Source organism: Parambassis ranga, chromosome 14, assembly GCF_900634625.1.
Source record: "Parambassis ranga chromosome 14, fParRan2.1, whole genome shotgun sequence".
Taxonomy (NCBI): Eukaryota; Metazoa; Chordata; class Actinopteri; family Ambassidae; genus Parambassis; species Parambassis ranga.
In genome coordinates, this window is record NC_041034.1 from 21230019 (window position 1) to 21499802 (window position 269784).

The window sequence follows — 269784 nt, forward strand, 5'->3', positions numbered from 1 at the left end:
AGGACTTTGCCTGAGAAATCATGGTGTACTATTTATTTTCTTAACTGCTTATCATGTAGTCAGGTATTCTGTTTTGCATACAACTGTAAAAATACAGTAAAATTCAACAATCACGTTGCATTTTTTCCTTTTTAGTCATTTACTTAAAAAAAGCTTAATGGTATTGTACAGATATTGAACAGGATGTGACACAATAATAATAATAATAATAATAATCTGAATGTACACTTCAATATTGGGCAATAAACAGTCAACTATCAACAGTTACATGATTTTTTTTTTCTTTTTCCCATTTCACATACAAAAAAAGATTTGGGGAGACACAAACTCAGTACTTCTACCATCATCAAATTAGTGCATGATTCAAATTTTTCTTCCTCAGGATTATCGCCTCTTACTCTTGTAAGCCAACAGAGAACAGACTCCAATGCAAAGCCAACAAAAGACAAAGAAAACTAAGGGGCAAACCCCTGGCAAACTTGGATTCCCATTCTTCTTATAGGACTAAAAGTCTGTTCTTTCTGTTCAATGCTGAGAGAAGTTATAGGAGGAGGTCACGTTTCGCATCAGAACTTGAGCAGGTGGAGTAAGGTTACAGTCAGCAGCAGCAAGCATACAGAGCAGCTCGGCAATACAGCAGCTCCGTTCACATCGTGTATCGCACCAGGACCTGCAGAGGGATACCGTAGGGTTAACATGTCTTCCAGTTAAGAGCAGTGCAGGAGCTAAAGCTTTGCCTCAGTATTAAGTATGATTAGCTGCAATTCAAATGTTCTTCTGGCTGATTTAGTTAGCTAAATCAGAGCTTGACATTGATTTAGCCGCCGCCATGGAAGAGAGTGGCAGATAGATGGGGATGGGTACTGTTTACATGTGAAATAAAAGTTGGAATTTATACCAACCAGATTCTTGTACATTTTTATACATGATATTGTATGACCTTTTATCATCCTTTCACCTGGCTGCAGGCAACAGCTTATCACATTACTTGCCTTTACTCTGCTTTACTCTGCCTATACACTCGTTTTGCTGCACACATACATTATTTACTATCTACATTTTGTGTGAGTTAATGCAACTCTTCGCAGAACTCAACTGGTAAAGTTTATCAAGAAATAAAAGGCTAGGTAAGAAGCAGTAGCAGTGACCCTGTGTCTCTTTCTCTCCAACAAACACTCTCACATCACATCTCTCATATAGCATAATTTTGAATATAATGTAATCACTACTAGGTAATGAGTACCAAAGTAAATTTGGTTGGCACCAATTAAGGTACTGTTAACCTAATCTAGCCGTGAAAATGCGAGGGGAGGCTTCTGTAGACCATTTCCTCTCACCTGTCCTGCCCAAAGTTTTAGTTTTGGACATTATTCAAATGACAGACAAGACAGCTTTTGTCAATTAGGCCAGTAAAGATTCTCAGTCATCCAGGTCATTTATCAGTGTTTTGCTTATTTTGCAGAAAAAACCCACTGAAACCATTCCATATGAAAACAAACTTTAAACAAATAAAACAGTTTACATAATCTTACCATACAGGATTATACTGGCATTAGTGATGCCCATGGTGTTCATGGCAACACAAGTGTAGTTCCCATAGTCTTCTTCTGAGACGTTGAAGAAGATGAGCATTGACTGTTTGCCTTGACTCTCTATCTTCACACCATTTAGTCCATTGAAGAGCCTGTAAGAGAGAGAAAGGCAGCTTTCAGAGCTCCTGTTAATGAGCATAAAAAGAGCTGTACCTGTTTCTCCTAATGTGTATAACGGCACATGAATGACAGTAATAAAAACATAAAACAGTTCACAACTATGGGACAACAACAGTTAAACTGTTAAAATAATAATTGATGAGTTTTGAAAATGATATGACTGAAGAATTAACTTTAATCCCTCTAATAATGTGTTTGAATTGCCCATAGAAAGTGGAAAAAATGCAGAACATGACCAGTTATCTCATTATGTCAAACTTTTATCACATATGAACAAAGACAGTGCGGTCCAAACCATCTTCAGCCTGCAGCAGGATTTTTTTGAGTCTGTGACACTAACTTCAAACACCTCACAGCAAAATCCACACAACTCAGAGAAGATACTTGCCTGCGGTCTTCCTTGTACCATTCAAAATCTGCCCTCGGGACAGCAGAGGCTTCGCATTGCAGGACCCCTTTTTGTCCAATCGGAGTACCCGTACTTCTCGCTTTGGAAATGTAGGGAGGATCTGTAAAGCAAAAGGAAAGAAATATAGCAAATCAAATTTTACCTCCTTTCTGTGTGTTTAGTCACCTTGAAATAGAGAATGAAAGAAGTCTGATACATTATTTGGTGCAGCCTTTTTCACTCTAATCAATATACCTATATAATCGGCGTATGACAAACAATCTACAGGGATGTGCCACTACATAGTTCAGCTTTAGCTCCATTGTTTACAATACTCAACACTGTCTGCAGCACATGTAGCAGAGTTAGCGTCGCAGTAAGTCAAATGATGTCTTAGTGGTAAACGGTGGTAGGAAAGTGAACAAGTGTATTTAGGTACATTTTTAAGTATTTATTTATTTACTTAAGTTAAAATAATAATACTTTATCCTCCATTACATTTCTACAATGTTTGTTCTTACTCGTCACATTTACATTATGAATACAGTTGTATGAATATGGGTTTTTATCAATCATGATGCTGGTGCGCTGGCTTAGTTAGCTAACTAGTTAGCTGCTGTCTGCTAACACAAGTCTTTTCATTAATGTCTGATTAACATTAATTAAAGCATTAATCTAAAGCAGGGATACTTATTATCCTTATACTTACTACATATTATCAGTTTAAATTTTAAGATTTTTCTTTGAATATTTTAACCTATTCGTGTATCCTTTGCAAGATACTGAGAGACATTCATTGCATGAGTACTTTTACTTTTATACTTTAAGTTAATTTAAAAGTAAATACTTGAGACTTTTACTTAAGTAGGATTGTTAATGTAGCACTTCTTTTACTTAAGAGTATATATTTTGCTACCAAGCTTCAGCACTTCCTCCACCACTGGTGGTAATCTTGGAGTAGACAATGGAAGTTATCTAGCAAGGTAGCCAGCTAAACTTTGTCAGTGTACTGTACATACATTAGGTGTTTCAGTTATATTGATGACTTGATGAGTAGGCTATAAGTAGTGGTTCCAAATTTCAAATATCAGTAGGGATTTAGTTTCTTTATATCATAAGGGCTGTGATTAAAATGAAACCAAACCCATTGCCCCTTATGTGCTGTGCCCAGAAGGCACAGTGGGTGCCTTCTGGGAATGTGTTTAAACTCTAACACCTGCCCTGCTCACTTGGTATGGCCCCTTTAAACTACTATCCAAAACATCCAAAATGCCATTTTGACACTGACAAGGACATAATCTCTGTGTGAATCACTTCCTGGTGATACAAGATTCTGACCTGTACTAGGATCTGTATGCTCCACAACCGTTGGACTTATCAATCACCTCTTGCAGTCTGACTGTGAGTTGGATAGTTTGGCACTTACAGTTGACAGTGACTTGCACTGTCCTGACATCAGGGCTTGAGATGTCATTCGAAGCAATGCATTCGTATGATCCTGACTGCTCTTTGGTGATGGCTGTCAGCTCCAGGTGCTCGCCCTCCATCACAAATCTGTGGGTTCCTGTGGAGGAGGAAAGACATGTGCATGCATTAATATACTGATATGGGGAATAAGTAACTTGTGACTGACAGAATTTTGACTTCCTAAAACAATATATTATTGACATAGTTGTTTTTTATTAAATTACAGTGTAAAGGAAGCTACATTGCTATAAGAAGAATATTGACAGTGTGTACCCAGTGTGCAGGAGTTTACTGTGAACCATAGGGTCTAATGATCCTAATTTTAGGTTGATAAATCAGTCCCTCACTTTTCTTTATTGCTATTGGCCGTATTGGCTGTTTAGACTACTCCATAGGGCCAGATGTTTAATCTGCTGCACCAGGGGTGCAGTCAATCTTGTAGAGGAGACAGAACAGCAGAGAAAGCAGACAACCTTTGGAGCACCAAGGGTGATCGTCTAGGTCATTAATACGTCTTTAGCACCTCCTTGAGGCAAATACATGACATATTGTACATTTATATACTACACACACACACAAACACACACATCTGGTGATTTAGTCATAGCATAATCCTAATCTCCACCCTAATCAGTTACCACTCACAGCTGTAGGGCCTAATTTTGTAAGTTTATGAGAACTTCACATGGTTTAAAATTGTGTTTTTTGCTATCATAAGAGGCAACACAGTAAAATTATACATTAAAAAAAAAGAATATTATGATCACTCCGGTACAGCAAAGTCATATTGTTGCACAACTACAGTTGTATTATATGTGATAAATCCGTTTTGGCATGCAACAGCCTTGCTTATTTAAATAATATACAACAAGTAAAGGTAAAAGACTGACTCTTCCTGTTTAACACTTGTATATAAAATAAAATGTGTTTTGATAACATTAGAAGTAATGACATCTCTGCTCTTTATGATATGATAATGTGTAAACTGAACAGATGGGACAAAAGTCTGATTATTGCTGTTAAAAAAAAAAAGACCAGCAGCAGACTGTCCCTGAATTTTAAGCTCTTGATTCCAGATGTCTCTAGAAGGCAGATAGCTTAGGGCATGCACTCATTACACAAAGAAAATAAACTAATTGCAGTGAAACAAGCCCACTTGAGTAACACTACAAATTAACCCTGACACCAGCAATGTTAAAAGCATGTTCTCGTGACAGAGAGACCTTAAGCTATTGCTGCGTGGGTGGGGAAAATGGATAGGAGTACTAATCCCAATCATTGGAAATGTCAATCCAGCAATATCTCCACATTAGCATAACATCATTATGTTTTCCAAATCCTCAGCTGCAGACAGTACTGCAGCTGGCTGAGGATTCGCTGAAAAGGTTGCGGGCTAGGGATAATCAGCTTGTTGCATATAACCAAGGGAACTGCTAGCACAGGTAATTGAACATTTTCATCATGGATAACTATATTAGGGAGACTGGTGACAAAATGCTGCTGAGTTACTAGCATGTGCCTTAATGATGGCCAAGGGTGAAGTAAAGTTTCCTGTCAATGTATAATATAATTATCCCACTGGCTTTGTAGTACACTTGAATATTGCTTTCTAGACTCCACATATGGTTAATTGCATTACCGTTTCTTGTAGTACATTATGAAGTTAATCAGATGCTGCAAACTAATATTCTTTGGGATTTAAAAAGTAATACTAAACTTATTATAATGTTCAGAAAGTTCCAGATTGTGCAAACAAAACACATTGAAAATAAAATAGTTCATCTTTGTTTTCTGATCTAAATGCCTGTTTTTATTTTGAAGCAATTATCTATTCTTTCCAATTCAAGACTTCCCTTTGCACTGACAGGCCGAAACTGCAAAGCTTTTGTCACAATAGACACACTTGTGTGTGTATGTTTGCTGCTTCTCAACCCACTGCTGAGATTGTACATACGTGTGCTCATTACAGCATCATTAGCAGTCATGTGTCAGCACTTAATCAACTAGAAAGCAGAGCAGATGTAAATACAACACAATCAATACAGTAGTTTCCTGTAAAGTTGATCATTACACAGCTTGAATACTGAGATAACTGCACCTAAAAGAGATAAATCTAAATTAATACAATAAATAATCATCACATATTTATCTAAGAAAACCATTCCCTATATTACTGGTCTGTGGCAGTGACCACAACTCCAGTACAACTTCAGCATGGCATGACTGAATGACTAATAAGAGAGCCATTAAAGTACCGAGTGGCAGCTGGCACAAATAAGCATCTGAAAGCACTCATCGGAGCACCTCAGCTGTATTAGCCATTAGCTTAAGGAGCTCTGCTGCCCAGACACTGCTCTGTGCCGCTGCTTTTGTAGAAAAAATGACCGTAGGCCAATTATAGTACAAATGTTACAACAGAGTGGGCAGATACTGCATGGAATTGTGTGCCAGACAGAAAACAGCCTCTGTAGAACAGGCTGTAAAAATCAGTTTAAAACAAGAAAAGGGCAGTTTGTGAACGAGGACGGTCTAATGCTGACAGAGGCTCAAAAATCTTTACCACACGTGTGTAATGAGAACTGTACAACTCCTACCGTAGGCCTCCAACCCATCATACTTTTTTCATTTACAGCAGTCAGGACGTTGCACTTGATATAACCTGTCACCGGTGATGGACCAATTGTGCAGTTCTATCTGTTGAGTAATTAATAGATGGATTTTGAATTCTGAGGACCATGTGTCCTAAGGAAATGGCACAATGTAAGATCCTTAAGCTTAGCCCCAGAAGTCAAACAAACTTCATGGGACTGATGTTTCTGAGAGTGCAGTAGGTCAGCTTAGAGCAGGTGCTGATACAGTTACTAAATAAATTCACACATAGAAGGACAACAGAAATGAAGAGTGATTTCACAATTCATCATCCGCAAGGTAAAATGTGTTTCTAATAAAGACAGCACAAAACAACCTGTTTTTGTTAGCTGCTTATTTTAAGCAATAATATAACTTTATATAACTATTTATAACTATGACACTACAGTAAGGGTGCTTTTTTCACTACACAGTTAACATATTCAGGAGAAAATCTGGTGGTGTATTATTTTCCTTTATATGTCTCTACTGTGTATCTGAACTACCTAGAGGGCAAACTCTACCCAACTGTTGTTTGGTATCATTTTACCTTGGCCATGTCTTCCTCCTATGATTTAACACTTGCAAATCTGACATGACTATCCACTAGGTCCTGGCTGGTTGGTTATTTTGGGGGCATTTTTTTAGTTGTACTTCTTACTTTTAATTTTTGCTAGAATATGTTACATAAAACAGCATAGCTGAATAATGACAATAAGCTGATTTCACTGTCTGATTGATTGGTGTTGAAAAGCATTGTCTATTCATAAACCAATAACTTGCATAACTATACTAAAACCCTCAGTGTTTTTGTCAGAATCCAGAATAATGTGGCCTTGTGCAGTGTGCATACAGCAGTGCATTTGTAAAGTAGGACTTTTAGACACAAAGCAGGAAAAAACAATAGATTTTGGCACAGAGACCATGGCTGTGATCAGGTTATCCATCTGTATGCTAACCAGTAGACCTGTCGGTCAGAAGACGAGAGACTAGCAACCTGTAATTACAATTAACATGCGTTTGATATTGTACGTGCCTCTATTTCATGCTTGTTCGTGAGTATTTTTATTGCAGTGCACACAAGGGTGTGAGTGCAATTGCCTTTTTCATACAGAGGTTGATTCCCTGGCCTTAAATCAACAATGAAAAATAACACACAGCTTTAAAACCTTTAAAAAAAAAGAACCAAATTACGGTAAGTACTTCACAATAAAAGCATTAGTGAGAGATGGCCCACAGTTTTCAGTCAGAAATGTATAGTAACATGTGGTGTCTTTTTTGTTTAGAATGAGCTAGCCTTTTTTATATGTAAAACTGTGAATATGTCACTATAAATTCTTTGTCATCACTGCTAAAGCTTTCATCCAGTGTTATGTTCTTCATGGGCAAATGGCGTTAAAGCTTTGAAATGGCATTGCTAGTAAAGTGAAGTACATTCATCACACTGTGTAATTGTCAGAATCAATATGGATCAGCAGCCTCGTTGGACACTGACTGATAAATCAAAAGTCTTATTTCTGCATATGTAATTGTAGTGTGTGTGTGTGTCTGTGTCTGTGTGTGGTGGAGTGGGCACAACCCCTTTCTTTGGAGTATAAGGATGTGGAACAGGAAGTCACTTCCTCTAAAAACACACTTGAGAACACTTGATGTGAAGCAGTGTGTCTGCCCTGACAGCAGCCAGCAGGTAATTCAGGGCTTCATGGTTTCTAACCATTGCACAGCCCCGTAGTCATTTTCTAAGCTGAATTCTATACTCAGCAGACGGTACTTGAAACGGTCTATGGTCCATTTGATGGCTAGACACTCCAGCTGCCCCATGGAGCATGGTGTCTCCCTCGGGACTGGTTTCCTGCTGACACCAGCCACCGGCCTTTTCTTTGCTCTGTCAAAATTTCACCAATACCACCGCCTGAGGCATTAGTCTGCATGTTGAAGGGCACACTAAGTGTAGTTGCATCTGCCATCATCTTGATCTTTTTTTGATGACCTTCTTGGACCACCCTCACTGCTGCTTCTTCTGGGAATAAAACCTTGCTACCATATAGATACCACTGCGGCCATATCCTCTGGCACATGTTGGTCTCAAAAAGGAGGTTGGATACAGGCAGCTCTCTTAACTGCAACTGCACTATAAACACTTTCTCATGATTGTACACTAGTTATGTAATTTTCTATTTCTTTGCCACAATGGCAGCAGTTGGGCCTCTTTTTTTTTTTATACCTGAAATGTAGAGATAAAGTGCGAGAAAAGTAATTACAGTTGCATATGTGACAGTGTCAGGAGAAAAGACTTCTCGTTTCCATTGTGCTTTCAAATAAAGATGTTTCAGGAACTGAGGACCTTTGGCCAGCAACAAAAACTGTTCAAAAATAGTCTTTAAAAACAACTTAAAAATAACTTAAATGAAAACTTTACTTCCTAGGAGATAAACACTGCTTTTCTTGTGCACTGACAGAGTAATTTAATTGGCAGTCTTGCTGTCGAACAGGAGCTTATGCTGAGACATGGACATTCTCTTGTAGCTTGGTGGTCTCTCTTCTCCATATAATATGTGCTCTGCACTGCAATGTGACTAATGTAGGGCACATTGTACAGGGCTGGGCACGACGTCCTCGCCCATGTCCCAGGGGACTCTAACAATTACCACAGTGTTGCTGCACTGTGATGGCACTACTCTCGTGGGGCGAAGTGCATTACTGCTGTGGCCACAGTTCCACTGTTTAATTGTTTTATGCAGTTGTTGCAGGTGGATTTTTCTGCAAGCCTGCAACTCACACATTCTTCTTATTGGCCATCTGGCTCTCTTGGTTACCTTGCGATCACAGTCACTACCATGTCATCAAGGCATTCATTTAAAAACAGTACTAATTTTTTTGTTACGTACAACGTTGTAATTGTAGTTTGCTGTGGCTCAGGTGAGTGGGTCAGTTATTCACTAACTGGTCCTGCCTACATGCTGGTGTATCCTTGAGCAAGACATTTTACCTGGAGAAGCTCGTAGTGGGGCATCTGTGTCTCTCTTTCTGAAACAGTGCCTCTGAGTAGGACTATAAAATTGGAGACTTTAAAGCATAAATATGTGATTTAGCCACTGCTCAGGCCCTATTTACACAAAGGTTCAATCCCTGTACTGTTATTAGAAAAGTATCTTTTTTTGTACCAAGCTCTAAACATTTTTTGCTATTAGGCTGGGCTTTATAACATGGAGGTCTGTGGGGTTTGACTAATTTGTGCACACTCAAGTGGTCATTAATGGAACTGGAGCTTTTGGCAAAGCCCACTGAACCCAAAACAGTCATGGCTGATGTGTCTCACCAGCAGCCTAAGGTACATCTACACCTACAAAGCTGTCATGTAAATAAAATGGCCACTTTCAGTGGTCAGGCTCTGCATTTTATATATATATATATATATATATATATATATATATATATATATATATATATATATATATATATATATCTTCTTTAAGCCCTTGGTATTTCTCCAGTTTCTCATGTTCCTTCTTCTGTATGTTGCCATCACTTGGGTTTGCTACATCTACCACTACGGGTTTCCTCTGCTCTGCTGTCCACTACTACTATGTCCGGTTGGTTAGCCATCACCATTTTGTCGGTCTGTATCTGGAAGTCCCACATGACCTTAGCTTGGCCATTCTCAGTCACCTTTGGAGGTGTGTCCCATCTTGACCTTGGGACCTCCAGGCCATACTATATATATATAATTACATCTGTTACCAGAGTGCCCAAATGATATGTTGGATCATGTTAGTAAGTCATCTAAGGGTTAACTCTATACAATAGTAACTTGTTTTTACAGATGAGTGTTCCCTCTGTGACAAAGGGACTGTGAGCTGTTGATACACATAGATCCACAATACTCATTTGCATAAGCCATTAAAAGGGGCATTGACCACCAAAAACGAGAAATTGACCTGATGCTATCAGGAAATCAATTCACCCATGAGGCTGTATCAGTGCTGCTTCCACAACCGAATGAGAGCTACACACAAATACTAGGACAGATTTGTTTGACACCAGGCTAAACTCTATACGACAAAAGAATCAACACACAATTCTTCGGTTTAAGATGCGTTATATTTAAACATATATATTTACTTGTGCACATAACATTACAGTGTAGCTCTTTGTCTGTTCAATGACAATATAACCTATATGTGCCCCTAATAATTGTCTTTGTTTCAGGCTACTTACTAAAGTCACCACAATACAGCAAAGGGTAAAACCTATATGGCCTCAATGACTTAAAATGGACTTTAGGACTGAACAACGTTGCCAATTAAATGATCTTCAATTCCAAGCCTCCTGCAGTATAAACAGTGAGTGTGTGCAGGAGGTCTGTTCTAACTCAAGGTCTTTGTTGTTTGACTTTAAAGAGAGCAGAATCCTGTCTTATTGCACAAAGCAGCAATGAGTTCAACAAAACTAGGTCACTGTGTAAAGTAGAGCAGATCTTTTTGATAGCAAACAGAAGTAGTAGAACTGTTGTCTAATTCACATATGAGGAGCAACTTTCTAAAAGCTAATGTTCTACTGATGGAATGACAAATATGAATAAATGTGCTAAGACCAATCCTACAGTTACAACCTGAAAATTCCAGGTAGGATAAATATAAATTGCAGTCCTAATGCAGTATTTGTGATTTTAGCTTTAGACACTCTTTGCTTCAGTCCCCATTGCGTTTGTCTGGTTGTGCCGTTTTCTGCTCCCTGAAGGCGCCTGAATGTAGCTGTAAACCAGGATTTGTTGTTGCTGGTTGTGTAGAAAGTTGTAGTGGACATACACAAAAGCAGATGTCACAGTGTTACTGAGTTCATTCAGGCTTGTAGCTCCCTCTTAGCATTGCTGGTTCTTCTCTGTGCAGTCTTAAGCCATTTTTAGTTCATGCCAAGTCGGAGGAAGATAAACCTCACTGACAGTCCTAAAGCTGCAAGAGGGACACAACTATGGCCAGATTACATTTTCCCCCAACCAAAAGCTATGAGACATTCAGTTTCCCAAGTACTCATTTACTAGTCCTAGAGAGCATTGCATGCCAGTGTATTGTGGTTTGAATTTCCACATCCGGGACAAAGCTCTGTGGAGATTACGCAAATGAATCTGCTGACATTTCAAAAGTTGAATGGTCAAAAAAAAATGTCTGAAAAACATTCTTGGATTAAAAATAGGGCTCTGTGGGGATGAAAAGATGAAGTCAGACCAAGACTTGGTCCTGCATAGAAAGTGACTGCCACAGATCTTGGCAAATATCTTGTTGCTATATTGAATCCCAATTTCTAAGACCGTATGTTTTACCAAGACTAGTTTTTCTTGAAACTTTGAAAAGGCAAATATTAATATTAAACATGCTCTCAGACTTATTTACTGCTATGGTTTCTTACATCTTAAAGGTAGGGCAGGAGATTTCATTCTGATGCACTTTTTGTTAAATAAGTGTAACTTCTCTTTACAATCCGATTGCAACTGATTAGTTCGGCAGTTTCGCTTTAAAACAAAGAATAATTATCATCTGTGGAAGCTATAAAATGCTAAAAACATCAGCCAATCCTGTGAGGCGCCCCTGCACGTATAGTTGGCTGGCACTCTCTTCCTGCTCTGCGCACACCAGAGAGGTACGTGCATGATGGAAGAAGTCACAGACTGGTTGGGAGGCGTGGCTTCAGGGTGAGCTCCAAGAGAAAGGGGCGTGTGTTTACTTTCAAAATCTCTGATTAATAGCAATCCCTTAATTTACAAGTAATAGGCTAACAGGCTAATCTTAACCAGCATCACTGTGCAACCAAATGAGATTTGAGATTATTGTCTACAATAAATGTTGACAGATATGAACTTAGATTATCTTGTGTATTATATTTATATAGACTGGTAAGGTAAAGTTAGTCATTGGATATATTTGTCTTACTGTGGAGCTGAGACATTGTTTTTCTGAAGGTGCTGATTGAGTTAGCTGAGAAGCAAACCACTACCGTATTTTCCAGTCTATAGGTCGCACTGGAGTACAGGGCCAGCCCGTGGCATAGGCAGTATAGGCAAATGCTAAGGGTGCAGTACATCCAGGGGGCGCCAGAAATGGAGAAAGAAAAAGAGTCCAACTTCCACTATTCTTAAAACTAGTTGGTATAATGTCTTCAGAAAAAAACATCCTCACATTAATTTAACTGCATAGCAAAGCCTACTAATTAGTAATAGTAATAACAACAATAATAATAATATAGCCTACTTTCTGAAGACGCCCCCCCTCCTCTGAATAATGGACTTTACCTGCTACATGGTGTTTTGATTGGTCAACAAGCCACAACATGTCAAAACTGTCTGATGCCCAGGGGAGGAAAAAGGCAGAGAAGAGGAGGAAAACCGCCACAAAGACAGAGGTAATGTTGCAGTAAAGATTATGTCAATTATATTATTTTGCTGTTGCAGAACGGTGATTAATAACATTATTAACAATTAGCATAACATGGTTTGCTAATCAATAAATAGCCAGCTCTATCTGTTATTTTTAACGCCAGCTCATGTTATGGACGAGCCTAGATGTAATGGAAATAGTCATGTAACTCCCCATCGTTCCTTCCTCAGGCAAACGTGTCAATATGAGTTCTATTCAGCAGGTCTTATTGCATTGACATGGTTATCTGACGTTTTTCCAGCTTGTAATAGTCAATCAAAATACATAGTTATCTACATAGTTATGAGTCTAGGTGTTTGTTGTGTTACAGTTCATATAGTCTAAGTGCGTTTATCATGTTAAATTACACATCAGTGTTAAAGTGCACATTAATGTTAGAGCATAACTTAGCATTCCCACATGCTGTATTATACAGCAGGTTACTGATTCTTTGGATTCTGCTAATTAGCATTTCACTGTTAAAATTGACATTGTTACTAATTTGTATTGTATTGTATATATGTAATCAGATAAAGTACACTGTATATTATACAGTATAGTCTGCAGCATGCCTGTATCTAGGTTTTTCATTGATATTATTTCATGTTATTTTATTCTTGAAATCATGTGTTTATTATTAGACTGCTGTCACATACTCCTCTTCTGTCTTCAGAGGCGCTGTTGAGGTTCCTTCTCCTGTCACCTCCACCTCAGCAGCACCACCCAGCACTGATGCAGCAGCATTAAGTGCTCCTCCTGTCACCTCCACCTCAGCAGCACCACCCAGCACTGATACAGCAGCACCAAGCGGACCTTCTGTTGCTCCAGTAGTGGAAAGTAAAGCTGGCAGCCATGTACATTATCTTAGCAAAACAATCCTAAATGAACTGATTCCATCAGTTATAAAATAATAAAACACATTGTGACAAAGATCAAAATATCCAAATATTTCTCCTTCATTTTAGACTGCACCTCTGATCGGAGTCATAAGGAGCAGCTCTCTGTCATAGTCACGATAGTGTCACAAGAAGACATTCCTCAGGTAAAAGAGCATTTAGCTACATGAATCATAAAAACAATCAATCGGTGTCCTTTATGTAACATATTAAGTTATTCAGATAACTATATCATAAAGAACATAACAAAACAAGTTTTTCAAACTTATTCCAAATCACTAAATCCATTGAATTTTTCATCCTGTAAAACATGTGACATTATATATTTTTTCATAATAAGTCGCACCTGAGTATAAGTCGCATACCCAGCCAAAGGATGAAAACAAGTGTGACTTATAGTCCGGAAAATGGTAAACGGTATGTTGTGCATGTATAACAGCAACCACGAAATAATGACAGAGATTTTCAAAATTAAAAAAGGGCAAAACAAATCATCTGATTCATCCAAGGTCTGAGGCAACTGGAAGAAAGGCAAATCTTGCTTGGCATGGATGTGCATCTGTTATGCATCAAGAAGAAGCATGTTGGACTAATGAAAGTATGACGATGCAGAGTCAGACTGGCCTTGTATATCTTTTATATACGGTCAAATATAAAAAAAAATAGTTAGCTTGTTATGTACACTGGTTCTTGAAAGGTTATGAACGCTTTAGAATTTTCTATATTATAGTAGACAAAAACAAGCCTATCAAAGAAATGGATTGAAATGTACTTTGTCATTTATTTTTCTGTCCTATCAGAGGAGCCTCTGCAGTGAGGATATCTCCTCTCAAAGGACAGCATGCCTGTTACATCCCCAAGCGGTTCTAGGGGAAAGGGGAGGTAACACTGCACCAGGTGGAAGAGAATTGCAGGAGCCCAATTGCTAGTTAACAAGTTTTAATTCAGCCAGAGTTAAATGAGCAAGGCAACCAAAACTTCAGTGGGTACCAAAAGCCAAAATAACAAACACATCTCTATTCTACTAAAACTAAGAAACACACTGGCCTGCTGCTGAGTCACCAAAAGAAAAGTATACAAACCTACACGTACCTCCCTAGCCAGCAAAAGTAAAAACAGGAGAAACCAGAAACAGCAGCCCTCCCCTACAGGCTCCACTGCTTCTCCCAGGTTACTCAATAAATGTACACAAGAAGAAACAAATATACAGCAGGCACCCAGGGTCTAAGTGGCCAAATGGCCATGATCGCTGATGATTTCTTTACATTTCTTTTTTATATCACCACTTTGCCTGTCATTTATTTTAATTGGACAAAACCTTGGTTTTTACAAGGAATTGAAGTTAGTTTAATAACTTCTATATTTTTTATTTTCGTATTTATTGTCTTTATTTTCATTGTATTGACATGCCTAATTTAAGTAAATTCTAATATTAAAAGCTGCAGTACACAAACAATAAATAAATTACTAATTAATTATTCACATTTGAATAAAAAAAGAATGGCCCTAGCAGAACAGTGTAGGCACCGCTGATGAAAGACCAGTTTTTTGTTTGTTTGTTTTTTTCTTTTTTGAGTAAATGAAGAGGTGTTTTTGTTTTATTGACAATATAGCCATCCCTGGAAAAACTGAGCTTGGAGTATAAATATTAAGAGTCTATTAACATAGTATGCTAAAGTACTTTTTCATATGTATTTTAAACTGTAATCCAATTGAATAATTCCACATATGTACTTTGCACATTGATCCTGGCCACTTTATTATGCAGGTTTTTCAAAAGCAGCCCCAGCAAGCTCTCCAGAAGCACATAAATTTAAACCTGTTCTGAAAACTTTAATGATGGACGCTTGCTTTTAAGCAAGTGTTTAAACATGATTGACACAATTTGATGTCACATTAAGACTTTGTGTGCAAAAGCCTTTATAACTAGTAAAGTGCTATCTTTGCGACTTGGGTCATTGTGGGTGTGGTTGGAGTAAGATTGCCATGTTGGGATCATTGTGAATGTGTGACTATACTTGAGAAAATAGATAAAACTATCCTTAAAACAAAGTGAAACGAAATAAGTAAATTTATTCCTGTTCCAGGAAAATATATTAATTTTAATTACATGTAAATCTATTATTTATAGGGATGTTTGGAACCCAGTCACCCATTTTTAATATGTATTATTTCCGATTAATATTAAGATGAAAAAAAAGAGCTGAACAAGACAGTAGTGAGGATGGACAGCATTAGGAGCAAGCACACCCGAGGGACAGCTCAGGTTGGTTGTTTTGGGGACAAGATTAAGAGGATGTGCTAAACGAGGATATGAGGTTAGTTGGTGTGAGAGAAGAGAAAGCCGCTTCACTGTGGTAACCTCTGATGGGAACAGCTTTCATTAAGATGAAAAAAAATAAATAAATAAATTGAAAAAAAAACATAAAGCAATGGTTCTGCAAGGTTAATGAATTTAATGTTTAATTAATTTAATGTACAATTTTATTTTTTGTATTGCCATGACATGACAAACCAAGGAGGTCCTTGGTTAAAGTTGCACTTAAAGGATATCAGTATTATTTTATCAGTATCAGCTTTGTCGTTCTGCTTCTGCGATCTGATCTACAGAATAAATATACCTTGCCCTTTAAGCTTTTGCTTTACCATATTCAGACCTCCTTACATTATTATATTACAAGTGTATTTTAACCCTGAACAGCAGCTTGCATCAAAGTTTTTCCATCAGTGTGTATGTGACATTTTGTACATATGAGCATGTTATTATATAAGGATGTTATCCCCTTTGAGAGCAGCCATTAACCACACTTTGTATCAGCTTAAAAAGCTACCGGTGGGCAAACTAATAGTCAGCAAAGTTGTCACCTCCTCACCAGAGCAATGTGCATTGTAATATATTATGCAAAGGCTGTTTTGTCAGCTTAAAAGGTGAAGAATATATTGGCCTTCTGTTCCCTCCAGCCATTTAATTCCTGTATGACTTGTGCCATATGCCCTTTAAAGCTCGAGTGATCGTTTAGCATGCACCCTAAATATTAACCACAATGGCTTCACTCAGGTGCCATCTGTCTGTGAGAAAAGGGACCGGCTCAACTTCACCTGACTTTGGAAACTAAAAGTTATTTGGTAGATAGTTGAGGCTGTTATACACAAACACCTTACAATGTTTTCAAAGACATTTATGAATGCAAACGACATGTAATATGTGCATTTGTTTGCTAAGAGGCTAACGCATATGCACAAAGATGCAAATGAATGTGGAATATGTAGTCTGTTCAAAATGGAACTGGTCTTTAACTTCCACTTTAATGTCTGACCAGAAGTTAACGTGTTATTACGTTAAGTTCCTAGTATCCAGAACAATGAGTTATGGTTGGTTGGTTCCCTGCTTGGGGAAAGGAGGCAGAAATGGAGGATATACATACAACTACCATGGCAGATCTATGGTCCAATTTCACACTGAAGATAAGTTACGGCAATACCTTGCTATTTTTACACTTAAACACTGAAATGAGTTCAGCTAGATTGAAAATAAGTGATATTCAGAATTCTCAATTGTCAATCTAAAAGCTAGCAAACAGTGTAGATTAGACAAAAATACTATATTAATATATAACTAAAGATACTCTGTACATTGCAATTTCCCCCTGATTCTGATTTGATTCTGATATAACACACTACAATAGTACATATTTCCTTTCTCCTATGTGGGTGGGTCCAAACATTGCAATAGCTTGAAAAGTCTGTGTTAACCTACCTTTACCTTTACCCTACTATAATTACAATTTTATACTCAATACTCAATATTAAGATAACACTTGGCTTGTGAGTATTAAAAACTAGGAAGAAGGGCAGTGAAAAAGACTGCTCTGTCCTGTTTCTAAACCCTTCATATAACGTGAGTCATGCGTGTTCAACTGCATACTGCATACACTTTAACTGAGGCAATGTGCAATTAGTATTGATTTCTTATTAATTTTTTCTTATTATTTATGATAAAATAATTTAAAAAGAATTTATAGCATTGCCAACACTCATTAACATCAGCTGGGTAGAAAATGTATCTAAATGCCAAAATAAAAAAAAAATCACTTTGTAAAAAAAAAAAAAAACATATAAATACTGTTGACGCTCCTGGTTTAAAACACCACAAATAAAGCTATATGTGTTTGTGTGGGAGAGTTACTTCAACCTCACCTGACTCCTGTCCCAATGTTTAGGTGGGTTTTTTTCTACTGCTGACCTCAAACTGGTGTTTTGTTTTAGTCTCAGAAGGTGCTGTTGTGGCCTCTTCTGGCCCCCTCAAAGCTCTTAGCAAATAAACTGGTGGCTGAATGTGGCTGCAAATCCATGGCACTTGACCACAGGGTGCACTCCCTTTCTAAGCACCTCTCCCCTGCTGTGCTCACCGTGTCCACTGACTGCATTGTAAACCAGGTAAACAGGCGGCTGTGTTTGCCGCTGAATGAATTTTCACATTTTCTTTGAGTTTTTTCCAATCTGGCTTTAATGTACTATATATATAGTACAATAACTTTACTGACTGCCTGCTTGTCATCAGCGAAGCCCTTCATGTGGACAATGTGCTAGATTTGAGGTCTGTATGTGTGTTGCAATTTAAACTATAATTTGTACAGTTATCACTAACAGGGGAAATACTAACCCCCTTTTTAATTTCATGCTGTAAATATATGCTTATAGGCTATTAAATTTTACATTTTAACATAGAGCTTTACAGAGCCAAAGTTGATGTTTGAGGAACTGCTTTCAGAACACCCTTTCTTAACCTATTCCAACCAGAATCCCAAATAAATGTCAGAGGCCACTATTTCTATTTAGCACAACATTTTAGTCATTTCACTAAAGGACATGTCCACACACCATTAAGAGGTCTTCAGAGAGTAGAATGTGCCATGCTTCAACACATTCTAAACATAGCACCATTGAGTCACAGAGATTTGGACTTATACTGTAAGAATTAAATTATTATATTGTACAGTGTTTAATCCTTGTGTTGCACAGGAGTGGGGCCATTTATTTAGCACAGTAGAAAAAAAACCTTTATTGTCAGACTCATATAAACGTTTTTCTATGTGATTTTCTTTGGTCATCTTCAGTAAGGAGGCTCTGCTTCCTAATGTTTTCCTTCAGTTTGTGGTGAATTCAAGCTAAAGTCTTCCTCTTTATTGACCTTTTGTCTCATTATGGTTAGTGTAGAGTTTCAACAGTTGAAGTAATTGGTGGATGCAAGCAGTTTTTCTCTCAGAGCACCATAAGAGTGTTCTATTTCTTCTCAGTCCTTTACTCTTGTTGCTAGAGTTGTTAGAGCTGACCATTATACTGGTTTGTTTTTGAAAAGATCCCCTGTTGGTTTCTGTCAGCTTCCTTTTTGTTGCATTGTTTACAAACCAATGCATGTTGGATTAGTAACAGTATAAAGCATACATGTAATTTGTTATGCAGTTTCAGTCCATAGCTGTCAGGACCTAGATACATATTAATGTTCCATGTTTTTACTATGGAGCAAAGGCTGTGTTAATCATATGCTCTTTCGACACTGGAAACCTAAGCAACTATGTTGATCTTTAGTTTGAAATCTATAAAGCTGGACTAATGAGGAAAGCAATGCAGTTTCTATGGGATTGCAAACATATAACTCATGCCAACAAAGCAAAGATTTTCAGAACTGATCTGTTAGCTTCAGGAGAATGATGTGTGTATTCTTTGTCTCATGCGGCCATACAGTTTATTGTTAATTAATGCTGACATACTACAGGGTAATATTCAAGCAATTATTACATTCCCTGGTGCAAATGATTTCAACTACTGACCATCATTGTTGGTAACACCTCTAATTATCATCTGAAATCACTCTTGGATGAGATCCCAGAATAGGCTTTCTTAAAACAATCTCTGGAAGCAGTCTAATTAAGAGACTGCTGACATTTGATAAGAAGCTAGCTATAGTAAAAACAATAGGAGAGCATGAGGGATGGTTATTGGCTCTGCACGGTGCAGAGGAAGTAAACAGCCGTATCATCCAGTGTGCAAACACAAGAGTATAATACATGTACTTGTACATGTATTATACTCTTGTGTATAATACATGTACAAGTATACAGTATTGTATATACAGAGTATATACAGTATATATACTCTGTATATATACTGTATTATATACTGTAATGAACTGGGATAGCATTGGCAGTATTCGACCAGATTGAGGACATCTGTTTCGACAACATACAGGCAGGACAATGTGATTAAGGAAAATTTCAAGTTTGTGGAGTCAGAGGAGGTTTCTGTTGGCTATACCGCCTGCTTGCAGAAAAAAGGGACAAAAACTGTTCTTGCCACAATTCCTAAATGTTTCCTTAAAGTTTTAGAAATTATAGATCAGTTCTTTCAGTTCTTCTTTCTATGTATCAAAATAACGGTAACAAGAATCTAAAACAGCTGATCAACAATCAGCAGTCAAATGCTGATACTGCAGTATACTGAATAAGCATGTTCTTTGCTACATTGTGATGCAGTTGAATCAAGGATCATTTCATTTTTTTGCCATTTTGGGTCATTTAGTTTTATTTGTGGACAATTCAGATTCCGTCCAGCAGAAAATTGTATTATTCGTATGTTGTATAGACCAGTCTGCTGTCATCTTAATATGCTGGATGTGAACCAGCAGGTTCTGTCAGGTACAGATGGCCTGCAATGAAATAATAATAATAATAAAAAGTGCTTTAATTGTTCTTCATTCATGTTTCTTATATTGAGAAGTTGTGTGAATGGTCATACTTTTATAATAAGTCAAATAATCCTGTTGCTCCATTGAGATTTTATGTAAAACATTTTTATAGTCTGTTTCTGGTTTGTTTTACAAAATTTGCTGGAATAACTTCATCATTTCATCAAGAAAATGCTAGCCATACTTTCTTAAAATTAGATAATATTTCTAATCCAAAACATGATTGACGAGATTAATATTTTTTCTGGACAAAAAGTGAGACTTATTTCCTTGGTACAAGGCTTTTTTTACTTTCTTAAAATTCCTTTTTTGCAGTGTAGAGGTGTGACTTTTTATATAATTTGTAACTTGTTCGGTGCTTAGCTGTATGCGGTGAATACCACTGTATTCTGTGTATTTGTATTTGTATTTGTGTATTTGGGCTGGGAGACAAGATTCATCATTCAGCAATTTCAATGTGGTTGTAAACACAACACGTTCTATACAGTTTAGTGACTCCAGATTAGATAATTACAAATCATTCCAGAAAAACACTTTTTACCAGTGGTTATGAAATGCACTTTTATTTTCTTACAGAAGAAGACTAATAAAAAAGCAGCTTGAATCAAAAGCTGATCATAGCCTCCTAGGTTAACAGCTAGGTTAACCAATCTCAAAACTTTTTCAAATGTGGTACCCTTGATAGTAAGAATTCTTGAAACTAGAAAATGAAAAACCAAAAGGAATTCGAAGGATCTCAGACAAGCTATAGAGCTGCTTTTTTCACATTTTCAAATGAAACATTTGTGTGTTGGGTCCTTTGTGCCTGGAACAGAGTCTATTACTCCAACAAAAGACAAATCAAATACATAAATGAAAAGCTAATTGATTATACATTTATGACATTTATCACACCGACAAAGTCATGAAATTATAATCACTGCTGCTAACATTTGCAACTCTGGCCACTGATATAAAATAAGTAGAGTTTGAGTTTCCAATTGTTCATACAGTGTACCAATGGTGTCTCCCATTTTAGCTATTAAAGCTTATGACAATGTTCTCAGGTACAAAAACGTTCTAAAACTACATTTACCCTTAACAGTCAACATCCATTTAACAGACCAAAAAGAGTAACCTATTTCACCAGATGGTTTGTTACACAGACACACATCTGCTAAGTTGCCCTAGGAAACAGTTGGTTAAAGACACTGGATGAACAATCTGTCATTCTTTGTCAAAGATGAAAAGTAGCTGTTAGCATGTCAGTAGAGAATTTATGTAATTATTTAAGTAAAGTAGCTAACAGTTGCTTCCCCTCTTCATCATTGGACATTAGTGGGTCTGAAACATGCTGCAAGCACATAACTTGGCAAGATGAACTTTTTTAAAACCAAAAAATCCAAATCGTAAAGCATTTTTGTTTGTATTTCTGTACTGCATTTAGGAAAATTGCATTATTAGATGCTTCAGTCATTTTGGATGCAGTAATTTATCCAAACTGTTAGAAACCTGTGCTAAAATCTATAGAAATTGTGTGACAATGGAGGGTGAAATTCCCAAGCCTGTCTTGTATCAGCTTGATAATTTTACCTGATGATAATTAATAATGATCCACCAGTGAGGCATTCATGCACACCATCTCAGCTGCACCCCTGTGGCATTTGACAAAGCCAGTGTGGAGACTGTAGTTACACATGTGAGATGAAAGGAAACATGGTGCGAACTGGGAATATGCCTTGCATTCAAGCTTCATCAGGTGTGTGACTGGCTTTATAATATGACATTAAAATAATAATAATAATAATGAAAAAAAAGACAGAGTGCACAGAATGCAGCAGAGGATGGGCCCTGCAGTGATCTGATATAGGAGCTTTTAGAAGGTTTTAGGCAGCTCTCCGGAGAGATCACAAACCATTAGCTGTTTCTTTAGGGACCCAAGTGCCGGAGTCTATTGAACAGTTCATTAATGTTTTCACTCCTTTGAAACCCGAAGGAAGAGTAGCGGAAACATGCCCAGGGGCATTTCTGTGCAGGTGGGTTGGATGAGAACAAAGGACATGTAGGCAAACATTGAGCAAGTCTAGTGAGAAAGCTGGCATGCTGGAAAGATAGAAAGCAAGCATCCATTACCTCAGATATATCTACCAATCTATGTAAGCTGGACCTGATTGGGCGATAAACAGCATTATGTTCACCCTGAACTAAAGATTAACCTGTTTGTCACATCATTAATGCCACACATCTTTTCTGTTGATAGGCAGCTCTTGGCTTCACTTGCCACAATTTTGGTTATATTTCCCCGGCCATAGTATATTTGCTCTATGATAGCCATTATGGTTTAATTCAACATAGCTTAATTAAACAAAAATCATCAAGTCCTCCTGATGCCAGGAAGCAGCAAGACCCCATTCCAAAGGCACACAGCGGAACAATAATCACAAGTTAGCCTCAGAGCCGAGCTTCTGACAGCCATGTCCACCACTGTGGATAAGTCATCTGTGTCTCTTGCAACCCAATGTGTGACAGCCACTTAGCATGTAGCATTTCTCACTTCTCTGCAGATGCCCTGTCATCCCTGTACGGTTAGAACAGCAATACCTGTCAGAGGCTTTGTCATTGAACCGTCAGCTCACTCTGACAGGAATCCTGTATTAAAACACAAAATTAGGCACCTTTTCAAAGAATGGGGACCCCATTGACACAATGCTGACACACAGCTGAGCTTAAAAAAGAAATGGCTCTGTGTGGAAAAATTACAAATGGGTCATGAGGCACAAACAACAGAAAAGCATACTGTCCGATGCATAAAAATAGGTCATATTCACTTACAGCTGATGAGTATCTTGGGTAATGTCACTGAGTATCTTACTAGGTGAGATTTTAGGGTTTTTTCTGATTTAGAATGTGCGCTGATCCCACAAATGTCCTTTGCCAAATACAATTAGAGGGAATATTAACTCTGTATTCCGGTGTATTGGTTTTCCATCATTTAAAAAAAATATATGAAAGAAATGCTACATCAGCCTCATGCACACATAAATGCATACTATCCCACCTACAGTAAATATATATATGAATATGAATATATGAATACATTGATATGTCATGTAGCTTTGCTCACTATATGGGGCCGGCAAGTTGAACTGGATGTAAAATAGTGGTTTTGTTATACATGCAATACATATTTTCTGTTTTGTCTGTTAGCACATATGCCCCAGTTTGTTATCCGACGCAGTTAATCACTCACTGTAAAGTCTCTAAACATCTGTTTTTACAGCCCAGTGCATTCTTGGTGTTTAAGACTATACTATTGTTGCACCATGTAGCTCTTTTTCTTTGTTTTCTCTGGACTGGCAGTACATTTTCTTTTCACTATATTTGCATTCTATCAAGGTAAAATATTATTTTAATTAAACATCAGGGGGACACTTCACCCTAGCCTTGCTAGTCATTGTATGACACTGCAGCTATAAAGAATTACCCTCTGGGTATCTAAAATACAGTAAAATACAGTAAAAAAAAAAAGAATTAGAAGAGCTGCATGTCTAATACGAATACTACAAATGCAAAATTCAAAGGCTCTCATTAGCTTGCCATATTGTCTCTCCAGTCATACTGGACAAATATACAGTAACACTGAAACTGTGTGAAATGTGCAGCAGTCAAAAATAAAATATGTGAACTCAAATACATTAGTTTTATTTGTAGTCCAGCAAAAACGATGAATAGTTGGTATTTTTTTCAACAGGATTTATCCTTAGTCTCATACACCTTCTGTGAACACAAGTGTAGCATAAATATTCATCTTGCTTTGAGTGGACATATAAAGAGCATATTTGCTATTGCAAATTTGAAACACCTAACTGTATTTAAGCTGCTGCAAAATAATACAGTAGTCTTATTTCAGCTTTGTTTTAATACCATTGCAGATAATATCAGCATTAGTGGGGATTAACACTTGTGTGTCTCTAATACTTTTATTCATTTAATGAGGTAGAATTCAGATAAAATTGATATCCTTTTAATCCAAGTGGAGGAGAAAGAAAACATTCATTCAAAACAGTCATTTATGTACAGACAAGTTATAATTAATTTAATTTGTCCAGATGTGTAATCAAAGCAACAGCTTTAAAAATAGACATTGTGAAATTCCTAACATCAATAGATCTGCTAGCACAAAACAAAAGACACTTCTTTCACTGTTTCTCCTAGTTTTCATCACGTTAGAGCAGATTGATTGTTGCCATCACAGTGACAGCGTAGCATTGATCTCTATCACTCTACCAGGTCTCTATCACCTTTAGATCAACATGCATGGATTTACTTGACAATAGATGAGCTAGACAGTGTACTTATTACAACTCACATATGTGTCATCGTGTGTTTTCACCAGATGACCAAAATAGCTCTTGGTGATTATTCATAAGCATGCATTCATTGACCACCTATTTAACTGCTTGTTAATGCTCATTTCATCAGTCAATCACATGGCAGCAAGTCAATGTATTTAGGCATGTAAACTGGTTCAAATTGAGGTCTGCAGAAGAGCAGCTCTGAATCAAGAGTCACTTCTGTCAGCTATGAAAAGCAAACTGAGGCTACAATTCACACAGACTCACCAACACTGGACCATAGAAGATTCTATAAACTGGACTGATGAGTCTCCGGTTCTGCTGCCACATTCAGATGGTCAGCTCAGACTTTGATGTAAACAACATGAAAGCATGGATCCATCCTGCCTTGTGTCAGCGGTTCAGGCTGCTGTTGCTGTAATGGTGTAAGGTGACTTTCTTGGCCTGGTTTAAAGACCACCTGAGTATTGCTGCTGACCATGTGTATTCCTTTATGTAAACTGTGATGCCATCATGTCAATATGGAGCAAAATCTGAGGTATCCTTTTGGGCAGCTTCACTCCAAGCCTATCACATACGGACGCATAGTCAGTGTCTCAAATTCACACTGTGAAGTTTAAAGCTGCACTTAACTGCTCTGTTCCCAGTGTTAATGTCAGCCTAGTAGGTTACATGTAGTAAAAGCAGTGAATCACATCAACAGGTCCAGTTTGTAGAAATACATGTACTACCATAATGCTTTCCTGAACCTAACTTTGCATTTAAGTTATAATGGAAGGTGATAAAAAACAACAGAGTGAAGCCAATTTAATCAGCTACTGGAAATATGTTCAACACAAGTGTCAACAAATGAGGTACGTTACTTAATAAGAACTGTGGAAGGCATGGATCTAGTGCTAGTCTCTCCACTGCGTCCTGGGTCTTCCCTGGGGTCTCCTCCCAGTGGGACATGCCCGGAACACCTCCCCAGGGAGGCGTCAAGGAGGCATCCGAAACAGATGGGCGAGCCACCTCAGCTGACTCCTCTCTATGTGGAGGAGCTGCGGCTCTACTCCAAGCTCCTCTCGGGTGACCGAGCTTCTCACCCTATCTCTAAGGGAGCGCCCAGCCACCCTTCGAAGGAAACTCATTTCGGCCGCTTGTATTTGCGATCTCATTCTTTCGGTCACTACCCAGAACTCATGACCATAGGTGAGGGTAAGAATGTAGATTGACCGGTAAATCAAGAGCTTCGGCTCAGCTCCTTCTTCACCACGGCAATCCGGTACAGCGACCGCATTACTGCGGAGGCCGCACCGATCCGCCTGTCAATCTCCCGCTCCATTTTTCCCTCACTCGTGAACGAGACCCTGAGATACACAAACTCCTCCACTTGGGGCAGGAGCTCTCCTCCCACCCAGAGAGGACAAGCCACCTTTTTCCGGTCAAGAACCATGGCTTCAGACTTGGAGGTGCTGATTCGCATCCCAGCCGCTTTACACTCGGCTGCAACCCGTCCCACAGGCCCGGTTCAAGGCATAAGCGAACTATGCGCGCGGCTTAGGACCCCCGCTCGCTTATAGGGCCCCAAAGAGCACCTGTAACCTGGGTAAAAAAATCAGTAATCTCTCTCCTCTGCTTTATTTCTCATGCAAAATCGCTCTTGCGATATTAAGTACTATCGTGAGTATAGTATTGTATGTCATGTGGCTGCACTGGTCCAATTACAACATAGTCACGTGACCGCGTCGAGCGAATTGACAAGCAAACCTCAAACCACCACCGGTAGGTGCAGAGTATGGAAAATTTTGCTGCAGGTATGGTTTAAAGTTTTCGGTTTGCTTAATATTGGCTGACAGCGCTTTTTATTAAATATACTGAATGTTGACTTGTAGGAGCCTCCACCGCAATCGTACTATTGAGAGAAAGGAGCTTTGTGTTCAGCTATGGAGCAGAATCGGTGAGTGTTTGTTTGTTCAAAGCTAATGTTAGCATTAGCTGGTTCACTTGTTTTGCATTGACTTGTTAGCCGCGAGCTATTGTAATGCCACCGCTAGCCTAGCCGGATTAGGCCGGTTAGCATGGGCTTTTAAGCTTTGTTTCTCAAATAATGCAAACTTAAATGAAGTGTCCATAACTCTAATAATGTCCTGTTACTCTTTGAATGTTTACATACAACTTGACCAAAACTTTATCTGTTTGGACCTCTTCCCTCTGGACAGAGGTACAAGAGCATCAGAACTCACACCAACAGACACAGCTTCTTCCCCAGAGCTGTGAAATCCATCAGCCCACTTTCCCATACACATCCCACCCACCCATAGACTGAGCAATAAGTCTGTACACAGACAGACTGTACTTTTGAACATATATGCTGCAATAAGGCATAATCACATCGATGTAATGTTGAAATTGATAACTACTTCAAATGGCCATTCGGATTGTTTGTTTCATGTCTATGTTGTTTGTCTGCAAAGTCTATAATATAAGGTACCATCAAAACACAAACCTTCTGTCTCTGTTTTTCCCTCCAGTAGACAGTTTCCTAACTTCTGATACCACCCTGGGCTATCAATAATAACTAGCATTTGCTACACACCAAAAGTCCATGATAAAATATATTTTTCTATTTTAAAAAAATAACAGTGATTAATACAAACAAGATGATATTACACATTTAGTAGAGTGTATTACACATAGTGCAGCCTATAGGATGATGAAGCATCTGATGCTGACGTGACATTTTGCTTAGGGCCCCATAAAGGCTTGGGCTGGCCCTGCCGTCCCAGTGCACACTGGAGGTCCTGGCTCCATGAAGCCAACAGGACTTCAGTGTGCATTGATTGAAGCAAACAGTGCAAAATAGTTAGCAGGTGGATCATGACAGGAGAATGCTACAGTGACTATACTGTAATCCCTGTATATACAGTACCTACTTAGATTGCAGCACCGCTTATCTGGCTTCAGTTGAAATTTATCTAAAAAAAAAAATGTAACTAGATGAGAGATTGATGGTATCAATTTATTCCAAAGCCTGTAATTTAAAGTCATGCGAATAGGCTCTGGTCTGCTTGTGACCCACATTCTCTCCAAGCAAAAGAAAGAGAAAAAAAAAGATTCCATTCAGAGCCAAGGAAGTTACGTCTACTTTCATAGCTCTGTTTCTTACATGCTGACAGAATGGGGACACTCTAATTTGATATATGGTGATAAAAAAATTTGCTTTCTCAGCAGAGCATAGCAAATTAGGTATTGAAAAATGGTTACACTTAATTTTACAATGCCCTAATTATGGCAAGATAACAGATAAATTAAAGAAAAAAATAGCTTCACTTTGCAAGTATGTAGGTTGTGTAAACGTTTCACAAATAATGAAGCAACAAAAGTCGCAGGAAAGGCAAGACGTCTGGAGTTCTCCATAAACATAGGTAGATTTTATTATCATCTACAGAAGCAGTGCCTACATGCTACCACATTATTGAATATATGGGCAAATGTATTGCCTATGACTCAACAATGTAGCAATGAAAATGAGATTCCCTCTTATGAGGGGCCGTCAGGGACATTATTCAGAATTACCTCTCACACACACTACTGAAACGCTCTCACACACACTACTGAAACACTCTCACACACACTACTGAAACGCTCTCACACACACTACTGAAATGTTATCCTCTCATACACACTACTGAAACGCTCTCACACACACTACTGAAACGCTCTCACACACACTACTGAAACGCTCTCACACACACTACTGAAATGTTATCCTCTCACACACACTACTGAAACGCTCTCACACACACTACTGAAACGCTCTTACACACACTACTGAAACGCTCTCACACACACTACTGAAACGCTCTCACACACACTACTGAAATGTTATCCTCTCACACACACTGCTGAAACGCTCTCACACACACTACTGAAACGCTCTCACACACACTACTGAAATGTTATCCTCTCACATACACTACTGAAATGCTCTCACACACACTACTGAGATTTCAGTGTAACCGGAAGGCATTTCAGTGAAACCGGAAGGCATTTCAGTGTAACCGGAAGGTGGAAGTGGAGTGTCTTTGGAGCACACATGTCGTCTCAGGAGCTAACAGAAGCTGCCACGTTACTAAATAACATTTTGGCATCGGCGGAGACAATTCAAACATTGTCTAACGCAACAGCAACCGGGCAACAGTCACATGATGCCTCAGGTTCCGACACGGTGGACAGTCGACTTACAACGCTATTCCCATCTCGCGGCCGCAGTGGCTTGCCACAGCCATCTGCTGGCCCGGTCCGGACCTCCATGCCGCGTTATCAAGCTCAGCAGAGCTTCGGCACATGGACATCGGGCAAAAGGAGAAGAAGGTGAGATAGATATTTACTCTGTGTATTTTTATTCTAACCATGGTTACATGTTCTGATGCTATCAGCAACTGAGAAGACATAGACGTTTAGTTTTTTTGTTGTTTTTCTTGCCGTTGTTAAAACACATGCAAGTTGCAGCCATGCAGCGCCACATCCACTGTGCTAAACTTTTTATAGATACTTAAGCAAAACACAGGCTAAAGAGAGGAACAACCGAGCGCTCCTCTGACAGCCGATCTTTAGAGCTGCAGGTGAGCCGGAGGAGAGCGCTGTCATTTTTGTTTCCGTTGGTGCCATCGTTACAGGTGAAGCACACATAAATGTCAGTGTAGGATACATTTGTCTGACATTCTGTCATGTCTGCGTGACTTGTGTTTCTACTAATGTCTCAGAGCAAGGAAATTTCGGTTTTGTGGGACTCTATCACCAGAAGAAATCTATAACTTCGGCATTCCAGCCAAGGGAATGCCTCTGAATTGTATAAGCTGTGACAGCTTGACTTGCACTGACTGTTTACGAGCAGTTTGATGTTCTTATTTCAGAGCCTGTGCACAGCATCATGACCATTTCAACAAAGATGTGATACTACTTCCCAACCCATCATGGGGAATTGTCTGCAGACAAGGCACAAAAGTATGGTTACACAAATGTGGACACATCCTCAGTGCCTTTGAATTCCAGAAGGTCTGGGACCACGAGACTGTAATACAACGCATCAGGGATGGATTTGGTGAACGTATTCCGGAAGATGTCAGGTAAAGGCTTTTCTCTCTTTCTTATCTATTTTTTTTTAAATAATCACACTTCCAGAACAGTACAATGGTCACTCTATCCATTTAATAGCATACTATCAGTGTCAGTGAATTGGTCACATGTCTATTAGAAGCAATAAGTCAAGGCATACATGATGCATATGTGTGTCATACTGACACAGACACTCACATTCTATCTCTAAGATGATTGTAAAACATGTTATTTAGCTGGATTAAAAACCTTTTCTTTGTTCCCTCTCCCATCTTTCTGTAGCCTCCAGTTCCTAATGGCTTGTGGCAATAAGCTGGTGTGCCCTAAACTCCAAAAGGGTCAGGAGCTGAATGGAATTCTGATCCATAAGGTTTATAAAACTAAAGCTCTTTATGTAAAACCATCAAGGATGCTTTTGGTAAGTGTGCCTCTTTATTTGTTATTACATATATATATATATATATATATATATATATATATATATATATATATATATATATATATATATATATATATATATATATATGGCCTTCGTTTTCCGTTTCAGGATGACAGTGAAGACGATAACCAACTATTCAACATCAAAAATTAATACAAGGGCTAGTATTTGCATCAACAGTGATGATGGAGAGAGCCCTGGCACCAGCTCTAACAATGATGAAAGAGGCAACTGGAATCCTGGCACAAGTCTTCCTGATGGAGGGGCCCTTGCAGGAAGTGATGGTATTCCTGGCACCAGTGGTCCTGGCACAAGCAGTACAAAAGGCACAAGTGGTCCAGATGAAGTCTGCCTTGCGAGACATAATGGAACACACAGTGTTGATGAGGATAGCTACTCTTCTTATTTAACACTCGTTGCTACCATTTCTGAAGATAGTTCTGAGGATGAAGGATTACAGCAGGCAATAGTTGCCCGTATGGAGAGTCACAAGTGAGTAGGTGTACATAGATTATGCATTTGAGAAATAAGAATGATCTGATTATTAATATAGACTGTCATGTCCTTACATGATGTTATGATATGGGTAATTGAACAGTTAAAGGCTTAAACATGTCTAGTTTTATTACTTTACTATAGGACAAATGTGTTTTAAATTAATTGCTTGATTATAAGCAGCAATTTCACAAAATACAGGTTGTTAAAAATAATGTCACATCACTGCATTTCTGATCATTATTTATTATATATATATATATTTATTTTAATGTTTTTCATAGTGTGGAAAATGTTCCAGTTAAGAAGATACTGCTGGAACTGGCCAGCAAAATTAATGTAAATCAGCGGTGCAGATTTAACATAAATAGATCTGCTGTCTGGGAGGGAGCCATTCGTGGATTCAAGAGGTTGTCCTATGAGCCCAACCTGATGATGTCTATAAAATTCTCAGATGACGGGAAAAAATGAGGAAGGGGTTGATTTAGGAGGTCCAAGGAGGGAATTCTTAAGGCTCCTAATGGAGAGCATTGCAACATCCCCCATGTTTTAGGGAAAAGAAAACGGCAAAAACTTTGCTCTCGATAGTACTGGTACTGATCTGCATTTTTTTCTATTGTGAACTTTACATTTTCGTTTTCATTTTTGAGTTATAATTTAAATTGGTACATTAACTGTGATTTCATTACTAGGTTTGAATGATTTTTTTTTAGAATTATTGCACTTCCTCTTATTCTGTTTTTTTTTTTGCAGCTCTAAGAGAGGACTGGTACTACATAGCAAGCAGAGCCATGGCGATAAGTTTAGTTCATGGTGGTCCCCCACCAAATTTCCTCTCACCAGTAGTATTTTCTTTACTGGTTGATGTTTCAGCAAACCCAGTCCTAGAAGACATAGCTTCTAATGCTGTTTATGACACCTGAATGCCACCTGAATGCCACCTGAATGCCACAACTGAAGAGGTGACTGCCCCCCTTGTGTGGAGAGGCCATGGTTGTTCCATTGGTTAATAAATTCCATCACTGCCTGCTGAATTCTTGGCAAATAAACATAATGCAGACAAAAAAGATGTAGTTCATTCAATGAGTCCAGAATACCTTGTTCTTCCATGAAGTTAAATATGTTTATGAAGTGTCTACAAACTACTCTATTGAGTTCTGCCCATAGTCTTTCAATTCTCTGGTTATGGACTGAAACACCTGTAATAACACTGTCTAATCCCCTTCTTTCCAACATGAAACGTGCAACAAGTACATTTTCCATGCCATGATCACATCTGACCCTTGCAGGCAAACCAAAGTTCTCAACGCCTTCCAAAAATAATGACAGAACACTTGATGCTCTGTTATTGGATAAACACTGCAGGTATATAATGGTCCGGCTGAAGCCATCAACACAGCCATGCATGACAAGACGCCACCTGACCAGCTTGTGGTTTCCATCGAAATGCATGTTGGGAGACCAGAATCAGTATTGTTACTCTTTTGCACGAAGACTTAACAGGTTTGGGAAAAAAATAATCTTAATATCTACAGTAGAATATAACAGGATAATGAAACAAAACTACAACAAAAACAATATTAAAACACTGACATGGTGTGTTTTCAAGCACAGTGAGTACTTTAACCTTTGGTTATGCTGGACATTATTTTAATATTGTGGCATGGTACCTTTACTAATAATCTTGGCAAGGCTTTCACCGTGAGCTTACCATAATTGGTTGGGGGACTGAACACTGTAGGCCCTCCGCCTTATAGCATGACGGCGTCTAAATGATTGGCCAATGGGATCCACTCGATACAAGCGCCATGACTTAAGGATCCAGCCAGCGCTGGATCCTTAAGTCATGTGATCTCAGGCTTCCAAGGACATAGGTTTCCCCTGCATTTGGAGTATTCTGTAGTATTACAGTCACAAGGCTATCCAGTTCTTGATTAGACATGACTGCATATCTTAGCGGTTCAATTCCCAGTAAAAGTCTGTGTCTGTGCAGAGTTCTTCTACTTATCCCAAAGCAAGATGCAATTCTCTGCCATGTCATGCCAATGGACACGCAGTGAGAAATCTGTTCACTGGTTATGGTGTATCTGGGACGGCCAGGGTGACCAGTGAAGGTTGTTGGGGGTAACAATATATCTGCATTGGCAGGCCTCTGTCTGGCCTTGTGTTCATGAAGCAAATTGCAAAAACACCTGTGCAGTGATCCCAGTAGGTGACTGACATCCCTATTCCAAGGATCATATCTGGACACAGCCGCATGAAGAGCAGATATAGTTCTTGTATGGTCATCAAGCACTCTATAAAGCCTTTCCTGGTCAAAATTATTGTGCTCATTTCTCCGAAGCGATTCAACACACTGCAAGGCACTTGTAAAAATACTTATTATATCCTCTTCATTACCTTTCACATCATAAAATAAAGTTGGCACTAATAAACAAAAAACAAAGAGGAACAGATGAAGATTCATTTTAAGCACAGTCACTTTACCCTTTCAGTTTTCATGACATTCCCCCTGGCTATTATCCACCATGACAGCATGTGCCTCCAGAGAATGCTCCAGAGCACTTCCTGTTTTGAGCCACCTTCCTGTTACACTGAAAAGCCTTCCTGTTACACTGAAATCTCAGTAGTGTGTGTGAGAGGATAACATTTCAGTAGTGTGTGTGAGAGCGTTTCAGTAGTGTGTGTGAGAGCGTTTCAGTAGTGTGTGTGAGAGCGTTTCAGCAGTGTGTGTGAGAGGATAACATTTCAGTAGTGTGTGTGAGAGCGTTTCAGTAGTGTGTGTGAGAGCGTTTCAGTAGTGTGTGTGAGAGGATAACATTTCAGTAGTGTGTGTAAGAGCGTTTCAGTAGTGTGTGTGAGAGCGTTTCAGTAGTGTGTGTGAGAGGATAACATTTCAGTAGTGTGTGTGAGAGCGTTTCAGTAGTGTGTGTGAGAGCGTTTCAGTAGTGTGTGTGAGAGGATAACATTTCAGTAGTGTGTGTGAGAGCGTTTCAGTAGTGTGTGTGAGAGGATAACATTTCAGTAGTGTGTGTGAGAGCGTTTCAGTAGTGTGTGTGAGAGGTAATTCTGAATAATGTCCCTGACGGCCCCTCATACCCTCTGTTGGTCTCAAAGCATGCAATAAACTGTGGAGGATATGTGGACATATTAAAAAAGCAGGTTGGATTTACTCTCTATGTGGCTTATATTGTCAGAATCATATTCCTGTAAATTAATTTCTGACTAACATGAGACAGACTAGTGGGTGCTATCATTACCATATTTATGAGTGACCTCAGCATGTCTTCATCATATAATAAAGAATGACATATTTCAAAAAAGCAACCTTGCAATATTATTTCAAGCCCCCACTGTTTCTGATTTGTTTCAGACTGCTGGTCTGCAGATTCAAAATATCATTTCATTGCTGTCTGCTCTTCCCATCTTTGACTTCTCTGAAACATTCCATAAGTTACCTGAAAAATTTGAAATCTTCCTTACACTCTGCTCAAATTGTGCAATATTTTATCCTCACAGCTTCCTGTTGTGTACCTTTGTGTACTGGCGTGTGTTTATTCTGTTTATGTGTGTGTTTTCTCTATCTGCTGAGGTACAACAGCCGCTGCAGCAGTCATGTTCCCATTCCTTCCTCCACACCTCCACCAGCAGTAGAATCATTTTTGCTTTAATTCCACACACGTTTGATGCTGTGATGGGTAAACCCACACACATACACCTCACCCCCCTGAATATGCTGTTTACTCCTCTTTAATCCTCCCCACACCCTTTGCATCATAATTTAATCCCCCCCCACCACACACACACACACACACCTTGTTTGCCTCATTCATTTCAGATGCATGACCTTTCCTGAGAACAATGATCAATCAATAGGTGTTTTCCCTCATCAGGCCCTTTCAAATTAAAACCGCTGAGTGAATTAAAAGCCTTCCTGCGCTGAAGTTATGGAGTCCAAGGGCTGTAACTCATGCTGGGAAATCGGCCAATCATCAGAGCAAGGAAAAAAATTCAACAACCTAACAATAATTGTTAGCAGTGATGGCACATGCAGTGAGAGCTACCGTATGCACAGAAAACTAAGACTAGAGGAATGTTGAATGATAGAAATGTAACTGTTCTTGATGTCTTCAGATGTGTTTTTCAGTTTGGAGATTTTAAAAGAACATTGACAAAAACTAAATCCATAACTTCATTTCTTTGCCCATTACTGTTTTTCCCACGTTTTTTTCTGTATAAAAACCTGTGAAAGCTAAATGCACAGCAACTAAACTCCAAACCTAACTGCAAAAAATCACTTCCTGCTACCTGATCCTGGTTGATACATGGGTTATTAAATAATCTGAAATTGCATTCTTTTTTTTTAACACACAATTAATGCATGCACGTATTGCAGTTATGTTCCTCAGACCTGCCCAGAACTCACATAGTGATGCAGTACTGATGTTATGGATGGCAAGCAGACAGGAACCTCCTCTTTAGCGTTTTTTATTGACCAGCACATTTAAAATTTATTCTTGACAGTATTTGAGATTGGTTATGGAATGCTCCCACCATAACACTAATAATTAATTGTATTTAACAAGCATATTTGTCCACTTTCATGTTGATAAAATAAAAATAATGAGATAAGCAGATGTCTGCCAATGTAACTGGTGACTGTACAGAATGGTGGTGGATTTCAAAGTCATGCAACACTATGGGTTAGTCAGTCTCAAACATAACATTTACTAGAAAACACAGACATCTTCCAGCTAGGCTAGGAAACCCTCCTCTCAGGAGCTGCTGCATTATTGATTAGATCTGTTAAAAACACCTGCCTCAGCATCTGGGACTTGTTAAAGTTCCTACAAGGTGTGGTTCTGCAACCAGGTAGGCAATCTGTTGACTGTTAACACAGCAATATGTGCAAACATGTCCTGCCAAAAATAACTTTTTAAACTCCGCTTTTTAATTGTAAGTCATTCCTGCATATCCCAAACAGCCTGGCAACTGAAGACTGTTGCATTCCAACATCTTTCATTGTCTATCACAATAAAAGACCATTAAAGCCAAAAGGCAACAATTATCTTTTCTAATTCTACATTTTAACTACACTGCAGATTGTTTTTTCAAGGGGAATTGTCTTTCAGCTATAGCTTTATGCTAGCCGGCCTTTAAAGTTGCCAGATACTTTTTGATTTTTAATCTGTCAGATACTTATGCTCCATATGACTGACTACCATGTGGAGCATACACAAATCAGGTACTAGCCCCTGCCTTAGTGTTGTGGGATGATGATTCATTCAGACTCACATTTACCCTGTAGAATACTAGTATACAGAGGAGTTCATGGTCCACTCAATGACGACAAGTTGTCCAGGTCCTGTGTCTGCAAAACAAGTCCAAATCATCACCCTCCACTGCTGTGCTTAACAGTTAGTAAGGGCCCAAGCGCGCAAGGGGTTATTATTATATTTGACAATTGTTCCGGCCATGGTATTGTGAAATTGACCCCCTGAACATGCTCAAAAACTCACCAAATTTGGCACGAAATTGTCGCCCGATGCAAATCGCGACTTGACACTGTCGCCATTGGCAGGCGTGGCCGCATGGCTTTGCAGTGCCCCCTAAAGTGTGAAAATATTCACCGCAACTGCTACAGACTTGAAACTCAGTACACAGATGTAATGCCTCGCAACGAGAAATAAAGCATACAGACATACAGAAAGTCCACCATTTTGAAAAAACGGCCCCATCTTCCAAATTGCACTCCCCGCACTTTTGCGAACTCCTATCAATTACTTGATAGGGCTGAAAATTGGTGCACTTGCCCTTAAGGGGTCAGGGACCAAAAGTTATAAAAAACGCAGCACTTCGTCATACGGTCTGGCTGTGGTGCCGCCATGAAGTTGACCCTTCGCCAACACACAGGAAATGAATGTTTTTGTGGCTGTATCTCCCACATACGTCATCCTATGTGGATGAAAAAAAATCAGGCTGTAATTCTGAACAGATTTATATGCTAATGAGCTGATACTCTCACAGCGCCACCTACTGGCAGTATGAATTTTGTTCAGGCTGATTTTCCATGTTCCACATGTTCTATGTTTCGTATTTGAACAAACTCCTCCTGAAAATACTCTGATAGACTTGAGATTTTGTCACATGGTTCTGAAGACATGGCTGAGCAAAAGTTATCAAAAACGCAGATCGATGTTACACCGCCACAAAGGTGACCCTTGGCCACCATAGAGAAAGCTGCTGTGTTTCTTGATTTCTTAATTCTACGTGCCTCTTACTCTGTCATGACATCAGCCCCTGTGCACCTTTTCATATCCCCTTATCGTCATATGCGGGCGTGGCCACATGGCTCAGCAGCGCCCCCTAGAATGAGATTCATGACCTACAGACATGAAAATTGGTATACATATGTATCACCTCTAGACGGGAAAAAAAGTATCTTGAATTACTCCAGATGGCTCCAGACCATCAAGGTCCACAACTTGTGCTTTTATGTTTGAGTGTTGACACTTGCTGATGAACAAAGAATCCAAGGGCTTGTGATGATCAGCATGCGTGTGCTATTTTAAAATATTCTGTCAGACCCAGTAAGGGTATACAAACTACAGTTGCTATAAACCATTGTTTCTTATGTCCTTACCTAAAAAAACTGAAAAAAAATGTAATTATTTTACTGTGAACGTATTACTTTGACTTCAAATCTGCATTGTAAAGATTTCTATACTTTATCCTCTACACCCTATTTTACAGAAGTGGAGAGGACACTGAAAAGACAGTTGCAGCAATGATTTCCTACAGAAAGTCAGACGTGACCCCATTGTTGTTAGGTGATGAAGAAATAATCATTCCTCACGAAATAAGCTTCTGTTCTCTTACTGGTAGGTGTGCATGTTTCACCTGAAACATGGCCAACACATGAAAAAGGCAGCATGAGGAGCAGATTTCAATGGGCAGAAGACACTGAGATGGAACGCATTGAGTAACAGAATCTTTGATACATGTTGTGGAGATATCCACTTTAATTCATGCATGGCTAGCCAGAGAAAGACAAAGTATCAGTGAAGAGAAACAAGCCGTCGAGGAGGGGAGAACAGCGCACACAAGGTGCAGCCTTTGAATACTAAAGCAGCGGAAAATCCAAAGATTATGCAGAGCAACAATGGCCAATTGAAAGCGCACCTTGGGCACACCAATAAGTTAAAAAAAAAAAAAAAAATCTTATGTCCTTTGTGCATAAATCACTTACTACCTTCATGGTTTACAAATGCCTCAGTTTAATGAGCAGGAAGAAGAAAACTAGAAGGTGGGAAGTCCCCCATTGGAGGATTACGATATTGACAGGTCACTGAAGGAATGAATCACATCCAGGGCAACTTTTTGGTGCAATATGATAGCCTTTACTTTAAAAATATATAAGTTTATATATATATATATAAAATATATAGTTTATATATATGTTTAACAGATTTGTAATACAGAAAATGAATAAGTAGTTATGACCAATCTTTTAATTGAAAAACTCTTCAAACAATCAAGTGTCTCATTCTAATGAATTAATCCAGATTACCCTCCTCCCTCCAGATAAAAGTCCTCCTTGACACAGGCATTTCAACAACTCATTATGTTGATATATAGCAATTAATTAAGAAACATTATTCCTCCTAACCCTCTGTCACAAGATAAGAGGATGCAGACCAACCCCTCCCCTCTTACACTCTTGAAAAGGGAAACAGGTGTGTGTGCAAACATCCTCCTTCTTTGTATTATTAATGATTTAGTTTCGAGGGAGGATAGTGCACATTGCTTTGGTGATTGATGACAGAGGACACAGGAGGCAGAAGCCATTCGCTGGGAACAGTCAGCACCTGTCTGGAGCTTCCTGATGGTTTCTATGTGCAAAATGCTCTGGATAAGACACAGCTGAGAGCAAGTTCAGAGCTCCTTAGTGAACAGATCTTTGCTTTAGCCCCTCTGCGCCTCCTCAATCGCTTCTCTGGGATTTTTGTTTTATTTTTTTTCATTCTTCGTTCTCTCCATCTCAGTCTCACACATGGACTCACTGCAGACATGTTCCCTTTTTTTACTAACCCTTTACCCACACTTCTTTACTGGATGCTTTGTACTTGTCTCTCACAGCCTTTTACGCCTTGTGTGGGTGGTTGGGTGAAACAGAAAGTTTGAGTGAGTCCTGCAGGTCCCCTGCAAAGCACACACCAACATTAGCACGCTGCACTAACACAGCTACATACTACTTTTGCCACCTCTAACAGGCCAAACAACACCTCACACTCCCACGCTGTGATTTTTAGAAGTGCATTTGGCCAATAAATTTGAAAAGAAAGCTTTCTCGGAGACTTCCCAGAAGCACACAGGCCATAGAACAGGTTATTGGAAAATGCGTTGTTAATGTTATATTCTATCACAATAGCCAGTGCTAGGTTTTTACCCGGCTGGCAGCACCAGATATAATCCCAAAGCTAGAACCTGTCTGATTTATAGTAATTGGCTTATAGCACCAGTGATCCTTATACAGATGTCATATCTGTAGACACTAAAGCAATATTTTTATCTTAGTGCCAATTGTTCTAAAATATTCTCTTTTTTTGATAGTCGCTTTTAGTTGGTGTACAGTGCTATAGGTTTGGGCATTCAAAATACATGCTTAGGTTTAAGAAAAGTGTGGTTTCGCTTATTCCCCTTTCCCCTGTCTCCTCTCTCTGTCTCGCTGTCCCCAATGCTTCCTGTCTCTCTCTATGATCACTATCAATAGAGTTCAGCTGAGATAGAATATATTTTTCAATAGCATCTCATGGGTTCCCTCAACTGATCGACCATTGCCCACATTGCTCACAGTGCCAGGGAAGATATATATATATATATATATATATATATATATATATATATATATATGTGTGTGTGATACTTACATTTTTTTCAGTAGGATTATCCTTACATTTGAAAAACCCCTGGAGCCAAGTATGATAACCAAAAATAAGAACTTAATGTTACATTTATAATTAGCAGAGCAGAGCAGGGTTGCACTACACACTTGCCTTATCAACAGTGCAAACAACTTAATGACATTTGTAGTCCCATTTAGCTGCTTGTTAGCAACACCCACTTAGTGAGTGAGAAAAATCAGCAGTGACGTACTTTTTTTGACGTACTTATTTATTTTCCTGGGAAATAAAGTTTCACGCAAAGATGTGTAAGATGTGCCCATACATTTGTCTGTTGATGAGTCCCCATGGCTGTGTAGCCTACTTGGTCTGTATACTTGGACACTGCATTATTTGTTGCAGAAAATAAGTAGATTGACATTGAATACCCATAATATTTATGAGGTTCTTCCATCAGCAGCAGCCATTATTTATTGACTGGCTTTTGTAGGACATAGTTTTTTTGATTTTTTAATTAATTGTTTGGTCGATAGAAGACATATTGGTGTCAGAAAAAAATCAAATGAATGATTGCTGCATTCCATTTTGCTGCATAACTTTCAGGGTCCTACTGTTATAAAGGTTCTCTCACTGACACTGTATATAGATTAGAGGCCTGGTTAATGATATGTTTACCTGACCTTTTTCCACAATGGCTGCTTCTGACCCCATTATACAAGTTTTATTGTGTCCTGAACACCTGAAAAGGTTTAATAGTGGTCTTAGTCATTTAATGTGAGTTATGAAACAATAGTTATGTCCTTTTTGCTTGTGCTGACACAACACTAAATACTCTACTATTTTAGGTTGGACGGGGGGAGAAAAAATGTTGAGAACACATCTAAAAATGTTTAGAAATGAGTACCTTAAACATTTTCATTGTTTTGTGTCCTATAAACTGTGGCCTTACAATTGTAATGCAACAAAATAACATACACTACATTTAATATATGTTTCTATGTAAACAAATCACAGTACATTGTAGTTGATTTTTCTGTGTCTCCAGATGTGTTTACCAATTGACACTTACCTTGCACTTTCTGTTAAAATGCCCTTTTCACATTTCTCCTCTGTTGCAGACAGCATCAGCAGCAGCAGGGGAAATGTAGTCAGTGAGATTTTATCATAGGAGCAAGGGAATTACATCACAATAGTGCAATAGGATCTGGTAATACTGCCCAATGCTGGCAAAGACTCAGAAAATTACACACACACACACACATATATATATATATATATATATATATATATATATATATATATATATATATATATATATATATATATATATATATATATACACACGGCTGAATAGCTCAGTGGGTAAGGCCACTGACTACGGTGCAGGAATAGGGCATTACCAGTGTGGGCCCTTAGGCAAGGTCCTTAACTACTAGTACTACTGCCTACCTCATTACAAAATAATGCTGGAGTCATACCGGCTCAGACGTCGCCCGGGTCAACAAGGTCCGCGTCAGGTGTTAGGGGACCAGGTATCATAGCGGCTAAGATGAGTAAGCACATGGCTCAATAGGACCGTAAGGGCCTTCATAAGGAACTCAATCGGGCTGTGGAAAACAACCCTTGTGGCCAACCTCAAGCCAATTGCACAAGTCTTCATCAAGTGTGGCATCTACCAAGGAGATGCTCTGTCCCCGCTGCTGTTCTGCATAGGCCTGAACCCCCTCAGCCAGATCATCACCAAGACTGGCCTCGGTTACCGACTACGAAATGGAGCAACCATCAGCCACCTCCTGTACATGGATGACATCAAGCTGTATGCCAAGAGTGAGTGAGACATCGACTCACTGATCCATACCACCAGGATATACAGCAACGACATTGGAATGTCATTCAGACTGGACAAGTGTGGTCGAATTATAACAGAGGGAAGGTTGTCAAGACTCAGGGAATTGAACTCCCAGAAGGCAGCATTAGCAGATGTTGAGGGAAGCTACAAGTACCTTGGAATCCTACAGGCAGAAGGGAACCACGAAGAAGCCGCAAGGAAAGCAGCCACAACCAAGTACCTACGCAAGGTAAGGTAAGGTAAATCCTAAGGAGTCAGCTAAATGGGAAGAACAAGGTCCAGGCCATCAACACCTACACCCTGCGGGTTATCAGATACCCCGCTGGCCTAATAAACTGGCCAAAGGAGGCCATAGAAGCCACTGATGTGAAGACAAAGAAGCTCTTCACAATGCATGGAGGACTTCACCCCAAGTCCAGCATCCTGAGCCTGAGGCCGTACACTAAGAGGAAGGAAGGAGGCCGGGGACTAGCATCAGAGCCACCATCCAAACTGAAACAGCAAAAATCCACGAGTACATCAGGAAGATGGCCCCAAGCATCAAAAACAATACAGAAATTATATAAATATAGCACAGAGAACAGATGTGAGCAAACTTAAAATGCCAAATGATCAGGTGAAGCAGAACTTAATGTTTCAATTCCTTGTCAATTAAAATATTTTTTAAAGAATCTACGACACATTTTGCAAAAGATTCCAAGCAGAGGGGGCTGCAAATTGAAAAGCCTTCTTTCCCAACTCAGACCGAACCTTTGGAACAGACAATAAGAACAATTCATTGGAATGAAGTCTATAGGATGATAAGCTACGCTGGGAAATAAGCGACTGTAGATAGATAGAAAGCTGATCCACAATGCACTTAAAAATTAGTAGGTGCCAATGTTTTAATCTAGAACTGACAAGGAAGTCCAGCCAACACAAGCATAAAGGACACAATGATGGGTCAGAGCTCTGAGACCTGTGATTGAATCTCAGGGCTCCATGGAAGGCTGTATCAAGAGCTCGTAGACTCAGAAGCATGCATATATATTACAACACCATAATCCAGCACTGACATGAAGGTGGCAGCAACAAGTTTTTTTTTCTGGCCTCAAAGGAAAGACAGGACCTGATTCTAAAATAAAATCCCAGTTTTAAGCTTTTTTACTAATTACTACTACTAAATATAAACACTAGTTCTTATGATAGACCACAAATATGTTAAAAATTATGGTAAAACGCACAATGTTGTTGTTGTATGAGTATGTTGCGCTAATAGCACATTTTGTACATTCATACATAACAAATTGCTGCTGGTTACTGTCAGCAGGAGTATTAAAATCACAAATAACAGAAGCTAATGTGTTAGCATCCGTAAAATTAGCTGCCAAAAAATGTAATAGTTAATTATTAGTAGGTTACATCGTTGTGGACTTTTTATCACCCTGTAAACCTAAAGTTATTGATGATGATCTGATTAGCTAATGAGTGTACCATCTCCAATACTTTCTTAGGCAAGTTATGCATGTGTAACTGTTAAGACAAAACCTTTTAAAACAGTGGCATTGAAGGACAATCAGGGTGAAAAAATTATCATCTAACGAGCATTTAACTGTGACAAAGTAATGAATACTGACTTGGTATGGAAGCACATCTGTTATGCTTGGACTAATGGAAGGCTAGAAATAAGAGTCAGGCTTATAGTGAGCTTGTTTTCCAGTTAAACGGCTATTCTGCAAATATCCACCCCACCAGAGCAGCCTCTGCAGTGGGACTAAGAGGACAGCAAACCTGACTGTCATGTTTGAATAAACTGTGAGTGGTATGAAGCTTGATATGTAGTTACAAATATATTCTGCAGAAAACAGAACTTTTCTTCTTAATAGAGCAAATGCTGTGTTTATTGGCACTACTTGTCCTTGAATACTTCATTTTTTATTTTAAATGTTGTGTCAGCACTTTTCCTGTTCTTTGCTGTAATGGTCAAAACAGTTTTTTTTTCTATTAAATAAAACGGTTGTATAAATAATCAGCAGCGAAGTTAGTTGAATAAATGACATCAATTCATTGTGTGATTTATGATTAAAATACCGGTAGTTGAATAATAGTTTCAATAATGAATACATATGCAGCCCTACACTTTATTGTTTTCAACATGTGTGTTTCAATTATTCTAAACAGTCATGCTGTTTTGAAACTGTTACAACACAAACTTTGCAATAACTCCAAGTCAGCTCAGATGTGACAAAGTGTAATTATAAAGAGCCTCTTTAATTAGTGTGGCCCTCAAAGCACAGTAGAAGACATTAACGCGTGTGTTCTATTTGGCATTTCTTATTATCCTTAGATATCTTCTTAGCAGTGATCTGTACCACTACTTAAGGGGAGGTATATTAGTATATAACAATGAGAGCTAACAACAACAGAGAACTGTTTTTTAGACATTAAATAAATAAATAATATTCTGTCTTATGGCCTTTCTACACTGTGCAATTTTTAGGGATCTTATAAGACCATTGCATGACACACTATGCGACGTGAATCTAATAACTTTTGGTATGAACGGCAAGCTTGATGCATGCAGATTGTACGATGAACATTTACTGTTTGTTTATTGCTTAAAACTAGATCTCCATCTATAAACAAAAATAAATAAATAAAAAAATCGCAAACTCAAAAGACAGAACTACATTAGATACTGTACAGCCTAGGGCTATCTTACATTAGAGGAACACATTTTGAGGCCATCAGTGCAATAGCTGTTGAAGAACTCTGCAAGGTCAAATTGTTTGTGAAAAACATCTGACTGTCATTGTCGGCCTAAAAACTTCAGCAAACTGCAAACCAGATGAGAGCACAAATGACTCCTAAAATATCCAATGTCTACTGGCTGCTCTAATTAGTTTAAAAGCCAGTGTTCTGAGACCATCCATATGTTTATACATTTCACAAAAAAAGACAAAATACACAACCCTATAATGCCTGTGTGTTACAGGCTCACAATGACTTAAGACTACTAAGAAGACTAGTTTGTGTAAAACATGACGAGGTGTTTCCATAATATATCTCTCCTGCTACATTTTAAGAATGAACAAGGATATAAGCATGTCAAAAACAGGAGAGATTCACATTTGTATACACCATATAAGCTCAATTACCTTTCCTTCAGAAATATACTTTTAAATTCCAATTCATAAAAGAAACTTTTAAGTAGTAACCCTTTAAGTATATATACTCCTGTGTTAGGTTGTTTAAACTTTTGAGATATAAATTTAAGATAAAATGAGGAAATTTTAAATACACGTCACGAATGTTAAAAATGAGGGCTTTTAAAAATGTATGTGTTATGTGTAAATGTGATCACATGAAAACCACAGTAATTGTCTCAGAAGTTGTCTCAAAATGACTTTAGTCCAGAAAGTAAAGAATTCTACATGGAAATGTAGAATTCCATTGGTCATGTTAAGTGGATGATAAATGTGTGGCTTGTTTTGGAGCTGTCCATACAGATTGTATTAAGCAATTTCCCCCAGGGATTAATAAAGTATTTCTGATTCTGATTCTGATTACTGCAATACAGTTTATTTGCATTTGCATTTGCATTTGCAGTGATGAGGTAAGGGTATTTTTTTTACTTTAGCAATTTTTTAGCATCCTTTTCTTTCTCCTTTGCCTAAATGAACTTGCCGTATGGTCTTTCAGGTAATGCATCTGAAAATGCTTGATTGAAATCAGCCCCTTTTTGCTTCTGCACACACTAGTTGGCTCTTCCAGTGCAAAGTATAGCCAACATAGCTTCAGTATTACATCGGTAATAAGCGGCAGTGTGCTGTGCTGTCACTGGAAACACATGGTGTCATAGTAACTGCTAAGAGTATCTGCATTTCCTTTGTTGGTAGTGTAAACCAAACACTAAAGTAAAGACCAAACCAAGACCTCAAAAAAAAAAAAAACTGGGCAGGGGCCCTCAATCCAATCTGGCAAACTCTGATCCACCTCCTTGTGAGAAAGCTCTCTGAACCAAAAGCTGTGATTTAGCTGACTGCCCATGTCACATTTCAGTAGGAATTTATGCACACCACCTACTGCATTGTCTTGATATGCACCTCCAGTGCATTAACATTTACTCTAGCTAAGTGGGAAGCACTACAAACCTATAAAAATTATCAAGTGATGTGGACCAGAGCAAACGAACTGAGGTGTGAAAGTACCGAAAGGCACTAGTGTTTGTACAGCTTTAGTTAAAGGCACCAGGAAGTCAGTCGAGTTTTATTCCAGAAATTCAAAAACAATCCCCTAGGACTGCAATGAGCATTGTACAAAAGTAATTCAGACCCCCGAACTTCATGTTGCGTATTACTAACAAGGCATACATTTCTAACACCTTCAACTTTTGTACATGTACATGCAGATCATATTGCATCCATCAATGAAAAGTATAATAAGAATAATTTAGTGTTTTCCAAAATTACCTTGTTATAAGCATTAAAACTTTTAAAATTCTACAGAGGTCTCCTCAGGTCCTCCCTTTTTAAGTTAGAAAAAAGTCATGAATATGCATGAGGCAGACATTTTTTAATCATTACAAGATTGATATAGCTCTGTTGTGAGGAGCACAGAGAGGCTCTGTGAATTCTTTATTGGGTGGCAATCAGGCACCAATTAGCTTGACCCAGTTTTATATGAGAGCAGCAGAAGTAGCTGCATTTTTTACTGTTATTTCACCAACTAAAGCAGTACACTGTGGTGCACACATTCAGAATTCAGAAAAACACCAGATACTTGAAGGTGGTCCCAACTAACATTATCTATGGCCAGTCCAGAACTACTGTAAAGGCCATACTTTTAAGACAGTATGGCGTATTTGTGCTGTACTAGCTTTTGTACCATTTTCTTCCTCACCTTGTCTCATTTTTGTTTAAGTGCATATCCATCTTTTTATCTTCTCTCTACTTGCATCTTTCCAAACTCAGGAACCAATAAAAACAAGCAGTAGACTTTCTGAACAACTCCACAGAGGCTTTTGCTATGAATTGCCTCTTTGGCAAATGCAGCCATCATGAGATTTTAAAGTGTTTGCACCACAGGGAACACATAAGATTTTTTCCTCCAGCACTCTTACTTGCCTTGCCTTTATTTTTGCCTTTCATCTTTTTTCCCCCTTATTTTATGATTGTCCTTAAAGAGGATGTGAAGCTTCCCCAGCCTCTCGTGTATAATAGTTGGCAACTCAGACCCTGTTGATCCATGGACTACTACAAGAGCCCAGAAACTGAGAGTCCTGGGTTTGTCCTTGGTGACATTTCATACAATAGCTGGTATTGGATCCCAGTAGCTGCTTCACAGCAAAATACTTGGCTTTGTTTTGTGTGTGAAATTACAGATATGTTGGTGAAATTAAACAATTAAATGGTTTTCAGATGAAAGTTGAGGTGGTGTGTGCAAGACTTGCAATGATTGATCATTTAGCTATCAAAATGATAAAGTGAAAATGAAACAAGCTATTAAAAAATAAGGAGTTGGGTGGGTGGTTGGAATGTCAAAATTTTCCTGCCAGCTACCATTGCTCCATCAACCAGGAATATTGCACATCACCAACTACTAATAGTATTAAATAATATACTTCCATTATTATCACTTCTATTTTTATACTCTTGTTTACCTATTGTTACTGTTACTGTTTACGATTGTTACAGTTGCAGTGTATTTTAGCCAGCTAAGGCTGAATCTACATTATTATTATTTTAAAAGCATGATTTAAAATGTTTACGTAAAATGGAAAGCCTAATTTTAACATTATAATTCTCTGAATAGAGACTAGACACTTCGGCCAGAATGCTAGACCACACTATTACAGTAAAGATTTCACAGTGGTGATTCCACAGACTTAAGATCTGACAGAGATTTACCTGAACAAATCTGACTTAGAGAGAAAAACTACAGTTAACATTGTCTGCTGGCTGTCCTGTCCTGTTTTGTCCCTATGAGACATTGAAAAAGGTAACTGTGGTGTTTCCATAAGTCTACAAAAAGTCTACAAATACAAGCTGCTCTTTTTTGTCTTAGCTGCAAGCATTTTTTAGTTAATGCAAAACACCCTGAAATATTCATTCATTGCATGCAAGTACTTAATGTCCACAGTGTCCAAAAAGATCCAAAATATATGACAGTGTTTAATAGATATATAAGCTACATTATACTGTGCAGTTTTTCAGCATGTTAGCATGCATAGGTTAATTTAATACTGTATGTGGTTGTGTAGAATAAATTGCTTATACATGTCTATAGTTACCACGTTTTTGTTCTGTTTCTTACCGATTTTAGGAACTCACTGTCATTTGTATGCACATGCTAAACCAATAACGTAGGTGAGACTGCTCCATTCCAGGGCCGTACAGAGACCTTTGAAAGGGCAGGTGCTCAAAGTGAAGGGCACATGGAGCATGAATTTGAAACACCATACATATCAGTAATGTAAGCTGTACATTAATTTAGGATGTATGAAGATAATGTGTTAAGTTGATTGTAGAAGCTGTAAAAATATTGGGGGGGCACCTAGCTATTAGCAGTTGTACAAGTTAGCTCGTTGTGACACGTTAGCATCACTCGGGTAATCAGTACAGGTAACAAGCTAATGTTACCCAACTGGCACCAATTAAGCTCGCCTTGACGTGTTAGCTTCAGCTACACAGAATAAGCTAGTACAACCTAGTAATTACACTTGTTAACCGCGAGAACAGCTCACCCTGACACGGACACTGTTCTAAACTGTGCAGCTAATATGTATACTTCTCACGAAGTACTTACTCAACACAGTCCGGACTACTGCGTTCGGCAACGTACTCCTTGACAGGACACCTTTGAACTGTTAAGCAGCTAGCCAATAGCCTGGAACGCTGAGGGAGCATGTAGTTTCTCACGTGGAAGAAAGCGAGAATGAGTAGGAGGGGTTGGTTGACGGTGTTAATAGAGGGGGCGGGGCCCCGGGCACGGCTCGACCGGTCTGTCACAGACAGGCGTGATGTCATTGGAGCTTCCGTAGTTAGTCACGCCCAAGGCGATTTCCCATAGTGAATCACCGAGCGAAGTTAGAAAAAGAACCACATTTCTGTTTCACTGTATTCCCAATGAGACCATAAGCTGGACTGATTTTAGAGACAATACTTCACAGAACAGATTAAGTAATTAATACTCCAAAAAAGCTGCAAAAAGAGCTGCACAACAGGTAACTTAGTTCACCACGAATCTGTGCTGATTTGTCTGGTTGTCTTGATCAGCAATTGGCCACAAGCAGTTTAAATGAAGTGACTGAAAAACAAAGGCAAGGCTCAATATAGAAGAAAAGCCGCTCCCTATCTGTCACTTCTGATTTACCGTAGCTATATGCCATAACGTCTGCTGCGCGTTCTTGGAACGCATGCTTTCAGCTGAATCTCAGGCCTCACCTGGCAACAAGAAATTCTATTTTCTGATTGGCTGATAGGTCGCTAATTGCAGACAGCTGTGAGTGCGCAGTGCACTGTTGGGTTGTCCGGTTAACTAGTGGCTATAATATATAATGATTAATAATTGATTTGCATGGTGTTGGAGTTATGTTTGATGTGTGTAAATATGACTTATATGTGGTTGTAGTGGAGCTTCTCCTGTTTAATTTGATATGATGGTTTGATGATTGTTTGCTGAATAAAAGAGGACCAAAAAGATGTTGCAGATTTGACAGAAAAGAAAAAAAACATCAAAGTCCTATGGTATTTGGGGTTTGGATTTAAGACCAAAATCTGGCAAACAATGCTCATTTTTTTCAGAGAAAGACAAGTAGAACAGGAGAGAGACTAAAAGCTAGAGAAACATCAAAATAAGAGCCAAAATTTGCTTTTATTGTGTCCATGTTTTACCTGATACCACATTAGGTCCTCTCATTTTTAAACAAAAATCTGTTGCTGAGGATATAGACCATTATAAAACCACTGCAGCAAGTTAAGCTAATGTCCTCAGGTGGGAATTACTATAACCCCACAGGCTAACAAGAACTGTGTTAAACCTCTGAGTGTTATTCTTCTGGGAAAGTTCAAGGTCATGTCATGTATACATGTTTGGAGCATTAAATGTAGTACTGACTAGCCTACGGCAAGCCAAGAGGGAAAAAAACATGTAACAGTCTATCACCACCTGCAGTGCTTATGTGTTGTCAGTGCAGATCACATGTGTAGGTTATCAATCCTACTAAAGACCTGCATAGTTATTTTTGTACAGCCCCACACACACACTTTCTCTGAGTGGCCTTGTTATGAGTCTTTCTGTAGGTAAACCAAGCTTGAGAGGATAAAAACAGCTTTCTGCAAACTTGCAAGAGGGGATTTTGCCTTTTGAAGCTCTTTGGAACAGATTAGAAACCTTTGCTTATCAAATTTTGATGATATTGGAACTTACAATCAAACAGACTTGTGTCTTCTATCCTCATCTAAAAAAAAAAAAAGACAGAATACACATGAGGCTTTCTTTCTGGTGTAGGAGGCACTTTGTAAAATGTCACACTATGTACATTTTTGAAGGATTTCTTTTCTCTCTTTTTTTTTAGAGTCTGCACACATGCTTTTTCTTCTCCCGGTGATAACTGCGTCAGCACTTGTGTTGTTCTCATTGGAGGGCAACATGGCTGCAAATAGCATGTCATTCATTTCTGCTGTGTAACAGTGAATGGCACTCATCAGGAGACTAATCACAAGTTGACAAAATCTGTCTGCGCTGCTGTGCTTCTGTCAAAAACGCTCGGCACTGCCTGTTTTTAAATGACTGTCCCTCAGATGTCATGTAAGCTTTTTGCCTCACAATCTACTTGTCAGGTCTCAAAACCTGAAACTCTGGTGTAAAAAAAATATATAAATGCTGCAAAAAAGCTGCTGTAATCATGACAAAATTAATACATTTATGGTGTGAAAAGACACCCTGCTGTTTGTGGATATCACTGCCTGTAAGATGCTGCAGTTTTCATTTTTCAGCATTTTTTTTACTGTATAAATGGAGTTTTTGGGGGGGATATTAGCAACAGCCACATTTATTGGAAATATAATGCATATTTTGCGTATTTCTTAAGACAGCCGACACTGTCATATTTTCTCCATATTTACACTGCTAGTACTAGGTGCACCTTCTATGCCATTATTCAGGACAATAAGTGTAACTACTGCAGGTTGGGTATTTTTGAGAGGGTGTAGGGTGACGTGATTGGCTTATTAGTCTGCCAATCGAGTAGATAGATGTGATTAATTGATTTATTGCACTGAGTCACGATGCTTTGGGCATCCTTTACCACAACAGAAACATGTAGAAATGCTGAGCAGGCTGATGAGGGGGGCTTGCTAGTGGACAGTCATGTTTCACTAATATATGACCTGTTATCACATTGCAAACAGCTGTCTATATCATTTCTACCATTGATTTGTATTGTAAAAAAGTATTACAAATCTAAATACATGAATACCCATGTTATGTGAAAAAAAAACACACACACCTATTTCTTTTAACACTGTTGAAAACACATTTGCACAGTCCATCTGTGTGCCTTTGGTGTTCCACTCCTCCTCTCAGTTCCTCAGCATTTGGTCATCAGTGAAGCTATAGCAATCCCCAATCCTGTCTTGGCACAGAGATGGTTAACATCAACCTGTGGTCGAGGTTGATGTTAAGTGTCTATGTGGTTGACTAGTAGCCTACTCAATAAAGCTCAGTCTTAGTAAACTTGGAGGTTCCCGTCCTATTTTCTTTAGTGTTTTGGCTAGTTGGTTAGCTTAGCATTGTGATTTTTCTTGGTCTTGAAGATTAACTGCAACCCTTTTTCTTTATCTTAAGGGTTTATTTTTGTCTTTTCCTTGGGCATCCTACCATGTTGTTGTTGTTTGTAAACCCAGTTTATCTTGACATTGCTCGTTTCCCTGTAGACATTTATAACACTACTGATTAGTTTATTTTCATTTGTTTTAAATAATTTTTTTTTTCTATGACTGATAGGCATCTCTGATTTTTATACTTGTGCCATGTTTGCGTTGTTTCCGAACCTGCTTGGGGTTCTGAGGTGTAAAGAACACATACACAACATTTTTTCTAGAAGAGAAGTGTGAAGACCATATCTGGGAACTGTAATCAATCCCCAGATGGTGTAAATTTGCAAAATAATTTACAAATATTCTCAACACTAAAAGTACAGTCATGTTGTGTTGCATAACCATGAAATACAGAAGCCAGTTAAAACACCACAAACATCTCTCAGTGTGAAGTGATCGCAAAGGGAAAGGCACAAAGTGACATCTGAGTGAGTACACATTTACAACCTATCCACTTTAGTGAGTCTTAATGGGCTGGTGGGAACCATATTGCATTGTAGCCTGAATAAACTGTTTCCCCCACGACCATATATCTCTTAATCCTTTTAGTGGCCAGCAGCCAGAGACTCACACTGGACACTGTGTGAATAATTTATGTAGTCCCCCTCAGCTGAAATGGGGACTGAGGCTTGCAGTGCACAAAATAAAGGTGAGACTTAAATTGACAGGGTATATATATTAAGTAAAGGACCGTATAGGCAACACATTTATGGGCTGCTACTTCATACAACTTTTATGGCACCATCTCTATTTAAGGATTTATAGGGACACACTGACTTCATTCAGCAATGCAAAGAGAGTCTGAGTTCACATTATATTAACTGTCATGAGCCAGGGTCTTGGCTCATTGTCTTTTATTATATTGTTTATTTTGTTATTTAGTTTTCAGTGTTTGTCCTCTTTCTCTGCTCCTCCTCAGTCCTTCCCTCTCTCCTTCTCTTCCTCCCTCCTCTTTCTCTGCTCCTCCTCAGTCCTTCCCTCTCTCCTTCTGTTCCTCCTCCCTCCTGTTCTCTGCTCCTCAGTCCTTCCCTCTCTCCTCCTCTAGCCTCCTCCCTGATTATCAGCTCCTCCCTAATTGTGTTCCCCTGTGTCGTCTCTCCTCTTTTTAAGCCCTGTGCCTTCCCTTGGTCTTTGTCAGTTCTTCCCTTGTGATTCCTCGTGTGCACCCCCGTGTGTACTCCCTCGTGATTCACCTCTTCGTCCTTCTTCTTCCTCCGTGTTTCCTCATGTTTCCCCGATCATCCTCAGGTTTGGTTTGGTTTATTCTTTTGTGTTTATTTTGTACTTTTTACCTTTTGTTTGGCACTGTTTCCAGTAGCCCTCCTTTCGTTTACCTGCTCCTCTGGACTGCTTTTGTTATTTAGCTTTGAATAAAGCTCCTTTTGTTGAACATTATTTTTGTCTGCGCCTGGGTCCTATTAAAACCCCACACGTCACATAACAGAAGAACTGACCAAAATGGACCCAGCAGACATTTTATTTGATTTCATTGCTGCCCTGAAGGGGGCAGAGGAGCGTAGACAGTTTTTTCTGGATTATTGGGAGTTTATATGGGACTATGCCCTTCTATCTAAAATCGAGCCATTGTTCGAAGGGACTCGGCTGGCCTTCAAGTTTCCTTCCGAAGGTGGGGTTCAGTTGATGTCATCACCTCAGGTTCCGCCCGGAGGCGGGCTCCCGACGACGTCACCACTACCGGTTCCGCCCGGAGGCGGGCTCCTGACGACGTCACCACTTCCGGTTCCGCCCGGAGACGGGCTCCCGACGACGCCACCACTTCCGGTTCCGCCCGGAGGTGGGCTTCTGAGGACGTCGCTCCTCCCCGCTCCGTCAGAGGGCGGACTCCAGACGTCGTCGCTCCTTCCCGCTCCGTCAGAGGGCGGACTCCAGACGTCGACGCTCCTCCCGTCTCGGCCAGAGGGCGGACTCCAGACGACGTCGCTCCTCCCCGCTCCGTCAGAGGGCGGACTCCAGACGTCGTCGCTTCCCCCGTCTCGGCCAGATGGCGGGCTCCAGGCGGCGTCGCTTCCCCCGTCTCGGCCAGAGGGCGGGCTCCAGGCGGCGTCGCTTCCCCCGTCTCGGCCAGAGGGCGGGCTCCAGGCGGTGTCGCTTCCCCCATCTCGGCCAGAGGGCGGGCTCCAGACGACGCCACCTGCCACAGAGACCTCCAGTGCCCCCCGCAGAGGACTTCCTGCCAAGACAGGGGTGGCAGAGACACTGGAGGTCACCTGTCAGGATGCTGGGGATGCATCCAGCCTTGACCCTGGAGGGTCATCAGATCTGGATCCACGCCCTGACCCAGAAAGACTCTCAGCCCCAGCGACTGGTCCAGTCACTGGGGAACCCCCAACTCTGGCTTCCAGCCCTGACCCGGGAGGGTCCCCTGCTCTGGTTTCCTGTCGGGACCCTGGAGGGTCCCCTGCCTTGGCTTCCTGTCCGGACCCCGGAGGGTCCTCTGCCTCGGCTTCCTGTCCGGACCCCGGAGGGTCCTCTGCCTCGGCTTCCTGTCCGGACCCCGGAGGGTCCTCTGCCTCGGCTTCCTGTCCGGACCCCGGAGGGTCCTCTGCCTCGGCTTCCTGTCCGGACCCCGGAGGGTCCGCAGCCTCGGCTTCGTCTCTGGCTTCCTGTCCGGACCCCGGAGGGTCCGCAGCCTCGGCTTCGTCTCTGGCTTCCTGTCCGGACCCCGGAGGGTCCGCAGCCTCGTCTTCGTCTCTGGCTTCCTGTCGGGACCCCGGAGGGTCCCCTGCCTCGTCTTCGGCTCTGGTCTCCTGTCTGGACCCCGGAGGGTCTTCTGCCTCGTCTTCGTCTCTGGCTTCCTGTCTGGACCCTGGAGGGTCTTCTGCTTCGCCTTCGGCTCTGGCTTCCTGTCTGGATCCTGGAGGGTCTTCTGCTTCGTCTTCGGCTCTGGCTTCCTGTCTGGACCCTGGAGGGTCCGCAGCCTCGTCTCCGCCGACCTTCTGCCCTGACCCTTGTGGGTCAGCCGCCTCGTCTCCGCCGACCTTCTGCCCTGACCCTGGTGGGTCAGCCGCCTCGTCTCCGCCGACCTTCTGCCCTGACCCTGGTGGGTCAGCCGCCTCGTCTCCGCCGACCTTCTGCCCTGACCCTGGTGGGTCAGCCTCATCGTCTCCGCCGACCTTCTGCCCGGACCCAGGAGGGTCCGTCTCACCTTCCTCGCCGGTCTTCTGCCCGTCTCCGCCGACCTTCTGCCCGGACCCAGGAGGGTCCGTCTCACCTTCCTCGCCGGTCTTCTGCCCGGACCCAGGAGGGTCCGTCTCACCTTCCTCGCCGGTCTTCAGCCCGGACCCAGGAGGGTCCGTCATCTCGTCCTCGCTGGTCTTCAGCCCGGACCCAGGAGGGTCCGTCTCGCCTTCCTCGCTGGTCTTCAGCCCGGACCCAGGAGGGTTTGTCGTCTCGTCCTCGCTGGTCTTCAGCCTGGACCCAGGTGGGTCCGTCTCGCCTCCACCGCTGGTGGTCTTCCGCCCGGACCCTGGAGGGTCCGCGTCTCCATCGCTGGTGGTCTTCCGCCCGGACCCCGGAGAGCCCTCAGCCATGTCCCTGCTGTGCTGCCACCCGGACCCCGGAGGGTCCTCACCCCTGTCCATGCTGGGCTTCCGACCGGACCCTGGAGGGCCCGCGACTCTGCCCCCACTGGCCCTTTTGCCCTTTTCCTTGCCTCTGTTGGGCAGCTGCCAGGACCCAGAAGGTCCCAAACCCTGTTTTGGCCCCCTGGCCATTTTTGACTCTGTTTTTGCCCCCTGGCCATTTTTGACTCTGTTTGGGCCCTCTGGCCAGTTTGACTCTGTTTGGGCCCCCTGGCCATTTATGAACTTTGTCTTCTTCCCGAACTTTTGCCCATTGGGTCACCTTGTGTTGAACTCTGGCCTTGTAATTTTGTTTTGGTCCCTCCTCCGGACCTCCCCCCACCCTCCCAGCTCAGTTTTGGACTCTTGTTGTATTTTTCCTTCAGGGACGTCTGGGAGCCGTCCCTTGAGGGGGGGGTACTGTCATGAGCCAGGGTCTTGGCTCATTGTCTTTTATTATATTGTTTATTTTGTTATTTAGTTTTCAGTGTTTGTCCTCTTTCTCTGCTCCTCCTCAGTCCTTCCCTCTCTCCTTCTCTTCCTCCCTCCTCTTTCTCTGCTCCTCCTCAGTCCTTCCCTCTCTCCTTCTGTTCCTCCTCCCTCCTGTTCTCTGCTCCTCAGTCCTTCCCTCTCTCCTCCTCTAGCCTCCTCCCTGATTATCAGCTCCTCCCTAATTGTGTTCACCTGTGTCGTCTCTCCTCTTTTTAAGCCCTGTGCCTTCCCTTGGTCTTTGTCAGTTCTTCCCTTGTGATTCCTCGTGTGCACCCCCGTGTGTACTCCCTCGTGATTCACCTCTTCGTCCTTCTTCTTCCTCCGTGTTTCCTCATGTTTCCCCGATCATCCTCAGGTTTGGTTTGGTTTATTCTTTTGTGTTTATCTTGTACTTTTTACCTTTTGTTTGGCACTGTTTCCAGTAGCCCTCCTTTCGTTTACCTGCTCCTCTGGACTGCTTTTGTTATTTAGCTTTGAATAAAGCTCCTTTTGTTGAACATTATTTTTGTCTGCGCCTGGGTCCTATTAAAACCCCACACGTCACATAACATTAACAAACTTATGGCTCAAATTACTATATTTTTGCCCCATATTTGCCAGATTTTCTTGTGTTTCTTGCAAGGTGAGATGTCTCTACAGGAGAATTGCTCATGTTTCTGTCAACATGTCAGTGTAAAAATTCAAACTGGTATGCTGAGGAAAAAGGAAACAACTATCAAATAGCAACCCGGCTAGATTGCAGATTTGAGACATTCAAGAAATGCGGAGAAGGCTGCTTATTTCCGCCTCAACCTAACAGAAGCAACAGCCTCTCCTCTGAGGGAACAGTCCATTATCGCTGGTGACAAACATGAAAAGCAAACGGTGAGGAGCTAGTTGGGGAAATGCCACTCTGCAGGAAAAAACATTTAAGAGTCTGACTGCCACTGAGAATTTCTTTGGCTGCCCAAACATCTCTCCACATAGTCTGTCTTTTCATTAGTGCAGCTCAGAGAAATGTCAAGTCAGATAACCCATTATCTTCCCTGTTGACTATAACACATACACATTTATATAAAGGCAGAATACCAGGTTCCTGGCTATGGATACCAGTATATTGCTACTCTATTGCCAATACTCTGCTGCAGCAGTGCATCAGCTCAGGTTGGAAGTGAAAAGACTATCTTCCTTTCTGCTAAATAAGTTGCTGTCTGAAACCGCTAGTGTACAGACAAAATTCCCAGTTTAGATGCACTGAAGCATCCCCACAGCATTATACTGCCACCACTGTGTTTGACTGTGGAAACCATGTTCTTTTGGGTATACACCTCTCCTTTCTAACTCCCAAAAATACCTTTATTTGGAATTCAAGTTTTGTTTTATGTGACCAAAGGACACACTTCCAGTATTTAGAATCTTTCTCCAGGTTGTCCCTAGCATACATCAGTCTAATGTGGCAGAAGTGGAGTTTTACAGTTTTCAGTCAATATCTGTGCAGGACTCTGAGAGTCTTCTCTGACACTTCAGACTAGTGTCTTCTCAGCTCTTTAGACACATCTCTCACTAGTTTTCTTTCCAGAACATTCCAAATGTTTCTCTTCTGGTGCCAGTCTTGTTCAGTTTGATTCTCTTTGAACTTCTTGATAAAACCTCTTACACCAGATCTTGAACCCTGGAAGCACTTTGATAAACGTTTATGTTCTTCTTCTTGGTAGACATGAACAATCCTTATTATCAAGGATAAACTTAAATGAGTTAAACTTAAATGTTGTGAATATAGTCATCTGTATGTAATCACCAAGTGGCCCTTTTATGTGATGACAATACCAGCAGACCGCCTAGCCTGAGTGAAAAAAAAAAGTGAGCTGATGTTTACAGCGGTATAACGAAGGTATAATGCATGCAAAGTCAGTCCCACGGAGAAATGTTTTTGGAAAGGAAATAGTCACATAAAGCAGCAGTGACTCAGTGGTAGAGCAGGGTTGTCCACTAATAGGAAGGTTGGCGGTTCGATCCCAGCTCGCCCTAGTCATTGTTGTGTGTCCTTAGGCAAGGCTACCCACATTGCCTCCAGTGCTCACTCGCTGGTGTATGAATGTGTATGAATGTATCAGCAGTAGGCGCACCTTGGCAGCCACGTCTCTGTCAGTCTCCCCCTGGGGAGCTGTGGCTACATCTGTAGTTTACCACTGCCACTGTGTGAATGTGGTGTGAATGAATAATGCATCTGTAAAGCATCTTTGAGTGTCCTAGAAAAGCACTATATAAGTTTGATGTATTATTATTATAAAAGTTTCCTTCTTGCTGTTGTCCCCATAGGCTGCTGTCTTAGCTAAAACACGCCCATAACTGCCAGTATTTCCTCACAGGACACTGATCAGTCACATAGCTTTAAGCCTGGCAATATGGATATGTGCGAATTGTGATCTCCCAATTCTCACTGCTGTGCAAGGTAAATGTTGCCCCCCCCCTTGCTAATAATATGCTTCTTTGAAGTGTTAATCAAGGTGTTTTGTGTTTATGAAAATAGATGAAGTATAGTGTAAATGAGACCATATGGCCTGCGGTTGTTAAAGTTGTCCTTTGAATGTGCCTTCAGTGTGCACTGTTAAAACGGATGGTTTATGAGGCTGGGAGTAAATATTGGGAGCCAGTAAATAGAGAGATGGTAAAGGGGCCCACCAGGCTGTTAAAACCAGATTCTGCTGGCTCTGGATAATGGGGAGGGAGCGAGAGAGAGAAACAGCTGGGCTATAAGGATTCATGTCATGTTGGAGGCTGAACATCTGATCCTATAGAGAAGCAGTGCATGACTCACACTGCTGAATGCTCAGTGGGAAGCTCCAAGCCGACACAATTAGAACACAGAACACACACGCAGGCTTCTTGGCTGTTCCTCAGGCTCGGAGGTGCCAACACAACACAAGCAACCAAACCAGTTGTGGCCTCCAGCCAAATCCTGCTTTGATTGGAGTCGGTTCCTGTCAGGCCACAGGTTGTGCAGCCTCCACCCATCAAATCCAGCAGGTTGAAAAGAAAGCAGGGCTTTGGTCAAAAAATTAAATCCTGCCATTATTCATCATAAATCCTCTTGTGGGCACTGTATGTTAAGATAAAAGCTACAAATTCATACCCTGCTGGAGGTATATGGCTGCACGTAGGTGAATATTCATGTAAAACGATCTGCTTGTTTGTGTGTGGTGATGTTGTGGGTGTCAGTTCAGCCACCTTTACACCGTAAAACTGCACAAATTTCCTCTGACAGTGGGAAAATTGATTTTAGGTGACATAATAATAATGGATAGAATTCTGAACCTGAATGCTCTATAGTTTTTGCACACCCACATTTACAGACAGGACACTGTATGCCAGTATATACACAGCATTAAAATGATAAAATAAACTCACCCCTCGGTAAATGATGCTTCCATATGATGTTTGCCTCAGGTCGACCGACCGCCAGGCACATAAGATTGACGTTGCTGCCCTCATTCACTGTGACATCCTTCGATATGTTGGTGATCCTGGCGGGTACTGAGGGGAGAAAGAGAAATCATGATTGATGTTTTCTAGTCTAATTAATGGCACACGAGCAAAGAGGCTGCTATATTCCATGTGATCAGAGCCGTGATGAGGTTAAAAATAACCCCGGGGTTGGGGACTCAATTAGCATGAAATTAGCTGACAAATCTGACAATTCTCTGGCTTGCCGCAGTGTTATATACATGATTGATTTTCTTCATCATGTGTCTTTGCCACACTGCTCATTAGACAAGCATCAGGGCTGATTTGGAGTAGAAGAGTATTTCATCTCTCTGACCAAGATGTGTGTGCCAAAAAGTGTTTGTGTGTATGAGTAGCTTTCTGAAGTCAGGGTAATAGTTATTAATCTTCACTGTCATTCAACTCACTTACACTCACTCAAACTTTAAGTTTATTAGTTCAAGATGGGAGAGTCACATCTGGGTTAATTGCATATTTTATTCTATTTCAAAAAATGTTTGTAGAATTGATGCTTGTCAGGCATCTTTAGTTTTTTTGTATACATTCATCTTTTGTTATGTGCCACTTGCGACTAGTCAACCAGCTGAAATGTGCAGTTCTCTATCTCCCCCATATACCTTACACTATGTCCCCTGGGTTTTCGGTTTAAGAACCCAAGGGTGTAGATTTGCTTTTGACATTGGTGGGGACCTAAGATTTCAACTGAATTTAACCCTTCCTGCACCCAATGAGTCAAATTTATTTTTTTTTTTCTTGGAGGGGATCAAATTATTGGTGGGGACGTGTCACCTCCATCCATGCTAAAACTACGCCCTTGTAAGAACCTAATTCAAGCATTTTATAGTTTTTGGCTTTGTATCCATTGTCATGTTTAATTGATATGATTTTTCATTTGTAGCTTCAACTCTTCCATATAGTTGCCAAGACCATATAGTTGCTGACATGTTGATTATCAACATATTATCAATTGAATGAATTGTCAACCAATAGAAAATCCTTTTTTTAATAGATAAGTAATGAATAATATGGTCATGGTGTGTGCTCTGTGCCAGGGGATCAGCGCAGGAAAGATCCAACTGACCTTTGAATTTTACCAGTTAAATTAGCATGCTCATTTGCTTCATTCAGGACACTCTGTGAGGCCTGGTCCTCTAAATGCCACCCAAAAACGTGCTGTTGGCTCCACAGCACCTAATTTAAACACATCAATAACCAAGGAAATCCATGGAGCTCTAATCAGAAATTGCATACATGTAATTGGTAATAAATTCAATAAATAAATCCATATTTCCATTAACATAGCAGTTAATTCACAACAATCCACTCTACCCTTCCACCTCAGTGCCTTTCACAAAGCACAGTAAGCAGTGGCGGTTCTACATTGAATTACTCCCCGGGCAAGACCTCCTGTGAGAAGAAAAGGGAGACAGGACAGAGAGGATGAAGGAGAGCGAGGAGAAGAGGGAGACAGGACAGAGAGGATGAAGGAGAGCGAGGAGAAGAGGGAGACAGGACAGAGAGGATGAAGGAGAGAGAGGAGAAGGGGGAGACAGGACAGAGAGGATGAAGGAGAGAGAGGAGAAGAAGAGGGAGACAGGACAGAGAGGATGAAGGAGAGAGAGAGAAGAGGGAGACAGGACAGAGAGGATGAAGGAGAGAGAGAGAGGAGAAGAAGAGGGAGACAGGACAGAGAGGATGAAGGAGAGAGTAGGCTTGTGCAAAATCGTAACGTGTGTGTGTGTCATCGATTAATATTTGCCACTTATCGATTACGGCGATTAGTGCCTCGTCATGATGACGCATTTTTGTGTGCGACGTACTCTCACCATCACCCGCGCACATGTTATCCAACAATAACAATAATGGCAGAAGTGGTGTTCAGTTAAATGATGCGGAGCAGCACGTTCCTAACAGAAGTTCAACATCTGTCACCATAAGCCGGAGCACGAAGAAAGCCGAAGAAAGTGCAGCGAGCCCACGCCAGCTACAGCTGTATATAGTGCCGTGACATGCATTAGGTGAAGCGTGGAGTGTTGGTTGTTGCCATAGTAACTGGATTTTTACTTGTATCAAAAGAATGAACTCCAACTAGAGAAGCAAGATAGGAAACATTACAACAGCAGATTCTCCTCCAGCAGATATTGGAAAGAATTCCACTCTATCCACTATACATTCCGTATAGTGTACATTCCGTATAGTGGATAGTGGATACGTTTAGTCATTGTGCTCCTTACGACCAAACTAAGTGCTGGAAGGACAGGTTGATTTGCACAGACATAATTTTAAATATGAAATTGTTCGGTTTGTTTATTTGTTTGTTCTTTCTGCTGGTGGACATTTTGTTAACTTTAATAATCACTGATATGACTTTTCTGAACTTATTTGTCCTGTTTTATTTTAATGTTGACATGCACTGCTCTGTGACCTTAAGATGAGAACATTTGAAGGACAAAGTTACTTTAAATGTTTGTTTCATTATTACTTTGAAACAGTTTGTGCATCTGTTATCAATACATATATTGATAACAACAACATGGTTGGTGCCTAATCACTACTCACCAGCTTAACCTTTTAGAATGAAGGAGTTAACTTGACTGATGATTTGTCAGTATCAATTCAGAACAATGTGCCGATTTAGAGTCAAAAACATGTAAGTGCAATTGTCATTAATTAATCGTCAAACTAATCGTTATCGGCTAAATGCCACAATTAATCGTGATTATTTTTCTTGCCAATATCGCCCAACCCTAGGATAGAGAGGAGAAGAAGAGGGAGACAGGACAGAGAGGATGAAGGAGAGAGAGGAGAAGAAGAGGGAGACAGGACAGAGAGGATGAAGGAGAGAGAGGAGAAGAAGAGGGAGACAGGACAGAGAGGATGAAGGAGAGAGAGAGAGAGAGAGGAGAAGAGGGAGACAGGACAGAGAGGATGAAGGAGAGAGAGAGGAGGAGAAGAAGAGGGAGACAGGACAGAGAGGATGAAGGAGAGAGAGAGGAGAAGAAGAGGGAGACAGGACAGAGAGGATGAAGGAGAGAGAGAGAGAGGAGAAGAGGGAGACAGGACAGAGAGGATGAAAGAGAGAGAGAGAGGAGAAGAAGAGGGAGACAGGACAGAGAGGATGAAGGAGAGAGAGAGGAGAAGAAGAGGGAGACAGGACAGAGAGGATGAAGGAGAGAGAGAGAGGAACAAACATGCACAAACATTACAGAAAACAAACATGACAGGTTTAATAAACAAAAATATTTCACTGTACTACAATAGGACTGTATTTTATACATAACGGTAAATATAATTCTTTGTTAGCAATGATAGTGCGTTCAGATTTTAATAAGCAGCATAAAAGGTTGTAATGTGTAACACTTTGGGCAACTAGTGATTTTGATACCTGTGTGATGGTGCAGACTGTGGGCCAGTGAAGAGAGGCTGAATGTATGAAAAATATGGATGAAAAATAATCATTCCCACTTTTTACCCTGTATTTAACTCATAAACCAGCTGACAGTGAGCAGTATTCTTACTTTAGTTTACTGTTAATCAGCCTGTCATTGATGGACGGACTTATGTTAGCAGACAGTAGCTAACTTGTTAGCTAACCGACGAGCCAGAGCACCGCATCATGGATGGACGTTATAAAAAAACAGAGTGCAGCATCAAACTCTCAGTCCAGCATCAACTACAGTCCTCTGTCTCTCTGCCTGCAGCCGTGCTGTCTGTACGGTTTGTTGTCATGGCCCCAAAACTTACGGTAAGACCTCTCACTCCTTCGATCATTCACACTATTCACACTACACAGAGTGAGACCTCTCTCCTTCACTCCCTGTCTGTTCCGTTTGGAGACCCCTCCCCTCCTCTCACAGCTTCTGTACGGCAGCTTCTCAGCAAGCAGGGGCACCTGCAGCTGCAGGGGGCGCTAATTTGCAAATTCTCCACACAGTGATCGATAATATACATAGAAAACTGCTTAGCGGATGATTTTTTTTCCAACTGCTCGTGCCGCCCCCTGTGTGGCGACTGCCCAGTTTGCCCTGGCCCAAAACCGCCACGGACAGTGAGGTACATTACAGGCCCAGCAGCACAAGGCTTCATGATCTCTGCTTCTATCAAACTGTACAACTCTTCCCTCTGAGATCAGACAATCTGATCTTACACGCTGTCTTTTGTTGTTACTGTTAATTATAATATCAATATTGGATTTATTGTAGCACTGTCGGATTTTACTGCACACAGTATTCAGGTTGTATTATGACTATAGTTTTGACTTGTAGTGGATTTAACTAGAATGTTTATTATTGTTTAGAAATGTATATTTTATTTTACTACTTGCTATTTTACCACTTGCTTCCTATTTTATATTTCTAACCTGTTTCTGAGCATGCATGGAGCACCTGGAATGTGAGCAATTTCCCCCTGGGATTAATAAAGCATTTCTGATTCTGATTTTGTGGAGGGTAGATATCTATTCCTCTAAGGTGCCTGATGTTTGCAGGCCAGGGGAGCAGTGAACAACAAAGTCCAGTAAGAAACTGGGGTGCTTATGCTCAGCTGAAAATTTAAACCAAACTCTTGGCCAGTTCATCCTGTGTGTGTTTCCTCAAAAGAATAAATTGGACCATACTCCAGCAGACTGCGCAGTGGGAGTTATAAGACTCAGACAGTTCTGGATACCATTCAGCTGCAACTTGCCTCGTTTAGTGTTGACAGAAATGAAACTCCATGGGCTATCAGTGTCTTACTTTGTTCCTACTCTGTTTTAATGACCACAAATATGTGTAATTATTGCATAGCACATCGTGCCAGATGTAGAGTCAGTATCTCAGAGTTATTTAACAGAAACAATGGCAGCCCTGTTTTGGAAAAAAGGTTTTTACAGTTTGACTACACCTTTAAATTGATTGATGTTACAAAAAAGCAAGAGACAAGCTTTCACAAAGCCTGTTCTGATGTTAAAGGTTAGCATTGTTGTTTTCCTTTTTGCAAGCTCTCAGCATGTTTCTCCAGTGACAAAGTCAATAGGAAGTTTTCAGACGGTGTTCACTTTGGAAATGCTGCCCCTTTTTCAGGCAAAGTAGTAATGTTGACAAAATTTCTACAATTTGGCAAATAGCACTCGATGTGGCACAGTTTTTGTTAGCTTCCCACAAAGAGAAATTGATTTTACGTAACCAGCCTGCCACCTCTGAGCCCATCACTCTCTCTGTGTTTTTTTTCTGTATAGAAAAGTCGCAGAGGGTCAGTAGTGCGTCTTGTGTTGCAGGTAATCTGTTTTGCATTTTCTTGTATCGACAACTAAGTCTGAACTAGTCATAACGTCTGTTATTTTGCTCAGTTATAGTTTCCCTTCTCCCTGCCACCTGACCCTAGCGTATTTTAGACTGCAGGCAGACATTTGTTAGGTGTCAATGGTTCTGTAGCTTTAGCTTTAAATTGTCTTCCTGTTGTAGGATCCCATTTTTGCGTCTACAACCTATCCTCAAAGTGCCTCTGTGGCAGACAATTTCAGCATCTGTCCAATGTCCACTAAAAAAGAATCCAAACAGAATCCTATTTCAAAGCACCTCCAAATGTTAAAGGAATCCAATCTGGGTACGGCAACAAAACAGATGTGATCTGGTGTGTGTGTGTTTGAGAGTGACCTTACATTCATTTACCCACTTTTTTGCCTGCCTCATTCCATTAGAATAGCAGAAAGATGAGCTCTTTTAATAATTAAAACAACAAAAAGATGAGCTAATCCAAGACTACAAATAAATATGTGCTTACAGAAATCTAATATGGCCAAGTCTATTTTAGGAGGACTGTTTATTCTGTATTGCTTGAATCTCATGTGTTAATAAAATTCTGTAAAGAATAAAATAGAAAAAAATTTAGAATTCTGCAGAGCAAGTACGCCAAGTGATACACATGTGGCCAGCAGTCACATGTTAAAATTCAGTGAGTTTTTGGATAATTCAGTCAATTCTGCAGGCTTTGGCAGTGATGTGCAGAGTAACCTCTAGAAAACAGGTTGACAATTTCTCATTGTGCTGCACAAATTAGACCAGTGATAATGACACAGGAGTAAAGAACAGCTTTCTTAACAGGCAAGGCTACTGAAAGGTGTAATGCTAATTTTAAATACTGTAACATGAGTAATGCTGTGTATTAGAAGCAAAGTAGAGCCAACTTTTTCCTGCTGCACACATGTTCCCTGAAGCAGGTCCCTTAGGGTAGTTGTAAAGCAATCCATTAGATTTCTTGCCAAACCTGAATGGTGGCAAAATGCTCCGAATCGGCTTCCCTGCAACCGTCTCCTGTTCACAGCAATTAGACTAACGCCATGGAACTAATGTGGTAATGATTCATTGAGGGGAAAATGCAACATGTGGTACCTTTAAGAGGCTCTAACTAGAGAGGGGTGATGCGCTGTAGTTTGAGGCTCACGCTTTACTCAGCAACATTGACCCTCTGGCAGAGATGAATGCACGAGCATCTGTGTACAGAGCAGGTGACGACTGTTCCAGCTTGACTATGCCAGTGGCCAGGTGATTAAAACACAGCTCCCCTGCCGGGGGGGTAATTAATTACAAAATGGAATTTTGAAAGGAGGAAAAAGGACACTGTTTATTTAACATCTGGGTTCAGCTGATGTGGCTGTATTTCTCTTCTCTGCAGTATTTTCTTTTTCCTTACCATCATTCTGCCAGTAAATGTGCTTCATTCACAGAGCAGAAGTGCAACAATATGTTGTTATCTGCAGGGCACAGGAACAAGAACATGATGATATAGCAAGCAAGCCATACAGTTGTATGTGCATACAAATATAAATCTTACATTTATGGCAATTCCCCACTCAGACAATAGTGATAGGGAAATTTGTGTGGGGATATTTTAGTTCTATCTTTTCCTCAAGAGAAAATATTTCAAGAAACTGTGTTTGAAAGGTCAGGACAATTCAAAACAAAAAGTTCTCAAAGTAGGCTGAGCAACAGCATCCTCATTCTCTCCTGGGATCATCCCTCTTTACCCACTGCCAAGGAAAAGAAGGATTTAGAGCGTTCAAAGGCAGCAGTAACACAATGTAAACTACCTCCTTACAGGTCTTTGATTTAAAGAAAAAACACATGCGTCACCCACAAAACATGAGCACGTAAAGTAGCCCTTTCACATGATGATATATAATCATATTATAACACCATTAGAACTGGCATTGTAATGTAGGGAGTTGGTACATGTGGAGCTACTTCTAACTGCCAATTTCTGTTGGGGAGTATAAAATATAATGTTGTACTGGTTTAATTATAAGCTGAGATACAGTACAGTATGTGAAACTGGTAAAGAGTCAGTATATGTCAAATGAATGCAATGACCGGAGCAAAGGACACTGTAAATCCACTAAATGAAGAAGTGCAACTGGAGTGGTTTGGTTCTTTTACTGATGGACTTTTACTGTGGATTAACACTTTCACTACAATAATTTTAACAGTTCGCCTTCTTTTTTAAATGATTCTTTGTAATAATTATTTTACCTGTTTTTGTTTACAAATCAAATATAACTTTCAAAAGCTTGCACATATTCACTATTATGTTATAAATGCTCAGAACAGTGTGTAATATCAAAGAAAAAAAATGAATTTGAATTTTTATCAAATGTCTCTTTATAAACAACTATAAATGTACAGCAACAAGACTAGAGAAGACAACAAGAGAATACAAAAATTAAAACTGAAACTATTTTACATCAACTCTCCTACCTATAGGAGTTGTAACTAACTATATAACTATCACTGTGTCATATTGTTAGAGCTGTCCAAATGTGTTGTGAAACTCTTTATATATCCCACAATGCATCACAAAAGTAAGATGGACAAGATGAGCATAAAAGTTGTGTACACCGGGGTTGTAAACAATCCAGAATTCCAATTTAATTCTTGAATTGAATTACATATGATTACAACATGAATTTCATACAGATATTATTGTATGGACTTTTACACAGTACTTTATTATAGTAAATAGGCCTATTATTTTAAACACAAATTAACATTAAAAACATACATTTTAAACAGGTCATTGAACTTTCAAATTGTGTAAAATGATAGGACAGCACTTCATTTACTACCTTGCTGTATTCAAGTCTTCAAAATGGTTGTCCAAACATTTTGGGCCATTTTGTTTAGAGTACACTCTAGTGAACTAAGTGTTGTATTTACAGTAATATGCAAAATGGTGAAACATGTCAGATTTGTAGTGTGTCTTTTATTTTTATGACCATGGCATGTATTTGCATTGGGAACTGTGACTCAATCAGTAATACATCACACTTTACTGCCCACTTGGTGGTTGGAAGTCATCTTTCCTTGTTTTCCTGTCCATGTGTTTCCTTTCCTCTGATTAGCTGTCCCACCCTTATTGTTTCCATCTGTGTTTCGTTTCCTTTACCTGTGTCATTGGGTTAATATAAGAAGACATGGTCTGGATAAGAATTAGAAAGAACTCAACAGGCCAATTTGTAAAGTAATTTAACTTGTTGGAGGATGCGTATGCATCCTCTTTTCTTATAATTGTTTTTAGTTTTAACTTATGGTTTTTACAGTAAATTCAAGCATACAGAATGTACTGATAAAACATTAAAATTGATAATGACTTTTAAGAAATATATTGCTTAAGAGTTAACAAGAAGAAGCGGTTTGTGTCAGATAGAAATGGAGAGGTTGTGAAAGAATAAAGGAAGCTCTGCTTAGGATTGTTTTAGGCTGAGTCTGAACCTTTGACATCTCTCAACATCAAAAGCTCAGCTTCTGTGCCAGCATTCACCAAATCTATAATAGATGCTAACTTTTCTGTCATAGTAAATTATTATGCAGCTGAAACATCAAAGGAATCACTGTCAGTACGTTTTCCAATCTGCCATCTCATCTTGGAACAATAGACATCCGTGACAGATATCTTGGTTACATTCAGTGTTCTTGTCAGTGGTTATTGTTAATTCAGAGGCACAACCATCTCTTCAAGAGAAGGAAGAAGAAGGAGGTCTAACCCGTCCAGTCTGAGAACTGTGATAAAACAGTTAAAAACACGTGGAAGGGGAGGGGGGGATAAACTAGGTTAGTTTTCCCACTGGCTGGTAGAAGGCTCACTCAGCGACACCTGCTTTCAAACTGCCAGGCTTTCTTAGTTCAAAGGCAGCTTTTCATATGGGAACCACTGCCTCTTATGTTCCAGGATCCAGTCCAAAGTAATGACGGTGTCACTGCAGTGAAACCAGAAGGCAGAGTATGATGCATAGCGTGAATGTATTAACTTTTGATTAGCTTGAGAAAAGCACCAGTCTTTAGTTCTTTTGTATTCAGTCCAGGCTTTAATATTACTGATGAGCTGAGGGGGAATTAACGGCACTGCCGGCCTCTTGCATGCTTATTATTTATTTATTTATCTATTTATTTATAGCTAATGTATTTTCTTAATGCTGGCACAGTTTAGCCAGTCATTTTTATTTATTTATTTATTTATTTATTGTTACTTTTGGTCTTGTTAATTGTCAGTCCTTCACACTTAGCCCAAATAGAAACGCGTTCAGAATTAGTGTGACCACAAGCTCAATGCAAACACAGGAATTAGCCATAAATTTTCTGTGGATTTTGTCCCACACGTACAGCGCAGATTTCACTGTACTTTCCGTGGCAACAGTTTTTTGTAGATTAAGCAATGGCACTATTTCCATGGGACCAATGTTTGCACAAGTGTGCTGTTATTCTTCACTGACGAGCTACAGCTAATAATTTCCCATAAAGCTAGTCCCAGAAAAGGAAAAGGCTATGACAGTGGCTGCCTTGTGGCCCTTGAATAGCATGGAATTTGATGGGATCACAACACAGCCCCCTACTGCTGATCAGTAAGGTTTAAAACAAAGAGTAACCATTGAGAAGAAGGATCATCTAATGCAGCAAAGCCACAAAACATACTTGCTGTATGCAAGTTACTATCAAAATGTTACTGTTACTGTCTTTCTAGTTACTGTCATTGTAAGTAATAGAGTATAGTATATAAATATTACAGACTGTAATATTGTAACATATACATTTATATATTACAATGCCTTACACTACTGTTGCATTACTTTGTAGTTACTTTCATCAAAATAACCATAGAAATATAACAGTCACTACAGAATCACAAAAAGCAGACAGTCTGGTGAATTATGTTAGACTACCTTAAATATATGTTTGTGTATGCCTAAACCCACTAATATTAAACTCATTTACTAGACCTCATTATAAGGCAACCTATAGCCTAAAGACATAGCAGGATGCACAGTTTTTTTTCTTTTCCTTTCTATTCTTCTATTTCAGATTCACAACACAAACTTGGCTACACAGAGTGGACACAGCTAACACTTCATTATTAATTATTCTTTCTCTTCCCAACCCTTCCCGGCCGCTCTTTCTCATTGTAGAGTTCCTTCAGTGCCACACATAGATGCACTTCACTATTATGTTGTTGCTTTTTTCTCCAACAAACTGAATATATTCATGTCACAACTAGCACAGCAGATGTCACAGCGATTGCGGCCAAATTAGATTTGATGATTGCACAATTCGTGGCACTATGGCGGACAAGCACCTCAATGATTTTTCATGTCTAGAAAGCCACTACCTCAGTTCAAGTGAGAAATTCTCCCAACACCAAATTGCGAACAGTTCTATAGGCCAGGTGCTGGACTAATTGGGTTAAGCACAGAATGCAACATTCCGAGCTGGGGGCAATTGCTACTGGGGAATCCACGATGGCTCAAGTGGCTGTGTGATCTGGTCCAAGATCAAGGGGTTACTTTTTTTTTACCCAACATCATTAACAATTGCTATTGCTAACTATTGCATGCTTCATATCTCATAGTAGATGGTGCACCAGTCTCATCCGACAGATGTAAAAAATGCTCGTTCACTACAACAACAATCTCACTGGTGGTGTGTTTGTATCATCAAAAGCTACACTGCAGTGCAATTGCACCTTATGGCAGCACCTCTCAGAAGACATAGCCTGTACTAAACTAAACTAAACTAAACTACTACAGACATAACTGGTTCCATCTGTGTCAGATTATTAAAAGCGGAACTCATGCAAATCATGAAATAATCATATATTGCAGATGTGGACTGAACTGTTACATAGAGGCGGGGTACAGGCTGTGAAACTGTGCACATGCAATGGGTTATTCCCAATATCAGCAGCTGCTAAAGGGCTATGCCTATAATGATACAATCTAAGGTTACAGCACAGAATCAGTGTTATCAGTAATCAGCCAATATTGTGGCTCCTGCAGAGGCGGGTCAGGAACTTATTCTATTGCTCACATTAAACAAAAATATGATCTCATTGATTGTGACTGTAATGTGTTTGCAGTTAGCTGTTGTGTATTGTGTATTGCAGCACCATTGTGCTGGTTGTATATCAAAGCAATTTCTGAAGATAAAAAACACAAAATTTGGTGTCAGCTCTAGCTTGTCTCAACAACTCATGCTGCTGGTAATGTATCTATGTAAAGAATGGAACACTTTAGACCCCTTGATACCACTTAATCATGGTTTAAGGCCTGTCTAAGTCTTGTTGTGTTACTCATCGTGGTCACAGTTTACCATAGTTCTAATGGCTGGTTCCAGTAGGATAATAAGCTATCCTACAAACCTAAAATTATCCTCAGTAGACTTTGAATTCAAGTGTGGTGGCTGCGGAGGCTGCCGAACACCCTGAAGGTGTTGTGATGTAAAATGGCACATTTGCAGCATTATTGTACAGCTATAAAATCTGAAAAAAAATGATGTAATCATGCCAACAATGACGTCTCAGAGGATTGGTTTCCACATGTTGTAGAATCCATGATACAAAGACTCAAGGGTGTTTGGTATTTTGTTCCTATCACTGGGTGAACAGATATGTATTCACACTTGTCTGTTTAGAATAATGTCCACAAAAGCATTGCAGTTAATTATGATCATAAATTGAACATGTGCAGTAGACTATTAAACAGTGTAACCACATAAGTTGTTTGTGTAACTGAGATACATTTTTTAATAACAAGATTATCCATGGAGACAAGCATTTTTAGTTACTATTTGTTGTTGCTATAATGACAATAATAAGGCTATTGTGTTACACGAAAAAAATGCCTTCATGTAAAATTTTGCACTAAAAATAATTGCACTAATGTAAAAAAAAAAGGAAAGCAACCACTTCTCTGTTTTTCTCCCCTCTACATCCTTCTCTGCTGTCTTTTTTTTTTTTGATGTGTAGGTTTGCGCCGAATTAAATAATAATGCACCCTGCAGTGCAGAATCTCTTCCAGATCATGTTTATATGCTGCCTGTGTGTTCTTCTCTTCCTTCTATTTCATTCTCTACTGTCCTACCTATCTCCTCTTCTCCTTCTTTACCTAGCCAACCATCAGCAGGATGGTCCCCCCGATATGAGCCTGATTCTGCTCACCATTCCTTCCTGTTAAAGGAGGTTGTTTCTTGGCACAGTTGCTTGCTCTGTGGGGGATCGGGGTCTGGGTTTCTGTAAAGCACCTTGAAACTATTTTATTTGCAAAACTAATTTTCCATTGCTATTCTGTTTCTTAATTAGACATTTACATTCATAGACTGCATAGTCAAAATCTCAGATGCTCACTATTTCTTAGTTGTAGTTACATACTTTTGAGAGAAATTAGAAATTTTAGACAATATTTATTCTAGATCTGACCTTGTTTGTAGCTTGTGTGCATAGTGTCTACTGCCAAAACAGTGCTGTATCTGTAATGACTTCTTGGAAGTCAGAACACATGCCTGATATTGTGTATATCCACCTTTCTGATAAAACAACCCTGAATCATTTATCTTATCTTATCTTATCTTATCTTATCTTATCTTATCTTATCTTATCTTATCTTATCTTATCTTATCTTATCATACAACCAACACAAGCAGACATTAAAAGAACATCATGATGTTATAAAGTATCACATTTAATCTCAGAGATGAGTTTGGATTCACTGATGACTTGTTTGCTCGTGTTACGTCTCATAAAGGTCATGCAAATGATCCGTCATGTAATTCTAACCTCCAATATTAATTTTTTTTTTAAGACTGTAATAGAAGCTTTACTCTTGGCACGCTAAGTAAAAGTGAGGGCCTGAAAGGGGGATAAATCAATGGGATGGGAAAAGGATATGTCACATGGTGTTACATTCTGAGCTTTTATCGGGAGAGGATTACAGTACCAGAGCAACATTCTAAGTAGCCAAAAATAAGAATTGCAAATGCCTGGGCCCTAATGTTAAGCCCTGGACAGATAGAACAAGTCAGATTCTGGCTTCAAGAAACATTCTTTTTAATGGCTGCAGACAAATTTGAAGCATTACATTAAGTAATGTGTCAACACAGGCCAATGTGGCACCCAGCTTCAGCTCACAGCTCTCTTTGTTTTAAAGTGCACACCAAAGTGCGGATTAAAAAGAAGGTTATCAGAGGGCAGTTTTTACCAGGCTTCCTGTAGTGGTCCTCGTGTATATGTATGCAACTGTGACACTTCTTCAATTTTTAAACATACCCGGTCAATACATCGTATATTGATGCACGATTTGTATGTGGTGCTGAAGACAAGACTTAATTCAGCACTGGGAGCATCTGTTTCCCCAGCAAGCTGCCACCAAGTGGCACACATAGGTTCATATTTAGGGCCCAAGCACGATACGTGATGGTTATTATTAGGGCCCGAGCACCGAATGGTGCAAGAGCCCTATTGAAATGCAAGCGTTTATTATTATTATTATACTTGATTATTCTTCCGGCTCCGGTATCGCGATTTTGACCCCCTGAACGTGCTCAAAAACTCACCAAACTTGGCACAAAATTGTCCCCCGACGAAAATCGCAACTTGCCACTGTCACCATTGGCGGGCGTGTCCACCTGACTCTGCAGCGCCCCCTAAAGTGTGAAAATATTCACCGCAAGTGCTGCAGACTTCAGACTCGGTACACTGATGTATTGCCTTGTGACAAGAAAAAAAGCCTCTTGGACGAAAATTCCAGGACGTACAGGAAGTCCGCCATTTTGAAAAAAACACGCCTTGTTCCAATTTGCACACCCCCCACTTTCGCAAACTCCTCCTAGGGGAATTGCTTGATATAGCTGAAAATTGGTGCACTCGCCCTTAAGGGGTCAGCGACCAAAAGTTATCACCTTAAAGAAAGCTGCTATGTTCCTTGATTTGTTCATCCTACCTGCCTCTTACTCTATCATGACATCTGCCCCTGTGCACCTTTTCATATCCCCTCATCATCATATGTGTGCGTGGCCACATGGCTCAGCAGCGCCCCCTGGAAATGAGATCTGCTTTCCCGTTTGACCTACAGACAGGAAAATTGGTATGCATATGTATCGCCTCTAAACAAGAAAAACAGTCTCTTGGAGGTATTCTCTAAAATGCACAGGAAGTCCGCCATTTTGAAAAAACTGCGGCATTTTGCATTTTTCACTCCCCACACTTTTACGAACTCCTCCTAGTTGATTTGTCCAATCCATCTGAAACTTGGTCTGGTTACTCTTAAGGCATTAGGGAGCAAACGTTATCAAAAACGCAGCACTTCGTCACACAGTCAAGTTGACCCTTCACCAACACACAGGAAATAGATGTATTTTTGGCTGTATCTCCCACATACTTCATCCAATGTGGATGAAACTTTACAGTCATGCTGAACATTGGACACTGCACAGACTGATATGCTGATATGCTACAGTCACTGCGCCACCTGCTGGCCGGAGGACCTGTCATTTGTATATGTGTGTTTTGCTACACTCTTCTGCCCTGCAGACCACCACAGAATCGCGAAAAATGGCGATCCGACACTGTCGCCGTGACAGTGACTTGCAGAATGGCATGTGAAAATATTCTTTGTAACAGCTACGACCATGAAAATTGGTACACAGATGTATCACCTCACTCCAGGAAACATGCCTTTGGAAAAAAAATTCCACCTCCTACAGGGCGTCGGCCATCTTGGAAAAACCACTCCATGTTCATTTGCACTCCCCGCACTTTTGCGAACTCCCGCTAGGGGAATTACTTGATAGGGCTGAAAATTGGTGCGCTTGCCCTTAAGGGGTTAGGAACCAAAGGTTATCAAAAATGCAGCACTTCGTCATACCGTCTGTTACGGTCTTGTTAACAGGGTTTAGGGGATCATTGCTCCAGTGTTTCTAGTAATCAATATTTGAATATTTACATAGAACATATGTCTTGTGTATTAATAGCATCCATATATTGATAATGATAGACAGCATTTAAGGTTTTATCTAAAAACAAAATGATGTAGATTGTCTTTGTGTAACCAAAAGACTCTCTCTACATAGTTGCCTACAAAAAATGAAACATGAAATGTGCTACTTAATAATAGACGAGTCATCAGTACAGCATTTAACCAAAGTGGTGTGAGGTGTGTCAGACTGATGTTTCAGCTGCTGGATTCTTGTTGTTTCTGTGAATTGCATCAACCCATTTGCTTCTTTTTGTACAGTCACACAACAGCTCTTTAAGATGTATTTTTAATTTGTCAATCTCAAGCTTTTTGCAACTCGGTGGGTGTAACTGCAGTGACTTTGGTGCAGAAATGTCTTATGCATACCCTCTGGTAGGTTTAATTTTAAAAAATAAAATTAATTAATTGATCAAAATCCTTTTTGATGGCCTGCCCCACCATTCTTGTTTGCACCTGTGTCTTGTTAAACATTCCTTGTGTATTTAAACCTTGCGCCTCTTTTTATGGTTCCTTCTGGACCTTGCCTGTGATTTGTTCACATTCATTGTTTATTCCTCTGCCCTGCGCCCACAATCATCTCTAATGTTTGAATTTGTTTTCTCTTGTTAGCACTTTCTCCATTTGTCCTCCAATCCTTGTTGCTAGATAGTTTTATGGACCATGGTTTTAGTTGTCCCATGTAAAAGGTAGGGTAGGAGATTTCATTCTGATGCACTTTTTGTTAATTAGTGTAACTTCTCTTTACAATCCGATAGCAACCAATTAGTTCGGCAGTTTCGCTTTACATGAAGAATATGAATCATCTGTGGAAGCTATAAAATGCTAAAAACATCAGCCAATACGAGGCGCACCTGCATGTAGAGTTGGCTGGTTGTCACTCTCTTCCTTCTCTGCGCGCATCAGAGAGGTACGTGCATGATGGCCGAAGTCACAGACTGGTTGGGAGGCGTGGCTTCGGGGTGAGCTCCGAAAGAAAGGGGCGTGTGTTTACTTTCAAAATCTCCTACCCTACCTTTAAGGTTTTAAGCTAGTGTGTTTCCCTCTTCTCTGATTATGTACTGTACAGTACTTAAATGTGGACCACACCGTCTTGCAGTAAACTCATGTACTGATTGATGCACTTGACCCAGATGTTTGATGTGGCACTGCCTTCACTCTGAACCCACAGTACTTGGCATTTAGGATTTTCATTTAGAGAAGTTTGTGTCTGATGTAGAATCTTGATATTAAATTGAGGAGACAGTTTGATGCTTAGATGGTTGGCAGTACATAGTAGAAATGTTAATGCTAATGAGGCAGTACATCCTGAAAACTCTTTTGGCAATATGAAAACATGATATATATTTATTTAAAAACATTGTGACCTACAAAAAGAGAGTTGTGATGTATTTAAAGTTCTGTTCGACAGTAGGACAGGTCCTTGTTACATACAGTAAAACTTCAAATAATAGCCCGGGCCCTTATTTGTCCCTGCTTATATTTGGGACAGGCGGCTATTTGGGGCAGGCCTTTAATTATTCTGGTGAAAAAGCCATCCAGAACTAGCTGAAAAGTTGTCCACATCCCTTCCATCATTAATGTCATCGTACATTTCTTTAGTCTCAATCCTTATCATCTTCCGAGTGACTCGAAGATGTTTCGCCTGCATGCCGTTCCATTCGCTCATTTTCACCTCCCGGTCTTCTGTTTTCTCACTCCACCACGCAGTCTGGCCCTCTTACTGTCTTCATCAGACAGACGTGAAGTTCAGCCTAAATTTTTCTCCATTCTCTCACCCTCTTTGGATCAATCAAAAAAACATCTTGCCGCTGCTTCTCCTGAATTTTCTTAAGCATATTTGAGAAGTGAGAGTTTAAATTTAATATCATACTTCTTTCTCTTTGTCGCCATGATGGCCCTTGCCATCTGAGAGAACACGTGAAGAGTACCAGTAAACAAAGGCAGGAGTGTGTGTTTATGTGTCTCCATGAAAACGTCACACGTTGGCATAAGTTGTTGTTGTTTTATATGTTATATTTATAGTTATATATTTGCTCCTCACCTTATGAGAAAATCAGACCCGCCTTATAATTGAGGCCGGTTTATATATGTCCAAATCCATAATCAAACTGGACCTGTAAACGGGACCGGCGTCAGTTCGGGACTCGGCTGTTATTTGAAGTTTTACAGAAGACAAGCAGAGCAGTGGTTTTGGATAGCAGAAATTTGTTTTCTTTGAGCATTAGTGCCGGGCAATTGCAAAATTGTGATTCTGATAATTAATGCTTTGTTCACTTTTGTTCCCTCCCTTCATTCCTTCACTGGGAAGGAGAGGCCATGTTTAAATGTACCTTGAAGGAGTATCTGAGAAGAGCACACATCTAAGAGAGCTTGTTCCACCTAAATGACTCTGTACATATATTATTTTTGTGATATTGTCTTCATCTGGTTCAGGCACAGCATTCAGTAGATCAAACAGTGTTTTTTTGTTTTTTGTTTTTTTCAGTGTGATCTGAACAGAAGCTAAAAGGCATCAGAGTTAATGTATTTTTTGAAGTATAAATAGGCCCAACTTATTTTCACATTAAGCATGTGATGAATATTGAAACACCTAGCAGATGAGGTTAAATAAACATGCTACAGCATAGTGTTGTTTCTTATATGGAAACAAGTAAAAGCCCAAATCACAAAATGTCACACTAGCTGCGACAGTAGCTCCAGGCGGGACACACAGCCTCAAGTCTCTTCTTTGATCTGCATTGGCACAGACATGACAACAGGCTGGCTGTGCCAACTTCAAATTAATCATTACTGGATATCCCAGTTTTAACTCAACAATCTGCGACTCTGCTAAAACTTCTGCACTGGAACCTCGTCTGCATTCAGTTAATTCAAATGAATGTAATCATTTCTCTATATACACAACCTTTAATCAATAAACATTCTCCAAATCTGACCTTGTACTGCATCGGTGCATAAGCTTGCAAAGTGTATCCATCTGTTGATTGCCTGTATATTGCTGCTGCAAGAGCAGCTTGGGATGTATAAAGTATTTCTATTCTATTCTATTCTATTTATATATAGCTCAGATTTACTGACAGGTATGGGCAGGCTTTGACAAAGTTTGCAGCTTCTACTTTAAAGGCAAGCTGTCTCTGAGCTCTCAGTTTCCTTGTTCAATTTCCGTTGTACAAGTTGGATAATGGAACAAGGTGACACTTTGTTGCCCTCATTGCATTGCATGCCTTCATTCAATGTCACAACAACAGGCAAACTGTTAGAGGCGATTAGGCTGTTGAAGAACGAGCACACATGCATCAGCTTACATTTGCATTGACACAAGTAGGACAGTGAAATTAGGCAAAACAGCCTAAATGGGCATTTGTCATTCTACAAGGTGAGCAACTGTGGATGAATGATACACACACATACACACACACACTGCTTTAATTTCCATCAAGGCAATGCTTACACTGAAGTTCAGGAAAACCTTTCCTACTTCTACTAATTACCAGATGTAAATGTCAGTGCACCAAACACACACACACTCCCTTCAAACGTTTTGGGGAAATCAGAACCATTTAAAAGAACAGTAGGTGTGTTTCCACTGCAGGAACTAATTGGACACTTTAGGGCACATGAGTGCTATTTTCCTTAGGGCCTCTTTCGGGGTAGAAAATAGAGGTGCTCAGGGTTTTGGAGACGATAACCGATCAGTAGAAACAAACATGCGATTACCGATCAGCGATCCGCGATTGCAGGTCCAATGGAAGCCAGAATACACTCTTTGAAGGAAAGCTGCAGCAGTCAGTAAAATATTTATACCATGCCAGAGAGTAGGAAGTCAGCCATTAATAGTCGTTTCATGTCTGCATGTGATGCAAACCCGATTACAGGATGCCTTAATCTAAGCTGTGACTATTTCTAATTCTGCAAGTGATTTTTTCTTAATCCAGTTATCTTTCTTCTCTGTCTCACACAGACTTTTTTTTTAAAAATAATATATCTTGCTATTTACAATATAGCACTGAATGTTAAAGCAGCACAGACCTGAATGTTGTTAGTCTATCTTTTGATTAATATGTCAATGTTATAGCATCTTTACAGTGTGCACATGGCTATTTTTTAGCATTTTTATTTTTATATTTGAAACTCCAAACTGCTATAATTTCTTAGGCTGATATATATATATTGTTTGGCATATCAATAAAGCATCTAATGTTGCCAAATTATCTATAAAATAAAAAAGGGGAATAAAGCAGTATGGTTTTACTGCTGCAGTTACTTCTTCTTCTTACTTGTCACAGTGAAAGCGCACATGCTTTGTTAACGCTAAAGTGCAATGGGGGGGTTCGCTGCACACAGTAACAACAAATAAAACTCACCAACAATGGCTAGGGCATAGAGCAACTTCCTTGATCTTTGCTTGTATTTTTGCAGCACAAAATACATTATTTATATTAGTAGAACTGTGGTTTTATTCAGTGGAATATTGTGGGTAGTTTAAATTTATATAGAAGATTGTTAAAGAAGAGTGATGTGAAGTAGTGAATTTTTTTCACCCTGCGGGGTGTTTTCAGTATAACAAGGAGTGAACTATATCACATGTAGTAAACAGTTCAAACTGCTTGGTTGATCATTCTAAGCAGCTCTGAAAACTGCATAGAGGGCTTTGGTGTTGATTGCTACTTTTCGGTTAGACCCAGAGGAAAACAAAAGACCATAGGCAGCATTAAAAAATTAAAGAAAAATACAATAAAATAGCAAAAATAAAATAAAATAAAAAACAGATACCCAGGACTGACAACACAACAGAACAAAGGAGGAAGTGGTGCACTTGAAGAAGTAGACACAGTGCTGAACTGACTGGTGTGTGACAGGGCAAGCTGGTACAGTGGACTTGATTATGCAGCACTGACATGTTCTTTGAAAGCATGCAAAGCACATTGTGGGGTCGTCAGCCCCACTTTATAGCACAGTCTTAATGTAAAGGGCCTAAATGTGTCTAGAGCCCTGAGTTTTAAAAAATGTACACTTGTTACACTTGATAGTTGTGAATTAGCCTGTATGGTTATTTTTACCTTAAAGTTTGACATTTTAACATACATAGATGTCTATGGGGATTGAGTCACTTTTGGAGCCACCCTTTGGAGGCCATAGGGGAAACTCTCTTAACTTTCTCTTGCCTTCAGCAACAAAGTTTTTTTGTTACTTAAACTATGTATGCCAGTCAGTTCTGAAGGTTGAATTTTGCCCTCCATATACTTCTGAGTACCTCCTGCTGACTACAAAGCAGTTCAAAAATGTTGCACTTCATCAATTTAAAATAAATAAATAAATAAAAACCTCAGGCAACAGTGTTTTCTATTGAAGAAATAGACAGTGACAGGAGTGTCAATCAAGTAAGTCATGCATACAGTATCACAGTTTCAAACAAACAAGGCAAAGATTTGCCACATGGCTTTGTGTACCAAAGAGATCATTTTCTTAGAAGGAAGTCAACACCAAAAGCTGATCAATGCTAGGATTCTTTTAATCATACTGAAGAAATTATTACAACCTAGAACCAGTGCTTCTCTTTTTTTGTACTTTCTGCTTAAAGGACAAATGTGGGTTGAGCCCCTGCAATGGACTAGCTTCCTGTCCAGAGGGTGTGTGTGTGTGTGTGTATAAGCCGCTTCACGCCTCAAAAACAGGAGATAATCTCCTTAGCAATGGGACCCATCAGCTCAAACAACGCTTATTTTTTAAAGACTAAACAGACTGACTGGCCCTCAGCGAATCATTGTTTGGTTTTTGAGGATCTTTCACCTAATGAAAACATCTCAGTTGAAGTCAGGTGGAGTAATTAGGATACTTACAAATTGCAAAATTTAGGCCTCTGGGCAGCACAATATGCAGCATATGATGAAAAAAAAAGAGTCCCAGAGCAAATAATTAATAGCACACCGTGTTGTTGAATATAAAACATCAAAGAATTGATTTGAATGAAAGCAAGGGAGGCTGCTTTAATATCTCTGCGTGTGTTCATCATATGAACACAGCCATTGTACAAAACAGGAAAATGAAGCCTGCAGCTCAGGCCAAATAGCCATCCAGCTCAGTAGGTGAGAAATTGAAATCCCCCACCAGCCTCAGGAAAGAAGGAGCACTTTTAAACGTGTTACACAAGCAAAGCTTATAGGGCTTACTTTCCAATTTCAGTTATCCTAATGTTGTGGAATATTTCAAATGCCTCATTACTTGCATTTTGTGAGAAAGCCTGAGAAGCCTCTCTCTACTCCATAATGAGCCCTGAAGCTTATTAGAACAGTGTGCATTGAACTGAAGGGACAAATGCTCCCTCCACCCCTGCGCACCCCGCTCTTTTGTTTTTATAGCTAGAGAAAAAGGTTTGAGCCCCAATCAGGAAACAATAACACAGCGCCACATAATTTTTTTGACAAAACTAAAGAGGTTAATAATCCTGTATGTCCATTTAGAGGGTTTATTTCTCTTCATTTTACTGGCACTCAGAAAGTGTAGGATAGGACTGTGTTTCTCTTAGGCAGTCATATGGAAGAAGACAAAAAGTTAGCTCTCTAGCAAATAGATGATTTTACACTTTACATTTAATAAAATCCTGCATGGGACACTGGACCACATCTTTACCTTGAGTGGGTGTCAAGCCCAGTCCACATGTGCTTTATGGATTTGGAGATGGGGTATCCTGTTGGAGGTGCTGTATGGGACAGAGTTCTTTGTTATAGCCATTTATTGTTTAGGTGGAGTTTTTAATAAATGGGGATACAAAGAAGTAGGAGAGAAGAAATGATAGCTAAAACAAGCTCAATGAGGTACAATGGACAGATATAGCACCTATAGCACCTGGGGGTCCAGGGTGTACCCCCATTTCCTGGTTTAGGCCTTTCTCTCTGCAGCTTAAATTGGGTTGACATGGGTCATGTTGGGGCTAGCATGTCATTGTTTTCACTGCAACAGCAGCAACAGCATTAGACAACAAATAGTAATAATCAATTGGCACAAACCCTTTCTCATTCAACCTCATATGTTGGATGTTGGATTTAGTCAAGTGACTGTGGATGCCAGGTCATCTAATATAGCACTTTCCTTGTCAGAGGTAACCGTTGGTTCTCTTTCCCTGAGGTGGTGCTTGTGAGAGCATGTTTCATCGCAGCATTTGATAGACTTTAAAGTTGTTAAAATCCTCAGCTTACATTAGTGACTAGCAGAATACTGTACATACCACTCCAGTATGCTAATGCCCCTTAAATGTGGTTTTCTCTGTAATACAGGGCACACAATGAGGTCCATTGTGTTTTAATAGAGTATTTAATTTATTTGTGTTGTTGGTGACAGGTGACACTGCCTGGAGTTGGTCCATTAACAATTAAGTAATGACTATGTGGGTTTCAATTGCTTTTACCTGGGGTGTCCATTCATATTCATTTTATTTGAATGTAGTCCTTCCCAACTGTGAATCTGAATATTTCCCAATATAAAATCACTGTGGGCCTTGTCACTTTTTTTTCTTTTTATTAGAAAGTTACAAAAGAGCAGCACTAGAATGTATTATATTGAGCATGGTTCATACCAAAACAAATCAAAACAAATCTCTTCATTATAAGTTTTTGAATAAGACAACTTTTTTTTATTTTGCCATCATCTTTTCATTTGGACCTTTTCCTTTTTTTCAACTGTGAAAAGGTTTTGGCAAGGAAAAGCAGCTAAGGGCCTTATCTATTGTTTTTTTTTGTGTGTGTGTGTTTTTTTTTTTTTTCTTTCCACATTATTTGACCAAATGACTCCAGACCTTCAAATACTGAAAACTGAAATTTCATATAGGTTTTCTATCCGTTTACTGTCTTTTCCTGAACAAAACATGATACACTGATCTTCTCATGGCATTCTCACTGTTGGTTTCCTTAAACCTGTTTTACATTGCTACTGTTCCTACAATACATTTTAGAAAGCCAAGCTCTTTTACACTTCAAAAAATACAAAGACTAACTAGCATCTGGTTATCATCATTGCACAACACAGTCATATGACCTGGGAGGAACATAGTTCTTCAGTAACCATAGCTGTTTATTGGCTCCAGTGAGAGCTACAAAAAAAAAATCTTGTCACAATAATGTTTTCACATTAGTCCATATCAATATAAATATGCATTATATTAGCCTAAATCCTACCACATGGGTTTGACATTTTGGTTTGTTCATTGTTTACACAGTTATTTGCTGTCATTCACTGTATCTTCTTTGTCCTTCCCTTGGACAGAGGACAGTGAGCTGTACTGGAGTGAAATTGGAGCAGGACACAAGGTGATGAAACTTCTGTGCTCTGTCCAAAATCTGCCTGCTCTGCTCAGTTATTGAATTTCTTGGAACCCTGTTTTTCCTCATCTGTATGTCTCTATATGTGTCCATTGGGATAAAGATGGAGGACATGACAGCTCCCCATTCTGATTTCCCCTAGTGGCAGGCTGCAGGTTAGGCCTAACAGTACTCCTCAGAGCAATCGAACTGAACTTTTAGCTAGTTCTTATTACATTGATTTGCCTTCAAATGGTCACTTCTCTAATACTTTCATATTTAATAACTGTTTGCTTAAAAAGGAGGAAATGACATTGCAGTCAGCAACCAAGCTATGCAAAAAGTTAAAGGGAGGGGTGGGGTCAATACAGAAGTGTGCAACTGTGTGGAACAGCGATCATGTGGCTTCACCTCTTGACTTTTACTGTTCAGACTGGTTCAAAGAGGGCATTTTTTTCCAACATGGTACACTGTAAAAAGCCCTTCAATGGTGTTTATTTTATAAAGTATATTTATTCCAGTAAATTAATTCCCTTTTCTTTCTGAATTTATTTAAGTTGCACACAAGTAAAAAGTGTGAATATTTAACTATTATGTAACTTAATATTATCTATCATAAAATTGCTTCTACAGAACTCAATTTAATTGTTTATATCCAAAGTAAAAGGTCACAACCTGCCCACACGCAGCAGCAGAACAACTACACCATTCCTCACTGTCACCTACTCCGGAGCAGCGTCATCTGTTCGGGTTTGTGTGGAGTCTCTGAGGGCTACATACAGCACGCAACACATGTAAGTAACTATTTACCTGGCTTAAAGTTAGGATTCATCCAGTAACGTTAAGGTCTAAAAACAACAACAACAGACGCTGTCGTCTTGTTTGTCTGAAGAGTCCCACGTTAATTAATCAGCTGTTGTTGCTGTGTTGGTAATAGCTGGAATTTGAAGGCAGAGTAATATCAAAGTAGAGCCTACAGAACATTTACACTGACAGTGGAAGCAGAGATGTTCAGGCTGCTGGAAGTTGACTCTAAGGTAATGTTAGCCTCAGTCAGTGTTCTGTCTCAAGTCACTCATTTGAAATGTTAGCCTCTGTCTGGCTAGCAAACGCTAGTAGCACGGCCTCTCGTCCTGGTTAACATGTCAGTTAAAAGTGATGCTAACTGCTATGCTTGTAGTCACTGTCGTCCCTGGATGATCACAAAAAATGAGAACATCATATATTCAAGCGTGTCTCTCGCTGTGCAGTGTGGTATCATAAAAATGCATAAATATGTATAGGCTACGTTTGTGTGTGTGTTGGAAGACTGAACATTGTTCTGTTGATAATTATTTATCTGTTTATGTCACACAGGGAGAAATAGAGACCAGTGTCTAGGACGTCTTGAAAATGCAGATCTGTCTGTGGTGAGCATCGTCACTGAAGGAACTCCTGTGCTTACTGATCATGGCTGTTGTATGTATATGGAAACTATTATACAGTAATAAACTTTGGAAACTATTACATGTCTTTCCTCATTTGTTAAAGTTATAGCAATGCTAACTAATGTTTTGAAGTGGATTGCAGAAATAATTTGTCTAAATGAATGGGAGTACATGAATTAGCCTAATTCAATTTCAATTCAAATTTAAATGTTATCTATTTTAAAGAATTATGATGTGGCCAAAATCCTGCTTTCAGTTTGGTTAAACTCAAAAACTAAACTTTTCTTGTAGACTCTACCTAATTTTTTAGCATACACTAAAATATATAATACTGATTTTTACCAACTTAAAATTTTAAGAAGTTCACTAAACTGACAAAAGGTAAGTGGAAAATGTTGTGTTAATTTTTTTGGGTTGAAAATGAGTAAAAATTTTTTACGGTGTAGCCCCCATTAGTGAGACATTTTGGCCTAATTTGAGTACAATGGGCAGAAGCAGAATCACAACATCTATCTTTATATACAGGTGGGTATCTTCTACCTTAACACTGTTGTACAAGTTAACATAAACATATTATGTTCTCAATTTCTCTTATTTCTTACTCACATGTGTAACATGATTACGTAGTGAAACCTCTGGTTCAGTGATTACTTATTTAGGTTTACTGATAGCATGTACTGACATTGGACAGGAATACTTCCTTTTAAAAACCTGCATAATATTGGTTTGAAAAGAGAAATGAATTCCTTTCTAGACATGAGAATGTGAACAACAGCTGTCAGTTGATGTACTTAAACAGACCTCTGCTGTCATCTGAAGTGTCCTTAGGAGGCTGCTTTAGGATACCAACATGGTCAATGCCACTAATCTGCATCATTTGACACAGAAACAGTGCAGAATCTAATATTTCTTCTTTTCACTATACAACTTTCTGATGACAGGGTTTGACAGAATCGAAGTGTGGTCTCGGGCCTAAAGACAAATAACCAAAATGGTATGAAGTGAGTTTTACAAGGTGTTACGTTCCTTTCATTAAAATGTGCAGTATAAATGTTCCTATTCACAAGGGGTTTCTAAAGCAATAACTAAATAGAGAGATTTTCTACATATCCCCTGTGGAACCTTTAGCAGAGCTCACAAGGCAGCCCACTGGTAAATATTTCAAACTTTTCAGAGATGGACACAAAGGAAGCCTCCCTGGTGTGCCTCAGTGTGGTGCATAAAAAGCTGTCTTTGCTCTTGCGCACAGCTACCACATCTTAGTGGTACACAGTGTAATGGCATTTCACATAAAAAAGTAGCAGTTGACTCTGCTAAGCCTGATGACACACGTTTCTCTACAACTAAAGCACCAAGCGATTCTTTCACCAAAGGGGATTCATCCCCTGACAGCTTCCCGACAAAGACTCACACACCTATGTCACTCTTTTTGTCATCAGCCTTTACTTCTTTCATGGAGCTACCATTTATTAAACATGAGGCCTTTTATTTGCAACACCACAAGAGTGATGTGGATCATACCTTTTACCCATGCAATTTTTAAAACACTTTTTGTTTGTCCTCATTCTTGCAATGTTCTTTTTACTTTTTCTGTCATGGACCCCCCAGTGGTGTCGGTACAATGGACTTCTGGGAAGCCATAAAAACCTGTCTGTTTCTTTCCCTCAATGATCAAATGAATGCCTGTGAAATTCCATAGAAACCAAGAGCATATGTACTGTACCTCACACAGTGAATTCTCAGAACAACACTGTGCTTTTATTGTGCAGGATATGCAAAGAGGTACAGAAATGATTGCACAAATGCAACTTTTTTTCTCGACAAAGCCTGACTGTGATAAGGAGTGAGTCAGATCACATTATTGGAATTCAAGGACATTTTGTGCTGTACATACATACATACATGAACATAGAACACATATGTCAAGTGGGCTTAATTTAATCTTTCTGTATGTTATGAGGATACTGTAACTATCAGCAAGATAGTATGAGGCACAAGATAAGACATTTGTATTTTTATTCATGCTCACTTGGTGCTTCTGTCATGTATTATATAGCCAAGAAATGAATTAACAGACAGGGCTATAGATAAAGCACATATTAATTTTTATCAGCCAGTGAAAGTGGAGGGTGCAAACTACCAGTGATGTGCATGTACACAGTGAATGAATCCTCAGCTGACATTAGTGGTGATGGTGCAAACTCCATATTGCAGGTTATAGATGTATATGTGACTGTGAGTATAATAGCTTGAATCAAGTCGCTGGGGTCAAAATGGGGTGTCGAAGATGTTTTCTGCAGCTTGGCCCTGATGGTCTCAATATAAACCTTATTTATAGAGCACATTTACACCGCAGCTGACAATATGCTGTACACTAAAGATGTATAATAATAAAAAAAACTGTCTTGATATCTAAAATCATCTTGATGGTATCTCCTTATTTTTTTTATTTCACCAAACAGCTGTGGCTATGCCAGACTGCTTGGGATTTTTAATATTTCCTTTATTAATAGGTTTGTGGTCTAAAGAATGAAAGTTGACAACAAGATTATTACTATTTGATGTAGCTGATCAGTAATTAGCAACTATTTTATCAGAGCAGGTCAAAAAAATACAGTAATCATAATTTGCAAAATTCTATAAAATAAAATAATATGTTCAAGCAGCTGCAACTGTAAATCACACACTGATGCTCAAGAAACAGTCATATATATATATATATATATATATATATATATATATATATATATATATATAGTCATATATAGTCATTTTCAAGGTATTTTTGAATTTTGATACTTGCATACAGTCAAGCAGTGAGTTATTTACATACATCAAGGGGAAGCTGGATATACAGTACATACAGTTCAAATCTTTTTAAGTATTGCTGAGCTCAGCTCCTTTCTGGCAGCGGTACAGCATCTCACCTCCCACAATACTGTAGTTATGCTCTGTATGTTTAACCCTGAAACTTCCATTAATCATGAATGGATGTAGTGATGAATATATAAATGGTTACTACATTACATATTTCAGCAACCATTTGCGTCATTATTATTGTTTGATTGCTCATATGGAGGAAACACCTGTACAGGTTTAATGAAGTCTAAAACAAGCTGCTTCAACAACACTTGACCCACATGGACCTCTTTAAAGTGTTCAGATTAACCCTTGATGCTGCTGTGACGAATTACCATACTTCTAGAGCTACAAAGGGAATTACTAAAGGAGTCCATCTAGTGTTACAGTAAGGCCTAAAAGTGCAGAGCTGACTGTAGCACCCCTGAAGCAATGCTGCTTAGCAGTTGTCTCAGAGCTGCATTTTTCACATTACTGCAAACGGCTGCCAGATTGAAATGAGAACAGTTAGCAGCCTGAAAATGAAAATGAGAATTAGCGGCTTCATTTATGAGCAACCTGGTCAGACAGTGACCTTTATCAACACCACTTAGCTTAACTGCCACTTATGTTTCACATTGCAACAGACTGAAAATATCAGAAGCCAAAGCCTACACAGCACACTGCAGTGTACAAACTGTGCACATTAAAGCTTGCGTAAACTGCATGAGTCACGACAAGCTCTTTCCTCAGAGATTATTGAATCTGCAATGCACCTAACATCAGCCTGCACTGAATAAATACTCAGGGATCTAAATTTGCATCTTCTGCATTCATCAGCACAACCTACAAAAAAAAAAAACAATTTAACCGAATCAAACCTTTAGATGAATAGATTTTTTGGATCTTTTTCCCCCTTTTCTCCCCTTCACACCCACTCATACAGTTAATCTTTAGCTGGTACAGAAATGGGTAAAGGAACGCCGACGTTCTGTCTCTATGTGGGTAACTTGATGCCTTGCTCTTGAGTCATAAGTCTAAAAATGGGGATTGACGCAAGTGAAGGATGTGCAGATGTTTACAACGCATCTACCAGACATTTTATTGATTCTAATAGTTAGACGTGAACAACCAAACCACAGGGATCCTTTGTACTCAATGAGCAAATCAAAAATATGACTATATGGTTTGGGAGCCAAGCTAGATCTTCCAAAATTAAACCTATACTTGATGGATTGCTCATGTATAATGTGTGTAAACTTGGCATTAAATATATGAGTCTCTAGTTTAATTACCAAAAAACTATATTAATATAATCTCTAAACATATACCTGAAAATCTTAAACTGATTTCCTTTAAATTTAATTGTTTTATGCTAAATTAAAGGACCTATGTGGCATTTGATAGAAAATCAATGTGTGTCACACTGATTCAATGAAGTGCATTTTCCCACTCTGGTAAGCAACATTCCATGTAACAATGGAGAAATATACAGGTCGTGCACATACAGTGTATTTGCCCACTAATATAATTATAATAAAATATTAATGGATGGAATTTATGCCTTGAGGAAAACTCAGCTCTAAAGAACTCCATGCAAGGTATTTGTGACGAGAGACTGGATGTAATGCCAGTGTGCTGATATTTGTTGGAATTAATTCATAGGAGGAAACATGTTGAGCGACTTTACTTTATTGATTCTTATATTCCTATGATTCCTGTAGTACTGCTTCTGATGAGTATCAGGTTATCATTCAAGACACTCCAGTGACATGTTATTTTTAGGAACAGTATTTTTTAGTTATTAAGATCTCACTAATTCCTTGGATTTTTCACTCCTTTATCCACTCCATCTTTGTAGTCACTGTAGGATTGTTGTTCATGCACCCTTATTGAAACAACTTGACTACAATCACAATTTTTACTTAGATTTCGTTACATTTTACAGTAGAACCATATGTTACACGATGCATCCAAGGACCATTCCAAAGTCTGTAAAATACTCCCATGTTTTGGCTATTTAGTTAAAGAATGCGTTTGAAATATGGTGTTACACCCCAGGCCTTTTTAGTTATTTCGGGGTTTTGTGTGTATGTTTTCACCCCTCTGTTTTGTGTGGACCTTTCTGAGGCCGGTTCTAGGCAGGGGCAAGAGGGGGCAGTGCCCCCTCAAATAAATGTCTTGCCCCCTCAACTCAAATCTTTAAAAGTTGAGAAAGCACATGTTAATATACTCACAAAATAAATATATTATGCGTTGACAAAATTATCATCGGTAGCGGAAAAATCCGACAAGAAGGGGCACTTTTTAATTAGCATCTGTCCGTCCACTGTGTGTATTCACAAGCTGCAGCGCACACACACACACACACCCTGAGTAAACATCCAATCAGCGTCCGTATGCAAATGAGTCAACACGTAGTCTAACGGTGTAGTGACAGGTTTCAGTGGTTACGGAGAGGAAAGACATTGAAGAAGCTGCACACACGCATCTCGGGGAGTGTGAATACTCCGCGCCGAAATGAACTTTGTTCTTGTTCTTGCCACCTCGGGAGCGAGGAGAAAGTTCTTTGTTCTTGGGAGCATGCTCCCAGCTCTACAACAAGCACAGAGACGTGTCCATGTCCGCTGAATGTGACAGACTGAAGACAAATGACCGCTGTCTGACAGAGCCCTACTAAAGCCCCGCCTCAGACTGTAGTTCTGTTCTGTTTCAGATCACCACTGCAGTTTCTACAAAGCCAGCTGACTTAATTTCCACTCCAGCTCCAGCAGGACACAGACACTGCAATGCATCCATTTTATGTGAAAGTTTTTGCAAAGGGAAATAGGAGACTGTGGTTGTAAAGTGGACAGGAGTAGAGTGCTTTAAAAAATACACATAAAACAAACAAATAATAAAAAAGAGAAAACATTACATGATCTATAGCCTGATCTATCTGCTGTGCTTTATATATTTTAATGTTACTTTTATTCATAAGACTACTTTTTAGTTTTGTAAACTTAAACTTACCTTAGATTACATGTTTTTGAAAATGAGACCATCCAGATAAATGTTATGTTGTTGATTAATAAAATCTGGATTAAGGATATTTTGTTTATTCAATGTTTATGTTTCAGTTTCCCCCTGAGGGATCCACCTTATAGTGGTCAGGGGGATTGCGTGCCTCAGTGTTATACCAGCAGAAGCTTAGTCTTCAGGTGGGACTCACAAGTTGGACAGGTCTAAAGATAAAGGCCTGACAAAGTGCAATCCACTTCTCCAGGCTGGCTTTGGACACAGCTAACAACCCAATTCAGCAAGGAACGTATTGTCACTATAAGACCAGAGGAAAAAAGTGCTTTAACATGAAGTGTACACATGATGCCCCCTTCACATTTCTGACTGCTCCCTCATACATGCCTGTCTAGAACCGGCCCTGGACCTTTCCCCCTTACGCCGGAGCTTAAGAAGACAACGCTGGCGTTCTGCTGCATTGCTGTATGCAGTCTGCCTGTGTGCCTCTTGTGTTACATACTAACCGTGTTACTTTGTGGACTGTTGTAACCAGTAGTATTTGTTGTTAGCTAGCATTAGGCTGAGGCATTTGTTTTGTTTTGTGTTCTGGCCTCTCGTTTCTGCAAGGGCTGCTGTATTTGGTCTGTGAAAAGCCATGCTTGTTTTGTTAGCACAATGCTAGCTGAGGCACATGTTTTGTTAGTTTAAGTTTATCCCATGCACCCTGTTGTTTTTCTTGCTTGCTTCTGTTTCTGGGTTATTGATTGTTTTATTAAACACCTTGCTTAACCAACTCCACCTGGTTCTATGCTCACGTCTTCTTCCCCCTAGACGAGCTAGGGGACGTAACAATTGGTTTAGAGCAGGGGTCTCAAAGTCAACTTCCCCGGGGGGCCGCTGGGGATAGAGTCTGGGCCGCATTAAGGCCGCATTAAAAAAAAGGGTTTCAAATATTCCAAAAAAGTACAACTGGTCCAGTCGTCTCAATCTTTATTAATAACAGGTCAGAATAGGGATGCAAATTATTGATTAAATCAATAATCGTTAGTTGAATGACCTTATCGATCGATTAACGATTAATTGATAAGCGGCGATTTTCCTGGGCCTGAATTTCCCTCAGTTTCACTAAGACTAAAATCTAAACATTGTTTACTAAATAAACTGCATGTCATATTCCTTAATGAGTGATTTGCTGTACCATTGGAGATACAGTACAGACAATGACATTTATGTAGGCTAGTATAACAAAATCTATTGTGAATAGAAATTAAATAAAATATGTCCAGCTGCTTTAACATGAAGATAAGTTGTTCACTGGCTCCTCACACAGACACATGTCCAGGAGTCAGGCGTGTGCGCAGCTTGTTTACAGTGAGGGCAGCTACTGAGAACACTGGGTTCTATTCAACTAGCATCCTGATTAAAAAGAAAGAAAGAAACTCCAAGTACTTCATGTGACCTGCGTATTCACAGCGAGCACAAATGGAAATGCTGATTATTCTGGGACTATATTCTGACGGAGCACTGCTACATGCACACAGAGATCACGCCGCACCTGAAAACAAACACCGTCAACATACCAGCATGGATAGGCTGCTGAGAACTGTCCAACAGACAGCGGGTCGCTTGACACAGTTTTCAGCATACCGCTGTTGCAGTGCACTCACATGTGTGTGCGCGCACGCCTGTGTGTGTGTGTGTCAGGGGGGCGGAACTCCTCTGCAGCGGAGAAATGCGCGAGCATGCAGAGACAGAAACTTTGCAGCTACTTTGAGACCCCTGGTTTAGAGGTTCTGAAGATTAAAGAAAATCACCTTTAATTATAATATATGTCCATACATAAATGGAAAATATAAATTATGTTTAGTTAGAATTAGTTGGCCAGCTCACAAATAGAAAACTGGGACCAGTTACTATAAACACCACTGTTCCTTTGATGTAAAGAGATCCCAATGTGAAGTACACAAAGGACAGCCAGGTAATAACCCAGTCTGTGTGCAGGATCTAATTTTACCTGTCCATGCTGATTGATATTGGCTGAAAGAGCAAGATCAAGATTGGCATCAGAGACACTGTATTCACAGCTAATCTTTAAAAGGGAGTCTTCCTTTGCACGTACACCGTTAAATCATGCTGCTAAAAATACAGATTTCCACCCCAATACATCTTTTTACAATAGCTTCAGTATTGTCTCTCATTTTTTTAACCATTAATTTTATAAATTAGTAATAAATTAGTCAGTCCCTCTGTTTGTCATTATCGTTCAGAAAAATCCCATCAGCACCTTCAAGTTACCATAAAGGTGCAGGTTTCTTTTTCATGGCAGCTCAGCTAAATAAACAAAGGATTTTTTGATATTCTGTTATATTACCAGATAAAATTAGCAGTAATTATATCCTTTTCTTAGCAAATCCTTTTTTGTGTGTGTCAATAGAGTTATGATTCGGCTTCCAACAGCTCAGTGTGCAGACTAATGTACAAGTTAAGCTAAAAAAGCAGCAAATCATTGGCAACAATATGAGACATGGATTTAATACTAGCCAGGGCTAGTATTACTGTAGTAGACAATGCTTCTTACCAGACACAAGGTCACCGTGTATCCAACTGCTGTTTTTGTTCATATACATTCAGCATGATATATGAGCAAAAGGGTTGAATGAAGTGAAATTCTGATCAGTGGAGTGAGGTCTGTTCATCCCAGCAACCTGCATCGATATGTATCTTCCATTTCTAAATAAACAATGTCAAGCTATGTATGATATAAAGTGGACAGCAGAGACTAGTCTCTAAGAACAGAAATAATGTTGTTTTCCATTGTGTACAACAATCAGCCATAACATTGTGTAACATAACATAACATGTAAAAAATGCTGACTATCTGGTTACCATGGCATCTCATTTCTGGGATTTATTATCAATGTCATCAATACATCAAGTATCAATGAGCAGTGTTTTCTTTTAGCAGGGTAATGCTCCTTGCCACAAGCAACAATGGTTCCAGATCTCAATCTAATAGAGCATTTGTGGGAAGTAGCAAGGACCCACCTTGCAACTTTCAGGACTGCTAACATATTGGTGCCGAAGGACACCTTGAGAGGTTTAGGTCAGTCCAAGCCTCAGCAGGCCTAGGATGTTTGTTTTTCCAGTAAAAACAGGAGCTAATATCATATCATAATGTGGGCAGCAGTGGCTCAGTGGTATCCAGTAACTGGAAGGTTGGTGGTTCAATCCCAACTCCTCCCTAGTCACTGTTGTGTGGCAAGACACTTTACCTGCATAGCCTCCAGTGTACTCACTGGTGTATGGTGCTCTTTGCTGGGCTGCCTTAAGCAATTTCCCCATTGTGGGACTAATAAAGGTTTAATTTTTTTTTTTTAATGTTTTAATGTTATGTTTGATAACATCTAAAAGTTCAAAGTCAGATCCTGAGTGTTGAACAGTGTAATGTTTGGGGATTTTTTTAACCTTTGAAAATCATTTTAGGTAAACCATTTAAGAAGAAAGTATTACAGTTTTTTCTGATTGCTTAAGCACATTTCTGTAACTATTGGCTATTTGTGCAAAACTCTACACACAAATAAAAAAACCTTACACCAAATCAGCAAAACATTGTAGATCTCTTGCAAAAGCTAATACATCTTGCTTAACTCTTCAAACCTTTGTAAAAATTGTATTTTTGTACCAAACAGTTAACACAAACCATCATATTACTAAGCACACAATGTGCCAACTACACACTGATGGTATTAACTGAAAACACATCTGGCTTTTGCTTTCTCTGTGCACAAGGTATGTCCATGCGAGGTCAAACTTTTGGATGCAGCATGTTTTTTTTGTTTTTTGTTGTTTTGGTACTGTAACTGTACACAGTAAATTCTTCTGTTGTTTTGTGTGTAGTGTATGTGCAACTTTGTGTTGGTTGGGGATGGGTATGGGGGTACACTTTGTAAACAGTTTTTGCGGGAAAAATAAAATAAAATTTCACCGAGTATTTGTGAGTTCTGAGTATAAAAACAATATTCTCAAATATTTTACAACACACTTATGTATGTAGAGATAACATTGTTTAGAATGTAATTGTTAGGATTCTGTGTCTCCTGAATTGTTTTCTGTTTATTTTTCAATTCTGCCCTGAGTCTGTGATCTGTGTGTTTCCTGTTTTATTTTGAAAGTCCATGTTTCCCCTTGTGTTCCTGTGTGTTTTACTTCCTTGTGTTTCCCGCCTTTAGGATTGCTTGCCCGGCCCTGATGTGTCTCACCTGTGTCTTGTTACCCTTCTGTATTTAAGTCCTGTGCTCCCCTTTGTTCTTGTTAGTCCGTCCGTTTATCTATGGCGTGTCGTGTGTGTGTTCCCATCATCCCTTTTGGCTCTCTGTTAGGTTAGGTTTGTTTTTTACTTGTTTCTTCTTGTTGGTTTAGTTAGTTGCTTTTTACACCTTTTGATTTGTACTTTGTACTGCATTCTAGAATTTTATGTTGTTTGCCATTTCGGCTTTATTAAAAGCTCACTTTTAGTTCACCTCAGTCTTCGTGTCTGCATTTGGGTCCAAACTCCCCCATAACATAACAGAACGGACTAACCATAAAATGGACCCAGCAGACTGTGTTTCAGCCTGGAAGGCAATTAAGAGACAATGGAGATTCCTCCAAGCTGAGGTGGACGAGGTGGACTCCTTGATCCCTCCCCCTCAAGACAATCAGGAGATCCGGCAGTGGGTCTCCTACCGGATTTCTGTTTTACAGTTGCTGGGGGACCTATGCAGTGAAAAGGAGAGACTGTCTACCAAGATAGTGGACACTTTGGAGGCTCAGCCTTGGCTAATCGACCTGCTCCTACCTGTGTATGAGGAGATGGAGAGGTTCCCCACGCCAGTGGCCCCAATGCTTCCCCCCTGGCTCACCCAGCCTGTTCTCAAACCAGCTGGCCCATCCCTGCCTGCTCCTGCTCCAGCTGCAGTCTCCGTCTCCTCATCCCCTGACCCTGTCGAGGTTTACCCCTCGTCCTCAACGGAGGCAGTTGGATTACCGTCCTCATGGGTTTCTGCAGCAGCTGGTGGTCTGACATCTTCATGTCCGCCAGTTCACTCCTCCCTGTCTGTTCCTGCTCCAGCTGAATTCTCCGCCACCTCTTCCCCTGACCCTGTTGAGGCTCCCTCCTCGTCTTCAGTGGAGCCAGCTGGACTCCCTTCCCCGCCTGTCCCAGTGTCAGCTGGTGGGCTGACGTCTACCCCATTGCCAGCTGAACTCCTCCCGTTAGTTCCTGTGCCAGCCGGTGATCCTGAGCCTTCTATGGAGCCGGTTGGGTCTACACTGTGTGTTCCTGTGTCAACTGGTGATCCGACATCCTCGCCATTACCAACATCTCCTGCATCTCCAGCCTTGGTCTCCATCTCCTCATCCCCTGATCCCACGGGGGCTCGCCCCCCAATCTCTATGGAGCCAACTGGACTTCCTCCTTCGTGGGTTTCTGCAGAGGTTGGTAGCCTCACATCTTCACCCGCGCCAGCTGTTCCAGTTCCTGCTCCAGCTGCTGTCTCTGCCTCCTTATCCCCTTGCCCTGCCGAGGCACACACCACTCGTCTTCAGCGGAGCCAGCTGGACTCCCCTCATGTATTCCTGTGCCAGCTGATGGTCTGATGCCTGCTCGTCCCTCCCTGTCTGTTCCAGTTCCTGCTATGGCCCCCGCCTCCTCTTTCCCTGAGCCTGCTAAGGCTCTCCCCTCATCGTCTGCGGAGCCAGCTAAACCCCCTTTCTCATATGTTCCTGCTCCTGAGCTAGCTGGTGGACCAGAGGCTAACCTGATGCTGCTTGGGCTCCACGTGTCACCACCTGTTTCAGAGGCTACCAGTGCTGCCTTGAGTGGAGTTCCTGCTGAGGTACTGGAGTTTTTATATCTTGGGACAGTGGTGGCTCTTACTGTAACTCTGGGGGTTGCCAGTTTGGATTATGGGGGGGCTCCATCACAGCCACTATGGGCTGCCTGCTCAGACTCTGGGGAACCTTCGTCCCAGCCTCTGGGGCAGTCTCACTTCAATCCTGATGGACCCTCTGTTCTGGTGACCTGCCCTGACCCTGGTGGTCCACCGCTCCCGAGTTCCAGTCCCGATGCCGGTGGTCCTTCGCCTCTGGCCTCCAGTGCCGTTGCCGGTGGTCCTCCCTCTGCGCTGGTTCCCTGTCCGGACCCCGGAGGGTCCTCGGCTCTGGTCTTCTGTCCGGACCCCGGGGGGTCCTCGGCTCTGGTTTCCTGTCCGGGGGGTCCTCGGCTCTGGTTTCCTGTCCGGACCCCGGGGGGTCCTCGGCTCTGGTTTCCTGTCCGGACCCCGGGGGGTCCTCGGCTCTGGTTTCCTGCCCGGACCCCGGAGGGTCCTCGGCTCTGGACTCCAGCCCGAACCCCGGTGGGTCTTCAGCCTCATCCCTGCCGACCTTCCGTCCTGACCCTGGTGGACCACCGCTCCCGAGCTTCCGTCCCGACCCCGGTGGGTCCGCCGACTCATCCTCGCTGGTCTTCTACCCGGACCCCGGGGGGTCCGCTGCCTCGTCCTCGCTGGACTTCCGCCCGGACGCCGGAGGGTCCGCGTCTCTATCTCTGGTGGCCTTCTGCCCGGACCCAGGAGGGTCCACGCCCCAGTCTCTGCTGGTCTTCCGACCGGACCCTGGAATGTCCATAACTCTGCCACCAATGGCCCTTTTGCCCTTCTCCCTGCCTCTGTTGGGCTTCTGCCAGGACCCAGAGAGTCCCAGGCCCCTGACTGTTTTGGCCCCTGGCCGTTTTTGACTCTGTGGTCTCACAGTGGCCACTTTGAACTTTGTTTCCCTCCTCCTGAACTTCTGCCTGTTGGGTCCCCTTTTGTTTGAACTCTGGTCTTTGTAGTTTTGTTTTGATCCCTCCTCCGGACCTCCCCCCTCTCTCCCGGCTCAGCTGTGACTTTCGTTTTTTCTTTTCCCCTGGGACGTCTGGGATCCGTCCCTTGAAGGGGGGGTACTGTTAGGATTCTGTGTCTCCTGAATTGTTTTCTGTTTAGTTTTCATTTCTGCCCTGAGTCTGTGATCTGTGTGTTTGCAGTTGTGTCTTGTGTTTCCTGTTTTATTTTGAAAGTCCATGTTTCCCCTTGTGTTCCTGTGTGTTTTACTTCCTTGTGTTTCCCGCCTTTAGGATTGCTTGCCCCGCCCTGATGTGTCTCACCTGTGTCTTGTTACCCTTCTGTATTTAAGTCCTGTGCCCCCCTTTGTTCTTGTTAGTCCGTCCGTTTATCCATGGCGTGTCGTGTGTGTGTTCCCATCATCCCTTTTGGCTCTCTGTTAGGTTTGGTTTGTTTTTTACTTGTTTCTTCTTGTTGGTTTAGTTAGTTGCTTTTTACACCTTTTGATTTGTACTTTGTACTGCATTCTAGAATTTTATGTTTGCCATTTCGGCTTTATTAAAAGCTCACTTTTAGTTCACCTCAGTCTTCGTGTCTGCATTTGGGTCCAAACTCCCCCCATAACATAACAGTAATGTTTCATTTTGCAGGAGAATTGAGGGGTTTTGCCTATTGTGTGTGTTATTTTGGATTTGTGTGTAGAGTTCTGAGAATATGAGGCATGCTTTCCGAAAATGTGTGTAAACAATTGAGAAAAACTGTAAGCATTATAAAAAGGCAACAGGCAAGTTCAATGCCAATAATGCAACTAGACTTCAAGAAATTCAATTCGAGAAATTCAAGCCCATATTGTCAATGATCACCAAATTTTCAATGTCCAACAGGTCTCTGTCAACAACAGGCCATATCCTTAAAAACATCAAGTTGTGATGAAACAACTGTATAAAGTGCCATTTGAAAGACATTCAGACAAGGTTAAAGTCCTGCAGCGTGAATATGTGGTGGTATGTTTTGTTCACTGACTGTAGCATTGTGTACTGCACACATAACCTTTTTACAGTACATGTCATTTTACTGTATAGCAGACCTACAGTGTCATGATTACGCAATGTGATATTTTGCTGTATTTCAGAGAGTTTTGCAAATGGATGCGGTACGGGTTTATATACATTGATGAGGCTGGATTCAACCTGACAACAGTGAGAAAAAGGGGAAGAAACATCATTGGCCACAGGGCTATTGTCAATGTTCCAGGGCAACATGAGGGTAACATTACCCTTTGTGCTGCAATTACACAGAATGGGGTCCTCCACCACCATGCCAACTTGGGTCCTTACAACACTGACCTCATTCTTACATTTTTAGACAGATTACAAAAATATTATCACAGCAGCAAACCAAAGAGACCAGATGCAATACATGGGACAATGTAGCTTTCCATCGTTCCGCTCCGGTCCAAAACTGGTTGCTTCAACACTCACAATTTACAGTTCAAAAGAGATGTATAGGTTTTTTTTACTTTTATTTTGATTCTGTACTGAACTGGATATGTAATTTGGTACAGTATTATTGTAAGCTTACAGTACAATGGTATGTTCAGGAAACTGGAAAAATGTTTTGTTGGGCATGTTTCGTTCAAATGTTCAGTATTGACTGAGTAAATGACAAAAAATACATATTTTCATCACGGTGCAGTTGTTGTCTTGTGTGTTGTATTTGGTCAATATATTCATGTTCTTTAACAATATCTCAAAAAAGAGAAAAAAATACCAAACCTAGACTGTATCATTAGAAAGGTAGAAATGTTACAAGTGTTTACAGTTTTTTCTGAATGCTTAAACACTATCAATGATTCTAAAACTTCTAAAACTATTAATAGTTATAGCAAAATCACTCTCTGAGTTTGCAAAACTAAAAGCAGAAACACTGCTTTACACTCAGTTTGCACTTTTGTAACACACAATTTCCAGTTGTATAAATATAATCTACTTCACAGCACTCTTTTTGCTGAACTGTAAACACAACTCACTTTACACACAACTTTTCTAAATGATCAACACACTCCTAGTAAAACTACACACATTTATGGCTAGTATTTACACTATTTTGCCATCTGACTGTCTGGCTACACTGTCACATGTGAGAACTGTTTTACATCATTAGTTCACTTTGCAATCAGCATGAGCTCTGTAAATAAGCCACAGGTAAGCTTCAGTGTGGAGAACAATGGAGGGAGAAGAGTGAGAATTAGAGGAGGATGAGGACATGAGGAAGCAGGAGGAGGAGGAGGACGAAGAGGAGGTGAATTAAGAGGAAGAGGAAGGAGGAGGTGAAGAAGAAGGAGGAAGGGTAAGAAATACAATTACTGATGTCATCAGAGCTACAATAGTGGATCATGTGATCAACCATGGAATGACCCTGAGGGAAGCTGGACAACAGGTTCAACCTGAGCCGCTACACTGTAGCAAGCATCATAAGGACATATTGATGAGAATCGGTTAGTACAGTTCCCTCACACTAAGTTTTGTAGGTGTACCATACTCTAATGAGAAAAACAACAATACTGTACATGTAAATCTGAAACTGTTACTCCACAGAATTACTTGACATCCAGCATCTGGAAGGAGGCATGCGAGGATATGGACCAGGCATCATGTCAGGCCTGGATACGGCACTCCAGGAGACATGTTCCCCGGTGCCTTGGACTAGAAGACATTGCATGCGATGTTGATGAAATTCTGTGGCCGGACCCAGAGAGACAACAAGACTGATTTTCTCTCTCTCTCTCTTTCAGTGAAATTGTATGTTTTCTTGTGTTTGTTTTGATGTGTGTGAATAAACATTCATACTTGAAATTTGAATCCCTGTGTGTTTATAGACCTATTTATGACAAAAGTTTGACCTCAAATGGACAGACCTTGTGCACAGAGAAAGCAAAAGCCAGATGTGTTTTGAGTTAATACCATCAGTGTGTAGTTGGCACATTGTGTGCTTATGATGGTTTGTGTTAACTGTTTGGTACAAAAATACCATTTTTACAAAGGTTTGAAGAGTTAAGCAAGATGTATTAGCTTTTGCAAGAGGCCTACAATGTTTTGCTGATTTGGTGTAAGGTTTTTTTATTTGTGTGTAGAGTTTTGCACAAATAGCTAATAGTTACAGAAATGTGCTTAAGCAATCAGAAAAAACTGTAAGAATGGTGACTGATACCACAAAACTGTGGCCATCAATCATCATTTCTCTGAGAAATGTTATGGGCATGAAGAATAAACAATGAAACAACACTCTCCCCGAACCGAAACACGTGTACCGAACCCACCCCTAGTATTTAGTGCTGTCCAGTTTGCTTATATCCTAGTTTTATATTCAAAACAGGTTAACAAAAGTATGAATGGGTCACATTGAATGCAAATGTTTCAGATTCTGTTTAGTAGTTGTAATTGTTTAGATAAGTCTGGTGGTCTTCTGTAAAAGCTTCTTCTTTTTTTTATTTTAACCCAGATCTTCTCATCTTCAAGTGTGTATTCTATACAAAACATTTCCTTCCCAAGATAGATTATATTGAACAGCCTCAGTGGAGTTTTGAATTATCTTTCTCAGTCTTTCTGTCAGGGTTTCAGGTTTGAGCCAGGGCTTTTTGTTTTGAAATTGGTTTGTGTTTATTTGTGCTGTTTATCTGTTTTATTTAGGTATTTCCTGTTAAGTTCTGTATCGTTTCAGGTGTCTTGACGTCCCCCTCCTTGTGTTCTCCCTCCTCCTCCCGGTGATTACCTGATCCTCCCTCATGTGTCACACCTGTGTCTAGTTGTCTACCCTGCTCCCTTTGTATTTAGTCTGCGTCCTCCCTGCACTCGGTGCCAGTTTGTCTCGTCTCCTTGGGGAATGTGTGTGCACATTACCAGCCTTGACCTCACGATCCTCTGGTAACCTTGCCTTGCCTTGATTTGCTCTTTGAACTCTCGTTTTTAGATCTTGTTTTGCTTTTTGCATTTTTCCACTTAGAGTGTGATTTTGAGTTTAGACTTTGGACTTTTCGCCCTCCTGGCTTTTTAATAAAGACTCTGCTCAGAGTACTGCACTGCATCCTGCGCCTGTGTCCTCTTTTACGCTGAGCCCTGACACTTTCATTTTCTTCTGTTTTATATGAGTGGTGGGATTTTTCAGCTATTGGGTTGGCCATAGTATTAGCCACTGTGCATTATTTATCTTTATCTTTTTGGTTTGATAGGGAAGTCAGCTAATGTTTGGGTAGAACAGCAGAAATGTAGGTTCCCCTCTAAACCTCTGCTTGAGATGACTGTGGTTCCAAGATAGTGTCTTTTCCAACATTCAAGAGTAAGATATCCTGTTCATTGTATGTCTTGTAAATTCACATGTCAATTTATAGCCTTATTTGGCTTAGATTACATTTGTGTTACTTTATTTTATCTTATTTTACCCCAATGCATGCTTCTTATTGTTACTTGTTTTATGTTTTATGTATGCACTAAATCCCTAAGGCATATTCCAAAGCTTTTCACCTACGTGTCAATAAACACAATTCTGATTCTTATTCGGAAATGGGTGGAGGCAGAACTGCATTGTCTATCACTTACAGTGGGGAAAAAAAGTATTTAGTCAGCCACCAATTGTGCAAGTTCTCCCACTTAAAAAGATGAGAGAGGCCTGTAATTTTCATCATATGTATACCTGAACTATGAGAGACAAAATAAGAAAAGAAAATGTAGAAAATCACATTGTAGGATTTTTAATGAATTAATTGGTAAATTCCTCAGCAAAAGAAGTATTTGGTCACCTACAAACAAGCAAGATTTCTGGCTCTCACAGACCTGTAACCTTTTCTTTAAGAGGCTCCTCTGTCCTCCACTCGTTACCTGTATTAATGGCATCTGTTTGGAGTCGTTATCAGTATAAAAGACACCTGTCCACAACCTCAAACAGTCACACTCCAAACTCCACTATGGCCAAGACCAAAGAGCTGTCAAAGGACACCAGAAACAAAATTGTAGACCTGCACCAGGCTGGGAAGACTGAATCTGCAATAGGTAAGCAGCTTGGTGTGAAGAAATCAACTGTGGGAGCAATTATTAGAAAATGGAAGACATACAAGACCACTGATAATCTCCCTCGATCTGGGGCTCCACGCAAGATCTCACCCTGTGGGGTCAAAATGATCACCAGAACTGTGAGCAAAAATCCCAGAACCACACGGGGGGACCTAGTGAATGACCTCCAGAGAGCTGGGACCAAAGTAACAAAAGCTACCATCAGTAACACACTGCGCCGCCAGGGACTCAAATCCTGCAGTGCCAGACGTGTCCCCCTGCTTAAACCAGTACATATCCAGGCCCGTTTGAAGTTTGCTAGAGAGCATTTGGATGATCCAGAAGAGGATTGGGAGAATGTCATATGGTCAGATGAAACCAAAATAGAACTTTTTGGTAAAAACTCAACTTGTCGTGTTTGGAGGAGAAAGAATGCTGAGTTGCATCCGAAGAACACCATACCTACTGTGAAGCATGGGGGTGGAAACATCATGCTTTGGGGCTGTTTTTCTGCAAAGGGACCTGGACGACTGATCCGTGTAAATGAAAGAATGAATGGGGCCATGTATCGTGAGATTTTGAGTGAAAACCTCCTTCCATCAGCAAGGGCATTGAAGATGAAACGTGGCTGGGTCTTTCAACATGACAATGATCCCAAACACACCGCCCGGGCAACAAAGGAGTGGCTTCGTAAGAAGCATTTCAAGGTCCTGGAGTGGCCTAGCCAGTCTCCAGATCTCAACCCCATAGAAAATCTTTGGAGGGAGTTGAAAGTCCGTGTTACCCAGCGTCAGCCCCAAAACATTACTGCTCTAGAGGAGATCTGCATGGAGGAATGGGCCAAAATACCAGCAAAAGTGTGTGAAAACCTTGTGAAGACTTACAGAAAACGTTTGACCTCTGTCATTGCCAACAAAGGGTATATAACAAAGTATTGAGATGACATTTTGTTATTGACCAAATACTTATTTTCCACCATAATTTGCAAATAAATTCTTTAAAAATCCTACAATGTGATTTTCTGGATTTTTGTTTCTCATTTTGTCTCTCATAGTTGAGGTATACCTGTGATGAAAATTACAGGGCTCTCTCATCTTTTTAAATAGGAGAACTTGCACAATTGGTGGCTGACTAAATACTTTTTTTCCCCACTGTATGTGTTGTGGACTTATACTTACATTTATGATGCATGAGTTTCAATATGGCAGTAGTGTAACTGCTCATCTGCTAAGCTAATGCTAGCTGTAAAGTGCTGTTGATGCTATTTTGACCTCATTGTTGGCTACATGTATATTTTGTAATCTGGCTATTTTGTTTATACATCACTAGCATTCTGGTAATGGATGCTGATTGGTTAATTCAGATTACAACTGACTGTGACAGGAGATTCTCCCTCGATGGTAGATATTGTTAGATGTGTTAAATCAATATGGCAGATGCCATACCTTGTGGTGTGTGTTGTCACTAATAGTTTAGAACGGTATCTTTCTAGATTTTAACTGGAACTATCAGCAACCAGCAGCTACATCCAAAATGGTATTATTGCCTCATGGTAGAATCTGTAGAAGAGGATGCACTCTGATGTGACAGCATAATTATGAATACTCAACCTTCTAAATCCAGTTTGTGTGAAGCTACAGCTGTACTACAGGCCGCATTATGTCAGGAAAAAAAATAAATTAGCGCAGCTCTTTGCCGATCATACAAGCAAAAGTGGAGTCCTCAAAGTGCATCACAGTGTAACTACCACTTGATGTTGATTCAGGGTCTATGGGTGCTTCTCTGCCACTAGTCTATTGAGTGCATACACTATGCATTACAAAACACTCCAAGACACTCTTTTCTTGTAGTGTAACTTAACTGCAGTCAGTCTACTCCCGGTGTGCAGTCACCATGGAAGCAGATGCCCTATATTCCTGAGGGTATTGGTTGACAAGGTCACTGGACTGATTGATGTTAGCCACCAGAGTCCTTCTCTGTGTACAGGTTCAACACCAATCTCCATTTCTGAGGTGCTGGAGAGGAGAGCGCCCGTAGGGACGAAAGGCTCGACTAACATCCCCTGTGGATTTCCTGATCTGTCTTTGCCATGAAGGTGGCAGTGTGTGCTATTTTTTTCATTTCTAACTCCAGGGTGTGACACAAATCTGTGCCCTCTTCCTAAGAAACTCTCACAAAGTTTAGCAGCAATTGTATATTAACACTGTATTTCATCATATTTTAGCGGCGTGTGAGCAGGACCTAAATATTGTGACAGCATCATTGTCCCTACTTCATCAATATCACAGACATGGCAGTTAGAATAGCTTGCCCCCTTTTATTATATACACTCAACAAAAATATAAACGCAACACTTTTGTTTTTGCTCCCATGTTTCATGAGATGGACTTGAAGATCTAAACTTCATTCCAGATACACAATATTACCATTCCTCTCAAACATTGTTCACAAATCTGTCTAAATGTGTGATAGTGAGCACTTCTGCTTTGCTGAGATAATCCATCCCACCTCACAGGTGTGCCACATCAAGATGCTGATCTGACATCATGATTAGTGCACAGGTGTACCTTAAACTGCCCACAATAAAAGGCCACCCTGAAATGTGCATTTTGTTTCTGCTTTATTGGCGGTCTGGGGACTCAGAACCAGTCAGTATCTGGTGTGACCACCATTTGCCTCATGCAGTGCAACACATCTTCTTTAGTTTATCAGATTGTCTATTGTGGCCTGTGGAATGTTGGTCCACTCCTCTTCAATGGCTGTGCGAAGTTGCTGGATATTAGTGGGAACTGGTGCACGCTGTCGTATACGCCGGTCAAGCACATCCCAAACATGTTCAATGGGTGACATGTCCGGTGAGTATGCTGGCCATGCAAGAACTGGGACATTTTCAGCTTCCAAGAATTGTGTACAGATCCTTGCAACATGGGGCCGTGCATTATCTTGCTGAAACATGAGGTGATGTTCATGGATGTATGGCACAACAATGGGCCTCAGGATCTCATCACGGTATCTCTGTGCATTCAAAATGCCATCAATAAAATGCACCTGTGTTCTTCGTCCATAACAGATGCCTGCCCATACCATGACCCCACCACCACCATGGGCCACTCGATCCACAACATTGACATCAGCAAAGCGCTCACCCACACGACGCCACACACGCTGTCTGCCATCTGCCCTGAACAATGTAAACCGAGATTCATCCGTGAAGAGAACACCTCTCCAACGTGCTAGACGCCATCGAATGTGAGCATTTGCCCACTCAAGTCTGTTACGGCGACGATCTGGAGTCAGGTTAAGACCCCGATGAGGACGACGAGCATGCAGTTGAGCTTCCCTGAGACGGTTTCTGACAGTTTGTGCAGAAATTGTTTGGTTATGCAAACCAATTGTTTCAGCAGCTGTCTGAGTGGCTGGTCTCAGACGATCTCGGAGGTGAACCTGCTGGATGTGGAGGTCCTGGGCTGGTGTGGTTACTCGTGGTCTGCGGTTGTGAGGCCGGTTGGATGTACTGCCATATTCTCTGAAACGCCTTTGGAGACGGCTTATGGTGGAGAAATGAACATTCAATGCACGAGCAACAGATCTGGTTGACATTCCTGCTGTCAGCATGCCAATTGCACGCTCCCTCAATGCTTGTGGCATCTGTGGCATTTTGCTGTGAGACAAAACTGCACATTTCAGGGTGGCCTTTTATTGTGGGCAGTTTGAGGTACACCTGTGCACTAATCATGATGTCAGATCAGCATCTTGATGTGCCACACCTGTGAGGTGGGATGGATTATCTCAGCAAAGCAGAAGTGCTCACTATCACACATTTAGACAGATTTGTGAACAATGTTTGAGAGGAATGGTAATATTGTGTATCTGGAATGAAGTTTAGATCTTCAAGTCCATCTCATGAAACATGGGAGCAAAAACAAAAGTGTTGCGTTTATATTTTTGTTGAGTGTATTATACATATATGCAGAAAGTCCTACAAAAACACAGCACAAAAGCCAATAATTTTTAGGTCCCTCTGCCTTCATCCTCCTCTCTTAAAGCACGTAATGTCAGATAAAAAAAAAAACTACAGGGATTCGTGGTAAGATCAGTGGCACCGTCTCCTTTTGCATTGTGAAAAAAAAGACACTCAAATAGAAGCATTGATGTCTTGTCCAGGGACACTCAATCTCACTCCACATCTGAAGCAGATTTTAATCCAAAACACCAGAGAGACAACAAATAGATTTTACAGCTTGCTTTCACATTCAACATGCATTCTCTCTCGTTTCATTTTTTTTAATTTAGTTTTGCTTCAACCAAGCATAAACACTGTAATGGTAATTATGGATGCCAATGATTCATCAATCATAATTTAATAGCCGTCATGGACTTTTTAAGTCAGTCGAACTGTGTTGACTAACAATTGCTTTCAGAGGTGATTTCCTCTACAGCAGGGGTCTCAAAGTCAACTTCCCTGGGGGGCCGCTGGGGGTGGAGTCTGGGTGAGGCTGGGCCGCATTAAGGCCGTATTAAAAAAAAGGGTTTCAAATATTCCAAAAAAGTACAACTGGTCCAATCGTCTCAGTCTTTATTAATAACAGGTCAGAATAGGGATGCAAATTATTGATTAATTCAATAATCGTCAGTTGAATGACCTTATCGATCGAATTGATAAGAGGTGATTTTCCTGGGCCTGAATTTCCCTCAGTTTCACTAAGACTAAAATCTAAACATTGTTTTCTAAATAAACTGCATGTCATATTCCTTAATGAGTGATTTGCTGTACCATTGGAGATACAGTACAGACAATGACATTTATGTAGGCTAGTATAACAAAATCTATTGTGAATAGAAATTAAATAAAATATGTCAAGCTGCTTTAACATGAAAATAAGTTGTTCACTGGCTCCTCACACAGACACATGTCCAGGAGTCAGGCGTGTGCGCAGCTTGTTTACAGTGAGGGCAGCTACTGAGAACACAGGTTCTATTCAACTAGCATCCTGATTAAAAATAGAATAGAATATACTTTATTAATCCCTTTGGGAAGGTCCCTCGGGGAAATTTGGGTAAAGAAAGAAAGAAACTCCAAGTACTTCATGTGACCTGAGTATTCACAGCGAGCACAAATGGAAATGTTGATTAACACGCGGCAGTCTCCTAGTTTGATCCATTCTGGGACTATATTCTGACGGAGCACTGCTACATGCGCACAGAGATCACGCAGCACCTGAAAACACACACCGTCAACATACCAGCATGGCTAGGCTGCTGAGAACTGTCCAACAGACAGCGCGTCGCTTGACAGTTTTCAATGCGTGCTCTCATTCTGCTGGTGCAGTACGCTCACATGTGTGTGTGCACGCCTGTGTGTGTGTGTCGGGGGGGGGCGGAACTCCTCTGCAGCGGAGAAATGTGCGAGCATGCAGAGACAGAAACGACACGCCGAGCAGAACGGAGGCTGCCACTCCTAAAAAAAAAATTCAAACTAAATATCAGAGAAATACTGACGGGGCAATTAATAATAAAAATAAAATGCACAGGACAAGCCTCAGTAAATAAGTGCGTGTGAGAAAAATGTGCGGGCCGCACTAACACTAAACTTTGATGTCAAGTAGGGGGCTACAAAATATCTTTGAGACTCCTGCTCTACAGAATCATAGAATCATGTCTGTGTGTTTTTTTTTTAAATGCAGTACAGGGCCTGAAAACCACTACCATTCAATACAGAAATGTCCCTGGTGTGCAGATATGTCTTTGATTTTCTAATGATACAATGCACTGTGGATGATTAAATTCCTTTTGTTGAGATTTTATTAAAAAAAAAAAAAAACAGTCTTTCTGGTCGGTTTACTGCCCATCTTTACTTCTAAAAGATGTATCAACTGCGAGGGCTGGACAGACTGTGTCTTCTATGCTGCTGCCCTCTGCGGAGCGTTGATAGTAAGGCTTTAAGAGGTTGACGTGACAGAGTTGTGTTCTCTTTCTACGACCAGGAGTAGCTATTAGATAATTTAAATCTGTCACTTTCTCCTTCACAGTGAAAGGACCTGAATATTTTGCCTGAAAGGTTGAACAAACCAGAGGAGTGAGCGCAAGGATCTGGTCCCCAGGACTAAATTCTTGACACTTTGCATGGCGATCATATTGCACTTTCATCTTCCCCTGGGCTAGCTGCAGTTTCTCTTTAGCCAGACACCCTGCTGTATACAAGCAGTGACGAAAACCATTTACAAAGTCAATCAAATTCTTGGGCGCTTCAGTAGAAACTAAATTATCTTTCAAAGTCGCCAAAGGGCCACGCACTGTGTGTCCAAAAACAAGCTCGTTCGGGCTGAAGCCCATACTATCCTGCACAGCCTCACGAGCCGCCAACATCAACCATGGAATACCCTCTTCCCAGTCTCTATCCAGCTCAGTACAATACGCGCGTAAAAGCGATTTCAAAGTCTATTGATTTGAATGGGCTGGTTAGCATGGGCTTTTAAGCTTTGTTTCTCAAAAAATGCAAACCTAAATGAAGTGTCCATAACTCTATTAATGTCCTGTTACTCTTTAAATGTTTACATACAACTTGACCAAAACTTTATCAATGCAAATTGATTGAATTTGTTGTTGTTGTTGTTGTCCTATATTAGCACTGTGCATTAGAGTATTGTTTTAATGCCTAAAATAATATAGTTCAATATTACAGAATGTACATATTATATCAATATACACTGATGCACACTAACAGTTTTGTTAATTTATATTGATTAATATTGTATGTGATTTATTTTGACATCATATTTATTGATGTACATTGATGGACGTTATATTGATATTGAATTGGAAAATGTATTTAATACAGCTAGTAATAATTACTGTTATTTGTGTGCACACTAGCTGAAACCCTGGCCCTGTGTCTCATCCAGGCCAGGTTTTGATGGTGAGCTACTGATAAGGCCTAGAGCCTGAACTCAATTAATTCATCTCAACTCCACCTCAAGCCTGAGGAGTCCCCTTTCCAAGCTAGACTGTTGGAAGCTCCTGTAGCCTACACAAACTTTTGCCCCCCTGCATTACTTCTGCAAAGTCCATAATATAAGGTAACATCAAAACACAAATCTTCTCTCTCTGTCTCTGTTTCCTAACTTCTTGTACTATCCTGGGCTATCAATAATAACTAGCATACTTGCTACACACCAAAAGTCCATGATAAAATATATAATTATTTTCTATTTTTAAAAAATAACATTGATCAATACAAAAGAGACCTGCAGCGTTGCTGTCAGTCCATTGGCATCGGCTGAAACCGCAAGGAACAGGACATGTTAGGCGAGACCGCATATAGATGGCGGGCTGCACGCCGGTTTACGGATACCACGAGGCTGCTAAGAGAGGGCAGCCCTCATAGGTGGCACTCTGTATGGCACTCGCCATTGCGACTGGGGGGCCCAGCTTCTTCTTTGCTAGCAGCCCAGTGCTAGCAGCCCCTCCCTTTCAGGGGCCACAGATGGACAGGAAGTCACAGATGTAAACCAGCTGGGGGGTTGAGATTTGCTAGGAGCCAACCACGTAAAGCACAGCGCATTAGCTGCACACCACAGCATTGAGGACCTAGTTACTGCAAGATAGCCGGGAGTAGCAATGCATAGGCAGGCTACTGCTGCTCCCCCTCCTGTGTGTGTGTTCTCGAAGAAGGAAACCGCATCCAGTGCGTCAGCTTGCAGCCCCGCAAGTGGTACACCAGGCGGGCCAGCGTCCGCCACCGAGCCGCGTGGGGGCTTTCGAACAGTCCCTATCGTTCTGCTGCATAGGCCCAGTATGACAATCCCTGCTGTCGCAGACGGCTGTGCCGAGAGCAAAGCTCTTTGGTCAGGCAGGAACCACCGGGGTCAAGAGGGCCACAGGCCACCTGCTCCTGTCAGCCATAGCTGAAAGCGCCGACCCGAGCCCGAAGGTCTACGTACCGTGTGTGGCTCAGAAACCATCCCACTGCCTTCTGAGAGGATTTTTTCCACATCAACATTGTCTCCCCCCTCATAATCATCCTCCACCTCTACCCCATCTCCAACCCAGAGGGGGAGGGGGTACGGAGCTGAGAAGGGAGCCCAATGATGCGGGGACCCTAGGGACAGACTGCACCACCAGAAAATTCTTCCCTGGGTGAAGGGAAGAATTTAGAGAGCCTGAGCTGGGAGCATCTCAAAGCAAAGGAGCGACAGCGAGCCTCTCTAGTGTGTTGCTGGGAGTTTCTTGTAATATAACAATCCATGCAGGACTGGGGCGCTCACGGGACAGTAGGGCATGCTGACAGCCCACACACAAAACACACCTCTTGTGTCCTTCGTCTAGGGGCATAGAAACCCTACACAATTGTGTCCCTGCTGGCTTGCCATACTCGTGTTTGCAGGGGACTTCTGCGCGTGCATGACGAGCGCTTTGGCTAGCTAAACACGGTAGCAACACAGCCCTGTCTCTCATAGTACTCCTAGCTCTTTTATACAGACTCCGTCACCCAGGCAGGCACCCAGCAAAATGCTCAGAGGCCCCCGCCACGTGCAGTAGTGTCCGGTGCGTTAGCTCACAGCACCACAAGCGATACACCGGACGGCAGCACACAACCGGGCAGCGCCCCGACAATACGCCAGGGAAGCCACCGCGGCTATCCGATTAAAGTAGCTGTGTCTGGTGCATTAGCTCACAGCACCACAAGTGATACACCAGACAACAGCAGGAGAGAAAGGAAAGAGCAACAGCAATCGGAGGACCAGAGCACATGCGCCTTATCTGACACAGGTCAGCAGATATATGCTATTTACTCTATTATTTGTTCTCAATGCCAAGTGTCACACTGCACCTACTATGGTGGAGATCAAACAATCACTGATTCCACGCCTGCGGCAAGCCGGTGTGTTTTAAAGAAATATCCACATACCTCAACGGAAAGGGGGTTATTCCCCGTACATATGGAATATATAAGTGGAGAGATAGTCTCGAGATGATAGAGAACAGCTCTGGTTCAAACTGTCCTATAGTTTTGAAACCATTATCTTCTTTTTGTGTGATTTGTTTTTTTTAGACAACAGAGCTGTACATAGTTTACTTGCACACAGATAAAGACAGACGGTAAAATTAGACGCTAATGACAGATTGACGTAGGACACACTCATCTAAAAAATAACTATCAATCAATCAAATTAGGCCCTGGGCCTCTTTTTAAAATGTTCTTTTTTCTCTGAGCAACAAAATCAAAGGTCTGAAAAACAAATAATTTGTTCTTTGTATCACATCAATAAATAAATAAAAACAAGTCATACTTTTATGTGATTTTGTATTCTTAGTTGAATATTGCATTGTTAAATAATACCTGGGACTAATTTTGTATAGCTTTTGTAATTTTTGATGTGGTATCATGGAATCTGATAAAAAAAAAAATCTAAAAAATCAGAATTAAACAATATGGATTGCTATGTGACCATAGTCTGTTGATGAAGCTAAATATAAGTGTTTACTCCTGCTTCAACCAAACATTCTGCCAATGGACGCTGATGGATTCTCTAATTCTTCTTCTAATTACATTAGAAGATGCTGTAGAATCTCTTGAAAAGGTGTTGAAAATGAACTAAATCTATATTAAAAGCATGAAAAACAACCAGACTTATTGTTTGAACCCTATGAGCTTTCCTCCACTGTTTCCTGCCCCACCCTTATAAGTTCAATCAGTGCCTTTCTATTCCTTTCCTGTGCTTGTGAACACTAAGAAAACTCCTGGCTATTGTGGACGATGCCAGTCATCCTCTGCACACTGTCATCAGCGCTCAGAGGAGCCTGAACAGTCACAGGCTGCTCCTCCCCAAGAGCAGGACCAACAGACTCAGAGACTCCTTTGTCCCCCGATCCATCAAACTTTACAACTCTGCTTTTGGCAGGAGGGGGAGAAGGAGGGAGTATATGTGCAATAATCCATCTGTACCATTTATGCTGCTGTGCAATGTTTGTTTACATGTACTGTGCTACATCACATGACCATCTATGCTGGTGTGCAATGTTTGTAAATAATTCCTCTTATCTTTTATTTTTTACTGCACTATATTCTATTTTATTCAATTTTATTCTATTTAACTCTTGCTCTGACTGTTGGTGTTGTAGTGCTGCTGGTACCCAAATTAATAAAGTATATTCTATTCTATTCTATTCTATCTGCCATCCTCTCTGTGGCGGTCCTGTGTGTGCTTCTTGTGTAATCCGACTTTTCCTTTTGTATTTGGTGCATATTGTCAAAGTCCAGATAAGCATAAAAGTTTAAAATTTGATTTAAAGGTAGGGTAGGAGATTTCATTCTGATGCACTTTTTATTAAATTAGTGTAGTAGTAAGTCACAGACCGCAGCTCGTCTTTAGGTAATGCACGTCTATGTGATTGGGGGACTCTCACTCAGTTTTCAAAATCTCCTACCCTACCTTTAACATTTGATAAGTTGTCTCTTACAACTTTGGATTTGTCATTTTAGCTTTCTAGATACTGGTGCTAATTTAAACCATCAGCTAAGCAGTGAGTTTCACAGAAGTTACAGAATGCCTCTAATATTGTAGACAAACAGATGTTTCCAAGAAAAAAAAAAGAAAAAAAAAACATTTTCAACTTTCCGAGCAACATTCTCAGACCAAAAAGGTAGTTAACTTCCAGAAGTGAAATTGTGACATTTCTCCTGGACTAGTAAAGTTTTAGTACAACATTATGTGCACATCTGTTCCATTTAACCACATGGACTAGAAACAGGGAACAAACAGCACTGAAGTCATGTTGATCAAGTTGCTAAACTATGATAAAAAACAACAAGGGAATACAAATCTGTTGGGAAGACTGGGGTGTAATATATATTATTTTGTAGCAGCTAGTTAATGTGGCCAACAAGCCTAGTTTCTGTTTCACAGTAAGGATGGGCCTTCTATCCAATGAGCAGCTTCGGAGACAGAGACAGAGACAAACACACTAATTTGTTCTGATATAGTGTAACAAATGAGTAGCTATTTACTGCATCAGTTACGATTCAATGATCATTGCCAGGTGACATTTATGGCCAGAAAGTATTGTAAAAAAAACTTCATGTCTCTATAGAAAGCTTTCAGTTTTGTTGGGTCTGAAATCTGAAAATCACAGCTATGATGTATACTGTATGTCTCGTCTTGTGGCAAAATATGTACTTCAGAAGAACCACAAATCTCATCTAACATCAAAAATAATATAGCCTAGTTGTTTTTGTATGTGTATTTGTATGTGTATTTTTTTCATATAAAAAGTGGGATGTAACCTGCACTCTGTATTGGAGACAATGGAGAAACTTGCAGTAACTTTAAAAACCAATTATGTCTCAATACTTCACCACAAACACACAGCTTAAAAAGTAATGTGTGTGGAGAACACACAGTGGTATGCTGATTGTTAACAAAACATCTGTCCAGTACCAGGGTCTAAATCTAGACAATGAAAATTGGGGAAAAAAATCAGCATAGATGTTGTTATCTAGTGTGACAAGGTTGAATTATCATACTTAATTAGCCTATTTAACTGATTCTGATTTTGTAGCAGTAATCTGTTATTTGAATTGGAGGACTGGCAAAGGCTGGTTTGTGCTTGCCTCCCTCGAACTGCTGTATGAGACATTGTTACTCTCATACACTGATTGTTAGAGCAGGTGCATAATTTCCTTTGGTGTGAGAACTACAGATTTACCACCAGTGGGAGGGTGGCCGGGTGGGGCGGTATAAAAGCCCAGATTTGAGTGTTCTGCAAATCTCACACTTACTTGTTGGAGTGCAAGCCTGAGACACCACAGATGGTCAGGTTATTCAAGGTTAGGAAAAAGGACAGATAGCATCCATGGGAAAGTACAACCAGCGACGTGCTTGCTTGTCTCAGAGAGCTTGAGAGAAGCTTGTCTATTGTTTGATTAAAACCAGGGCCTGATGCTTCTCACCATCAATTTAGAGTTAATGAGATATCATCACGAATTATACAGAGGGAAAAATACTGTGGTAATTATGATCACATGAAAGTGAAATTCATCAAGTTGAACCAGCTTTCCAAAAAGAAATCGACATTTGTTCTCATAAAACAATTCTATTTTTTCACACAGTCAGTGAACTCTTTTCTATGTGGTGTCTCCTCTTTGTTACTCTACATGAAATATCTGATACAGCTACTAATTTTAATTACATATCTATTGATTGTAGCTACAGAATGTAATGTAAAGTGCAGTGGTGCTAATTGTCTATGGAAACTAACTGTGAAGTGAATTGGTTTGATTATATAAGATAATGTCTCAGCTCTGACAGTTGATTTAGTACAATGAAAAAGAGGCCAGACATTTCTTTCATTGTATTGCACCTTAAATCAATATCTATCTAGCAATCTGAAATTAAATCAAGATTAAAACCTGGGTCACTTGCAGAATTCCATCTGATCATCACCATCCGAAGACAGAAGAGGGGAGATTTCGTCTTTGATTTTTACACAGGAAAACAAGCACTGAAATGCGTTCTTACCTTGAACAATGAGATGCACTTTCGTGGATTTTGGTTTCTTGTTGGTGAGGATGGAGCAGACGTACGGCCCCTCGTCATGGATGTCCACATTTTGGATCTTGATGCTGTACTCTGTGACTGCCGTGTTTTCCATCAGGATGACACGAGGATCCAGGGACCACTTCTCACTCCCTGCAAACAGAATGGTGGTGCGGTTGAGCCACGCCACTCGTGAGACTTTGCTGTCCACGTTGCATCTGGGTGGAAGGAAAAAGAGCGAAAGAGCAGAAAATATTAGACATTGAGTGAGTCATCCATCCATCCATGTATTTATTCTCCAAACAGCTTCATCCATTAGAGTCATGATAGCAACGGCAACTTCCTTGAGCTCTACCTGGGGGATCCCTAGCCTAGCCACCCCTGTGCCAGCTGGTAGATGTAATCCCTCCAGAGGGCTCTGGGTCGGCCTAAAGATCTCTGCCAGATGGATATGACTAGCAAACCTTGCAAGGTTCCCAGGTGCATCCTGACCAGGTGTGTAAGTTACCTCTCAATGTGGACGGTTCAAAAACTTTACTATGAGGCCCTCCTGGATTTTCAAGCTCCATACCTGATCTCATTTTCTCACAATTTATCATAAATTTGTGATATTGATTAAGTAAATCAAGTGTAATCTTAACTACAATAAGGCTATGTATTGACATTATTTCACAAGGTATACAAATGAACAGGAAAAATAGTGTAAGTAAGATTTAAACAATGCAAATAATCAGCAGGTGGATTATGACAGAAGCATGGTACAGTGACTAACGTGACAACGTAAAGTGACAGTGCAGAGCAATATGATTAACTAAAGTTCAACAGTCCAACAGCAGAGGGGAAGAATCTATTCTTGTGGAGTGTGTGAGGTTCTGGTCCGAATGGACTGTAACCTCCAGCCTGAATGGAGTGGCTCAAAGAGTCCATGTCCAGGGTAAGAAGGGTCAGTTATCCGACCTCAGAGTCCTGAGATGTACAGGTCTTGAAGAGATGGGAGGCTGCAGCCGATCACCTTCTCAGCAGAGAGTGCTCAACATGCTGCAATCTGTGCTTGTCCCTGGCAGTGGCCCTAGCATTTCACACAGAGATGGAGGAGGTGAGGATGCTCTCAGTGATGGCTGTGTAGAACTGAACCATCATCCTGGCTGGCACCTTGAGTTTTTAAGAGCTGATGGTGAGCTCCCACTTGAGGTCCTGGGTGATGGTGGTACCCAGGAAGCAGAAGGAGTCCACTGTGGAGATGAGAGTGTCTGTCAGGGTGAGGGGGTGCAATGGAGGTGGCACTTTCCTAAAGTCTACAATAATCTCCACTGTTCTCTGGGTGTTCAGCTCCAGGTTGCTGCCGGCACACCAGGACACCTGGCGGTCCACCTTACTCCTGTAGGCAGACTCATCCCAGTATGAGTCCAATGAGGGTGGTGTCGTTAGCAACCTTAATCAGCTTGACAGACTGATGACCGCATGTGCCGCATTTGGTGTAGAGGGAGAAGAGCAGAGGGGAAAGTACACAGCCTTGGGGAGTATCGGTGTTGATGGTTCAAGACATTCTTCCCCAGCATCACATGCTGTCTCCTGTGGTACATGCCTGTACCACAACAAGGCTGGCTGCACAGGTGGAAGAACAGTTGTCCACAAACTTTGTTGGTTCGATCACTGCTGCATGCTGATTTGTCCTTTAGCACTAAACCCAAAGTTACTACCAGTGAGACAGCGTTAATTTTGGCAGCTATTTCTGATTTAGTTTTTATTTTAGTCTTCAACATTGTTTAACTTTTAGTCTAGTTTTAGTCGACTAAAATTCTAAGATATATATTTTTCTTCATGAAATAATTAAGGTTTGAAGTGCAATAATAACAGGCACAGCTTTAACTTGTATTTGAAACAAACACCTTTTTATTTAATTGCTATGGGAGCTGCTCTCCCTAAATACACTGTTCAGTCATGACCTTCTTCATGAATACTCTATAAGTACAGCAAAATACTTCAGTGACAACTTAGAAACAGTGCGCATGCTGTAAAACATCAGCAGCAGTGTTACCATGCATGAGTACACCTTCTTCCAGCATCGCGGGGTAACGTCCTTACGCAGAGAGATCACTTCTGATTGGCTCTCTGCCGCCGTCTCCTGATTCGTCCCTCCCTTCCACAAACAAAATTTGCTCTGATTGGATCTCGTCTCCATCAATATTTTTGTCTCGTTTTTATTTGTCGACGAAAGTGTCAGTACATTTCGTCTTCATTTTTGGCACTAGTTTTTATTTAGTTATCATCTCATTTTTATCAGCAAAAAAAGGTTGCTAACGAAAACTATGACGAAAATGGTTCGTTAGCAAAATTAACACTGCAGTGAGAATGTTTGCACTTTTGTGCAATATAAAGCAGTGTGACTAAGTTTGTCTCTATATAAAAGTTTACTAGGCACAGTAAGGCCGCAAGTCCACCCCAGGAAGGTTCATAGCTCCCAGCTGCTCATGAAGCAGCTTTTGATTTACCAGGAACAGCTGGATGAGGTTGTTGGAGATAGGGAAGCTATGTTCTACATATTGCTAACTCCAACCTAATGGTAGGAGAATGGATAGACTTTGTGCATACATTTATAACTCAAAACAGGTTCAGTGATATTTATAGTTTACAAAACCAAGAGTTGGCAGAAAATTGACTGAGAGCATCAGTGATAATGAGATGGAATAAGATGCCAGGTTAGCACTGTAAAAAAATTAAATCTCTTTAAATCCTCATAGATGTGGGGAGATGAATTCAGTCCATAAAGCATCAGCGCCTGGCTGATTAGTCTGTAGGGTCTTAGCACAAGTTATCACACACAGTCCATACACCCAAGTCAGCCAGGGAGCTTCACACACACATTCAGCAGTGCTTGGTAACCCCGGAGTCGCAGCATTCACAGAAAATGGAGCCTCACCTAATGTCTGTGTGCTGCTGAATGCAGAGGGAGATGATGGTTGCTGATAGCAAGCCTTCTCCCATTGGAGGAGGCTTGCTATCAGCAACCTAAATGAAAACTAAAGCAGGGGTGTGGATCACACACACAAGACAGTAAGAGAGATAGTCTGGTTCTTGGTTTTGTTAATCAAAATTGCCACATTCACCTATTACAGGATTTAAAAACTTAGGTTTGAAACACAACCATGTAATTTAAAATAATCACTATTATTTTGTTATTATTATATTGTCATTATTTTGTGCTCTGTACTAAATTGAGCTGCTATGTAATGTAACCTAAGAAACACATCGTGAGGTTTCCATGTCAACAGAAGCAACAAAATACATTGTTAAACATATTAACCCCTGCTACTCAAAACAATTTTGTTCTTTGACCTAAACACAACAAGAAGTTTGATTTATGACATTTCCTTTATACAAGGGAGTTCCATACGGTTCCATGCTTTGTCCAATTTTGTTCAATAAATAGTTGCTTTCTATGTGAAAAATAACTCAGTAGCACATCATACATTTCCACTGCTATGCTATTTATTGATGTAGCTTATGGGCTGTCTTAAAGACATAATGTCCTGGATGATTCATCATTCCTTAAAAACAGGCTTGCTGACCAGTTATTTTTGACCAGGTTGTATCCTTTTACCTTTCTCCTAACACATGGTTCTGGGTTTCTGTAAAGCATATTGTGAAGTTTGGGAGGTAATAAAACATATATTATGAGAGTGCACAAACATATCTTGAGTGGCTGAAATAGCGTTAAAAGAGGTGTTAGGAATAAATAGTGGCTTATTTAGAAAACCCCTGGGGCTAATCAGAGGCTGGTGCAAGTACTCAGTTTTGTGCTCTACTTTATCTTTTATTCATAAAGCTACTTTACACTTAAAGCCAACTGTTTTACTTAATTCATACTAATGTAGAGTGTAATGTACAGTAGCAAGATTTTTTTTATACACAGTAATTCATTTCACACAATTGGTGCTTATTTATTCAAAGTAATAGAAAGAATAAACATTATAACATAATAGAACTTATTTGCCTCTTGTATGTCAATATTTGAGATTATTTTACAAATAGGAGGGAACAAAATTAAGACTTTTGAGCAAGTTATGTGCAAAATGTGTGGACAAAATATCATCTTGTGTGTTTATATGGCAGGACATGACAAGGAGGAGGCAAAACTCTGACTACCAATAATAAATACAAAATCTACTCTATGGTATAACCTCCTACTACAATAATACTTGTTATCATAGAAAAGTCTTAAAGAAATTAAATAGTAAGGTGCAACAAGATTAAGTTTTAGCATTGGATTTTATTAGTCTTAAAGATTAATTTGAGATTCCTGGTTCAGCCTTGTCCTTCATTTTCATAATGTTGCACATGTTCACGCTTGGGACTCATCAGTTCAGTCCTTTATCTTCTGTTTTTTGAGTCACTCCTGTGGAGCTTGCAGAGGTGTGATTAAGGGCACCTTGACAGGAGTGACCCCTTTTTTAATGGAAAAAGTATTTTGTTAGCAGGTAAATGTTTAAACCACTAACCTTCCCCTGTGTGACTTTGACCTTTGAAGGTTGCCCATATACCTGGAGAATATCACTTTCACAAGATAGTTTCATGCACTTTGGAAAAAAGTGTAGTGATAGATTCAGATAAGCAGAAGAAGAGCTCCTAAAGCTAACAAAAATGCATATATAACCTTAATATTAATAGTGATATGGGGGCATATATAGACATGCACACCTTAGGTGAGAAAAATATAGCCAAAAAGAATAAATACTCCCCGTAAGTTTGGTAGATTGGTCACTAACCATGTGAAGAGTTCTTCAAACTAAAACTGACATCCTTAGTATTCAGGCGACAGCAAATATTTTCATATTTACTCTGGCAGACATATCTGGACCTTTAGTATATCACAAGATGCTTGAATGGATATTGTTTATGTTCTTTTGGGAAAATGTCCTTTATAAAGAAAAGCCCTTTTCACACCCTTGGGTATGTTTATGTTTGTTCAGTTGCATTTTTCTGATTTGTGTGGATGAAATGAGTGCAGACATCCAGATATTTTCTCTGCAGTGACCATAACATTGAGTTCAACAGGGATATGGGGAGAAATCAATCATAAGAAAAGGAAGAGATACCAATTTCTGCACTGACAGAAGACTCAATAGAGCAGAATGTATGGCAGACACAATACCTGACTGGAAACCCGGTGCTTTCTGCTACTAATGCTGTCACTATGGTTTATGCTCCATCTTTCTATATACAAATAACATGATGTAATTACTGTGTTCTATAAGAAAATGAAGAGTGAACTCTGGGAAATGAGGTAAAAAATAAGGAACCAAATTAAACTAAGCAAAATAAGTCTAAAATGCACTGATAGTTAATTACACTACAAAGCACCTACATTGGGGTAGTTTTCGGAGTTGATTTGACAGGTTTTTCCCCAAATAAGACACCTTGCTGACAAGATGGCACATTAGCTCTCATACCTTAACAGCAGACAGCTTTCAAATTGGCTGCACTTGTGAGATCCAGTACTTGGAGAGAGGCCAACAATGATGGTACTGTCAAAACCCAGCCTGTCATAACACTCAGATGATAGTCAGTATACTTTTCTCAACGCACTCTATGCCAAACTGCTTTGTACTTGCTGTGTTGATACTTGTCGTTGTGTTGTCCTCACAGCCTCACTCTGTCAAGATGAAAGGATACATTTGTTGCAGTTTAAAAGATTATTCTGTGGATCTATATGGTAGCAGGTCAGCACACCACTGTGGTTCTGACTAAAATAACTAATCCATTTATGGATGGGTTTTTATGGTATTAGAATTCTTGCTAATCAGAATCAGAATCGTGTTTATTGCCATGTAAGTGAAGGGGGTTCACATTACTAGGAATTTGCCTTAGGGGTTGGTGCATAGAAAGAACATATAATAATTAACATGTAATAAGATAAAAACTAAGATAAAATTAAGTAAATAAACTAAAGTAAGGCTAAATGCAAAATGCAAAACATTGTCAAAAGTGAGTCAATTCCCATAGAACTCATGTTTTTTTTAGTACCATGTTACATGTTTAATTAATATTAGAACTTACAAGTTTGTGTAATTAAAGGTGGGGGTACTTTAAGTGAGAGATGGCTTCAAATCAGGAGCTGCTCCCTTTACCCTACAACTCCTTACCTGTTTTCAGAGTCCACATGGATGCAGAAATTGCCAACGTGGTGGAAATCTTTGCTTCCCACACAAGCTGTGTCTCATTTGAGCAACATCTGAAAACTTTTTTAAAACACACTCCTAGAAATGAACTCTAATGCCTATGGAGTAAGTACAGAGCATCACAATAAACATAAGCCCTTCCACAGACTAGACTAGACTATCCCATTTAACAAATGTTAATTTTAATTTAATTCAATCATACAATTTTACAATTGTCTCAATGCCATTCACAGAACCCCAGAGCCTGAACCCCCTTAAGTATCATGTGATGGTAATGTTTAAGTAAATAGTTAAATAGAGGGCAGAGACAAGACACAGGTGAGGACAATCAGGGAGGAGCAGGTAATCACAGAGGTGGGAAAAACAAGGAAGTAAAACTAACAGGAAGACACACGGAGGACAGGACTACAAAGTAAAAAAGGAAGCACGAAACAGCCATACAATACATGAGGGAGAACAGGAGAAAACACAACGAGAGGTCAGCACAGGAAGGGTACTAATAACAATGAAACAATCAAGGAAGGTCGAGGCAGGGAAAAACAACAAAAACAAAAGACCAACGGAACACAAAGGATCAATCCACTGTATCTGAGAATTTACGAGGTGCTCACACAGTCACACACACACATTCACACCAGAATGTTGCACAGCTGCCATCAGGATTGAAAGGGGATCGAACCAGCAACCTAGCAATGAGCTATAATAAATGATCTCACTGTGGTGATGAATATTTGTTCAATGCAGCAAACGTATTTTTGTTCTGACCTCAAATGACTTTATCAGTGCAGGAAAAAAACATGTTTTCACTCTTTCCTAAAAGTGTACCTTCACAGGAACACTAGTTTGGCATTTCTGTTTCACAATAGCAAAACACACTGCTTCCCTCAGCAACATTTCCCCATTGTGGGACTAATAAAGGTTTCTTAATTATTTTTAGCTCAACAGCTGATGTTCTCCGCTCATACTTTGCATTCTAATAATACACTGTGTAGGGTATTTCATTCTAACTGTGCCACTAACTGTGGCTGAGTTTAAAAATGCCTTCTTAATCAGATATATAGAGTAAAGCTTCACTAGCAGCAGCAGCTAAAACAATCAGTCAGTGAATAATGTAAACAGACACTCTGCACAGCCAAATGTCCATTAATTTACTAACAGTGAATTACTCTGCATTACTATGTATTCAGCATGATGCATTTTTATTGCATGGATAAATCTAATATAGTCAGTCCCTCTGGGTACACTCATGTCCTCTTCTGTTTGCCTCTTTAATCCTAAAAAACCTGATTTGCTGCTTATATTTTATCTTATTCTACTGCGCATTGACACTGCTTGAAACCTCTCAAGGAGTCCAAACATATTTACTCAAATAGTGTTTGCACTCTGCTGAGTACAAATGGCAGCATTTGCAGCTTGGTTTTTACAGTCTTGCAGTGAAAAATCCTTGGTGTCAGGTTAAAAGTAGCAGCGACTGGAGGAGTCAAATGGTGGTTTATAGTCTCTTCACCGGTCTGTCAACAGCAGCATGGACCCCAGTGCATGCTGGGAATAGGAAATTAATACTGGAAACTAGGGCAAAGATGACAAAACATGATAGTGAGTCTTGTGGAAATGCTCTGATATTCTAAGCCAGTGTGGAAAAAAATGTTCTCTGCTTGAATTAGCTATCAACTGTGAGCTCTTCATACACAACAAAATCCCAAGAATGACAATCGCATGAACACTGTCAACATTCTGCTCACCCGACAAGCACTGTGCTTTCCATTGTTTTCCAAGCCTCCAATCTTTCTTCCTTCTTTTGAAATGCAACACACTGCTGTCGCATTAATATTTCATGGCCCAGACACGAAAATGTTAACTAGAAGTGTACCCAAGAAGCAGCTGCTTTCTCAGCAGCATTCCATAAAATAATAATCTGCTATGTGGACGGTGTACTAGACACTGAAAACAAATACATCTGTGAGTCAGCCGTCCCCTACAGGTCCCACAAGTAGAGAAAATTTATCATATTTTATCCATTTACTGCAATGCTATGTGGCATTTGGGACTCATCATCAATGAGGAACACTAAAATACAAATATACTAGGGATGGGACGCTTCAGGAAAAAAATCCGAAACGTTTCAGTACACGTCTCGGTTTGGGGCATGTGTGTTTTGTTTGGTTCAGGACATGAGCATCAAATAAAGTAGGGAGGCATTGTTTTCCCACTGGCACAGCCACAAGTGTTGCCAACTTGGCGACTCTCTTGTTAAATCTAAAACAACACAAGCGCTCTATCTGCTTGCTGGGAGTGTGCGCACCTATACGTGTAAATCCGCAACCATGCAGAGACAGAAATGACATGCTGCCATGCAAATAAGATTAATAACATAAGGGTATGTAGTTTTTTTAATAAAAGAACAAAGTATAGAACTGTTCTATAGGAAAGGTTTCCTTAAATGACTTCTGTTATGATGATTCCAATAAGTTGAGAGATATATGCATCCATCAATATTAAAATATGCCAGAATGCATTCAACCATATCAAAAATCATGCATCCCATTTATTTACCTGCAGGGTGTCACCATAAGGGGCACTTCCGTTGCAACTGGTTAGTCCTTAGCAGCACTCAATGTTATTCAGGGAGGAGGATCTCATTCCAGCCAAGGACCCAGCAGGGGGCTGCTACAGCCTGTACAAGACCTTTCACTGACCAGCTGGCCAGTCTAGGTGACTGTATCCGTATCTCCCAATACAGGATTTCATTCTTTCCTCCCTGCTGGTTCTCTTTATAAGCACAATATAAGATAAGTATGTAAGTCTATTATGTATATTTGTAGCACAGAAGTCCTGGTCGTAATCATATACTGATACAATATTGTGTAGATTAGGGATTAGGGACAGGGTTCGTCGGGAGGAGGACACAAATGCAGAGGCACAGGGCGGTTTAAGAGTTCAACCAAAAGGTCTTTATTCAAAGACAGGAGAGCAAAAAGCAAAAACACAAAACTAAAAATCACACTTCACGTGGCAAAACTCCCAAGTCAAAAAGCAAAGTCTCATAACAAAGAATCACGGGCGGCAGGTTAAAAAATCATGGCATGACAAAATTACCTAGGCTTGATGACGACACAAACTGGCAGGCAGTGCAGGGAAGTAAATACACAAGGGCCAGGGAAGACAACGAGACACAGGTGACACACAATGAGGGCAGGGCAGGCAATCAAACAAGGAGGGAAACCACAGGAAGGAAAAACTCAAGACAATGCACAGGGGGGACAGGACTACCAAAGTAAAACAGGAAGCACAAGACAAGACAAACAAGACAAGAACTAAACAAAAGGCCTAACAACTACCTGGACTATCACAATAACTAAACACAGATTAAACTAACAACCCAAAACAAGGAAAACAAAACCAGGAATAAACACCAGGTCGTGACAGTAGATATGAGTGGATGTTTTATCTTGGATTGCTCAGGGCATCTAGACATATGAATTTTTCCAAAACAAGTTCAGTAAAGCTGACCAATAGGATCCCAGAGTTTGTTTGTCCCTGGCACCTCCTTCTTAGTGATGACATTATGAATATGAAACCGATGTCCTTAGGAGCAATCACATCTGCACACAGAGCAGAACGATGCCATTACAATATCAGTTGTAAATCTTGCATCATCAAAATAGTGTAATCAGGCATAATTCTTCTAAATTCACATTTGCATTCTGACCCCTGCATTATAATATGTGTGCATGCAATCAATGCTGAGCAGCACAGGCGTATCTGCCATTATATCAGAGGGGGACGTGCCCCCCCCCACATTTTAAAATGGCCCGTTTGGACCCCCCACATTTACTGAGTAGGAAACTCCACCTAACGCTGTTTCGATTACTCCATTCCACTTGGTTCATAAGAGAATAACCTCACAGCTGAAATCCAAATGTTTTCCTGGTTACCACAGCGCTGCAATACCAGTACTATAGTAAGCTAACAAAGCCAGTCGCTTTCTTCGGGCGAGCGTAAAACACCGCAAAGAGAACTGTCAGTGCTGCTTGAAGCTGGAGGAGGTAACGTCAGTGTCATCCCACAAAGTCCGACTCATGCTAAAGCCTTACTGTTTGGTGACATGGACCCAGGTGACATTAGGTTGATGTTAAATCAACTTAGAAAAGTTGGGAGGAAGCTACTGTTTACTTCAGTTACAGTAGACAGTTTTATTTGTCTGACGACAATTTGTCTGCCTTCTCTGCTCCCTTCCCACACACAATCGACATGAGGAGATTCCCAACAAAGACATGCAAAGTTAGAGTTGTTTTCAGCATTAACCCATATTGTAATGAGGCCAGGTTAGCTCCTGTTAGCCTGCTAGCTTCAGCCTTGCCTAGCCAGTGCACAGCCACCTGCTCCTATTCTTTTCAGCAAGAATAAAATAAATGTGATGGACCGTCCGGACACAGTGGTGCATTATATGAACAGGGAAACACTCATGTAGCAGATAAGGCAGTGCATCATTATAAACACATCCACAAGGTTTGTTGTCAATTGAGCAGCTTTATAATTTTTTTGTAAGTTAGTATTTTTAGTGCTTCAGTATTATCTGCATTAAGCAGAGTTTGGTTCATGGTCCAACAACTTTTTGAAACTCAGATGATGAGAAGACCACTGTTAAATCAACATGCTGATGTTATTTCATTGATGATATATATATTTAAAGCTCACTCATATTGGTTGTTAATTGAAAAGTAAAGCACAATCTACCTCCATCTCTCTACTCCATATTTGGGGTTTGGTACTGAGAGTGAGCCAGAGGCAGGGCCATCATGTAGGGCCAGTGGAGGAAGTTCTATTGATGATTTTCCATTTACTATGAATCTAAATCCCAAACTGCTGATTTGCATATCTTAAAAATTCTGTGGAAGGAAGTCGGGAGAATGTGAAAAATGAGGGTTACGACAAGGCAAGGCCTCTCCCCGCAGAGTCCCTGGGACAGAGTGGCTGACAAAGGATTCATATTAAAGACAAATTATTGTTTTCTCACCACACACTGCCTAGCCTTCAATTCAATGGACCACACTGGATGAATAGCATTACTCATACTGTCATATTCTACTGCCACTGCAGGGTCAGAGGAAACAGCTGTATGGGGAATCCACTTCTATCACAGTGCTCCATCAAAGTCCAGACGTGAATCAGAAGTAGTGGAGAAATACTCCCCACAGGACAAGTGTGACATTTTAAGTGCACACTATGCTACTCACTGCCAGGGCACTGTTGACCTGCTGCCTTTACCCGCAGCTAATTAGATTTTTGAAAAATAAGCTTCGACAGCTAAACGTTAAAGTTTAAAAAACTTATTTCTAAAGCAGTAGATGCTTCATTTGCATGTAAATTAGTTGGGTGTGAATGTTGGACTTAAAGCAGGGTGTTAGAAGTTAGAAAATAATTTTATTTACATTAAAGCCACAAAAAGAGTCACATGGATACTGTAGATAAATCCAAGCAAGCCTATTGCAGTTCAGCATGTTCATTGTTAAGGATCTTTCTGGGGTGAAAGTACAGTGATCACCAAGGAACATGACAACTATACCAGTGGTCTGACAGGTCCTAGGAAATGTTTTATAAACTGTCTATCCATCCTACTATTGGAGTCACCGGCTGTCATGGTATGTTATATATGTTATTTACTTTATCAATCCCCGAAGGAAATTATGTTACATACACACACCTAGCAGCAGAGAAATAAAGTCCTTTGCTTTAATGCCTGCTCCCCAGCACACCACAGCAAAGAAGTTCTCACCATGCTCACCATGACAGACTGGTAAAACATGTGGAGCATCCTGCTGCAAACATTGAAGGACCTGAGTCTCCTCAGAAAGTACAGTCTACTCATGCCCTTCTTGTAGGCAGCCTCAGTGTTTGTGGTCCGGGATGTCAGTGCTATTGGCCTGTCATCACTCGGGGCCACAGGATGGTTCTTCTTTGGCACTGGGCCCAGGCAGGATGTCTTCCATAGCACTGGAATCCTCTCAAGATGAAGGCCCTGGTTGTACTCCACACAGTTGGAAAAGTTCTTTAGCACCTGTGGACTGATGCTGTTAGGGCCAGGTTGAGCCTCCCTAGCTCTCTCCTCACCTGGCTGGATGTAATAGATAGTCCAGTCTGGAGGGTGGGGGACAGGGTGAAATCTGTGGCCCCGTCCACACAAAGACAAAAATTGCCATATCCGCTAAAGTTTTGTATCGTTTAGGCATTTTGTCCGCACAGAGCCGGCATATTTGAACTTTTGAAAACACCTACCCCTTTCCTCGCATGCGCTCACTCTGACAACAACAAACTACTGAACTTGTTTTTGCTGTTACAGCAAAATGTCCTGCTCCTCTAGCAAGAAGCAAGTGGACAATAACTACGAAGGTTTTAGATCCATGTGATTCTGTTTACATCGCACACGTTTTGCCCTGTGTCTTCTTTTCTGTTTTTGGAGTGCTTCTGTTGCAGCATTACAGCGCCACTCACAGGCCTGGCATATGTACTACACGACTTTCAGCGGTTTGTGCGGATTCATGTGGATGCAGGCATTGCTCTCCTCCACACATCCCCGATCTGGTTCCTCTCCAGTCTCTCCTCCGGCTTCCTCCTGTAGGTCCTTCTGTTTGTACTCCATGTGATACCTGCATCTTTCTTGGCCAGAGTTCCTCAACTAATAGTAAGTTAGTTTTATTGCACTTTTTTATCCTGCAGTTTCATTTAGTTTAACTTACCTAGGTCTAGTATTGTTTTCAGTCATCATATTTTTAATTTCTTGTTGAGGTTTAAATGTTATCTTTAGCTGTTGTCCTTTACTGTTGTCCTCCACCATTGCTCTAGCTGCTATTTCTTAGAAGCAGAGTGACTATAATGAGCAGCCAGTACTGCCTGTAGCTAAATCATGCATAGACTCATTCCTCATGCACTCTATAACTGTCTACAAGTAGCCTTTGCTTCCTGGATTTTCTAAAATAGCATTCCATTTTTACATGTTTCTGTACATATACATATATTTTTTCCTATGCACAGTTAAAGTAGACATTTTTATTCATAAGTTGCCAAAAACTCATATTTAAAAAAAAATGATATCATTATAATAACATTTCCCTCCCTTGTGATTGGCTATACCAATCCACAGCTTCACACTGTTCTGTAATTCAAGGCTTGTCATTAGTAAAACAGCCTACTGTCTTGCTTGGAATGATGGTGTCCTCACAGAAGCTAATGTACTCTCCAAATGTGATCTGCAGAGCACACACTTGTTTCAAAGAGGTCCTGCAGGGTCTTACTGGCCTCCTGACTCCACCTCCTCACATTCCTTGTGGAAACAGGCTGCCATTGAGGTGTTAACAGTACCAGATTGTGGTCTTATCTACTTAGTGGGGCAGGACAGTGACTGTTTATGCATGCACAACATTTGAATACAATAGATCCGGTTGTTTTGTTGTTCCGTGTAATGCAGTCTATAAACTGATATAAAGTTGGAAGAGTTGTGTCCAGTCTAATGTGATCACCAATAAATATTATTTTCAGAAAATATCATACTGGAAGAACTACATTCCTGCAAGTAATTCTTACTTTTTTCTTTGCTCATCCTTAGGGTTAGTATGACCCATCTGTTGGGTAAAACGAGTACAGCAGGGATGATGCATTTTTCTAGTCCAAACTGGAAGTTAGCATCTCATGGAGTGCCTACACAACAAGTCATGGGTTTTAGTTAAGCAAAAATAAAACATCGTGACATTGTCACATGGCCCAAAAACATTAGCTTTGATCAAAGATTTTGTATTGACGGTGAGAGCTCTAACTCCAATGACTATTCACTTCATGCACATGTACATAACCACAGAATGAGACAAGTGATCAGGAGAAAGTCATACCATCTCTTTAGACTGTAACTGTGTACTCAAATTTTAATTGTAATTATTTAAAGTCGGTACATGTAATCCGTTACTCCACAACACTGTGTATCAGACAGCATTTATATAAATGGATTGGTTAATGGATAAATGTCTGAACACCAGATACAGAAACAATTGCTGCCAATCACAAGCTGTCTGAGATCCACACCACTGCATGGCCAGGTCCGGAAACTGTATGTATATATATATATATATACACACAGACACATAAGGTACACCGTATTATAAGGTGCATTCTATGCTAAAACAAAAAAGGTAACAGGAGCAAAACAGCGATTTAACTTTATTACAACAATGTACAATAAACAGTAAACAACTGTGCGAGTTCAAACATGCCAGCATCCCTCTCATCACTGTCGGGGTCATTGTCACTGTCGTTGCCGACTGGCTGCTCTTGTTACGGCCATAGGCCTTCAGTTGTTTTGAGGGTTTAGTTTAGTTAGCACCCCTCATCCCGTTTTGTGTGGACCCTTCCCCTTACGTCGGCGTGATGGCGATGGCCGCCCCAGTGCCCACTGACTAGCTGGATCACTTGCATCGTCAAGACCCATTTGACCAATCAGCTATGTATGCTGTCCGCCTGAGTGCCTCTCGTCTGTGTGTGCCGACTGGTTACGTTGTGTGAGTGCCTGCGAGGCTATTGTTTTTAACCAAACGGACTCACCATGCACCCTGTTGTTTTTTGTTACTGGTAATCATCTGTGTTTTGTTGATTGCTTTGTTTTATTTTGACATTAAACACCTTGCTTAACCGATACCATCTGGTTCTTGTTTGCGTCCCCCTCCACTAGCAGAGCTGGGACATAACACTCTAAATTCATCTGCTTCACCTGGTTTTTTACACCAACAGTGAGACGGACAGGTGCGCGTGGAGTCGCAGATCAACAGAGATGGTGATGCGTGAAAAAAACATTCGGTCTCTTTACATAAACCTCCCTAAGCCACTCTCTCATTTTCGCCTCATCGTGACTCCTGCTGAAATCTTTTCTTTTGGCAGCGTCTTCCTCTTAAAAATGACCATAGGCGGAAGTTACCGTGGCAACCGAGAACAACAGTGAAAGCCGACGCTGCCAGCATATGGCAATGGCCGATTTTTGAGAAGATTTTAAGCTTTTAGGTGCGCATTATAGTCGTGAGTATACAGTATATATATATACATATATATATATATATATATATATATATATATATATATATATATATATATATATATATAAAACATAACATTTTGGAGGCCGGGACCATAAGGTTCTTTTGTACACCATGCAACTTTATCTTTCAACCTAACAAAAAGGTGCAATGCCAGATCATAATCATAAGAGATCTAAAACTGTAAAACAAGGATGACACTATATCACTTGCTGTAAGAGGTTTCCCTACCTGTCATCTGTGCTTTAGCACTTCCAAAATAAACCTCACCTCATCGATTGTGGAAATTTTATCTAAGACATAGCAGTTATTGTCAACACAGAAATGTGATGTACAGGCTGAGGTCTGCATGTGGTCTGTTATTTTCTGAAAAATTTACAGTCGATCTTTGGTTTGACTTCCTGCCTGCTTCATCTGCCTATCCAGCCAAGGCTGGTCGCCAAATTAGACTTGGCGTGTGTTGTTAGCAGAGCAGAGAGTAGAGGGTTGCTTCTGGGATGCTTTTGAAGCACTTGTGAGACCACAGACTAAGTAGAGTGGCCACAATTAACTATGGGAGCCAGCAAAAACATGCCCTGTGGGACTGAGGGGTAACGACTGAGGTGACAGCTGTCAATAGGATTAAATTGTTCTTACTTTGTTATTACTAAAACATCGATCACAGGCTATTAAAATGAACTAGCATTAACACATTTTATTACCTGTGTGCTATTAGCCTATTTGCTGCTAACAAAGCTGACCACAATGTTCACACTGTAAGGAAAGTTACACATTAGAGTTGTCATGTCATTTGTGACCTTACAAATCTTCCTTCCTCTTCTTGTAAAACTTTACTTCATGCACTAGCCAGGAACACAACAAATTATTCCCAGAAATTATTCATAATTATTCACCCACTTAGCTATTCAAGGTCATAGACTCTGGCTGCTATATGCACCAAGTAGATGCTTCTGCCCTGTCACAATCTTAAGATACACATATGTGATGGAAAGCCTCCAAGCTGATGTCAAGGATTCTTTATTGTTACAATGGTGGGTGTATGCCAGACACTGGCAGTTTGATAATGGCCAGCACATGCAATCACCATTAGTGTTTCTGAAAAGCAGCTTCAGGCGAGAGCAAAAGTTTTTTTTTGTAAATGTGATGTCAAAATAAACACATGCTGAAAGAAGAAAAATAGACAGATGCTCAAGGTCTTTGTGTATCATTGTGTCTCCAGCTTCAAATATAATTGAAAACTGAGAATGAGGAATGTGGTCCAGTAAAGTGGGAGTAAACGGCTGATTTGTTAGCTTGTTGTACGTACAGCTCATGCAGAACAGCTGTTTCTTCAGTCAGAACGAGGAAAAAAAAAACCTGAACAATAGATCATTAGCAGGATTTTCACACATTCATAAATTCATAAAAACATTTGACTCAGATGTTTAATATTAAAGGCAGTTTGACAGATCACTGCAGCACTGGTGGCTAAATCATCCCCCTGGGTGCCATTGATCAAATATGCAACAAAGCAGGATTCATATGCCATTAGGTGGACTGAATAAAAGCACGTTTATGTATTTTATCTGGTGCAGTTTTATATGAATACAATAGAGACAAACAGCTCTGAGATCAGTGTCATATATTTTAAGGTTCTATTTTAAAATTCATTAAATTTCAGGTTTGGTTCATGTCACAGTTTTGGGGTTTTAATTTTTGTCAAATAAATGACACCCATCCCATCGATTTACACATTTTCTCTCACATCTAGTTGAGAAGCTGTTCATAGCCATGGATAAAAGCAGCAAAAAGTCTGCACTACACTGATGAGTCATTACATCCTGAGCACTGACTGGTGAACTGAATATCTGGTTAACATTTGGAGGAATGTATTAGACAGCAAGTGAAAATTTTGTCCTCACAGTTGATGTTTAAAGCACAAAAATGAGCAGCAGGAAGATCTGAGTGACTTTGACAATGACCAAAAGTTTGATGGCTAGATAACTAATAAAAAAATAATGCATTGGTCGTATGCAGGACTATTTTGCTGGACACTAAAAGCGCTTTATATTGAAATGCATTATTCATTCACACCACATTCACACAGTGGTGGTGGTAAACTACACATGTAGACACGGCTCCCCAGGAGGAGACATGGCTGCCAATGTGCGCCTACAGCCTCCCCAACTATTCATTCATCCGATATCCATTTTTCCGGTCTGCAGTGATCAGAAGTGATGTCTATCTAGCAGAGTCATGGCCAGCCAAGGCTTATTGATGTGTTTGGGGAGTCAATGCTGGCACATGTGGTCTGATCCTACAGAAGACCTACTAGAGTTTAAACTGTTGAAAAGTTCCTGCTGGTTCCTACACAGTGCATGCTACTACTAACACAGATCATAACAATAGCCATTTAGTATAACCTTTCCTATAGAACGGGTCTATACCTTGTTGTTTTATTTAACAAACTAAACAGCTCATGTTATTTATCTTATTGGCATGGCAGCATGACATTTTTGTCTCTGCATGGTTGTGCGTTTACAATTCACCGCTGCTGTCTGCGCACAGAGGCACGATGCATGTACACACACAGAGACACAGACAAACACACACAGAGACACATGCACAGACAAAACACAAACACAGACACATGTGCGTACATACTCACACCGTCAGACAGAGACCAGCCTGACTAGCCTGAACGCTATGACTACGCTAGGCTAAGCTAACTGTACTAATGTCTGTCTTTTTATTTTTGCCATTGAAATATGCTATTTACATCCCGCTCTGTAAGCATTGACGGGACCTGCGGCAGCTTTGCGCATGATTGGACGAGTGGTGTGGGTCTCCTCTCTGCTCTGCCTGATACCAAACAGTGACACTGTAATTGTTTTTTTCTGTTACATCATGTAGAAATGTTTAGTATAAGAATAATTCAGTATTTTTTTTTTATTTAAAAACCCGTATTCATTTATGTTTGTCACTTGGTAAAATTTCCTTTCATTTTTGTCATTTTTGTAAGCAGACAATGGGAAAGGTTTGTCAGATGACTCCATGACTGTATTTTTGAGTTTAGAACCCTTCTGTGCTCTAAATTCATGTAATAATTCTTTTTTCAGAATAACAGACTAATAGCAACAACAACAAAAATGCCAGATCATTATTATATATATACTATATATAATATCCAGTCACTTAGTTGTGAATAACAGATCGTTGGATGAAGTGTAATTTAGTAGCTGGGATAATGTATACTATAGACCTGTCAGTAAACTTGCAGCACATTAACAGGCATATTTTAGTATCATTATATGTTCTATGTATGTATGTATGTATCTGCATGTTCTATGTTCTATGCAATAGCATACAGAGAATAAGTTATTAAAGATTAATATATATTGTACTTTCCCTAAGCTGTTTTGTATTTTTTTTTTGTATTTAAGATGCTAACTTTAATAAAGCTGACTAAAAATCTTGTCTTTATTTTTAATATAGTTTATCAACCAAGCTAAATAAAGTAATTGCAATATAGCTCTGTTAAGAAGGGCCGTCAGGGGACTTCCGGTGGCGCCATGTGGTAGGAGGCAGCAGAAAAATGAGCTTGTGTAAAGACCAATTAAAAATAGCTCTTTAAGACTACTTTTGGAGCAGAAATCCAACTAAACTTACTGACATTTGATAAATAAAAAACATAATTAGGGAGAGATGCACAGAAAAGCGAGGCTTAACAAAAAAGAACAAACAAACTAGGTACCGTCAACACAAAATACACAGGGCAACATGCAGGCTGCAGGTGAACAGGACTCTGTTGCAGGCTGAGGCAAGAGCACGCAGAAGCGGCTAATGACAACAAAAATGCCTTGGCTAGGCTAGAGACTAACATGAAGGAACTTATGGAAAGAACGGCCTCGAGCAACAGGTGAGTCATGCGGCAGAGAGGCTGGGAGACATGGAGGACAAGACGGCTCGCCTAGAAAGAATAGCTGCTTTCCTCCTTCATCAAGAGGCAAAGATGGCCGCAAAATGTGAGGACTTGGAATCGAGATCACGACGCAATAACATACGGATACATGGCATCCCGGAGGGCTCAGAGAAAAACAACATGATAAGGTTCATAACGAACTTTATTCATACACTTAACACTTTATTTCTTGGACGCACAGATGAAACAGCAGGTAATGCAGCAAGCATGGAAACAAAAGACCACATATGAGAGACGAAACATCTACTTCAACCAAGACTACGTGACCGAGATACAAAGGAAGAGGAAGAACGTGAAGGCACAATCTCCATATCCTGCACAATTAAAGGTGTTTTTGGACTCTGGGATTAAGACGTTTGCTACACTCCGGGAGGCCGAGAGGGACAGGTTGCAGAGGATAATTATGAAAGACAGCTGGACACAGCGACAGGACAGAGGAGCAAGACACTGTAAAATGTAATTGCTATTATAACTTAAAATATGAAGTGATCTTTACTGATCTGTGCTTACTTTGCTGACTCTGCTATGTTACACTTAGGTAATATAACTTTTTGGTGGAGAACTAAATTAAACTTATCCACTCTAAGTAACCTTAACTGAAAAAGTATGAGTAAAAGTAATAAAGACCCATACTCAAAAATGACAGAAATCTGACACCTATGTCCGACACTAGGTGGCAGCACTTGGTTCTGACATGCGCATTTCTCTCATACTGGTTCAAATGCAATAGCGGAAATAAGTCATCTGGCTCTGTCATGTTGAGATAAGTTGCTTCAAAATTGAACATTTTTATGGTTTTATTTGATATACTGGCCTTATGCCATATTCTTCATCAGCTGGTGAGAGGTTTTAGGTCTACGTCATGCCTTCATACTGCCAGTTTGAACATTCCTAAGCAAGCTGAACTTACACTGCGTTTTTTTAGTTATTTCTTTTTGATGGGAATCGGTCCTAACAGCAACGACAGAGATAAAAAGTAGCACAAAACAAAGGTGCACCGTTTATGAGGCGAGGTGATATAAAGAATAGCTGCTAAGCTAGCGCTAGCGACGTTAGCGTTAGCGACGTTAGCTAGCTTACACCCTTGATGCAAAGATGAGCATGTTTAAGCTAGTGCTAGCAACATTACCTCTTCACATAGGTCTTGTAAAACTCCATATTCATTAGAATTTTAAGGATAGAATTTAGGCAAACATAGTGTGTACATTAATACGGTGCTGCTACACCCATTGATAGTGCAGGATATTGTATGTTAAGTAGGATATTTAGAGAAAGGTGTAGCTAAAGTTTAAAACAAAAACTTTGTAAATTGTAAGTTGTAAGTAACTGTTACAGTATGAATCAAATTACACCTGACGTTACAGTTAATGTATTATGTTTGCAGTAATACAAATATTGTGCAGAGTAACTGAAAATATCCATAAATTCTTCCTAGGACATTACTCTATAATTTTGGCTGGTATATGAGTTTTATATTATTTATTTTATTGTGATAAATGTCTATTAACTAATGTGTAAAAATGAGCTAAATGTTTTGTTCTTGAACCACCTCTAGGTACTAAGTAAAAAAATTAACTCTACATTTCAAGTTAATTGATTGCTGTTTTTTTTTCTTTTTTAGGTTTTAATCATTGGCAGAAAGCTGGTAATGCATTGGAAGTGTAAGTACTGCTTGTTTTCTTCTGAAAAGAGGGCACTACCGCTTAAAACACATACTGAGATGAAGAAATGCCACCCAAATGCTGTTTTCAACTCCCAGGAGATGGCCTCCACGTATGCCTTGAGAAGACACGAGTTGGTGAACCCTGGAGCCTCCAGTGAAAGCCACAATAGAAAGTTGGAAAGCACTCTTTACAGAGTCAGGTAATCTAAAACCCTTTACATCTTTTATGTACCAAGTGTGTTCCTTTAATGCAGAATGTACTTTCATTAGTTGTAATATACTGAATATTGATTGCTGCATCTGTTAGAAATATACTCTGTTAGAAATAATATGCCAGCCAGACACTACAGGAGTATCTGCAACAAGTTGCACCAAGGTTAGTTTTCAGACATAAAGTAAAAACTGTTTTTATTATTTGGAACTGCATTATGTCTAGGCTTTTTGGAGTGATTTTTATTATACATTTTTCCCAGAGTACAGATGTTACTGTGAAGCTAGAAGTTATCCTTGGAGAGGATGAGAATGCAGACTTTTTCAAGACATGCCCTGTAAGTTGCCCGTAGTCCTGTTATTATTTAAGTCCACACCACAGTATTATGTTATCTTCCACTGAGTCATTGCTGCGTTATTTACATGTGATCACACTGATCATCTAAGATTAAGATTTACTTCATTAATCCCTGTGTGGAAATTAAGTTGTAGTAGCAGCATATCATAGAACAATAAATACAATATACACAAGCAACTCTTATATACACATACACGCACATTGCAGCAACAAAAATATGTACATACACACACATAGAAGCAGATCTATTCCTTATTGTGAGAATTGTGGTTGTAATGCTGCTGTTGTTGTTAGGACTGTGATGACCCATGTGACGTGTCCCACACTTCAATCTGGATCCTGACAGTGATTCCTGAAGACGTTCTACACTCTCCCGACTCGCTCCACCTGCAGGCTTCAGGTACTGCAATAATTTTGGAGGGAACAATGATGGATGACCTTAAAGACATTCTTATACTCTCTATAGAGTATAGGCTATAGACTCTATATATCCAGCTGCCTGTACATTTAGTATTGTTTGTTGTCAGTCTCCAGTAGAGTTCTAAACTATTCTTTTAGGAATGAAATCATAAATTTCTGAGCAGGTTTTAGCTGTTGCTGTCACAAATGTCTGCATTACATTTGCACTTGAACAGATTGAATCTGCTGTTCATGCTAATGAATTTTGCCATCTATGATGGATGCAGGGTATAATAGATGGGCACAGCAGGGGTTAAAATATATCGTACAAGTGTTCAAGGGACAAACCCTGAAGTCATTTCAACAGTTAGCAAAATATTTTAATTTACCAGCTCATTATTTTTACAGGTTCCTACAGTTGAGACATTATCTTCAAAGACATGAAGAATGGTAGAACATTTGTAAAACCACATCACAACTAGAAGAATTACTAATGACATATACAGAGGGAGGGACTAAGAAAAGGGTTATATCAGAATCAGAATCAGAAATACTTTATTGATCCCAGGGGGAAATTGCTTGCATTCCAGGTGCTCCATATATTTAAAAAACAGGTTAGAAATATAAAATAAGGTAAAATAGTAAGAGTAGAATAAAAATAAAACCTAATAAAATTCTAAACATTTATAAACATTCAAGTTAAATGATTTTGATTCTGATTCTAATGGAGGGAGTTTTGATTGGAAGATCAAACTGAGACATTTTATCACTCAATCTATCACCTAAGTACAGTAATATTGGAGGGGTTGTGGGTTGGTGGGGGACTTTACTCATATATTATGCATTATATCTGCAGGATCTGATCCAAGACTACCAAGACTAGACATAAAACTTTTTCTGTTTAGTAAGGCGTATAGTTAGCCTATTTGTTTTGATTACTTTCAAATTACTATTACTACTTATGGACTGACGATATATATAGATATCCATTATAATATAATCACTGTTTCATCTTGCTCTTGTTTGCTGCATGTTTGCTCCTCTCTCTCTCTCTCTCTCTCTCCCTCTTCTTCTCCTCCTCTACCCGGCCGACTAGCAGCAGGAAGGTTCCTCCTTAAGTAGAGGGGTCCTGCTCAAGGTTTCTTCCTCTTAAAGGGAGTGTTTCCTTGCCACAGTGCTCTTAGGGGGGTTCAGGCTCTGAGTTTCTGTGAAGCGCTTTGAGACAATTTCTGATTGTAAAATGCACTATATAAATAAAACTGAATTGAATTGAATTGTACCTGTGTTGTTGATAGACAGTATAAAACACAAATGTAATAAAGGTGAGAAGACTTTATATTAAGTTTAAAATTAAAATTATCCTGCACCTGTCCTTGCACTGCGTGTCCCCAATGCTACACAAACCCACATACTCACAAATAGATCGATTTTAGTTTCACGTCTCAGAGATCGCCACATTTTACTTGCTAATACACTCGTATGTTGAAAAATAAAAGATCCTAAAACCCAGTAGCTTTCCCATTCCACCATCATTATTCCCTCTGTGTTAAAATGCTAAGCAGGAGTGACAGAGGCATCAATTTGTGTTCATTCCAATCATCGCAGTCACTAGAAACTCATTTTAAACTGATTTGGCCATCTTTAAAATGATTACCTCATGCCAATTTTAGACATGTTCTCTGAGCCATGTGCCACTGCAACCTTTAAAAATGTTGTAGTGTTTACAGCAGCAGCTGATTACTCTGCTGGGAAAAAATAAAATGATACAGATGGGGATAAAATAAGCAGTACAGTCAGGACAGTAATTTGTTTTTTATCAATTTACGATAAATTAAATAAGAGCAGACAAACACAGCGGCAATGCCTATTAAAGGTAAATATGATGTCAGTATTATTTAAGCTCAAACTGACATAAAATAACAAGCCATAATATAAGAAAATAATGTTATGGTTCTTTCCTATTTCAGGTTTTAATAGCTAATTTCCTACAAGTTTTGCTCGCAGTATTTATCAAAGTATAAAAATAGGTTTCATTTTCCAACTTCCCTATGGTACTTGTAATGTACAGGTGCTGTATAAAATCCAACTTTTCTCAATCCAAAGTTTACCAAAATAAACAAATAAAAAAATAAAAAAAATTCTGCACCCACCTATGTAACTAACAAGCCATTTAGAATACATTTTTATATTCCAAATATTTTTCCAAGCACTTGGAAACATGTCTATCATACTGATTTATGTAAAATCAATTATCAAAAAATAGATACTTACTATATATTATGGCTCTATAACTGTGTTAAACTGCACAAACATATGTCCTCTCTGCTTGTAGCCACCATTGGCAGTTCCCATAGATGTGCAGGACTCCATGTTGCAATGACACAAAATGCCAAAAGATGGTTTGAGGTTCTGAAGGTTAAACATCGTAAAATGGGTGTCTGATTTGGCCCTGCACACCTTGGAGGTGAACCCAAACACACCCACTGTGGCACACTAATTAAATACTGCACACTGTCAATAACATTGTACTTTTTCAGTTTGATATGACCCCAACTCACTGCCCACGGGTTCCTACTGCCACGTTTGGACCTCAAAATACCCAACTCCCAGCAGCACTGATGCTAAAATACTCATTCAAAACAGGATAAATAAATAAAGTGTTTTCTGCTTTGGCAGAAGGGCATCAAAGACAACAGCAGCAGCGAGCAGCTCACCCCGGCTTGCCTTTTCTTTTTTTGCTGACAGTGCTCAGAAGCAGAGTCACATTCCTGCAACTAGCATTGAAGTGCAGATAGAGAGGCAACTGACAAAGGTCACCTCATCACCGCAAGCACAAGCCTGACCCAAAACCTATTCTAAAGGGAATACGCACAAATATTTCACAGAGCTTGTGGAAAGACAACCAGCAGGGTTGGTTAAAGGAGATACCAAGCAGGAGTATGGTACACAATCATTGCCAACAAGCAGCCCCGCTATTGGAGGTGTAAGATATGTTGGAGACAGTGTGTGAGGGTGCAGCAATATGTGATGAAACAAACACACCAAGAGCGGATAAATTATAGAACAGTATGCAAATGATGTCACAGAGCATTTGGAACAGCAGGAGGAAATGCTTCACACTGAAACAGCCAAAAGACAAACATGGATTTATTCACAGAAACAGAACAACAGATAGTTTATCGCTAGTAGTTCATAACTTTAGCATAGGTCATAACCTATTGCAAATGTCTCAAGATTTCCATGTTTTTCTCTCTTTATCACTGTGTCCCTTCTGGTACTTTTTCATCTAGGTTCATTAGCTTGAACAATCATCGCCACTTAACTGATGCTTACAACTTCTACCTGCTAACTTAAGAGCCACAGGAGAAGCCTACAAATCAACACAAAAATGACTGCTGATGTTAGCATAGCCATGGTACAGCGACAATGCTCCTATATATTCACTTTATGAAATCAATTTTCTCCTCAGAATGTTCAATACTGAAAAACAGCTGATCGGTGCATCACAACACAGTGCATCCAAATCAAAGGCTTTGTTTTCTATTATCGGCCGGCCCAGCAACATAAAACAAAACTGCCCTGCTGCAATATTAAGCATCCACTTTCCTTTAAGTGTGCTCCAGTCACGCGTTGCAGAACAGCAGGCCTGTCAAGGTGAGGGTACGAAACTTGTTGGAACACACGCTCTTTGGGTTCTTCTATACTATGCTGCTGCACAGCATGCTCCCATATTATTATACTGTTTATTTTGCATGTTTTAAAACACCCAAATGGCTCCTTCCACTAGAAGGCAGTACATTGTGCTTCCATTTATTAGCATGTGTAGATGCAGTTTCAGAGTATAATGTTATTAAATCCTTCCATGCCTCAGTCGCACTATCAAATATTATCTATTGGGAAGGAAAATGTTTATTTTGGAGGAAATGTCTGTGTTTAACATTAACACACACACAGCAACAATATTATTTTTGAATACTTCCTAGCAAGTCTGAGGATTCAAATGACAATTAAAGCAATTACGGCAAATAAATCCTTATTAAAATGATAGAACATCTTGCTCTGTTTTCTGAATATCCATTTAATTTAAAGTATTGTAACTGTTTTGTGTTTGAATGAAGCACCATTTCTCAAAAGCGTTCAGTCTTTTTAAAGACAGAGACAGTCACTCATACACTGTACATTCATACTGGTACATTCATGTCATGCTCTTTACTATGTAAAGGTTTTTATACAATAATAAATATGTTCTCTAACTTATTTTTCTCTATCTAGATACAACTCAGGGATTTAAATGCTATCTAGGTATTTAGATATTTATTATATGTTTCATTACATATTTTCATCTTTGATTTCTATTTGTAACAAAAAAAAATTCCCTTCAGGGATAAATAAAGAAATTTTAATTCTGATTCTGAACAGTAGGCTGTTATAATTTATGTTCTTTTCCCTGTGTGACATATGTTTTGGCAGTATGCACTGATTTAGACAAACAATATATTATAATAATACTCAGCCCTTGATGTGTTTTTGTCATGTTTAGTAACAAAATAATTTGTTAATATCTGTGGCCCCTTGTTTTACTTGTTTTGTATTTACTAAATGGTTTAAACTGTGGCTAAACACTGCTACTTGTTTTTTAAATTATACAGTCTACCCCTTCTGCTGTACCCCTTCTGCTGTATTTGTACATATATTTATCTAGTATACAAAGAAATAACGGTCATGTGACGTTTCTTCTGTGCAGCGGATTATGTGATAGAAAAATCCCTTTTGTCATACTGCTTCTGACACATGCGTTATGACACACGTCTTCTTCTGGCATAATAAAATGTGTAGAAATAAGGACAGTGGAATGCTTTGTGAGTACCTTCTCCACCAATATCGTCTCCACTTATTATCTTGGGTTGCAATGGCAGCCCAACTTTTTTCCAAATGATTAGACAGGGTGGTGCTTAGCATATTAACAAGGTGTGTTAAGAGTTAACAGGATCATAAAGGTGGCTCTTTTTAATCTAGCTACATCACCATGGTAAGATATGCTGCAAGTTTAACCCGGTGATAAAATGATCCACAGTAGTCACACTAGAGTTGCTTGCAAACATGCATGTAACACTTGCATCACTAAGAGTGTGACAACTCATCATTTACAGGTAGCTGGTTTCCCAGAATATCTGCCTCCACAATATCCTTGTGCAGTAATCCCTAACTATATTAGCATAAAAAAATACAACTGAATGTCATGTAGTGATTCGGTTGCTGGAATGGATTCAATCTGTCAAGCTATGTCTCAAATATGGCATTCAATAGAGTAACATATCGTACTGTACACCATATTTTTTATTGGTATCTTGGCACCAATAGCGTTGTATAAAATAAACATGTGTCAAACAGCTTTAATGTCAAATAGCACATCAAAGGGATTCATAAACAAACAACAAAACTCACAACAATGCTTGGAGCATTTTATACAAAAATCAAAACAAAGATCAAATGATAGGTCCCACTGAATGAATTTCCTCATGAGTTATTTTTTCTGAAATAGGCCTACAGTTTGTCTCAAGACTAGAAAGTGTCTGATGTGTTCTGAATGATTGTTTCATGTGATCTGTTACAAAAAACGATTTAAGCCCTAAGCGCCTCTGAAGCATCAGTCACTTTGTCACACAACTCAGTGTGATGTTGTTTTTGTGTTACATGGGCTGAAAATTCACCAAAATGTGAATTTGGTGGTGTGTTCAGGAATATACCATTAAACGGCTTTCGCTTGTCAGCGGGAAAATTTAAAACCCGAGTTATGATCATTTTGTGTTCAACTGTGTTGCACAACGGAACATGAAGCTCAAATCCTTCAGTAAAAAAAATAAATACATTTTAAAAAATGATGCAGTTGAAGCTAAGTGGACCACAAACAAGGTGACAAAAAACTCGCTGACAACAGACAAAATAAAATCATTCATCACAGCCAGGGACAGCGATAACAGGCAGAATTGTCCCACGCTGAATTTCCTAATGGTTCTTCAATGCATCATGTGCAAAAATATAACCAAATCTAAGAGGCATTCACTTGTTAATTTCAATCTGACTTAAACAAAAAGAAAATGCTGTGTTTCCTGGGCACTATATAAGCCTTTGAGGGGGTATACTGCACAGTGAGATTTTCAGATTTTAATATCTGTTTTCATTTTAAGGTTTAATCAGCATCATAAAAGGATCCATCTGCATCCTCTCTCTTTATAAATATAGTAGTAAACACAGATGCTGCAGCCAATATTCTTAATATCGTTAATCAGCTCAAGACCAGAGCTACAATTACATCTAATGTCGGATAAACACTTCCTTCTCCAGTAGCCCATGAGAATATTTGATTATACATGTCTATTTACAAATATGATACCTGTAGGTGAGAGTTATTGCTTGTGCACAGAGCTTGGCACGAGTAGGAAGCGTGTTTTATTTATGCTACAGGACAAATTAGCTGTGGATCACACAGATACCAGAAAACAAAATCCCAGGATGCACATGATGTGTTATGTGATCAAAATCACAAGTTCATTTTAGCAGCAGATTATTTTAAAAAGAAAACTAGATAAATAAAAAATTCTCACCTGGTTCCACTGCAATATTCTGTTGTTACTCCTGCCAGCAATCATAGCCAAGCCTCCCATGAGAGGTGCTGGCAAAATGGCCCCGGACTGTTCTGTTATCTCTTGGATTTCTGCTGATTTGAGCTCTTCTGTGCCCACCTCAGCACGTGTGCAAGGAGGAGATTATACCCCCCCCCCAACCATAGGCTTGGTTGGGGATGGTACTGGCACCACAGCAGACCCACAGACAAAAATCTGGGGTTCAAATTCAAATTAAGTGTTACTTTCACTTGTGGTTGGAGTTAGGTATTTAAAACTACTGGTTAAGGTTAGGCAATAAAAACATGGTAAGGGATTGGGTAAAGATCAAAAATTGTTTTAAAATATGCAAATCATAATATAATATCAAAATCTATCATCAACATATGTTTGATACCTTATGTTGTGTGTTCTATAATATGACCAGAATATTTACCCCATGTTTACATCCTCCAATAGGAATGACTTGTTACCCTCACCTTGTGCATTTTTGCCCTAGGTCTGCTCCTTCTAGAGCAAATTATTTGAAAGTTTGCTAGTTGCTTGTTGCCAGTTTGTTGCATTGCAGCTCTTACCACAGCATGTCCCCCAGTTGTTCTCATTTGTCCTTGGTTGTGTTCTCCTCCTTCATGCGCACTTTGTCAGCTTTTATTGTAGCGTTCATTTACATTATCACACAAAGACTACTTGCTTGGATTCAGTTAAAGATTAAGATTATGGTTTAAACAGGCTTTAAGAGAGACGAAAGAATGCCTAAAGTTTGCCTCTCTCACTGCCATTTTTCGCTACCATGGTGGCAAGTCCTAACCCTAACAGCACATTCTTATCATAGAGATATAAATACAGAAGGGCATCACATATTGTGTTTTGGTAATTTCTAAAGATGTCCCATGTTTTTCGCACAAGTTATTTAAAATATATGTGTTAACTACATATTTTTACTATGCACTGCTTAGCACATCAGAACCTTGTTGAATGGTGGCACAAACAGGCATGACTGACTCATGCTGTGGGTGCAGGTGTTGAGTTTAAGTTAGAATTGGACCCAAATGCAGTCGACAACAAAATTAAGTTCTAACAAAAAGTGAGCTTTAATAGGAAAAGCCACAGTCCCAAAACATAAGACCTAACATTGCAAACCTTACAAGTAATGATGGCGCTTCCTTGGTCTGTATCTTTTTATCCTTTTATCCTGTTTTTATTTTGTTTTTAATTTAAGTAGAAGTGTGTATCTGGGGGTCTTATTTTATTTCTGTAAAGCACTTTGTGTTACAGTATGCTGTATGAGTTTGATTGATTGATTGATTGATTGATTAATTGATTGATTAAAAAAGGAACTAACCAAACAAAGGCACTGGTAATCCACAGTCTCAGTCACGGCCGGGGAACACAACTGACATAAGGGAGGTAGCAAAACAAACAACGGATAGAGAAAAGGGGAAACACAAGACTTAAATACAAGAGGCTAACAAGACACAGGTGAGACACATTAGGGTAGGCAAGCAATCCTAAAGTAGGAAAAACTCTAGAAAGTAAAGCTCACAAGAACACGAGGGGAAACATTGACTTTCACAATAAAACAGGAACACAGAACACCACTGCAAACACAAGAGGTAGGTCAGGAACGAAATGAAAACAGACTATGAAATACAATTAAATTAACCATCAGACAAACTGAAAATGATAAGACCAAGTAAGTATAGAAAATGTGCACGAGTATAACGCTTGCTTTGTGAAACGGGATGATTTAAATATAGGTTTAACTTATTAGCTGGCTTGTTGTTTAAGTGATGAAACTATTTGAATAATTCAGCAGCATTCTGTATATCATATCCTCGTGAGGAAACCATGCTGCTGTTGAAACATTCACGCTGGTCTTGTCTACACAGGAAAAAAATGTCAGCTTAAAGAAAATAAGTAAGTAAAATAAGTGAGTGATGCAGTTTTCAAACAGTAAGGTCGTCATTTGTTTAACAAAGTGTACAGTGTATCTACTTAACCTTCAGATTCCCATGCGGTGTTTCAGAATTTTTTACTTCTGTAACATTTTTACTTTGTGTGTGCTAATTTTTTGCTCATAGCAATAGTCCTGCACCGCTGTGGAAACAGCATCATGGAGAATGCAAAAATGTAAATTGTGCAGAATAACACAATGATATTGCCATAAATATAAAAAAATGGAATCTGTATATTATTCATCAAAAATATGCAGCAAACCACATACCACATACACACACACGCTGCAATCCGTGTCTGTCGGTTTGAGCAAAAGGAGGGCAAAAGCAGTCTGTCAGGCTTAATGGTTCACCTTTACACCTTTCCAAACTGGTGAAAATACTACCCCAAAGATTCACAGGAGAGACTAGCCTCAATGGAATAAGAAAATCCATTCCATGAATTCCATCCAATCCATGAAGAAATCAGTGAAGTTTGCTATCAGCATGTATTCAAGTACATATTGACCCTATCTGGTATGACTAGGTCCACAAATAGCAGATATAACAACCCTGTAATGTAGCTGTAGGGCTTCTTAGCATCTATTCAATGCTGGTCTTTCAGAGGAAGAAGAAGAAGAAGCACAGACAAAAGAAAGGTATAACCATAAAATATAATGGAATAACGTGTATATATAATAATGACAGCATAGTGTTCGCAACAGATACAGCCTCCCCCTAATTTTAGACAATCTTTGTAGATGGGTTGCTGGTTGTAACTGTGGAAACTGGATTTTCTCTAAATCCATGTACCATGGGTTTATGATCTATACAGCAACCTGCCTCCAAATTCAATCAATAAGTTTTTGCCTCACTTTTGGGGAGCTGTCATGTCATCTATGTTTACATTCAGTGTATTGGTAGACCTTGGGAGCTCATGGACCGGTTCAGCCTGCAAACAAAACTGTCTTCCTGTTCCATGCTGCAGTACTGTTGCCATCCCACCTAATCTCTGGTTGAGTTGTCTTTACTTTAAAAATAGGATCCACCTATACCAACACATTAATATGCAATGTTACTCTTCTGTTAGTAATTTCGGATTTATCTTATTATCTACTAAACAATTTCTTTATGGAAGTCATCTGGCCCTCGCAAAACAAATATTTGCTCACCCCTGACCTAGGGCCTTTACCAGATCCAGAAACTGCCATAAATCAGGCAGGTCTGTGTGTTTAGCTCTGACTGTGTAATGACTATACACTGTATGACTCGGAGAAGAAGCTAAGATTGAATCAAAGCCCATCCTCCACTCTTCAGAGGGGGAGGTTTTCTTCGGTGGGCGGGATTTTGCTTTAAATGTTTAGTCAAACATAATTGATGAATGAGGAATAGTGATGGTATTTTTGAAAGACCTCAGGTATTAGGGTGCAAATTAGATGATGTGTTTTTATTAAGCTACAGCTACAGCTTATATCTACATCTCTAATTGCACAATGTTGTTTTACACTTATATTTATATGTTCATTCCAAATTGCACCTATGTTTTATATTCTTATTTGCTGTAAATAATGTTTATTTATATTTTTAGTATGCTGAGTATTGTCAGGGTTTGGGGATGAGGACACAAGTGCAAAGGCAGCAGGCAGTCGAAGTTCAAACAAAGTCTTTTATTTTACTGACCTAGTCAGTACAAAAGAGTCCAAAAATTAGCGTAGTTAGTGTATGTTATCCCAACATAGACAAAGAAAACAGTTAATCTATGTACAAGACTAAGCATGAGTTACCACATGTGGAAAAAAAACAAGATTTGAGAGCGAAGGCTGGTAAGGTTTGGTGTGGCACACAAGGTAGCAGGGAAACAAACGGTTACACACAAGGAAGTAAAACACAAGGGAATACACAAGGAAGATAGGACTTTCAAAGTAAAACAGGAAGCACAAGACACAACTACAACACGAACACCACAAAGGACACCGTGAACCACTACGAACTAAACAGGTTCAGTTCATATACATGACTCCACCAAGCATCTTATATGTAATGGGAGGGGTCAAAAATATACCATTACACTTTCAAAGCAGTTATATAAATGCTTGTTGCCTGGCCAACCATCCTAATTCATTTTCTATTATACACAAAGAAGTCTGATATTTGGACTCTGCATGTACATCAACCAATCAGAGAAATGAAGCAGTGAGTTATTTATGGTGGTCTGTGTTTATCTGGTATGTCTTCATTCCAACAATTAAAAAACAAAAAACATCAGGCTGCAACTGAAATAGTTTGCAAAAATAAAGTTATGCACAGCTTGTCTTTGATCTGCTATATAATGTATTCTCCGCAAATTGTGTTTCAGTGCGAGTGCAGTGGTTTTGTGGGTATATTCATAAGACGGAGCAGACCTCTGTCTTGTTCAGACTTATATCAATTTTGTTATTTGGTCTGGAAATTTTCACATCATTTCACACATATCCCTGCATGAATGGTGAAGCACCAGGAGTTTCGGCTCTCAGTTGACATCTCACTAACATGTGTGACGGTGGAAAAAATAACTACCAGAGTCTGAAATAGAAGCCGCCCCACACTCACAATTGTCAATCCGTCTGGCCAGATTTATCTGTGATACAGCTGTCCATCATCCCATACAATCAGTTTTCCTTATCTTTCATCAATCTGAATTACTACGGACAGCATCTGATAACCCCAAGCAAATCCCATACCACACTTTTCATTTCCACAATCACTGGAAGAAAGTAACGGCAGGCAGGCACGACATGTTGTACAGGTGGATTCTTCCACCGCAAAGATACCCACGATCCATCATGTGAAATTTAGTGTGTTCATCTTGTATCTTAAGACTGTATAGCTTTTCCTCCATGCTCCCTATTCGTCAGGTGACACCTGCTACACCTGCTACACCTCCATGTCTCACCTAAACAAGAGGCCTGCACACCTTTAGAGGTGATAATGAAAAAAAACTCCATCTCCATATGCCTCAAGTATGGGTAAACATTAATTAGAAACACAGAAGAGGGAAGAGCAGGTCTGTGGGTGATTTATAGACAGTCTGTGCACCGGTTAGATGCTGGCAGCCTGTGCTCAGTTGGATGCTTTCTTGTCGGATTCATCTGCTTTCTTGTGCTGTTTCAAGTCCAATGTTTCACCAGATGCTATAGTTTTATACAGACAAGCTGACTGGTGCCAATCAGCATCTTAACACTTTACTAATTTCTCCCCACTGTATCTGAAGATGCAAACCAAACAGATCAATCTGCTTTGCCCCATAATCGCAGGTGTCATTTCTTCAAAATATAGGCACAGAAAAGGTCCTGTCATGATTTGTAAATGAGATTATATTAAAGCTGGATAAATCCAAATTAGGAAACAGTCTCACTTCCTCTGAAAATACAGGAATACATCAAATTGTGTATGTGAGCCTATGAACTAGGCATATACACTCAACAAAAATATAAACGCAACACTTTTGTTTTTGCTCCCATGTTTCATGAGATGGACTTGAAGATCTAAACTTCATTCCAGATACACAATATTACCATTCCTCTCAAACATTGTTCACAAATCTGTCTAAATGTGTGATAGTGAGCACTTCTGCTTTGCTGAGATAATCCATCCCACCTCACAGGTGTGCCACATCAAGATGCTGATCTGACATCATGATTAGTGCACAGGTGTACCTCAAACTGCCCACAATAAAAGGCCACCCTGAAATGTGCATTTTGTTTCTGCTTTATTGGGGATCCGCGGGACCAGCAGCCGCCACCTCTCCTATCGTCCTATGACCTCTCTCCCAGCTGTACCGGCACGAGCTGTGGTCTGCAGGGCAGAAGAGTACAGCAAAACACACGTACAAAAGACAGGTCCTCCGGCCAGTAGGTGGCTGGAGCATGAAGCATGTGCAGTGTCCGATGTTCAGCATGAAAGTTTCATCCACATAGGATGAAGTATGTGGGAGATACAGGCAAAAAGACATCTATTTCCTGTGCGTTGGCGAAGGGTCAACTTTGTGGCGGCGCCACGGCCATACCGTGTGACAAAGCGCTGCGTTTTTGATAACTTTTGGTCCCTAATGCCTTAAGAGTAACCAGACCAAGTTTCAGGTGGAATGGAGAAATCCTCTAGGAGGAGTTTGTAAAAGTGCAGGGAGTGAAAAATGCAAAATGGCGCAGTTTTTTCAAAATGGCGGACTTCCTGTGCGTTTTAGAGTATACCTCCAAGAGACTTTTTTTCTTTTCTAGAGGTGATACATATGAGTACCAATTTGCGTGTTTGTAGGTCAAACGGGGAAGCAGATCGCATTCCAGGGGGCGCTGCTGAGCCATGTGGCCACGCCCACATGTGACGATGAGGTGATATGATAAGGTGTTCAGGGGCTGATGTCATGATAGAGTAGGAGGTAGGTAGGATGAACAAATCAAGAAACACAGCAGCTTTCTCTATGGTGGCGAAGAGTCACCTTTGTGGCGATGCCCCGCCCACATGGTGTAACTTCAATCTGTTTTTGATAACTTTTGCTCAGCCATGTCTTCAGAACCATGTGACTAAATCTCAGGTCTGTCAGAGGAGGAGTTTGTTCAAATACGAGGTGTGGAACATGGATAATCAGCCTGAACACAATTTGTACCGCCAGTAGGTGGCGCTATGAGCATTTCTGGTCATTAGCATATCAATCTGTTCAGAATGACAGGCTCAGCATGTCTGATTTTTTTCATTTACATTGGATGAAATATGTTGGAGATACAGCCACAAACACATCCATTTCCGGCGTTGGCAAAGGGTCAAATTTGTGGTGGCGCCACAGTCAGACCGTATGAGGAAGTGCTGCGTTTTTGATAAGTTTTGGTCCCTAACCCCTTAAGGGCGAGTGCACCAATTTTCAGCCATATCAAGCAATTCCCCTAGGAGGAGTTCACAAAAGTGCGGGGTGTGCAAATTGGAACAAGGCGTGGTTTTTTCAAAATGGCAGACTTCCTGTACATTGTGGAATTTTCGTCCAAGAGGCTTTTTTTCTTCTCACGAGGCGCTACATCAGTGTACCGAGTTTCAGGTCTGTAGCACTTGCGGTGAATATTTTCACACTTTAGGGGGTGCTGCAGAGCCATGCAGCCACGCCCGCCAATGGCGACAGTGCCAAGTTGCGATTTTTGTCGGGGGACAATTTTGTGCCAAGTTTGGTGAGTTTTTGAGCATGTTCAGGGGGTCAAAATCGCGATACCGGTGCCGGAAGAAGAATGACGTATAATAATAATAAACGCTTGCATTTCAATAGTGCTCTTGCACCATTTGGTGCTCGGGCCCTAATAAAAATTTCTTTGTTTATTGATTCTACAGAAACAGAATTAAACGTTAATCGTTAAAACACATGTTATATATTATTTAGCTATGTCTGTAGCCATGTGTTATGGTATGTTTCTTAGTTTATTAGGGCCCGAGCACCGAATGGTGCAATTTGAAAATATTCACCTACGGCAATGAAAACTGGTACACTGATATATCGCCTCATGCCAGAAAACATGCCTTTCTACCCCCTACAGGGCGTCGGCCATCTTGGAAAAACCACGCCATCTTCCAATTTGCACTCTCCGCACTTTTGCAAACTCCTCCTAGGTTGAAAATTGGTGCGCTTGCCCTTAAGGGGTCAGGGACCAAAAGTTATCAAAAACGAAGCACTTCGTCATACCGTGTGGCTGTGGCGCCACCATGAACTTGACCCCTTCGCCAACACACAGGAAATGGATGTATTTGTGGCTGTATCTCCTACATCCTTCATCCTATGTGGATGAAAAAAATCAGGCATGCTGAGCCTGTCATTCTGAACAGATTGATATGCTAATGAGCTGATACTCCCATAGCACCACCTACTGGCAGTATGAATTGTGTTCAGGCTGATTTTCCATGTTCCACACCTCTTATTTGAATGAACTCCTTCTAGCGAAATACTCTGATAGACCTAAGATTTCATCACATGGTTCTAAAGACATGGCTGAGCAAAATTTATCAAAAACACAGCTCGATGTTACACCGTGTGGGCGTGGCAACGCCACAAATGTGACCCTTCGCCACCATAGAGAAAGCTGCTGTGTTTCTTGATTTATTAATCCTACCTGCCTCTCACTCTATCATGACATCAGCCCCTGTGCACCTTTTCATATCACATTATCGTCATATGTGGGCGTGGCCACATGGCTCAACAGCGCCCCCTAGAATGAGATCTGAGTCCCTGTTTGACCTACAGACATGAAAATTGGTAGGTATATGTATCACCTCTAGACGAGAAAAAAAGTTTCTTGGAGATATCGTCTAAAATGAACAGAAGGTCCGCCATTTTGAAAAAGCTGCGCCATTTTGCATTTTCCACTCCCCGCACTTTTACAAACTCCTCCTACGGGATTTGTCCAATCCAGCTGAAAATTGGTGTGGATACTCTTATCCGTCATAAAGTCTGGCTGTGGCGCCGCCACGAATTTGACCCTTCGCCAACGCACGGGAAATTGATGTTTCTGTGGCTGTATCTCCCTCATACTTCATCCTATGTGGATGAAACTTTACACTCATGCTGAACATCTCACTCTGCATGCATTAATATGCGCATATGCTACAGTCACTGCGCCACCTACTGGCCAGAGGACCTGTCTTTTCTATATGTGTTCTATATATTTTGCTGTACTCTTCCTCCCTGCAGACCACAGCTCGTGCCAGTACCAGGGGGAGATGGACGAGGGCCGATAGGGGAGGCGGCGACTGCCGGTCCCGCGGACCGCAAGGAGTGCAAGGGCCTGTCATCGGTGCTTGCAGCTTTAATTTAGCTTGTTTTTCAAATGTTTTCTGGTTGTGTTCTATGTCCTTTCCTTTCCTTTAGCCTTGTAGATTTGTAGATAATAGTTTTGTTAGTTCAGTTTTATTTTGGTTTATTTGACAGCTGCCTTGTACATGCGCCCGTGTATATTTTTGTTGTCTTTCTACCTTGTGTCATTACTTCTCATTGTTTCCCTCCATTGTGATTGGCTGCCCTGTCCTAATTGTTTCCACCTGTTTCTTGTCGCCCTTACCTTGTGTGTACCATGTGTCATTGTCAGTTAATATGTGTTGCTTCCTTGTGTACCTTCCCTTTGTTCATGGTCTGTGGTTTCCCTGTTTGATACCTAGTTTCTCGTATTCAGTTCTTTTTTTTTGTTGTTTTTGTTTTGTTTTGTTTTTGTTTTTTTGTCTTGTTTTGCTACTTCGAGCCTTGTCTTCACCTTGTGTAATTTTTTTGGACTTGTGAGAGAGAGAGTGTGCTTTAACTTTATATTCATAACGCTTGTCTTTTGTTAGACAGTGTTACATTTAGTTTCTCCATTTGACTCCAACCTCCTTAAAACCACAAAAAGTCTCCAGATCTACCACAAACTTGCTGAATTCTAGTCACAAGTGAATATAATCTGAACCATTAGTTGCTAAGAGGAGTGCAGAATTGTTTGTTTTTGACAGAATACTGTTATGACAAATTTTTGGACATATTTTAATTGTAACATGTAGAACAAACCTACTGGTTTCTGAGGGATAAAATATGACTACTTATTGCAATTATAATAATAACAATAAAAACACACTTACAATAAAGTTTCCATCTGTACATCTGCACCTGCATTTGTATTTTGGTCCAATAAAAGAAAAAGGGAGATATTTTAGATGTGCGTGCAGACATTGACAGACCAGGGGGACAAGAGACAGACAGCTAATAACCCATCAAAAGAATAACTGTCACTGCCAAAGCGTATAACTTCAAGCAGAGATGACGAACACCAGAAGACCACTGTATTTGCTCTGGGCTCTGGGCTGAGACGCCCCCATATCTCACAACATGACATCTATTTTTTACAGACAAATCAATCTATGAACGACGGGCTAATTGGCAGGAAACTTGCAGCGTGACCCATTAGACTCCCACTTTGCTCCTACCTACATAAACACACACACACCTACACCTACACACATGCACACACCTACACACATGCACACACACACACACACACACACACACACACATACACATATATATATATATATATATATATATATATATATATATATATATATATATATGCACATATATATGCACATGTGACAAACCAGAGAATGATGTTGTGGCAAAAACCACAGAAAAAAACTACTTGTATCTTTAATTGCTGGTATAAGACACAGATTTGTGGTTTCCGTCTTTGCTGGCAAAACATCAAACCTAATTGAAGACTACAAGGCAGACAAGGCGGTTTTAAGTGAGTGATGTTTCCATGTCTCATTATCTGAAGTTAGAATTAGTTAAAGATGGACAAGGATAAATGACCTTGGTTTCGTTCAAAAGCATGTCAGAACATTTAATGGTCTGGTTGGGCCAGAAATGCTCTTCCTAATAACACAACATGGGATAGTTTGATCTAATTTTAGTTAAGATGATGGTTGCTGTAGTGTGGCAAGTTTCTTGCGTTAATTGCCATTAAGTTTTGACTCCAACAAGCTAAACAAGCAGGAAGTTTTGTATGTATGTGTTAATTGGGCCAAAACAAGCAGCTTTCAAATGATGGCTGATAAACTCAAGCTCATATCAAAAAGGCAGTCCTGAGTCAAAAACAAACACAATGCGGTGTAAAACAGATAGGACAGCTGCAAACCCCCACACTGAGAGGGCTAGCTGTCAAAGTACACTTCTCATTTTCTCTACTGTTATCTTTTCTTCTTTACACTTATATTGTATATAGCAAAGTACAAGTCACCCCCCCACTACCACCCCCACCCCACTACTCCACTACCCCCCACCTCCACACGCTACAACACAGTTTCCAAACACTTGCCGAGTAGCTATCAAACACTTCCTTGATCAACGACAGCTCTGTGCAAAGCAGGCCTTCCAGCTGCGGCCTGACAATGAAAATACACTCACAGAGCGAAACAAGAAAATAAAGATATTGATCAATAAAGCCTAGTGTGCCACTATAGCAGGCTGCAGCACACAGGCCTTGCCTGAAAATGTATATATAAATATAATAACACTGTTCTATTAGAGAGGAGATGCTGACGTGCTAGAAATTGCCGCGATAACCTCATAAAGCCTGGAGCTCAATTAACAATGCTCTTATATGGACAATGATCTAAAAAATATAGTGCTTGTGGTTGTATAGTGACTGCAAAGATTTATAATAATTGCTTCACTGTCTATATGTGAGAATCTTTCCCCTCAATTCACCCACCATGTTGGTTCTTTTTTGCAAATAGCAACATTACCAACTGAACGATTGATTTTTTTTGCATTCTAACAGCAGGTAAATGTGAGAAAAAGTGATCCCATCTGCAGTGTGGATTGCTGGAGCCTGTTGATCTGGATGTGTTGTGTCAGATGCACAAAGACATCCCTTCAGGACACTGGCAATATTTGGCCATGTGACACATCTGGAACATTTTAGAAATGTGGTGTAGATGCTGAACAGCAGCTGAACTCATTAACTGCTTGAATTTGAATTTCAGCTAGGAATCAGGCTCAAGTCTGTAAAAAGCTTGCACAGCATTGGTGTAGAGTTAGACTAGGACAGTCACAGTTGGTGACACACTAATGCATGTTCACCCAAAAAAGAACAAGAAACGCATTTTGACCCTCAGCTCTTCCCATAGTTTGAGAAATCTGGAAGCAATGCAGACGTAATGTTGTGGATAATGAGCAGAAACACACAATCTTGAGCAGATATTGTTTTTTTAACACACACAATGACACATCTTAACCTTTTTACAGCAATGTGTGGAAAACATACATATGAATAAATAATAATAAATATTAGTTACTGCTAAAGCATTCAATACTAAAAAATTCTCCATTTAAGATAACACATAAAAAATGTCATTCCTCATAAGATAACGATGGACAATTATGTAAACAAACAGCCCTAGTTTAGTCTTAAAAACTACTTGGCTACGTTGAGACATTAAAACTATCGAAAGATCCTTCTTTAAAATAATGTAGACCAGCAGCTCTTGCTGCCATTTTTGGTTACCATGGTGACAAGTACCACACCAACAAAACATGGACATAGATGAAAACACAAGTGGCCACCATAGGTGTACACACAAACACAAACAACAAGATTCTGATGTGCAGGACAATCCAGACATCATTTGGTTTTAAATAATGTTAAAATTAAAAACAAAAAAAAGTTGGCATGCTTGTTTTGTCCACCTGTTGATAATGTTGTTAGGAGTTAAAATACTAGTGAATTTTTTCTCATGCAGGTCCAGAACCTTCCTGCATCTGGAAAGCTGGCTGTTTATCATTGTCTTTGCGATGCATTCACATGCATGTCGAAACAGACGGGCCACACAGATGCTGCTCCGGTCCTTGTTGGCTCTCCACGGTTGTGTGTGTGTCAGCGCTCAAAGGGCAGCAGCAGTGAGTAAACCCAATGACATTATAAGGGAGGGACTGAAACACTCAGCGTGCCATGACTGAAAACTGACCTTTTAGATGTGATGCAATGCAATGTCAGAGGCAAGCACAGTGTGGACGCTTTACATTCCTATTACAGACGCTCCTGCTGTTATTTGTATTTGTTGGACGGGGGGTTGTGTTCTGAATAATATCCAGCTCTTGCGGCAATCAAATGCAAGATTTAGAGTAAATTTGTGGAGAAATTGTTTTGATTTTTAGACAGCTACAAAAGAAGGAGCTGTGTTGAACTGAAAGGTCCCAGCTTTCCCCTTTTGTTCCACTGTTTTTATTTATATAACCAGGATGTTTGCTGCGTTTGAGCCTGACACTTGAAGCTCCAGGGCCATCAACCAAGGCTAAAATGCTCAGTGCAAGGAAAAAAAATGTTGTGCAAAGATATGCACAATGGAGAATGCATTCCTAATGTGTTTTTGTGAGCACCTGTCTGCATGTCATCTCTATTTGCAATGCTTTCACTGCAAGAGGGGAAAAAAACAGCTTTTTCTTTTGTTTGGCCTATTGGCAGATTTTCTGCACAGTGGAAGCGAACACATTGCCTTTTCTAGTAGAATTTTCCTCTAAAGCAGAATAACTTTGTAATCGTCAGCAATAAAGAGCCAAAAATATAATCAACTTTTCAATGCACCACGGCACAGGAGAAGCTTTCCAACACACACAAACATGCTCACACCTGTTTTCTCCCTAAAGACTGGACATAAACGGGCACACACAAATCCATCACGTCTCCCCTTTTTGCTCTTCCTCCTGTCTCTCACACACACGTTGGTCGCACCTGCAAAAACTGTATTTTTAAGAGGATTTCTGGTAGCCTGCAAAACCTGCAAACCAGCATCCAGTTTTTCCATCCATATTAGCGGATGGATTCCCTGTTGCCCGATGGGCAATCTTGGAGGCTACAAATTGAAGATGATTCCTACACATGGCCTAGATTCCGCCTGCAGTCAGTCTCCCCCTCGGCTCCTTTGCCCGGTCTAACAGCTTATCATTGTGCAATAACAATGTCAGAGTAAATAGTGCACCTGACGCTCAGCCCGCCTTCAACCCTCACACTCTTATTATCTATCATCATGTTGTCTCTATTGGAAACACCTGGATAGGTAGGCATGTCTGAAATTGTTAGACAGCAATGGCTGAAATGTGCAGCGGTGGGCTTGATAAAGGATACTTAACCCGTCTTTAAATAGAATAATAAGAAATCTGCAGCAGCCGTTGGCTTCTCAGGAAAAGTCTATAGAGCCGTGCTCTGGGATTTCACAGCTCCTCCTCGGGGCTTGGTTAAGGTTTATATTAGGGGCTGCTTCTGGGTACACCGTGTGTGTGGGGCTCAGTCTGCTGAGCATCTGGCTGGAGACTTGTCAGTTGCTTTAGTTTGTATATATATATAGTTTATTTTCCCCTTGGCTGAGGTGATTCAAAAAAGCAAGGTGTTTATATCTAATGTTGCACATACATACATTATCATTTAACACTACAGCATAGAAAAAAAATACAAATACAAAACAGTATAAGGCTAAACATTCTATAACACTTGACTCTAATTTTCCAGACATCAAGTGCCTACTTCCAAGCAACCAGTGCAAACAGCAACAACAGAATTTCTGCAGAAAAAAGCAGCTCTCTTATGAATACTGAAAATCTCTGAAGTACTACAAAGCAGAGCCTGTCATCAGCATGGAGGATTGCACCCTACAGTGCTGGTCCAAACATGCTGGGAAGAAGCTAGCTTGTTCACAAGTACTCAGCGGCACCTGCCACATCAGTGCCTTGTGTCTTATGTCTCTAAGCATATTGTGTAGAATAAGTGAGCTGACTTCATCTGACATCTTACATGCATTATTTCTTCCAATGTAATACTGATTCTGAATCTTGATTTAAAATCGGTCCTGCCTTCCATATGTGGTGCCCCAGAAGAGTTGTAAATTAATGGCATTAGGACAGTTCCCACCTCATTTCTGGTGGTTTGTATGTGTGTCACACATTGCTAACCACTAAATTTCATGACGACCATCCTGGTTTCATAGTAGGATAGTACCATTGTTCTTATGTAAAATAATCTCAAGGAAAATATTAGATTAGCAACAGGTATAATCTGTGTTTGTTAGGATTTAGGCTACATAGTATTTGTTTATTACTTTGACAGCATATTGTGTTTTCCTATTCTTTGGAAACAAGAGACATTTACACAGCAGCAGCTATTTATAGCAACACAAAAATATGGGTTCTGTTATAGCTATTATATTTCAACCTGATCTCACAGAAATACGTGACTAACACTGCATTACGTGGCACCGACACGAAATGTAGTGAAATTACTTGCAGGCACCACGGAAAGCTATCTCCATAGAAAGTCAATGCAGGGCATTTTCGTACGTGTGGGCACTACAGACAGGAGCGCCAATAGAAATGAATGAGGAATGGTTTGTATTATTATTACACAAACTATCTGCTGCTTGAAGGCCGCTTCCTCAGCCGGACTATATGGAAAACATGATTCTTTTTGATCCCATATGCAGTTAGCCGAAGAGTGCACGTTCTCTGTTTGTAAATTAAAGACAATGACCTAATATTGATCTAAATGGAAAGACTACACAGTCAATCAAACATGCCGATTTGATTACAGTCATGTCGCTCTGACAATTCACGCATTTCTCTAAGCGATTTGGCCCTTAAACATTTTTTAGGAAACAATCACTTTTATATTATTATTTAACACAAACGAACCAGCCCAACACGACCATCTATGTCGACATACACGTTTATTTGATTGATAAAAGTTGTTTTCTAATGCATCAGTGCTTGATATGTGTGCGACAGCATTTCCTTATGAAATGACGGGAAATGGGGCGTGTAGAAGTAACGTGGAGACATTTGTTGAAGTGAGCATGTGGTTATTTCATTTTTGAGAATGACTGAAAGAGTCAGTTGAGAGTCAAAGAGAGCAGTTGCACTGGTCAAAAGTGTCTTCACGTTGCCATGGTAATGCAACTTGTGGGCCTGCTGGTGGTGACGTAAATTGCCTGTGACAACGCACGCATTTCACTAAGCGATTTCACCTAAATAAACTTTTTTTTTTTGGGGTTTCCTCGTTTAATGCATCTCCAAAATCTTCTACATATTTATCCATGTCAATCCTGGTGCCTGGTGCACGCTTGTTCATATTGTTTTCTAAGTAGTTGTGTATTAATATTTAAATTGCACTTCATATTGGAGTAATCACGACGGTAAACATATAAATATTATGATGTATAGTATTTAGATAATATTATAATACAATAGTATTTATATCTGCAAAGTTTGGAAGAGGACTACCGGTATAAACCATATGGTTTCCACGGCAACGGACGAAGGGGGAAGGGGGACGAGGGGAAACCTGGCAGAGGAGGGCCCATACAGGCGAGCCTTTGTGTTCTTCTGTATGTACACATCATTTTCTCTCATTCCACTGGAGGATTGGCAGCGGCAGATTAAATGACAGAAAGAATTTCCATCAGACCATGAACATCGTTCATGAGAATTTGTGTAACCATTCAGTGTAACCTAGAATTAATTATGCACGCTTGTATTTCATCGCTGTAATGCCGCGCTGGTACTTTGGACTAAAACATAATTGATATCTTCATGCATTAAAATCACATTTAATCATAATGTCAGACAGCAAGCATGTTATATTGGTTGGTTTTGTTTTTTTAAGAATAAAAATGGAACAGATGCTTGGCCAAGGTGCTCCAGATTTCAACCATCTTCGGCTCTAAATGTTTCTCTTCTAAACAGACTGGCTGCAGTTTCTGTAGGAAGGTACCTGTGCAGCTGATGTGCTGTTTTTGTAACAAGGCCAATTGGGTTTTAATAAGTTGGAATTACCTTTCCCTTTCACAGAACACTTCAAAACATTTCCTCCAAGTTATTTTTCCTTCTGGAGCTGCATGTGACTGCAGTCTCTTCCACACAGCCCGGCAGGAGGGATATTTGTGCTTTTGTTCGTCTTCACTGTTTAAAGGTACAAAGGTGGAATTGTTACCACAGCTTTAATTTGCTTTTGTGGACAAGAAGCTCTTTTATTTGTTCACCATGTAAATGAAGCCCCCGCACAGTCCCCACAGATGTTCTTTATACTCTGGAGGCCAAGTTAGGGGCTGGTTTCTGGGGCTGCAGCCACAAATCACTTCTCAAAGGCCCGAATCTTCTCAGTTTAATAACTGTTTCAGTGGAAATGCATCTATACTGTATAAATGTTTAGCTATATGTTTGTGCTGCTATTTTAAGCATGTATTTCATTCATTTGCACTCCAGCAGGCATAAAAGAAAATAAAAGAACAAGGAAATAACACTGCTGAAAGTTGTTGATGTAGACCGTTGCCTTTGCACAAATTTGCAAATTTAGATTTGTGCATGTATTATTAACATGAACACTTTAAAGCATTTGTAAATTAACACACAGTGCTCTATTTTTACTAAATGTGCAGTCGATAGATCTATCTCACTTCAATCAATCAATATCAATAGTCTGTCTGCAGTTACTATGGGCTACAAAGAAGATAATAAAGAGTAATTGAAGAATACACAGGGGGATCACATTATTAATTATCAAGAGGTGATGACTAGGTTCCTAAAACAAAATCGCTTTCTGTATTAGTCACTCCTGACCAGCTGTAAAGCAAAAGAAACCAATCACCCTTCATTCATTAGTTACTCCTGGTGCTCTGTGGTCTGTTATTAAAGTAATTATAAACACTGATCAAAGAACTTTAAATCAAATATGTTTTTAAATCAGTTCTCGGATGAGTCTTAACTCAAAAGCAAAGTAGAGTGAAAATGAGGGAATAGTAACAACTAGTAACTACTGAATGTTAATGTTAAATGGTCTCCAACAATGTGTCATTGTCACATCTGGTCAATGATTATTGGTTGTCTGATTTGGGAATGTCCTGGTCCAGGTACCTCCAATACCTGTAATAGCCAAGGAGCAACCAGGAGACATTACCAACCAGATGTGTAGAGCTTATACCACAATATAGCACAAGGAAAGTTTCTGTTGTCTCCCATGGTTTTAAAAGAGGTTGGGATCTCAAAATCCCTCAGTCTGGCTACTCATTAATGTGCCAAACAATGAGACCTGGAGTAACAATTTCACCGTGGTGAAAATTCCCTGCTATCAGGCCCAAAACTGAGTTCCATTCCTCCGACCATGTACCAATGTACAAAATCGAGGCAAGAGTCTGTCTTAGTCTTAGTTCATGTCATGCACATCTTTCTCCTAACTGTTTGGGCAGCCCTTGCTTAATGGCTGCTGGTTCATTTACACTTTTTTTAGTCAACACTAACTTGTTAAATATAACACTGAGAACAATAAGCATTTCAAGACAGATTAGCAAAATACAATCTAGCTAGCAAGCCACAAACTATCAATAACAGGATTATATCCACAAACCCTTTATTAGAGTAGCGCTTTGTTTTTAGGTTGGTCTGTGTCTCATCCAATTAAATGGGCGCTGGGTTTACTGAGGTCAGCCACCAGGGGGCAATGCTTTTGGGGAGCTGTCAGGTCGTTCACCTCTATATACAGTCTCTGCAGTAGATGGGCAAGAAAAGCACCAACTGCAAGTGCATGGTCCTCAGTACTACTGTATCTGAGGACACAGACCTGACAGGACAGTCAAATAGGCCAGTGCAGAGTAGCAAGGTAATGCTACTTGAATTAGACTGCAGGGTTGCCAGATTTTCTTGACTGACAGATAGCATCTACACTATTTCAAAAACAATCTGGCAACTTATGTAACATCAGAATGTAAAAATGTTTACACGCCAAAAGCTCTTGACAAATGTTTCACATTCATACCCACAAACTGGGCCTACCATTCATGGGAAGCAAGCTGTGGTTTGGTGTGCCAACACTTTTGCTGGTGCCTGGGATCAAACCGCCAATCTTGCAACAAACTGCTCCACCACGTGAGCCACAACCATCCCCCGTATTTATTGACACAGCATCATTATCTCCTGTACATCTCTGCATTCAGGAGCTACTCATTATAATCTCATTAATTATCAGGTGTTTTTTGATTCACTGCTCAGCTCACATGTTAACGTGATTTGCTTGGTAAAAAAAAATAATAAAACAACAGCATCATTAGCATTGGCAGTGATAGCGGAGATGCCAAAGAGACTCCTTTATTAACTGAAGCTCAAATGTCTTTTTTGTTTGATTGACATATTTCCATTTAAAAGCCGGATTACATAACTTCATAGAAAAAAAATAATGTTGTCAGCACAAAATATAGAAAATAGCAACTTTAATTGGCAATTTTATCCAGCATAAACATAAAAAGGCTCAGTTTTACATGATGCACATATACATGTCTGTGACAGATGGCAGGATTAACAGTGGTGTTAGAGCTGATGTCTCACAGATATTACTCAGATGCATGTCACGGCACACATGGTGAGAGTAATGGTGAGCTCACACAGAGTGTCACACAGAGGGGAAGGACACAGTGCAGTGGTCTGACACACAGACACTGAAGGATATTTGTTCTTCAACAGATGATCAGTTGTAGGGGTATTTATGATTATTATGAAAGTCGCTGAAGGAAAGCTTTGACGGAAAGCTTTGTCTGCTAATCCATATTTAAAAAAAAAACGTGTTATATGTGTGGGAGGAGTGGAAGATTACAACCTCCCACCAAACCAGTTGCAGCTACAGCACAGTTTGCCTTTAATATTAGCTTCACTTTTGTGATATTGTTTGTTACTGTGATCGTGTAATTCACTTTACCTATTCAATGACATAATTAAGCAACCCTTTTATTTACCCTGCTTTTTTGTGGGTAAATAAAGCCTCTTGGCAGGAAATAAAACACACAAAGTGAATCCACCCTAGACTGTTTGGAGATCTTGTGTCTAATATGGTGTCCTCATGTCCACTTCAAATGCATCCACATGCACAGAGTCCTTTGTGCTCATTGTCACTGTGTTGCCAGACTTGACTGGCTTAATGACAAGATGACTTCTGCAGGTTACAGCAGAAGAACACAAACACATCTAAGGACAAAAATAGTAATAGTATAATATGTGTGTATTTATTGACACGCTGATCGAAAAGGCACCACGATATTTTAAAAATAACAGTGTTCCCAAATAAACTGTCACTGATTGCAGAGGGAGTAGCACCCCACTAACATATGCAAACTTTCCCATGTTCATTAGACTCATATAAGCACACTGGCACCACACACACGCACACACATTCATACATGCAGTACACATTAAATCCATATCAGCTCGTTGAGTAGAGCGCTAAAGCTGGATCCATACTCCGCGAGACAAAGACATTTTTCCCCCCTGCAGACGTTACGCCCACAAAATGACGTCATTTTTTTGTCTCTGACCGCCCGCTGATCCGCACTCCTGTGCACAGGGTCCGGGCCGAACTTTGTCTTTCAAGGCTGTGCGGCAACCATGCTGTGATTGGTCGGAATTTATTGTGGGCGTGATGAAAGTGGAGAAGCGCAAGAGCCTCTCCAGGTATATAGGTAGGTGTATAAACAGCGCTGATTCAACAGATTTAGATAAGACCATACCGGTTTTGCATGATGAGCAATAAAAGAAAGAAAGGCAAGTCAGGGTGATTTGTCACCAATAACTCCAGACAGCCATTCACACATACCAGATGGTGACTGTTATTACCATTCTATATACTCCTACATACCCGGGCATAATAGGCTCGTTAACAATGTCTGTATATCTTTGCTATTGTTACTTTTAATGTCGCATCTTCACAGCTCATCACCGGACAGTTTGAAGTATCGCAGGCACATTGGAACACAGTAGATGTGCAAATGTGGTCATAAAGGCACAAACACTGAATCTTTGCTATTGTTACTTTTAATGTCGCATTTTCACAACTCATCGCCGGACATCTCACGCTGTTGCAGGCACCCTCTCTGTATAATGCCCTCTTGCCATGGCACAAGTCCTTGTGGTGTGTTAAAAAACTCAGTAAAGTCTTTCCTTATAGTTTAGTGGGCGGGCCGTATGAGGAGTTCTGCACACACGCGTCTCGCGGAGTATGGTACCTCAGTGCGGAAAAGACCGTTTTAATTTATCTCTTACCACCCGTGGAGTGCGTTCTCTGCTCTTTGTCTCGCGGAGTATGGAACAGCCTTAAGGGTGCTAACAGTGTTTACCTGTGTGGCGCTTGCCCTCTGAATCAAACACACACAAAAGCGTACAACGTAGAAGCTCCAATGAGTCAGGTCAAAATAAGTATTGTTTTTCTTTTCCTCTTTCAGCTCTCACAAAGAAGCATAAGCTACATTAATAGTACTCTTATTTATCCTTTGAGGATAATAATGTCCAAATTGTAGACAGGGAGGACAGATGGTATGAAAGAGGAGTCAAAGAAGCCAGACAGAGGAGGAGGGCTGAGGCATCAGCTCTCACCTGTTTACAACTCTGTCTTTTCCTAGCAGACTTCACTCCCATTCAGACTCTAACGATGGGCCGTCAACTAGTCTGCACATGGCCCAGACACAGTTTCTGGTCGTTAACTGACTATTAACCAGTTATAGGGATCATAGTCATGTGAGTTCCTGCAAGATCCACCCACAGAGGTCCTGAACACATAAAACTCAGATTCCCAACCAGAGTAGTAGCAGAACTGAAGAAGCCACTTGGGGCAGTGGCGAAACGTCTTCAAAAAACAATCCTTGAGTCCAGTTGCCTCGATTTGGAAAAAAAAATACTCTTGTTTATGCGTCTGTCACTTTGTTATTTTCTTGTCCTTGTTTGGTCAGAGAAGAGCCTCTTTGTTTTCTGGCCATAATGTCTGCTCATAGAATAACACAAGCTACAAGCTAGTTAGCAGTCATCTAACTCCACTTTTGAGCAGCGAAGTGCTGTATGCTGTAAAGCATGTTGTGTAGTTCCCTCTGTGTTCCTACCTGTTGAGTTGATCTGAAGAACCATGGTACCGCGAAGAGAAGTTAAAACTACTGCATGCTTCCTTGTGCTCTTTTTTGTTTAGTCCACCTCAGAGAACTGAGGAGGCTAAACTGTTTTGTGCTGCAGCTGCTTTTCTGCGTAATACAATATATCTCCAAAAAAAGGATCAACATGAAAATATTAAACAGTAGGTACTGTCAATGTCATGACAGATCTTAGTTAAACCAGGTTCAACCTTCTCTCTTGCTCCCTCTAATCAGGTGGCTATAGGAGATTCATTATAATTATTTATGATCTCAATCAGCCAAATATATTAAGCCTTTTAAGGCCTTTTTTTTATTTTATTCTGCACATTGCTTGCTCAATTTCTGCCATGACTGCTGTGAATTAATTATAGATTCCTTCCTGTGTCGAGAATTGAACAACATTTAGTGTTGTGAAATATCAATTATAATCTTAAATTAGTTTCAATTTTAAATAATTGTATGTCATGGCGCATTCAAGAACTCAAAAAATACTCTGTTTCTTTGTACACTTTCTGTGATGAATAGTGTTTTCTTAGTCCTTGGCAAAATATATAAAGTTATATACCGTAGTATTCTGACATTCATTTGCTCAACGTTCCTTATTCCTTGTTCACTGAAGAAGAAATGCTGATGATGATTGTGTTTCACAAAGGTATTGTCAATGTGTGTCAATAACTGTTTGGCAGTATGTTGCTCATATTGATAGCATGCTAACCTCCCTTTTTGACCAAATTTACCAACTTTTCTGAATCCATTCCATAGTTATACTATACCATACCTTTTCAAGTTAGCTTATCTACCACATAGATGCAAATATCCCTGCTAACTTCCACATATTTACTGCTTCTGAACTTTAATCCCTATTAGATATCAATGACCATTTCCACATAGAGACATGTTGATGACCAGATGAGGAGAAAAATGTGTTTGGATGCGTTAAATTGACTTTAACAACAAAAACTCATGGCACAATAGACCAGAGTAGCATAAGCACCATTACATTGTGCCGTATTGGAATGAATCCCAATTGATTAAAAGGCTATGAACCATCTGCCACCTTGTGAAGGCTGTACAAAGAGATTGATGGTGTTTATCATGTTTCTATAAAACTCCAGAGGTGGCTTCAGAGCCAGCTCATAACTGGCCTGTAAATCGATATCTGCACGACAGACAAGGCAAAGCTGATGGAGGCATGATTTCAGTCCGTGTGTGTGTGTCTGTGTGTACGCACTCGTGCTCGGGTCTGAAATTGAAGCATCTGCTACCGAGCACACCCATTCTGAGTGTGGAAATGGGTTTCAAACAAACCAATAAGTCTGCTGGAAATGAACTAGGCCAACCACGGAACATTTCAAAATGAATAAAAAAAAAGGAAGAATTCATATGTGGTTTGCACACAGGACACAGAAGGCATCAAAAATGTGTACAAGAGTAAACAGTTTAAGATTGGCATAGACTCTCACTCACGGGTGCTTTCTTGCTAAATTTATTTAAACAAATTCTGAACTCTTCTCACCTCATCAGCACACTATTTATCCCTATTAAATCTGCACCATTTCACACAGATAAGGCCCTTAATTTATACTCACAGTGAATCATTGTTGATTACTTAAAAACCCTGCAATGCTCAGATAAGAAGTTACCATCTTACAATATACATACTATAAATCTTGCTGTTCTTATCTGTCTTATTTATCAAATTTTCTATCTTTATCTCTTTTATCCTTGCTTTTTATAAACTACAGCTAATGTGCTAATTAATTACATTTCCCTTAGTACCAAAGCAACTCTTTACACCAGGCTGCACCTCTGTCTATTCTGCCAGTGTTATCTTCATCTAGCATCTTAGCAGATGCTTGGAATCCATTTTGTTTTTAATTAAAGGACTGGATGATATCAAATAGAGGCATTTGGAATTGTATGTTATTTGTTTATCGCAAAATGATTTATCAGACTGCCTAATTCTATATTAATGCTTTTAAGCTGAGCGAGAAAGTGAAAGGTGACTTTGAAAAATGTTGTTTGTTTTTATGCACCCACAGACTTACAATTGGAGAAACCCTGTATATGTACAATGACTTATACCCCGTTCACACTGGGGAAAAAAATGTGGCTTAAGCAGGATTCGGTCGCATCCAGATCGATCCAGATGTGTTTTTTCCTGAGTGTGAACACCTCGAATCCGGCTGTATCCAGTTTGACTTCAATCCGGCTAGATCCACCCATGAGAGGTGGATCTAGCCAGACTGGCTCACATGTGGCTCAGGTGTGAACGCAAATGTGGCGAGCGAATCCGGCTAGCAACATGCTACTTCCGGTTCACGGGGCGCGACACGGGACAAAAAAACCGCACGACGCATGCGCACACGTGGTCCTACCGCGGCATGAACGGACTCTGTATATTACGGGGCGCCACCTAGTGGTTTGGAGGACAGCAAACATGCTGGATGAAGCCGGATTGAGTGCGGACACAAGTGTGTGCTAGCCAGATTTAAAAATAGGTCTGAACGCATCCAGCTTAAAGGCTGTCTGGGCTCAATCCTACTCTAGCTGGAATGACTTTCTCCAGTGTGAACGGGGCCTTAATTAGTAGAAGAATGACTGTTTCTCTTGGATTGAAGCTATGGTGTGCAGAATTGTTCAATAAATGCCTTTCTAAATGTGGCTTTAAGGTGTTCTTTGAAATGTTGTATCAGAGTAAATGGATTAGAACCTTCCTAAAACCAATCCCCATAGAGATTTTTCAAAACCAGTTTGAGTATTTATTTTTTACAAAACCGGCCCCTCCGTCTGACAGATGAAATCCATCCTTTTGATAAAGAGATTATGCACACACACAATCAGATTTCTTGCCTCTCAAGCTCAAAAAAATCCCTTGTAACCTCCACTCGAGTTTTTGCTACTAATCAGTTTATGCTAATTTGGATATGCATCACTCTGAAGGAACCACAGCGAAATCTGCAATCTGTAGAAAGGTCATCTGCTGTACAGAGATATGGAAAGTATATCACACAGAGTATAATACTTTAGTTCAAGTAAGAAACATGATTACTTTTGACTTTGTGCAGTCTGTACACTCTCAAAACAGATGTGTTAAAAATAACATATCATGTGTTAAAAATTAACACATCAGCGTGTCTAGTTAAGGACAACACATTTTGTGTTGCTTTTAACATAATCAGTGTGTAAGCACATCTAACACACATTGTGAGTTAAATATGTCAACACAAAGATGTGTTAAAAATAACACAAAGATGTGCTATTTATACAAAATTCGTTTTACTTTCTAATACAGAATTTATATGCTCAAAACCCACTAGAACACTCAAATTTGCATTGAATTCAAGTGACCTTTATTCAAAATAATTCTGTCACTGCAAAAAAACATGAAATATAATTTCATGGCAAACATTAACATACATCAACATTAAACAATGGGATGACCTGTAAATGATCACTGCAGGGACATCAGGTTACACCATCATAAACTGCATGACCACATAACAGGCAGTACCATTAACTATCCTCTCCCAAATTTTGCAAGTAAGTAACTGGCTCAGGTGTGTCACAGGTAAAGCAGTTAACAGTAATGCAAATTTAGACAATCAATTTGTATCTGGGATTAATATATAGTGCATTTCCACTGAAAGATGACAGCAAGTCTAGGGGTCTGATGTCTGCTATATCGTTTACATTTATCATTTCATACTCATCAGTCCGCTCCACCACATATGAAAATAGATGGTCATCAAAATATTTAACAGTTAAAATTTTGAGAAAAATTAGCACCTCTTCCTTTTCACTCATTGGGAACCATATGTAAAATCTCTCCAAACAGACGCTCCTCTCTTGCATCACAGTTTAAAGCAAGAACACAACCCATTTTATATGTCTGACCATGCCAACAGATAGAGTGAGCCACATGAATTTTGTTGCAAGTGCCAATATCATACCCATGTTGTTTCAGATTTTCAATTAACAGATTACTTTTTTCCAAAGATCCAACCATCACTGGAAAGCCGCTTGGTACAGTCATTTTTTTCATCAGTGGATCACTAAATTTCCAATTATACATACTTTGAACTTGATTCTTGTAAGCCAAAGTCTTAGAAATATTTATGAAATTACACACAACATGAGCATGCCTTTTCAGGGGACCATGCTTACTCTCAAATCTCATACACCATAACTTTAAAAGTGGGCCAAACTTTATCATCATGCGCCAATAGTGAGTCATAAAATGATGTTTTGGAGTGAGTGGTCTGTCTGCATGCCCATTTTGATAGATGTGAGGTTCTCAGGAGATGGTCTGATCCTTTTGGTAGCTGTTATCCAATCCTTGGCGGACTCTTCTTCCCCTTCTGAAATTGCTTGTAATGTTATAGCTACTCCAGAAGCCTCACTGGACTTTCCGCGTTTGCGATAGCGTCTCTGATCTTCATGAAGGTTTCTCCGCAGTTCCTCAGTTTCAACTCAATGAATCCACAGTGGGACACTGGATCATAAAAGTGCTCCTGGAACACATTTAAGCAAAGGAAATAGTTTTTATAAACGGCATTTTCACCATTTTTATGTGAGTATCATGCTATTGCTTTTATTATGAGCTCATTTCAGACAATGTTTTCTGTACCTATTATATCAATTGACTAATTTATTGATGTTGAACACTACTAAATTTGTTTGTTCAACTTAATTTCTCCACGGCAATTAATAAAGTTAATCTTAATCTTAAAAATGTGCAAAAACATACATTCACAAACATTAATATCTCAAAGTGCATTTCATTTTAACTCACTTGATTTTCAGTGCAACTGAAATATCAAATATCAAGGAAGAAAAAATAAGATGAGGAAAACACAATAAAATTAATACTAATAGCTCTATAATAATAATCTCTATTACCTCAAAAACTGAGATACCTAACCTTAACTTATCTTTAACAATAGATTTATAACAAGTCGTACAGTAAGCTTAACTAAATATTGCTATGCAAAATTGTAATCAACTGAATGACATTTGTTCACACTTACAAATCCTTCATTCGCCTCTTGTATCTTGATCTTTAATGATGGGAAGATTGTTGTTATGCTTTTAGCCAACATCAGTTTGTCAGCATTGGAGGGGTAACTGAAAGCAAAATAGAAGATTTTGAGCCCAGAAAAAAATTTAAAATGCAATAGTGTAATAAAGATTACATCAAATTTTAGTATTATGTTATGAGATAAGATAAGATAATCCTTTATTATGTTTCATTTTGGAGCACATGTACTATAAAAAATGATGGTCTAGATGAATGATCAATCAACTCACAATCCCCGTCGCTCAACCAGATCGCTGACACCTGTTCTCACAAGGAGTTTTCTGGATGCCAGAGAGAGCGTTCCAGATTTTTCATATTCGGCAAGTACACTTGGGGCTTTGTTATTAATTAGCACCACCAGATTGGCTGCATCAAATCTGTGCACGCCATCATTTTCTCCTTGGCATTTCTGTGAAAGCAGATTACAACACACATATTGCATTATACACACCCTCTTCCATATATAATAAAACAACATCTGTAACCAATAGATATTGTAAATACCTCCAGTGGACCACTCTGACAAGCTTCACTAGCACTAGGTTCAGTCTTTAAAAGAAATAAATGTCAATGCTAATTGTGAAGATTGTGTGACTGTAAACACTCATTATCATAATGACACGTACCTCCCATTGACCGCCTGCACCTTCAGTGTGTGGTTGAGCCTTAAAGAGAAGATGATGTTATTAACTGACCTAGAGGGGCCGAGTTTATAAAGAATGTGCACAGGTTCAGGTTGGTTTTGTGCCATTTTTGGAAATAGAGTAACAAAGTGTACCTGATTTTGATTTGCCTCCACACATTCAACTTGGGTCCCTTGTGTTGATAGAAAGATGTGATATCTATCCAAATCCTTCAGTTCCTCCTCATTCATGTCAACATCAATGTATTCCATGAAATCAGTATTATACTTTAACAACCTGTCAAGCACACAGCCAGTTTGCTGGGCTAGGCTTTGATCAATGAGATCCTTGGCACTGTTAACATGGAAAATGTTTTTAGCAACTTCTGTCTTATCTTTAAAAGTGGTTACAAGGACTTTGCTGGGTTGCAGGTTATCCTGTGTGTTCTGGAAGAGGAAGACATAGTTACAATAAGATAATCTGAACTATCAACACAGCATACAGACATAAAAAGAATGATGATGCAACTGGGACACTTTTTTCTATAAAATAAATGTCAGAAACACAAATAAGTATATCAAATTACTTATTTACACAATATTATTACTTGATTTCTTATTGTCACTATATAAATCAATTTTCAGAAGTGTCTAAAATGTCTAAATGTTTTGTCACTGAAATATTTGTGTGGCAAAAGAGCGCTGTTTACTGTGAGCGTCTGAGAGTAATAACTCTCCTGTTCACCCGGAACGTCTTCGACGTAACTTCCGGGTTAGCGTAACAAAACACAGTAACGCTAATAAGCCAAATAAACGTTTCCAGTAAGAAATAAGAGTGTATAATAGGGGTATACAAAACAACGCACATTCCGACTAAGATAACGGTCCGCTATGCCCCATTATTGCATTCAGAGCCGCTTTTCAGACGTGTCGACGATCCAGCTAGTCAGGGGAGCTACTCCTCGTCTTCAGAAGACATCTTTGATACACTATGTCAGAGCACAAAGGCTCTACAATTGGATATTTGAGCCCCTTGTGATATCGCTCGATAGTTTTGATTGGACACTGACCTGCCCATAGAACAGCCCATTTACAACGCACAAGCCTGAAGTGTCCTCTTTTCGAGGAAAAAAACAGAACGCCTCTAGCCATTACCATTCCTGAGATATGAGCGACTTTGTAAGACATACGCTCTCATGTCTTATACGACATGGTCGACTCCCCCCTCCCCCACACACCACCGCTCTCCCCAACACCGCGGCGGAGAGAGCTCGCGCTAACAGAAGGGAGATAACCAGACCCAATTCAAAAACGAAGCGCCGTTAAAAACACACACCACCACCAGTCCCAATTTAATGTTAGCTATCCCCACCGCGGTGTCGGGATTAATCGTTAATATCCACCGGGTTTCATGCCGTGTTCAAACGAGCGACTATATAAAGTTCAAGTCGAATTTATGTTGTGTAATTTCGTTAATATGGTATAACACCACAACAGAAGTCTGTCTTGTGCTAGCTAGCTTGAAAGCAGTCCTGCTGAACAAAACGTAAACTGTATCATGAATTCCCTTAAAATGCGATTTAGTTGGTGGATTATTTACATTCCAAATTTACCCTGACACATTACAGTTGGATGATATATTAAGTTAATATATTAATGAATACTTACCGATTGGTAGTGGTGCAGACCAAGCGAGGCACCCTCCATCTTCTCTGTGGCGCATAGGCCAAATGATTAAAAAAGGACGCCCCCTTCCCGCCTAAACCTGCTACTGCACGGGTTTACCTGGGCTGAAGCACAGGGGTCTTCTAGATTAACTGTAACTAAAGGTCAAATCAATTTAAAATCCGTCATGTAAAATAACACAGACTGTGTTAAACTGCCCATTATAGTAAGTGTGTTAATAATTTTAGGCTTCTTAACACTTTTTGTGTTGAAATCAACACAAAAAGTGTTAAACATGTGACAACACATTTTTTGTGTTATTTTTTAACACATCCTTTCTGAGAGTGTAGAACATATACAAATGTTAATATTTCCATGCTATAGAAACAAACGTGTATGTATCTGTCGGCCCCTGTAGTCATTTCATGTCTTCTCATGGCTTGGCTAATTACATTTCCCTTAGTACCAAAGCAACTCTTTACACCAGGCTGCACCTCTGTCTATTCTGCCAGTGTTATCTTCATCTAGCATCTGTCTGTAGAACATATACAAATGTTAATATTTCCATGCTATAGAAACAAACGTGTATGTATCTGTCGGCCCCTGTAGTCATTTCATGTCTTCTCATGGCTTGGCTAATTACATTTCCCTTATTACCAAAGCAACTCTTTACACCAGGCTAATTAATAAGTAAGAAACATGATTACTTTTGACTTTGTGTAGTCTGTAGAACATATACAAATGTTAATATTTCCATGCTATAGAAACAAACGTGTATGTATCTTGGCTAATTGCCATGGTAGATTTGGGGAAAAAAAACTAGCCTTGTTAAAGAACTTAAATCTTATAAAAAGGTCTGTTTTAGGTCAAACGTTACCTAAAGCTAAATCTTTCTGCAGTTTATCTGTGCTGTGGCCAGACTAGCATAAGAAAAATATTACAGGCTATGGCTGTATTCGAAATCACTCACTCACTACCTACACCCTAGTCCCCATATGGGGAGTTCAATGTAGGGCACCATATAGTGAACTCATTGTGAAAGCATTTTTGGACATTTCAGACTGCTCAGACTACTGCTCATTCATTTTCACTCAGTCATTTTCTGTTGCCGTTAATGATGTAATTGCTGTCGCAAATTAAACAAGATGATCTCTGCCAGTTAAACAAACTACTACTACTAACTAACGAACTAGACTACAATTATAATTTGTGCCGTTATAGCTCAATAAACGCTTTATGGCAAAACATTAATAAAGCAAACGCAACCAGTCATGCTACATTGTTTAAACGATCATTATATTTATAAGACAGGTACTGCGACTTCCGTTCCCGTTCTTTTCGCCGATACATTGAGGGCCCTATATGGTAGGGGTGGGCAATATTGAAAATTTCCGTATCGATCAGATACCAAGTAAATACAGGGCCAGTATCGCCGATACCAATACCGATACTAATACTTTTACTTTGGAAATTTCATGGTCATACAATGATTATTTTTTTGCCTTCTTTTTGCCTTTAATTAGTTGATCTTGATTAGCAGAATAATAATACACAATAAATATTTGTTAAGTAAATCAAGCTGCAAACAAAAGTGCAAAACTGTATAACTTGTATGAAGTTATAACTTCACAATCATGTCAGCGATGCTGCTTGTGACAGCCATGGCTCTTTATGAATCATGTAGGTTAAACAACATAATGAAGATAATTTAATAAAAGTCTAACCCCTACATGCATGTAGCCTAAATATGAAGAATAAAGGTCCTTCTACAGTTAATAATAATTATGCTAACCATACTGAAATACATATCATTATATAAACTTATATTATTCTATTATTAGATATATTTTGGAATTTGAGAAAAACAGCTGGTGATATGATGTCAGTTCAGTCTTTCTGCTAAAATCACTTAATCACTACACTCAGAAAGACACCATTAATTCATGCTGCAGATTACTGAACTTTCACTTCTTTTAATCATCTACCTGGATATTCATGAGTTTTGTGGGGGTCATATATAGTGATTAGGAAGTATTTTAGGACACAGCCAAGGACTGTCTGCTTCTAACCTAGCCTACATGATAAAACCTCAAAGTTGTAAAGCGCTGCAAACTCTTTGAAGTGGTGTGCAGCTATTATTTATTTTTTTCTTTAGAGCTGAGGGCTGATAGCACTGCACCGATCTAAACTGCCACGGCTCATTTCACTCAAGACAAGTGAATGGATTTAGAGTGAGTGTCCCAAAAAGTTTGAAAGTGCACTGGAAAGACAGACTACTACCAAGGCTTATACAAAGGTGGCCCTGCCCTTGTTCCAGAGCTCATTTTAGCAGATGTACTACTATGGTCAGGAAGCATTCTGTTTTATTTGCCTGGCCAAATGTGCCACTGGTGAGGCAGACAAATGAGTGCAATGCATTTTGTGGAGAACAACATCATTGACCCGGTGCTCCCTCACAGCAATAGATTTTCCTCCAGTGCGAGCTCTTTATCGGTGAGGGCACAAACAAGGCCCAGCCAATGATTAATTCAAGCACTTTTGTTCCTGTTTACGTATTAATCTATCAGGGCACCTTGTCAATGTATTTCAAATGTCACAAAAATGACCATACTATTTGTACTATGCTCCAAAAATTGATACAAAATGTATTATTTATAACATTCAACTGTGCTCTGTTTGTGCTGTGTGCGTATTTTGTGTAGGACAAAATTTGCCTTGTGCCTGTGTGTTGTGTGCAGGCGTGTTGTACATGTTTGGGATGGATTTCGGCAAGACAGAAATAATAAACAAATGAAAAACAGTGTGGCACGGTGTAATATGAAGGCAGCACAGAGCAAAGAGCCTGGCTCCTGTAATAGTTCATGTTGACACACAGACAGGGGATGGTCACTTAGAAGTTCAGCCCTTTGGCAGTTTACAGGAGAAAAACAATATTGTTGGGTTGCTAGGTTATGAAGTTGCTCATTGCTGTTCTCAGGTTCAATACAGTAAAACTGCAAACTGCTGCAAGGAACTGCAGAGCTTACATTGATGCTGTGGGAGCAATTTTACAGAGTTTTTACATATCTGAAGTATGTATTTGGAATAGCATGATTTTGTTGGTTGAAAAAAATGCTGCTACACTGCATGTGGGTTTTGTTTCTATGGCAAAAATAATGATACAGCTACAGATAAGCCCATATATGTGTTATATACAGAACAGGCAGGCATGGTCTTTCTTTTTTTACTAAAATAGTGTTATTATTTATTTATTAAAATAATAAGGCATTTTAATTACACTTTTCCTGAAGTGTATAGCACAATTTTGGCCTAGTAATATCACTGGGTTGCTTTTTGTAAATGTAAGATTTTAATATTTTTCATACAAATTAAAACCATAGACTTACTAACAAAAATTTACTTTTTGCAGCAAAAGTAATGGCAAAGATCAAGATAGACGCTCCATACTCTGCCTGTTGTTTGGGAGAGAGCGCAGCGACAAGCTGTACGACTGTGAACAATAAAGGTGTTTCAGACTGAAAAAGAAAGTAAAAGAAAGACCACATATTTCGACAAGGTTCATTTGGTCTTCACCTTTTTAACTGTAAGTATAAGTAAGTAAGTAAGTATAAGTATAAGTATAAGTATAAGTATAAGAGTCAAGGTAAAAAACACAAAAAACACTGGTCTGACTGAAAGGAATACTCTTATAGTTAAGAAAGACCACAGTTTTAGTTCCATACAAACTAATACTTACACATCTGAGCAAATCTCCCAAGTGTTACCTTTATTATGACACCAACAGTATTCAAATACTTGCTGAGATATACTTTATTCATTTTAGGCATGCCATTTTCAAGCTGATGCCTTAAAGATAGGCTTGGACAGTTCAGAAACCTCTGTCAATATAACACACACAAAGGAATTATTGAATTACTCTTTAGGTACTGTGTGATGACTCATTAATTTTTTTACATATCTTAACATAATGAACAGAACCAGATTTTGCAGTGCAAACTCAAGTGTAACCTTGCTCTTACTCTGTATCACCTAATGAAGTGAAAAAAATATATCTGTACAAAAATCGCTGAACATTTTTTTTTCCCCTTTGGCACTTGTTTGGTATTTTGCACAGCTTTTTCTAACTTCATCTGTAATGTTGATGCTTTTAAACACTGCTACTTATTCCCAGATACATTTCATTAAATAATAATAATGCTGCAGCATCATAATCATCTAGGGGGCTTTGATCCAGCAGATGAACACCCGTTCACAGTAGCCGGGTGATGCTTTAAAATGATAATTTCGGCCAGTACAATGGCTGTCTTAGTGCAAAACACTTGAAGAGGTGAGCTTGCTTGAGATGTTGAGCATGACCTGCAAGCCAGCAACATTTTGCAATATTTTTAAGAGTTAAATGAGCAGCAAAAAAAAAAGAAAGAAAGAAATTGGCTCTTTTTTAAAAGCAATTCCCGAGGTAGAGCTGCGGACACTTTACACCAGCCCAGCACCATACTGTGAGTCGCCTTTTTTTTCTTTTTGAGCCTTCACCGAGGGTTATGGTTATAAATTAAGGATGTAAGATAAAGTCTACACTTGAAAGTTTAATAATTTAGGCTTTAAAAGAAGGTAGATATCAGAGCTTGTTAACCTTTTCTACCCCAAGTTGCTTTTAGGCATTTTTCCTTACATCTTCATCAATGTGGACTGATGTAATGTGGATGATGGAAAAATATCACTATGAGATCATTAACATTACAAAAATGTAAATGTAATTAAGTGTGTACAACTCGTCTCCTTGGAAACACATGCTGTGTCAGGAATTATTCAGAGAGAGGACCCAAATGCAGGACTAAGATTCAGTGGTGTAGAGTTATCCAAAGTTTAATTCGAAGAGGTCCAGTATACAGAAAGGCAGTCCAACCAGGCGACAGTACAAAAGGACAAGGCTAAATCAGGATTGGTATTGTTAGCAAAAGTTAAAAACAACTACGCAGTTTCACAATGGCTAGAAGAAGAAGAAGAATCACACAAGATGATCTGGCAAGGAGTAGGGGGAAACACACACTAAATACATAAGGGGAAGACAATCAGACAGAGGTGGGACATGTTAGGGCGGGGCAGGTAATCAGCGGGAGGATGGAGCACACCAGGAGGGGGAAGACAAGACACCTGAAATGAGAGGGGAATTAGAAATTCAAAATAAAGTAGTTTTTTTTATTATTATTATTAAGAAATACTGATTTTGAAAACATCTTATTTTATATATATATACAGTATATATAATTTTTATTTGAGATATGTTAGAAGTCTCCAACAGAAATCAAGATCTCCCCCTCTCACCTGAAGCCACTTAGTCAACAGCAAGCTTAATGAGTTGAATTTTGTGTTCATAACATTGATGTTTGTTTGGATCTATTGCAGAGCTTTAACAGCACACACAGCAGAATATAAGCAAATGTTATTTGAAGGGAAGAAAAAAAGCAAGTTTTACTTAAACACTTTTACCTAGTTATCAGAATCAGAAATCAGAATCAGAATTACTTTATTTGTCCCCGAGGGGAAATTCTTTTTTTGTTACAGACAAATAGAAATCAAAGATAAATTGAAATATATAATAAATATCTAAATACCTAGATAGCGTTTAAATCCATGAGTTGTAAAGTTAGTAGTAGTAGTTAATTTTGATCATGTAGAATAACATGGCTGTGATTAAATGTCGTGATTCAAAACTTTTTTTTCATTTTTCAATGAAACTATATGTCACACATGGTGCATTTAAGAGCCACAGCAAGTCTGTGATTTCCTATTTATTTTCATTTCAGAAAAACATTAAGTTCCAAGATTCTAAAAACATTTGTTCAATATAGGTCCACCAGACAGGACATATGGTTACATTTATGCTAACAGAACATAATGTGAGTGTACATGCCATGCAGCAGCCTCTATTTTCACTCAAGAGTCTGAGGTTCATGTCCCCCTAACATCTAACTGTTTTCTATTTATTGGTTTAATTAAGTATACGTTTAATTTTCACTCATGTTTGGAAGTAGGCATTCAAGACTAAAGAGTTAAGGTTAGGCATTAAAAACAGGGTAGTGGGTAAGCTAAAGATCACCTTATAACACACAAATTAATAACATAAAACATTTGACAAGATAGAGATATCTTGAAAGAAAGGTAGAGATATGGGCGGAAAAACACACATGTTCTTTTAAAGACTGAAATATCTACCTTGTTACGTTTTCCTGGTCAGAACAGGCTGCTTAAAACATTGTATGAAAATGTGAATGTACTGCATCTTGGATTATTTGGTGTTATATTCCATATACGCTGGTCCTGCAAAATGTGCTCTATAGCATGTCTCTGAAGATGCACTGCACCATAACCCATGTATGACAATACATGACAGCGTGCACTTCCCAGCCCTGTAATTAAACTTTTATGGCCAAGATAGCTTTGACCCCTATAGTGCCAGCTCCATTTGACAGCTATAAATTTAGTGCAGAGAGGTCACTGTCAACAGGCTGCTTTTCATGGTTCTCATTATTCTCAATGCCAGGTAAAGGGGCACTGGACAGCCAGTGGAAGGTTAAAAGCTTACAGCCTCAACATTCATGCCATGAAGCCCAGATATTGCGATTGGGGCTCATCCAGCAGGAGGCATGCTGCAATATTTTTGCAGATTGAAGAGAGTGCCCGTTCCGCTGCTGCACCAGAAATATCCTGCAGTTTCATTTTGAATGTTTAACGCAGCGCTGTCTGAGATAAGTGGGCCATGTGTCATAATTATCCCCTCCTGGTGAGTACACTATTAGAGGCGTGCGCGTCAGTTTTTCTCCTGAAAAGAACAAATAATAATGATAGAATAATGATATTGAAGTTCAGTGCTTAATTCAATACTGTATTTCCAAAAGTCTGGGGGCCCATTAAGCTGGGCAGATAGGCCTATTTCTCAGATGAAAAGCTGGGTTAAAAGCAGGGTTTACTGAGTTTTCCTTAAACATTTGTGTCATCGCCAAGATGTTTGTTTGATTTATCCTCACCTTTTTTAAACATGTACAGAAGGCCTGTTTCCTCAGGTGATGGAACAGATGGAAATTGCTAATTACTGCACTTTCATCTCTGATTCTTTTTAGATGGATTTCAAAAAACATCATAGGCTGCATGCAGAAACTACGCTCACACAGCAACACATGCAATATGTTCACAGTGCGCAACTCTTTACAGAAAGCTAAGATGAATAAAAGATCACATACTACTGTACTACTATGTTTTTTGTGTGTTTGCTGAATCATCTATAATGAAAAAGTGCAGTGAAGACAAATAAGTAATCTAAAACATAAATTACAAAAATTACAAATTACATTGTTATATTAGGAGTTAAAACCATAATGTAAAAGTTGGACAAGCTGGAATGAACCAAAAACAAAAAGGTACACCATGAATAAATAAAAAAACTGTAAATACAATAATTATAATCACAACGTTACAAAAAATAGAAACACGAAATAAATCCATGTACATTGGCTCTTATTTTAGTTGCTATTCATTTTTGTTGTTAAATAAAGAGAGGCAGTTTAACTTGCACAAATTTAACTGCACAGTGCTATCCATATGTTGTCATGCTGCCCCAAACACCAAATGTGAATTAATCCACTGCTGAAAAAATAGCTGCAATTCAGCTTTTTGTTTGAGGTACACAAAGGTTTTATTTAAATCATGTACATATACTTTTGTCACATTTGCTTAGTTCCACAAGCCTTTTTCCCCCCAGACAAACTTAGTAGGTAAAGTTAAAGTAAATGATTTTTTGGCAGTGTTACCCGCTTGTCCACACTTCCATTGAAAGAGCACAATCGTCAGCAAAAGTAGAGAACTCAAACGTGTCTTTTTGCAGTATAAAACTGTTAGAAACTTACAAATCCAAAAAAAGATCTGACAAAACTTATAATGAGCTTTTTTTTACTGCAAACCCACAAGTGTTTAAATAATGAAGAACTGGAGCTTCACATGGTAGTTGCATTTATGTGCTATGTTTCCTCCACTCTACACATCAACTGTAGAAAGGCTGCAAATCAGTCAAGTAATCGCTGAATGTTTGTCACATTTTTGTTTGTCGATCATATCTTTATGGTTTCATGAAGAAGTGCAGGGTTTTTTTTACAATTCTTATTGCTATTAGCTATTGTACATGTTTTCAACCAAATTGAGTGATGAAATGTCCAGACTTTAAGCTTATATGTTTTTTATTGTTAATGGTGCTTTAATGTGCTCACAGGAAGGCAGGAAATATGCCCTAGTGCTAGAAATGTACAGCTCTATCTACAGCAGTTTTTCAACAGTCTGCCATGTTTTTTACTGTTTCAGCATCACACTTTTAAAGTGTGGCAGACGATAATTTAATACACCTGTTCACTTTCTCTCAGCCTGCTGCGGAAATTCTGCAATCTTCTATCTCCCCCCATCTGCCACCTAAGCCAAATTCGGACAGGTGCTAATTAGATATCTGCAATTAATGAAACAGACTCACAGATATTTGCATGCAAATGCATATAGCTTTAGGAATAAAAGAGGGTATAATGTGTAAGGCTGTGCTTGGGCTGAAGATTTATTACAGCCGTGTAAACATCAGTGTGACCTTTCTGAGTTGGCTCAACCTCGGTCTAAATCAAATTTGGAAGGAGGTAAAATTGGAATAAAATCACATCAGTGGAATCCCCTCGCTGTTCGACAAACCTGCAGACAAGGTGAAGGCCTGTCGACGTGAAATGTGCACTGCAAGAGAAACCAAGAAAAACAGGGGGACTGTGGACTTAAACTAATTATGCTGTAGGGGTAACTGCTCAGGAGCCACTAAATCACTTCAGGAGTCGGCCCATAATTGTGTGGCTGGACTGAGATACTTTTCTCCATATCTAGTATTATTTGCCCTGCTTCTACACCTGTCAATTACAATTTGAAGTACATATTTCCTGCAAATTGTGCTCAGATTTACTATTACCTGTCTATTCGGATTCTGCTCTTCCCATTTATAAAAACTGAGTGGAACAAACTGGTGCATTTAATGTGCTGGAAATAGCCCCTAATGGAGGCGTCCCTTTTCGTCAGATGTGGATTTGGCCAGTGTTTCGGACAGCGACTGCTGCCTCCAACATGGTTTTATATTAAGTTTAAACCCCTCTGCTCTCGTCACTTTATTAAGTTGAAGGTTAGACACCTAATGCTTGTCAGGTGAGTCAACTTGAACCATTTGCGACTCGGTGGGGCCACATTTCTGTGTCTGCTGTTCTCGACAGAATTGTCAGCTCTGATCTGTCTTCCTATGGAGGTTGCAAATAACCGAAAGTGGTTCTGAGGGAGCTTTGTTTCTATTGTGTCTTTGGTTTTAAAAGAGAGAGTTTAAAACAGTTTGCCATCAATATCAGAGATGCAGAAGTAGTCTGAAAAAACCACTTGGGGATGTTTAGAGGAGTAGTAGTTCTGGTGTTTGACATTATAAATTCCATCCTCCTCTGGTTTATTGTTAAAATTTTAGAATCTCATATTGAATCTGTCAGGAAGCAACCAGAACCTTCTTATTGTTATTTATTTATGTATTTTAATTTTTTTTGCATCTAACATTTTTTGGTTTAAGCAGGGTTGGCTCACAAAGAAACAATAATATATAAAAAAAATTAATATATATATATATAAAATTATATATATATATATATATATATATATATATATATATATATATATATATATATATATATATATATATATATATAAAAGGGCAATACAGGCAAATGCTTGGGGCCCCAGGCCAGGAGGGCTTAAAATGCACATACATTTATAATTGTTTGTAATTTCAGGCTGTCAAAATAAAGCATTGTTTTGAATTAGATTTCAACTTTTCATTATAGCCATAGAAAAACAGCTCTCACAAGTGAGTGTCACTTTTACAGTGATGAAGTAAATCAACATTTTAATTTAATTATATTTATATTTTATTAATTTAAAATAATTTTGCATTAAATATTATATAGTCAGCTCCAAATCCCATCTCTGCTGTCAATTATCAATTAAAGAAAAAAATGTTCAAAACTATTTTTACTAAAGGATGGTATGGGGTTTATGTAACAATAAACGCAAAGCCAACTGATATTGCCTAATATTTTTTTATATATTAAATGTCTTTAATATCAGTTCATCTCTAAAAACAGTCCAAAAAAATCACACTTAAAAATTGTACTTAATCTAGCTTTAAATTGTGATCACATCACAACCACTTTATATTACACATATCAAAATTAAAAAAATACAAAATCCTAAAATCTCAAAAATAAAGATTTCATTCTAACATAATTTATATATCAAAAATCAAATCTACACTTCTCAGTGAAACTAGAATGCAATGATTGATACAGTTATGACAGTTATTTAAAAATGTGATATGGTACTGCTTAATTCGAAGGTTTTTATGCCAGACATACACATCTAACAAATACTAGCCGCTAATGGTCCGACTTTGTGACCACTGTATCAACAGTTATTTGTGTGCCTAGACTGTGAGACAACTTCCCACTGTGTCAGCTGGAGGAAGTTGTTTTTGTTGTTGATAACAGATAATGGCAAGTACTCAGGAGAAAGGTCATAGCTTTTATGGGATAATGTTCTTCCAAGAGAAAAGACAGAGGGGGAGAGAAAAAAAAATCAGCCCTGGTTCAACTGGACGATGCCTTATAAACAAGAAAAGCCTTCAGCTAAATTGGCTTTATTGATTTTCCAAAGTTAAACAGTGTATGTCAGAAATGTTTTACACTACTTTCAAGATTTTTCCTCCTGTCCGACTTCTATTTATTATCTAAGCAATAGTTCCAGAGAGTCTGGGAGACAGTGCTCTACGCGTTAAAAAAAAAAGAAAGAAAGAAAAGGACAGTTAACCCTTGTGCAACGTTCGCAAACACTACCCTTTCGTGTGACAAAAATGTCCTCTAACTTTTTTAAAAATATATCAGATCAATATTTTTTTGAATATTTTTTTTGCATGGACCTTTTAATTAACTTCAGTTCTGATCAAAAGAAGTAAAACATAATTTTCCCCAGGGTTTTCACCCTTTAATCACCAATTTCTGAAGGGGTGGTGCTGATGAGTGAAAAAAAACACACAAAATGGCTCATTTTTAAAAGAAAAGGTGAATGTGGACTGGATTTTTTTTTTACCTTTATCACAGTCTTGGACATGCCAAACATTAGTAACAACATTGACTTTAATGCATTATTACTTTTTGCACAGCACTAGATTTTCATTTTTTCTCCCTTAGTAAACAAAAACAAAGAAAGCAGGGCTGCAACAGATAGCTGAGAACTTCAACCACATTGACAATTAAATTTTGTCAATGCAAACCTCTGATGTGCTCCTAATTCTATCTATCCTCATCACTCTAAAACAGAGAACCACAACATCCTCTCTGCTACCTCCAGCTCACCTCTTTTCTACTCTCCTCATCGCACAGAGCTGTTGACAACTACTAACCTCCTGCACCTTCTTGACTTCAACCGCCCTGTAACCTCACTGTTCCACTTCCCTTGCTCCCTTTCCTTTCTGTTTTACTAAAACTCACTTTCATTCCTATTTTTTCCAGGTTTTCCTTCATCTACTCTCTGCTCCCACTACAGATCACAACGTCATTTGCAAACATCTTTAAAATAACCTAACCTCCACCTTGAACTCCTGTGTCTGACCTACACCACATTTCACTACAGTTGTACTCCTCTCATACATATCCTGAGCTAGTACCACTAGGTATTAGGCTTATTAAATAATCTAAAATATTTAAATCAATCTAGCCCAAAAGGGCAGTCTTGAACAACCTGACACAGAAATAATGGATTGTTAACACTGCATTACGTGGTACCGACATGTAACACTATACACTGGGCAGTCACATAAATGGCGTAATGGCAACTGAATCAGTGCTACGAGAGCTAAACAAATCTCTTCCACATCTACTGCTCTCAGTCATTTTGATTATCACTAGGTTTAATACCGTAATACTTAAAATAATAGCCGAGTCCCAAACTCACGCCTGTCCTGTTTACAGGCCCAGTCCGATTATGGATTTGGACATATAAAGGCCGGGTCTGATTTACTCATAAGGTGAGGAGCAAATATACAACTATAAAAACATAAAAAACAACAACAATTTATGCCAACAAGTGACGTTGTCATGGAGACACATAAACAAGGCTAAAGAAATGTACGATGACAAGGGATGTGGACAACTTTTCAGCTAGTTCTGGATGGCTTTTTTGCCATTAAAGGCCTTCCCCAAATAGCCGCCTGTCCCAAATATAAGCAGGGACAATTTTGTGATTTAGGCAAATAAAGGCCCGGGCTATTATTTGAAGTTTTGGGGTAATTCTCCTCAGTTTGTAATCATTTAGCAAATGTGCCAACTATACTACAGTAAAAGACTAGATTCTGTGCCTAAAATTAACCAATTCCAACCCTGTTAAAGGTGATTTATTCTATTATCCATCTGACTTAAGCTCAAGCTGCTGAATTCCAACTAATGGAGTCTAGGCCTAAACTAAACCCAAGATTTTAGGAATCCATCCTGGAGCAAGAGATGAAGAGATACCACCTGACCAGTTAATGGTTGAAACATGGGGAAATAATCAAGACACGTTTAAGTTAAAAGTTAAAGCTTAACTCTCCTAACCCTAATATGGTTCAACATAATTCCACAAAAGCTGATACCAAAGCTGTCTTACATTTTCCCCTCCCCCCTAAAAATGACTGTCAATATGCCCTTGACCAAGCATGTGAACTCCCAGCTGCTCAGTAGAGCCAGCAGCAGAAGATCATCGCTGCACAGGGCAAATCCCTGGTGCTTATCCGTGTCTGTGTAACATGTTATGAAAGTTGTTGTGCTACTGGATAAGTGAAACCATTTTCTATTGGCCTTGTTAAAAAGAAGAACTATTGCAATACTGGTCTTGAGAATGTATTTTGCAAAATAGTGAGGTTTAGTTTTAAATACAAAAACAAACATACTGAATGATGCAAAGCAGGGAATTAGACCCTATTCACTTGGAACATGTAATATTTCATAATTGCACAAATTCTGAACATGATTCCCAGATGTGATTAACATTAGAGGAAGGGGGGTTTGGGCCAGTAGGGAGGGGGGTGACTCAAATCAATTCATTACAGGCAGTGGTTTTAGCCACCCTTTTGTCTAATGTGGTATGACAATCTTCCCAATTGACTCCTAGTCGCTTTTATCCATATTAATGAGCACCATCAGCTGGTGGACTGAGAAGAATTCTCTCCTTCCTCTCTTGTCCTCAGACAGTGAAATCAGGTTGCAATAATAAATCAAGGGCACTTATCAATTTTCATCGTGCCTAAACAAGCAACACTAAAACAGTGCGCGTTAAAATGATATCATTCAGAGAGGCACAGTTACACAGGGAGGATCTGTTTCCCCACGAGGGATGTGCTTGCTCTGAAGACTTCAAATAAACATTGTAACACAAATGGTCTGATGTCACTGTTCTAGCAGCAATTTTCATACAAATCTCAAAAAATGCATGTTGATATACTGTATTCATTATTACTTCCTCTGTGCTGGATTAAATGAGGTAAATCTTGATGTTAGGAAGAAAACGTTTTAATGACTACAACTATGTAACTAGTACGTTAAGGTATAAACATGGCATGTTAAAAAGAGACTTTAAGACATGTGACTATGCATTAAACAATGAATTATTCTTAATTTTACATGACTTAAATGGCAACCCAATTCTAAGAAAAAAAATATTTGGAATATAGATTATACAGAATAAAATATACAAAGAAATTTCTAATTCTAATTCTAAACCCAAGTTATGGGCTAAGCTATTTAACTTTTGTAACTACACACCAATGCTACTTATATGACTAAAGTGGATTCCTGTGGTCATGTGCAAAAAACATTATGCACATAATATCCAGGTGGACTTCAGTAAAAATTAACGTATTGGTGGGGGTGCAAAATGGAGCTCCATGACCATTCATTTTCATTATTTCTTTATTAAGTTCATAGGTATGGCTATATTTTGTTTAATTAATGACGGACAGATATACACACAAAGGAAGGATGTCAATGGATTTGTACTTGGCTTAGCTAATATTTTAATTGTTGAAAAGATAAATAAAAAATTCCACAGTGAAGGCAGATGGGGGCATCACAAATTGTCTCAGCTAGCAATAAACAAGTTGCTAATTTGAACATAATCACTGTCTGCTGCATGATAGACATGTTCATGGGAAGGCTTTCCCATTGACGGCCAAGTCTCGTTTAACAGCCATATTTACTGCGTTCTGCTGCTAATTGACTGCTGTAGCTGCTTGCTTTATGTTAAAATTGCTCCATCAGGATTAGTTAAGTCTCACTGCCACGCTGCCCCTACAGAGCGCTTTGAACACAAAGATCAAGAAATATTACATCAACCCCATCCTTGATTCTAAGTATAGCTTAGCTGCACTATCCTTGAGGCGGCATTGGCCAGGGAACAGAATCAATGGGAGGCACTTTTCTCTGCCATATTCCTCCATTAGGGGGATCTGTTTCATTAGAGAGAGTGGGAGGGAGAGAGAGAGCTGACGGCTAGGATCCAGGACCCGAGGAGAGGCGGCAGAATTAGGAATGATTTGCCCGGTCATGGGAGGCCAGTACGTTGCACTGACAGATGGTCGGAGACGTCTCATTCCAGAAATGAGGAAGCTCTCAAGTGGAACAGACGAAGAGTCTAGCATACTGGTTTTCAAGAGCTGCCTTAATGCCCACCAACAGTGCATCAACTCATATGGTTAGGGCTGCAGTCATGAAAGGGTTATGCGATTGTTGGCAAGGTTCCGCAACAAGTAGCGGTGCCTCAGAATCAGGAAAAGTAATACTCTAGTAACTCCAGTTAGAAGTTATTTTCTATATTTTTGTGCGACTGATGTGTCTCTGACTCGTCTGACCTGGAAGTTTGTAAATGTGCAGCAGACTGATTCTTTAAACCTGAAGCAGGCAAAAAGATCCATCACCTCTGGAGAACATGCCCTACATTTACTGAATCACATTTTTAAGCAGATAACAAATAGCAGCCATTTCTACCAGAATATGTATGAGTTATGTATCAAATATAGCAATTAATACTGAGGAGGTCAAGAAATAATGTTATTTGACAGACATACTTAACATAACACATGGGTACAATTAAAAATAATTTCTAGCCTAAAGGAGGGGAAAAAACTGCCTATCCACTAATTAATGTGCAAATATATGCAAAACAGACCTACTTATTGTTGAAAGTACAATTTATGGAAGGTAAAAACCACATTCCACAATGTTTAAATTCCTAGACAGGTGTCAGTAAGCGTAACCTAACCGCACCTCAACAATACCTAAACTGGGATCAGCAAAACTCCACTACTCCCATTCCTTTTCATTATTTGCAGAGGCACATTTTCTAATCTCTCCAATCTCAGCAGTGCTCAAATGCCACTGACCGAGAGTAAACAAACACTTTAGCCAAACACCAAGTCTGCACGCTAACTTTAGCTACAAGAGCCAGCACCGCGCTGCTGATGCTGCATCCAACACCACAGGAACCACAACTCTTCCCAGCATGGCTCCACAGAGGAATCCCTCTCCTCTTCATGTTTATTTTAATAATTAATCACTGTCTTGTTAATTACTGCAGAAAGCTGATAGTCCCAATATACTGGTGCTCACATATGATGTGCAAAGGCTCTGATGTTGGCAAGACATTGACATCAGCAGATACCAGCCTTAAGCCTTAAGATACTTCATTTTAAAATGAAGTATCAGCTATTGGCCAGAAAGATAGAGATGTCATTACATAAATTGACACTGACTAATAATCACTGTTACCCCAGTAGATGCATTCAAAATTAGGTTTGCATTGTGTTATAAACTGCTATCATAGCATTCATCACTACAAGTTTAAGTTTAATTGGGTGGGGAAAATATGTTAATATATTACTCATATATATGAGTATATATCAGCATCAGCTGTTGGCCAAAGGGAGAAGCAGAGATACAACACTGGCAAAAATACAACACTTTGCAAACACAAGCCAAAACAAACAATATTAAAGCTGCAAGCAGCATTGCGGGCCCTCGCACACCTTGCCATCCGCAGGGCCATCGCTGTCCCCTCTCCTATGCTCTCCTCCTCTCATTTCCACAGATATACAACAAGCACATGTTTACAACCAAACTTTCCTGTTAGCAGTAAGTGGCGCTATGACCGTATCATCCTATTAGCATATATACCTGTTCAGACTCGGGTCCATAGCAGTAGTGTAAGATTTTGTCCACATTGCATAAAGTATATGGGTAGTACTGCATAAAACACAGCGAGTTCCTTTGTAATGGCGAATGGTCAAACTTTGAGGCCACACCCCCGCCACACGGTAATACTTTTGAAGGAGTGTTGGAATGCGTCTATTCCCTATGGTGTCCTGAGTGGACACGGTGAATTACAGCTCAATTGCATGAAGTATGCGAGGCGTGAAAAGTTTTATAGCAGGGTCAGAAATCACCACAAATTACGAAAAAAAATCAAAATGGTGGACTTCCTGTTGGGTTTGGAGGGGGGGTCCAAGAGACTTTTTTGTGCGTCTTGGAGTGATACACATGTGTGCTAATTTCCATGATCCTGTGTCAAACTGGCAAGTGGGGCTATGCGTTAGGACAAAAAATACATGGACTTCCTTTGTAATGACGAATGGTCAACTTTGAGGCCACGCCCCCACCACACCGTCAGACTTTTGTAAGAGTTTTGGAAAGCGTCTATTCCCTATGGTGTCCTGAGTTGACACAGTGAGTTTTAGCTCAATTGGATGAAGTATGCGAGGCGTGAAAAGTTTTGTAGCAGGGTCACACATCGCCAAAAATGGCCACAAACTTTCAAATGGCGGACTTCCTGTTGGGTTTGGAGGGGGGGTCCAAGAGACTTTTTTGTGCATCTTGGGGTGATACACATGTGTGCCAATTTTCATGACCCTACTCAAAACAGGCCAGGGGGGCAGGCAGAAAAACCTATGAAAACACAACATTTTGTGTAGCCAGTAGGTGGCGCTCTGTCAAAGCCTCAATATTGTTGTATAGATGTGTTTAGGGTCAGACTCTGATCATACATGTGACATTTGGTACAGATCGGACAGAAAACGAAGAAGTTATAGCGACTTCCTGTTTCCTCTGAAATGGTCAAACTTTGAGGCCACGCCCCGGCCACACCGTCAGACTTTTGTAAGAGTTTTGCAATGCGTCTATTCCCTATGGTGTCCTGAGTGGACACGGTGAATTTCAGCTCAATTTGATGAAGTATGCGAGGCGTGAAAAGTTTTGCAGCAGGGTCACACATCGCCAAAAATGGCCACAAACTTTCAAATGGCGGACTTCCTGTTGGGTTTGGAGGGGGGGTCCAAGAGACTTTTTTGTGCATCTTGAGGTGATACATATGTGTGCCAATTTTCATAATCCTGTATCAAACTGGCCAGAGGGGCTACGCGTTGGGGGCGCTATAGAGTCATTTTCCTATGTGCGTTTCAAACGTCAGCAAATTTCAAAATTTTTCGGGCGAATGAATTTTTCTACCAAGTTTGGTGAGTTTTGGGGCATGTTAAGGCCCCCAAAAATGCGATCTCAGGGGGGGAAAAAAAAAATAATCCTAAGGGTTATAATAGGGCTCTTGCACCATTCGGTGCTCGGCCCTAATAATCCTAAGGGTTTCAATAGGGCTCTTGCACCATTCGGTGCTCGGGCCCTAATTATCAAATCCAGCCTTTGTAATTCAATAACGAGAATTATGAGAACACAAAAAAGTCCATCCTTCAGGCTATGTGCTTGCACCAGTTCCAACCAGCATCCTGTATATGTAGTTAGTGGTCCATATGAATGCATGGAAAACATCTGTTTGACATGAATGTGGATATTTTCCTTACAAAGCTGGTACATGCTGGTAACTACCACTTGCTAGCTCAAAACATTTGCTGTATTTTTTCTTTCACATTCCATAGGCCTGATTGGTTGAACTATGATTGGTACAATGCTTTCCAAATTGTTTTCTAGGACTAGACCTTTCCTGATGTAAACAAATCATCTGGCATGTCAAATTTAGCAATTAGTAGTTTTTAAATTAATTCTAATGTCACTTTATCTTTATGTAAACACAACAACCCTCATGCAGCAAAATTCTCTAATATGTTCCCTTGTTTTTTTTTTTTTTAAGAGAAAAAATAAGAGAGGAGAGGGAGACTAGACATGTGTACACCCGGCTCGCCCGCATGCGCACACTGATTACATGAATGTAGCTATATGTTGTCAAATAGAGATCCGGATCTGGATGCTAAAATAGATGGGCAAAATTTAAATAATTAAAATAATAATAATTTAAATAACGGCAAATTAAAACGACAAATTAAATTACATTTAATAAAATAAAATATTGTGTCTGTATGTCATGGTTTGTTATTTATTGCGTATTGCTCAAAAGCAAGTCTAAATAATAAAATATGTCACTGCGACTAGGTTGTGTGAAAGTCCTCTTAATTTATTCTTAATTGACAAATAAGATATTTTTCAACCACAAATTTAATGATCAATCATAGAATTAAATTGTGTGTTTCTGTGTTCCGAAAATTGAAAAACAAATTCTGGGCTGCAATGTTTTTTCTCTTATCTTGGTAAGAGTGCTCTCAACCACTAGAGAACATGTAAGATACAAACAAAAATAAGAAAGATGGGTTCTTTTATGTTTTTTATGTCGGACTGGCCGAATGTATGTGTAATGTGGCTGGGGGTCACTAGCAGACTTGGCAGCTTACTCATTATAAATGTAGCTGCTAGGTATGTATGTAGCTCAACCCAAACCTGCAGAAGACTGATCAACATAGTGGAAACCTAGGAAACTTTACCCCTGCATTTTGTCCCTACAGACTCTAAGTGCAGCAGTAGATGAGTAAGAGAGATGGGACTGTGCTAAAAAGGAGAAGGAAAAAATTAGGTAGGTGAGTGAGAGTAGTAGAGCGTAAATTGCCTGGCAGAGTGTGGCATGAATGGAATGTGTTCTTGATAAGTATTAATGATATCAGAAAAGTGCAGCCAAACATGCATGGGGAGGGGACAGGCTGTAATGGATGTGGCTGGCTCTCAGAAGTAGAGGATCTAGCTGGACTGCAGCATGGCACATAGGTTTCTGGATATTAAAAATTAATGACTATCTCAGTGATTTACGACAACATGAGGATGCTGAAACCCAGCCTGTGTAAGATGGATGTCTGGAGTATACTAGAAGAAGACTGATGCAAAGCTGGGAGAATACAAGGGAGTTGGGACACAGGGACTCATACCCCCCTATTCTCTGTGTTTTATCCAGTCTGATGGAGTGAGCAACATTATGGCTTCAGTATTATTAAAATTCATTTGACCACACTGTGATGTAAGGTTGCAGTGTTATATTACCCTCACGTCAGTCTTATATCACTGCATTTCCTAATGCTGAGCTGGTAGAAGTGACAGAAAAGCAGGGTCTTCCACCTGCACTCTAGCTGGTAATAAAGACTAGAATTAGAGGGACTGTCTGTGGTGAGGAAAATGATTAATATTTGCAGTGATTCGTTCGAGGACAGCATCTCTGAGACCAAAGAGATCAAACCTAGGCAGTGACTGGGGGAAAAAAAGCAAGCAAGTTGAAGGTGTGATAAATAAATAATATGTGGTTACGGTAGAGTTTTTATGGCGCGGAAGGTGTGATGGCAGGCGGGAAAACAGCTGAGGCCTTTTCAATCACAAGTACAATATGAACCTCGTCTTCACCATATGTCATGTGAAAATATGAGCCTAACTAATCCCTGAGAAAAGAGATGCACATATATATTTTTTTATGTAAGATACAGAGGCAGTGTTTTTATTCCAGTGTTGCTTTTGATTTTGTTTTCATTAGGCTGCAGAAAAACTCCCAAGCACACACACACACAGATACATGCTTTGTCATGATTGGTTGGGTTTGTGAAAAGTATTGGTAAAATAATACATCATGATGCCCATGATCCTGATGTCATGTTTTTAGTTGCAACTAACTACCTATTAGTGTAGTTGGGGAGCACTGCAGTGTTTGGGGTCAACAAATCACAACAGACAGATTTGTAAACTCTACAAATGAAAACTTTTCATTTCTTTCCCAAGCTTTATAGATTTAACCCTTGGAATCCCAAAGCCCACCAGTGTTTTTTTCAACCTGATCTCACAGAAATACGTGACATAGGCACGGATTGTTAACACTGCATTACGTGGCACTGACAGGAAATGTAGTGAAATTACGTGCAGGCACCACGGAAAACTGTCTCCATAGAAAGTCAATGCGGGGCATTTTCATAGGGACACCACGTTTTTTTAATACGTGGGGACACCACGGACATGAGCGCCAATAGAAATGAATGAGGGACTGTTCGTATTATTATTACATGAACTATCTGCTGCTTAAAGGCCACTTCCTCAGCCGAACTAAAAACATGATTATTTTCTATCCCATATGCAGTTAGCTAAAGAGTGCACATTCTCTGTTTTTAAAGAAAATGACGATCTAAATGAAAAGATACACAGAGAATCAAAAGTGCCGATTTGATTACAGTCATGTCTCTCTGACAATTCACGGCTACTTGCCAACTATTTTTCTATGTTCTCAGTTCTATGTTCACAGTTGTTACAATGACTTTAATGTGTATGACTAATCACTTACACCCCACCATGTTTGTTATAATCTTTTCACAGTGGAAAGACGAGGCCTCCATCTCTGCAGCCAGCCTGATTTCAGTCCAAGGCATCTACTCTGCAACTTAGATCTACAGCCACGTCAAAATGCTTCAGATGATCTAATAAAATACAACAGTTACACAAAGAAATCCAACCAGTGTCATGTGAGTATAGTTTTTTTCATCTAAGCATGTTAAAAGCTAGGTTAGGCCTCAAGCTACTGTGTGCTGCAGCAGTTCAGACTAATCAGTTCCTTTTGAGGAACTACTGGCTGCATGGGCCTTTTTAGGAGTGACTTGTATAAGTATCTTAAAACTTAAGTTACATGCAAATGGTCACAATGACATGCTTTTCTTACTAATGCCATGTAACCCTCTTTTACATCAGATTTTATGTTATACTGACACTGATAGTGGTCTGGCCACAAGCTGGTCTGGTCTTGCTGTTCAACAACTGTCATGTGTGAACTGTGTAGCTGTTGGCACACCTGCCTTTCCTGAGGCCATCGCGAGATAGATAGGTGGTTAGGCCATCTGGTTGGTGCTCATATATGTAATAGAACTCTGTTCAGTACACATTGGTAGCAAGTTCCTGGATCTTCTATTGACAACATATAACAGCAAGTAGCCCCCTAAACCTCAGAGGCCAGATTCTGCATTTTCATGGGTTTTGTCAGTTTAAGGTCAAATCAGGGGATTGACCTGAAAACAGGGAGCTGCAAATCTGGTTCTAACATATGTGACAGAGTTCTTCAAGGGCTTTCAAGAACACTTAGTTGTTGCTGACCAATTGTATTGCAGAGTTATGGCCATTTAGATTTCCGAGGTCAACAGGTCAAAGTAAACTTTGGCACCCTCTAACATGGTCCCAAGTGTTCTTGAAAGCTCCTGAAGAACTCTGTCACATATGTCAGAACCAGATTTGAAGCTCCCTGTTTTTGGGGATAGCCTCTGGAAAGGCAGGTGTCCATGCTGATCGACTGGACCATGGAGCAACACAAATTAAAGCTTCAAGCAGCGATGACGGGCCCTCGCAGTCCTTGCGGTCCACGGGACCAGCAGCTGCCGCCTCCCCTATTGTCCCACGACCTCTCTCCCCCCAGTAGCGGCATGAGCTGTGGTCTGCATGCCAGAAGAGTACACCAAAACACACACATAGAAAAGACAGGTCCTCCAGCCAGTAGGTGGTGCCGTGACTGTAACATATCAGCATATCAGTGTGTGCAGAGCCAGATGTTCAGCATGACTGCAAAGTTTCATCCACATAGGATGAAGTATGAGGGAGATACAGCCACAAAAACATCTATTTCCTGTGCATAGGCGAAGGGTCAATTTCGTGGTGGCGCCACAGCCACAGCGTATGACGAAGTGATGCGTTGTTGATAACTTTTGGTCCCTAACCCCTTAAGGGCAAGTGCACCCATTTTCAGCTGGATTGGACAAATCCCCCAGGAGGAGTGCCCAAAGGTGCGGGGAGTGCTGCGTTTGTGATAAGGTTTGGTCCCTAACCCCTTAAGGGCAAGCATACAAATTTTCAGCCATATCAAGGATAGTTTGGAGGAGTTTGCAAAAGCGCGGGGTGTGCAAATTGGAACATGGCGAGGTTATTCCAAGATTGCCGACGCCCAGTAGGTGGTGGCATTTTTTTTCCAAAGGCATGTTTCCTGGCATGAGGCAATACAACAGCGTACCAATTTTGATTGGCGTAGTTGTTACGCTGAATATTTTCAAATATATAAAAAAAAAGAGAATAACAAAAATAATAATAATAATAATAATAATAAACGCTTGCATTTCAATAGAGCTCTCGCACCATTCGGTGCTCGGGCCCTAATAATGGCCTGGTCTGATGTGTCTTTTTGACATCACATGGAAGTGGGACCATGCATGTCACTTACCTGTGGAACACAGGGCCCCAAGCTGCACTATGGGCAGAAGGCTCCTAGTGCTCTATGGGAAGAACCCAATAAGCAACAGCTACTACAGGTCACACATGACAGTTTTTGAACTGCCCCTATGCCTTTATACCAGACCACAATCAGTGTCAGTAAAACATAAAATCTTATGTAAAAGAGGGTTACAGCTTGTCATTGTGACCATTTGCAACTTAAGTTTTAAGATACTTATATAAGTCAATCCTAAAAAGGCCCATGCAGCCAGTAGTTCCTCAAAAGGAACTGATTAGTCTGAACTGCTGCAGCACACACAGTAGCTTAGGCCTAACCTGACTTTCAACATGCTTAGATGAAAAAACTATAATCACATGACACTGGTTGGATTTCTTTGTGTAACTGTTGTACTTTATTAGATCATCTGAAGTATTTTGATGTGGATGTGTTTCCACTGTGAAATGATTATAACAAACATGGTGGGGTGTAAGTGATTAGCCATACACATTAAAGTCATTGTAACAAATGTGAGCATGGAGAAAATGTGAACATGGGCAGTGGACACTTTGTCTTCAAAGTTCATGTGTTAAAAGCAGAAATGTGCTCCTAGTGTGCAGCTATTTGTGAATTTCCCCTGCATGGGGCTAATAAAGGATTATCTTTTCTTATCTTATCTTATTTGCTTTGCATTTTATTGACAACTCACTGACAGTAACTACAAGTTGAACAGATTTTGGTGGTGGAGATACCACCATGAAAACGGCCGTCATTTAGCGGACGGTGATGTCAATCTGCTGTCTTGATATGACAGGTAAAATTAGCATGAAGCACATAGCAAATAGTTGGCAAGTAGCCGCCAAATGAATGACAGCTTGATGAGGCGATAGATAACACGTGAAGTCTGTTGCCGTGGAAACATATGGTTTATACCGGTTGTCTTCTTCAAAACTTTGCAGATATAAATACTATTGTATTATATTATCTAAATACTATATATCATAATATTAATATGTTTACTGTTGTGATTACTACCAATATGAAGTGCAATTTAAATATTAATACACAACTACATAGAAAACGATATGAACAAATGTGCACCAGGCAAAAGATTGACACGGATAAATATGTAGAAGATTTTGGAGATGAAGTATACATAAAACAAGGAAACCAAGAAAAAAATATTGTGTATTTAGGTGAAATCGCTTAGTGAAATGCGTTGTCGCAGGCAATTTACGTCACCACCAGCAAGTTGCATTACCATGGCAACGTAACAACGCTTCCGACCAGAGCAAGTCTTTCAATCCAGTCGTTCTCAAAAATGAAATAACCACATGATCACTTCAACAAACATTACACACACTACTTCCACACGCCCTATTTCCCATTATTTCATAAGGAAATGCTGTCGCACACAATTCTATCAAGCACTGTTGCATTAGAAAAAACTTTTATCGATCAAATAAATGTGTATGTCGACATAGATGGTCGTGTTGGGCTGGTTTGTCTCGTAGTTCGTGTAATAATAATACGAACCCTCATTCATTTCTATTGCCGCTCATGTCCATGGTGTCCACAGGTATTAAAAAACTGTGGCGTCCCTACGAAAATGCCCTGCATTGACTTTCTATGAAGACAGTTTTCCAGGGTGCCTGCAAGTAATTTCACTACATTTCGTGTCAGTGCTACGCAATGCAGTGTTAACAATCCGTGCATATGTCACGTATTTCTGTGAGATCAGGTTCTTTTTTTCACTTAAATAATTACAAAGAAAGTCATAGTTTGAGCCTTCTTTTTGTAAATAACTTTACCCTGAACCTACTGACCAAATTATGTTTACACTACCAAGTAGTCGATTCACTTTGTATCAATTTGTGCCAAACTTTGGACAGTTGGTTTGGCTTTTTCTTTCATTTATTTCCTGTTTTGACATTTGTATTTCATTTCCTGTTTTGGTCTGTTTTGGAGTGTTAGGCTGGGGTCCCAAAGAACATGTTTGCATTTTTCTTCCATCCTCAGTGCAACCTGTGGGAGGGGCACTGCCTGTCTGGACCTTAGAGTTTATGTAAAATCATTTCTACATACAATATGTCTTGCACTCCAGCCACTACATAACTTAATAATAACTAATATAATAATATTAACTTAATCACCTGTGGGGAGCGAGGGAGGAAGAAGAGGATTGCTCTGCCACTCCTCAGCTTTCATTTCTTCCACTCTCTAAGCACACATTTATAGTGTAATTATTTATATTTATATAATTTATGTATTATATATAAATGCAGCCAAATCCCCAATAAGGCCATCTCAATTACATATGGCTCTATTTTTTTATCTTTCATCTTTTCACTGAGCAAAGTGGGAGACGGCTTCTGGGGTAGGGGAGCCCGGGGCTTGTTGTCACACAGGTAAGTTGTCACACTTGCAATAACTTGACCACAAAGGGGATCAACTCAAAAGTGGAATACTAGTTTTGTGCTTAAACATAATGTGATGTCACATACAGCCTGGGAAAACCAAAGCATACTGTCAACTGAGGTGAGGACAAATTTCCCATTTTTCACATATGAAAGTAAAAAATAAGAACTGAATATTTTTGTAATTGTCTGCTTAAAGACACAAATATCCATTATTTAACATTTGAACCTGAGAGAATAAAGTGTTTGGCCAGACTTGAGTTACATAGCTGCTTCAAGCTAACTTACAAGCTAACAAGCTAAAATATGGCTAATATTAGCAAATATGGCTAAGTTTGGGGCAACTTGTCACACTACGTGAGTATATGCAATAATAGACACAGAGAATCTGCTGGTTAATGGTTGTTCAATTTGTGATAAATGGAACTGCTGCTGTCAGCTCTTTCCACCGTTTACTAGTGTGCTCATATGAGAGGTGGGTGCGTACGTGCTCGTAGCATAATACATACGTATACATACGGCCCTTCCACTGCAGCACATGTTGCGCGCGCACACAAGTTTAGAAGATGTGTCGCTGCTAACTGCAGAAACAGCAGCGAACAAAAAAGTGGAGTTTGTTTTAGGGACCAATTTCTCTGTTTTCTTTTCGTTTTCAGCCATTGCTTCCTATCAGGGGGGCTGTCATTGGTTGGTCGTGTTTACATTAAGCGCACTGAGAGTTGGCTGAGGAAAAAAAACTCATGCATCTGCGCTAACATAAAACTTCAATTAATACAAAGTGCTCTATGGACGATAAGATGATCTCTCTGCCTTGGCAGATCGCCAACACTTTCTAGTCCTTCACGATCTTTTAACGCTATATATCGCACACCCCTATGTTAAATGCACATTTTTACTTGTGAATGAAATCGACTTAATTACCACTGGAGAAGATGCGCACAATGGTTAGCGTGCACTTTTGCATAGTGTCATTACTGTGCAAAGGAAGACATCACTTATCTACATCACTTCTGTTTGATCAGGAGACAAAACATGATGATAGTGTTTCTGTGCAGGAATAGTCACTTATTCTAGGGTCTCTCAAACTTTAACCAGGAAAGCGTGGTGACAAAGCCACTCAGAGTGTGTTTTCTGTGTTGAGCCTGTTTCGGTATTTTGTGTTCGTGGTCTCAAATGTGGTCTCGCAGAGGTATGTTGAATGGAAAGACATCATTGCATGACAGGAAGAATTTAGAGAGAAAAAGCCAACCTAATCTGGACTGCAGATCAGCATCGCACAAGAGCTCCAGAAGTTTATCCTGCACCACAGGTGGCAGATCACTCATATTTGGTTGGTGAATGGATCTTGTACCCATTGCTTTTTCGTGTGGTTCGATTTTGAGGGGAAGTATGAATCAAAATGACACAGTTCGCAGCTGCCCCAAATCCTCACACTCATCAACCAGAGATGACAGACACACCGCAGAGACAAAAACAGGATCAGCGCCAAACAGAATCACTCTTCTACATGATCTGATTCTGACTGACACTTAAAATTATATTGGCAAAGGTCAGCAGACAGCCCAGTTGTAACCTTTCCACACACAGTTTGAGAAACACTGGTTTATTCTCTGGCCTGAACTTCAAAACTGTCAGCTTGTCTGCACCTATGTAAAGCATAAAAAAGTGAAATTTGACATTTTTTATCATTGTAACATGCTGCATGTACAACAAGATTTAAAGTGTCAAGCAGTTTAAGGTGTACAGTCATACATGCATTCAACAATATAAACTATAAATGTTATAAATACAACTTTCGACAAAATGCTACGTAGTATAAAAACGATTAAAAAAGCTGTACTAGATAACTAAAAGTAAAAGTTAAAACAACCTAACCCAACCCCATACATTCTTCCCACCTATTGCACATTCCTGTGTAAGCAGCAATTCTTTTGAGTGTAGTTATGGTTGCTAAGTGTAGTTATGGTTGTTGGGTGTCGTTATGCTGGCCCTTACTGAGACAATAGAAAAAAATAGACACTAGTAGTTCTTGGGAGAAGGTAGCCAACGATCTTCTGCGCCAAGTTTATGACCCTCTGGAGCACTTTTCTCTGAGCCGCTGTGCAGCTACTGAGCCACACACTGATACACTAGGTCAGGATGTTCCCTATGCAGCACCAGCAGAAGGACAGCAGGAGTCTCTGAGTGATGTTATTAAGAACAAGTAGAGTATCTGCCTGGCCTTCTTCAGCAGTTCAGAGCTGCTGGAACAACTGTTCTGTACTGGTTGTGCGAAGTGTAGTGCAGTCTAATGCACAATTGCAGATAGGGCACACTCAGGGCATATACAGTATGTTCCCCTGGAGAACAACACTAGAGAACTGGGACACCCTATGGTCTTGTATCCTTCAGCAAGAATACACAATTGAGAAGCACTAGGGCAGGTACTACAATTATCATGACAATTATTACAACTGTCACAAGCCTTAGTTTTAGAGGTCATGTGTTTTTTCCCATGGACATGGTAGTTGTCCTGTATTTTTGTGCTAACTCCACCTCACCATATAACAACAGTGCCATACTGTCTCATAAAAGTCCTCCACATGTTCTTGCTCCCTTACGTGACACTCAAGACATGGTACAAATTTAATAAGCTAATAGACAAATATTTGGGTCCAGCTTAGGATTTTGAGAACTAAAACATTAGCCATAAAATACAATTTCTGCATTCAAAAGAGTTTTAGTTTTAGAAAATGAATGATGTTAAGGCCCTCAATTCCATCTTTATTATTCTTAAGCTGTTCCATACTCCACGAGAACAGAGAACTCGCTCCTTGCTCCCTGGGTGGCTAGAGTAAAATAAAAAGTTTGTTTCGGCACAGAGGTACCATACTTCACGAGAAGCGTGTGTGCATACGGCCCGCCCACGCAGCGCATGTTACACACAAAAGGTTGACAATGCAATTGTATTGCAAATTGTGCAAACAGTCATGGTTACCTGGCCTAACAAGCTGATAATGCTCAGGGAAGAGGCATACTTCTACGACTGTAGAGCAGACTTCTGCTCTGTGTGAATTTAATTCTGTGAACATGTGGATGACTATCTGGAATAATACATCCCGTCTCACGGTGTTTAATGTGTGCGTCCAGCCATTGTAATGCCGTGATCAATACTGGGATTCATTTTTATCACCACTCACACACAGACGCTCTCCTCTGTGCGCCCTGTTTTTCCTTCCAGGAGCTGTTTGCCAGCTGCTCATCTACACTGTTCGTCATCATTGTACTTCCTCCCTGTCTGTGTGTTCTGCACCTGAAAAAGCCCTTGCAGGGCTCTAGACTAACTTTTTGCACTGGTTGCACTGGTGCGCCTAACTTTTTTTCTTAGGTGCACCGGCACAGAAGTTAGGTGCACCGCATCACACTTAACACTGCAGTTTGTTTGTAAATTAAAAAAATGATTACAATTATATGTACCATTATTTATTTAATAGTTGTGATTGAGATATATTCTGTTTTCTTCAACACATTTCTAATGTAGCTACAGTATTCTCTTCTCTCATCTTCCTCTCTTCTCTTCCTCTTCCTCAGTGTCTCCTCTCTTTCTAAAGCTGAGCTCCAGCTGACAGGCTCCAGCTGTTTTGCAGCGAAACGCTGTGCGGTCCAGTCAGAGGGCCGTATGAGTTCTGCACACACGTTTCAAAAAATCCGGGCCGAAACTTATTTTGTTCTCGTTTTCGTCACCTCGGGTAACAGATCTCTCTGTTTTCGTGGAGTATGGAACGAGCTTTAGCACACAGCATAAGCTCTGCGCAGCATATGTCTGTGTATTTCTTCTTCTGGATTTCCTGCGGCCTCGGTCTAACTGCAGCAGACAGGTTTTCAAATACACACAGGGGTCCCGCCCTTCACCGTCTCTGATTGGTTTAGACCACGATATGAGCCTGATGTGTCTGTTGTTGGACCACAGGGAGACTTTTAAGAGTCGCGGAGAATGTGTCTCCAACAGCTGGTTGCACCGGTGTGACCTCAGATATTTTTTGGTTGCACCATTGAAAAATTAGGTCAATTAGTGAGCAATGTGTGCCATGGGTCAGGCACACAACTGTCACATCGCTAACCTGCCCCACCTGGGAGGAGGGCCACAGGGAGCCCTATTACAAAGGGACTGTCAGTAGTGGCAGAAACTCTCATTTGACATTTTAAGAAGTGTCCCCATCAGTAGCTGAACAACAGTGACACAGTTTTACTACTTGCTGACAATGTCATTAAGTTGAGTACTGCTCTCCTGAAGGACAATGGTTATATGTTAAACAGGATTTACCATCTTCTCCCACAACCAGCTTTCAGTCAGGCTGAAGATCAATGTCACATATAATGCAAACTGGAGCGCTGTCAACTAAAGCTGAATGAAGAGATTTTTTTCTGGGCCACTTTCACAGATGTAAACAGGCAGGAGAGTGTTATGTAGGTATTTACTGATCCAAATTGTAGGTTCAGAGCAGGTAAGTGTGTCTACTGTACAATGTCATCCACTGTCAATGTAGATATGGATAAGGAAGGACGACCGATACTCATGGACAGCTCCCTTACAAGTGGCAGGACTCCACCTGGTGTGTAGTTACAGGTCAAGGCAGAGACACTTCACACTTCAGCAGACACAAGCAGCTGTAGGTCGGAAGCCAGCCTGTGGCCATTGTCCTTATTTTTGCTCTCTGAGGCTGGAGGTGAGAGAGGGTAGCGTGAATCACCTGTGTGTCTTGCCCTACTGATAGAGCTCACTTGCAGGTGAAAGTAAACGGTGGGTGACACCATGTGTCACAGGAGTGTCTGCAGCCTTTGGCAGGTCAACAGCGGAGTTTGCCGAGACAAGGACTGCAGGGTTTAAGAAACCTTTTTCAGACAGGGAGGAAAAAAATGTGAGTTGGCATTTAAAGGTCTGGTTGGCTGCCTTTGTATATGTGCGAAGTGAATGGTTCACAAGTGGTTTGAGGACCATCTGTTGTAAGTCAGCTAAATGACCACCTGCACAGGAACAGTCTGCTCGATGCTTTCCAGTCTGGATTCAGAGCCCATCACAGCACAGAAACAGCACTGCTTAAAGTCACCAATGACCTCCTCATGGCATCAGACCGGGGACTCGTCTCTGTACTTGTTCTACTGGATCTCAGTGCTGCCTTCGACACCGTAGATCATAGCATCCTGCTACACAGATTAGAACATGAGATCAGGATTACAGGAACAGCACTGCGCTGGTTTAAATCATACTTATCTGACAGATTTCAATTTGTTCATGCTAACGATGTTTCTTCCACAGGTACAAGGGTTAACCACGGTGTTCCACAGGGTTCTGTGCTCGGACCGATCCTGTTCACCCTCTACATGCTCCCTCTAGGAAACATCATCTAGAAGCATGGCATAAACTTTCACTGTTATGCTGATGATACCCAGCTGTATCTATCTATATAGCCTGAAGAAACAGAGCCGCTAGTCAGACTACAGGCGTGTCTAAAGGACATAAGGGACTGGATGTCCTCCAACTTCTTACTATTAAACTCGGACAAGACTGAGGTCATTGTTTTTGGACCTAAACATCTCAGAACTAGTTTATCAGATAATACTTTCTCTCTGGATGGAATTACTCTGGCCTCCACTACGACTGTGAGGAACCTTGGAGTCATCTTTGACCAAGACATGTCGTTTGTCTCTCATATTAAGCAGGTCTCCAAGACCGCTTTCTTTCACCTGCGTAATATTACTAAGATCAGGAGCATTCTCTCCCAGAGTGATGCTGAAAAGCTCATCCATGCTTTTGTCACTTCAAGACTGGACTACTGCAACTCTTTATTGTCAGGATGTCCACATTACTCCATCAACAGTCTGCAGCTGATCCAGAACGCAGCAGCTAGAGTTCTGACAGGAAGCAGCCAAAGGGATCATATCTCTCCTGTCCTAGCGTCTCTTCACTGGCTCCCAGTGGACTCAAGAATACACTTCAAGATCCTTCTTCTAACCTACAAGGCTCTTCATGGACTTGCTCCATTGTATCTGCAGGACCTGATTGTACCATATGTTCCTAATAGGACACTCAGATCTCTGAGTGCAGGTTTACTTGTAGTTCCTAGGATTCATAAAAGTAGAATGGGAGGACGAGCTTTCAGCTATCAGGCACCGCTATTATGGAACCAGTTACCAATCTGGGTCCGAGAGGCAGACACTGCCTCCACCTTTAAGACTAGACTTAAAACTTTTCTGTTTAGTAAGGCGTACAGTTAGCCTTAGACCTAGTGTGTAGCACAGCTATGCTGCTCTAGGCCTATGTTGTCGGGGGGCACAAACATGATCCACTGAGCAGTTTCCCTCTCACCCTCTAACCTCTCCCTTTCTCTCCTTAGTCTGGCTCACACTGGTCCCAAGACCTGCATGCTGACCTGCAGTCCGGCCCGTGAAGTCTCTCTTGCCCTACGTTGTCGGGGGGCACATACACGATCCTCTGAGCAGTTTCCTCTCCTTAGACTGGCTCATACTGGGTAATATCGTTTCATAATCTGTTTACTGTCTTCCTCGTAGTTCTGTGCCTCGCTCTCGCTCTCTCTCTCTCTTTACAGGTCTCAACACCCATGCTGACCATGCTGACCTGCAGTCCGGCCCCTGTTGTCGGGGGGTACTGATGAAGAATCTGTCTTGTGATGAAGAATCTGCTTTGATTACCATTTGCTAACCTTTTGTTATCTACCCCCACTGATCAAGCTGGCTAGTGTTGATCATTTCCTAACCTCTTCTTGTCTACCCCATTGATCAAGCTAATATACATTTCTTTGCTAAGGTGTCGCAAAGCGTCTAGAAACCTGGACCTATTCCCTACCCCCTAGTGGTTGAGGTGTTACTCCTCCTGTCTATTGTTGACTCTCCCAGACCCCAGACCTTGTGACTCCACTCCTTTGTTCCTTTCATCCTGTCTTTGTAAAGTCTCTTCCTGACCCCTACCTGTGAACACACCCACCACCTTTTATCCCACCTGTATAAATGCTGTATCCTTCCAGTCTGGCTCATACTGGGTAATATCGTCTCATAATCTGTGTTTACTATCTTCCTCGTAGTTCTGTGCCTCGCTCTCTCTCTTTGCAGGTCTCAAGACCTGAATACTGACCTGCAGTCTGGCCCCTGATCTCTCCTGTGCTCATCAACTTCACTAGCCCCTGCTGCTCATCTTTGCTACCAAATTACTATTCCTACTTATGGACTGATGATATATATAGATATCTATTGCAATATAATCACTGTTTCATCTTGCTGTCATGTTTGCTCTGTACTGTATCATGTTTGTATCATGTTTTGCTCCTCTCTCTCTCTCTCTCTCTCTCTCTCTCTCCTCATCCTCTCTCTCCTCTCTCTCTCTCCTTCATCCTCTCTCGCTCTCTCTCTCCTCTCTCTCTCTCCTTCATCCTCTCTGACTAGCAGCAGGACTGGTTCCCCCTTAAGTTGACGGGTCCTGCTCAAGGTTTCTTCCTCTTAAAGGGAGTTTTTCCTTGCCACAGTGCTCTTAGGGGGGTTCCTGTGAAGCGCTTTGAGACAATGTCTGATTGTAATATGCGCTATATAAATAAAACTGAATTGAATTGAATTGAATAAGGTTAAGGTGTTGACTTGCCTAGATTCTCCAGATCTCAATCTAATTGAGTATCTGTAGAATGTTCTGGACAAACGAATCCAACCCATGGAGGCCCCACCACACAACTTCCAGGATCTCAGGCTTGGTGCCAGATACCATACCACACCTTCAGAGGTCTAGGGGACTCCATGCCTTGATGGATGAGAGTTGTTTTGTATCATTTTTGCAAAAGTTGTCAAGGTTATAATGGGAACTTCTTTGAGGATTTCTGTCCTTACTTTTACATTGAAGATTACTTACCGATTGACTGATGATGCTAAGAAAAAAAAACATCAATCATGACCATAGCTGCCACTGATGTCCCTAAGGTCGGGACATTTGTATGTTCTCCAGGGTGCATATAATCAAAAAATAATCACAGAGATCTGCAGAGATATTGTATAACACCAAGATCACACAGCATGTTCGGTGTGTGTGGGTGGATAATAACAGGTTCCTGTTGCTAATATAATAGACTTTGATCAGTACAAAGGTTGCATTGCAATAAAGTGAGTCGTCATCTGCAAAACTTTTGTCACGATAGCCAATAAAAGGATTTTAGATGCGTGTCTATAGAAGGTTGTACAGTATAGGTGCTCAATGCAGCTCAGATATTTACTTTATGAACATGTTGTATATTCAAAAGTTTTTTCTTAAATACCCTATACTGTAATATCTGTTGTATATTATTCAAACTGTTAAATGCCAAAAATCCTTCAGAGGTGGCAAGAAATGTTCATGATAACTGACATTTATTATGTTAATTTATCTACAGTTATTGAAAAATTAAAAGAGAATTTAGATAGATACAGTAGATATACTTTACTAGAGTAGTTTACAAATAATTGAGCAAAATTTAAAAATCCTTAAAAATGCCTGCAATATAAAAAAGATATAAACACAAGTGGAAAAATAAAATATGTACAATATATAGTGGAATAAAGATCTGTGCAATTATGTATACAGTTGGATGTGTAGTAAATATGTATATTTGAATAAATAAATAGAAACAACATATTGTGCAGAAGAATTCAAATTTACTTTTGGACTTTTGGACTCCAGTAATTCTTAAATCCTGGCAACATCTATGCTATTGACATGTGTAATGAACTGTCTGAAAAATTACATGATTAAACAAACAATATTCCTCTCAATATTTTACTTTCATCTCATTTTAGTGCCCACTGATTCAATAGCAACGCCCTCTTGCTTCATAACTGGCAACAACAATAACAGAAGAGCCATAGCTGGGAGCGATTATCTCACACATTATGCAACAGAGTCACTTCATTTGGTGCTTAATTGTCACTGCTACTCATTCATTGAAATAGACACACAAACACACACACACACGGCAGCATCAGGACTAGGCTTGTTTAGCTGGGTGTGTCACCCAACCTCCTACTTTTCAGCTAATTAGATATTTAGATATTTATCACAACTGGCACACTGATGCAAATACTGGCATCATTCCAGCTAATTATATATATATATATATACTAATTAGAAGCCATTATTCACAAAGAATCATATTAAATTACCTACAAAATTCTAGAAACACACAGGTCCTGAGAATATATCGTCTAAGATTTGGCAGTTCTGTCTTTAACATGATTTAGTTTTATTTTTTTGAAGCTGTGTTGAATGATGCTAATTATTCCGCTGCTAACATCTGCTGTTGGCTGTGGCTTTCTTTGTGTCAGAATGACACTGCCCTTCTCTGTCTTAATAATACAGCCCCATGGAAGCAAAATTATCCCCTAGGAATTCTGCCAGCAACAGGAAATCATTCAGATGTAGCAATTGTTCATTAAAAATATATTGCTTGGATTACACAAATGTCCTATGTTTCTGTGGCCTACAAGCATTTAACCCTTCTGTAAATTAGCTCCTTTAAAATGTTTTTGCACACATGCTTCACTCGAGAAAAAACATTGCTGCCTTCCAAATATTTCAATGTATATACATTTGTTAAGGTTAGAGTGTAATATTCAGGTAATGAACATTAGTAGTAGTTTGTTCAAAAGACATAATATTGCAGAGCATACTAATTTTCCATTATGTCAGTCGAATCAGAGGTCAACTCACAGCTCATCTGCAGCATGCTCCAGGCATGTCCCAGTTATTTGTCAGAATGTGTGGACAATGCTATCATACGCCAGCAACAAAAGCCTGTTTTCCCCATTGCGCAGAAGCTGGGATGATTTCTCTGCTGCTTTCAACACCATCCAGCCCCCACTACCATCACCACACTCCTCTCCATGCTTGGAGAGAAGCTCAAAGGATAGCACAGTTTCCTGGATTACAGAGAAAGCAGCTTTCTGAAAGGCATGCTGGCGCACATTGGATACATTGCAGAGCAGCGCAGGTGGAGGCCCCGGGTAAACTGTGTTGTCAGCTCTTGTGAGTCCACTTTCTACACCTCTTCTATTTAAGATTCAACCCAGGGTCATGGTGGCCCTGCAGCTTTTTTTGATGGCCCCTGTAACTGTGAGAAAAACACCAGGCTGTCAAAAGTAACAAAACTGACAGCCGTTGCAAGAGCGACCGTTTGCAAGCTTGACAAAGGAGCTGGAAGTTGATTTCAGCCTGGGTGAAGCGAGTGAAATGGATGGACTCAGAGGAACCAGCAGACTTAACAAGCTCTGCTAATCAGGCCAGCAGCACATTCGTAATGGCTGAGAATGAAGACAGGATTAACAGCCTGTGCAAGAAGAAGCCAGTAAAGGATGAAGAACTCTCTCTGGTGCATGATCACCTTCCACCTCATCTACCCAAGATGCTGCTCATCTGTGTCAACAGCCATCAGACCACAATAATTCTTCTCCAAACACCTCCCACCTCTTTTAGCTTGGAGCCAGCTGAACTTTGCTGCCCTGTTCTGACAGATCAGAATCCATGCCAGTTATCTACGGGTGAGAAGTGGGGTACACCCTGGACAGGTCACCAGTTCATCACAGGGCAACACACAGACAATGTCCAGCAAAAGTACGCATGTTTACAGCCTCTCTCAGTGAATTCTGTTTTTATAATAACGTTATATTTATACAACCCTGTGTGTTAGTATATACAACAAGACTAAAAATATTATTTGTGTGCCCACTTTTGAGTGACAACTCACTCATAGTTGCCCGCCCACCTCAGCTCCACTTCAATACCACAATTTGGCCTTTGACCAGGAGTGACCCTGCCAACATGGCTGCCAGGTAGAAGCCTCCCCACACAGATTTAAAATGGTTCTTTACAAACCTGATAATTCATGTTTACAGCCTATGCACTTGACACCTGTCATCACTGTCAGGTGAGATGCAGATGCATTCCCATAATCCTGCACTTTGTGTACACGTCTTTGCAGCTATTTGTATGAAGTTTGGTTGCCAGTGTAGCCTTTATTGTATGACTGGATGGAGCAGGGAATGGGATGGGGGTGGAGGGGTGCGGGGAATTGAGCAGCACACCTGCTCTATTCTTATAAAAAGTACAAACCAGCCATAGTAATAAGAACACATGAAAAAACACACTGTAGATTAACAGCCTGTGTGAGATTAATTAGAGATTTATTATAGAGGATTAAGTGCAAAGATGTTTTCCTCCTTCTAAAGCAGTACTTGAAGTGTGTGTGTGGGGGGTGGTATGAAAATACTTATATATAAATATAAAATAATTCATCACTTACGCAACCCCTCCTGATGCTAAATTTGAGAATTTCGGCTCTGTGCATCCTCAACAAGACATGCAGATCAATAACATTCAAGGACAAAGAGCTGACCAGGCTTCTGCACATAACTTGTCACACATTATAACGGGAAATATAGCGTGTGCGTTTTTTATATAGGTTATGGTGACCTCTAGTAACGCTTGCACTTGATTAGCTGCGCGGACCTGCACACGCTGCTGTGGAAGCCAAGAGAGGCGAAGAAGAGTAGATATGATTGTGATAATGAAATATAGACTTACTTTAAGACGGCGCTCTCCCCCTGTCTGACGGTGATGTTGTCCTTTAATACAGAATCCCCGCTTCTGGCTGGAACTCCTGCAGGTACAAGGAACAACAATTTAAGTCCGAGGACGACAAGACATTTCCCAGGCACCGCCAGATAGCCACAAATTCCCATCTTTTTCTGTCGCTGCGCAACTTCCAAGAAAACTTAAAAAACGTTGGGCTAATTCCTATTTCTTTAGCGTGTTGAGCTGCGCGGAGACAAGGCGCAGCAAAAAAGCAATGCGTACTGGCGCTCGACCTGCTTTTTTTTGCTCCAAGTAAACGGGCTTGTTATGAAATATCACCACTGTCCGTGTCGATGAACGCAGAACAGAAAAGTGTCTTTCCGCAAACCAGCCAGCAGCCGCTCTAGGAAACTGAGGAGAGGAGCACCGTGTCTCTCGGAGAAATGCGCACCGTCTCCCCGCTTCAAACTGTAATCGCCGTGAAATGGATGCTCTCGCGGAGAGGCATCAGCCAACTCTCCTGTGTGTTTTTTTCCTTCTGTCCTCTCCCCTTTTGGTGTTCTATTTTCTTACTGTCGTATGGGTGAGACTGTAAAAAAACTGCGAATAGTCAAACCCTGTTTTTATTCGTTAAGCTCCAGGAGTACTCCTCTCTCCTTTCTCTCCTCATCTCTCTCTCTCTCTCTCTCTCTCTCTCTTTTAGTCGACAGGTAGGATTGTATGTGGACCATTATGGTCTTGCATCCTGCGGGATATTCACAATCCCGTCCTGGTACTACCAGTGGGTTCCTTGAGGGGGACCCTCTTCAGTAAACAAATGATGTCCTGTGACTTCATCACACACACACAAACACACAGATGCTTATTTATGAACGCCATTCACTTTAATTAGGATCACTTGTAGCGTGGGGACCACCAATTGCCCCCCTCAAAAAAGACTACATTGACATTACATTTCAGAGTTCACTTCAAACAAGCTCCAATCAGAGAATGAATCAAGCTTCTCAATCTAATAAAAGGTTTTGCACTAATTTCTCTGTAAGAGCTGCTCTGAAGCACTCAAAACAGAATTATTGTCTGTGTGTTGTTGAATGGCTTAAGACGGGGGTCCTGGGGACAAAACGTTTTTAAATGGGGAGGTACTGCGTTTTTATTTGGTAAAGTAAACATGTATTGTACTATATTCTATTACCATCTACTGTTGGGTGTATGTGCTGCAGGGATATTATTTTAGGTTTTTTATTTGTATTCATGTTAGTAAACTTACGACGAAACGATTAGTTTGAATATAATCTGTAGTAGAATAGATATAATTTTAGGAGGCCCCTTAGGGGTGAGCCTATATGTATGTGTTAAGGTGATATATTAACTGTTTGGTATGTGTTTTATAGGGCTGATTAGAGGAAGCTGGCAGTGCTGGCTCAGGAAATTGTCAATTTAGCAGAGGTAAACAGCTACTTTTAAGGAGTTAAGGTTTAACCCAAAAGCACTCACTCAGTTGAACCCTTTGCCCTAAATATATGTAAAACACCAATGGAATGTGAGCACTCAGGGACTGCCCCTGGTGTATATAATGATGTGTTTTGAGGGAACAAAGGCAAATGTGTGTGTGCCAGGGTCCTAAACAGACACATCTCTAGATCTGATCTTTTACTTGATGTTCATTCAATAAATAGTTCATTTGAGACCTACTATTGGTAGGTATCCTCTTATCCAACCAACTCGGGGAGACAACGGGGTAGTTGAAAAAGTTTGTCTCAAACTGTTTGTCCATATTACTTAGTCTGGTGCAGTTATTATTACAGTGCCCAAAGATGACAGAGACATGAGGTATTTTGTAGTGTAACTAAACTACTGGGCTGTAGTACAAAGTAATGTTACTGTAAATATGACCAAGTGTTTTATTTTAAGCATGTAAAAGTAAGTAAGTAGTTTAATGTAGTAATTTAATGTATACAAAGTATACAGTGTAGCCCTAATGACATAAGTGGAATGACTAACTCTAACCAACAACTTTAAATACGTGTGTTCCTAACCAAGGAGTGTGTATGAAAAACCTAACCAAATAGTTTTTGAGTGTACCCCCTAATGACATAGTTTGAATCACTAAGTCCCACCAACTCGTTTAATGAACGTAAACCTAAGTAGCATTAATGACTTGATGGATGATGGATTGAGGATGTGTTGGCATAGTAACATCATTTTTGTGTTTGCACATTCTGATGCTAAAATCACATTCAGCTCTTTTCCCCACATGACCATGGCAGTAACAGCCTTGTTTTTCCTTTGAGTTAAACATATGATCATCCTGTAAATCTGAAACTATCACCTGCAGGTCACCCCTGTAAATTCATGTAGAGATGTGCTACATGATGAAATAAAAACAAATTTCATATCAAATTTCAAAAATCATATTCCCTCAACAGATCCCTGCACAAGGGAATATTTTCAGTCAAGAACTAATTTTAGTAAAATATCTTGCTATTGACCTCTGCCTAGGAAGACCTGCATTGTCTTTAATTACAAGATACAAAATCATCTTGTAGATTTACAATAAAGGCAGAATGTTTCATTACATTTTTAGTAAAAATTAAAAATCTGTGTGTAACCCTTTTATAGAGAAATTTTGATACACTTAGCTGTGTAACTTTCTCTTCATGCAGGAGCGGTAACTCATCTAAACCTTTCTGAGGCTTTGTTTACTAATGCACTCCCCGTCCCCTATCTGTATGCATGGTGGGGTGTTTGGCCACTAGGGATGTGAGTGGCACTTTGCAGGCGCATCTAACAGCAGCTCTCAGAATTACTATGACAGCTTTTGAATCTCATGAGAAGATTGAACAAGATAATTTCTTTACCTTAACATCAGTTTGGAACTGTTAAGATATTGGATGGGAGGCAACAAAATGGTAATGCAATGACAGCATTACCGGGGGAGAGACACACATGGTGTTGTTTGTGTTGTATCTTTGTCAGCTGATTTCACAATTGTATTTATCTATTTTGCAGAGAACAATTATATCAGCAACAATTATATCTTTTAGGCTTTTTATTGCTCAATTTTCCTCAATTGCTTTTAACAGCAGAGCACAAAAATGTCAGTGCTGTGGAAGTGGACCTTGGGGTGTCAGTAACCATAAAATATATTATCCACACTCTCCTGAATGTTTCATTTCTTCTGTTTTCACTGTTTCAAAGTATCAGCTAAATGCCACTATTTCCCCTGTTTCTAATTCCAGAATGTTTTCCGCCTAACATCGTCGACGGGCTGAGCCTGACATGCACAAGTCAGTATTTGCTGCAACATGAGCAGGCCAGCGCATTTACCAAACTGGATGTTGTTATTGAGGAATTATAATGATGTCTTGTGCTGAGAAATTGGACTAAGATAAGACGTAATTAAAATTATATCTGCCTGCGATGCAACGACACAAGTCCTGACTGTGTGCATGTCTTAATGGTTTTTAAATTAAAAGCCCTCCCTGACCTCAGCAAAATCTAAGATATGTGGTCTTAATTAGAGTCAAGGGTACAGGGAAGACTGGGTGCAGGGGGTGGGATGAGAATTGTTCACAGACCGTATACCCCCTCCCCAACAAACACACACACACACACACCTTTTTTTTTCCACTGGTCATGTGACACCATTTAACACCTTGTTAGCTTCCACTGCTAATGCACAGTGAGGACACTGAGGGTTTAATGAAGAGTAGCAGGTATGTGTTCCAGCTATCAGCTTCATGCAGGGGTGAGTGGGGGAGTGGGTAGGGGAGTTTCAGAGGATAAAATAAGGATGCAATCCATTTCAATCCATGTCATGTGCATTATGTTTTTGACCCTCATTGTTGCACCTTACAGCGGGGGTCAGGTACATCCTTGACCTTGCCAAAGCTCCACCATGAGCGAAGGTGCCAAACATGCAGAAAAGACAAATTAGAATGGCATTGTTTGCTGCACGGGTCACATGAAACATTCTTGATGTATCACACAAACAGATAGGAAAAAAAAATGAACATGAACTAACCGTGGTCTAAAATAGGAGGTATTGATTTTAACATTCTCAAATGAACAAAGCCATTTCACTTAAATCAACATATTTTTGACTGGTTGTGTACAGTTCTCCTAGGCAGACCACTCATTTATTTCATTTATACATGCAGTGACATTCACATAATTTCCTACTGTGATACATTAACACCGAACTGGGTGGTTTATTCAGACAATCCGTGCTAATCTTCATTCATATCATGCAAGGATGGGCAGAGCTTGCAGACAATGAAAGGGCCTCTGACCAAAGCAAGCTAATACCCTGGCAAAAAAACATGGGTAGACTGAATAAAGAGTGCTCACTCAATGGATGCAGTCATCTGCAGCTCAGAATCCTCTGGCACGAGCGCTAACGTCTCGCAACTTATTCACAGGCAGTCTGAGGGCAAACTTTGGTGAAACGTACCACATATAAAACACAGCATGTGTGTAACTTTATAGATTAATGTAAAAAAAAAACTATATGATGGCTACTTCTGATTACACTGTGTGCCCTACAATCTGCTTTAAAACAGTACAGATACAGCACACCAGTATATACAAGGAACAAGACAATTAACCATATGGTTCAAAAGCATGTACATAAACACCAAGAGAGATTTGAGCACAATACAAATTTAAAACCGATGTTACCAGTTGTGTTAATTAACCATAATTCCAAAAGCTTCAATGGTCAGAGTTAAAATTTGACTATTATTACATTATATTTTTCTTATTTCATTTTTTGCAGCCTTGGGTAGCCATCCCTCTGCAAGGAAACACTCTGCAGGAGCTCAAAAGGATTTTCTAATTGAAAAGATTCCAAGATTATTATTAAAGCTTTTTTTAAAAAAGTATTGTTTCCCATTTTGCAAATAATTAAAATCCCTCTAAATACCAACCAAATGTTAAAATAATATTCAAAATCATGCAGAATAGATTAAGAAAATGGTAAATAGAGAGCTTTTAAAAGATGAAACAGAGCTCCATGAGGTCTTCCATAGGATTAGACAACATGATCACTGGTTTATTTTTTTCATCAGACTCTTCTGTCTAAAACGCACATGGAAGCACGGCTGAGGTTCACTAAACTGCATCTGAACAAAGAACACTTGTGGAACAATGTCCCATGGACACATGAGACCAAAGTGGAGTTGTTTAGTAAGATTTTAGACAAGACACAAGATTAAAAGAGTGAGTACTAACTTTTGGACTCCTCTTGCTATTGTTGCCAGTCAGGCAAGCAGTAAAAGTAAGCATCAAATAATAACAAAGAAAGCATATTCTTCACATCTCTCAGTTCACAGAGGCAATCGGTGTGTGATGCATTTGTAATTGTACAGAAAGTTTGATAGTTTAATAACTTTTGTGGTAATGCCACTGTGGATAGCTGAAAACTGCAAGTCAGCACTCAGAAAAAACGGACCATGTCGACCTTCACATAGTCATTGACTACCTCAGTCTCAAGGGCTTATCACCCAGAACAGGTCCACGAGCACATAGAGGCAACACGAGGTGAGGGTGTCACCTTCATATATTCATATTGCCTTCCTATTTTATGCATGTAGGATGTTGTTATTTTGTTGTTGCAGAAGCAACAAAAGTGGTCATTGAGCAGGATAACATATTATGCTGCATGGATTAAGACTAATACATGCACTATATATTGTGGACAACCACTCAAGCACCTGACCCTCAACCACCTTGGTGATGGTGCTTAGATAAAGATATAAGGTTTGGATTAAAACGGTTATTATTTATTATTATTTATGTATTTATTTCAAAATGTATTCCATCCATTCATCCATTTTCTAAATCCTTGTACTACAAGGTCATTGGAGCCTGTCCCAGCTGTCAATGGGCGAAAGCAGTGCACAGGTCACCAGTATATTGCAGGGCTAACGTTGAGCAACCAGTGACAGCAATTTAGAATCTCTGAGTGAAAGTTTTATTTTTACCTACAACAACATACCAGTGTTCAACTCATTTTGCAGCTATAATAACTTATTTTTCTATCTAACTGTAGAGCAGTGTTTTCCAACCTTTTTTGAGCCATGGCACATATTTTACATCTAAAAGAAAATCCCATGGCACATCACCCCTCACCCCCCAAATTTAATTTAATTTTAGTTTTATTTAATTTAATCAGATTACAACAAAAGTCATTTAGGGTTACTTTTTCTATAGAACAGGTCCATATATTGCTATACACTAACTGAATGGCCTTATGTTATTTATCTAATTTACACCACAGCATGTCATTTCTGTCTCTACAGTCTCTACATGGTCATGGGTTTACACTTTTCTGTTCCCTGCATTGTGCAAATTGTGCACATACACACACTGACAGCACTAAATTTAGCTAGCAGTTGCGCTGCCAGACCAACACAATGCATGCGCTGACTCTAGGGGGTATTTAATTGTTCTGCCTGTCACTATACATTGCTGGCATTGACGAACTAAGACAAATTATTTGCAGTAAATGAATAATAATTTTTGGACCAATTGAGTGAAATTGTTTTTTTCCCTGCAACGGCACATGCTCTCCTGCGATAACACACCGTGTGTGTTCAATGGTGGTGTCACATCTGTCCACTGTTACATTTTACATTAGATAATTAAACTTGCCAATAAGCTATCACGAGCAGACTGAATAACCTCCACACTTTTACCTTTTATTAGATCATTATTTCTGAGTATTAGTTGGTTTATCTTGTGTCAATACCTTCATGTTATTGGCTAATATTTCATTTTAAAGCCAATATCGATGTCCTGAATATTGATGTCTTGTCCCTAATTTTCCCACTACTAACATACACTTTATGAGGCACTGTTTTCCCATCTCTCTTAGGCTACAATGGTTGACAAATCTCGCCTGATACAGCACCTTTAACATGCACTACATTCAGGTTGCTGATTAGGTTGTAAAGAATAGTTGTTTTGTTATGTACTGTATCTTGCGGCCATGACAGGTTTGCTTGTGTTGTTTCTTCCTTAATCAAACAGAAACTTAATAAAGTATGCTTTAAACTGTGTAGTAGCTTAAGCGCTTCTGGCATGAAGAGCTGCACATGATTTCAACTTTGATGTCAGATAACTACATCTGCTTCAGCCCTGACTTATCAGGCAGCTTCAATAAGAAGCCTTTTTGCTGGAAATAGTCACAGCCTGTAGAACAAAGCCCTGTTCATGTGTGATTTTAAATGTAAAGTTCTTAGCTCTCACAGACTCTGCCGGTCTTCTTCTCTCTACTGCTAATGCTGCGACATGCAAAGTCAGTCAATGTGAGCGAGGCTTGAGGACATGAATTATTTAAAAAGCTGGTACCTTTAAATGATCTGAATGCTCAGACATCCTGTGTTATCAATTGGTGTAATATTCCCCCAGCAGGCATGTGTTCAACAGATATGCTGATACACTATCAGAAACTCTCCCGCTGACCTCTGTGTGACATTCTTGTGTGCGTGTGTCTGAATTTAAAGTGGGTGCTCAAAGACTGATATAAAACATGTTAGCAGGGGTCTCAACCATGTGTTTAATTCATTATACTTTTTTTATATCTAAAATGTCTATAGTTTTTTTTACTAATGCTGCTTACTACTACTACTTTATGTTGTTATGGACATGTTGTTATGGTTATATTGTTAAGTTATGGACACAAAAGCTACTTGAGGGTCAGAGCTAAATCCTTCAGCATCCAGCTTTTATTAGAGCCTAGAAGATATAAAAGACATAAGCAAGGACTCAGTGTCTATTCCTTTACCTGCACTCAATGTATAAAAAATTAGTGGTATCTTCTTAATATATTTTCTCTTTATTTCAATACATAGCTGTTTAAGGAGCATACATGCTCCATGAATAAACAGATAAGGCTAATGAGGAGTGAAATGATTTACATGTATTTACACCATTCCCACAACTTTAGAAGAGTTGACACTCTTAAAGCAGTAAACAAGTAGTAAAATAAAATGGCTCATTTAAACAAGCTGTCAAAAAGAGAAAACACTTTGCATGCATCAAACAGACTGACAGACTGACTGTGGTTATCCTGGACATAGTCACAGCCCATTCTCACAAGAATGTCAAAATGGGCCTAATATTTTAAGGCATTTGAAATGAAGAGTGTGCATGTCTGTGGTAGCACTGCATGTCAAATAATGTTGCCCATTGTAAAATGTGTTTAGGGACGTGAAGGAGTATGTTTTAAACCAAACTACAATTTTGTTTTTGTGAAACCTAACCAAGTGTTTTTTTTATATTTAAACGTAGCTAAGTAGTTTTAGTGTTTGAACCCAAGCAAGTCGTTTCGAAATGTAAACTTTACATACCACTCAAAAAAATAACTCATTGGATGAACTCAATTAAATTGTGAGAGAGTTGTCCATCCAATAAATATGGCTAGCCCCAACTCAAAACAAGAACGTTTATACAATATAATGTATTTGAGTTGGACCAACAGGAGTTTTTCATGTTAGGCTAACTCAAACTAAACATCTATTAAATATAATTTAATTGAGTTAGTTCAACTTATTTGTGTCAAATAGAGCTAAAATAAAGTACATTCGTTTATTAGTAATTAAAGATATTTGTGTTTGTCCAACCTAAAAATATAATAAAATTATTATTATAAAATGACCTTCAAATTAACCTACCACCCCTTAAGAAAAACATGACGCTATACCTGGTTGAGGTCCTTTTATTTAAATGCAGAAGTAACAGTAAATAAGGTGAATAACATTCCTCCAGGACATAAACTTTTGCATTTCAATATACCAAATTAAGTTGGATAAAACTCCCACATTGTTGGGCTCTTGTCTTCAGAACGTGCAAGCTGCCCTCCTATAGGGTTGAAAAACACAAACACACAACACTCATGTTACATGCAATTCTAAACATCACATAAGCATGTGACTCTTTCATTATTATTGAAGTTCCTCCTTTGTTCTGGGAAACTTACAGAAGCTTCTTTGAGAAGTGGTTCAGCTGGACCATGAACTTCAATGCAGCGGCTTTGTGGTGAACCGCAAGAAGTCATCATTCCTACCTGGTTCCAAACTGCACTCTTCACACATCCACATACAGCATCCTGTAAAATAAAAGAAGTCAGAAAAGAGTCAGATCACATTGACCAAATAACAACAAGATGCTGTACGGTAATTGATTACCAAGTATATAATTAGCTACAGTCATTAAGAGGATAAGATGAGATTATATATTAGAGGTATGCATATAATAAATACGTGAAAGATGTTATGCTACAGCAGCCACTCCCAAATTTCACAATGAAACAGCCCAATTTAAAATCTGAAAAGCCTCTGAGGTCCACCCAAAACTTTAATCTCAAATCTCAACTCATTTTAATTAAATATCATTTAACAGGTATTTTTTAGGTTGAGTTGGACCAACATGAAAAAATCATGTTCATTATATTACATACATGTACTAGTTTTGAGTTAGCACTACCCATATTTATTGGATGGAAAAGTCTTCCACAATTTAACTGAGTTCATATAATGAGTTATTTTTAATTTAATTTTTATCTATAGCAACAGATCACAACATAAGTCATTTAAGGGTCCCCTTACTATAGAACAGATTTATACCTTTTCATTTTACTAAACAAAGTAATTTCAGCACATTTACAGGTCTCCCCTGCTCTCTGTGTCATGTACGGCGCAGTTCCAGCGCGATGAGCACACCCAGCAGCACAGACACACACGCAGGGGAGCACACTCCCACCAGCAGACAGAGAGCGCAGAGAGTTAGCTCTGTGCTAACGTTAGCCTAGCTACGCTACAAAAGTAAAACAAAGCACCTTTGGATTGCGTTAGCTGGCGATCACCTGTGCTCTCATTGTGTTAAGGATGGATTCAGCATGCCTGTGTAGAAAACTGCAAGTACTAACCGCGTTCACCGCTTACTTCAGACAGCTATATTACACGACCATAGATGTTAGCTACAACGAATGCTAACTAATCTTAGCTGGTTGTAGCCTGTCTACCCCAACGTGAACCTTGACTGACATTTTTTCTTAAACTCAATGTCCATTTATCTAAAGACATGCACATTATTTCACATAAAGGTAATAAACTTATTGAATAGAAGACTTACCAACAGTAGTTTCAAGCAGAGGTGGCTGACAGGTAGGACAGAGGGTGATCTCCTGCGCATGCTCTTGCTCTGTTAATTAAATTCATTCTGGATGGGTTTGAGATAAAATTTTAGCGGTGTCAGAAATTTAGGAGGACTGTCTCACAGTGTGACAGCTGCTACGACCTGTCACTCCACATCCACGTCTTCCTCCTCTTCGCATGTTGATGTACAACGTAACCTGCGATCGCCTGCGATTCAGTAAATGATGGTAAATGAAGTGTGCCATGCAATGGTCTTATAAGATCGCTAAAAATTCACAGTGTAGAAAGGCCATAAGAGGGGCTTGAATAACTTTTTTTGAGTGTGGTTTCAGACATCAATGCTATTGTTTTAGTAGTAACATATGGCAACATCAACACATATGCTGCTGTTCTTGAAAGGTTATTATTGTTGTTTTTGGATGCCAAAATATTGGTCATTTGAACTTTTAGAAAGTTTTCTTTAATGTTGTCTTTCAATTTGTTTGCTAACTTGACATGCTAGTAATAATGTTGCTGGAAGGTTGGTGCCATACCCTTTATCTATTAACATATGGGAGATTGATGTTTTTATATAGCAGAAGGATATTTTTCAACCAATTCGTCAAATGTCAAATGCATATAAAAATGCATACAAATACAAACTTAACAAATACTCAATTGTCAGGATTCTAGTCTGAGCCAGGGCTTTTATTTTGTTAGTCTGCTTTAGTTCCTGCTTTGTGCTTGTGTCCTCTCCCTGAACAAACCCTGACACCAATGGGTTTTTCTCTAGTTTTTCATATGTTTTTTTTAATATTTTAAGCATTAGAGCCATTGACTGTAAACAGAGATAGGTGCATTAATAGTAGGGGTGGGCGATACTGAAGATTTCAGTATCGATCCGATACCAAGTAAAGACAGGGCCAGTATCGCCGATACCAATACCGATACCGATACTTTTACATTGAAATTTCATGATCATAAATAATTATTTTTTTTGCCTTCTTTTTGCCTTTAAATAGATTATCGTGATTAGCAGAACAATAATACACAAGAAACATTTGTTAAGTAAATCAAGCTGCAAACAAAAGTGCAGAACTGTATAAGTGTCAGGGTTTTGTGAGGAGAGGACACAGTTGCAGGACACAGAGCGGTTTCAAGTCCAAGAGTCTTTATTTAAAGGCCAGGAGGGCAAAACAATACAAAACTAAAAATCACACTCGTAGTGGCAAAACTGGGTGAGGCGAGAACAAAACACTTACGAGGAGAACAGGATCAAAAACAAGACAAAACCTGGATCACGTGGCGTAGCGTAGCATGGCATGACATGGCAAAAATGGAGACAAGACCTAAACACAAGCCCCTTGAGTGATGACGAGACAAACTGGCAGGGAGTGCAGGGAAGACAAAGACTAAATACACAGGGACCAGGAAAGACAACGAGACACAGGTGACACACATGAGGGCAGGGCTGGTAATCAACAAGGAGGGAAAACACAGGAAGCAAAACTCAAGACAATACACAGGGAGGACAGGACTACCAAAGTAAAACAGGAAACACAAGACAAGACTAGACCACTAAACACAAACCCAGGGAAACAGAACACCAGGACTACAGGAAACAATAACTAGACACAGATCAAACTAAAAACCCAAAACAAGGAAAACAAAACCATAAATAAACACCAGGTCGTGACAATAAGTTTGAAATTTTAACTTCACAATCATGTCAGCAATGCTCCTTGTGACAGCCATGGCTCTTTGTGAATCATGTAGGTGAAACAGCATGACTAAGATACTTTTATAAAAGTTTAACACCTATCTACATGGAGCCTAAATATGAAGAATAAAGATCCTTCAACAGTTATCACCAAAGCATAATTATATTAATCATACTGAAATACATATCATTATATAAACTTATATAATTACATTATTAGATATATTTTGGAATTTGAGAAAAACAAGATTTATTTCAGCTGGTGATATGTTCAGTCATTCTGCTAAAATTGCATGTCTTCACAGCACTCAGAAAGACACCATTAATTCATGCTGCAGATTACTCAATCTAAACCTTCACTTTTTAAAATCATCTACCTGTGTTTTGCAGTAAAGCCTTTGTCAGTGACCACTGTCTCTGGTTCATGTTTGGGGATCTGCCTCTTCCTCCTCCCTCTGTTTACTCTGCAGCTCGAGGTCTTTGGGCTCTGCTGCTTTTTGTGTAAATTAGTTGTGTTTCCACAGTGGCAGGTCGCTTTCCTGCACACCTCACAAGTAGCAGTTTCTTCTTCTCGTCTGTCGCTGTGAAATAACTCCAAACATCGCTCCTCTTCCTCTCTGCTGTCTCCAGCACGCTAGCTGCACTTTACAGCCAATCAGGAGCTCCGTCCGCTCTGGCAGAGTGGAGAAGGAGGGGGGGGGGGTGGAGTGTGCCTGCGCACTGAGCAGAGTGAGAGAGGAGCGCTGTTTGCACCACGAGTAAATACGAGTAAAGTTGCTGAAGGTATAGAAGAGAATCTTCCACAGAAATATCGATCTCATCACGTTAGTATCGAGTAATTACTGATCCTAACTTTGGTATCGATACTATCGATATTTAGATCGATTCGCCCACCCCTAATTAATAGGTGCCAAATAGGTGAGGCCAAAACATGAATTGTCTCCTGATGGCTGCCTGCACTGAAGATCATAAACCCCAACATAAGTAGACACAACATGGACCCAACTAAAAACTTTAAGGTATTTGTCAAATACATTTTTCCCAGAGTTAATGGCTTGTTAGGCAGTAGCCTACTGTGTTCAGATCATAGATTGTATATACAGACAGATCTGTATATACAATCTATGATCTGAATTAAAAACCCATTCAAAAATGTGTCACATAAAAAAATACAAATAAAACAAAAACAGGCTCCACTGTTTATTTCCCTTAGAAAATACAGTGGGCACTGACCAAAGAGCTGGCTAACTACTTTGCTAGTCAGTTGTCAGGGATAGGACTGGAAACAAGGTAAGATTTGTGGATCAAGGTTTATTAACTTTCTCAAGCTACTATATAAGCAACTCACAGTGAAGACAACATTTGACTAACTGCTCGGTCATCTGTTGAGCTGTGATGGTAACTGCAGACAGTGCCAACTATACATACCTAAATGTTTTTTTCTATAAACATGAGGGAACAGCGCCTACAGCAAAGTCTAAAATAGGTGAAAGTTGACCATATGTGGTGATCAAGTGTGCACAGTGAACATGACTGGCAGTTCGTCACTAGTGTGAGCTTCCTCCTCATTAAATTTGTCATTTATGCAAACGTAGATGTTTTAACCCTAAGGTTCTAAACAATTTAGATGGTGACAATAACAGTGTCCAATCTGATGTGAGAGGCTGTCATCCCAAAGATGGATTCTGCTCACTTCAAGGTGAATGCATCGGACTGAACAATTTCCATTCAGATATTAGACAGATAATTAGACTAATACCTCAGGGTGGAATAAATCAAGCACTCGGATCTTATTTGACTGAAACTGATCTAACATATGGATGGGGGAAATTTGTACAAAAAAAAAATCTACATGATGAGGGAATGTTTAAAGAGAGGTTACACACAATTTCAGACTGTTAATCATCCAATTTTCATAGGAATATGATATCACAGATTATTTATCAGTACCTCTACACTAGGTTCAAAGGTGGTAATCAGAGTACATAAACCTTTTAGACGGATTTGATTTGTCAGTAAAGTCCATTTTCAACTAAACCGGTAGTCCACTGCATATCTACAACGTTAGTCACAGACCTTTTTTGCAATGTGCACGTGCCTTGAGATGCAGCACCACATTACATACACAGTGTAGATAACATCCCTATTTTAGCTGTGGCCAGGGACCCATGCTGAGTGTCATCCCCGTCTCTATACTTTACCTCACCATTTCCTGTCAGCATCCATACTGTGACCTATCTAATGAGGGCAAGCTGCCAGAAAAATAATCTTTAAACTGAAAAAAAGGTGTAGGAGATTGTTTGCGGCAAGGATACACAGAAGGGGGAAAGAAATATGCAGTCAAAGCAGTTAGATTACAAGCTGCTCTGTGGTGTTATTGATTTATCTTCTAAAACACCATCTAGATAGCATCATGATGTCAGTTAAGGGAAAACACAAATATGTACCTTAAGTAGTTGCACTAACTTTTACCTTTAGAACTAGTTCAGCTCTTTTTGAATTGATAATTCCAATAATCCAATAACTACTTCTGTGTAACTTGCAGAAAACGTCTGTCAGAAAACATAATAAAAAATCTGCCAAAACTGTCAGATTTTAAAATCTGACACTTAATAGTTAGCAATAGATTGAGTAGTCTCAATTTGGTGTCCTGCAAAGACTGTGAGCATAGGGAGGTAAATAGAGTTGACCAAAAGCATGAGTGCAACATGGTTAAAAAACATCATACAGTGAAGCAGGTTAAACAAGTAGGTGGAAGCTGAATTCACTGGGAAAGAATTCCCGGTGTTGTATAGAAAGAACTGCAGATTATTTCCAAGAGTTTAAATCGAGGCAACTGGACTCAAGGATTGTTTTTTGAAGACGTTTTGCCACTCCCCCAAGTGGCTTCTTCAGTTCTCGGGGGACGTGGCGAAACGTCTTTAAAAAACAATCCTTGAGTCCAGTTGCCTCGATTTAAACTCAAACTCTTGGAAATAATCACTCTGAGAGAGGATGCTCCTGATCTTAGCAATATTACGCAAGTGAAATAAGGCGGTCTTGGAGACCTATTTAATATGAGAGACAAATGACATCTCTTGATCAAAGATAGCTAAGATAATAAAAGAGGTTCCTCACTGGAGGCCAAAGTAATTCCATCCAGAGAAAAAGTGTTGTCTGATAATCTAGTTCTGAGATGTTTGGGTCCAAAAACAATGACCTCAGTTTTGTCTGAGTTTAATAGTAAAAAGTTGAAGGTCATCCAGTCCTTTATGTCCTTTAGACATGCCTGTAGTCTGACTAGCGGCTCTGTTTCTTCAGGCTTCATAGATAAATACAGCTGGGTATCATCAGCATAACAATGACATTTTATGCTGTGCTTCTGGATGATGATTCATAGAGGGAGCATGTGCAGGGTGAACAAGATCGCTCCGAGCACGGAACCCTGTGGAACACCATGATTAACCCTTGTACGTGAGGAGGAAACATTATTAACATGAACAATGTGAAATCGATGATCTACTGTGTCAAAGGCAGCACTAAGATCCAGTAAAACGAGTACAGAGACGAGTCCATGGTCCGATGCCATGAGGAGGTTATTAGTGACTTTCTGTGCTGTGATGGGCTCTGAATCCAGACTGGAAAGCATCAAGCAGACTGTTCCCATGCAAGTGGTCATTTAGTTGATTTACAACCGCTCTTTCAAGTATTTTAGAAATAAAGGTGAGGTTGGAGATCGGTCTGTAATTTCCTAAGACGTCAGGGTCCAGTGAAGGTTTTTTAAGTATCGGAATGATTACAGCAGTTTTAAAAGCCTGTGGTACATATCCTGTTTCCAGAGACAGGTTGATCTGTCCTAATATCTCCTATCAGAGAAATAACATCCTTGAGGGGCCGCGATGGGATCGGATCCAAAAGACAGGTAATAGGTTTAGACTTACTGATGCTGGTGGTCAACTCAGGGAGGCTGATGGGCACGAAGCAGTCCATAAATAGATCAGGATCTATTTCCAGAAGTGGCAGTGTATCCTCGACGGTCGCAGAGAGATCATGGTTAATTTGTCCTCTAATATTAGTGATTTTATCGGTGAAGAAGCTTGTGAAGTCTTCACTACTATGAGCTGCAGAAATACGAGGCTCCACTGAGCTGTGGCTCTTTGTCAGCCTTGCTACAGTGTTAAAGAGAAAGCGCGGGTTGTTCTTGTTTTCTTCTATTAGTGATGAATAGTAAGCTGTCCTAGCTTTGCGAAGGGCTTTCTTATACGTCAGCAAACTGTCTCTCCAGGCCCTCTGGGAGTCATCTGATTTAGAGGACTGCCACTTCCTCTCCATCATTCGTGTAGTCCTTTTCAGTGATTGGATATTTGAGTTATATCACGAAGCTAGCCTCTTCTGATTTGTAGTTTTCTTCTTCAGTGGAGTAATGCTGTTCAAGACTGAGTGTAATGTGTCTGCAGTGTTGTTGACAAAACAGTCCATTTCTGCAGGAGTAATATTTAAGTTGGGACTGTGGGGAGTACTGGTAGGATTGTTGTCCTAAACTGTGATACGGCAACTTCAGACAGACATCTGCTGTAGTAGACCTTTTCCTCAGATGCTGATAGGTCTGGAAGAGTGAAGTTGAAGGTTATTAATGAGTGGTCTGAAAGAACAGGATTTTGAGACCACACTAGCAGGTTCTCAGCTTTTAGGCCGTAGGTGAGAACCAGATCGAGGGTGTGATTGCGAGGTTTGTTTACTAACTGAGAGAACCCAACTTAATTCAAGAGTGAGTTGAAGGCTTCAGACTGTCGGAGTCGACGTCCATATGAATGTTAAAGTCACCCACTATAATGACTTTATCTGTGCTGAGCACTAAACTTGATACAAAGTCTGAAAACTCCAGCAGGAACTCGGACGATACACTACGACGAGTAAAACAAATTCTGACTTCCAGCTTCCGTGAGACAGGCTGAGAGTGAGACTCTCAAAAGAGCTATGAGTAGACTTAGGCTTAGGATTAATCTGAAGACTGGAGTGGTAGAGGTCCTCCTCCTTGGCCTTTGCCTCGAGGAACATGATAGTTAACATAACTAGACAGAGTTGATTCATTTAAAGCAACATATTCTTCATCCTGTAACCAAGTCTCAGTGAGACAAAATATATCAGTGTGATGATCAATAATTAAGTCATTAACTAAGAGCGACTTAGAGTGGAGGGATCGTATGTTAAACAATCCACACCTGAGTTCTAAGTGTTGTTCTAAGTGTTAGTGTGTGTTTGTTTGTATTGTTATGAGGTTTTTTTGATTATTATATCTTAACTTACGTGCTTGAGGAACTGTGGGAGGACGTGCGACTGACAATAACATAATTAAGCTTAGTGTTTCTATGTGTATTTGTATTTAATATGTTTTTAACTGAGGGCGGCAGTCCTCCAGAAGTAACAGAGAGGTGTGTAGGACAGCGACTCTGCCTCCTGGTCTCGACCCTGGGTTGTCAGGTTGGTCTAATAAACTTGGCTATGTTGCTAGAAATAAGAGCTACACCACCCCGATGAATGCCGTCTCTCCTAATAAGACCAGGTTTCCCCCAGAAAGTTTCCCAGTTATCTACACTCAACAAAAATATAAACGCAACACTTTTGTTTTTGCTCCCATGTTTCATGAGATGGACTTGAAGATCTAAACTTCATTCCAGATACACAATATTACCATTCCTCTCAAACATTGTTCACAAATCTGTCTAAATGTGTGATAGTGAGCACTTCTGCTTTGCTGAGATAATCCATCCCACCTCACATGTGTGCCACATCAAGATGCTGATCTGACATCATGATTAGTGCACAGGTGTACCTTAAACTGCCCACAATAAAAGGCCACCCTGAAATGTGCATTTTGTTTCTGCTTTATTGGCGGTCTGGGGACTCAGAACCAGTCAGTATCTGGTGTGACCACCATTTGCCTCATGCAGTGCAACACATCTTCTTCGCATAGAGTTTATCAGATTGTCTATTGTGGCCTGTGGAATGTTGGTCCACTCCTCTTCAATGGCTGTGCGAAGTTGCTGGATATTAGTGGGAACTGGTGCACGCTGTCGTATACGCCGGTCAAGCACATCCCAAACATGTTCAATGGGTGACATGTCCGGTGAGTATGCTGGCCATGCAAGAACTGGGACATTTTCAGCTTCCAAGAATTGTGTACAGATCCTTGCAACATGGGGCTGTGCATTATCTTGCTGAAACATGTGATGTTCATGGATGTATGGCACAACAATGGGCCTCAGGATCTCATCACGGTATCTCTGTGCATTCAAAATGCCATCAATAAAATGCACCTGTGTTCTTCGTCCATAACAGATGCCTGCCCATACCATGACCCCACCACCACCATGGGCCACTCGATCCACAACATTGACATCAGCAAAGCGCTCACCCACACGACGCCACACACGCTGTCTGCCATCTGCCCTGAACAATGTAAACCGAGATTCATCCGTGAAGAGAACACCTCTCCAACGTGCTAGACGCCATCGAATGTGAGCATTTGCCCACTCAAGTCTGTTACGGCGACGAGTCAGGTTAAGACCCCGATGAGGACGACGAGCATGCAGTTGAGCTTCCCTGAGACGGTTTCTGACAGTTTGTGCAGAAATTGTTTGGTTATGCAAACCAATTGTTTCAGCAGGTGTCTGAGTGGCTGGTCTCAGACGATCTCGGAGGTGAACCTGCTGGATGTGGAGGTCCTGGGCTGGTGTGGTTACTCGTGGTCTGCGGTTGTGAGGCCGGTTGGATGTACTGCCATATTCTCTGAAACGCCTTTGGAGACGGCTTATGGTGGAGAAATGAACATTCAATGCACGAGCAACAGATCTGGTTGACATTCCTGCTGTCAGCATGCCAATTGCACGCTCCCTCAATGCTTGTGGCATCTGTGGCATTTTGCTGTGAGACAAAACTGCACATTTCAGGGTGGCCTTTTATTGTGGGCAGTTTGAGGTACACCTGTGCACTAATCATGATGTCAGATCAGCATCTTGATGTGGCACACCTGTGAGGTGGGATGGATTATCTCAGCAAAGCAGAAGTGCTCACTATCACACATTTAGACAGATTTGTGAACAATGTTTGAGAGGAATGGTAATATTGTGTATCTGGAATGAAGTTTAGATCTTCAAGTCCATCTCATGAAACATGGGAGCAAAAACAAAAGTGTTGCGTTTATATTTTTGTTGAGTGTATAAAGGCCACATTGTTTTCTGGACACCACCATGACAGCCAGCGACGGAGGGAGGACATGCGGCTCAACATGTCATCACTGGTCAGATTCGTGAGGGGACCAGAGAACGCTACGGAGTCCGACGTGGTTTTAGCTAAATTACACACCGACTCAATATTAACTTTAGTGACCTCTGACTGGCATCATTAACACTGTCGTGAATTATAATCCTACTGTATTTATGCTTATCTCTCGCCAGCAGCTTCAAGTTACCCTCTATGTCGCCCGCTCTGGCCCCCGGGATGTACTTAACTACAGCCGCTGGCGTCGGCTTTACATGCCGCAAAACTGAGTCGCCAATAACCAGGGTCGGCTCCAGCGGGTGTGTCGCTGAGTGGGGAAAAACGGTTAAATATATCAAGCGACTGGTGGTGAACCACGGGCCTTTGTTTCGGGCTACGCTTCCTTCGAACCACCACCCAACCTCTCTGACTTCCCGTGGCTACAGGTCTATTATCTAACGTGCGGAGCCGATCCTCTAACTTGCATAGCCTACCCTTCAAGGCTGTGAATAAGCTACACTTTGTGCACACCTCACGCTCACTAATGAAGGCAGAGGAATAGCTAAACATGTCACACACCTTGCAGTCGGCAGGAGAGGGAGTGGCATGGCTTCTCTCACTCCCTCTCCACGAGTGAGGGAAGCCATGCTAACCGCTAAGTTACGGTAAACTACGCTACAGTGAAAAAATAAGTAGCTCTAAGTAATTGTATTTTCTATTTTTAGAATTTTAATGTTATTTTTCTGGATCCATAATTGAGCCGGTGTCACACTTCACAAAAAACATGTGTGACACCTCTCTGCTTGTTGCCATGATTGTGCTGTTAACTCAGATGTACAGCATTTTATGTTGCAGTGAAAAATAAGCCCACGCTAACTAAAAATATAAAAGAAGTGAAAAACAGCCAAAAAAACGGCTTAGTCCCCAGAAAGTTACACATGCAGAAACACTCTTTTTCTCTAGATGATTCCCTCCTGTCAGCTCTGGTGCCACTTTTAGGTAACTTATTTGAATTATGTAAAAGCTCAATATTTTGCATAATTAGGGGCTGCTTTAAATGACAAATAAGTCAGCTCTATTTGCGATCCACTTCTTTGCCAATACTTTGATTAACTACAATTTAAGTGCTACTAAGCTGGCGACAAAACGAACACAAAAGCCAACAGAATTTCTACTAGTTTATACAGTTGCACTGTATAAACTAGGGGCAATAAGTAAGTTTAGGGTTTTGTTTTGTTTTGGTTTTTTGGGGGTCTGTTTATTAGGCGATAGGCAATGCCCAAACCAGTCTTAGCATCCCTACAACTAGCATGGAACTGCAGTTCCATACTTGCAGACAGCCCTAGCCTTAACACAGAACAAGGAAGCAAATACACATGCAAATTTAGCACTCCTCATAGGCATTCTAGTTCTTCTCGCTGTCACAGACGTGACTGTCAAGCAGCTGTTCTCTACATTTCACAGTCTCCAGTATGATGCATTCACTGACATCAAGAACTTAGCAAACTCATATGCAACTGCATTAGCAGTGTTTGTTTTAATGTTAATTTAACACATCTAAGGAGCAGCAGCAGAGCCCAAATAAGAGTAGGGGGTCACACTTTTTACACTCTGTTATCTTAAAATTAGTTCATCACATTGTTAAATGAAAGAAATGAAAAGAACAAAGTCTCGGGCACAAGTTTTGTATTCATTTCATTTTGATATCTCTATATCGCTTACTTATTAGCATTTAAATAAGGGGTGCACACATGTGACATGCTGCCCCATTAGCGGGTAAGTTGTTACACCATGCGTCACACATTTTTGGCATAAATAAAACAAGACCACTTCAGTTTAATTAATATTCCAAATTAAATTCAGCTAGAAAAAGTACAATTAATCAATGAACCAATAAAAATTGGCCAACTTCACCTCCCTCAATGACCTAAGCATCATGTCAGGTGCTGTGCTGCCATTTCTTGTTTTTCTTGTGTGATTCCTGACAATTTCTTCTCCTGTGAGTTTTTTCTTTGTTTTTTCAAAAAACAATCACAAATTGAACAACCATTAACCAGCAGATTCTCTGTGTCTATTTTAATGCATATACTCACGTAGTGTGACAAGTTGCCCCAAAATGGCTGAGACAATTTGCCCCAACAGCCATATTTGATAATACTAGCGATGCTAGTTTTTTTATTTTTTTACATTCAGTAGGTAAGGTGTCTTAAAATGTTTGCTTTAGTTGATGTTTATTAACTTCAGACTAAACTTTACAAAAGTTATATTGATATATTTATAAGACTTTGTGTCTTTGGATTTTGAAGCGTTCTCCTGCTACGACCAATCAAAATTGCATGGCGAAGTCATCAAACAGGAAATGAGCTCATATCTCTGCAGTGCTTTGACATATTAGCTGTGTTCCAATTCAGGGTCCGCATTCTCAGAGTGCGCATTTTAGGGCTGCTTGCATCACAACGCTGCACGAAGGCTGTCCCAATTCACCAAAATTTGAAGGGTCCTTCAAATGAGGCCTCCAAATGTGTCCTCCTTTTGCCTGAATTCGGAGGATGCATCGCTACCATCCTTCGTGGCCTTACATATCCCAAGATGCTGCGTCCTCAGGAGGTCGCAGCCTCCCAAGACCGCGTAGGCTGCGTCCTCCGAAGGATGCAGACCCTGAATTAGAACACAGCTAATGTATCCAAATTTGGTCCCATGACTCTGACCCCTTCACTGTGAGTCACAACACATTTGGTGCAGTTTGACCACTAGGTGGTGTAATGTAGTGGCATTTCTCATGATGTGTTCGGGTTAGTAACTGAATTCCAAGTTCTCATTATACTGTTGATAGTCCTATGGATGATTCTTGCTAACATTTTTAATGCCAGTGTAATATTTTGGCCGCCATGTTGCACTTTGTGGAAAGCAAAACTAATTTTTCACAGGCCACATAATCTACCCAATTGTCACGAAACGTTGCACAGATGATCTTCAGACCAACGCCTATCACTTAAAGTTTTTGTTTGCCAAAGCGTTTGGCCATCACAGCCAATCACATTGTATATAGAAGCCGCCAAACACACAAACACCAACAAATTTGGTGCAGTTTGGCCACTAGAGGGCGAAGATCTCAGCCAAACATCGGTCTATTGACACAATACTTAAAACTACTGTGCGTGCTGAAGACCATCTCTGACTTAACTACACCTTCGCTTTTTGCCTTGTATTCAGTATTGTGTGTTCTAACAGGGTTTTCCATTGAACTCCTCACATATCAGCTACAGGCGACATGCATATAAATAATTAAGTGTCTGCAGGTTATCAGTGACTTTTTGTATGTCTGTAATCTATCTTTCTATCTGGCTGCCATAAAACACAATAGATTGAAAGTGGAGATAAATGATTGATTGATTGATTGATTGAATGAGACATACATAGTTGTGCCATTACATATGGTGAAGAGTGGATTATCATATTTAGAATATGAGTGTGTGTGTGTGACTACTTATGTCGACTGCTTAGGAAATCTCTGAAATCTTTCACTCACACTTTACTATCTTCTCTCTGTATGGGTAGTTTTTTGTTGAGGACTAGTGAGCTCATCAGGACAATGACAAATACATTTCAGACATTTGTAAAAATTGTTTTTAGCAGCATTACTTTTGTTATGCCACATTGCCACTAGCTAAATAGATTTTAAGTATTTGATTAAAAACCAACAAAATAACAGAAAAAACAGGGGCAATATGATAACGTATCCTTCATTATAAATAGTACTGCCATAATAATGATTTCTTAAGGAGAAAGTTCATATTTAATTTGAAGTGTCATACTCAGCAGTTCTTCATTAGCTTACATTAACATTAAATCATTCTACATGATTCCCAGCATTGCTGCAGACTACTTCCACAGATATACAGGAATCGTTCCCTAATAATTTAATAATACAGGCTCTCCCACTCATCATTAGCTACCACAGAGTCCTCCATTAGTAGTAATTAGGCAAAAGCTTATTAGCGATTCCTGCAGTTTGTCAGTAAAACGACACCAGAGAATGATTTTTTATCATGATTAAAACATCCAATCATATTTGATCCTACAGTTATTGGTCATTGACCTAATTATGAGTTTATCAGTAGCTAAAATATGAGTAGTAGTTAGTAATTGGTTAAAAATTAATAACTGGTTAAAGGATTTTCAGTGAGACCACACACATCTCACACAAGTGAGATGCAAAGTCAGGCATAAACTCCTCTCGTGTGTAGGGGTTAGTTATTCTTTCTTCCCTCAGTAACATGTTTATTAACATTCAAACAAAACCACTGCCTTTCTCAGACCTGAACCCAAATGTGCTTGTTACCTAAACCACAGGTGTCTGGATGTAAACCACAGTTCATTTTGTGAAAGGTTTACTTGCACAATGAGAGAACCTGACAAGTGCAGCATCTAAAGAAATTTCCAACTGTGATTCTCACACATCAGCATTTAAAATTTTTAACTCTGAAGTTGTAAAGTATGTACAATCCAAATAACATAGCAAGGTTCTGCATATTTCTGCAAGTTGTTCGTTTGATTCCCTCAGCTATGTATATTTCAGGGCTGTCATATTGGATGTTAGGCATATTTTCTTTATTATATTGATACCCACTGTATGACTATACCAAAAAAATAGAAGTTGTCCACTTCCCTAAGGTTGCAGCTTGATCCCATGCTCCTTGCTGCCCATTAGAACCCTGCAGCAGGTGGGTAATTCTGCGGGTTCTGCGGGCCTCAACACAAATCTTGTGGGAACGGGCGGGATTGCTTCAGATGGGACCAGGCGGTTAGGCAAAAAAAATACAAATTTCAGTGTCTCTTTTTACTGAAGTGAGGGGTCAGCAGTTGAACCAGACGTGCTAGCTCATACACACACTCACACACAAGTGGGCTATTGTATCTTGATCAATAAACAAACTTAAAACTAAAACACCAGGTGTAGTGTTAACAAAGAAACATCATTTTAACAGCAGTCCATGTACTTGGCAAATGCAACCAAATCAGTGCTTATACTCTTGAAAGTTCAAACTTGAAAAAGAACGTTAGTGTTGGCCCGATAGCATACAAGACAGCATCCTGTGATATGCTGAGTCCTGCTGCTATACTTGCTTGTTTCAGAGCAGGTTCAGGTTCACTTGGGAAGTGCTGGCTGATCCATCTTCCCTCTCATCAGACAGACTGGATGTGCTCAACAGGACCCTTGGGTGTTTCCTCTAAAAAAGTGGATTAAAATAATGATTAGATCATTAGAATTATTATATTATTATACAAACAAATAGATAAAACAATGGAATACAAATATTTAAAATGTATTGCATTAAGTGTGTGCAATATAATAGAAAGTACAATAGTATGTTGAACTAATAATAAAAGTGCACAATTCAGCTACTGCTTAATAAGGTAACCCAGCTAGCTGATGTCGATAAAACACACCTTAAATAATCATCTCAATTAACTAATAAAGATTACAGAACTAGGTGGTGCTATCGATTACATCTAATGGCTAGGCTAAATCTTAAATAATAACACTGTTCACAACGCAAACTTTATAATACTAAAGCTGATTTTATCACATACTCTGTTTCTGAAAGTCATGGAGTAGCTTGATTGCTACGTAAACAAAGTGGGTTGGCACAGTAATGGCACAGAGGAGGCTGTGGTTAGCAAGCTAGCTACTAGCTAGCTATACCCCCTCCCCTATACAAAACCCTACGACTTTAAATCATGTTATGTGTTCAACACAAAACAGGAGAAGACGGACGGAATGTTGGCTCTTCTCATATTGTAATGTATTGTGTAATTGCATCTAATGTGTGTGTGAAGGTACCTTCAGTACTATGCTGTATTGCAGCTGCATAGATATATGTTGATGTGGACGAATACATACCCGTAGATGCATCTTCAAGTTAGACTGTTTAGATGTGGACAGCATCTTAGCCCTTATGCACTGTTCGGGACATTTAAGTTAACAACTTAATGACCCTATTAATAACAAATTTTACCTCCTACCAACAGGGTAAACCACCAACAATCAAGAATGCATGCATTATGTAGTGCCATGGCTGTGCAGTCAAAGAATGTGGTTATAATGGAAGTCTATGGGACAAAAATGTCCACGAACTGTGCAAAAACTAATAATGCAATAAAGTCAATGTTGTTACTAATGTTTGACATGACCAAGACTGTGACTGCCATTTTGTGTGTTTTTTTTCCAATTTTCAGCACCACCCCTTATGAAATTAGTGATTAAAGGGTTAAAATCCCTGGGGGAAACGATTTTTTCACTACTTTTGACTGATAATAACTGAAGTTAATTAAAAGGTCTATGCAAAAAATATGAAAAAAAATATTTAATTGATATATTTTTAAAACTGTTAGAAAAAGTTAGAGGACGTTTTTGTCCCAAACAACACGAAAGGGTAGTGGTTGCGAACTTTGCTATTAACAAGTACCCATTTAAGAGCTAATACTATAGCTGTCAGTTCAACAGCATATACTACGAGGTGGGGCAATTTTGGGGCAATCGGTTTCCAAACTTTTTTAAGTAATGTCAACTGTCACACTTTACAGTGCACATACGTTGATGCTAGGTTGACACGACAATAGAGGCTCTTATGCATATTAGGTATGTTTAGTGGAGGAGTTTTAAAACTTCAAAATTTTGTGTTTCATTCCCCATTGACATGTGTCATTAGCAAGAACATGCAAGCATGCTTGTACGTGTAAATAGTAGCATTTGAAGCACTGAAAAACACTTTAGGTATCAGATATCAGATCAGGTAGAAAATCTCTCACCATGAAAAGAATAGACCAACAATGACATCTATTACGTCTTTCCTCTCATCTCAAGCTGTGATCGATTCCTAAACATAGGTGACCTACAACTCAACATTGCTCCTTTAACGCCTTCTGTGCAGCTGCAGATGACACACCACAGCTGCTGATAGGCAGACATGGCTTTAGTTTCACACACACACAGCTGTGGTACCACTGAGATAACAGACATGCTGGCACAATTCATCTCGTGATCTTGCTTTCAGCATCTCCCCGTCAGATTGTTCTCCTTTAAGGATTGTTGTGGTATTTGTTTTCTAGGTGGTTAATTGTGTTTTCAGAATAGGAAAAAAAATGATAAATTATCACTCAGAGCAATTAAATAGATTAAGTCATTACACAGAAAGAGTAAGGCTTCCTGTTAGAGCTGAGATCATTCTCAATTTTCTTAATTTAATTTACTTAACTCTGTAAAAGGTGATTGCTTTCCAGCAAGTGCCACAACGACAAGAACGCAAAATAGCTCATCGGGACATTTTGATTCAGCCAGCTCTGCTTTCTTTGGCCAACCAATTTCTGTGTTTCACCGTAATAAAATGTCTGGAGGGCACAATTACAACTGGCAATGGAAAGGAAAATGTTGGCATTGGGAAGGAAAACGATGTGTAATTTGAGTTATTTTTCTTATCTGTGTGCAGTATTTCCCCAGATAAAAGTCAAACCATATTCCAAAACAGCTACTATCTCCACTTGCTATCCCTGTTAGTTTGAATTTAAGAGAGCAAAAAAAAGCATTTTCCTCACCCACGACCCCCTCTCTTTCTCCATTGAGGTGGATTTAGTGAGGGTTTATTAAGATTCTTTTCCAATATTATGTCATCATTTTCTCATAAGGCAGAGCAGGTCTGATTGAAGACATTTGCAGTGACATGACTTGAATAATTCCCCTACACTAGATCTTAATTAACTCGGCATAACCACACAGATGATTTGTGTGCCAATGGGATTTGGTCAATGGGGATGACTGCTTGAAGTAGATATGCTCATTCAATATTCATTATCTCCCTGTCCCATTTTCTCATGGGGCAGAGGAGGTCCTTCCTGAGATCAAGATATCCTCTGTACTTCTTCAGATGCTTAAAGAGTTCAATATGAAGCCTTCTTGTTAAATTAATTCTATCAAAAGGGTGAACTGTTTTAAAAATTAATCAGCCAGGAAATGTTTGCCCCATTAGGTTTAGCTACTTTTAACCTTCCATGTAAATTAAATATTAAGTAAACACATTCATTTAAAAAGAAAAAAAAAAACACCTTGAAACCTCAAATTCTTCCCTGAGTGTCTGATTTCAGGGTTAGCGCAGAATAGCATTACAGTGCTAAGAATACAATGGAGTGCCTTCCATTTTCAGTTGACTGTAACAAAGATGAGTGAAACAGCTCGGAGGAGGGATTTATTAACTTTATCAAAAGCCAAAGAAATATAAACTGTTCCGTCTGCGCCTGTCTCCCATCGGCAAAAAGCCTCGGAGAGTAGCATTAAGACAGCTAAAATGTTGAGAGGATGTGCCACATGGTTGCACGAACCCATAATAATATGATCAGGAGAGCAGCACAGTTTCTGCAAAACCTGCTATTGTTTCCGTCATATCTGCACCAGCTGACACAATGGTTGGAAAAGTGTGGCCCTGAAAAAATGCTGTTAACTCCCCCTGTGGGTGTACAGGACACACAAAGGAGCAATGTCTAAGCGCGTCACAACCCTTTGGGGAACATGCTTCTTCCCATTTTTTCATATTTGTAATTTTTAAAACTAGAAAATATTGCATTTAAAAAATAGAAGAATCACTAGAATTTGTTTGTGTATTATTCTTTAAGTAGCGTTCCTAGTAGAACAAAAATAGAGAAGGATCATTTAACTACTTACACTTAACATTTAACTATTTTTTTATTTTTTTTACTACTATGTACATCAACTCTAGAAAGATATTTCACCATGCAGAAGCACCATAGCCATGCTAATCTGCAGAGCAGTCCATGAAATCGGGCTTGTTTTTTTTGCACATTTTTATAGCTAATTTTTGAATGTGACAGAATAAATTGATTTTAATTAAATATCACACTTTCAGCGTAGTTTTTTTTGAACAAATTGTCTGACCATTTTTTGTTTGTTGCTTGCAATTATATTTAGCCTACTAAACTAATAGTATCATATTATCATATTATTTTGCATCCTGAATCTTGTCGGGTATGGGTTACTGGTTGTACTTGTACTTATATGAGGTTTTTGGTAAAGCCTTTTAATGCATAATGATCATAGACACGGCAAAATTCCTGTACAAATAAAATGATTATTGTACATCTGGCAACACTGACAATTCATGTGTAAGGATATAGAAAGTTATGTGTGTTACTGGGTCCTTTATGAACTGTTTAAAAAAATGATGATTTGCTCCTTTTCAAGCAGTGAATCATGTTGTATAGAAAGGCCAGAAGTTGTTACTCTGGTGTCTAAAATCCGAACCATGATGTTCTTTCAAAGCCATCCAAACCTGACTGTTTTTATGTCTAGATCAGGGGTTGGCAACCTGCGGCTCCGGCTCTTTCATCCCTCTGCTGTGGCTTCCAGGGCTTATAGAGGGTGAGCTCAAAAAATGTGAATAAATAATGGCCATTTAATTTAAATTTGATTTTATTTAGTTTTTTTCATAGTAATAGTTATTCCTTTGGAGATTGAAGTGCTCTCGTGACATTAAAATAAAACTGGTTTTAATAATATTCTGCAAATATTTGTTGCGTCCTGTAGCTACGCATCACCTGTGACACCAGACAAACTAGTGTTCAATAGTCTACATGGAATGCGATTCCAGACACTTAAATGAACAGGGAAAAGTATGCATTTGGAGTCCTGTCGATCTTTGGATCCTTATACTTGTGCGAGTAGGTTTTTTCCTACCATCAACTGCAGTGCTCGAGAGCTCCCAATCCTGCATGAAAATCAAATCAGTTTCTAGTCTCTGCGGGAGACTCTGACTGACAAATATAGGCAATGAGGAAGTAAGTAAAGCTGAGGTTAAGTCTATCTGGTAGACTGCGGACCTCCTTCTGAAACTACCAACTGTACTTCCACATTATTTTACATCCCATTGCAGACTTATAGCTCGTTGGGCTTTCGGTGCTACTTACCACTACTTGCTATATAAACAGAAGAACTATACATAAATTGGCTGCCAAAGATGAGAGTCATCTGCTGCTAGCCGTAGCAATGGTGATTTGGTAAAAACACCAATAAACATTTCATATTGCTCTATGTGCATTATGCCAGTCTGCTATCCATTGATGTTATTGGTGTTTAGCATCACTTTAATGCCTCTGATGAGCTTCTATTAGCAATGGGCTACAACAGGGGTAATGCAATGTGTGTCCAAGCTTTTCTTTAGCTTACAAAGGCTACTCCATCTGAACCTGTAACATCACCATAATTTTTTAAATAACTCTTAAAAAAAATTAAATAAATTTGCAAATGTTTTTACAAAGTGAAACACCTTAAAATCATTCATATATAAAACTATCAAGAAGTCGTCCTGCATATGAGGAAAAACTGATGGGCCAGTGAGCAGAGCTGCCAACTTTTCAAAAAACCTTAGAGAAAAATTTTTTTCCTCAGTGCCAAGACAGTTTGCAAAGGAAGGAACGTGGCCCAAATGTCTCTGCCCAAATCAGATTTTTTTTAAACGTAAGAAATCGATGTGCGGCGTGAGTGCGTGTGAAGACAGGCAAAATCGTGTGTCAAACGGTGAAAGCGTGTGAGTTGGCAGCTCTGAACTAAACATTGCCCGGTTCCCTTTCATCATTGTCTGTCTCATTCCATAAATTTGTCCAGGCATCCAAACTCCATTCACATATGGTGGCGCAACTCGCCCAGCGCTCCTTCCCAGTCTTGGTAAGGGTAGTAGAAAGAGAAGCAAGTGAGAGTTTGCTACAGGACTGTCAGTAAAATATAGAAAATAGATAATAAAATATTGAGAAAGACAGAAACGTTTTAAGGGTAGAGACAGGTAAAAACCATTGTGCAGATTTGGTTGTATAGAGGAAGGTAAATCTAGTAATGCACCAGCAGATCCCAGTATAAGGCAGCAACAGAATTGCAGCAGGGACTTAGGATGTTCAAGAAAATATCAAGGACCAAAGGACACAAAGAGAGGAAAACCTTTCTTAAGAAACCCTTTAAGTTCAGAGCTTATATATATATATATATATATATATATATATATATATATATATATATATATATTTATCATGGATGATAAAACTGTGATGACTCATTGCATTCAAGCTCTCAGACAAACAATATTCCTCGGAAAGAAGTATGAGAGCACACTGGTTCATGGCTGAGTTACCAACACCAAACCGTGTCAAGGTTTATGGTGTGATGCTTCCAAGGACAATATCTAAGTGTGACTATGATATCCAGTCTAGTTATGATATCTAGCTAGTAATGGAAAAAACAGTGCAACAAAGTTGTGAGAAAAAATTATTATTACATATAAATAATTATCATTTTATCCACCATCCAGCTAGGACTACTGAGAAAAAAAAAGATTAGTGCTGGTGTTGGATTAGGAATCAGACATCAACAACATGCCACAATCTTCCACAAAGATTCACTGATAAGGTCACTGCTGGTTAAAGTCCACCTGTGAGATCACAGGTAACTTGGATTGGACCACTGTCCAGCCCTCTCTCCACATGTGTCTCATTGAGCCATGGCCACCATGACCTTGTTGCCGGTGAACCTCATTCCCTTCCTTGGACCCCTTTGAATAGATACAGACCACCCTAACACCCCATAAGAGCTTAAGTGTTGTAGATTTTCTGACCCATGTAGGTTTTCTAGCCATCTCTCTTTGGTCCTTGTTAAATTGCTCATTCTGCCTATTTTCTGCCCACTAGCAGGTGCCATGGTAACTAGATAATCAATGTTAATCACTTCACCAGGACGCGGTCCTTATGTTGTTGCTGATCGGTGTATGAGAACTTCAATTCAACTTCAAGTTTTACAGAATTAAGAAAATTAGTTTCCATTTTGTATATATTCTATATATACACATCCTGCTTTAAGCATTATTAAGGCTTTTGTACAAGGCTGTATTCTTGCATTTGTTTGCAAGATTAATATAAACACACAGGTATTTTCTAACTGCAAAATTAAAGTCACATTTTTTATTGAATGTTTAAGAGATACAATATATTACAACACCTCAGATATAATTTTATAAACACATAGGCCTACGTCTCTGTCAGCTGTGAGTCCTTGACAACATGTCTTGACACAAGTGCAAGAAGCCACTAGTCATAAACAAGAAAAGTCACCAATGATCTAATTCATAGCAGATGCTTCCAAACACTGGCAGCTTGGATATTTGCCTTCTTTGTCCATAAATATTCCAATCCTCTTTCAGAGTCTCCCTCAAGTCATCCGATAATGAATATCCAGCCTAACCCTGAAATGAATGAACTGGCAATGATGACTAATGTCACAGAGGGAAGGACTTGTGGAACCGCAATCCCTCACTCATAAAGTTTGTCTCATCCAGACCCTCCCCTAATTTTACTACCCTGGTCAAGCTTGTAATATCTAGCCATGTTTATAGATGTAAAGATGTAAAGAAGTATTTTTGCTCTTTTTATTGCCTCACGGTGCTTCACAACTCAGAGTAATTTACCAAGCGAAGTCCTTAAGAGCTTCATCCTCAGAACAACACTTTTGAAGAGATACTTTCTGTGCTCCTTATATATCATCTGGACATAACATATCCAGGCCGAAATATGCCACACTTTAAAGTTCTAAACATTTAATTTCAGTGTGCCCAACATTGCTCCAGACAAAAGAGACTCTTTTCATCTGCGCTGTATCATACATTAGCATTAATTGGGCGCTACTGAATATCTTTGCAAAGAATAAATGCTTTTAATTTAAATTACAATGGGGATCACCTGTAATTAATTCTTCATGCTTCAGATGAGTAAGTACAGAGAGGCTGTCAGGAATAGTTGTCAAATTAGCCCTCATTGACATTAATTGGATGCACTACCGAGTAGTAATTACTATTTTTTTCCTTGCTGAGGTATCTTAAGATGTAAGCTATTTTCATGTACACATAGATGCAACTGATGTCAGCGGTCTAGTGGAACATTTCTATTTAATTAGAAACAGTGAAGTCTCCTAGTCTCCTCTTTCATCTCCTCAGGGAGATGAAAGAAAGTATTGTTTACTATTGGCAGTTAATGCATTTGAAAGCTTTTTCCTCCCATCTCATAAGTCTTATGAAAGTGTTTGATCTTCAAACTGCAAGCTATGACTTTTGCTATCAGCGATGGCTGCATTAATGCCTATTAGCAGAACAAACTGTGGGGTTCACGCCACCTTCATTGGGACAAAATAAAAAAGGCCCCCTGCAGTGAAATGAGCCTGAGACTGAGCACAGGATGCTGTAATGTGGTTGGTATATCACCAATTCCACCTTTGGCGAATGCACTGGAGCTTGCTCAGATAAGCGGCTGTCATTTGAAATGCTGCTATCTACTGACAGTTTGTAGGGCTCAGCGAAAATAGGGAGTGATGCTGGCGTTCTTAGAGAGGACGGATTTTCTGCTTCTTATCAACAACTGGACAAACTGACAAGTTGCTTGTGTAAAAAAGCTAGGGGTCAGAGTCAATCAAGCTCAGATTTTTTTTCTTTTGCCAACAGACCACTCAAGCATGTTGTCAGAGCCGTCGCAACACGGTAGGCAAACCAGGGCTCCGAGCATGAGAGGGGCCCCAAGACGGACGGTCAGTTAGCCCCACTGTTCATCGACAGCTGTTTTGGCGCATTGACACATTCAGACTCCCCCCTCGCCCCCACGGGGCCCTGTGACAGCTGCTGGAAGCAGAGAGGAGCGGCTCGTTCAAAATAAAGGAGGAAGCACACACACTGCAGGCTGCAAGGAAAGACGGCAAAAGAAAGGAGCAGAGGACAAAACAAGAGAGGTAAGAGTCTGTAACACAGCTGAGCCTCATCTTACTGCACCAGTGTTTGTCTTTTTTCACATTGTATCACAAAACACTTTTAGAGACGCAGGCTTCACGTCACTACAGCCTCCTTCATACTGCAGCCTGAATGTTAGCTGTGAGTCGTTCTGCGTACAAACGTCTGCTAAATGAGTTACAAACGTCAATATAATGACGTGATATAAAACGTAAATGTATATAAAAACGTAAATGACGCTGTAAAGTAGCTTGTTAGCTCATGCAGCAACAGTGTGTAGCTGCTATGCTAATGATACTTTAGCTTGTTTAGCATTAAGCTAAGTGCTGCTGTTACAACTTACTGTTAGAGTTAATGAGCTCTAAACCACAGCAGGAAAAACTAATGTATGTATTTAGTCTATTTAGTGTTTATTAATGCTCAGGTGTTTCTCTGTAAATGACAAGCTAGTGAATTATTGTCATATAGTTGTTATTTTATGGCTTTTTTAAATGTTTTTCATCAGGTGCTGTGCTTAAACACCTGTCTGTGTCTCCTCATGAAGATGCCACAGCCTCCACAGATGAAGGTATGTGCATTATGAATAATCTGGATTATTTTCAGTGTTAATTATCAGGCTGATCATTATGGTCTTATACCACACAGGTCATGTGGAGCCCTGTGAGGAAACTCCAGAGGACGTCCCAGCAGCAGTCCAACACCTGAGAGCCTCCACTCCTTCCTCTGCTCCTCCAGCACCTGACCTGGTAACAATGAATGATCCTGCACTGTGGACAAACTTAATAACAATACTAGTCATATCTTGTGTTGTCAGTGGTGGAGGAAGTACTGATGTTTGGTTCTTAAGTGAAAGTACAATTGCCCAGCCAAATATATACTCAAGTAAAAGTAGATGTGCTACATCAATGATCCTACTTAACCAAAGTCTTAAGTACTTACTTTTAATTTCCAAGAGTTTAAATCGAGGTAACTGGACTCAAGGATTTTTTTTCTTGGGATACATAAAAAATACATGAAAAATTTCCTAAATACAATAACAAAGTACAAATTCTTAGTTACTTTCCACCACTGTGGACAGTCTTCAGAGAGTACATATTTCTATGATGTATTTTGATTGTGTTGTAAAGGTTTTTTATGTTTCCTTAAGATAATATTTTCATAAGTGTGTTCACACATTATTTAAATAAAATTTTGCTTATATAATCATCACGGTACATGTCTTTTTGTTTGGGGCAGCATTTCTATAGAATCTTGTAGCCCGTAGGGCCCCAGTGTTACCTTCTTGCCTAGGGCCCCTATAGTGTCAAGCAACGGCTCTGCATGTTGTCATTTGATTTACCATTAACAGAGCCGTTCCTCTGCAGGAGGATGGGTTTAAGAGTTTTAACCTGGCAAATCCCGAACAACTCGCTTCCAATGCAGATTTCTGTTCGGGTGTTTGGAATTTTTGTACAGCCTCTGCAAGATAAGATCACTCCATGCTGAGTCCCTGAAGTTCTATCACAGTGATTCTTGATTAGAGGCCACCCTTCTGGAAACAATATCTGGTGAAAAAGTGCCATTTATTTCTTAAAACCGGACAAGCTGTTGTCAGTGATAAAGCCTGTTAATGTATCCTGGGTTCATTAACATGGACTGCATAAACAGCAGCAGCACAGATGGAAAGGGGCAGAGTATGATGCTCTGCCAGCCCTCACATTTGACCCCTCTGTCTTTAGAGACACCACAGAGGTCACAGAGATCCAATTTCATAGCATAACATTGACACTATCTGAACAACTGGCAAACACATGCTCACTCTTTAACATAATAATATGACATGAAAATTAAGGAATTTTTCTCCAAACTTGTTCAGCATTGCTATTAGCAGAAAGAATAAAGGCTTCAAGGGTGCAAACAGCATTTTGTCATTCTAAGTGATTCTTGCCAGGAGAGACAGCCCAGATCCATAGTAGGGGTGGGCGAATCGATCTAAATATTGATAGTATCGATACCAAAGTTAGGATCAGTAATTACTCGATACTAACGTGATGAGATCGATATTTCTGTGGAAGTTTCTCTTCTATACCTTCAGCAACTTTACTCGTATTTACTCGTGGTGCAAACAGCGCTCCTCTCTCACTCTGCTCAGTGCGCAGGCACACTCCACCCCTCCCCCTCCTTCTCCACTCTACCAGAGCGGACGGAGCTCCTGATTGGCTGTAAAGTGCAGCTAGTGTGCTGGAGACAGCAGAGAGGAAGAGGAGCGATGTTTGGAGTTATTTCACAGCGACAGACGAGAAGAAGAAACTGCTACTTGTGAGGTGTGCAGGAAAGCAACCTGCCACTATGGAAACACAACTAATTTACACAAACATAAAGCAGCAGAGCCCAAAGACCTCGAGCTGCAGAGTAAACAGGAAGAGGCAGATTCCCAAACATGAACCAGAGACAGTGGTCACTGACAAAGGCTTTACTGCAAAACACAGGTAGATGATTTTAAAAAGTGAAGGTTTAGATTGAGTAATCTGCAGCATGAATTAATGGTGTCTTTCTGAGTGCTGTGATAAGACATGCATTTTTAGCAGAATGACTGAACAGTGATCATATCACCAGCTGAAATAAATCTTGTTTTTCTCAAATTCCAAAATATATCTAATAATGTAATTATATAAGTTTATATAATGATATGTATTTCAGTATGATTAATATAATTATGCTTTGGTGATAACTGTTGAAGGATCTTTATTCTTCATATTTAGGCTCCATGCAGATAGGTGTTAAACTTTTATAAAAGTATCTTAGTCATGCTGTTTCACCTACATGATTCACAAAGAGCCATGGCTGTCACAAGGAGCATTGCTGATATGATTGTGAAGTTAAAATTTCAAACTTATACAGTTCTGCACTTTTGTTTGCAGCTTGATTTACTTAACAAATGTTTCTTGTGTATTATTGTTCTGCTAATCACGATAATCTATTTAAAGGCAAAAAAGAAGGCAAAAAAATAATTATTTATGATCATGAAATTTCAAGTGGTCCAGGACAAGTGGTTCAAGTTGGAGACAGAGAGGAGAGGAGGAGAAGAGGAGATGAGGAGGGCCCAGGCAGAGGTGAAGGAGAAGATTGGAGAGGGCAAGGAGAGCTACAGGAGGAAGCTGGAGAGCCAACTTGCCCGGAACAACTTGAGGGAGGTATGGAGTGGCATGGGAACCATCACCGACCACAATAGGATCTCCGACCAGCTGATGGATGGAGATCTGCAGGAGGCCAACCAGCTGAACCTGTTCTTCAACAGGTTTGATAGTCCACTCCCTGACCACCCTCCCCCTCCCTGTGATGCACCATTAACACCTGTCAATAACAACAATGTACCTCCTCCTCCCCCTCCCCCTAACCATACTAACCAGTTTCACCTTCCCATCAATAACATCACCCTCCCCCATCAGATCTCTCTCTCTGCTCTTCTGTGTCCACAGTTGCCATCACCACAGAAGATGTGAGGAGGGAGTTCAGTCGACTACGACCGGGAAAAGCTGCAGGACCGGACGGACTCAGCCCCAGAGTACTCAGGGACTGCGCCACACAGCTGTGTGGGGTCTTCCAGCACATCTTCTCCCTGAGTCTGAGCCTGATGACTGTCCCTGCCCTGTGGAAGACAACATGCCTTGTTCCTGTGCCCAAGACCAAACATCCAAGCACACACAGCGACTACAGACCAGTTGCTCTGACTTCACATGTGATGAAGTCTCTGGAGAGGCTGGTCCTGAAACACCTGCGTGCTGTTGTGGAACCATCGCTGGACCCCCTGCAGTTTGCTTACCAGCCCCGTATTGGAGTGGAGGACGCCATCATCTACCTGCTGCACAGAGCACACACCTACTTGGAGGAGGCAGGTAACACTGTTAGAATCATGTTCTTTGATTTTTCCAGTGCGTTTAACACCGTGCAGCCTGCCCTTTTGAATAGGAAGCTCCTGGACATGCAGGTAGAGACCCCACTGGTCACCTGGATCACTAACTATCTTACAGGTCAACCACAATTTGTGAGGCTGAGGAACACCGTCTCGGACACGATAGTGAGCAGCACGGGGGCACCCCAGGGCACCCCAGGGTACTGTCTCCATTCCTGTTCACACTCTATACATCGGACTTCAGACACTGCTCACAGTCCTGCCACCTGCAGAAGTTCTCGGATGACTCTGCCATTGTGGGCTGCACCAGCAGAGGTCGGGAGGCAGAGTATATGAGTGTGGTGGACAGCTTTGTGGAGTGGTGCGGACAGAACCACCTGCAGCTGAATGTCACAAAGACAAGAGAGCTGGTGGTGGACTTCAGGAAGCACCAGACACTCCCTAACCCGGTCAGCATCAAGGGTACCAACGTGGACATTGTGGACAGCTACAAATACCTGGGTGTCCACATTGACCACAAACTGGACTGGTCCGCAAACGCAGAGGCAATATACAGGAAGGGACAGAGTCGCCTGTATCTACTAAGGAGACTCAGGTCCTTTAACGTCTGCCAGACCATGCTGCAGATGTTTTACCACTCGGTGGTCTCCAGCGTCATCTTCTACGCTGTAGTGTGCTGGGGCAGCAGGATGAAGGCGGCCGACACCAACAGACTCAACAAGCTCATTAGGAAGGCTGGCTCGGTGCTGGGAGTGGAGCTGGAGTCTGTGGTGGAGGTGACGGAGAGGAGGATACTGAGGAAACTCCTCAGTATTCGTAACAACACGTCTCACCCCCTGCACGACACACTGCTGTCCTACAGGAGCACATTCAGTGGTAGACTGAGACTACCGAGGAGCAGCACAGAACGCCACAGGAGGTCCTTCCTGCCAGTGGCCATCAGACTGTATAACTCCTCCCCTTTCTGTAGGGAGAAGCGCTAGATAATCATGTCAGGCATCACTGTCATTCCTATATTATGTTTACTTAGCACCTTACATCTCCATATTGTATCCATGTATCATATATTGTGCTCATACCGCGTACTGTACTCTTTTTGGAGTTGTTTCATTTTCATGCCAAAAAAGTGTGGCCCATGAAGCATGTTATGAATTTGCCATGTCAAAAAGCTTCCCCACCTCTGGTCTACAACATAAATGACCAGAAAATCTGGTCAAATGTTATTTCAATTTACTTACAGCCCTAACTATAAAGATGATATATAACATTAGGGTTGTGAGGATCACTGCAGTTAGGCAGATAAATAGAAAAAATATTATCACATCCATCATACTGATATTAGTCTAATTGCATGGCAATGGAAAAGGAAATGAAACCCTACACCTATTTCTATGGCCTATTTGTCAGGAAGTGAATGGTACTCACACGTTTAGGCAATGCTGATGAATTGTAGCTGTTAAAGCAAAGGACTGAAATGCTCTATCATTTCAATGAAGTCTCAGATATATAAATATCTGCAAATATATGTAAAATGCAGATGCTAGAGAAGTGTATTTACTTAAAAAACCCAAAAACAAAACAAATGAAGGGGAAGCAGATGGAGTCTGGGATGTCTCTGGTGGAATGACCTTGGCTAATACAGCCAAGGCTAAACTGGTTGCCAAAGATTCTGTCTGCTCCAATCAGCATTTTGTTGAGAATCAAGGACTTGTTTTCTTCTCTTTTTTTCTTTTTCTGTTTTTCAGGGTATTGCCATTTGCTTTTCTGAGCTCCAGTACAGCCTAAGAGAATTTATATACAGCTCAGTGAATCCCTCATGAAAGCCATATTTGTGTCCTTGAGAGTGAAAATGAAAAGATTCAATATAGATCAGTTTATTCCCTCCTATAAGTACAGCAAGGTCTTTGATCTTCCCTATGCATGCATTTGCAGGCAGCATTGATACAACAAAAGCCAGATAGGACCATCATTTTCATAAAGTATGCGGTTCATTGCAGAATATTGCAGCCGTGCAGTGGAAAAAAATAAGGTTATTGGGAAAAATTGTATTTTATACATAATAAAAAGCAGATACAGTGGATCCCTCAAAACAAAAATAGATTTTTTTTATTTTAAATATAAATTCACTTATATACTCCCCGTGCTACTGCAATTACATAATAAATAAAACCTAATTTAGTAAAATAGCACACAGGTGACATGCTAAATAAACTCCCAGGAAAGTAAATATGTCATTTGCCACAGGCCATGAGAGAAAAATCAATCTCTTATGCAACCTGCTATAGTACCACAGAATAGTGTGATAAGTGCGTGGCAGTAACCCAGAAGTCGGAGAAGGATGCTGGAAAATGAAAGGTCAATACTCTATAGATAACACTGCAGCTGGTAATGCTCACTGTTTTTGTTTGTTGTTTACACATATCAAATGTCACAACACTGTGATTGACGCAGAGGAGCAGTTGCTTATTTTATCTGAATCACAACAGATAGAATCTTCAAAAATACAAAACACTGAAGACATCATTCTCGTTAGCTAGACATTTAAAATGAAAATTATCACGCTGGTGGAATCTTGATACATGACTTGCAGCAAGTAACAAAAAACCATCTGCTAGACAAATAACTGTTTTATTTTACTAACTGTTGTCCCCTCTTCTTTCAGATGTCTCGTCTTCCTCATGTGTCTCCACCCTCTGTTGATTGCTTACCCCACCCTAATGTGTGTCACCTGTGTCTTATTGTCTTCCCTCCCCTTTTGTATTTAATGTCTGCGTCTACCTGCACTTCCTGCCAGAGCAGGTGTAGTCTTGTGTTTGTAGCTGAGCGTTTCCACTCTGTTTCGAGTTTGATTCCTGTGTATTAAGCCTCAAATACACCAACCCCAACCCAAAAAAACTGACTAACAAAACAAAATGACTCAAAGCTCCTCAGCACAGTCTCTGAGCACACGGCCAGGTATGTTGTCAGGACCAGGAGCTTTGAGTGCGTTGATCTGGCTGAGAGATGTCTTCACGCTGGCTTGGGAAAGGAAAAATACCTGGTCAGTGGGAGAGGATGTGATTTTTTGTGCAGGGGTGCTGTTGAGTGCTTCAAAGCGTCCAAAGAAGTCATTCAGCTGGTTCAGCAGAGAGCTGTTGCTGTCACAGGTCTGTGGTGGGGGCTTGTAGTCTGTGATGGTCTGTATCCCCCGCCACAGGCTCCAGGTGTCTCTGCTGTTGCTGAAGTGGTTGGCAACCCTCCTGGAGTACTGCCCCTTCGCCTTCCTGATGCCACGGGACAGGTCAGCTCTGGCTAACCTTAGGCTGGTCTCGTCGCATCTTCTGAAGGCAGCGTTCCTGGCCCTCAGCAGCCTGTAGACCTCCCCTGTCAGCCATGGTTTCTGACTGGCTCGAATGCTGACAGTCCTGGTTTCAGTTACATCATCAATACATTTGGTGATGTATGCAGTGACAGTCTCTGAGTACTCCTGGAGGTCAGTGCAGTTGTTGTGAGTTGCAGCCTGCTTAAACACATTCTAGTCTGTTGTGCTGAAACAGTCCTGTAGAGCGCCTGTGGCTCCCTCCGGCCACACTCTCACTTCTTTTCGGACCGGTTTGGCAACTTTTACCAGGGGTCTGTATGCTGGCATTAGCGTAACAGTGATGTGATCAGAAGCTCCGAGGTAGGGGAGGGCTTTGTAAGGGCCTCTCTGGGTGGTGTAAACATTGTCCAGTGTGTTGTTACCACGAGTTGGAAAGTCTGTGTGTTTGTGAAGTTTTGGAAACACAGTCTGGGGGTCTGCATGGTTGAAATCACCCGCCAGGATGAGAAAAGCATCCGGGTGGGCTGTCTGCTGCTCACTGACCTGCAGGTAGAGCTCATTCAGTGCGTCGCTCCTGTTGTTGTTGCTGGAGCATGGCAGGATGTACGCAGCTACAAGCAGTATAGCTGTAAACTCCTGTGGCAGGTAAAACGGCCGGCACTTTATAATCATAAGCTCCGCAAGTGGCAAGCAGTGTTTGGAGACCACAGCAGCATCCCGACACCAAGAGTCATTGATGTAAACACAGAGCCCGCCGCTGCAGGTCTTACCTCCTTCAACCAAGGCTCTGTCCGCTTTGAAACACACAAACACACAACACTCCCTTACAGTCCTCTGTGTAGCGCGAAGTAGCCGAATATAGTCCATTTTATTGTCCAAAGAGCATACGTTGGCCAGTACGATGCTAGGGATGGCCGGCTTATGTGGGTTAGCCACTAGCCTGGACCGTATCCCTCGACGTATCCCTCTGTGGTGCTCCCACTGCGGGTGAGATGGTATTGCAGGGGCCGGTAGACGTGCCGGCAGGCGGAGTAGTCCACAGTCCGGTAGCTCTTCAGCGAGTGCAGGGTCTAACTCAACAATTACACTTCTGCTGATGTTAAAAAGTAGCTCACGGCTGTATGTGAGCTTCCTGACATACAAACACGGTGATGACTTACTATAAGTCTGCGACACGTGCAACATAGAACACAAAAAAAACAAAGAGAGAGAGAAGCCGCCGCACGTGTCTGCGCCGCCATCTTGGTTAATGATCATCTTGGGGGTGTTTAAGATGTTTCTTTAATCTGCCTGTATGGCATACAGTGTCTGCACAGGCTAAATACATTCCTAGTCTTTTAAAATGGCCAAGGAGCGAGGACAATCCATCATACTCCTCACAGCTTTCAGTGTTAATCAGAGAAAGAAGCCAAGCATGAACACAGGCTTAGTAGGCTGCTTGCCTGTTCAGCTTTTTTGATCACTATAATAGTTCAGTAACTGCTGCACTTCATCAGCGTGCTTTTATAGACCCATCAGACAATGTTTGATACAATTTGCAAGAGTTTTAAAACCTTGATTATAGGATTTCACTACAATGTCTAGAGTGTGGGATTTGCTTCACATAGTGGCACCTACTGCTTTTTTTTTTACTGATTCATGTGCAGCACAGTTGTAGAGGTATTTCCAATGTAAATTTATTTTTATAAAAGCAATACTAGACTGACTTGTCTAAGGTGTTCCCCGACTCCTGCCAATTGATGGCTGGGATAGGCTTTACCTCCATGCATGAACTGATAGAATGATGTGCTCGATTGGATTCAGGTCTGGGGAATGGTCAGGCCAGTCCATAGCATCAATGCCTTCATCATGCAGGTACTGCTGACACACTTCAGCCACAGGAAGCCTAGCATTGTCATGCATCAGAAGGAACCCAGGGCCCACTGCACCAGCATATGGTCTCACAATGGCCTGAAGATCTCATCCTGGTACCTAATGGCAGTCAGGGTACCTCTGGCTAGTACATGGAGGGCTGTGCGGCCCTCCAAAGAAATGCCTTCCCACATTACTGACCCAGCGCCAAACCAGTCATGCTGGAAGATGTTGCCGGCAGCAGATTGTTCTCCACGACTGTCACATCTGCTCAGTGTGAACCTGCTCTCATCCATGAAGGGCGCCAATGGCGAATCTGCCAATCTTGGTGTTCTCTGGCAAATGCCAATCACCCTGCATGGTGTTGGGCTGTAAGCACAAGCCCCACTTGTGGACGTCGGGCCCTCACACCACCCTCATGGAGTCTGTTCCTGATAGTTTGAGCAAACACAGCAAACCTTGCCACAGCTCTCATTGATGTGCCATCCTGGATGAGCTGCACTACCTGAGCCACTTCTGTGGGTTGTAGACACCGCCTCATGCTACCTCTAGGGGTGAGAGCACTGACAAAATGCAAAAGTGAGCAAAACATCAGGCAGAAAGGATGAGAACAGAGAAACAACCTGACAGACACAGAAGCTGAACAACTCCGGATGAAGGTCACAGCCACAATCTCCACTGCCAAAGCACCGCCATTCAAACTCTCCACTGAGGAAAGGAAGGCCCTGATCGCATTACAGAAAGACCAGGACATCACCATCTTAGCAGCAGACAAAGGAAGATGCACAGTAGTCCTCAACACACAGGACTACCACTCCAAAGTGACTGATCTCCTTAGTGACACTGCCACATATGAAACACTGAAGAGGGACCCCACCGGCTACCTACAAAAACTGGAGAAGGACCAGATCATCAACTGCAAGCTCTACTTCCGACTTTATCAGAATCAGAATCAGAAATATTTTATTGATCCCAGGGGGAAATTGCTTGCATTGGTTTTGTTTTCCTTGTTTAATCTGTGTTTAGTTATTGTTATTTTCCTGTAGTTCTGGTGTTTTGTTTCCTTGGGTTTGTGTTTGTGTCTAGTTGTCTAGTCTTGTTTTGTGTTTCTAGTTGTCTAGTCTTGTTTTGTGTTTCTAGTTGTCTAGTCTTGTTTTGTGTTTCTAGTTGTCTAGTCTTGTTTTGTGTTTCCTGTTTTACTTTGGTAGTCCTGTCCTCCCTGTGTATTGTCTTGAGTTTGCTTCCTGTGTTTTCCCTCCTTGTATGATTACCAGCCCTGCCCTCATGTGTGTCACCTGTGCCTCGTTGTCTTCCCTGGTCCCCTTGTATATAGTCTGTGTCTTCCCCTTTGTCCTTGCTAGTTCGTCTCGTCTGTGTGGGCTTTGTGTCCGTCTATGTCTCGTCCATGCCATGCCATGCTATGCTATGCTATGCTTCAGGTAGTTTCTTTGTTTGATGTTATGTTTTTGTTTACCACGCAAGGTGTGATTTTTGGTTAGGTTATTTTGGACTCTCCTTTTGACCACGCTAGTGTGATTCTTAGTTTTGTATTGTTTTGCCCTCCTGGCCTTTAAATAAAAGACCTTTTGGATTTTAACCGCTCTGCGTCCTGCAACTGTGTCCGCTCTCCTCACAAATCCTGACAAAAACAGGTTAGAAATAAAAAATAAGGTAAAATGGTAAGAAATAAAAAATAAGGTAAAATGGTAAGAATAGAATAAAAATAAATTATAAACAATAATAAACAATAATATTCAGGTTATATCCCAGCAAGTCAAAAACTGGTATAATACAACCTATACTGTGTGCAGTAAAATCTTACTACTTACTACTACTACTTCTACAATAAATCCAATATGGATATAATTAACAAGACAATGTGTTAGATCAGATTGCCTGATCTCAGAGGGAGGGAAGATGTTGTACAGTTTGATGGCCACAGGAAGGAATAACCTCCTGTGGCACTCAGTGGTTCTTTTAGGAGGGATCAGTCTGGCACTGAAAGTACTCCTGCCCCTCAGCAGCACATTGTGGAGAGGATGGAAGCTGTTCTCCAGGATCCCCTGCAGCTTAGACAGCATCCTTCTGTCTGACACTGCTGTCAGGGGATCCAGCTCCACCCCCACAACATCACCGGCCCTTCTGATCACTTTATTGAGTCTGTGTCCTCTGCTTTCAGTCTGCTGCCCCAACAGCAAACAAAATGGCACTGGCAACCACAGACTTATAAAAAATCCTCAGCATAGTCCGACAGATGTTAAAGGACCAGAGCCTCCTTAGAAAATAGAGCCTCTGGCCCTTCTTGTAGAGGGCTTCAGTGTTTTTAATCCAGTCAAGTTTATTGTCCAAAACCACTCCCAGGTATTTGTAATCCTCCACAATGTCCACACTCTGCCCACCGATGGAAACTGGAGCCACGCGTGTCTTGGTCCTCCTCATGTCCACAACCAGGCCACATTGAGCAGCAGATGGTTCTGCTCACACAATGTGACAAAGCTGCAGGTTTCAACAGGTTTTCCAACAGGAGAATCAGCGGGGACCGGGACCGCAGTGTCAAATCTGTTAAAGAACATTCATTGGCCCTTTCCACGCTACCATCGCCCCCTCTGCTAGCTGGTCTGAAACCTGTGATGGTCCTCATGCCGCTCCAGACCTCCCTAGTGTTGTTCTGCTGGAGTTTCCACTCCAGCTTCCTCCTGTAGTTCCCTTTAGCCTCTCTGGTTTTCACCTTCAGGTCTCTCTGAATGGCCCTCAGCTCCTCCCTGTTGCCACCTCTGAAAGCTCTTCTTCTCTTCTCATTGAGGATGGCTTTTATGTCCTTTGTTACCCAGGGCTTGTAACATTTAACAGTCCTTGTTGTGACGTTGCAGTCAACACAGAAATTGATGTAGTTTGTGATGCACCCTGTAAGCCATTCAATGTCATCACCATGCAGGTCACAGAGTACCTCCCAGTCTGTTGTTTCAAAGCAGTCCTGCAGTGCCAGACAGCTGTCCTCTGACCATCTCCTCACTGTCCTTTTGGTCACAGGCAGCCTTTATCCTGGGGAAGCCCCTCCACACCTGTATGGACTCCCCAAGATACACAAAGAAGGAGTCCCCCTCAGATCCATCTTTAGCAGTACAAACTCAGTCACATACAATGTGGCTAAGCACTTGGCTGAACTCCTGACACCACTGGAGGGTAACACACTACACCACTACCACAACTCTCAGGACTTTGTGAACAAGGTGGAGAAGATCCAAATGGACCCAGATGACACTATGGTCTCATTTGACGTCACCGCCCTGTTCACCTGCATCCCTACCTCAGAAGCTACAGAGATGGTAAGGAGATGCCTCACACAAGACAGCACACTCAAGGAAAGAACCAACCTCATGCCAGACTACATCTGTGACCTGCTGGACATCTGCCTGACCACCACTTATTTCCAGTACAATGGGAACTTTTGCAGACAGAAGCACGGCCATGCGATGGGATCACCTATATCTCCAATTGTGGCCAACCTCTACATGGAAGAAGTGGAGAGAAGCCTCGATGTGGAAGTGTACAGGAAACCCACACACATGGACCTACTGTTTGATTCACACCACCCACTTGAACAAAAACTGGTCATCAGGACCCTACAGCACAGAGCACAAACTGTACCAACCAGCTCAGAGGGGAAGAAGAAGGAGCAACATCACAAACATGCTCACAGCAAGAACAATTGGCTGTCTAACATAGGTAATTATGGAAACATTTAGTGCTATTGTTTGTAAGTTTTACCCAGACCCACCCACTGAGGTCTGCCACCACATATAAACCACTTTCCCCCACCAAACAGTTAGAACAGGTGAAGCTGCTTGGATGAGCAGCAAAACATCTTCAAGAAAACTCTACAAGTTCAGACGCCTTGCTTTAATCTTCTCTAAGCAGCTGAAAGTGGTGGTTCAATCCCAAACTGGCTGCATGTTGATTTTTCCCTGGGTTAGACACTAGAAAGTGTTTTTTAATCCTGAATTCAGTAATATTCAAGGGGCAAGATGTGGTTTGCAGGCCACCAGTTGACAGTCACTGCCATACAGCTTGCCGTACAGCTTCCAGTGTGTGCCCACACGTTCATAAAAATTACATAATAAAAACTGCTCAGTTGAGGCTCCTGCGAATATTTACTAGTGAACAATATCTACTAAGCACAAAAAAATTGCATTGTTGCTCTAAGGGATGATCATGATGTTTACATTGTCTGCCTGCTTTGAAATTGCTCTGTTGACCTGAGAAATGTTTTTGCCTCTACATATCATATCTTAAAACAAGACCATTTAAATGTCAGAGCCGTAATCTTTTTTGATACCTTTTCGAAAAATGCTTGGCATTTAATTGCTACTTCAAACAAATAATAAAAGCTTATAGTAAAAATAGTGCATGTGTTACAAACTAATATGTCACCAGGACTACCATTATAAACACAGCTTCTGCTGATAAGTCCTTTAGATATGCTGTGATACTGACTCAACGAGCAAGGGACCTAGGTCAGACAGCTCCTGTAGTTCAGTAGTTACCTTAAAAACTGACAGTTAGCTGGAGAAGACCAGCACCTTTGAAATTATGGGTCACTGTTTTGCAAGTCACAAGTAAGTCTCAAATCTTTGTCCTCAAGGCCCAAGTCAAGTCTCAAACCAAGTCCAAGTCAAGACAGACAAGTCCACAGTTAACATTGACAAGTCTGAATCGAGTCCAAAGTCCTAAACTTTGAATTTCGAATAGTAATATATTGACTTAAATGACAGATTATGTATACTTTTTAAATCTGCACTTATGTGTAACACATTTGATAACACAAGGACAAATGAAGTCACAAAACTGTGTTAAGGTCCAACTGAAACTGAAATGTATTTAATTTAAGATATGCATTATTAAATTTCTATAGCACTACAATACACTATATCAAGTTTAGTCTGTTATTTTAGGTCCCTATTCTACAATTTGTAAAAGAGCAGATGTTTGTCAAACATTTATACATGATAAGGTTCAGTCAGTAAATCACTTATAGTCATGCATAAAACACATTTAAAAGGACAGTGAGTTCATATAAGTTTGAATGTGTACTGATCAAATATTTAGACAGAATGCATTTTGATGCTTTGGCTTCTTCATCTGTCTGTGTGTCTACATAATTCAGGCTGTGATGTGGGGCAGCAAGATGTACTCTGTTTTTTTATTGCAGTAACATATGAACTGGACAGGACACACAGCCCATCCATGCAGTACTGTGAAAATAAGCTCAATAAGCTAAAGTTAGCTGAGCATTAGCGTGACAGTTTTAATTACTGTTCTTTGAAATGTCGAACAAACTTGAAGTTGTTGCGTCTCAGGTGTGTAATCTGCATTGTCTGCATGCTGCATTTTGTTTGCTGTTGAACACTTCACACTCATTTTTGCAAAGCAAAATATTGTTTGAGGTTTAATAGCTCCTGGATTCATTTGACTGATTGCTGTGCTGACAGCGTGCACACAGTCCTAGCCTACATAGGCACGTGAAAAGAGCAATGCTGCTCAAAATTGTTATCTTTAAATAACATACTTTCACCTTCAGGTTTTGGGTAAAGTCTCAAGTCCAAGTGAAGTTACAAGTCCCTTTACATTCTATCAAGTTAAGTCTCAAGTCATCAAATAAGCGACTAGAGTCAGACTTGAGTCTAAGTCATGTGACTCGAGTCCACACCTCTGGTTGAGACCAAAAGTGTTTCTGCACAAAGCTGTAAGCATGTTGTGACTGACTGACTTTTGTAGCCAGCCTCCTGGAGGCCATGAGGGGAGGTGTCATTTGTGACACAGACCAAACCACAAAAAATACACACAACTACAAACACTAAAACCCAAGAGCAGAAAATAAAATAAACTAAGTACAAATATACTAAAATAACCAGGTAAACTAAAAGACTTACTAGAACAGAAGCACAGGATCATAACAGCATTATGCTGTACGTTTGTTAAATTCATTAAAAGTTATGGGCCTCTCATGTAAAAGTAAAGCATTCAACCGATCAAAAGCAGCTGAACCACTGTGCTCATTACGTTTTTTCAACTGCAAATTAGTAATTCAATCTTGGCATTGATTTTACTGGATGTTTCCAATTAAATCATCTGTGTGTAATTAGAGTCCACAGGATCTATTTAGATCACAATTTAGATGCAGGACCCTAGCCAGCATTACAATCATAATCACAGCTAGTAATGTGTTCACACATTATATGATAGTGCTCAAATTTTCCATTTACTTTCATAACTCTATAAGATTGACATTATGTGTGTAATTATTTTTTGGCAATAATTACAAATAATGATGTGGAGATTCCACTATAATATTATAAGGTTGCAATGGTCACAAATATTTATATATGGTATAAAGCATTTTGTGAAGTGGTTCATAGTGGAATGTGAATCGGTATTATATAATAAATAACATCTGTAATTATATATACAAAACTTCTAATTGAGCATGTGAAAAGGACCTTCATCCTCTGGCCAGTAAAGGTTATTTATTTAATTTCCCAAATGACTATTGTAACAATACTTTCCATACTTGTTGGCCATAGCCTCATTTGTTTATTTCTTATAATACTTAATATGCTTACAGCTTTGTGTTGCAGTGTGGTGCAGCTGATGTAAATCCCTAACAATCTGAAGGGAGGCTTATTGAACAAAGTTTTTTTTTGTTTTTATGATCTCTCTCCTCTCCCTTTTTGTAACTTGCAATATTAGACTAATGTGTGGATGGTAGACATACAGGAAGAGAGGAGAAACAGAAATATACACACATATACTAAAGCTGTATCTTTTTATACAGAGATACTGTACACCCATTCAAACAGTTTTTTTTTGTGACGTATGTCCATGTCAAGTCATACTCTCATAACAATATAAAAGGAAATACATTTTTTAAACATATTTTAATATTATGTAACACATGACACATGACTTAAGGGGTCCTCTCACATCCAGCTCTCTGTCCTTTAAATTAAAATGCATTCACTCATATCATTAAGGCTGATGTGAAAGCTGTTGGTCAAACTGTGGTGCCACAGCCTCTGTAGCCCTCCTGACGCAGGAAGGCTAGGATGTACAATCAGTTTTGTCAAATCATTTTGGCTAATGTTAACCAAAAACATTTTTCCAGTTAATTGCTGAGAACAGCAAGGTGCTCTTGTAGTATGTGTTATCCACACGGAGACGAGCTTTGGTGTATCTGTAAAACTTCGCCACTCTAGAGGAGCTCAGAGAGCCGCTGATCCTCCACATCGAGAGGAGCCAGCTGAGGTGGCTCAGGAATCTGTTTTAGATGTCCTTTGGATGCCTTCCTGGGCTGAAAGAAGTGTCTAGTGAGAGGAAAGTGGCCATCTCTGCTTAGACTGCTGCCCCTACCGGCCCCAGATAAGCGGTTTGAATATGGATGGATGGATATCTGATATCACTACAAAAAATAATGACCTCAACCAGTGATTATAAAGAGAAAAAGTATGTTTGAGGTGTTAAGATTTGTAAGTATCACATTGTTATATTATTGCTGTTTACTGTTAAAAGCTCATAAGCAAACATTAACAATGAATCAATCATAATGGACTCTAGGCACAAACATTGTGCTATTCCTAATATGCATCCTTAGTTAAAATTCAAAACATTGATTAGATTTGGTTGTTAAACCGCTTTCCGCCGAACTGAAATTCTACCCACCATATGGCCGAAATCTGCACCGAAGATGAACTTGAAGAATGCAGTACCACAAGAGGACTCCTTTGAAGGATGGCTTTCTGTTATATTAGGTTGGGGAAATTGGAAAGCACTTGACAGATCCCCTTGATCTCCACTGACTTTCATCAAAGGTTCTGGACCGCATAGGAAGATAGCAGGATTATTTCTGAGTGTTTGTAGGCTTTGGTGCTGAATTAGTTATGGCTTAAGAACACAGAACTGCCATTTAAAACTTACACACTTACACACAAACACACACACACACAAACAAATATACATATACATATATGTAGATGGAATCAGGTCACCACAGTGTTAGACCAAGGGATGCAAACTGCTAGTGAATATATACAACAACTGGATTGTGTAAAAATGAATTAACACTTTTAAAATTCAAATCCAGTTGTGGGTCACTTTTCATTTTAAAGCATAATCATAGACTTGTGCTCATACAAAGACACTTTTCTTAACAATCGCCCAGTGTGAGGTCCATGAATATTTGCCTACAAGCAGAAAATTACACACAGGGCCAATCAAGATAGAAAATAAAAGGGCAAACAGGTTGTACACAGGATGAGGATTTGTAGGGTCTTTTATTTTCATCCTAATCAGGCCACTGATTTGCCCTTCAACTGCAATCATCATTTCAGAACTCATTTTCACTAATGACACATTCAGGAGGAAAGGAAGCTCATTTTTTAGATAAACAACATGTGTTGCTTTATGACTGAATGCCAGCTGCATAAATAGTACACATATTCTTCATCATAGTCATTAATATGCACAATTGTTATATTGTAAGGGAAAAGGTCACTGTTTGGTAGCAAGGGTTATAAAAATAACAATACTCCAGTCATAATTCTAGAACCTTTCTATTGCATGAAGGTGCTATTGTTTCTGTTAAATAGCTTTGAGAGACTGAAGCTGCTTTTATCATGATGTGTGCATAATTGCATTTTGTGTGTTTACTGACATAAATCAGTGTAGAAACACAACAACTATATATCACTATACAAAGAAGCCCTCATAGTTGTTGTTGGAGCGAGTGTGTGTGGGTTAAGGTTTAGAGAGAGGTGGGGCTGTGATGAGTAATTCTAACATGACTTAAACATACATTGGAACAAAATACAGTAATGAAGCAGCAGTTAGCTGGCAACAGCTTTAGATTTTAGCACTTCATTATTTAGAACTCACATACACACACACACACACACACAACAGAATCGCCTTTTTATTCACATCTGAAAAGCACTCATGAAAACTAGACCTTTTCATAGACTACTGAAAGGCTTTCACATGTACTAGAGGGCAAGAGGATTGCAGTTAGAATGGAAGTCATATCGGTTTACTTGCCATTGAGAAAAAAGAGACAGTCTTATGCAGGGGCACTGAACTCACTGTATGTTTAGTTTTATTTCCTCATATTGCTATTAAATTGTAGGTATGAGTTTGTCCAATAAAGTTAATGATTATGCAACTTGGGACTGCTGTTAATTAAATTATACAAAAGTTGTCCTCACATGACTTCACCAGTCTTTACACAGCACATATGAACTCTGGCTCTGATCTATCTGCAGTGAGCAAGCCTTCCATCCCCATCCTTTTTCATCTTCTTCTGCAACATTCCAGATGGTTTCAAAATATAGACAGGAACTGTGGGCTGTGAAACCTATTTGAATCACACTTTGTGGGTGGTACCAAAGTCAAAGAGAGGTCGCACACACTGACTCAGTGGGACAGCCGGTTAAGCCTTTTGCAGTGTGAGTAATTCGACACCTACGTTGTCTGATATCTCTTTCTGAGAGCTGTTTGACTAAAACAACTCATACATATCCATTGTTTACCAAACTCAAAAATCATATGGACACTCACTAAGCTAAAGGCTTTTTTTATTATTAAGATTGTTTAGTTAAGTAAGTGCAGGAGTGACATAATTTAGATAGACATTGGAGGTATATGTTTTAAAATTGTAGATTAAGCATTTGTTTCTTACTTTATTCTTTAAGTTGACACACTTTTTCCTTTTGTTAGACACTCTGCCTTCTTGACCACCTAAATCTCCCAAAGAGAACTTTTCTCTTTGTCTGACTTGGAGCAGGTCGTATAACAATGCCAACCAGGCTGTGAGGGGGTTGGGCATTAGACAGTAAGTGAACATTTGTCCAGGAAATTTTGTATTTACTTCCTGACATTAAAAAAAACAGTTCACAATGCAGAACATAAGTTCAATAAATTATACAATTAATATATTTTTTTATAATTTATTGAACTTTTACTGTGGATATAATCCAGCAGATAAAAGCCACTTTTCTATCAAGTCATCTCTGGTTTTCTCCTCCTGACACCGGGCTGCTTTGTCTCCTTTAATGGTTTTCTGACATCATGGCATCACCTCGTGGCGCAGCACACAGAACCATCTTGCTTGTGCTGGAGCCTACCAATTCCTTGTTAGCAGACAATGCACTGAGTGAGCAATTTAATTAGCCAGCATGTGGGTGGGCACACACTACTAACATTTGCCCTTGTAGATGTATTGATTTTAGTGGTGCAGACCTCTGTATTTTTTCAAGTTGTATATAGTAAAATTATGTAATAATCACTTTGTTGCTGAAAAGATGTATAAAGCAAAGATGTTCACTTTCTCCCGAAGCTTGTTTGGTTTGTTTGTGGAGGGTCGGCAATATAATACAATGTCTTTAAACAAAGGAGAGGATTTATATCAGTAGTCAGCTGTTATCTGCATGGCAAAAAGAAGGTATTTAGAATAAAGTTTAGACTTAAGGTAGGGTAAGAGATTTTGCCTCCCAATCACATGGACACACATTTCCTGAGAGACGTCTGTGACTTCGGCCATCATGCACATCCCTCTCTGGTGCGCGCAGAGCAGGAAGAAAGCAGCCAACCAGCCAACTCTCCGCGCAGGTGCGCCTCGCAGGATTGGCTGATGTTTTTAGCGTTTTATAGCTTTCAGTTTGATATTCTTCGGTTTAAAGCAAAACTGCCCAACTAATCAGTTGTAAAGAGAAGTTACACTAATTTAACAAAAAGTGCACTCAGAATTAAATCTCCCACCCTACCTTTAAATCTGATTTTTTCAGGTCTAACTAATCCTGATTATGATTTATTATAACTATTATTTTTACTATAACTTTTATGCTTAAATGCTGGATCCGTATGGATGAAACACCCATATGATTAAAAGAAAAACTTTCGTGGATACACCTACACTTGTCTCAATGTGGATAAGACCCTGGTCTATGTTTAAAAAAAATCAAAACAGATCAATTCAGCTTGTATAGTGAATGTAGCCTACACATCTATGGCTGCTCAGGGCAGCCAAAATGTTGACTATATGGCAGCTTTTGGATAATCTGCATGTTTATTATACATATTTTGCTCTTCACTATTTCTACAATTTTTGTAGAATGTAATGTTTGTCCAAAAGAGATTAAACACAAAGTTGGCTTTTAGCATGCATGTGCAAATGCACACACATGGTCCATCAATACCACATGCACACATTCTTTCTAGTGTACACACACAAATCCTCTTTGTTCTTGAGTAAGAAAATTGTATGTTGTATGTTAGCCTCTTTAAAAAAAATGCTTCTGATCCTTTGATGTTGCAGAACTCTTTTTGTAATTCATTATATTAATTTGTGATTCAGAACGCGTTGATTCTCCATCAGTTCTGTGACAGACAATGACACATTATAGGAGAGTAGTTGTATTTGCCACATCACTGGATATTTTTTTATATAACTTTGGGTGTTATAGTCACATACATATATTTGTATCTGGAAGTTATGGCATCGCTTAATCTTTCTAGGTCTGCCTGAACTCCGGTTAATCCAAATACAGTTCGGGCATGACTAGAACTGAGGTGGGTGGTGATAAAATAAGCAGGATGCCTTAACCTTCCTGTGGTGTTTGGGTCAACTCTGACCGATTTACAACTTAAAACACTCATAAAAGTAGTGTTTTACATCTGATTGCCTCAAGGCCTCATGATATCCTCCACACTAAGCACCTGAACATAATAATTGAAACCTTTATTAGTCCCACAATGGGGAAATTGCTTAAGGCAGCCAGCAAAGAGTGCCATACACCAGTGAGTACACTGGAGGCTATGCAGGTAAAGTGTCTTGCCAAGGACACACAACAGTGACTAGGGAGGAGTTGGGATCGAACCACCAACCTTTCGGTTACAGGACAACCCTGCTATACCACTGCACCTCTGCTGCCCACAAAAAAGTGATGATAACCTCTTTCATTGAATTTTGAGTCTTTTAATTAACCTTGTTACACCTGTGGTGTTCCCGGTCAAAAGTGACCACCATAGGAAATGATGGGTATCCAGACTATATTCATCCATCAGGCAGAAAACATCCACCATACACACCACCCCACTCACTCACTCACTCACTCACTCACTCACTCATATTTCAGACTAAACAATGTCTTTTGCGGGTACACATCTTGATCCCGTGCTTATGTGCTGATTCTTCCACGTGAACCAACTTCCTGATGAAACAATGTATCATATCTTCACACAGACTAGACAGGTGTCTGTTATTTGAACGCATCTCTTTCCCACGCTTTTGTGCCTATCCCCTACGTGAACCACACCTTCCAGACTAATCAATGTATCATCTTCACATAGACCCCATATATATAGTTTGATGTTTGCCTTGCACTCCTTTTACTCTGAGCACAATGACTGACCAAGTGGTTCTCTGTCGAAGAGGTTCTGGTCCAAATTTTTGGACATGATGAAACAAAACAAGTCTGAGACGCTACAAATGTGATGCCTTTGTTTGCCAGGCCCATTCTGACCTCAGTGTCACATGCCACTTATGTGCATAAATTCACATGCATGCAGACAGACACATATATGCACGTGCATGCACACAAACACAACTACATGTTAAGTCTGGTCTTTATCCATTTATTTTTTTACATTACATCTTTCATAATAAATACATTTCAGTGGCTATTTGTATTTTCACTGCAGTTATTTAATGTCTAATTAATCACTTCTAATCACATGTCTAATATTTATGTTAAACACTACTTTGAGACATTGTTCACAAGAATGTTGTATAAAAATTCTGTGGTAAAAAATGGTTTTGTGGCTAATTTAAGTCAGTCAGTTAAAATAGATTATCAAACAACCCTCCTTTTAAACAGCTTCCTTCAAGCATTGTTACTGCACTTAAACAGCTCTCCTAATATTGCTCCAGTCTAAATAAGCAGAATTGTACGTTCTCTGCTGCCTTTGTAACTAACACTATTATCTGACATTGAGATACCATGATGTTGATATGTCTCTTCTCAACTGATTCCTGAGAGAGACAAGATTACTTGATAGGCTGCATCGTGTAAACAACTGCCTTGCAGTGACTCACAAAAAGCAGAGGAATTTCACATTAACCCTTTACATCCTTCCTGTACATTGGAATATCTGAATCTGGAGCTGTTGTGTTGCATGGTGTGTGCCTGTTGGATTTGATCTTCAACTGGCTTGTGTGCCAGTGTCCATTGGACTTCTGTTGCAATGCACTTTTTGCTTGCCATGTTATTTTTTGGCTTTACAACACATGTCAAAAGGCATCTGTCAGTGCACTCAAATGTTCTATGCTAAGGATCTGTTATATTATAGGAGCTTACTATTGTTGCTGTGCTCTTTTTTTCTCCAGCTGGTCTATAATGTGAGCATTTAGAAAGTAAAAATCAGTGTGCACCTGCTGTTAGACATCCACATAACCTCCACACTTGTTCCAATTACGACTGTAGTGGTGCTGGTGTACGGGTAGTGAAAGGAAGGATCAAATCTATGTCTAGGCTCCTGTGCTTATAGATGATTGGCTGCCTGCCCTCTCTAAACATGCTTTTTTTGGGAGGGCAGCACTTCCAATTCTTCAAAATTGTTCCTATTCAGAATGAAACTTCCCTTTGGACTTAAGTGTGCCAATTGAATGTAATCCAAAGCACAGGCACAAATATAATGCATTCACGTTGATATGTGAATTTTTGCTCTCAGAGAGGCAGGCCGTCAGTAAAATGGAAGCAGGGGTACTGTGTGATTCCTGTTATGTGTGTTGTGATTCTATAATGGTCTGCAATAGATATGCACCATAGCTGTAAGAATGAATGCCTCTCCCAAACAAGGTGTATTGTCAAAGAGTATGTAAGTAAATGTGAGAAAGGCTGCAATAGACACTTGTGTTACCTGGCTTTCTTGTGGATTTCCTTGGTTTCTTCATCCAGTTTGTTTAGGTCTTTGACTCCTCACTTTATTAGGGCCCGAGCACCGAGTGGTGCGAAGGCCCTATTGTAATTGTAAGTGTTATTATTATATTAGGGCCCGAGCATGAAACGTGCAAGAGCTTGAAATGCAAGCGTTTTCAAAAACTCACCAAATTTGGCACAAAATTGTCCCCCGACGGAAATCGCGACTTGACACTGTCACCATTGGCGGGCGTGGCAGCATGGCTCTGCAGCGCGCCCTAAAGTGTGAAAATATTCACCGCAACTGCTACAGCCTTGACACTCTGAAAAAACCCCGCCATGTTCCAGTTTGCTCACCCTGCACTTTTGCGAACTCCTCCTAGGGGAATTGCTTGATATGGCTGAAAATTGGTGCACTCGCCCTTAAGGGGTAAGGGACCAAAAGTTATCAAAAAACGCAGCACCTCGTCATACCGTCTGGCTGTGGCGCCACCACTAATTTGACCCCTTCACCAACTCACAGGAAATGGATTTATTGTGGCTGTATCTCCCACATACATGCTGAGAAAATCCAGCAGCAGTTCTCTGCTAACGACTCTGCCTCTGTGTGGAAGGACTGAGGCAGATCACCAACTACAAGCCCAAAGCCCCCCACTCAGCTGACGACCTGCAATTAGCCAACAGTCCTGAACGAGTTCTACTGCCGCTTTGATGGACTATCAGCCAGCCCTGACACCTCTCCACACACCTCTCCACACCCCATCAACACGGACATCCACATCAAGATACCCCATCAGAGTCCTCCTTGCCCCCCTCCTCCTCCCCCTCAGCTGCCCTCTCAATCCTGGAGGAGGATTGTTAACAGGCTGTTCAGGAGACTGAACCCCCGCCAAGGCTCCTGGACCTGATGGTGTGTCCCCCTCCTCCCTAAGACACTGTGCAGATGAGGCTGACTCCAGTGCTCACAGACATCTTTAACACCTCTCTGGAGTCATGCCATGTGCCAGCCCTGCCTCAAATCCTCCAACATTGTTCCAGTTCCCAAGAAACCAAGGATCACTGGTCTTAATGACTACAGACCTGTGGCACTGACGTCTGTAGTCATGAAGTCCTTTGAGCGCCTGGTACTGTCCCACCTCAAGACCATCACAGCCCCCCTCCTGGACCCCCTGCAGTTCGCCTACAGAGCTAACAGATCTGTGGACGATGCTGTCAACCTGGCTCTTCACTACATCCTGCAGCATCTGGACTCCCCGGGAACCTATGCTAGGATCCTGTTTGTGGACTTCAGCTCTGCTTTCAACACAATCCGCCCAGCTCTCCTCCAAGACAAGCTGTCCCTGCTGCATGTTCCAGACTCCATCTGCCGGTGGATCACTGACTTCCTGACAGACAGGAGACAGCATGTGAGGCTGGGGACGAATGTCTCGGAAACAAGGACCATCAGCAGATGGAGTCTGGAACATGCAGCAGGGACAGCTTGTCTTGGAGGACAGCTGGGCGGATTGTGTTGAAAGCAGAGCTGAAGTCCACAAACAGGATCCTAGCATACCCCCAAGGCTGTGTACTTTCCCCTCTGCTATTCTCCCTGTACACCAACTGCTGCACCTCCAGCCACCAGTCTGTCAAGCTGATTAAGTTTGCTGACGACACCACCCTCATTGGACTCATCTCAGACGGGGATGAGTCTGCCTACAGGATGGAGGTGGACCGTCTGGTGTCCTGGTGTGCTGACAACAACCTGGAGCTGAATGCGCAGAAGACAGTGGAGATGACAGTAGACTTTCGGAAAGTGCCAGCTCCATCACCCCCCCTCACCCTGACAGACACCTCCATCTCCACAGTGGACTCTTTCCGCTTCCTGGGTACCACCATCACCCAGGACCTCAAGTGGGAGCTCACCATCAGCTCCCTCATCAAAAAGGCCCAGCAGAGGATGTACTTCCTGCGGCAGCTGAGGAAACTCAAGGTGCCAGCCAGGATGATGGTTCAGTTCTACACGGCCATCATTGAGTCCATCCTCACCTCCTCCATCACAGTGTGGTACGCTGGGGCCACTGCCAGGGACAGGCACAGACTGCAGCGTGTTGTGCGCTCTGCTGAGAAGGTGATCGGCTGCAGCCTGCCATCTATCGAGGACCTGTACGTCTCCAGGACTCTGAGGCGTGCAGGTCGGATCACAGCTGACCCTTCTCACCCTGGACACGGACTCTTTGAGCCACTCCCCTCAGGCAGGAGGTTACGGTCCATTCGGACCAGAACCTCACGCCACAAACAGCTTCTTCCCCTCTGCTGTTGGACTGTTAAACTGTAATTAATGCACTGCTCTGCACTGTCTTCAGAAGGTCACTTTAGTATAGTCACTGCACAATGACGACTATTTGCACTGTTTACTCCATCTTGCACTACTTGCACACGAGTACCACCTCACCGATCCATGTGGTACCTGTTACATTATTACATTATTACACTGTTCCATTCAATCATATAAGGGTCTATGTTTACCATTTCATCTGCACAGTATTTTATGTTCTGTTCATTGTATGTCTGTTACGCCATGTCTGTCATGTAAATTTAGCCTTACTTTAGTTTATTACTTAATTTTATCTTAGTTTTTATCTTATTGCATGTTAATTGTTATATGTTCTTTGTATGCACCAATCACTAAGGCAAATTCCTAGTAATGTGAACCCCCTTCACTTACATGGCAATAAACATGATTCTGATTCTGATTCTTCATCCTATGTGGATGAAAAAAATCCATCATTCTGAACAGATTGATATGCTAATGATGTGTTTCTTGATTTATTAATCCTACCTGCCTCTTGACTTTATCATGACATTAGCCCCTGTGCACTTTTACATATCACCTTATCTTGTGTGGGCATTGCCACATGGCTCAGCAGCGCCCCCTAGAATGAGATCTGACTCCCCGTTTGACCTACAGACATGAAAATTGGTATGCATATTTATCACCTCTAGACGAGAAAAAAAGTCTCTTGGATGTTTGGATAGATGTTTTTGTGGCTGTAAAATTGGCACACACAGAACACATCAGGACGCACATAAAAGTCTCTTGCACGCGGGGGGTGCAGGGGAGAGAAAGGACGGCGTGATGGGGAGGGGACGGTCGCGTGGAGTGCGAGGGCCCGATCATCGCTGCTTGCAGCTTTAATATTAGTCTGTCTTTTGTTTTTTGGTTTTAATTTTTTTTCGCTGCCGAGTTTATGTTAATAATGCTCACCTTTTGTTTGAACTTTGTTCAGTTTTTTTATTTGGGCATTTGGGTCCCTCCTGAACTCTAACGCTGATGGGGCAGCAAAATGTACTCTGTTTCCATTTGGCAGTAACATATGAACTGGATGGCACACACAGCACATCCATGCATGTGGAAATAAGCTAAAGTTAGCTGAGCATTACTGTTCTTTGAAATGTTATTCACACAAGTTCTTCGATCTGCATTGTCTGCATTTCACTTGGTGTAAACCATTTGTTACTTAGTTTTGCAAATGTTGTTTGAGGATTCATAGGTTCTCCTGGATTCATTTGACTGACTGCTGTGCCGACAGCTTGCTCATTCACGCACACATTCTCACAAAATCGCTCACTCATGCACACAGACTTACTTACAAGTTAGTAAGAAAGCGGGTGAAATGAATTGATTAGTGTTGATGAAGATTCTCAACCAGGTCATAGTTAGGTCACAGTTAGAACTGATGAAGCTGCTTGGATGAGCAGCAAAACATCTTTAAGAAAACTCTACAATTCTAGACGCCTTGCTTCAATCTTCGCCTTGCAGTGCATCTCCGTTAAGGGAATGATATTCCAACATACATAGATGGCTTCCTTGACTTTTTACCATCTGTGATTTCTGTCTAAAATATAAACATTGTTGTCCTCAAGAGATAACATACACTACAGGTTTTGGGTCTTTTCAAGTCATAACTCTGAAGTCAAGAGTTGCAAGTCTTTTTACATTTTTACAAGTTAAGTCTCAAGTCATTAAATAAGCGATGATAATAAATGATGATAATAACGTAGGGAGGGCTTAGCCCTACTAGCCTATTCATACCAGCCGTCACTGGTCTCATTACCCTGGCCTTATCTGTTTAGTCTATGTGCTCTCCTTTTCTGTTTGTTATTCTCTTGACTTTGACATGGTAAATGCTGCCTTGAAGACATACAGTACATTTAGGTCATAATTACTTACATGCAGCATTAGTTTAGCTGGTCTCCATTAGTGTAAACATTATGAGAGTTAACTCAAACATTTGCTCACTTCACTACATCTAATTAGCGTATCATGTTTAACCAAAGGCCAATGCACATTGAGCAGATCTGCATCCTCAGCTAAACTGAGCCCAACCTGCTGGCTGGCAGTAAATTCGTTCTCATCCATCAGTGTTTACTAATTAGCTGGCAGGTCGGGGATTTCCTCAACTGAGGAGTCAACACATCCAGACCTCCAATTTATTCCATAGCATCCATCTGGTGTGTCTCACATCAAGCTAAAACAAAGGTGAAGAAGGTAGATTAATACCTTCACTGATCCTCACAGTATACTGATACACTTACTGCTCTTTTTTTTAGGTACAGTCACATAAAACTTTCCCTTTTGTAAGATCTACAAGCGGGGCTTACTACACACATCATTCAATAGGCTAATTTTAACTTTAATTAATTTTCAAAGTACATTGCTGTCTTTTAAATGCTTTTAAGTATTTTTAGTCAGCTAGTTTTTGATCTCTGGTTTGGCAATGGGGACAAATTCAAAATTAGTCTAAAACTTGACCTGGCTTGGATACACTTCATGGAGTGTCAGTCTGTATTGGGATTTGTGTGTCCAGACATACCTGAAGAAAATCTGATTTGAGTCTCTATAGCCTGGTAGTCTAAACATAAGCGGTGAATAAATTGACCAAGAAAACAAAGTAGGAAATAAAATTGAACAGGGAATCTTTTCAACTCACTTGTTTTAATTATATTCGGACTTAATATTACGCATAATTATGGGCGTTGCCGCTAGTTCGCCGAATCACAGCGCAAGTTTCCTGCTTCCACGATCGCCCGCCCCCCTAAACTCCACTCGTGCGCCCCCTCTTTGTCCATATTTGGGGTTTTGGCGGACGTGACACTGCCAACATGGCGGTCCCGAAGCCTCCCACCGATGGAGACTCTGTCCATAGTTTTTACTGTCAATGGGAATTACCTAGGGTTTTCTAAAGGTTCTATAAGGTTTCTGTATGAAATGAAAAAAGACTAATGAATGGCAGATACTTTTATGCTCATCAGGGTTGCAAGATGTTCAATTAAAATGCTCTAATCTATCAAAGGCTGCACTTTAATCTAAAAGAATTTAAACAGAGCTTCTTTCTGTTGCCGGATTGAAAGTTACACTTAAAACCAGACCATAAACTGCTTAGCCAACCATTGTATTCAACAGATTCATCAATCTGTGCTAGAATCCATGGTTGGAAATCAGTCGTCTAGACCTTACTACTGTATTTATTGGCACGGGTTACTGCTGGTACACCAAAAGCAGTGTTATTCAACAATGTCCTGATACTGACATGTGAAGCCATTTGGAGCAGCTTGGAGTTTCTGCTGTTCCCCACTGACATTTTAATTGCCAACACTGCTATTAGTGGACGACCCGCCTTACCACCTGAGCACAGGCCTATGTGTGGTAGAAGATTGTCACTTCTAAATAGCCCAAAATGAAACCTCACAAAAAATGGGGAAACTTGCTCAGAAGAGCTCAAAGAGACATTGAGTCAATAAAGAAGGTTTAATTTGATCAAAAAGCACTTTCAAGCAGGAGTGGCACTAAATTTATTTTAGTTAATAATTATTTAAAAGCACTTTTCCAGACACTCAGTTTCCCACCATAATTATCGACCGCTCTGTTTTGGTTGTTCTAAA

General features: G+C 40.2%; 2 protein-coding genes and 1 long non-coding RNA gene across 6 annotated transcripts; 1 reads left to right on the forward strand and 2 right to left on the reverse strand.

Moving 5' to 3' along the window:
- Positions 1–382: 382 nt before the first annotated feature.
- opcml (opioid binding protein/cell adhesion molecule-like) lies at positions 383–208130 on the reverse strand. Of its 2 annotated transcripts, none has more exons than XM_028421837.1 (8): positions 207946–208130; positions 114033–114268; positions 58683–58812; positions 38317–38325; positions 3527–3654; positions 2101–2221; positions 1533–1684; positions 383–670 (listed from the first exon to the last, which is right to left on the reverse strand). In XM_028421837.1, the coding sequence occupies exons 1-8, from the start codon at positions 208101–208103 to the stop codon at positions 567–569; spliced, it is 1038 nt and encodes a 345-aa protein (XP_028277638.1). In that variant the 5' UTR covers positions 208104–208130; the 3' UTR covers positions 383–566. The 2 variants fall into 2 exon arrangements, with proteins under 2 accessions (XP_028277638.1, XP_028277640.1); XM_028421839.1 differs by lacking the exon at positions 38317–38325 and adding an exon at positions 41239–41241.
- Positions 29624–30253, forward strand: LOC114446316 (uncharacterized). Its single transcript, XR_003671749.1, has 3 exons — positions 29624–29691; positions 29963–30098; positions 30228–30253. It is a non-coding gene; the product is annotated as an uncharacterized LOC114446316 (long non-coding RNA).
- LOC114446315 (uncharacterized) lies at positions 167718–171600 on the reverse strand. Of its 3 annotated transcripts, none has more exons than XM_028421840.1 (7): positions 171277–171600; positions 169765–170055; positions 169613–169651; positions 169491–169535; positions 169217–169395; positions 168937–169033; positions 167718–168420 (listed from the first exon to the last, which is right to left on the reverse strand). In XM_028421840.1, the coding sequence occupies exons 1-7, from the start codon at positions 171313–171315 to the stop codon at positions 168292–168294; spliced, it is 819 nt and encodes a 272-aa protein (XP_028277641.1). In that variant the 5' UTR covers positions 171316–171600; the 3' UTR covers positions 167718–168291. The 3 variants fall into 3 exon arrangements, with proteins under 3 accessions (XP_028277641.1, XP_028277643.1, XP_028277642.1); XM_028421842.1 differs by lacking the exon at positions 171277–171600 and adding an exon at positions 170679–170873; XM_028421841.1 differs by lacking the exon at positions 171277–171600 and adding an exon at positions 170475–170645.
- Positions 208131–269784: the final 61654 nt, after the last annotated feature.

Bases quoted from the DNA above. Each gene is read 5' to 3' on its own strand.
- LOC114446315 (XM_028421840.1), bottom strand. From the start codon at position 171,315: ATGGAGGGTGCCTCGCTTGGTCTGCACCACTACCAATCG. The intron at 169,034-169,216 runs GTGAGTTGATTG...TTTTGCTTTCAG, and splicing joins CTGGTTGAGCGACGGGGATT to TTACCCCTCCAATGCTGACA. The intron at 168,421-168,936 runs GTAAGTGTGAAC...AATGTGTTCCAG, and splicing joins AAGAGGCGAATGAAGGATTT to GAGCACTTTTATGATCCAGT.
- opcml (XM_028421837.1), bottom strand. From the start codon at position 208,103: ATGGGAATTTGTGGCTATCTGGCGGTGCCTGGGAAATGTCTTGTCGTC. The intron at 114,269-207,945 runs GTAAGTCTATAT...CCTTCCACCCAG, and splicing joins GGGGAGAGCGCCGTCTTAAA to ATGCAACGTGGACAGCAAAG. The intron at 671-1,532 runs GTAAGATTATGT...ATCCCTCTGCAG, and splicing joins TGCCAGTATAATCCTGTATG to GTCCTGGTGCGATACACGAT.